This window comes from Salvelinus fontinalis, chromosome 9, assembly GCF_029448725.1.
Source record: "Salvelinus fontinalis isolate EN_2023a chromosome 9, ASM2944872v1, whole genome shotgun sequence".
Classification (NCBI taxonomy): Eukaryota; Metazoa; Chordata; class Actinopteri; order Salmoniformes; family Salmonidae; genus Salvelinus; species Salvelinus fontinalis.
In genome coordinates this window covers 61,234,726-61,520,283 of record NC_074673.1, presented here as the reverse complement: position 1 = coordinate 61,520,283, position 285,558 = coordinate 61,234,726, and the positions used below count along the sequence as shown (strand labels likewise).

General features: G+C 43.8%; 6 protein-coding genes and 1 long non-coding RNA gene across 11 annotated transcripts; 4 read left to right on the top strand and 3 right to left on the bottom strand.

The window, feature by feature from the left end:
• The first annotated feature begins 2,155 nt into the window (after positions 1 to 2,155).
• Positions 2,156 to 8,279, top strand: LOC129862917 (ATP synthase subunit g, mitochondrial-like). Its single transcript, XM_055935019.1, has 3 exons — positions 2,156 to 2,297; positions 5,941 to 6,101; positions 8,116 to 8,279. The coding sequence occupies exons 1-3, from the start codon at positions 2,246 to 2,248 to the stop codon at positions 8,212 to 8,214; spliced, it is 312 nt and encodes a 103-aa protein (XP_055790994.1). The 5' UTR covers positions 2,156 to 2,245; the 3' UTR covers positions 8,215 to 8,279.
• An 8,142-nt stretch (positions 8,280 to 16,421) lies between these two features.
• Positions 16,422 to 35,522, bottom strand: sat2b (spermidine/spermine N1-acetyltransferase family member 2b). 2 transcript variants are annotated; one of them, XM_055935017.1, is made up of 6 exons: positions 35,347 to 35,522; positions 30,398 to 30,449; positions 30,229 to 30,312; positions 17,399 to 17,500; positions 17,230 to 17,270; positions 16,422 to 17,026 (listed from the first exon to the last, which is right to left on the bottom strand). In XM_055935017.1, exons 1-6 carry the CDS (start codon positions 35,407 to 35,409, stop codon positions 16,847 to 16,849), a joined length of 522 nt encoding a protein of 173 aa, XP_055790992.1. In that variant the 5' UTR covers positions 35,410 to 35,522; the 3' UTR covers positions 16,422 to 16,846. The 2 variants fall into 2 exon arrangements, with proteins under 2 accessions (XP_055790992.1, XP_055790993.1); XM_055935018.1 differs by lacking the exons at positions 30,229 to 30,312; positions 30,398 to 30,449; positions 35,347 to 35,522 and adding exons at positions 29,110 to 29,224; positions 29,570 to 30,222.
• A 17,180-nt stretch (positions 35,523 to 52,702) lies between these two features.
• On the bottom strand, positions 52,703 to 63,936 carry LOC129862914 (transcription initiation factor TFIID subunit 6-like). Its single transcript, XM_055935016.1, has 15 exons — positions 63,719 to 63,936; positions 59,279 to 59,439; positions 58,993 to 59,079; positions 58,425 to 58,578; positions 58,114 to 58,170; positions 57,855 to 57,971; positions 57,455 to 57,576; positions 56,471 to 56,548; positions 56,014 to 56,115; positions 55,196 to 55,378; positions 54,970 to 55,044; positions 54,767 to 54,892; positions 54,280 to 54,453; positions 53,833 to 54,024; positions 52,703 to 53,571 (listed from the first exon to the last, which is right to left on the bottom strand). The coding sequence occupies exons 2-15, from the start codon at positions 59,432 to 59,434 to the stop codon at positions 53,278 to 53,280; spliced, it is 1,917 nt and encodes a 638-aa protein (XP_055790991.1). The 5' UTR covers positions 59,435 to 59,439; positions 63,719 to 63,936; the 3' UTR covers positions 52,703 to 53,277.
• Positions 63,937 to 74,721: 10,785 nt separating this feature from the next.
• On the top strand, positions 74,722 to 111,961 carry LOC129862913 (Krueppel-like factor 5). Its single transcript, XM_055935015.1, has 4 exons — positions 74,722 to 74,965; positions 95,914 to 96,814; positions 97,101 to 97,160; positions 107,759 to 111,961. Exons 1-4 carry the CDS (start codon positions 74,828 to 74,830, stop codon positions 107,935 to 107,937), a joined length of 1,278 nt encoding a protein of 425 aa, XP_055790990.1. The 5' UTR covers positions 74,722 to 74,827; the 3' UTR covers positions 107,938 to 111,961.
• A 14,221-nt stretch (positions 111,962 to 126,182) lies between these two features.
• Positions 126,183 to 232,980, bottom strand: LOC129862911 (Krueppel-like factor 8). Of its 3 annotated transcripts, none has more exons than XM_055935011.1 (7): positions 232,722 to 232,980; positions 173,637 to 173,819; positions 147,589 to 147,870; positions 146,946 to 147,183; positions 140,452 to 140,563; positions 132,197 to 132,339; positions 126,183 to 130,463 (listed from the first exon to the last, which is right to left on the bottom strand). In XM_055935011.1, the coding sequence occupies exons 1-7, from the start codon at positions 232,746 to 232,748 to the stop codon at positions 130,282 to 130,284; spliced, it is 1,167 nt and encodes a 388-aa protein (XP_055790986.1). In that variant the 5' UTR covers positions 232,749 to 232,980; the 3' UTR covers positions 126,183 to 130,281. The 3 variants fall into 3 exon arrangements, with proteins under 3 accessions (XP_055790986.1, XP_055790987.1, XP_055790988.1); XM_055935012.1 differs by having other exon boundaries at positions 147,589 to 147,867; XM_055935013.1 differs by having other exon boundaries at positions 147,610 to 147,870; positions 232,722 to 232,978.
• Positions 232,981 to 233,303: 323 nt separating this feature from the next.
• Positions 233,304 to 249,639, top strand: LOC129862912 (uncharacterized). The gene is made up of 2 exons (XR_008760849.1): positions 233,304 to 239,736; positions 248,527 to 249,639. It is a non-coding gene; the product is annotated as an uncharacterized LOC129862912 (long non-coding RNA).
• A 6,038-nt stretch (positions 249,640 to 255,677) lies between these two features.
• Positions 255,678 to 276,838, top strand: LOC129862910 (RNA-binding protein 41-like). Of its 2 annotated transcripts, XM_055935009.1 has the most exons (7): positions 255,678 to 255,778; positions 260,803 to 260,919; positions 263,310 to 263,511; positions 264,183 to 264,387; positions 272,368 to 272,906; positions 273,151 to 273,298; positions 276,292 to 276,838. In XM_055935009.1, exons 1-7 carry the CDS (start codon positions 255,771 to 255,773, stop codon positions 276,504 to 276,506), a joined length of 1,434 nt encoding a protein of 477 aa, XP_055790984.1. In that variant the 5' UTR covers positions 255,678 to 255,770; the 3' UTR covers positions 276,507 to 276,838. The 2 variants fall into 2 exon arrangements, with proteins under 2 accessions (XP_055790984.1, XP_055790985.1); XM_055935010.1 differs by lacking the exon at positions 255,678 to 255,778 and having other exon boundaries at positions 260,829 to 260,919; positions 261,093 to 263,511.
• The last annotated feature ends 8,720 nt before the right edge of the window (positions 276,839 to 285,558 follow it).

Genomic DNA, 285,558 nt, shown 5'->3' with positions numbered 1-285,558 from the left:
GAGCACCAGCTGTTCCAAAAGACTGTGTGATCACGCTCTCCATAGCCGATGTGAGTAAGACCTTTAAACAGGTCAGCATTCACAAGGCCGCAGGGCCAGACGGATTACCAGGACATGTACTGCGAGCATGCGTTGACCAACTGGCAAGTGTCTTCACTGACATTTTCAACCTCTCCCTGTCCGAGTCTGTAATACCAGCATGTTTTAAGCAGACCACCATAGTGTCTGTGCCCAAAAACACTAAGGTAACCTGCCTAAATGACTACCGACCCGTAACACTCACATCTGTAGCCATGAAGTGCTTTGAAAGGCTGGTCATGGCTCACATCAACACCATTATCCCAGAAACCCTAGACCCACTCCAGTTTGCATACTGCCCCAACAGATCCACAGATGATGCAATCTCTATTGCACTCCACACTGCTTTTCCCCACCTGGACAAATGGAACACCTTATGTGAGAATGCCATTCATTGACTATAGCTCAGCATTCATCACCACAGTGCCCTCAAAGCTCACCAATAAGCAAAGGACCCTGGGACTAAACACCTCCCTCTGCAACTGGATCCTGGACTTCCTGAGGGGGCGCCCCCCAGGTGGTAAGGTTAGGTAAGAACACATCCGCCACGCTGATCCTCAACACAGGGGCCTCTCAGGGGTGCATGCTCAGTCCCCTCCTGTACTCCCTGTTCACTCATGACTGCACGACCAGGCATGACTCCAACATAGTGGTAGGCCTGATCACCGACAACGACGAGACAGCCTATAGGGAGGAGGTCAGAGACCTGGCCGGGTGGTGCCAGAATAACAACCTATCCCTCAACGTAACCAAGACTAAGATGATTGTGGACTACAGGAAAAGGAGGACCGAGCACACCCCCATTCTCATCGACGGGGCTATAGTGGAGCAGGTTGAGAGCTTCAAGTTCCTTGGTGTCCACATCACCAACAAACTAGAATGGTCCAAACACACCAAGACAGTCGTAAAGAGGGCACGACAAAGCCTATTCCCCCTCAGGAAACTAAAAAGAATTGGCATGGGTCCTCAGATCCTCAAAAGGTTCTACAGTTGTACCATCAAGAGCATCCTAACTGGCTGCATCACTGCCTGGTACGGCAATTGCTCGGCCTCCGACCGCAAGGCACTACAGAGGGTAGTGCGTACGGCCCAATACATCATTGGGGCTAAGCTGCCTGCCATCCAGGACCTCTACACCAGAGGCAGTGTCAGAAGAAGGCCCTAAAAATTGTCAAAGACCCCACCCACCCCAGTCATAGACTGTTCTCTCTACTACCGCATGGCAAGCAGTAATGGAGTGCCAAGTCTAGGACCAAAAGGCTTCTCAACAGCTTTTACCCCCAAGCCATAAGACTCCTGAACAGGTCATCAAATGGCTACCTGGACTATTTGCATTGTGTCCCCCCCCAACCTCTATTTTACGCTGCTGCTACTCTCTGTTTATCATATACACGTAGTCACTTTAACCATACCTACATGTACATAGGACCTCAATTAGCCCGACTAACTGGTGCCCCCTAACATTGTCTCCCGCCACCCACCACCCCCTCTTTTACGCTACTGCTACTCTCTGTTTATCAGATATGCATAGTCACTTTAACCATACGTACATGTACATAGTACCTCAATTAGCCTGACTAACTGGTGCCTGTACATAGCCTCGCTACTGTTATTATTCACTGTCTTTCTATTTTTTATTTCCTTATCTATTGTTCACGTAATAACTTTTTTTTCCTTAAAAAGTGCACTGTTGGTTAGGGCCTGTAAGTAAGCATTTCACTAAGGTCTACACCTGTTGTATTCAGCGCACGTGTCAAATTAACTTTGATTATACAGGTGCAACTCATATTTTATGTGCTAATCATACTTTACATTCGTGTATATTTAAGTGACTATTTTACTTTCATACACTGGCCTCAATTTGCCAGTCTGTTATTGACATTGAAAGCAACGATTTTTCACCTTTCTGAAAGGATTTCGACATCGAGCAAGATTAAGTGGGGAAAAAAGAATAACAAACAGAGTAGTTTATGAATCATGCCTAGTTAAATAAAGATTTATAAAAATATATAGATATATATAATAATAATAAATTAGGCAGCTCTGCAGCTATTTCCGTTCAGGCAGATCATAGGGCAGCCGCACTTGAGGGGTCCTTCTTGCTGGAGGTGACATTCAGTTGCAGCAAATAGCCGATTGCGTATTCACGACTCTGAAGCAAACCATCATGGCACAGGCAGTCCAGAAATTTGTGGCCAAAGTACCTACTTTGATCGGAGGTAAATTAAATGATTGTATATAGACATAAGCTTAACGTCGACGCTATTAAAACCAGCGTGTTATTGTATTCAAGTTGACAGTCACGCTGGCATGGCATCGGTGGCTATGCTAGTAGTTAGCTATGTCACAGTTTAGCGCATCTAGCCGGCTGCAGCTAGCTAACTACTGAGTGTACAAAACAATAACACCTTCCTAATATTTAGTTGTAGCCCTCAAAACAGACTCAATTCGTCGGGGCATGGACTCTTCAAGGTCTCGAAAGTGTTCTACAGGGATGTTGGCCCATGTTGACGCTAATGCTTCCCACAGTAGGCTGACATTTGTAACGCTTTTTAAAAAAATATAAAGTAAGACCTTATGTTCCAGCTTTATTTATGAAGTAATCGCGAAATCTCTGGCCTTATTTTAGTGCATCTTTCACCCCTGCCAGCTCCTATTAGTTGAATCGAGCACCGCTGCACCAAACCGCCTTCAGAACGGTTCTATTCCCAGACCATTGGTTTGCGTCACCATGCCAGCTTCGCATTGTTTGCAATGAGTTGATCCCTCGTTAACCTTGCAGGTTTACCTCAGGTAACTTTCTTATTAACAAGGTTACTGCTATTTTGTTCGCTTAGAGTACACGTGGTGACACACGATGCTAAGGACGCATCCAAACGTTAAACATTTTCTGGTCATGGTTAACCATATTTCTTTCAGAAAAAGGTGTAAAACCTAAGAAAAACTTAGGTCCCTGTCATCTTTTTCAAGATGTGGCCAACCAGTGCTCCCGCACATTGGCTAACCGGGCTATCTGCATTGTGTCCCACCGCCAACCCCTCTTTTTCGCTACTGCTACTTTATGTTCACCATATCTACATGTACATACTACCTCAATCAGCCTGACTAACAGGAAGCGGCGCAGGTCCTAATCCAGGCACTCGTCATCTCCCGTCTGGATTACTGCAACTCGCTGCTGGCTGGGCTCCCTGCCTGTGCCATTAAACCCCTACAACTCATCCAGAACGCCGCAGCCCGTCTGGTGTTCAACCTTCCCAAGTTCTCTCACGTCACCCCGCTCCTCCGCTCTCTCCACTGGCTTCCAGTTGAAGCTCGCATCCGCTACAAGACCATGGTGCTTGCCTACGGAGCTGTGAGGGGAACGGCACCTCAGTACCTTCAGGCTCTGATCAGGCCCTACACCCAAACAAGGGCACTGCGTTCATCCACCTCTGGCCTGCTCGCCTCCCTACCACTGAGGAAGTACAGTTCCCGCTCAGCCCAGTCAAAACTGTTCGCTGCTCTGGCCCCCCAATGGTGGAACAAACTCCCTCACGACGCCAGGACAGCGGAGTCAATCACCACCTTCCGGAGACACCTGAAACCCCACCTCTTCAAGGAATACCTAGGATAAAGCAATCCTTCTGCCCCCCCCCCCCCCCCTTAAAAGATCTGATGCACTATTGTAAAGTGGCTGTTCCACCGGATGCCATAAGGTGAATGCACCAATTTGTAAGTCGCTCTGGATAAGAGCGTCTGCTAAATGACTTAAATGTAAATGTAAATGTGTCTGTATGTAGCGTCGCTACTGTATATAGCCTGTCTTTTTGCTGTTTTATTTCTTTACTTACCTATTGTTCACCTAACACATTTTTTGCACTATTGGTTAGAGCCTGTAAGTAAGTATTTCACTGTACTACAGCTGTTGTATTCCGCGCACGTGACAAAAATGTTGATTTAATTTTAAACAACCAAAATACATTTTTAACTAATCTTTGACGATTTGTTCTTTTAACATGGCTGCTGGGGAATTTGATATGCGTCAATCTTCCTTCGTAGGCATCGAATTGAGCGAATTGAGTTGCTAGCTCATTGATTTGTAGATCTGACACAGTTGCTACCTCAGATTAAGAGCCTAGCAAATGTCGCGAATTATGTTTGTAGTACCCACAAGGCCACAGGGTGGCGCAAGAGAGCTATAAACCCATACTGTTTTTTGCCTTAACCCTAACAGTCAATCACATTTATTTATAAAGCCTGATTTACATCAGCAGATGTCATAAAGTGATATACAGAAACTCTAACCATACAGAAACTCTAACCCTACGTATAACCTATTTTAGCCTTAACCCTAACCCCTAATTCTAAGGTAGGGTAGCCTAGAACTTTTAGAAACAATTTTAGTAGTAATATTATGATAGTAAATACCATTATAGTACTAAATAGCTTTTAGATTATTTTGTTCATTTAAACCTGTCTAAGTATTTAGCTATTTTGTTATTAGTTATTTTATATTTATTATTGCATGGCAGAACACTTGATAAACAAGCCACATTTGTTTTATTTTTCAAATGTGGTATGAACTGGGTGACCTAGTAACCTCTGTGAAAGTCTAGCAATTGGTGTGGGGCAGGTTTGACTGATCTAAGGAATTAATAGGAAAAATACACAATTTCTCAGCTGCCTCACCGATGTCTTTACATAAATTTATAACTTTTAATTGCTCAATATTTCCAGTAGATGGCAGCATAAGATCCCGAAGCATCCGTTATAGGCTATACCAGCAATATGATTGACATAAAATAGCATGCAACCAAAGACTATATGTCCCATGATTTTCTAAAATGGTCACTCATTACTTTACAGTTAGCTATATATCTCGTATTAAGGCTGTGTTGCTTTTGGGAGAGCAAAAAAATTGTGACGATAGCAGGTACTAAACCCCGGCCAAATAATCACTAGTCAGATGCGCTAACCTCAACCCTAGTAGAATTGCATTATAAAAAGACCTTGTTAACGTATCATATTGGGAGTAAACTACTTCGGGAATAGAGAGGACGAGTGCATCTTCCAGCCCGCCAATAAATTACATTATGCAACCCTCGCGGTTAGCAAATTTACCTCAACATGCCCCTCGCTTGCGTGAGAAGGCAGAGCGGGTCGATGCTGGTTGATGAATTTGACAATGAATGTACTAGGAAAATAAGTTTTTGTCAACCAGAGGTGACTGAATTAATGTTCAGCCTTATTGATAATCGTTATAGTAATGAAGTATAAACATGAGCATAAAAACAGGTATTAATAGACATGAAGCATCATTTATATTACGTCACAGTAATCTGTTAAACACTTTTTCAGTTCTTCCTCTTGCGTTAGCAGTGTCGAAAGGACAGAAAAAAGCAGGAATTTTCATGTGAGGGGATTGGTGTATCCAGGGAGGAAGCTAAATATTATTCAGAAATGTAATTTGTGGTCTTATGCTGCCACCTATTGGAATGATTTAGTAACTGCAGTAGTACTGAATAAAGTGTATATCCTTGTGGTGTTAATGTTTTGTACACTCAGTGTAGTTAGCTAATGGTAGACAAACGAACAAGCCAAGTCACCATCAATCTCGAATAAAAACTTGTTTCCAACTAAGTGTTGGCTAGCTAGATGTGGTAACTAATTATAGTAGACAGTGTTGGTTAGCTAGGTAACTTGGCTACCTAACTAGCTAAATGTCAATCTCAGGTAGGTGTTCTGACAAGCTCTTTGAGTCACCTAGCTGGTCACCTGTAAACTATATCTAACGTTAGCTAATTTTTCTTATCTCGCTTGACCCAGCAGCGTGCAGCAGAGGACACATTTCATGACATGGCGTGTTCATCTTGTTTTTTTCAGCCGCTGCCACCTACTCCAAGCCCCGGCTAGCGACCTTCTGGCACTACGCTAAAGTCGAGCTTGTGCCCCCTTCCCCTGCCGAGATTCCCCAGGCCATTGCGGGAATCAAGAACATCCTCACCGGTCTCAACAGTGGACGTCTTGGACAGACGACAGTGAAGGTGAGAACTGAGAAGATTGCTTGAGTGGGTATCAATGCAATACTGTACAAGTAGCTAGCAAGTTCTTTCTTTTGCCCATTGGCTCTCTGAATGTGGGTGTTGTGATCAATGTTCCAGCGTGCATTTGCTGTGGACACTGAGGCTGTACTGTGGCTATTTGATCATAATGTAGGCCTACCATCAAAAACGATGGATAAAATGCATCCCATAAAATTTTAACATGGAAATAGCTGTTCTATCATTCAGCTTACAGTAGAATCCAATCCATGTAGGCCTACATTCCATGAGACTTTTGAGAAGAAAAAAAAAGAACATGCAGGGCTTGACATAAACCTGTTTATCCAATTGTTCTTCAGATAAGGGGATGACTGAAAATGTTGTTTGTAAGACACCACTTTACAAAATAAAATGCATTATTATTCTCATACCATTATTACAGAGAATCAGACAAATTATGCTACCCTCTGCCTATTGGCTAATTAACTTATTCAAGCCTGTCTCAAAACACATCACTGCCCCTTTAAGACAAAAAAAAAGCTCCTTACCTGACTCGCTTTTCAAATATGTCTAGAAATGTACACGTTTCGTGCCGACTACGAATGATCTATAACTGGGCTAATAACTCACTAACTAGTAAAGGATATGAACAAATGTGCACACGTGGCTACATGCAGCTCTCGCTTTGATCTCAAAACAAGCGCATCTACTTACGACCGCTAATGCTGTAAACACTGTCCAGTTCAATGTAAATGTAAATGGTCTATTTGCATATAGGCCTACTGCAGCACTGATTGGTTATGGTGCACTGGTCTGTGTAGAGTACGGTCTGAGTAGTGCGTGTCAATGCAATAGAATCCTACTGCAATGCATTCTGCCTACCTCAAAATCTGTTGCATAGTTTGTTTTGTTATGTTGCATTGAAAGTGGCTAATATTGCGTGTCACAATTGCCACAGTAAAGGGAAACGTCGATCGTGTTAACAGGGAACTCCATAACAGTGGTCACAAACTTTACTGAGTCAAAATACAAGCCGAGATCTACCGCTGATGGCTTGTAAGAATATGCAACATTAACCAATTAAAAACAGTACTCTAGCAATGAGGTTTGTGCAGTAAGCTATAGGCCCAATATATTACCACTTCATATTGGCTTTGCTTGAATTGCCCTGCCAATGCACTGTCCGGGACATTTTCTTTTGAAGTAGGAGGTAGGCTATATGATCACACTGGTAATGGATCTGTTGTATTACTTGTGAGTGTTGTATTACTTGAGTGAGCCTACATTTCAATAATTTGCTTTTTATTTTACTGGAATGATGGAGTCTACATCTGTAGTCAGCTTTAGTGGAGGCAGAGAGCAGCAGACTGAGGTTCCGCCTCTCATCCCTCCGCTCTCCCTTTCCTCCGCTGACACTGACCAAAAAGGGACACAGTGTTCCATTTTTTCCTCATGTACAAAATCACGTTACGCCTATGAACAGAGGAAGTGAAATATTCCTCGATATTAAAAAAAGACCCAGGCCACAAATAACCCAAGCCTATAGATAATTTCCCACTCATTCATTACTGTTGTAGTGCTGAGTGGAAAGGGAAGGAACATGCATTTTATGGTTTATAAAAGGGTTGAATACAAAGTGTTGACAGTCGACCGACTAGGAATGCCTTGGAGATTGACCAGGTTTGCTATCGACTGGTTTGTGACCACTGCTCTAGAAAATGTTGCCAAGTTCGATCTCCTGCTTCTCTCTGTGGGCTGATATTTCTGAGCGGCAGCTCGTGGTAGTCTTGGGGCTGCTGCTTGCACAAGCGCACAGCTTAGCGGGAACATTGGTTGTGCCTTATCTCAACTCTTACAAGTAGTCCCTTCATTATCAAAATAAGTAGCTGCAATCCACTAGAGACATTAGGCCTACATCCTAACCAATTGGGAAATATGGAATTGTCTGTCATGTTGGTTTTTAGATTTGACTCAATGGTATTTGTTTGGGATTAATGTCAATATGCTTTTGTTGCAGGATGCGTTCAGAAATGGATTGGTGTGCACTGAAGTGTTGATGTGGTTCTACATTGGAGAGTGCATCGGAAAAGGAGGCATTGTTGGATACGCCGTTTAAACCTTGATCTGTCGCTGTTGTACACTCTTAACTCCCACCTTAATAAATGTCCATTGCTTAAAGAACTGTTGCACTGTAACTTGATCATTTACCTAGCTTTTAGACACTTCAGGACTTATTGAAGTTGCCAACTTTATTCTGAGACTTTTTAGTGTAAAGTGTTTAATAGTAGACATTTAAAAAAAAAAATATATATATATATATTATATACACACACAATCGGTGAAGGCTGCTAAGGGGAGGACTGCTGATAATAATGCCCGGAACAGAGTAAATGGAATGGCATCAAACACATGGAAACTATTTGTATTTAATACCATTCCACTCATCCCGTTACAGCTATTACCATGAACCCATCCTCCACAATTAAGGTGCTACCAACCTCCTGTGAACAAAACATCCAAGTGCAGTTGAGGGTTGACAAAGATTAAATTTCTGGTTAAACTTGACTTGTGCCACCTCAAATCTAGAAAGCGGTGGAATTATGCTATGTAAAATGAGAGGTCGCTGATTGGTTAAAGTTGGAATAAATGTTAGTGGCGGTCTGTCCTTTTAAGATGAGGGAGGATGATTTTTTTTGTCTCATGAGCGTGGCCTTATTTCTGTTACAGCATATTGGATGACTCATTCATATTCCATTCATCCAGTTCAATGGAACAGTGATAGGTTTAGGCTACTACATGATACTGAAAGTTTACAATGTAGGTGCACACAGATCCAGAGAAAATGTTGATCTAGGGCGTAATCATTAGTCCAGCAGTTGAAAACGAGAGTTTCTATTGGACAAATCCAGGTATGTTTATCCCCGCTTCGTTTGCTTCTGTTTTAATAGACATTTTACAACAGAATCGGCAGAATGAATATACCCCTGATCACACGTAAAGAGTTTACTTTCATAGCAGCCACATTGTATTCCTTCTCACATCTATGCGCTCTCCTCTCATATTTTCCCTATGCTTGTGTACTTCAATTCACAACACATCAGCTGTATGTGAGCAGGTGAAAAAACCTTTCCAAAACATTTCAAAACTGCTACACACAGCCTACATCATTGTCACCATATTAGCTAAAGTAACGTCATAGTCAACATAGCTAATATAACTAACGCCTTAGTAAACCTGCTACAATCATGCAGTAACATTAGTGTGCAGTTTAGCAGTTCCACCGGTGGCAATAAATTAGTAAAACCGAAAGCTTACCTTGAATTGGAAGGGTTCCAGTGTTGTTGGATAGTCAAAGCCAGCTAGCTAACATAACATAACTCTGTTTGAGTAGGCATTTTTTTTTTTAACTGTTCAACTATTGTATTTAAGTCAACTACTCACCACATTTTATGCAGTGCTAGCTAACTGTAGCTTATGCTTTCTGTACTAGATTCATTCTCAGATCTGTTGATTGGGTGGATAACATGTCAGTTCATGCTGCAAGAGCTCTGATAGGTTGGGGGATGTCCTCTGGAAGTTATAATTACTGTGTAATTCTTGGGAGGTGAGAACCATGAGCCTCCTAAGTTTGGTATTGAAGTCAATGTACCAAGAGGAGGACGGAAGCTAGCTGTCCTCCAGCTAGACCATGGCGCTACCCTAAAGAGTGCTTTTGAGGCTATTGTAAACCTTCATTGCAAAACATTGTGTTTTAATCAATTCTTTGGTGAATATATTTAATGTAGTTCATCTAAAAAGGCAAACTGTTTTACGATTTTTCTGAAATTCACTGAGGATAGTCCGCCCCTTCCTACTCTGAGGAGTCGCCACTGTATAACATGCACAGAAATGTCTGAGGTGCGCTGTGGTGAAGTCACAAAGGGGTTGCAGATCCTTTGACGACAGATTGTAAACCCAAACATCGGCGATGATCGATGAAGAACCTTGGGTTTCGGACAATATTAACTCATGATAGACATCTCCTCTCGCTCCCAGTCCTCTGACAGTGTTTGCACGATGTTGACCAAGTACCTGCGGAACCCCTGGTGCATCAGGATCCTCCTCCAGGTTAGTGCATCAGCGGTAACCTGTTCAAATGTGAGGCTACACACGCATACGCATGCAAAAGCATGTCAAAGAAATCCAACTGTCTGTGTTCTTTACCCCATATTAATCTTTTTTTTTTATTGGCCAGTCTGAGATATGGCTTTTTCATTGCAACTGCCAAGAAGGCCAGCATCCCGGAGTCGCCTCTTCACTGTTGATGTTGAGACTGATGTTTTGGGGGTACTATTTAATGAAGCTGCCAGTTGAGGACTTGTGAGGCGTCTTTCTCAAACTAGACACTGTAATGTACTTGTCCTTCTTTCTCAGTTGTGCACCAGGGCCTTCCACTCCTTCTATTCTGGTTAAGGCCAGAATTGCGCTGTTCTGCGAAGGGAGTAGTACACAGCATTGTATGAGATCTTCAGTTTCTTGGCAATTTCTCTCATGGAAAAGCCTTCATTTCTCAGAACAAGAATAGACTGACGAGTTTCAGAAGACAGTTCTTTGTTTCTGGCCATTTTGAACCTGTAATCGAACCCACAAATGCTGATGCTCCAGATACTCAACTAGTCTAAAGAAGGCCAGTTTTGTTGCTGCTTTAATCAAAACAACAGTTTTCAGCTGTGCTAACATAATTTTAGGGTTTTCTAATGATCAATTAGCCTTTTAAAATGATACATTTAGAATTAGCTAACACAACGTGCCATTGGAACACAGGAGTGATGGTTGCTGATAATGGGCCTATGTAGATATTACATTAAAAATCAGCTATTTCCAGCTACAATAGCCATTTACAACATTAACAATGTCAACACTGTATTTCTGATCAATTGGATGTGCTTTTCTTTAAAAAACAAGGACATTTCTAAGTGACCCCAAACCTTTGAACGGTAGTGTATGTATGTGTGTGTCTGTGTGTACAGTACCAGTCAAAAGTTTGGACACACCTACTCATTCCAGCGTTTGTCTTTATTTTTTACTCTTTTCTACATTTTAAAATAATAGTGAAGACATCAAAAATATGAAATAACACATGGAATCATGTAGTAACCAAAAAAGTGTTAAACAAATCAAAATGTATTTTGTATTTGAGATTCTTCAAAGTAGCCACCCTTTGCCTTGATGACAGATTTGCACACTATTGGCATTCTCTCAACCAGCTTCATGAGGAAGTCACCTGGAATGCATTTCAATTAACAGATGTGCCTTGTTTAAAGTTTATTTGTGACATTTCTTTCCTCTTAATGCGTTTGAGCATTTCCTCGCATTAAGAGGAAAGAAATTGAGATGGTAGGGTATTTGTTGATTTATTTATTTTATTTAAATATATATATATATTTTTTCAAGCAAATTATAAGGGAGTTATATTTCAGTCTATTAGGTGGAGGTAATGCAACATTTTTTGGATGCCAACTGCTGTGAAACATCATCGAAGAAGAAGTCTGAATAGGATGTCGTGACCTGTAACATGTTATACATTGGGTGGTTTTAATCCTGAATGCTATGCTATTCCACAAGTTACCACCGGCTAAATCTATGATGTTAAAATGCTTATTTACTCTGTTCCATCTGACTGCGCAATCGACTGTCTCATCAGCCCAGCCAGGCAATTTATAAACTTGATCTCCACTATAAAAAGCATCTATACATTATTTCACATTTATTTTAGACTAACATTTCGTTTTCAACAGCTGAGATTTGTATAAACCTTGCTATCTGTCTCTACGACATTTGCAACATTGTAGGTGGACCAGCAGTCATGACACTAAATGTATAATGGGTTACTGGAGTTTAACTTCCTAGGGACTAGGAAGTCTCCAGCTATAGGGAACTGATAGACAGTACCAGCCCAGTTATAGTGAAAGAGACTCTAACCTCGAGCGACCTTAAAAACGGAAACTCCCTCCAAGGTTTGTATTTTATAAATGTAGCGCATTACATGCTCATCTTAAAATAATAGACATTTAATAAGTGTGAAGCAGAACGTTAATACCCAACAGAAATTGGTAACGCTAACTCTTGAAACAACGCCTTAACCCAACCAGGGAATGAACCTGCAAACTATTGGACAATGACACTAACTCTTGAAACAACGCCTTAACCCAACCAGGGAATAAACCTGCAAACTATTGGACAATGACACTAACTCTTGAAACAACGCCTTAACCCAACCAGGGAAAGAACCTGCAAACTATTGTACAATGACACTAACTCTTGAAACGACGCCTTAACCCACATGACACAAAACCATGCATTTGCCTGGATAGACAGACATTAGCATAATGCATGAATGGTGGATCGCATTGATCCTTGGGCTGTGATGTAAAAGTGTTTATATAAAAGGATCCTAAAATGACTGTCAGTTCTATTTGTCATACATCTGCAACAATGTGAACTTTTTGCCATCACTATGGTTTTCCCCTACTGAATACAGCCCATCTCAATGAATAGACTGCATGTCATGTGACAAACAAATAGCATACTTCCTGGTACCAGTATTTCACATGGAATTACCTAGACATTAAATAACTCTACGGATTCGTCAATATTCAAGATTAATATAACACACCCATGGAACAATACATCATTATCTGCATGCTGATCACACATTATAGAAATAGTGCTTGGTAACAACCTTATCCTTATTCCAGTTTAAAAATGACAACAAAACAACAATCACAGAAGAAGAAAAAGAAAAGCAGCATTCAAAACTGCCGGAGGAGATAATTGTATCACAGTCAGTGTATGACAAACATCTGATGCCCATGCAAGCTTGTATACAACATGTTGGCCAGTCCTCTGCAATGCAACAACAACAATCTTGCTAAACTAATAACCCATCTAGCCATAATCCACATGTGGGGACCCTATTTTCAGAGTTGAATGTTTAACCTGCCAAACACCTTGCAACTTGGAAATCGCTGCTAAGTATTCTCCAATGTTGGGGCTTACAAAGCACACATTTACCCGTTATAGAGAAATGCTTTCTAAAATACCTCCAACTATACACAAGACATGTCTTGAGATATCATGCCCAATTTGTGAACAGAGTGCCAAGTTTGACTGCACTCACTTCCCATTACAATGAGCATTGTAAAATCTGTGTGAATCTGTGCAGTGTGTAATTGAAAACCTGCAATGCACAATTTTATGTGCCATACTTATACAGATCTTATATGACCAGACAACATGGAAACTGCTGTGATGATCACAGATGAATTGAAACATTGCACAGCATTTGATATTAATGCAACATCAAGTATTGATGATACGGTTACTGGATGATCTGATGACAATAAGAAGAAAAAAACAGTGGACATGTTACTCAGGAAGATGTTACAAGAACCCTTCAGTCACATTTTTTTGAATAACAAGAGGACAACATGCTTGCTTCAAGCACAATACAAAACAACATTGAAAAGTGTAACTCTATTCTTGATGCCTCTAATGACCTTCGGTTAAGTGAAGTTGAAAAGATTTGTAAATCATGCAGACTGGAGAATCAACCACAGCTCAAATAAATAAAAGTCCATGCTGAACAAAACTATCAGAACTATCCACTCAGAGCATTTTCCATTTGTTGAACCAATTGAATACAAATTCAGAAGCATATCTTGGAGTTTAAAATAAAAAGGGGTATCTACTTTGTACAGGTCTTGTGAATTCATAGCCATTTGAATTAAATAACACTAAAGCAGACCTCCACTTTTATATGTAATCAATTAAAGCGAAAGATATGTCATTTAATTAGTTGTATATTGTTGTATTGCTTATATAAAATATATAATTTTCAATCATGTACATTGAGTTTTTAATGTGATTTACTTTCAATCGCTCGCAATGATTGGTGAATCATCGAAACCTATTTGACGTGAGGAGCCAGTCTCCAAGGATGGTCTTAAACAGGTATGTTGTCACGTCTGCTCCTCCCCTCCGGCGTACGACATCGCCAGAGTACTAACCACAGGTCCTGGGATTCATCGTTATCGTTATGACACAATGATTCACACCTGGACTCCATTACCTTTATATGTCACTCTCCCATGTTCACTCACCAGTTGGTATTGTCCTGTATTGGCGTACTGCCTTATGTTAGTGTTGTTCTTGGTTTCGTTGTTTTATTAAAACGTTTTAACTGCTTCCGACTCACCGCCCCATAATTACATATGTCCTGTCTTTGATCACTGTAAAGGCTGCTGCTGGAGGTGGTGCTGAAGGGCCAGTAGGAGGCACCCTTTCCTCTGGTCTAAAAAAATATCCCACTGCCCCAGGGCAGTGATTGCCGTGTGTAGGGCGCTGTCTTTCGGATGGGACGTTAAACAGGTGTCCTGACTCTCTGTGGTCACTAAAGATCCCATGGCACTTATCGTAAGAGTAGGGGTGTTAACCCCGGTGTTCTGGCTAAATTCTCAATCTGGCCTTCATACCATCATGGCCACCTAATCATCCCCAGCTTACAATTGGTTCATTCATCTCTCCTGTAACTATTCCCCAGGTTGTTGCTGAAAATGAAAATGTGTCTCAGTCAACTTATCTGGTAAAATAAGGGTTAACTATAGAAATTCCTACAATCATCTTAAATATAATATATTTTGGTAATGGTATAGCATTTTGTATAAATATTTACTGGCATAATAAATAACAGTGCATATTGTTTTGTCTTTCAGACAATAAGACAGCGATTTCAGCTGGATTCTGAAATGGACATCACTGATACAAAATACTGGGATGAGGATTGGAACGACTACCTTGACCTCAAGGATGACATTGTGCTGCAAGATAGAGGCCAACTAAAGGTCACAGTGGCTCAGGCGTCCCCAAATATACAGGCCCCTTGCACCTCAGTAGCTGACTCACTTCCAGTTTACTCACAAGGTTTAAACAGCAAAGTCTTATTTTTATCAGTTAAAATAAAATGATCAATTGTTATCTGCCATGTGAGTGAAGAAAGCAACTTGAAATAGTAGAGACAACTTGGGGGAGGCGGGTATTCAAAGAATTCAACTTGACAATGTTTTGTGTTTTTTTATACAGAGTTAATCTTGAAGCGTCTCCCCTGGAAAAAACATCTGGAACTGATTTCCCCAAAAACATATGGCCAGACAAATCCACTATATATGAGGACACTGTCGCTGGAGCTTAAAGGCATTACGGAACAAAGTGGATCTCACAAAACCTCAATCTAGTCACCTGAGGGGTATGTTGCTGTCTGCACTTGTTGACGAAGCACTGCAGTACACAACATGTCCTGAAAAGTAACAGAAAATTAAAAGGGCAAATGCCACAATCTTGAAATGTCCACTCCTGAAGTCCAAATTGGGGTTCACACACTATCAAATCAAACATTATTTGTCACATGCGCCGAATACAAGTGTAGACCTTACCGTGAAATGCTTACTTACAAACCTTTAACCAACAGTGCAGTTCAAGAAGAGTTAAGAAAATATTTACCAAATTTACTAAAGTAAATAAAATACAAAAATAATAAAAAGTAACACAATGCCATAACAATAACGAGGCTATATACAGGGGGTACCGGTACCGAGTCAGTGTGTGGGGGTACATGTTAGTCGAGGTCATTTGTACATGTAGGTAGGGGTGAAGTGACAATGCATAGATAATAAACAGCAAGTAGCAGCAGTGTACAAAACAAATGGAAAGGGGGAGGGGAGGGGGTTCAATGTAATAGTCTGGTGGCCATTTGATTAATTGTTTAGCAGTCTTATGGCTTTTGTCCCTAGACTTGGTGCTCCGGTACCTAGATGTTGAATTGACGATGTGGCCAGTGGGTAGAGACGATTAAAGCCTAATTTCAATATATTTATTTTGTAGTTGAAACTCTCTATGTTTGTTCTAAATGTGTTTTAGGGCTTACTATTTTTATGGCATGAAATTATTTTTAACATGTACTCAGGTCAAGATTACCTCACAAAACTTACATATTTCTTATGCAAAACCTTTTATCTATATTTGTATATGTAGGTTGCTAAAATCTATATTAAAAGTTATGACTTTAATTATTTAGCAAAACTAAAGTTGATTTAGAGTTTTCACAAATGATTTGGCACCTTCAAGTGGTAGAGGGTTAAAATGCTTGCTCACAATGTTCAGACAAACGCTCCACCGGCTATGTGCTAGTTCAATGTTGCTGCTTTTCTGAATTATAGATTTAGGTTTAATACAGCTTGAGGACACATCAACCTAAACAAATTATATTTATACACATACAGTCCATAGTACCAGAATTTTTCTTTATTGTACTATTTTCTACATTGCAGTGAAGTGCAGTGAAGTAATAGTGAAGACATCAAAACTATGAAATAACACATTATGTAGTAACCATAAAAGTGTTAAACAAATCAAAATACATTTGAAGTATTCACCGTTTGCCTTGATGACAGCTTGAATGAGTAGCTGTGTCCAAACTTTATATATATATATATATATATAAAAATGTAATAATGTTTGACTAAATTTAAATGCACATTAAGCATAAAGGAGGACTGGGTTTGTTGTTTTGCATCGCCCAGGGCTCCGGCTGAGCTGCGTTTCCATTAGTCCTAAAGTGAAAAGTGAAATCTCCACCCACCAATGCAAAATGAACCTGCCCACTGTGTGATGTTATGGGCGGAACTAAACTAGACCCAGGCTTATAAAATGCTCTAATCTTCAGGTGCTTCCTTAGCTAATGTGTCCAGGGTTTGTCCATCAAACCGTAAGAAGTGCCAACCTTCTTTGGCAGTCAGGTCTTCGGCACCCCTGGCAATGTAGAAATCTAGTGACGGTTTGTTCCATTCTAGGACAGACAACTGCAGCCGCACACACTGCGTCTCCACCCCTACCTGGAGAAGCAACCACACACAACTAATCAATCAGAGAGAGAACACAGCATCACTTCTATTCAGAGGATGTGGTTCAATGGCAATAAATGAACCTTCTTATCACACGATGTCCTTCACGTGTCAGTCATACATAATAATGAACATGGTAGATAGATGCAGGAGTCCCAGTTGGGATCGGCCATACAGTGGAACGTGAAACCGACCTGAGCTACTTTGGCCATCAGTCCCTTTCCGATGCCTTTTCCTACAGGGAGAAAATTAAACAGACTGTTAGAACACTTGGCTGACTCAATTATGAACTTAACAGATACTGTTGTACAGACACGGTAGTATAGTTGTACAGTAGGCTAATAAGTGTACATGCATATTTACCTCTAAAGTCAGGCATTACATAGAGGTCCTCCATGTACACGGACCGCCCTTTCCACGTGCTGTAGGTGTAGAAGTAAAGGGCGTACCCAACGACGGTGTACCCTTCACACAACAAACAAGCAGTGTCAGCAGATACCCGACTAACAATTCTAGGAAGAGAGAACGTTTTTGTAATGTTACCCGTAAGGTTACCCTAATGATTGAGCGTCCAGTTTTCCGTTAGTTAGGAGAACATTCTATCTATGTTAGCAAAAACCTTCTGAGAGCAGTTTTAGAATGTTTAGGTGTTAAAGTTAGAATATTCCCATAATGTCAAGCAGAACTTATCTAGAGCACGGTTACAATGTTTTCAGAATATTAATGTTCTAGACACGTTTTATGGGACAGTGCAAGAACATTAATGTGTATCAGTTGTCAGGACGTCGCCTGATGGTCCCAAATGTCTGTTGGCAAGGTTTGGGATACTCACACACAGTGCTTAAAACATACTTACAGTATAAAAAAAATGTTACACAATTTTCTCCCCAATTTCGAGATACCCAATTGGTAGTTACAACCTTGTCTCATCGCCAAAACATGTCCCACCAAGCCGCGCTGCTTGATACAAAGCTTAACCTGGAAGTCACCCGCACCAACGTGTCAGAGGAAACACTATTCAACTGACAACCCGAGTCAGCTTCGCCCGGCCCGCCACAAAGAGACGCTAGAGCATGATGAGCTAAAGCCCCCCAGCCAAACCATCCCCTAACCCGGACGGTCAATTGTGTGCCACCCTATGGGGCTCCTAGTCATAGCTGTAGTGGCACCTCAGTACAGCGATGCGATGTAGTGCCTTAACCCGCTGCGCCACTCGGGAGGCCTAAACTTCTATACAGTATTTGACATATATGATATTATGCATGTTCATTTATTAAGTCATTATTATTCAACATGTCCTTACCTGGGTTTGAATTTACAACCTCTTGGCTCACAGCATTCAGATCTTCCTGCTACGCCACCATGTCTGTGTTGGTCATCACTGACTGAATAGTTGTCTAATGTTGGTGGGGCATATTAGCCTGTTCTAAAGATACTCCTCAATCACTATGATCAAAAGTGTTCTATTGACTTCTAACACAGCTGAGATTTACTTCAACGTGCATTTCCCCCTATTGCTTACACCTATCAAGTTCAACTGGAGTTGCTTACCTAGACGACATTGAATGTCCCTGTGGTATTTTCTGTAGATGGGTGAAAACAACGCAACAAAATGTGGAATATGGGTATAAATACTTTCTGAAGGCACTGTGTGTTAAAAGCACTGTGTGTGAGTATCTCTAACCTTGCCAACAGACAAACAGCTATGAATGGATCAGCAGTTCATCTGACAGGGACTTTATTGGTTCGACAACAGGAACAAGACATGAGGTGTAATGAATTTTTAACATTAAATGTTGTTGCAACGTTCTGATGAAACTCTAGAACTTGGGAGACCAGATGCTGCTGGAAGTGGTGTTGAAGGGCCAGTAAAAGGCACCCTTTCCTCTGGTCTAAAAAACTTTTCCCAATGCCCCAGGGCAGTGATTGGGGACATTGCTCTGTGTAGGGTGCCGTCTTTCGTGATGTAATAAACGGCTGTCACGGATCTACACAAAATACTCCATAATGTCAAAGTGAAAAGAAATATAAATGTTTACAATTAAATAAAAACGAAATAACTAAAATGTCTTAGTTATATGCAGTCACCTCAAATTATTGACACCCTTGATAAAGATGAGCAAAAAAGACAAAATAAATAATACAATTCTGAGCTATATTGTATGCAAAAAGGGGGAAATTATATTATACTAATATAATTTCTCAGAGAAAGAGCTTTTGTTTAAAAAGTAAAAAATTACATCTCAAAAAGATAGCTGTCAAAATGAGGGCAGATAGTTTGCCCCCGATGATGCATTGGGCAGACCGCATCACGCTCTGGAGAGCCCTTTCTTGGGTACAGGAACAATGTTGGCATCTTGAAGCAAGTGGGGACAGCAGACTGGGATAGGGAGAGATTGAATATGTCTGTAAACACTCCAGCCAGATGATCTGCACATGCTTTGAGGAAGCGGCTAGAGATGCCGTCTAGGCCAATAGCCCTGCAAGGGTTAACACGCCTAAATGTCCTACTCACGTCGACCATGGAGAACGAGAGCCCACAACGCTTGGGAGCGGGCCACGTCGGTGGCACTGTGCTATCCACAAAGTGGGCGAATAAAGTATTTCGCTTGTCCGGGAGCAAGACGTCGGTGTCCGCGATGTGGCTGGTTTTCCCTTTGTAATCCGTGATTGTCTGTGGATCTTGCCACCTACGTCTCGTGTCTGGGCCGTTGAATTGAGACTCCACTTTGTCTCTGTCCTGACGTTTTGGCTGTTTGATTGCCTTACAGAGGGAATAACTACACTGTTTGTATTCAAATGAGTCATAGTGGGCTGAACAAGCAAAGAGATGGGCAGAGCCAGGCACGCACTAGCGAGATCCTATTGGCACATTCTAGCATGCGTCTGCATATTTACGTTCGGGAAATCCTACTCTGTGAAGTGCGCGTGTGCAGTAACTCAATTCGCCTTTGCACTCCTTCTGCACAGCGCAATTTTTAAAAACTTTTGCAAAGGGTAAAGTCTACAAAAAACTTAGTCCACTCTGTCCATTGTAGACTATAGTTTTGGGAACAAAAAACTGTATTGAGAGCAAATGTTTCATTGATGAGAAAATTTGCAGAATGTCGGCCAAAATCCCTCTCGCTACATCTTCTCCCACTGCCCACCAGTGGGCTTCCTCTCACTACCATATTTGGTAGTGAGTGGAAACTACAAGCGGATGCTTCATATTTATACGCCCAGTGAAATATCTGTCTCATTGTTCTATCTGTGGTATCGGCTTGAGGGGGAATACAAACAGCTGTGACTATAACCGAAGATAATTATCTCGGTCGGCATTTGAGAGCCATGATTCCGTGAGTATGTTACAGTCCCTGATGTCTCTCTGGAAGAAGATCCTCGCCCTGAGCTCGTCTACTTTATTGTCCAGAGACTGAACATTAGCAAGTAATATACTCGGAAGCAGTGGATGGTGTGCACGCCAGAGTCGGACTAGAAGCCTCTGAGATAAGTTCAATTGCCCTGGGGGGAACGAACAAAGGATCCAATTCGGTAAATTCGTATTCCTGGTCGTAATGCTGGTGAGTTACCACCGCTCTGATAATAATAACACAGGCTAAGGTCTAAGGCACTGCATCGCAGTGCTAGAGGTGTCACTACAGGCCTTGGTTTGATTCCAGGCTGTATCACAACCGGCCGTGATTGGGAGTCCCATAGGGCAGAGCACAACTGACCCAGCGTCGTCTGGGTTTGGCCGGGGTAGGACGTCATTGTAAGTAAAAATTTGTTCTTAAATGACTTGCATAATTAAAAAGGTTCAATAAAAATAAAATTGAAAAATATATATTTTTTTTTAAATACTGCAATGTTGCTTAGGAGCTAGAAGCAGAGCTGCCATGTATGTCGGCGCCATCTTGCCTGAGTACTTTTATATTGGCATTACAATGATTTGAGCTTTTTGAAGGAAATTCAAAAAAATATATATTCCATTGTCTCTGTCAGGTCCACATTGGGTAGACCTCAATAGAACAATGTGAAGTTACTATGAAATAATTAAATATTTAAGTTGTGTATATTACTTCGTTTTTATTTGATGACTTTATTCTTTTTTTACCTTAAAGTTATCATCTCATCTCTGCTCAGGCAGTAGCAGTCAGCCAACCAGTTATTCTCCCTATTTAGCTAGATTGCCTAAGTATTCTTCAGAGCGGTCTGATGAAATCATGACTTGTTCTTCAAAGTAGATAAATTATACTTTCACAAATTGTCTCTGTCCCTCTCGTCGTTCTGTTGTGTACATTCCTCTCTCATGCGATCATCTATGCAGTTTGCGTGAATCTAACATAACGTAACAGGCGTAAAAGTGTATCCATCCAGAGATCTGTATAGCGATGAGATGCTCATGCCCCCGCCCTAACATTAGGAGTCATTGTCGCAAAGGCGGGAAGGCAGGCGACAAAATAATCCCATAGAAACGTGAAGGGCTTATTTTTGACAGATTTTGGCGAGAGTGAAACCTCTCACTTCGACTTCCTCTCTGATCGGTCTCTGCCCAAAACAGAAAAAAACTGACGCAGTGGTCATTGTAGTTAATTACCACGTTTCTGCACCGAACTAGGTTTGAATATTTGCTTAATGAAAACTCCCATTAGCCCAGCGTCCCACAAGGTTCTAGATTTGATTTCTCTCGCAAATGATTTCATGTCTCTCGAGAAACAGTGCGCTGGGCTCACAAAAAAAAAAAAGGAATTTAAGTATTTGAACAGACAACGTTTTTTAAAAATCGCTCAGCACTAGTATTCACTATAGTGTTTTTTTGTGGACATGTCTGTATTATACTACAGTATTCACTTTAATATTTTTGCGGACTTTACGGTAGTATTCACTGTAGTGTTTTTGCGGACATCACTGTAGTATACTCTGGGCCGGCTCTCCCATTAGGCAAGATTAGGCGGCCGCCTATTTCGGCACTTGAATTTGGGGTGGCATTTTGGCAATTGGCTGCCGCACTCCGGCTCCCCCAATTGGCTACTACACAGCCGGTGCCCCAGCCCCCAGCTCATAGCCGTTGCTTCAGTTCCTGCCCCCACCCCATTCCCGCTTCTCCTGAAGTTCACTCCCACTATCCTTGGTAGCTATGGTGATGTGTGTGTTTAAATGGGATTATCCAATTGTGAAACATTAATAAAAATGAATCTGCCAATCAAATTATTGTTTTGTTTTTTAATGTTTGTGTGTGCCTAAAACGATTAGTGATTAAGGCAGTAACCTAACCTAGCTTGTTAACGTTAGCTAGCTACTACTAGTGGATATAAATTCAGCTTAAAGTAAGCTATGCAGATCTCAAACAAGATTTGCTACCATGTCTAAGAGACAAAAACTATCAGGAAGCAAATATTTTAAAAAACGAATGAGAAAAGAGGCGCAATCTCTAAACCAAATAAATTCTCTGCTTAAATGTATGAACGTGCAGTATTGTCCATCAGCCGGTGTGGAGAAGGGCAAGCCTCCGGGGACAAGCTGTTCATTCGCCGAGATGGACGAGCCCCAGTTCTCTGGTTCTAACAGCGAAGAGGGCGAACCGGAGGAGTCCGAGCCATACACTTCCACCGATGACGACAGCTCTCTGCGTGGACAAGAACAGGTGGTAGCACCAGGCCTAGCCACACCAAGCAATGCTGGCGGAGAGCTACTATCTTGGACCCGGAATCAGATTCGTCGCTCCCCGTCCCCGATGACAGTGGTGGTGCTGCTGCTAAATCTGACTCCCAGACAAAAAACATAAAAGATCCCGGTGAGTGGCCAAAATATATGAAAGGATCTTTACGGGACATGTTAGTGCAGGCTGGGCCACATCAGGGAAAGGGGGGGGGGGGGAGATTTCCCAAGAGATGAGGGGCCACTACAATAGGAGGATGGCGAACGGGGAGAGAGTGGAGAGACCATGGCTTGTCTATTCCAAGCAAAATGATCCAGCCTTCTGTTTTTGCCTCAGACTTTTTTCACACAATTGCAAATCTGCGCTTGTCAGGGATGGAACCAGGGATGGTCAGGGATGGAACCAGGGACTGGACGAATCTGTGCCACCTCCTCAGCTCGCATGACCACCTAGATAGTGTCCAGAGGTGGAAGGAGCTGGAGATCAGGCTGGTGTCCAAACAAACTATTGATGCCCAAGCCCAGCGAGCTATTGACGGAGAGACTCTCCACTGGCAGTAGGTGCTGCATTGACTCATAGCCCTGTAATGGCCACCCAGAACATTGCGCTACATGGGACCACTGCCAGGCTGAACGAGCTAAATAATGGGAACTTTCTGAAGTTTGTGGAAATGCTGGGTATTTTTGATGGAATCATGAAGGAGCATGTAAGGAGAGTACAATCCAAAGAAACACATGCACTACCTCTAAAATAATCCAGAACAAAATCATTGACATGCTGGCACAAGAGATCCAGCAGACAGCGTGCAGTGAGCTAAAAGCAGCGAAATATTTTTCTATAAATTTTGGACAGCACACCAGACAAGAGCAAAACAGAGCCGACGGCCATGGTGGTGCATTTTGTTTCAACTGAGGATGATGGGTCAGGGCGCACGAGAGCACTTCCTGGAGTTTAGCGAACTGCTTGACGCAACAGGGGCGATTTGCAGGACCGAGTTGCTAATTTCAAAACTACAGAAACATGACAACATGGACACGCGAGGGCAAGGGTATGAATACGGAGCGAATATATGGGGGAGGCACAGCGGAGTTCAAAAGAGAGTGCAGGACATCAATCCAAGGTCCTTTTTTGTGCCATGCAGCACGCACTCACTGAACCTGGTTCTCTATGATGAAGCATCATGTTGCTTGGAGGCTCCTGAGTTTTTTAAACACCATCCAAGAGATTTTTATCTGGATCTACACACCGCTGGGACTTGCCGAAAAAGTACGTAAAAGATGGACTCACAGTGAAACCACCAGGCACCACGAGCTGGGAGAGCCGGGTGGAGGCTGTGAAACCTGTGCGTTACCAACTCGGGGAGATCTATGATGCCCTGTTGTCGATGGCCACTGACATCAAGCTCAGAGGAAGCTGTGGTACTAAAACAAGGTTGGAGGCAAACAGCATTTGCCACCAAGATCAGTGGTGACCCATCATTCAGGGCTTGTGAGCCCCCACTATTTAGCAAAGAAATATATATTAATAATAATAATAATATAAGTCGGAAGTTTACATACACTTAGGTTGGAGTCAGTAAAACTAGTTTTTTAACCACTCCACGTGTTCATCAAATGTGGGAACCTCCTCAAGACTGTTGGAAAAGCATTCCTCTTGAAGCTGGTTGAGAGAATGCCAAGAGTGTGCAAAGCTGTCATCAAGGCAAATGGTGTCTACTTTGAAGAATCTCAAATTTATTTTGATTTGTTTAACACTTTTCTGGTTACTACATGATTCCATATGTGTTATTTCATAGTTTTGATGTCTTCACTATTATTCTACAATGTAGAAAATTGTTTTTAGAAATGTGTAGGTGTGTCAACTTTTGACTGGTACTGTAAGGTTGAAGTCGGAAGTTTACATAACCTGAGTTTTAAATGTATTTGGCTAAGGTGTTTCACAATTCCTGACATTTAATCCTAGTAAAAATTCACTGTCTTAGGTCAGTTAGGATCACCACTTTATTTTAAGAATGTGAAATGTCAGAATAATAGTAGAGAGAATGATTTATTTCAGCTTTTATTTATTTCATCACATTCCCAGTGGCGCAGAGGTTTACATACACTCAATTAGTATTTGGTAGCATTGCCTTTAAATGGTTTAACTTGGGTCAAACGTTTCGGGTAGCCTTCCACAAGCTTCCCACAATAAGTTGGGTGAATTTTGGCCCATTCCTCCTGACAGAGCTGGTGTAACTGAGTCAGGTTTGTAGGCCTTCTTGCTCGCACACACTTTTTCAGTTCTGCCCACAAATGTTCTATAGGATTGAGGTCAGAGCTTTGTGATGGCCACTCCAATACCTTGACTTTGTTGTCTTTAAGCCATTTTGCTTGGGGTCATTGTCCATTTGGAAGACCCATTTGCGACCAAGTTTTAACTTCCTGACTGATGTCTTGCGATATTGCTTCAATATATCCACATAATTTTCCTTCCTCTGATGCCATCTATTTTGTGAAGTGCACCAGTCCCTCCTGCAGCAAAGCACCCCCACAACATGATGCTGCCACCCCAGTGCTTCACGGTCGGGATGGTGTTCTTCGGCTTGCAAGCCTCCCCCTTTTTCCTCCAAACATAACGATGGTCATTATGGCCAAACAGTTCCATTTTTTGTTTCATCAGACCAGAGGACATTTCTCCAAAAAGTACGATCTTTGTCCCCATGTGCAGTTGCAGACCGCAGTCTGGCTTTTTTATAGCGGTTTTGGAGCAGTGGTTTCTTCCTTGCTGAGCGGCCTTTCAGGTTATGTCGATATAGGATTCATTTTACTGTGGATGTAGATGCTTTTGTACCTGTTTCCTCCAGCATCTTCACAAGTTCCTTTGCTGTTGTTCTGGGATTGATTTGCACTTTTCGCACCAAAGTACGTTCATCTCTAGGAGACAGAACAAGTCTCCTTCCTGAGCGGTATGACGGCCGCGTGGTCCCATGGTGTTTTTCTTGCGTACTATTGTTTGTACAGATGAACGTGATACCTTCAGGCATTTGGAAATTGCTCCCAAGGATGAACCAGGCTTGTGGAGGTCTACAATTTGTTTTCTGAGGTATTGGCTGATTTCTTTTGATTTTCCCATGATGTCAAGCAAAGAGGCACTGAGTTTGAAGGTAGGCCTTGAAATACATCCACAGGTACACCTCCAATTGACTCAAATGATGTCAATTAGCCTATCAGAAGCTTCTAAAGCCATGACATCATTTTCTGGAATTTTCCAAGCTGTTTAAAGGCACAGTCAACTTAGTGTATGTAAACTTCTGACCCACTGGAATTGTGATACAGTGAATTATAAGTGAAATAATCTGTCTGTAAACAATTGTTGGAAAAATAACTTGTGTCATGCACAAAGTAGTTGTCCTAACCGACTTGCCAAAACTATAGTTTGTTAACAAGAAATTTGTGGAGTGGTTGAAAAACGAGTTTTAATGCCTCCAACGTAAGTTTATGTAAACTTCCGACTTCAACTGTATCCTAGCATGAATGCTGGGTAAAGACTGACTCAAAACTCAAAAGCACTGACAGTGACTCCTCTATTTCACCACGCTTCCCACCGGGTCTGCGTCACAACAAAAGATGGGCGTCACAAACACCAGAAATCTTCAACTTCAATTGCTCCACCGCGACGCTTAACGCTACCCCAGTAATCACTCCTTTCAACGGTGCCCTGTTCCTAAGAGCAAAGCAAAAAACAGGTCTTGACCGAAGTTGCGTGACACGGATCACCCGCTCCATCTGGTCGGAAGAAACAAACAAATATCACAAGTCCACTTCAAGATACTTTCACTGATTCAACTGCACCCAACTCCTTTCCCACCCATTCCTACTGCACCAGATTCTTCTTTATCGTGTCCATTGATGTCAGGCTCAGGTTCTGAGCTCTTCACCACACCTTCCACCTCACTTAACTCGCCCTCATTCACTTCCACTTCACCTCCAGAACTCGGTCTGGTGCACAGCTCACTCTGTTCGCACGTGACACCAATCTTCTTCGACACTCCATCTCCATTTTTATTGCCATCTTCCTCAAATTCAACCTCTGCTTTCCACATTCCCTTCAACCTCTTCTTCATCGTTTTTCCCCCTCCATTCCTCCTCAGAAATCCACCTTTCGGTGGCCTATCGTGGAAATATTCAGTCAATCATATTTCTCAAATAACGGAGTCTGTGAGTTCAACCAGACTTTATTACACCATTATAAAAGCTGAGTTGGTTCATGAAAGTAACTCACTTTCCAGTCTTGGCACATACTTCTTATACATTTTTCCTCCTTAGGTCACACATAGTAACTCCTCTTAAGGACTCATCCCCTCTGGCATTTAGCCACCGTTATCTTATTGCCTTGCACTCATTTTAGTTTGGTTTCATATTAGGGCATGGAAGCTGTAGAGCCACACCAATAGTTCAAACATACAGACTTGTTCTCGACTAAGACAGGTGCATGGATGTAGGACCATAGCAACAGTCCATAGCACTTTACAAAAACAAACACACGTCATCCTGCTAGCTCCTCCGACATGAACACCCGTGTTCTGGAAAAGACCCAAGAAGTGTAACCATAGCAACAGTACATATTAGGCCACAACACCGTCACAGAAATAACCAGTCATGTCCACTCCCCAGACAGGTGCATGTCTAATGGTGTCTAATGACCCAGACCCACATATAGTGCACTCATCTTGCTGACTATCCTGAAATGTATAATGGCCACACATGTTCTGGAAAATTCTCAATAGTCCCTGTCCCAATATTCCTCTTCTCCCGACTTTGCTTGCAGCCCGGTGGCATCTCAATGTAACTCCATCTCATAATAGTCCTGCTCAACTCGGAAATGTGTCTTCGTGATGAGATCCCGAGGCCCATTGTGAGGCATCTGTGACCAACAGATGCATATCTGTATTCCCAGACATGTGACATCCATAGACTAGAGCCTAATTTATTTGTTTAAATTGACTGATTTCCTCATATGAACTCAGTAAAATCTTACAAGTTGTTTCATGTGTTTATATTTTTGTTCAGTATAAATACCCAGATAGTGGCTTGCTCTACTCAGACAATCATAAATACGTAAGACTTGAAGTCACAAATCATATTATCAAAGAGGAGCATTTCAAATACCTAGCATATTTATGATTGTCTGATGATTGACACGTTAATTGTTGCCCTTTTTGTGCATTGCCTTTGTTATGCTAACTAGGCCTGTTTTATGGCTATGCTTGCTATTTTCATTTTGTTTGTTTGCTTGCCATACTATGCAGCCATTGATAAATTAGTCTGCTATAGCTTTGGCCTACCATGCTGCATGCTATTCCACCCCCTTTCTGGCCCTTCACTATTAACTGCTACTATGTATATATATATATACCATGCTGTCTTCAATAAATGTCAGGGGTGTGGTCGATAGTTCTGAATGGTGTGTTGAGTTGGACCATCAGTGAGTTTATTCATGTGTTACAATTTTCAAGATGTTCCTTATGTAAAGCCACTGCAATGTCATCCTTTTTGTTTTCAGCTGATTTGTTTTGAAGAGGCGTTGCTGGTTTGAGGTCCAGGCAGTTTATTGGCAGCGCCCTCCAATAAGTTGACTGTCTTTAAGTAGTCATTTTGTATTTCTAAAATATTGATTGACGTAAATTAAAGTTAACTGTTATTTTCTACCATCAGAAGTACAGTATTGTTTCTCTCTGTTTTTTGGGGCATCTTGTGAACTTGAATGTCTGAAACCACTGTTGTATATCCAGTAGAGGGAACAGATCAAATAAGTCATTTTGGTGTACTCTTGTTAATGTGTTATTTGTGTCAAACAAGCAAACCTAATCCTCGAAGCTTGAATAAACGTTGCTTGTTCTTCATGTCTGCCTCTATACGGTTTCCCTTTATTTGGCCTAGAACCTGTCTGACGTTTAGATGTTACAATTGTAATACATTGTTTATATTTTTGCTAAGGTGTTGTATGGTCTGTTGCATTTCTCAGAACGGTTGACCCAACTCAATAGGTGGCCTGTCACAAACCTGTGTGTCTTACGTTCTGGTTGAGGTGTTCCCCTCATTAAACAGTAACCGGCTTAGTCTGGTAGTTATGCCATTTTTGCTAACTCTAAATCGCCAGTTGTTAATATAATATAATACAGTTAAGTCCTCAAAAACACAAGGGAATACTATATTTTACTACAGTCATGTCCAAGTACACTAGTGAATACTATAGTATATAAATATAGTAATACTACAGTATTTAGACCATAGTATACTATAGCATTTTTTCATGTCGCCACTGGGGTATAAAAATGAGTGTGTACAATCCCTGTCATCATCACCATGGGGAAAGAAACAAATGGTTGTTGACTTTCATAAATCAGGCAATGGGTACAAAAGAAAACTACTGAAAAAAATAATATAGATCTTACCATCATTAGGGCAACATTTAACCTGCCTGGTAGAGGATCCAAGTGTATCTTGTGTCTGAAGATGCTTCAGAAGGCCACAGTTGGAGAATTTCAGAACTTGGTTGCATCTTGGGGTCTACAAATCCACAATTAGACACCACATCCATGATAATAGGCTACTTGGAAGGGTTGACATAAAAAAGCCTTTATTGAGAGCAATCAGAAAACGTAAACGGCTGCAGTTTGCTAAATGGCATTGGAATTGGGTGCTACGGGCAGATGAGATGAAAATAGAGCTATTTGGCCATGCAGACCAGTGCTGGGTTTGGCTGTGAAAGAATGACGCATGCACAGAATATAATACCATACCTAAAGCTGTAAAACATGGTGACGGGGCTGTTTTGCTTCCACTGGTCCTGGGGACCTTGTGGTCAACAGCATCACGAACTCTACCAACTACCAAGTCATTTTAGCCACACACCTGGTTGCCTCTGCCCGGAGACTGAAACATGGCCGCAAGTGGATCTTCCAACAAGACGATGACCTCAAACACACATTAAAAATCAACATTTTGCAATGGCCATCTCAGTCTCCATACTTGAATCCAATTGAAAACATGTGTGTTTGAATGGAAGAGGGCAGTCCATAAGCGCAGATCGAAAGATATCAAGGATCTGGAAAGATTCACTATGGAGGAATGGTCTAAGATCCCTCCCAATGTGTTCTCCCATCTTATAAAACATGATAGAAAAAGGCTCAGTGCCATTATCCTCACCAGGGGAGGGTGCACAAAGTATTAATAGTTCAGGAGTAAACAATTGCTTAGCAAATCACGTCATTTGTATGAACTCACTGTGTGCAACAAGCCCATTTCTGTACACCGCAAACACAATTATCTGTAAGGTCCCTCAGTCGAGAGAAAAAAAACCTTTGACAGAGTATTTGGTGTAGATCAATGACAATTCAATCAATTTTAATCCCACTTTGTAATAAAATGTAAAGAAACCCAAGGGGGTTGAATACTAATGATTAGGCACTGCAATCTGATCAAATTTGATGTGAACATATGAGCTTCCATACAAGCACAACACATTTTCACATGTACAGGCATTAAGTCGCATTGAAATGCAGATCTTTTACCATCTTTGGTCTTGTGTTCATCTGCCACTTCAGCGATCAGGCATTCATAGAAGGGGTTTGGAGAGAACCCATCACGCTCCAACTCTGCCAGAGAAACGGAGACAGGTTAAGTTCAGGTTCAAGTTTAAAGGAAATAACTTTAAATTACTGGCAAAAGTTGTCAAATGACCTTCGTGAGAAGTCTTCACCTGGTCTTCCATTTTCTCATACACAGCCAACTCCTAAGAGAAACAGACGAATGTGGGGGGTGGAAATGTAAAAAGACAGTAGGTCTACATGAAGAAACAGAAGGTTACTTAAAGTAACCATGGTTCTATGATGGTGTCTCACTGTGGGGTAACTCCTCTTAGGGGCAGAGTCTCAGGAAGATCCAATGACACAATGTGTTTCATAGACTGACAAGAGCAACGGCCAATAGCGGACCACTTCACTTCCCATGTAAGTAGGGTGATGGGGGGGGTCAAAATAAAACTTTTGTTCTGGTGTATTCCATGATATAGAGCAGCTTCTCAGAAACACAGAACACTTTATATCATCAGGATAGGACTTACTATTGTTGAGATCTTATTTTCAAGTAATCGGAAAAGGTCACTGATAATCCCTTCCGATGAGGCACCAAATTACCTGTCTGGAATCTTAAATTCAACACTTTCTGTCCAATATCTCAAGATAGGGTGGTAATATTGTTATGACATTAGTAACCATATAAGCTTCCTGCCATCCAGGACCTCTATACCAGTCGGTGTCAGAGGAAGGCCCTAAAAAATGTCAGACTCCAGCCGTGCTGGTACTCTCTCTGGTACCGCACGGCAAGCGGTACCGGAGCACCAAGTCTAGGTCCAAGAGGCTTCTAAACAGCTTCTACCCCGAAGCCAAAAGACTCCTGAACACCTAATCAAATGGCAACCCAGACTATTTGCACGGAATACATCATTACAGTAACTTAAGCCCTATCACTTAAAGTAGGGTGGTCATATTATTAACATATCTTCATGCTTTATGTAAAACAGAGTTTGTAACAATTCGAAGAAATGTATGCAATTAGAAAACGTTTTATACTACGTTATGCTAATTATATATGTAATATGCTAATTCGTCGAAGGAGTTTTTAAAAATCTGCATGTTAAACTCATCCAGTCAGGTGAACGTATTGTTAACATATATTTATTGGGCTATTCTGGCGTTGGAATCACCCCTTTTCTTTCTTCCACCTTGGTGGGAATAAGCAGCACGAAGCGTTCAAATTCGAGTGCTTGGTTTAGTTCATCCAGTACGGGGAAAGCAGTAACCATAGCTATGGGCGAGATGTTCTGATAGCTGGGTTATACGTGTGCTACTTAAAGCCGGACCGCGGGGTCTGTACAGCTCGGCTAGTTAGTAGTAGCTTAGTGGGCTAAATTCTTAGCTGTTGTTAGCAATGCCTTCATGTTTTTCTTTTGCTGGTCACCAGCACCAGCGTAGCAGCATGCTGGTCACCAGCACCAGCGTAGCAGCATGCTGGTCACCAGCACCAGCGTAGCAGCATGCTGGTCACCAGCACCAGCGTAGCAGCATGCTGGTCACCAGCAATAGGGTGAGGTGAAGTTTGGAAAGGGACAAGGGGAGGGGTGTTGGAGTTCTCCTTTGGTTTTCCGCGACTTGGTTTGAATTAAAACAAACTTTATTGGATAATATAATGCAAAGAAGATAAATTAAAAAGATCATTTAGGAGGGGGGTTGGGTTGAGTAGAGAAAACAAACCTGGCTTAGGGTAAAGGTTCAGGGGGTTTGGTTGGCAATAGATTACAGACCCGGTTTAGGGTAGAGATTTGGGTTGGAGGACGGGTTTAGTAACTTTATAAAAACTAGAAAGTGTTTGTGTGTGTGTGTGTGGGGGGGGGGGGGGGGGGGCGACGACTTGCTCTTCAGAATACTTGGAATGTGAGTGGTTGTTTGTTGTGTTCCATTGTCCAGCAGGAGTTGGCAGAGAGGATTACGCACAGGTCTCCTCCTGAGCATCAACACACCGGGCACACAGCGGCCTAGATCTCGGGGAAGTATTAGGTATGATCATGTAGCCTACTCCTCATTTAGCCAACTTAATTCCATCATTTTAATTCCATTTTGCATTGATTAGAAAAACCCCACTTCACATGGAGCCTCTGTTAAAATAGGCCTATTTATTTTTTCTAAAAATGATATACTCTCCGAAGTAATTCAATACTAACGTCTTTTCAAATAATCGTGCCCATCCCCAATGTAAAACGTTGTAGGCCTACATTTAGGTTTATAGCCTATGCAATGACTATTAGGCCATAGCAGCGTGTTTGTCCGCAAGGCTGAAGATGTATCTCCTAATTAAATTCATTCTTAAGGGGTTTACAGACAATACGCAAACAAAGTCGACGGAGCGTAGTGCAGTGTTGCAATTTCGTTTTTCGTCACAAAAGGAGTGGCTCCATTCGCAATCTGAAAATGTTGAAGGCGGCTAGGAGTAGGGCTGGCGTGTGTGTCCCACCTATTGTCTGACAACTGGATTGTCTTCGTGTTCACGTGAAACATCGTCAGACAGACACTAATAAGCCAGGTACGGTATGTACTTCTCATGCAGCCGAGTCCTCTTGTACAGTGTGTGTTTTGTGATCTTATGTTTAGCAGACCTAGTTAGAACATGTCAAATCAGCTCTTTTCTGGATGGGAGAAATTGTGAGAGGGAAATATTAGATTCCTGTGTTGTCATCATAATGAATTAGCAGACCTAGTTAGAACATGTGGAAAAAGACACTTGAAAGGCCACTACAAATGTGTTAATTAGATTGAGATGTTTATGAAATCAGTTCTTTTGATTAAGCTTTTTAACTCAAAGGAGCCCATGGAGATGATTTAAGATTGCTTGTATTGTATTCGCCATCTGCTTGTAGGTGTTGGAAGGGGATGGTGTTTTCGACAGTCCAGAGACGGCGCAGAGCCCTGAGGGCCAATCTACAGATGGTTCATCGGCCCTTGATTTATCATCTCCCCGGCCTGGTTCATCACCTCTCCGGCCCATTTCCCAACCCCCAGGCCCTTCTCACCAACAGCCAACGTACCGTCCAGGTGCCCCCTTGCTCTCTGCAGCTGGCTCTGATTGTAGTGTGATAAAACAGGCAGGCAGCGTCTCGTCTGTGGTGGTCGGCGAACTCTCGACCTTCTGGCCTGTGGCCCTGCGTGGCAACCACTGTGCCACAAAAGCATGCTGAAGTGGTAGTCGATATCCACTCTTATAAATAAAGGGTCTCTACAGTTATTGTTATTTGTGGTCGTAATCATTATTTTTGAATTAATTCAATGGGGGGGTGCAAAACAATATTTACCCTACAAGAGGAGTCATGTGAAAATATGTTTAACAATGGAGAAAGGAGGTGAATTTGTTTTCATGACACCTCGAAACGACCTTTATGGGTCCTCACTTGCCACATTCAAAAAGCTACAATAAGAGCTATGATGCTCATTTTATTGTAAAATCTACAGAGTTGTAATCTTTGGGTGTCACTGAGTAGGCTGATACCCCATTTTATGGGTGCACACTATAGGTAAGGCTATACAGTAAACATGTATGCATCCAATGCAATATGCGGTCTAATACAGGGGGTACCGGTACCGAGTCAATGTGCAGGCTATATACAGGGGGTACCGGTACCGAGTCAAATGTGGAGACTATATACAGGGGGTACCGGTACCGAGTCAAATGTGGAGGCTATATACAGGGGGTACCGGTACAGAGTCAAATGTGGAGACTATATACAGGGGGTACCGGTACCGAGGTCAATGTGGAGACTATATACAGGGGGTACCAGTACAGAGTCAATGTGGAGGCTATATACAGGGGGTACCGGTACACAGTCGATGTGGAGGCTATATACAGGGGGTACCGGTACACAGTCGATGTGGAGGCTATATACAGGGGGTACCGGTACATAGTCATTGTCAAATCAAAGTTTATTATTTGTCACGTGCGCCAAATACAACAGGTGTAGGTAGACCTTACAGTGAAATGCTTACTTACCAATAGTGCAAAAAAAGGTGTTAGGTGAAGAATAGGTAAGTAAATAAATAAAACAGTAAAAAGACAGGCGAGGCTATAAAAGTAGAGAGGCTACATACAGACACCGGTTAGTCAGGCTGATTGAGGTAGTATGTACATGTAGATATGGTTAAAGTGACTATGCATATATGATGAACAGAGAGTAGCAGTAGCATAAAAGAGGGGTTGGCGGGTGGTGGGTGGCGGGACACAATGCAGATAGCCCAGTTAGAAAATGTGTGGGAGCACTGGTTTGTCACCCCAATTGAGGTAGTATGTACATGAATGTATAGTTAAAGTCACTATGCATATCTGGCCCTCAAACCATCATGGTCACCTAATAATCCCCAGTTTACAATTGGCTCATTCATCCCCCTCCTCTCCCCTGTAACTATTCCCCAGGTCGTTGCTGCAAATGAGAACGTGTTCTCAGTCAACTTACCTGGTAAAATAACGGTAAAATTCAAAAATTCAAATTAAATTAAATATATTATAAATGGAGAGTAGCAGCAGCGTAAAAAGAGGGGTTGAGGGGGGGGGCACACAATGCAAATAGTCCAGGTAGCCATTTGGTTACCTGGAGGCTATATACAGGGGGTACAGGTTAGTCGAGGCATTTGTACATGTAGGTAGGAGTAAAGTGACTATGCATAGATAACAAACAGCAAGTAGCAGCAGAGAAGAAAAACAACTCCAAACTAACGCTTTCCATTGCAAAACGTTTTGGACGAATGATTACACAGTACAAGCCGTTACGCAACGTAACAAACCTTTAATCAAACAATGTACCCCAGGTTTATAACCAACATTCTACGTCCATCCTTCCATAACTTGCAGAATGTAAAAATAAATCTGCACTTGGAACTGCAAAATTACTGCACTCAGCAAACTGTAGTAGCCTAACACAACTTGGACACAGGCAATTATATTGCAATGTAAATGCAGCTATTATGAATGATAGGCTATTTGGCTTGCGATCGCTACAATGTAAAAAAGCAGTGAGTGCAGCAAAATTACTTTTACTGAACATGCACCATGTGACAGGTTGAGTGTACGACGTTGTTTAGCAAACTCACCATAATCATTCTAGATATTTCCTTACAATCCTCTTTTCTTGCAGCGCGGACTTTAAAATTCATTTTTAAACCTGTATTTTAGCGGACGTAGGCTACAGTATAAACAAACTACAGCAACGACTCGACTGTTATAGACTTGTACAAATCAATTGGAAAGCAACGTCTCTTGTGCGACTTCCGGTTCACGGAATTTCGATTTAAAAATATAAAAGTAATCCGCGTAATAGTATAAAACGTCAATAGCCTGTATTTATTAACGACACACGAAAAATAATTGTTTAAACATTAACAATGATTCATAACTTTTTATATTCTGGTAAAATAAAAACTTAAGAATGAAACATCGGCACAAAGAATCGTTTTTCCTATACAGCGCTATATTTGTACCGTATAGTGTCCAGGCACCCCATTTTAAGCTGTTTGAAAAAAGTAAAAGTTCAGCAACACTGTATTATTCAGTGCCCCATGAAATGACACCATATATACATTCTACAGACCCTACTGAGTATTCCCTAGAGTACTTTTACCTCAGCACATAGAATAGTTTTTGCTCTATAAGCGTATATGTATTCCATATACAGTGATTTGCATTGTGGCCAATGGAATGGGTGGATTAAAAGGCCAGCAGCAACACTCCATATTATTCAGTGCCCCATGAAATGACACCATTTATTGATTCTGCAGACCTTACTGAGTACTCCCTACTCCACTTTTCCATCACACAAATCATTGTTTTTCCTGCACAGTGCTATATTTAAGATTTTTGACCACAGTAAAAGTCCAGCAACACTTCCTATGACCTAGCTTTTTGTTCAAGCTCATCTGATTTGCATTCTAGGAACTCTTGTGAGAAGACTGGACCCAGTTTTATAGACACACGTCAATCGTTTTTCCGTACAGTGCAATTTGTTTGTGCAATACAACAAAAATACAGTAAGACTTTTCTTAAACCATCTTTTCTAAATGGAATCCTTGAACAATAGCACCAGTAAATAAACAAGAATCATATCATCAAAATATTGATTTATAAAAAAATATATATATATACTGTATATGTGTGTATTTACCCAGTAGGCTATTATTATGTTCTTGACATGAATTTACTTAGCTCCAAACATTTCTCAATGTGCAATACAACAAAAATACAGTAAGACTTTTCTTAAACATTACATTTTAAAATTGCATCCTTGAACATTAGCACCAGTAAATAAACAAGAATTGTACCGTTATTTTGGGGTTAGACTCTTTGCACTATATTATAATAATTTTGATGTCATCATTAATGGAACTCTAGCCTACTTCTGGACCATGGTTAAACTTGGTCTGGCCTCAATCTTTTTCTTGGTCCTGGCTTCAAGCATTTTGCAACCTAATAGGCTATTGGTATGATCAAAGAATTCAAGAAGGTGCCAAATTCCGCCCTATATGTTTACTAGAGGCTGAAACATAAAATGTATCCCAAACCCACAGATCAAATATTTACAGTAGTCAAACCTTTTTTTTAAATGTGAACATGAACTATTCTGTCACAAAAATCTCCATGCGTCAATGTCACAAGAGCAAGCTGTTGGTCAAGAGAAAGTCCTCAGCGGTATTCTAAAATTATATTTAAAAAAATCTAAACTCAAGTCTACACAGACAGTCAGTGAAACATTAAACAGGGCAACATTCACAAAGCCGCTGGGCCAGACGGATTACCAGGACGTACTCAAAGCATGCGCAGACCACCTCTCAAGTGTCTTCACTGACATTTTCAACCTCTTCCTGACTGAGTCTGTAATACCTACATGTTTCAAGCAGACCACCATAGTCCCTGTGCCCAAGAAAGCGAAGGTAACCTGCCTAAATGATTACCGCTCCGTGGCACTTACGTCGGTAGCCAAGAAGTGCTTTGAAAGGCTGGTCATGGCTCACATCAACAGCATCCTCCCGGACACCCTACACCCACTCCAATTCGCATACCGCCCCAACAGATCCAAAGATGACGCAATCTCAATCGCACTCCACACCGCCCTTTCTCACCTGGACAAAAGGAACACCTATGTGAGAATGCTGTTCATCGACTACAGCTCAGCGTTCAACACCATAGTGCCCACGAAGCTCATCACTAAGCTAAGGACCCTGGGACTAAACACCTCCCTCTGCAACTGGATCCTGGACTTCGACGGGCCAACCTGAGGTTGTAAGAGTAGGCAACAACACATCTGCCACGCTGATCCTTAAAACTGGGGCCCCACAGGGGTGTGTACTTAGCCCTCTCCTGTATTCCCTGTTCACCCACGACTGTGTGGCAAAACACGACTCCAACACCATCATTAAGTCTGCTGACGACACAACACTGGTAGGCCTGATCACCAACAACGATGAGACGGCCTATAGGGAGGAGGTCAGAGAACTGGCAGTGTGGTGCCAGGACAACAACCTCTCCCTCAATGTGAGCAAGACAAAGGAGCTGATCGTGGACTACAGGAAAAGGCGGGCCGAACAGGCCCCCATTAGTATCAACAGGGCTGTAGTGGAGTGGGTCGAGAGTTTCAAGTTCCTTGGTGTCCACATCACCAACCAACTATCATGGTCCAAACACACCAAGACAGTTGTGAAGAGGGCACAACAACACCTTTTCCCCTTCAGGAGACTGAAAAGATTTGGCATGGGTCCTCAGATCCTCAAAAGGTTCTACAGCTGCACCATCGAGAATATCCTGACTGGTTTCATCACCGCCTGGTATGGCAACTGCTCGGCATCTGACCTTAAGGCGCTACAGAGGGTAGTGGAACAGCCCAGTACATTACTAGGGCCAAGCTTCCTGCCATCCAGGACCTATATAATAGGCGGTGTCAGAGGAAAGCCCATAAAATTGTCAGACTCCAGTCACTCAAGTTATAGACTGTTTTCTCTGCTACCACACGGCAAGAAGTACCGGAGTGCCAAGTCTAGGACCAAAAGGCTCCTCAACAGCTTCTACCTCCAAGCCATTAGACTGCCGAACAATTCATAAAAATCGCCACCGGACAATTTACATTGACAACCCCCCTCTTGTACACTGCCACTACTCGCTGTTTGTTAGCTATGCATAGTCACGTCGCCCCTACCTACATGTACAGATTACCTCAACTAGCTTGTACCCCTGCACACTAACTCGGTACCAGTGCCTCTGTATATAGCCTCGTTATTGTTATTCTTATTGTGTTACTTTTTATTTTAGCCTACTTGGTAAATATTATAGGGCTTGTAAGTATGCATTTCACAGTAAAGTCTACACTTTGTGGCGTACAGCAGGTCAGCCATGAACGGGAGACTCGTCGAGGCCTGGTGACAGACAGTGTATACATCGAGGCGATGGCTCCATCTGCTGGACGTGCCAGGTCTCAATGGGCTCTCCTGTCAGGACTAATTGGGGCTATATGGGGATTGGTGAGTAATCAAGGGCTGATTGATCACCAGCTGTACAAGTCCCATAAAGCTGCCAGAAGGGCAGCACACAGGAAAGAGACTTGGGGAGGAAAGGACTCCCGTATAGTTAGGGATGGTACCAGAGGTAATTGGAGGGAGTTCGGTTTTGATCCCCACAGGACACAGCAAGACCCGGAGCCCAGAAGACGGTATCCCAGAGAGGGTCTCTTGGGAAGGACCTATTCTTTTGGACTATTATTTTAATAAACACCTTTGAAACTGAGCTAATCCTACTCTGTACGTGTCTGATCTGTGTAAACGTTTTGACCCAACCCCCTGGTCTGCCACAACTTGTATTCGGGGCATGTGGCAAATAAAGTTTGATTTGATTTTGATTTGATTAAAGAGATCGTGTAATATAGACGCAGGGAAGCGTCCGGAAGCAGGTGCAGTTAGTGAGTTTAATAATAAGGAACATGGAGCGATACAAAACAAGAGAAGCTTCTGACATAGAAACATAAACAATACTACCTGATGACTAATAACAAAAGAGTGCTAAATAAAGTGATCAAGGGAGTAATGAATTGCAGGTGTGACTGATGAGACGCAGGTGTGCGTCATGATGGTTGCTAGGACCTGTGGTTAGTAGACCGGGGATCTGACGGCAGAGGTGGGGCTCCCCTCGATGTACAAGGGAGGCGGAGGGTGTCTGCTGGATGCTGCCACTGTCCGAAAGGTGAGCGTGTACTCCGCTGTGGCATGGCCATCCTGCCGTAGTTGGAGTAGGTGCTCAATGCCCTCTGGTGGATGGTTGAAGACACCAGAGGGGAAGTTAGGTACTGTGGTGAATGTATTCCTTTTATGCAAATGTATGCACATTTAAAACATGAAATAGTTAAACAACTAGTTATGCAAGACCTTTTTACAGTTGGTTTAGTCCAGTGTCTGCTGTAGCTTAAACTGTTAAAGAGCTGTACCATTTTTAAAACCAACCACTTTAAGCTGCCATTTACAGCTATGTTGTTTTATACCATTTCAAATAGTTATAATGCACAGTAATCAGAGCCGGTTCCAGGCATAAGTGACATACTGTCGCTTAGGGCACCCGACCCAAAACATAAAAAAAAACATTTAGGAACTCATTGGGGTCTCAAATGACTATTGAGAGTAAGAATAGTAAAATACACCAGGTGCAATTTCGAAATTTGTGCATATATTTTTCTTCTCTTGTTATGTCTGTCACTGAGTCACTCAATTAGCCATGTCAGCTAACAATTGTTAGCCTAGCCAGTAGTAATCATGACCGAATACTAACAGGCACATGCACAGGGGCCCTGACCTCCAGGGAGCCCCCATTGATTTTATTAGTCACTCTCACTCAGATCATATAAACATGGCATAAGTCATTACAAAATGTGTAGAATTGCTCAAAATTATCTCTCTTCCCCATGGCAAAATGAGTATAATTGCATGCATTTCTTTCTATAAAACTGCAACATTTTATCTATGCCCCATGACAAAATTGAAATGAAAGAAATTAACTAAATGAATGTTTTGCCGCCAGGTGTCACTACTTTTTACCGGCAGGTAGCCTAGTGGTTAAGAACATTGGGCCAGTAACCAAAATGTTGCTGGTTTGAATCCCTGAGCCCACTAGGTGAATAATATGTCGATGTGCCTTTGAGCAAGGCACACAACTCCAGTTGCTCCTGTATGTAAGTGCCCCCCCCCAACCAAATCTTGCTTAGGTGCCCCCAAAAGGCTAAAGCTGCCACTGACATTAATAATGTTTGGTGGCAGGACAATCAGACCTTCCAGGAAAAGCTCTGGAAATTAATACAAAAAGCTAGCAAAAATATTAGCTTTTTTCTAAAGCCAAAAAAGACAGGACATTGTAAATCTAATTTGACCTATGTACTAACAAGGCTTTTCATCATCAGCAGCTTGACTACTGCTAGAGTACTGTACCTTTGTTGATCTACTGTTCCTCAACAACAGATGCACTCACAGTGGATGGGTGTAACGGATTTCGTCCTCATCTGAGGAGTTGCAAGGATCAGACCAATGTGGTAAGTGTCCATAATGAGATATTTAATCAATCAACAGACCACTTAACAAAACAAACAACCAACCAAAACAGTCCCGTATGGTACTAACACAGGAAACAACCACCCACAACCAAAATGGGGAAAACAGGCTACCTAAATATGATTCTCAATCAGAGACAACGATCGACAGCTGCCTCTGATTGAGAACCATATCAGGCCAGACATAGAAATACAACAACATAGAAAACAGAACATAGACTACCCACCCCAACTCACTCCCTGACCAACATAACACAAAGACATAAAAATAAACTAAGGCCAGAACGTGACAATGGGTTGATTAGGATTCAAATCTCTCTAATACATACTCTTAGAGTAGGTTTAACCAATTAATGTACTTGGTAATGTAAATGTGTTTTTTCATGTAAGACACACATGCAAACTGCCATCTGAGAATCTGTTCAATATTCCTCATCTTGATATATACCCACTGGTTCTTAAAGGGACAATCTGCAGTTCAAAAAACAACAAAGCCGTCATTGTAAATAAGAATTTGTTCTTATCTGACGCCTCGTTAAATACAAAATAAATAAAATAAAAAGCCTTCACCCCACCACTGGTTTGGTAAAAAGCTGAAGTATTGGGGTTGTATAAATGTAACTACTCTTAAATTAATTGATAGAGCTATGGACATAAAATTACAATTTTAATATAGAGGCTAAACAGTGTTTCTTTCAAATTAAATTGTTTACAAACAATTGAGTAGAACGAGCATATATTTGGGGTTCTGAAGGGGTATGACAATTGGATTAAGCTCATAATGGATTTATTATATAAGTTATATTTTTCAAGAATCAAAGGGTGTGTGTAAATCATTTAAAAGTAAAAAAATGTATGAAGCAATCACAGATTGACCCTTTAAATTATATAATTTGTCGATGTTTCAAGAGCATAGCTTAACTGTCTTACATTTACATTTACATTTAAGTCATTTAGCAGACGCTCTTATCCAGAGCGACTTACAAATTGGTGCATTCACCTTATGATATCCAGTGGAACAACCACTTTACAATAGTGCATCTAACTCTTTTAAGGGGGGGGGGGGGGGTTAGAAGGATTACTTTATCCTATCCTAGGTATTCCTTAAAGAGGTGGGGTTTCAGGTGTCTCCGGAAGGTGGTGATTGACTCCGCTGACCTGGCGTCGTGAGGGAGTTTGTTCCACCATTGGGGTGCCAGAGCAGCGAACAGTTTTGACTGGGCTGAGCGGGAACTGTACTTCCTCAGAGGTAGGGAGGCGAGCAGGCCAGAGGTGGATGAACGCAGTGCCCTTGTTTGGGTGTAGGGCCTGATCAGAGCCTGAAGGTACGGAGGTGCCGTTCCCCTCACAGCTCCGTAGGCAAGCACCATGGTCTTGTAGCGGATGCGAGCTTCAACTGGAAGCCAGTGGAGAGAGCGGAGGAGCGGGGTGACGTGAGAGAACTTGGGAAAGTTGAACACCAGACGGGCTGCGGCGTTCTGGATGAGTTGTAGGGGTTTAATGGCACAGGCAGGGAGCCCAGCCAACAGCGAGTTGCAGTAATCCAGACGGGAGATGACAAGTGCCTGGATTAGGACCTGCGCCGCTTCCTGCGTGAGGCAGGGTTGTACTCTGCGAATGTTGTAGTAGAGCATGAACCTACAGGAACGGGTCACCGCCTTGATGTTAGTTGAGAACGACAGGGTGTTGTCCAGGATCACGCCAAGGTTCTTAGCACTCTGGGAGGAGGACACAATGGAGTTGTCAACCGTGATGGCGAGATCATGGAACGGGCAGTCCTTCCCCGGGAGGAAGAGCAGCTCCGTCTTGCCGAGGTTCAGCTTGAGGTGGTGATCCGTCATCCACACAGATATCTCTGCCAGACATGCAGAGATGCGATTCACCACCTGGTTATCAGAGGGGGGAAAGGAGAAGATTAATTGTGTGTCGTCTGCATAGCAATGATAGGAGAGACCATGTGAGGATATGACAGAGCCAAGTGACTTGGTGTATAGCGAGAATAGGAGAGGGCCTAGAACAGAGCCCTGGGGGACACCAGTGGTGAGAGCACGTGGTCTTACCCTATTATAGCCCCAAATATAAGGTTGCATTACTCCATTGTTAATAACAGGAATATAAACCATGTATAGCTTCAAAATATGTTAAAAAGCTCTCAACTACCTTGTCTCAATAGGCTTATGTATTAGGCTTGGTCAAATGTAAGGTTAAGGAGCGGCTTTGCAGACACAGATTACACCTAGTCCTGGACTAGAAAGAATTGTGTCTGGAGATTTTCAATTGATCTTGCTTTTCAGTCCAGGACTAAGCTTTATCTGTGTCCAGCAAAACCTCCACATAAAGTTTAAATTAGTGGAATGTCTTGGATGAAAAAACACATTTACATTACCAAGTACATGAATGGGGTAAACCTACTCTAAGAGTATGTATTAGAGAGATTTGAATGCTAATCAACCCATCCACTGTGAGTACATCTGTTGTTGAGGTACAGTAGATCAACAAAGGTACAGTACTCTAGCAGTAGTCAAGCTGCTGCTGATGAAAACCCTTGTTAGTGCTTCAGACAAAAGAATTAAAGAATTATGAAATAAGTAAGTAAGCAAACTATATACAGGAATTATTTAAAAAGTCAGATCCAATACCATATTTACATGTGCAGGGATACTGGAGTGATGGAGGTAAATATGTATCGGGGTAAGGGGACTATGCAACAGGATATAAGATAAACAGAGTAGCAGCAGCTTATATGGTAGTGGTTGTGCGGGAGTCTAGAGTCAGTTTAAATGTATGTGCATATTATGTGTGAGTGAGAAAATGATGGAGTGAGTGTTTGTGTGTGTGTTGGAGTGACAGTGTGTGTGAGTGTGTAGAGCCCAGTGAGTGTGCATAGAGACAGTGCAAAAGTTAACTCAGATAGTACATGTGTTACGTTCCCCAGTTTCTGTGTTGGAGTTTGTTAGGTGTGTGTTTCAGGATGGCTTCCTGAAATCCCCCCCCAAGCAGCTGATTGGTCGACTCCATGGCTAATTGGAGAGCTGACCCCGCCCCCTCGTCAGGACGCAGCTGTCTCCAATTACCAGTGTCTTCTGAAGGTATATAAAAACAAGTGTTCTATTGCTCAGAAAATAGATCATGCTGAGAGAGATCATGCTGAGAGAGATCATGCTGAGAGAGATCATGCTGAGAGAGATCATGCTGAGAGAGATCATGCTGAGAGAGATCATGCTGAGAGAGATCATGCTGAGAGAGATCATGCTGAGAGAGATCATGCTGAGAGAGATCATGCTGAGAGAGATCATGCTGAGAGAGGAGGTTGATGGCTGAGGGTGATTATGTTGGTTGTTGCTAACAGAGATGGTTATGTTCTGTGGTTGTTGCTGAGAGAGCTGATTTGATGTCCTGTCTTGGTTGTGGCTCAGAGACAGGTTTTCTGAAGTATTTTTGTAGCCGCTGATTTGAGGTATGTGTGTGCTAATAGTGTTTTTGATTCTTGAAATTGTTTAATTACATTTGGATAATTCTGTTTCATTTGTTCACAGGGGGAAGGGGAAGGCACCTAGGGAGTGCTTAGGCAAGAGGCCCGTGGGCATACATATACCCGTAGTATATTCCCTGTCTAGGCACACTAGGTAAGACCTGGGTGGACCACCCCCTGTATTTTGGTTAGCGCACCAGGTGGTGCTAGTTAGGTAAGTAGTGGGTAGGCAGGTAAGGTAGGAGAGGGGGCTTTGATATTTACTTTCTTTGATTTGGTTCCGTCCAGCCCCTTTTACCCAAAATTACCGTGTGACGGAATAAATTCCTTGTAAACGGTACAATTCTCTGCCTTTTGTCATCCTTACTCGCACCTACGGTCCATACCTCTTTCACTTCACAGAGAGTTGAGTTGTAGCAGGGTGTTGCATTCCCACTTCATAGAGGCATGCGTAACACATGTAGCTATTATGTTAGATATTTATAAGTCGTATTGCTTGGGGATAGAAGCTGTTCAAGAGCCTGTTGGTGTCAGACTCGACGCACCGGTACATCTTCTTTTCATACTGCCTGATATAGAGGTCCTGGATGGCAGGGAGGTCGGCCCCAGTGATGTACTAGGCTGTCCGCACAACCCTCTGTAGCGCCATGCGATCGAGGGCAGTGCTATTGCCATACCAAGCAGTGATGCAGCCAGTCAATATTGTTTATTTAATTTAACATTTATTTAACCAGGAAGGGCTCATTGAGGTTTGAAGTCTATTTTTCAAGAGCGTCCTGGCCAAGATAGGTAGCAACAAGTCATTACACAATCGGCCTCAAAATCCTTCAATGATTTAAAAACACCAATCGGGATAAGTTCTTCCAGTTTAAAAGTATTTTTTAAGGCGTTCCAAGCCGATGGCGCAGAGTACATAAGCCCTTTTACCAAATTCAATTTAGACATTTGGAACAATTAAAACAGGATAAAGTCCTGCGAACGAAGAGAGTACCCACCACATTTCTGAAAAATAAAAATGGCCAAATAAAACGGTAGCAAACCCAAAATGGCTTTGTAAATAAAAGTATACCAGTGACTGAGCATACGAGTGACTAGAGAAGGTCAGCCAACCCTTGTATATAAAGGGCAGTGGTGCGTAAGTGTTTTGCAGTTTAAAATAAATCTCAATGCTCCATGGTAAAGGGTGTCAATTGATCTCAAACACTGAGCGAAAGCATTCATATATAAAATATCCCCATAGTCTAGTAAAGGCATACATGCAGCTGATCCTGGCTTCAAAAGAAAAACAGGCCTTATTCCTAAAATAAAATCCCAACTTCAGCTTCAATTGTTTTGTAAGTTGTTGAATATGCAATTTAAAGGAGAGGCCGTCATCAATTCAAATTCCAAGATATTTATGAGGTTACAGTCTCAATCTCATTGCCCTGACAGGTAGTACTAGGTGAAAGGTTCAGAGGTCTATTTCTTGCTTTAGAAAACACCATTAGTTTGTCAATATTGAGGATAAGCTTCAATTGACACAAGGTATGTTGAAGAGTATAAAAAGCAGTTTGCAAATTTTGGCCAGCTTTTGTGAGAGACGAGGCACAACAAATAACGGCTTAAAAGTGAAGGTGCGCATTTTGTACATTGTCTAAATTATTTATATAAATAGTGAATAAGAGGGGACCAAGTACAGAGCCCTGGGGCACACATTACAGATAGACAATTTAACAGACACGAGCCCATCAAATTGAGTGCACTGAGTTCTATCAGACAGATAGTTAGCAAACAATGCAACTGCATGCTCTGAAAGACTTACACACGACAATCTCTGCCTTAGTATAGCATGATAAACTATATCAAAAGCCTTAGAGATATCAATAAAAAGTGAGACACAGTGCTGTTTTTTGGGCTTCAGTGATATCTAATTGTAATTGTGCTATGCTTCTTCCTGAAGCCCGATTGGTACATTGATGAAATAGAGTTAGTATATAAAACCTATTTTTAGCTGTTCACTAACAAGGGTTTCAAGTATTTTCACCAGGGGTGACAGCTTTCAGATTGGCCTATAATTATTTAAAAGAGTTGGATCTCCCCCTTTTAAAAGTGGTAGGACAAATGCTGATTTCCAGACCTTTGGAATTTCATTACATTCCAGGGTTAGATTGAACAGATATGTAAGTGGTTCAGCTATGAAATCAGCTGCCAGATTTAAAAAGCAGGGACCAAGAAGATCAGGACATACAGGCTTTCTCTGATCTAAGAATTTCAGGCCTTTATGTACCTCCTGCACTGAGAATGGCAACAAGCTAAAAGTTTGACCAGCTCTCGCTGGTTCATCCACACAGGGTTGTACAGAGACAGAGGACACTGAATCAAACAGCCTACCAGATGATACAACGTGCTCATTGAAACAATTCAGCACTTCAGTTTAGTCAAATACAGCAACAGAGTCCTTCAATAAACATGACGGTAATTCATTAACATTACTGTTACGAGACATAGACTTAATAGCCTCCCAAAACTTTCTAGGGTCATTCAGGTTATCAGTGGTAACAGACATAAAATATTCAGACTTGGCTTTCCTGAGAAGAAAATAACACTTGTTTCGTAACTGCCTTAAAATAAGCCAATCAGCATCAGAACATGATTTCCTTGCTTTAGCCCAGGCTAGATTACGGTCGTGAATAATACAAGACAGCTCAGAAGAAAACCATGGGTTATCTCTCCCTTTAACTCTGAACCTGTGGAATGGGGAATGTTTGTTTACTATTTGGGAAAAAAACATCATGAAAGAATTTACAGGCCGTTTCCACATCAGGGATTAACTCAGTCTTGCTCCAGTCAAAATAAAACAAATCATGAAAGAAAGCCTGCTCATTAAAACTCTTCAGATTTCTCTTACGAATAAAACTTGGGTTTGTCTTAGGAACCTTCGTATTTCTAACAGCAACAACAGCACAATGGTCACTTAAATCATTACAAAAAACACCAACCGCAGAATATTTATGTGGAACATTTGTCAAATCAATCAGGGTAGATTTCTCTGGACATTTGAGAGTTGGGCGAGTGGGTGAGTTAATCAACTGGGTAAGATTCATAGAATTACAAAAAGTTTAACCAACACCAGTTGAGATCCCCAATCAAGATAATTTCACTGTAAAGAAGTTTAGACATGAGGTGCATCAGGGAAGAAAATGCATCACAGAGAGCAGAGAGGGGTCTATAACAGCCAATCACAGTTATATAGAGACCCTTTGAAACCTCAAGATTCAAAGCAAGAAATTCCAACTGTTTTCAAATAGTTTCAGACTTTGCCACACTTACAAGGAATTTAGCCACACCCCCACCTTTCTTAACTCGATCAGTGCAATACACATTGTAACCGTTTATACAAATATCTTCATCAAGGACAGAATTCAGAAAACACAATTACATCAGCATCAGTTGATTTAGCCCAAATCCTAACCCCATCAATTTTTGACAGCAGGCTGCGTACATTTAAATGAAAAATACCAAAACCAGATCTTGATTTAAAATCAGAGGGGGTTTGGAGACATTGCATATCAGGGCCAGGGTTAGGTTGCACCTTACCTGATATCAACAACAGAAGAATAACTAGGCACCTCTGTTTAATAACCTTGCACGGCTTCTCCTTTTTAAGAGACCTACTGCAAGCGAATTCTACAGGTGAGTTTCCAGACAATACAAAACAGTATTTTGAAACCATTAGACTTTGGTAGTGACACTGTTCACATCATGCCACAAATGCATCGGCACTTGGACGAGTGGGCCGAGTGAAAAAGAGCGAATTCCCGCAGACAAAATGTCTAATGGACGGGAGAGCACATTGTCAGATGTACTCACACAGCGATAATGTTCGTTTTCTCCAGTGTTCAGTAAAGTCAGTGCACAAAGCAATACCACGGAAATTGTCATTTTCTCAGAGAGATGTAAGAAATAGAGGCCAAGGAAAGGTAAGGGGAGAGAAGGACAGTGTGTATGTGTGAGTCTGTATGTGAGTGTGTGTGCGCGTGAGTAGATTGGGTGTGGAGGTCGATTGAGAGAACGGATTGGGGATTGTTGAGCTGCCTCTGACAGCCAGGCGGAGAGTGAAGAGGAGCAGCGTGGATGAGACACTCCGCAGAGGGAAAGCTGAGGATAGAACCCAGGCCAGCCAGAGAGAGGGTTACTTTGGTAAACTTCAAGTAAATAAGTGCAAAACGAAAGAAAGAAAATGTATCCGAGTTGAGGGAGACCCGCGATCTTTACACCAGCAAAACAAAATAGTTTGCACTACACAACAAGGAAATTGTGGATTTGTTCCACCATAAATTAATAGGTTATTAGTAGATTCAAATCTACTAGTCACAGACAAACTTGACAAAAAGGACTTGACATCCTGCCATCTTGGATCCTGATCACCATCCAATATGTTCTCAATGGTACAACTGTAGAGACATTCTGAGGATTTGAGGGCCCATTCCACATTTTTTCAACCTCCTGAGGGGGAAGAGGCACTGTCGCACTTCTTCACGACTGTGCGTGTTTGTTTGGACCATTTTAAGTCAAGAGGAACTTGAAGCAGTCTACTGCCGCCCCGTCAATGTGGATAGGTGTGCTCCCCCCCATTTTCTGTAGTCCACGATCAGCTCCTTGGTCTTACTGACGTTGAGGGAGAGGTTGTTTCTCCAGCACCACACTGCCAGGTCTCTGACATCCTCCCTTTATGCTATGCTGACTCATCGTCGCCGGTGATCAGGCCGTCGTGATAGCACCATCGTGTCGTCAGCGAGCTTGATAATGGTGTTGGAGTCGTGCGTGGCCACACGGTCGAGTGTGAACAGGGAGTATAGGAGGGCTCTAAGCACACACCCTTGTGGGGCCCTTGTGTTAAAGTTCAGCGTGGCGGAGGTGATGTTGTCTACCCTCACCACCTGGGTTCGGCCCATCAAGAAGTCCAGGATCCAGTTGCAGAGGGAGGTGTTTAGACCCAGAGTCCTAAGCTTGGTGATGAGCATGGAGTTGGTTCAACAATGGTGTTGAACCCTGAGCTGTAGTCAATGAACAGCATTGTCACATAGGTATTCCTCTTATGTAGGTCGGTGAGTGCAGTGTGAAGAGTGTAGTCTATGGATCTGTTGGGGTGGTGTGCAAGTTGGAGTGGGTCTAGGGTGTCTGGGATGGTGGAGTTATTGTGAGCCATAACCAGCCTCTCAAAGCACTTCATGATTACAGAAGTGAGTGCTACAGGGTGGTAGTCATTGTGGCATGAAGCCTTAGTGTTCTTAGGAACACAAATGATTGTGATCATCTTAAAACATGTGGGGATTACAGACTGGGACAAGGAGAGGTTGAAAATGACTGTGAATATGCCTGGCAGGTGTTCTGCGCATGCTCTGGAATACTGTTGGGGCCCGCAGTCTTGCGTGTGTTGACCTGATTAAAGACACTTCTGCCCTCGGCCTTGGAGAGCGAGATCACCCAATCCTCTGGGTCTGTGATGGCCTTCACACCCAGATGTTGTTGTTGTCAAAGCCTGCATAAAAACCATTGAGTTCGTCTGGTGGAGAGGCATCATTGGGCAGATCCCGGTTGGATAATCCGTAATGGACTGTAGCCCATGCCACATGCGGCGGGCGTTGGAGCCTATGTGATATGATTCCACCTAATTCTTGTATTGTCCTTTTGCTCATTTGATGACTCTGCGGAGGTCATAGCGGGGCTTCTTGTACTTATTCCTGTCCTCTGCCGTAGCGTCAGGGTTGCCTACGGTATCCATGTTCTTTAGTTTAGTTTGGCTTTTGATTGGGGAAGCAGCGAACCCTAACCGTGGGTACAACATCGCCGGTGCATTTTCTAATGAAGCCAGTGTCGGAGGTGGTTAGCTCGTCAATGTTATCGGCGGAGTCTCGAAACATATTCCAATTAGCGCTAGCAAAGCAGTCGTGTAGCATGACCTCTGATTCTGGTGACCATTTCTCAATGGAGGGAATCGCGGGTACTTCCGTTTTCTGCTACTGCTACTGCAATAGTACAGAGTCATGATCTGATTTGCTGAATGGCGGACGAGGGAGGGCCTTGTATGCTTGCTTGTGGGTAGAATAGCAGGGGTCTTGGACTTTATCGCCCCTAGTGGTGTAGGAGACATGTTGATGGAAGTTGGGCATCACGTGTCTTAGTGACGCCAAATTAAATCACCGGCAACCAGAAAGGCAGCCTCAGGGTGTAGGTTTTCCTGCTTGTTTATAGGCTAGTACAGTTTGTTAAGTACCAGCTTGTTATTTTTTTTCCCGGAGGTGGAATTATACAGCAGTCACGATAACAACTGAAAACTCCCTCAGGAGGTAGAAGGGTAGGAATTTCACCATCAGGTATTCCAAGACACTTCCACCACGCTGGAATTACCTTAGCAAACTAGTTGGAGTTGATGAAGAGGCAAAACCCTCCCCCACTCGAGATTTCCCTGACTCCACTGTCCTGTCTGCCTGGTGAATGGAGAATCCCATCAAGTTGGATAGCCACGGGGGGGTATCTTGTCCGGGAGCCATGTTTCTGAAAAGCAAAGAATATTGCAGTTATGAGAGTCCCGTTGGTAGAAAATCTGTGATCGGATGTCATCGATTTTATTATCAAGTGACTGTACGTTAGCCAGTAGAATGGAGGGAAGAGGTGGTCGGTTTTCCCTTCGCCTTGATCTCACCAGGATCCCCCCTCTCTTGCCTCTGTAAGGCTGGCGTTTCCTCTTGGGTAGGCCGAAAATTGGGTTGGAATTACATAGAGAGCCCAATCAGATGTTAAAGACTTCTTGTTGGTTGTAAGAAATAATAGTGGATACATTTAGTGAAAATAGAGTAAAAATAAATGACAAAATAATTTAAAAAAAAGTTGGATCGGAGCTTGCAAAACGGCGGCCATCCAGTACAGAACCATCTCAATTTAGCAGTAGGCTATATGCCTTCATTTCATGTTCATTCAATTGAGTTCTATTTTGCAACATGTAGGCTACTGTCTGTAATTTGTCTCAATATACTGTATTCAATGATGTGTGACCTAACATGTGCGCAATGATGTGCCAAATCGGGGATTTCGTGAATTCTTATTGGGTAAGCATTATAATAAACCGCCTCAATATTTGCAGCCGTCGGTGGTAATGTCTCAGTCGTTAGTATTGTGACATAATTCTAATGTTAAGGAAAGATTTGAATGGAGAAAGCTGATGTGAAAGCAGCCTTGCTCCAACGACGCACTTCGCGACCGTTCTCTCTGCATGGCGTTTTGGAAAACACATGTTACATTTACAACCGTTGTAGAAAATATGCATAGTTTTGAACACTTGTAAGCCTAAATTCTATCGCTATTGGGGAACGGGCCCAGGACCAGAGCTAAGGCAGGCACAGCTCTTTATTTGTTTACAGGATGAGCAGCATCCTAGAGGCAGGTAGCCTAGCGGTTAACAAATATCATACCCCCTCCAAAAAATGCTGACCTACCACTAATGGTGAGAGGTTAGCATGTCTAGGGGGCATATCTGTGTGTCTAACTTTCTCGGTCATCATTATTCACGATTCATTCAGGATTATCCGTAATCATGGTAACATCCATATTAATGTAGAAGTGTTTAAAAACATATTGTATTCTTATTTACAATGAAAGTGACTCCAAAATGACAAAATACATTATTTACCATTCATTTCTATTAGGCACAAAATAATCTGAAACACAACCAAAACAAACAGCAAATGCATCCAACAACTGTGTGGAGGCACAAGCTTGATGAATATGGGACCAAATATATTTTACTACTTTAATACACATAAGTGAATTTGTCCCAATACCTTTGCTCCCCTAAAATGGGGGGGGGGGGGGGGGGGGGGGGGGGGGGGCTATGTACAAAAGTGGTGTAATTTCTAAACGGTTCACCCGATATGGATGAAAATACCCTCAAATTAAAGCTGACAGTCGGCACGTTAACCTCATAGTCATTATTTGAGTTCTAATCCAAACTTTTTGATTAATGAGTCAAAAGAAGAAAAAACACTTCAAAGTCCCAATATTTACAGAAGTCACTGTATATGGCACGTTTGTCACAATTCCTTTCCCACCTCTTCAATGTTAAGTGTCAGCAACAACAACCTGCATTGCTTCCTAAGAATGTAAGGATGTTTATGTAAGGAATGTAGGTCTTTAGGCTACTAAGTTTTATTTCTATTGTCAGCTGTTAACCATATTGTCAATCATCCTCCTGCACTCTAGCTTGGTCCCAGATCCGTTTGCTCTCTTGCCAACTCCATTGCTGTCAGTGTAAAGCCAAACATGTCATGTCTGGAAGAGAAATCCATAAGGAATTGACAAGAGATCAGAAACTGACTGGCACCCAGGCTACCTCCACTAATTAAAATACGAAGCAATCGCCATAAAATCATTACAAAAATCAGGTTTATTATAGTGTAAAAAAGAAACATAAAATCAATTAGAATGTTGGTTGAACCATTATAAATGCCCACACAGTTTTTAGACAAGTGTGAATGTATGTACAATAAGAAAAGAGATGCGATTTGTGCACTTTACTGCATGCACCCATCCATCCACTCCTCCCGCCATCCCATCTGGTCTCTATCAATCACTTTCGCATAATATCCCTGTTTTCTGACAATTCTTCTGCTACTCTAGACTCAGAAGTAGCTAGTTTCCACCCCTGCTCCCAAAAGTAATCCCTTCCTCCCTCTTCAGGCACCTAATCTCTGTCTTATCAGAGAGGTAGAGGTATCTCTCATTATCACCATCAACAGCCAATCAGAGGGCTGTCTGACCACCCTAAGCCAATTACAAGCCAGTGTCTGCGTCACAAATGGCACCCTATCCCTCATATAGTGCACTCCTTTTGACGAGAGCCCTATGGATCCTGGACTACTTTTGAACAGAGCCCTATGAGCCCTGGTCAAAAGTAGTGCACTATATAGGGAGTAGGGTGCCTTTTGGGACGCACATAGTATCTTAGTGCGGGGACTGTGTGCTGGCCCCGGGAGAGTCTGAGCGATCCATCTTCATCCCGGCCTCCAGCGAGATGGGAGAGGTGGAGGAAGAGGGAGGGAGCATGCCACTCTTACTCTCCAGGGAGGAAGAGGCAGACGTGGGGAGAGACACCACAATGTACTTCTGGAGGGGTCGCGACCCCCCCAGGCCGCCGGCCCCTCTGGACTCCAGCTTGACCAGAGGCTGCAGGGTGGAGGTAGCGCTGGCAACCGTGCTGGTCACCGAGGAGCCCGAGGAAGAACTCAGGGTGATCACCTGGAGGAGAGGGGAATATTACATTACACATCACAACACTTAACTAGGGCATCTAGTTTTTATCAGAGAAACTTGAAGGTCTATAAAAAAGGGAATGTATAGGATATCAATGACTGTATATTAAATGTTTAGTGAATCTAGGAGGACATACAAGAGTTAGAGTGAATACAAGAGTTAGAGTTGAAATACATTTGTTTTTGTTACTATTTCATATAATTGCAAATCAAGATGAAAAACAACAACAAGACTACCGCCCAGTACCTGCTGGGTGGAAGATGCCCCTGCACTGGTTGCCATGACGATGTACTTGGTTGCCGGGGGCGATGGCTGTGTTGGGGTGCCTGGTCGGGTGGACATGAGGGTGAGGGAGCTGGGAACCTTGATGATGCTGGGGGAACGGGACCCCCCCGACCCTCCTATCCCGCTCTGAGACACCGTTAGGGTGGGCCGAGGCTGCAACACAGACAGACAGATACAGTAGGACTTCAGATGAGGTTTTGTAACTTTACGTTGGATCATTACAGTTGCTGATATTGTCAGTTCATTTCAGCGTTGAGGCCAATTACATTTCAATTCTGGAAGTTAAGAGAAATTTAAATCAGTTTTCAATTAGGAAAATTTGAATTGGAATATAAATTGAACGGAAATGGAATTGACTCCAACCTTAGGCAGTTCATATACATCGTTTTACACATCTAGGTGCCCTACCTGTGTGATGGTGAGTGTGGTTCTGTTGACCTGCTGGGCCTGTAGTGCTGCCTGGGCCCGGGCCTTAACCACGTGGGAACAGAGCATGGGCCCCAGGTAACCGTAGTCAGCCCGGTACTGCTCCATGTTGTCAGGCAGGGGACGAGTCTTGGCGATAACGCTGGCACAGTGTTTCTGAGAGAGAAGAGGATATTAGTCAAGGATCTATGTCTCTCTTCCAGGTGGGTATGTGTAGCCAGTCTTGGACTAAAAAGCATGTTCAGTGGAGCTTTTTAGTCCAGAACTAGGCTTAATCTGTGTCTGGGAAACCAGCCCTAAATGCATGTAGCGGTCAATATAATATGTTGTCTGTGGTCCTATTTGTTTTAATAACAATAGAAGAATAAAACAAACATGTTTTATCATAAAGATGCATCTTCAATGGAATATTAACATTTTAGTCAACAATAATAAGTAGGACAATAACAGTTTGTGTTTGGCTCCTCACCAGTAGAAGGCTTTGGACGTGGTCTGCTCCTATCTTATCGATGTTGGAGACCACGGGTCCCTCAGACACAGCTTTGATACGAGCTCCTTCTACAGTGAGCCTGGGCAGGATCAACGTCTTGATCACCTGGCGGGGGGGGGAGTACACTATTATACCACAGCTCAGACCACGGTGAGAATATTCCTTCAAATGGCAGTACTCACGTCAGGTCCCAGTTCAGACAGTCCAGCGATGCAGCCATACCGTGTCGTCCACTGGGTCTTCTCATCCAACCAGCTCTGAGAGGAGGGTGAAGGGAAGGAGATGTTCACGGCTCACAACGACGCTTATTGTCTCAATCCCAGTATTATATGTTATTTCTTTGAACTAAAAACCCACACGCACTTCCTTCCAAGTAAAAGTGGATCAATCGGATGCATCTCCACGTACCTTGGTGAAGGTCTTGGTGATGCGGGACTGGATGTTGTTGGTGGTGGTGCTGAAGGTCTTACAGCTCTGGGCCATCAGACGGGCAGCGAAGTCCCTCAGAGCCCAGTGGTTGTCCACGTCAGGCCGCAAACACAGCTGCTTACTCACTATGCACGTCACCACCGCTGGGATCAACTCGTGCAGCTAGACCACGACAAGGGAACCAAGGGAGGGACACGTCAAATGGCAGGTGTTTTGATCAGCACTGAGTTGAGGTCTGTCTGTATCAAAATGCTCCAGAAATAAAGGTTATTAGAATTATATTTTCATTTGGTTTTCAGTTTACTGTGTGTAATATTGACCTGTGTCATGTGTCTTGCTTTAGTTTTCAGTTTACTGTGTGTAATATTGACCTGTGTCATGTGTCTTGCTTTAGTTTTCAGTTTACTGTGTGTAATATTGACCTGTGTCATGTGTCTTGCTTTAGTTTTCAGTTTACTGTGTGTATTATTGACCTGTGTCATGTGTCTTGCTTTAGTTTTCAGTTTACTGTGTGTAATATTGACCTGTGTCATGTGTCTTGCTTTAGTTTTCAGTTTACTGTGTGTAATATTGACCTGTGTCATGTGTCTTGCTTTAGTTTTCAGTTTACTGTGTGTAATATTGACCTGTGTCATGTGTCTTGCTTTAGTTTTCAGTTTACTGTGTGTCATATTGACCTGTGTCATGTGTCTTGCTTTAGTTTTCAGTTTACTGTGTGTAATATTGACCTGTGTCATGTGTTTTACTTTAGTTTTCAGTTTACTGTGTATGCTATTTAGTTGTGTTAGAACTCTTACATATTTCTCTAGGTAGAGTGTGGGGTTGTCCATGAGGGCCTTGACCATCCTCATCAGGTAGATGAGCAGGGCCAGGTTGTTCTGCACCACGTTCACACGGACCTACAGGAGGAGAGGAGGACGTAAGAGAGAGGAACAAGCTAAAGGTCACAGGGTCATGATCCCTACTGCACTGAAACACTTTGGCTCTATCTAAATAACTTGAACATGTCTCCCCCTCATCTCCTTTCCTTCAGCTGCACTGATTAGAAATGCTTTGATCGGTGAAAACAATATGGTGTAAGCTTATCATTAGGCTAACCTTCACCTGGTCAGTTCTTTCAGATCAGTGCAGTGAATAAGATGAGGATGAAGAAAGGGAAGTTTCGTTTCGACAATTGAGAAATAGCGTGTGCCATCAGCAGAAACCTATCTTGGAGGGTAGAATAGAGATTGACAGGAAGGAAGAGAAGCTCACCCCCTCAGAGATGAAAGTGCTGAATCTGGGGAGCATCTGGTAGAGCCCAGGGTCTGTAGCAATACTCTGTAGAGCCTCCTGAAGAAGACAAGAGAGACATACTGGGTCAGAGAGATGGCATTATAACGTGGCAACAATAACAAAACCATACACACAGAAATACATACAGAAATGCATACATACAGTCATGACCAACATGATTGGCGCCCTTGATAAAAATTAGCAAAAAATACTGTATAAAATAAATAATGTTCATAATTAGCTATATTGTATGCAAAAAAATGAAAGGAAAATTATTATTATTATTTTTTTTTTTTACAATTGCTCAAAGAAAGATATTTTGCTTTACAGGTATAACATATTTTCTCTGAAGAAGATAGGGGTCCAAATGATGGCACCCGTTTTCAATACACCCTCCCCTTAGGAGGATAACGGCACTATGCCTGTTTCTATCATGTTTTATGAGATTACAGAACTAAGACCATCCCTCCATACAGAATCTGTGGACTGCTCTCTTTAATTCAAACCACAGCTTTTCAATGGTGTTCAATTCTGGAGAAGGCCATTGCAAAATCCCATTCTTCTTTCGACGCCAAACCCACTGGTGTGCTTGGACAAAGAGCTCTATTTTCATGTCATCTGACCATAGCACCGGTTCCAATCTAAGTGCCAATGCCGTTTAGCAAAATGCAGGCATTTACATTTGTTGGATGACATTAAAATATAGCTCAATTGGTCACGCACCCCTGTGGTGGTTTTGAGAGAAGGATGTGATAAGCAGAAAAGAACCCCATACCTACTTTACAATATGGTGGTGGATCTTTGATGTTATGGGGCTATTTTGTTTCCACTGGTCCTGGGCTCTTGTTAAGGTCAACAACATCATGAACTTTACCCAGTACCAGGACATTTTAGCCAAAAACCTGGTTGACTCAGACACAAAACACTCGCACGTGTGCACACAAACACACACGGTTGACTCACAGCTCTCTTGGCCTCACAGGACCCGACGCAGGCCTCTGTGATCTCCTTGTAGTAGAGCTGCTGTTCCACTGAGAGCTCGTGAGTACTGCGGGGCTTCATCCTCATCAGACCCTCCTTCTTACCTGGGAGGGAACCAAACCAGAGGGACCGCAAACATTGATTAAATAAGAATAGCTTTTCTAGTATCCTTTTCACACTACCGTGCTGAGCCGAGCTGCACTTCACTGGCTTAGTTACGCATCTACCACAGCGGCTTGAACCGTGCTGGACAGGACGATGTGAAAACAAAATATCAGAGCCAACATAGTATGGTTTCGGTTTGACACGCCATGTGTGAAAAGGGTATACTTGTTCACATACGATTTTAAGATGGCGTACAGACACATCAGAAGCTCCTGACCTTTAGCCTCTGCAGATGTAGCTCCCTGGCCCTTCTGGATGGAGCCCTCCTCCTCCTGACCAGGCTTGACCACCTTGAGGGGCTCGGTCGACTCAGCCTTCTGCTGCTCTTTGGGGGCTGAGGGAAAGAGAAGGGGAAAGAAGTGAGATGGTATATACACATGATGGAAATGTGGTTGATTAGAGAAGAATGCTGCTTTACTCAAGTAGATGATAGAGAAGGATGGAAACAGACAAACACAGACAGACAGACATCTCACCTGGAGGTGGGTTCTCTGGTATAGCAGGCTGGACACCTTCAATACTTAACCAGTGAGCTGAGGAACAGAGAACAAGACAGGAGGTACAACAAGAGCTTGTATAATCAACAAACCCAAACACTTGTTCAAAGATAATACCATCATATGGATAATCTACAACAATGGAAGTGGATCTAATAAAATACAATCAACATCAGTACAAGTAGGCCGATACCTTTGAAATGTTTGAATGCGTCAGTATCATACCGGGTGGAGGTATATGTTTTTGTAAAATCAGCGCAACATTTTCACGAAACACAATAGAAGTATACCTTTGAGCGAAACGTCAAGTGGGACTCTAGGGAGGGGTGTGTTGATGATGTCACTAAGGTCCACCTCCTTCTCCTCGTAGAAGTGAAGCTCTCTCCCTCCTCCGCTGGCAAAGCGAAACGGGATGAACTCCTGCGACTGGAACCCATACAGAGGCTGTGGAGGAGAGGCCTCTATGAAACCAAGCACTGGGATGGCTAATACTCTGATGGTTGCACAGATACAGACTGAAACTGAAATGGTGCATGTATATGTGCAGTGACTTGAAACGTGCAAGTCGTGTGTAGTGACTTCTATCAATAACTATACCACCAATTAACTGATATCAATCAATTCTGTAACACTAGCAACACAAAAAACAGCTTTGCTTGAATTTGTACAGTGGCTTTAATCATTTATCTGATGATAGCTTAGTAATTGCTCTATTGACATTTTCAACCAAGTCTGTTTATGTAAATAACATCTCAAATGTTGCTTTCAATATAGCCTATATATTTAATTGAGGTCCTGTGAAAAGTTCTCCAAAAAAAGATCCATTCCTCCATGATTGCGTAGTATAGTCCCCCTCACCTCTACATTCTTCAGTTTAAGAGCGTGATCTATGTCGCTGGTTGTCAGTTTACGTCTCTTTCCGTGGTGCATAAACTTCAACGCGTCCTGGAATACAAAGGGAGGGGGAAAACAGAAAATATGAGCAAAGGATCACATTTCATAACATAATTACCCTGTGTTCATTGGTATTGATAGGAACTGAGGTGCAACATGTCAGAGTGAGTCATCCAATAAGAACAGATTCTCATTTTCCGCAAATCATTTTGCTAACGGTGTGCCCTACTGAACTCGGCCCTGCTCTTACCTGGGCGATCTCCTTTATTCTGTAGCTGACCTCCTCGCTCAGGGCGGCACAGCTCTCCTCCTGTAGCTGCCCCACTCCTATGGACTCTGCCATGGCCTTCATGGACTCAGTGGGCAAAACCACAGTGCACTGCTTCGGCCTCCGCTCCTCCGCCATGGTGGCTGTGGGATAGAGGGATAGTTGGGAGGTGAATGAGGAGAGATGTCAAGCTGAAAGAAAACTATTTTTCCCTTGTTTTGGGTTTTAATGGCCATGTTATAACTCACTTCCAGCTGCATCTTAGAAAACAAACATTGTTCTGAATCATTTAAAACGACTCATCTTGTTTTGGGTTCTAATGGCCATGTTATAACTCACTTCCAGCTGCATCTTAGAAAACAAACATTATTCTGATTCATTTAAAAACAACTCATCTTGTTTTGGGTTCTAATGGCCATGTTATAACTCACTTCCAGCTGCATCTTAGAAAACAAACATTATTCTGATTCATTTAAAAACAACTCATCTTGTTTTGGGTTCTAATGGCCATGTTATAACTCACTTCCGGCTGCATCTTAGAAAACAAACATTCTGATTCATTTAAAATGACTCATCTTGTTTTGGGTTCTAATGGCCATGTTATAACTCACTTCCAGCTGCATCTTAGAAAACAAACATTCTGATTCATTTAAAAACAACTCATCTTGTTTTGGGTTCTAATGGCCATGTTATAACTCACTTCCAGCTGCATCTTAGAAAACAAACATTCTGATTAATTTAAAACGACTCATCTTGTTTTGGGTTCTAATGGCCATGTTATAACTCACTTCCAGCTGCATCTTAGAAAACAAACATTCTGATTAATTTAAAACGACTCATCTTGTTTTGGGTTCTAATGGCCATGTTATAACTCACTTCCAGCTGCATCTTAGAAAACACACATTATTCTGAATCATTTAAAAACGACTCATCTTGTTTTGAACACAAAGCATGCCTCTGAATCCAGGCTACATCCCAGGCGGTCACTGTATCTAATGTTAGGCTTCTATAAATTCATGAATGGATGGTGAATGCAAGATTGCATAAATAAAAACATAAAAACTCATGATTAGAGATAAAGATATTACAGATCAGATGACTGACCACCAGCTTTCCCACTCTACTGTAAAGTCATTAAAACACACATTTCACCCCTCATTGAAGGCAGCACAAATATACTAGCTGCCAGTCAGCTGATGTTCACTCCTGTCAGAATGGGCAAAAGCTTTGCATGCATGTGTTTTCAACTTTACATAATATTAATAATACATTTCACTTGTAAAGCTGCATTTCAGTAGAGCTATCTCAAAGTAAAAGTTCAGCGTGACGGAGCAGCTCTCAGATGATCAGGGAAAGCATTCCATAGGCGAGGGGCAAGGGAGCAGAAGGCTCGGTCCCCCATAGTTCAAAGACGTGTCTTGATGCAGCAGGGAGTTGCTTAAAGCGGAGTGTGTGAGGTGACTCGCTGATTGAGATAAGGTCACTGATGTAGGTGCACCTCAATCCATTCAAGGCTGTAAATCCAAGGAGGAGGATTTTAAAGTCACTCCGGTAGTTGACCGGTAGCCAGTGGAGTTGGGCCAGGATCGGGGTGATGGGATCTGACTTCTTGGTTCTGGATTAGTTGGAGCCTCTGTAGTGATTTAGCTGGGAGGCTCCCAAACAACACATTGCCGTAGTCGATCCGAGAGAAGATGAAGGCATGGATTAGGTTATCTGCATCTGGCTGGGAGAGTGAGGGTATGACCCGGGCAATGTATTTACACTGAACAAAAATATAAATGCAACATGTAAAGTGTTGGTCCCATGTTTCATGAGCTGAAATAAAAGATTGCAGAAATGTTCCATAGGCAAAAAGCATATTTCTCTCAAATTTTGAAAGATTTTGTTTACATTCCTGTTAGTGAGCATTTCTCCTTTGCCAAGATAATCCATCTACCTGACAGGTGTGGCATATCAAGAAGCTGATTAAACAGCATGATAAATACACAGGTGCACCTTGTGCTGGGGACAATAAAAGGCCACTTTAAAATGTGCTGTTTTGTCACACAACACAATGCCACAGATGTCCTAAATTGAGGGAGCGTGCAATTGGCATGCTGACTGCAGGAATATCAGCCAGAGCTGTTGCCAGAGAATTGAATGTTCATTTCTCTACCAACGTCGCTTTATAAAATTTGGCAGTACGTCCAACCGGCCTCACAACCACAGACCACGTGTAACCATGCCAGCCCAGGACCTCCACATCCGGCTTCTTCACTTGCAGGATCGTCTGAGACCAGCCACCAAGATAGCTGATAAAACTGGGGGTTTGCACAACCAAAGAATTTATGCACAAAAGTCTCAGGGAAGCTCATCTGCGTGCTCATCGTCCTCACCAGGGTCTTGACCTAATTGCAGTTCAGCGTCGTAACCAACTTCAGATGGCAAATGCTCACCAACGATGGCCACTGGCACGCTGGAGAAGTGTACTCTTCACGGATGAATCCCAGTTTCAACTGTACCGGGCAGATGGCGTATGGCGGCGTGGAGACGAGCAGTTAACTGATGTTAACATGGTGAACAGAGTGACCCATGGTGGCGGTGGGGTTATGGTATAGGCAGGCATAAGCTACAGACAACAAACACAATTGCATTTTATCAATGACAATTTGAATGCAGAGATACCGTGATGAGATCCTGAGGCCCATTGTCGTGCCATTCATGTACAGCCCCATGACGCAAGGATCTGTATACAATTCCTGGAAGTTGAAAATGTCCCAGGTCTTCCATGGCCTGCATATTCACCTGACATGTCACTCATTGAGCATGTTTGAGATGCTTTGGATCGATGTGTAAAAATAGCATGTTCCAGTTCCAGCCAATATCCAGCAACTTTGCACAGCCATTGAAGAGGAGTGGGACAACGTTCCACAGGCCACAATCAACAGCCTGATCAACTCTATGTGAAGGAGATGTGTCGCGCAAATGGTGGTCACACCAGATACTGACTGGTTTTCTGATTCACACCCCTACCTTTTTAAGGTATATGTGAGCAACAGATGCAGTCATGTGAAATCCATAGATTAGGGCCTAATTTCTTTCTTTCAATTGACTGATTTCTTTATATGGACTGTAACTCAGTAAAATCTTAGAAAAGGTTGCATTTATATTTGTGTTCAGTGTAAGATGGAAAAATAGTGTTTTACATATTTGTTTTATGTGGGCATCGAAGGACAGAGGAGGATCAAACTTGACTCCTAGGTTGGAGATGACAGAGGACACGTGGATGGCCTGGCCAGTGATTGTAGGGCAGATGTTTGCAGCACTGGTAAACTGTTTGGGTGTCCCAATAAGCAAAGCCTCAGTCTTGCTACTGTTCAATTGGAGAAAGTTTTCTTTCATCCATTCCCTGATGTCCTCTAGGCAGCTGCTGAGTTTTGCTTGGGCAGAGATGGTGTCCGGTTTGGTGTTTATGTAAACCTGGTTATCAAAAGCGTGGGAAGTTGATGTTATAATCTCTGACGATTTGGCCGAGAGGGAGCATGAAAATTATAAACAGGATTGGCTTGGAGTGGGTCACGTCAATTGCCTGAGGGTCAGGCTGCAGAACTGGCAAGTGATCTTGGACCCCGGTGTCCATGTTGTACTGCTCGCAGTTCAATTTGCTGATCATTTTCCTACCAGCTCGTCTGCATGTTTTCCATAGACTGAGCTCCTTCCACACACTGTAAAAAATACTGTTTTTCTAATGGCAACGTACTGGTGGCCAGTTACCTGTAAGTTAATGTTAAAAAGTACAGTATGTTACAGTGCTGTACTGTTAAACCAAAGTTTCTTTGGAATTTAGGGTAACATACTGTACTATATGTTTGCAGTAACTTACAGGTGACTGTCTGCCATTTATTTACTGTAAAAACAACAGCATAATTTTTTTTTTACAGTGCAAGGTTGTTCTCATCAGTTCAAAACTCTTTGTGTGTAGTGGAGGAAAATTGCTGCCATTTCTTAATCTTTGAACCAGCCTTCGGTCCAGGAGATAAGATACAATGAGATGGGAAGAAGCTCAAGCCTGGTATTTGAATTCAAACAATTAGCCAATTGATTGATTACATAGTGTCAACAGCCTATAAAGCTACGTTAGGCTTCTTCTTTAAAACTCAAAGAGAGCGAACGGTAGTAATCGAAATGTAACAACTTACTGGCATGCAGGCTAGTTAGCATAGCTAGCTCTTAGACCGTTCCAGCCTAAGTTACCTACCCGGTCTGAGATTTGACCCGATAGTATGCAAGCGAATTACATATCAGAACCAAAAACAACATATGCAGCAGATTCTGCGATATATCTGTTATTCAAACAATTTGTATACAGTTCGGTGCATTTTGTTGATGTAATGGTTAGCTAATGCTAGCGAGCCAAGTTGATTAGCCTAGCGCTCTTACCTTTCTAAAGTTACCAATACGGTCGTTATACAGCAACAGGAGAAAGTACAAAATTATTCAAAACAAACAAATACTATTTAAATGTTTGACAGTGGTTCGTTTGCCAACCTAACTAATTACAGTATTTATTTATTTGTAGATTTATTTTTAACTGATTTAGCTATGGTTTGCAGCTCCGAACCCTTTTTCAGAAAATCCGCCATCTTGTTTTGTTTCTCAAGGTCCTCAAACATGTTTACTTGAATTTAATGTCATCCTATATTTTGAACCGTGGTAAATTTGTATCTATGGTGGTATACATTTTTATGTAGTTGGTCTTATTGTAAAATGTACTTCCAATAATTATTTCCTTACAATATACTATTTTTTAAAACGATTTTAGAAATATTTGATACTACACATCTGTAAAGATTAGTTGGATGTTTTCACCAATCGGCTAGTTCTGCCTGTCAGTGATGGTTCTAGTTTTATTCTGCGCTATTTGCCCTAAATCTACTTCCTACAACGCATTCCTACCCTAATCCACAGGTTTGAAAGGAATGTCATCATAATATTTCATACACCTATCCACTTCTTTTTAATCTGGGGACCAATCTATAATCCGGATTGGGCTCCCGAGTGGCACAGCGTTCTAACCCTGGTTTGATTCCAGGCTGTATCATAACCGGACGTGATTGGCCCAGCATGGTTAGGGTTTGGGCGGGATAGGCCATCATTGTAAAGAAGAATTTGTTCTTAACTGACTTGCCTAGTTAAATCAAATAAAAAAATCCTGCTAAATCGTTGGTTGAGTTCAGTAGAGCTGCTGAGGTGAGGACATAATAATGTCTGGAATGGAGTATAATGGCTGGAATGGAGTGAATGGAATGGTATCAATGCCATTCCATTTACTCCATTCCAGTCATTATTATGAGCCGTCCTCCCCTCAGCAGCCTCCACTGGTTGAGTTACAGGTCATCTTTATTAATTGACAGGGACATGGGATGTCTCACCCCACAAAAGGGGTGCTACAGGCATAATGGGAACATGAATGTAGTTAGAATACAAGCTTTGGTGGGGGCCTCCCGATTGGCACAGCAGTCTAAGGCACTGCATCGCAGTGTTGTGGCGTCAATAGTGCCTGGGGTTCGATCCCAGGCTGTCTCACAACTGGCTGTGACCGGGAGTCCCAAGGGAGGCACACAATTGGCCCAGTGTCATCCTGGTTCAGTGCCGGGGGGCTTTACTTGGCACATCGCGCTCTTGCGACTCCTTGTGGCGGCCCGGGCGACTGCAGGCTGTCGTTTCCTCCAACACATTGGTGCGACTGGATTTCGGGTTAAGAGAGAGTATGTTAAGAAGCGCGGTTTGGCGGGTCATGTTTCGGAGGACTCATGACTAGATCTTCGCCTCTCCCGAGTTGGGGAGTTGTAGAGATGAGACAAGATCATAATATGAAATCGGGGTGAAAAAGTGTGTCAAATGACAAAAACATTTTTACATTTTTGTTTTATAATAAAAGCTTTGGTCGGTGATACCCAGGTGAGGCAGATGGGACTGTATGGCAGGGAGTTTAGCTCCATGATACCTATCCCTGTGAATGGCTACTCCCACCTCAAGTAGTTGATTTACAAGTGTTGGAGAGATTGCAGAAAGACAGGGAGGGGGTTGATGCATCCAAGTTATTTAAAAGACGGCGGGATACTGTATATCAAGAGTTTATGTCCTCGTACAGGTCGTTTTTGTACAGCAGATGGGCCACTGGCGGTCCATGGGCCGCATCTCCCCCCTTTTGTAGGTCTGCAGACCAATTCCACACAAAAATATATATAAATATACACTGCTCAAAAAAATAAAGGGAACACTAAAATAACACATCCTAGATCTGAATGAATGAAATATTCGTATTTAATACTTTTTTCTTTACATAGTTGAATGTGCTGACAACAAAATCACACAAAGATTATCAATGGAAATCAAATTTATCAACCCATGGAGGTCTGGATTTGGAGTTGGATGGTCTCCTGAGGGATGAGGTGGCGGATGGTCTCCTGAGGGATCTCCTCCCAGACCTGGACTAAAGCATCCGGCAACTTCTGGACAGTCTGTGGTGCAAGGTGGCGTTGGTGGATGGAGCGAGACATGATGTCCCAGATGTGCTCAATTGGATTCAGGTCTGGGGAACGGGCGGGCCAGTCCATAGCATCAATGCCTTCCTCTTGCAGGAACTGCTGACACACTCCAGCCACATGAGGTCTAGCATTGTCTTGCATTAGGAGGAACCCAGGGCCAACCGCACCAGCATATGGTCTCACAAGGGGTCTGAGGATCTCATCTCGGTACCTAATGGCAGTCAGGCTACCTCTGGCTATGAATGAAAGTTTACAACGTAGGTTCACACAGGTCGATAGACGAATTTGAGGCGATAGACAGTGACATTCAATACCGCCTTGCACACTCTTGCCTGCATCTAGCTGATATAGGGTGTAATCATTAGTCCAACAGTTGCAAACGAGAGTTTCTATTGGACAAATTCAGGTATGTTTATCACCGTTTTGTTCCGCTACACACAGCCTACATTGTTGTCACCATATTAGCTAAAGTAACGTCATAGTCAGCATAGCTAATAGAACTAACGTGTTAGTAAACCCACTACAATCATGCAGTAAGGTTCGTGTACAGTCAGCAAGCAGTTACACCGGCGGGCCCCGTGGCATTAAATTAGTAATACCAAAAGCTTACCTTGACTTCGAAGAGTTCAAGTGTTGTGTTGGATAGCCATAGCCAGCTAGCTAACATAGTGAAAGTGGGAAAAAAAGACAAAATCTCTCTCTCTATTTCTCTCTTGCTTCTCCTTCATTTTGGAAGAAGTTAATTTGTTAAAAACTGTTCGCCTATTGTCTTTTAATCTCTTTGAGTCAACTACTCACCACAGTTTATACACTGCAGTGCTAGCTAGCTGTAGCTTATGCTTTCAGTAGTAGATTCATTCTCTGATCCTTTGATTGTGTGGACAACATGTCAGTTCATGCTGCAAGAGCTCTGATAGACTAGAAGACGTGATCCGGAAGTTTTCATAATTACTGTGTAAGTCTATGGAAGTGTGTGAGAACCATGAGCCTCCTAGGTTTGTATTGAGGTCAATGTACACAGAGGAGGATGGAAGCTAGCTGTCCTCTGGCTACCCTACAGAATGCTGTTGAGGCTACTGTAGACCTTCTTTGAAAAATAGTGTGTTTTAAATCTTTGGTGACACGTGATTATATATATTTATTATAGTTTTATCTTAACTTTTTTAATGTTTTACCATTTTTATTTTTATGAAATTCACAGAGGAGATGGTCCTCCCCTTCGTCATCTGAGTAGCCTCCACTGGTGTCTATGTGTGTGCATGCTTGTGTGCATGCTTGTTTGTGGATTGTTATGTGTTAATAACATTAAGACTATGCCACCCCAAGAGGCAATGTGCCAACCACGCAGGGTTGTGGGGAATAAGCCTGCATGGCTACACACAATGATATTGCTAGCTGAAGTTCCTGTCAATTAAAAGTTTTTAAACAAGGAACAAACATAACATGTTGTCAGATTGGTAGTCACTATGAAAAGACAGGAAAAATAAAGGATTAACTCTGCAAATTCCCCCAACGAAAATTGTACAATATACCACCTGTTGTGTGTCTTGAGTAGTCGAAGATGGCAACACGAGCCGCAGCAGCGAGAGTGACAGCAGCGAAAGCGAGGCTGAATTGGAATCTGTTGACGAGCAAATTGCTGAACAACCTACCAAAGTAAGATACATTTAAACTGTACCTGTTCCCCGAGTCTTTTCCGTCATGGATAGGCTAAGGCGTCTTACTCCTATGCAGTTAACAGGATATCTAGCCGACAATTGAAAAAGTTTCAAGCAGAGATTCAATATCTACCTAGCAGCCAGTGGAGAAGGGGGAGAGGATGACAGATTGAATGTTTTTGGAGAGGATGCATTGGACATTTACAATACCTTCCAGCTAGACGAGGCAAACTTGACATTGACTGAGCTCATGGCTAGACTTGGGGAGTACTTTGTACCTAGCCAGAACATCACGTTTGAGAGAGTTTTTCACTCATGATCAGAAACAGGGAGTCAGTTTTGACCAGTACTTGGCTGAGTTGAACACACAGCGCAAAAGGTGTACATGTTTTAACCTGAAAGACTCACTAGTGAAAGACAGGATAGTCCGTGGCGTACTTGATAATGGACACAAGGAGACATTGCTGTGTGAGCAAGATTTCACTTTGGATAAAGCAGTGAATATATGTAGAGCAGCTGAAATCACCAGAGCACAAGCGAAAGAGTTGCACAGGGGTGAGGCAGCAGCGCATGCAGTAAAAAGAGAGGAGCAACACACAAGTTACCCTGCATATAGCAAATTGTGTAACAACTGTGGGAAAAATCATCTCAAAATGCTGCAATGCTGAGGCTACAAAGAAAAAGGTTCACACAGTCGAGGAGGAGACTGAAGAATTCTTTGTTGATTCTGTGAATATTTCCAATGCAGTAAAAGCTGAATGGATTGTGCCATTGACTGTTACATTCCCCAGTTTCTGTGTTGTTGGTTTGTATGTGTGTGTGTATTTCAGGATGGCTTCCTGGATTCCAAAGCAGCTGATTGGTCCGCCCATCACTAGTTGGAGCTCTGACCCCGCCCTCTCGTCAGGGGATACAGCTGTCTGCAATTACCGACTCCTTCTGCAGCTTGAAAAGCCAGTGTTCCTTTGTTAGAAGAGAGAGCTTCTTTGTATGTTCTGTGTTGGTTGTTGGTCTGGTACATTTGTTGAAAGTGTTTTTGTAGCTGCTCCAGTGGAGGTATGTGTATACCATAGTACCTAGTGTTTTTGGTTTATTTAAATAGTTCACTCAGTTTGAATTATTCTCTTTCATTTGTTCCCAGGGGGGGAAAGGGATTGTTTAGGCAAGAGGCCTGTGGGCATACATATACCCGTAGTATTTACTCTGTCTATGCACACTAGGTAAGACCTGAGACTATAATACCATTCAAGCTTGATACTGGAGCTCAGGTAAACCTGTTGTTGCTGGATGACTGAAAGTGAAGAGCAAAATACACCCTGTGAAAATCAAGGTTACTGGTTATACTAGGGAGAAAGTACCAGTCAACGGAAGCTGCATAGTAACTTTACAGCATAAGGGAAAACATTTCAAAGCACAGCTGCTGATTGTGGAAAAGCCTGTACAGCCTATGCCAGGACATGTGAAAAGCTCAATCTGGTGAAAAGAGTGTTTGTAGTGACATCATAGACTGAACATGACCAAGAATCACCACAGACTGAGTACAAAGATGTGTTTTAGGGTCTTGGATGTTTACCTTGAGAACACAAAATGTTCTGATGAAAAAGTAACTCCAGTTGTGCATGCGTGCAGGAAAGTGCCTTCTCACTTAGGAAAAAGCTCAAGGAGGAACTCGGACGGATGGAAAAGTCATCCGAAAATGTTTGAACCTACAGATTGAGTGAACTCACTGGTAATAGTGGTGAAAAAGAATGGTGATCACAGTTGAAGTCGGAAGTTTACATACACTTAGGTTGGAGGCATTAAAACTCGTTTTTCAACCACTCCACAAATTTCTTATTAACAAACTATAGTTTTGGCAAGTCGGTTAGGACATCTACTTTGTGCATGACACAAGTAATTTTTCCAACAATTGTTTACAAACAGATTATTTCACTTATAATTCACTGTATCACAATTCCAGTGGGTCAGAAGTTTCATACACTAAGTTGGCTGTGCCTTTAAACAGCTTGGAAAATTCCAGAAAATTATGTCATGAAGCTTCTGGTAAGCTAATTGACACCATTTGAGTCAATTGGAGGTGTACCTGTGGATGTATTTCAAGGCCTACCTTCAAACTCAGTGCCTCTGCTTGACATCATACGAAAATCAAAAGAAATCAGCCTGGTTCATCCTTGGGAGCAATTTTCAAACACCTGAAGGTACCCCATTCATTTGTACATACAATAGTACGCAAGTATAAACACCAGGGGACCACGCAGCCGTCATACCGCTCAGGAAGGAGACACGTTCTGTCTCCTAGAGATGAACGTATTTTGGTGCGAGATGTGCAAATCCATCCCAGAACAACAGCAACGGACCTTGTGACGATGCTGGAGGAAACAGGTACAAAAGTATCTATCACCACAGTAAAACGAGTCACAGTAAAACGAGTCATACAGTATATCGACATAACCTGAAAGGCCACTCGGCAAGGAAGAAGCCACTGCTCCAAAACCGCCATAAAAAAGCAAGACTACGGTTTGCAACTGCAGATGGGGACAAAGATCGTACTTTTTGGAGAAACGTCTTCTGGACTGATGAAACAAAAATAGAACTGTTTGGCCATAATGACCATTGTTATGTTTCAAGGAAAAGGGGGGAGGCTTGCAAGCCGAAGAACACCATCCAAACCGTAAAGCACAGGGGTGGCAGCATCATGTTGTGGGGGTGCTTGCTGCAGGAGGGACTAGTGCACTTCACAAAATAGATGGCATCATGAGGAGAGAAAATGATGTGGTTATATTGAAGCAACATCTCAAGACATTAGTCAGGAAGTGAAAGCTTGGTTGCAAATGGGTCTTCCAAATGGACAATGACCCCAAGCATACTTCCAAAGTTGTGGCAAAATGGCTTAAGGACAACAAAGTCAAGGTATTGGAGTGGCCATCACAAAGCCCTGACCTCAATCCTATAGAAAATGTGTGGGCAGAACTGAAAAAGTGTGTGCGAGCAAGGAGGCCTACATACCTGACTCAGTTACACTAGCTCTGTCAGGAGGAATGGGCCAAAATTCACCCAATTTATTGTGGGAAGCTTGTGGAAGGATACTCGAAACGTTTGACCCAAGTTCAACAATTTAAAGGCAATGCTACCAAATACTAATTGAGTCTATGTAAACTTCTGACCCACTGGGAATGTGATGAAGGAAATAAAAGCTGAAATAAATCATTTTCTCTACTATTATTCTGACATTTCACATTCTTAAAATAAAGTGGTGATCCTAACTGACCTAAGACAGGGATTTTTTTACAAGGATTCAATGTCAAGAATTGTGAAAAACTGAGTTTAAATGTATTTGGCTAAGGTGTATGTGAACTTTTGACTTCAACTGTGGGTATTTGTAGTTGTCCACATATTCTAGGTCAGACCCATCCAGAGTAGTGATGCTAGTCGGGCGGGAGGGTGGGGGCAGCAATCGGTTGAAGAGCATGCACTTAGTTTTACTAGCAGTTAAAAGCAGTTGGAGGCCACGGAAGGAGTGTTGTATGGCGTTGAAGCTCGTTTGGAGGTTTTTTAGCAGTGTCCAAAGAAGGGCCAGATGTATACAGAATGGTGTCATCTGCGTAGACGTGGATCAGAGAATCACCAGCAGCAAGAGCGACATCATTGATATATACAGAGAAAAGAGTCGGCCCGAGAATTGAACCCTGTGGCACCCCATAGAGAAAGCCAGAGGTTCGGACAACAGGCCCTCCGATTTGACACACTGAACTCTATCAGAGAAGTAGTTGGTAAACCAGGCGAGGCAGTCATTTGAGAAGCCAAGAATTTAAGCAGGAAGCACCAGTGATTCGGTCAATAAAAAAGTGGTCAGATGAAGCAGATGCTAAACTACAGGACTGTTTTGCTAGCACAGATGGGAATATGTTGCAGGATTCTTACGATGGCATTGAGGAGTACACCACATAAGTCACTGGCTTCATCAATAAGTGCATCGATGATGTTGTCCCCACAGTGACTGTACGTAGCCAAACCAGAAGCCATGGATTACAGGCAACATCCGCAGTGAGCTAAATGGTAGAGCTGCCGCTTTCAAGGAGTAGGACTCTAACCCGGAAGCTTAAAATAAATCCTGCTATGCCCTCAAATGAACCATCAAACTGGCAATGCGTCAATAAAAGCCTAAGATTGAAACGTACTACACCGACTACGACGCTCGTCGGATGTGGCAGGGCTTGCAGTCTGTTACGGACTACAAAGGGAAGCACAGCCGCAAGCTGCCCAGTGACCATGAGCCTACCAGATGAGCTAAATTACTTCTATACTCGCTCCGAGGTAAATAACACTGAAACATGCATGAGAGCATCAGCTGTTCCAGATGACTGCGTGATCACGCTCTCCGTAGCCGATATGTGTCACAAGAACGCAGTGCCAGACGGATTACCAGGACGTGCACTCCGAGCATGCGCTGACCAACTGGCTAGTGTCTTCACTGACATTTTCAACCTGTCCCTGACTGAGTCTGTAATACCAACATTTGAAGCAGACTACCATAGTCCCTGTGCCCAAGAACACTAAGGTAACCTGCCTAAATGACTACCGACCCATAGCACTCATGTCTGTAGCCATGAAGTGCTTTGAAAGGCTGGTCATGTCTCACATCAACAGAAACACTAGACCCCCTCCAATTTGCATACCGCACCAACAGATCCACAGATGATGCAATCTCTATTGCACTCCACACTGCCCTTTCCCACCTGGACAAAAGGAACACCTATGTGAGAATGCTATTCATTGACTACAGCTCAGCTTTCAACACCATAGTGGCCTCAAAGCTCAACACTAAGCTAAGGACCCTGGGACTAAACCCTTCCCTCTGCAACTGGATCCTGGACTTCCTGATGGGCCGCACCCAGGTGGTAAGAGTAGGCAACAACACATCCGCCACGCTGATCCTGAACATGGGGGCCCTTCAGGGGTGCGTGCTCAGTACCCTCCTGCACTCCCTGTTCACTCCTGACTGCATGGCTAAGTATGACTCCTGACTGTGTGGTGCCAGGACAGCAACCTCTCCCTCAACGTGATCAAGACAAAGGAGATGATTGTGGACTACAGGAAAAGGAGGGCCGAGCACGCCCCCATTCTCATCGACTGGGCTGTAGTGGAGCAGGTTGAGACCTTTAAGTTCCTTTGTGTCTACATCACCAATAAACTATCATGGTCCAAACACACCAAGACAGTCGTGAAGAGGGCACGACAAAGCCTATTCCCCCTCAGGAGACTGAAAAGATTTGGCATGGGTCCTCAGATCCTCAAAAAGTTATACAGCTGCAAAAATAGAGAGCATCCTGATTGGTTGCATCAATGTCTGGTATGGCAACTGCTCGGGCTCCAACTGCAAGGCACTACAGAGGGTAATGCGTACGGCCCAGTACTTCACTGGGGCCAAGCGTCCTGCCAATCAGGACCTCGATACCAGGCAGAGGAAGGCCCTAAAAATTGTCAAAGACTCCAGCTACCCTATTCATAGACTGTTCTCACTGCTCACGCACGGCAAGCGGTACCAGAGCGTCAAGTCTAGGTCCAAAAGGATACTTAACAGCTTCTACCCCCAAGCCATAAGACTCTTGAACAGTTAATTAAATGGCTACCCAGACTATTTGTATTGTCCACCCCTTTTACGCCGCTGCTACTCTCTGATTATTTTCTATGCATAGTCACTTTAACTCTACCTACATGTACATATTACCTCAATTACCTCGACTAACCGGGGCCCCGGCACATTGACTCTGTACCGGTACACCCTGTATATAGCCTCGCTATTGTTATTTTACTGCTGCTCTTTAATTATTTGTTACTTTTTAATATTTTTTTTTACGGTAGAACATTCTATTCTTGTGGGTCAGCTAAGGAGTATTGGTGCCTCTGAGGGGTCTTTGGCTTGGTTTGCTAACTACCTCTCTCAAAGAGTGCAGTGTATGATGTCAGAACATCTGCTGTCTCAGCCACAGCCTGTCACCCAGGGAGTACCCCAAGGCTTGATCATAGGCCCCACGCTCTTCTCAATTTACATCAACAACATAGCTCAGGCAGTAGGAAGCTCTCTCTCATCCATTTATATGCAGATTATACAGTCTTATACTGCTGACCCCTCCTCGGATTTTGTGTTAAACACTCTACAACAAAGCTTTCTTAGTGTCCAACAAACTTTCTCTGCCCTTAACTTTGTTCTGATCACCTCCAAAACAAAGGTCATGTGGTTTGGTAAGAAGAATACCCCTCTCCCCACAGGTGTGATTACTACCTCTGAGGGTTTAGAGCTTGAGGTAGTCACCTCATACAAGTACTTGAGAGTATTGGTAGATGGTACACTGTCCTTCTCTCAGCACAAGCTGCAGGCCAAAAGTTACATCTAGACTTGGTTTCCTCTACCGTAAATCTCTCCTCTTTCACCCCAGCTGCCAAATAAACCCTGATTCAGATGACTATCCTACCCATGCTAGATTACTGAGACGTAATTCATAGATCGGCAGGTGAGGGTGCTCTCGAGCGGCTAGATGTTCATTACCATCAGATTTGCCACCAATGCTCCTTATAGGACACATCACTCTATACATGCTATACTCTGTAAACTGGTCATTTCTGTATACCTGTCGCAAGACCCACTGGTTGATGCCCTCTTAGGCCTCACTCCCCCTATCTGAGATATCCACTGCAGCCCTCATCCTCCACATACAACACCGTTCTGCCAGTCACATTCTGTTAAAGGTCCCCAAAGCACACGCAGGTAGCCTAGTGGTTAGAGTGTTGGGCCAATAACCAAAAGGTTGCTGGATCCAATCCCAAGCTGACAAGGCAATAAATGAGTAGTGTAAAAATGTAATTATATTTTGTATTTATATACTACAATTTGTTTCTATTTGTCTTTGTTACTTATTTTTTTATATTTATGGGTCTTATTTTTGTATATATTTTTATATTTATATAGTTTTAAATGTGCTGAAGGTGTGGTTCGCCCAGGGAGCTATACAAGCTAGAACCGCCATTGCTAGCTTCACCAACTGGAATGAGTGCCCAAAATTAGCTGTTCGAGTTTCACCGTTTATCCCCCACCCGCCCCTCCTCGCTTGGATTGGCTAATGTTCCTGTCAATCATGACTTCCAGGTCTCACTGCCATAGGCTTCTTGAGCGCAGGTAAAACGACATGTGAGCCAGAGGGAGGCATTTGGAATTACCGGGCGTTCCTGGATCTGATAAAGACGCGCTTATCACGCAGCAGTTGTCAAATCTATATGTACTTTACATAAGTTATATTTACAAAGAAAGAGCTATTTGAATACGTTTTATCAGGGAGATAGTTATGGAAACTAGTATAGGACTGGCCATGAATCCGGCACACACAGAAGAGAGCGCGGTTTTCACGCAGCTAAAACTTGTGCGGCTGTCTGGAGCGGACGGCGCAGATGACTCGTCCGTTTTTGAGGAAGTGAAACCCGCGGTGAGAATTAGTCGACATCTTAACCCGGTGGAGGGTAGGCCAGGTACGGCCAGCGGTTCCACCCTATCCCGCTCTTCTCCTGGTTTATATTTTGTAGTCAGTTGGATAGTGGGCACTAAACTATGTGTCCCCCTCTATTCTCTAACCCCAATAAACATTGTTGTATATGCATACATAATAATGAATTAATTATTTATATGTTCTTGGGAGAGAGAGCACATGTAGGCCTATTCAATATACATGATTTCCCATAAATTGTTAGCCTATAGAAAAGCCTATAGCGTTATTACATTGCATTAGGCTAGTCTTCTCGACACAAGCATGCTTCCATACATACGGAATAATGTTGTTGAATAGGCATACAAATTGATGCGTATTTTTTATGTCTTTAGATTTGTTAGTCACTTCGTTATAAATGCATATTTTTCGTGCATTTAATTCGTTTAAAGATTGTTTTATGAATAGAAGTGGACTAAAGTAGCACCACGACTATCTATTTAGCCGGGACGAACAAGTGTGCAATAAAACAGTGAGGATTATAGCCTACTTCGAATAGGATAGCAGAGGATCGAACAAGGTGCAAGTAAACTGTACAGTGTAATATCATTGAACACATCGAAAAATGATTAATTTAAGGGTCAAGACAAAACGAATGAATTAAAACCTCAATTTGACCACGTTTTTCTTATTAAAATGTCATTATTATTAAATAATAATAATATATAGACTTCAGTTTTTGCACATGATCTGTCTGCTGCTATTTTGCTGCTGATTTTAAGAGGGTGTGTGTGAGTTTTTTCCCAGTTTCCGACCCCCAACTGCAGATAGTTCAGTTTCCTTTCTGGTGTCGTGTTTTATGTTTACCCTGCGACATCTGGCGGAATGCCAACTGTTGAATGGGATCTGACGGTGTCCAATTACCCTTGATGCTCTCTTTTGGACATGGATAATTCTTTGGAATTCACAGCTTTTAACTTTGATGTGGATTTATCTTATCTATTTATAGCCGCTGGTGTGTTTATGATTGTCATTTGACTGTCTGTCTTCATGGATGGATTTAGGCTAATGATAGAAAGAATAAGAATAGGGCCCATTTCCTTTCTCTATACAGAGATTCAGGAATTATTTTCGTAATCAGAATATTGCAATTGAAAGTTCAAGAAGCCTTCTCTTCTTTAATAGTATTTGTATTTATTAAGGATCCCCATACCTGGGGTCCAGCAACATTAAAGCAGTTATATAGAATGTAAAATATTACATTACATTTCGTAACACTTTTCACAAGACAGTAAGTGTGTTTCCTCAGGCCACTACTCTACTATCACATTATCTACACTACAAAATCCACTTGGCGTGTGTGTAGAGTGTGTGTCTTATCATGTGTATGTGTGTCTGTGCCTGTGTGTGTGTGTCTCTTCACAGTCCCTGCTGTTCCGTAAGGTGTATTTTTATCCATTTTTAAAATCTGATTCTACTGCTTGCATTAGTTACCTGATGTGGAATAGAGTTCCATGTAGCCATGGCTCTATGTAGTACTGTGCGCCTCCCGTAGTCTGTTCCTGACTTGGAGATTGACTTGGGGATTAGTAATAAACTTGGCCCCCCCTTCATAGGCACAGTCGGTATAGTTTAAGTGTCCCCCTAAATATTCCAGAGTGCTATGTTGTTGTCCCCCCCCAATAATGAATCCACAGAATTCCCCGCAGTTCATAGAACCTGGGTTACGCAAGTAACCTCCGATGGCCGCTAAATGTGATTGTGAAAAACAGAGCGGTTTCAGTTTTCTTCCTATAGATTTGGCTCTAACTTTTGAATGGTTGGAGCTAGCTATTATGACCCCATCATTGAGAACTCTGACTCTCAAGCCGAAATCACATTGAGAGACGCCCGTCAACTTGTGTGCGAGAGTAGCCAGCATCAGTGCTAATGTAATTGTCCTGAAAATCCATAATAAGCAGTTGATTTTGTTTGCTATCTAGCCCCTGGGAGTTATTGTTGTGAGTTCCTTTTGACTCATCTTAGATGTCCTACGGGAGCCACCATACCTGTGCTAAACTGTTGTTGCTTATAGCTCACAAGGAACTTGTAGTTAGTATACCCGAGTTGTTCATAAACAACCAAGTCTCCCCTTACAAAAAAAGATTGACGTTTTGAAACCGCAGTAAAAGTACAGTCACTGCAGTCAACTGTGGTATTTTGGATGCAGTAATTGCATTGTACTGCCGTTGAACTGCAGTTATACTGCAGTGTACTGTAATTATTCAGCTCTCTGACTGCAAGTTTTTTTTCGTAAGGGTCGTTCTTCTAGATAAACAGTATTCTCTATTGAAATCGGAGTCCTCCAGTTTTCCAGCTGTAGCCTGCTAAGGCTATATGCCTAGGATTGAAATCAACAGGTAGGCTGCAATTGTTTTCAAATATGTACAGTGAGTATACAGTGGGTGTACCCACCCCCTTTCAAAATGTACACATTTTGTTGCCTTACAGCCTGAAATGAAAAGAAATACAATTATACTTTTTCCGGCTTTATATACACACAGTAACCCACAATATCCAAGTGAGAGAAAAAAAAGAAAACATTCTGAAAATGAAAATGTATTAAAACACCTAGACTGTGCAATATTTGCCCTTTATTCCTTGCAGAATTTGAAAGCAGTGTGACTTTCTATTCCCACTGTAGCCTATTTGACTGATACACCATTAGCTTACAGCCCAATACATTTTAAACTACATCTTAAGTCTACTTAGCTTTTCTATACATTTTCTACAAACGATGGCGGCTTGTCTGTCTCTCTCATTCAGTCCTAATGTATTATATTTACAGCGTGAGCACGCAAAGTTTCCGTTTGAATTGGGATTTAGAATGGACTGTGACAAAATTGCATTTGAAAGCAATGCAGATGTACTTTTACACACACACACACACACACACACACACACACACACACACACACACACACACACACACACACACACACACACACACACACACACACACTTACTTACTTATTACCAGATCACCTCAATACCTTTCTTATGCATTTCAGTCACTACAAACCATAGATCCTTCGGATATATGTGTATCTTTGTTTGTTATTTAGTGCATTTATTGAGGTTATGGCAGTAGGGCCAAATTCAAAAGTTTTACCAAATAATCTTTACATATTTGTTTCTAATACACCCAGGTGTCTTAAAATAGCTTGATTGTGTCGTGGAAATTACCACCAGGGACACCTGAAGTCATTCTTAAATTAATTATTATTTATTATCAGCAAGCTGGAGAGGTCACATTCAACTTAGATGCATAAAGTACAGGTCTGAAGTAGAGATCGACCGATTAATCGGAATGGCCGATTTAATTAGGGCCGATTTCAAGTTTTCATAACAATCGGAAATCGGTATTTTTGTACACGTTTAGTTTTTTTTACACCTTTTTAAAATCTTTATTTAACTAGGCTAGTCAGTTAAGAACACATTCTTATTTTCAATGACGGCCTAGGAACGGTGGGTTAATTGCCTCGTTCAGGGGCAGAACGACAGATTTTTACCTTGTCATCTCGGGGGATTCAATCTTGCAACCTTACAGTTAACTAGTCCAACGCTCTAACCACCTGATTACATTGCACTCCACGAGGAGCCTGCCTGTTACGCGAATGCAGTAAGAAGCCAGGGTAAGTTGCTAGCTAGCATTAAACTTATCTTATAAAAAACAATCAATCATAATCACTAGTTAACTACACATGGTTGATGATATTACTAGTTTATCTAGCGTGTCCTGCGTTGCATATAATCGATGCGGTGCGTATCGTTGCTCCAATGTGTACCTAACCATAAACATCAATGCCTTTCTTAAAATCAATACACAGAAGTATATATTTTTAAACCTGCATATTTAGCTAAAAGAAATCCAGTTTAGCAGGCAACATTAACCAGGTGAAATTGTGTCACTTCCCTTGCGTTCATTGCATGCAGAGTCAGTGTATCTGCAACAGTTCGGGCCGCCTAATTTGCCAGAATTTTACGTAATTATGACATAACATTGAATGAAGGTTGTGCAATGTAACAGGAATATTTAGACTTATGGATGCCACCCGTTAGATAAAATACGGAACGGTTCCGTATTTCACTGAAAGAATAAACGTCTTGTTTTCGAGATGATATTTTCCGGATTCTACCATATTAATGACCTAAGGCTCGTATTTCTGTGTGTTATTATGTTATAACTAAGTCTATGATTTGATAGAGCAGTCTGACTGAGCGGTGGTAGGCAGCAGAAGGCTCGTAAGCATTCATTCAAACAGCACTTTCCTGCGTTTTGCCAGAAGCTTCGCTGTGCTTCAAGCCTATCAACTCCCGAGATTAGGCTGGTGTAACCGATGTGAAATGGCTAGCTAGTTAGCGGGGTGCGTTTCAAATGTCACTCGCTCTGAGACTTGGAGTAGTTATTCCCCTTGCTCTGCATGGGTAACGCTGCTTCGAGGGTGGCTGTTGTCGTTGTGTTCCTGGTTCGAGCCCAGGTAGGAGCGAGGAGAGGGATGGAAGCTATACTGTTACACTGGCAATACTAAAGTGCCTATACGAACATCCAATAGTCAAAGGTTAATGAAATACAAATGGTATAGAGAGTAATAGTCCTATAATTCCTATAATAACTACAACCTAAAACTTCTTACCTGGGAATATTGAAGACTCATGTTAAAAGGAACCACCAGCTTTCAGATGTTCTCATGTTCTGAGCAAGGAACTTAAACGTTAGCTTTCTTACATGGCACATATTGCACTTTTACTTTCTTCTCCAACACTTTGTTTTTGCATTATTTAAACCAAATTGAACATGTTTCAATATTTATTTGAGGCTAAATTGATTTTATTGATGTATTATATTAAGTTAAAATAAGTGTTCATTCAATATTGTTGTAATTGTCATTATTACAAATAAATAAATAAAAATCAGCCGATTAATCGGTATCGGCTTTTTTGGTCCTCCAATAATCGGTATCGGCGTTGAAAAATCATAATCGGTCGACCTCTAGTCTGAAGTGAGCTCTGCCATGGCAGTCTCGTTAGTTGTCTTATATACTGCTTACACAGACAAGCTACATAGGCATGGTTCCTGCATGTGTCTGGCACCGTCTCCTATCTTAACTTATAGAACATGTTCTGGGCGTTCTGCCAAAAGGTCAGAGGAGGGGGTCATGACCGTCTCCCCCTCATATCTCTACCCATTACCTACAGAAACCAATGACTGTATGAGACAAGATGTACAAGTCAAGGCTGTCCTTCCAGACTATATATTTTTCCTTCATATTCCCTACTTCTATCTTTTATCACTTCTATGATAATAATCGTCAAACCCTTCATTCTGGGTTATACAATCTACTGTGCCTTCGGAAAGTATTCAGACCCCTTGACTTTTTCCAAATGCTACAGACTTATTCTATAATTTATAAAATAAAAACAATCTACACACAATACCCCATGATGACATCACAATACCCCATGATGACAAAGAGAAAACAGGTTTTTAGACATTTTAGTAAATGTATTAAAAATAAAAAACAGATACCTTATTTACATAAGTATTCAGACCCTTTGCTATGAGACTCGAAATTGAGCTCAGGTGTATCCTGTTTCCATTGATCATCCTTCAGATGTTACTACAACTTGAATGGAGTCCACCTGTGGTGCATTCAATTAATTAGACATGACTTGGAAAGGCACACACCTGTTTATATAAGGTCCCACAGTTGACAGTGCATGTCAGAGCAAAAACCAAACCGTGAGGTCGAAGGAATTGTCTGTAGAGCTCCGAGACAGGATTGTGTCGAAGCACAGATCTGGGGAAGGGTACCAAAAAAGTCTGCAGCATTGAAGGTACCCTAGAACACAGTGCCATCCATCATTCTTAAATTTAAGAAGTTTGGAACCACCAAGACTCTTCCTAGATCTGGCCGCCCAGCCAAACTGAGCAAACCGGGGAGAAGAGCCTTGGTCAGGGAGGTAACCAAGAACCCTATGGTCACTCTGACAGAGCTCCAGAGTTCCTCTGTGGAGATGGGAGAACCTTCTAGAAGGGCAACCATCTCTGCAGCACTCCACTCCTTAATAAAAGTCACACGACAGCCCGCTTGGAGTTTGCCAAAAGGCACCTAAAACTCTCACACCATGAGAAACAAGATTTTCTGATCTGATGAAACCAAGATTGAACTCTTTGGCCTGAATGCCAAACGTCAAGTCTGGAGGAAACCTGGCACCATCCCACCGGCAGGGACTGAGATACTAGTCAGGATTGAGGCAAAGATGAACGGAGCAAAGTACAGAGAGATCCTTGATGAAAACCTGCTCCAGAGCGCTCAGGACCTCAGACTGGGGTGAAGGTTCACCTTCCAACAGACAACGACCCTAAGCACACAGCCAAGACAAAGCAGGAGTGGCTTTGGAACAAGTTTCTGAATGTCCTCGAGTGGCACAGCCACAGCCCGGACTTGAACCTGATCGAACATCTCTGGAGAGAACTGAAAATCCAACCTGACAGAGCTTGAGAGGATCTGCAGAGAAGAATGGGAGAAACTCCCAAAATACAGGTGTGCCAAGCTTGCAGCATCATACCCAAGAAGACTCGAGTCACTGCGTATTGAGTAAAGGGTCTGAGTACTTGTGTAAATGTGATATTTCAGTTTTTTTAAATGATAAATTAGCAAACATTTTTAAAAACCTGATTTTGCTTTGCCATTATGGGGTATTGTGTGTAGATTCATGAGTGGGGAAAAACGATTTAATCAATTTTAGAATACGGCTGTAACATAACAAAATGTGGAAAAAGTCAAGGGTTCTGAATACTTTCCCAAGGCACTGTAATTAGTATGGTAATACTATCGCCATAATAAAGGGTATACTTCTATTAATGGGAGGGAATTTATTGAAAATACACACACATACACAGCATGTTAATAACACAATTAGGCAAACTAAGCAAAAAACACTCCGCAGCCCATTTAGCAATTTGGGATCCGCCCAAAAGTTTAAAACGTTCTGAGAAGTAGCCATTATTTACTATTTTACACATAGGGTTACTATACATAACTTTAACCCATTTTATTAGAGATTCTCCAAAATTGAAATATTAAAGACATTTATATATAAACTCCAGTCGTACTTTGTCAAAAGCGCTTGAGTCAGCTATGAAAACCAGGCCTGGTGTCCCCGATATTTCATAGTGTTCTATTGTTTCCAGTACTTGTCTTATATTATCACCAATGTATCATCCTTGTAAAACACCTGTCTGATTAGCATGAGTTGTATCCGGCAATACATTTACATTTAAGTCATTTAGCAGACGCTCTTATCCAGAGCGACTTACAAATTGGTGCATTCACCTTAAGATATCCAGTGGAACAGCCACTTTACAATAGTGCATCTAAATCTTTTAAGGGGGGGTCAGAAGGGTTACTTTATCCTATCCTAGGTATTCCTTAAAGAGGTGGGGTTTCAGGTGTCTCCGGAAGGTGGTGATTGACTCCGCTGTCCTGGCGTCGTGAGGGAGTTTGTTCCACCATTGGGGTGCCAGAGCAGCGAACAGTTTTGACTGGGCTGAGCGGGAACTGTACTTCCTCAGTGGTAGGGAGGCGAGCAGGCCAGAGGTGGATGAACGCAGTGCCCTTGTTTGGGTGTAGGGCCTGATCAGAGCCTGAAGGTACGGAGGTGCCGTTCCCCTCACAGCTCCGTAGGCAAGCACCATGGTCTTGTAGCGGATGCGAGCTTCAACTGGAAGCCAGTGGAGAGAGCGGAGGCGCGGGGTGACGTGAGAGAACTTGGGAAGCTTGAACACCAGACGGGCTGCGGCGTTCTGGATGAGTTGTAGGGGTTTAATGGCACAGGCAGGGAGCCCAGCCAACAGCGAGTTGCAGTAATCCAGACGGGAGATGACAAGTGCCTGGATTAGGACCTGCGCCGCTTCCTGTGTGAGGCAGGGTCGTACTCTGCGGATGTTGTAGAGCATGAACCTACAGGAATGGGCCACTGCCTTGATGTTAGATGAGAACGACAGGGTGTTGTCTAGGATCACGCCAAGGTTCTTAGCACTCTGGGAGGAGGACACAATGGAGTTGTCAACCGTGATGGCGAGATCATGGAACGGGCAGTCCTTCCCCGGGAGGAAGAGCAGCTCTGTCTTGCCGAGGTTCAGCTTGAGGTGGTGATCCGTCATCCACACTGATATGTCTGCCAGACATGCAGAGATGCGATTCGCCACCTGGTTATCAGAAGGGGGAAAGGAGAAGATTAATTGTGTGTCGTCTGCATAGCAATGATAGGAGAGACCATGTGAGGTTATGACAGAGCCAAGTGACTTGGTGTATAGCGAGAATAGGAGAGGGCCTAGAAGAGAGCCCTGGGGGACACCAGTGGTGAGAGCACGTGGTGAGGAGACAGATTCTCGCCACGCCACCTGGTAGGAGCGACCTGTCAGGTAGGACGCAATCCAAGCGTGGGCTGCGCCGGAGATGCCCAACTCGGAGAGGGTGGAGAAGAGGATCTGATGGTTCACAGTATCGAAGGCAGCCGATAGGTCTAGAAGGATGAGAGCAGAGGAGCGAGAGTTAGCTTTAGCAGTGCGGAGCGCCTCCGTGATACAGAGAAGAGCAGTCTCAGTTGAATGACTAGTCTTGAAACCTGACTGATTTGGATCAAGAAGGTCATTCAGAGAGAGATAGCAGGAGAGCTGGCCAAGGACGGCACGTTCAAGAGTTTTGGGGAGAAAAGAAAAAAGGGATACTGGTCTGTAGTTGTTGACATCGGAGGGATCGAGTGTAGGTTTTTTCAGAAGGGGTGCAACTCTCGCTCTCTTGAAGACGGAAGGGACGTAGCCAGCAGTCAAGGATGAGTTGATGAGCGAGGTGAGGTAAGGGAGAAGGTCTCCGGAAATGGTCTGGAGAAGAGAGGAGAGGATAGGGTCAAGCGGGCAGGTTGTTGGGCGGCCGGCCGTCACAAGACGCGAGATTTCATCTGGAGAGAGAGGGGAAAAAGAGGTCAAAGCACAGGGTAGGGCAGTGTGAGCAGAACCAGCGGTGTCGTTTGACTTAGCAAACGAGGATCGGATGTCGTCGACCTTCTTTTCAAAATGGTTGACGAAGTCATCCGCAGAGAGGAAGGAGGGGGGGAGGGGGAGGAGGATTCAGGAGGGAGGAGAAGGTGGCAAAGAGCTTCCTAGGGTTAGAGCAAGATGCTTGGAATTTAGAGTGGTAGAAGGTGGCTTTAGCAGCAGAGACGGAAGAGGAAAATGTAGAGAGGAGGGAGTGAAAGGATGCCAGGTCCGCAGGGAGGCGAGTTTTCCTCCATTTCCGCTCGGCTGCCCGGAGCCCTGTTCTGTGAGCTCGCAATGAGTCGTCGAGCCACAGAGCAGGAGGGGAGGACCGAGCCGGCCTGGAGGATAGGGGACATAGAGAGTCAAAGGATGCAGAAAGGGAGGAGAGGAGGGTTGAGGAGGCAGAATCAGGAGATAGGTTGGAGAAGGTTTGAGCAGAGGGAAGAGATGATAGGATGGAAGAGGAGAGAGTAGCGGGGGAGAGAGAGCGAAGGTTGGGACGGCGCGATACCATCCGAGTAGGGGCAGTGTGGGAAGTGTTGGATGAGAGCGAGAGGGAAAAGGATACAAGGTAGTGGTCGGAGACTTGGAGGGGAGTTGCAATGAGGTTAGTGGAAGAACAGCATCTAGTAAAGATGAGGTCCAGCGTATTGCCTGCCTTGTGAGTAGGGGGGAAGGTGAGAGGGTGAGGTCAAAAGAGGAGAGGAGTGGAAAGAATGAGGCAGAGAGGAATGAGTCAAAGGTAGACGTGGGGAGGTTAAAGTCACCCAGAACTGTGAGAGGTGAGCCGTCCTCAGGAAAGGAGCTTATCAAGGCATCAAGCTCATTGATGAACTCTCCAAGGGAACCTGGAGGGCGATAAATGGTAAGGATGTTAAGCTTGAAAGGGCTGGTAACTGTGACAGCATGGAATTCAAAGGAGGCGATAGACAGATGGGTAAGGGGAGAAAGAGAGAATGACCACATGGGAGAGATGAGGATCCCGGTGCCACCACCCCGCTGACCAGAAGCTCTCGGGGTGTGCGAGAACACGTGGGCAGACGAGGAGAGAGCAGTAGGAGTAGCAGTGTTATCTGTGGTGATCCATGTTTCCGTCAGTGCCAAGAAGTCGAGGGACTGGAGGGAAGCATAGGCTGAGATGAACTCTGCCTTGTTGGCCGCAGATCGGCAGTTCCAGAGGCTACCGGAGACCTGGAACTCCACGTGGGTCGTGCGCGCTGGGACCACCAGGTTAGGGTGGCCGCGGCCACGCGGTGTGAAGCGTTTGTATGGTCTGTGCAGAGAGGAGAGAACAGGGATAGACAGACACATAGTTGACAGGCTACAGAAGAGGCTACGCTAATGCAAAGGAGATTGGAATGACAAGTGGACTACACGTCTCGAATGTTCAGAAAGTTAAGCTTACGTTGCAAAAATCTTATTGACTAAAATGATTAAAATGATACAGTACTGCTGAAGTAGGCTAGCTAGCAGTGGCTGCGTTGTTGACTTTGTTTGAAAGTGTAGCTGGCTAGGTAACCTCGATAGCTGGCTAGGTAACCTCGATAACTGGCTAGATAATTACTCTAAACTACACAATTATCTTAGATACAAGGACAGCAAAGACAACTATGTAGCTAGCTAACACTACACTAATCAAATCGTTCCGTTGTAATGTAATAGTTTCTACAGTGCTGCTATTCGGTAGAAGTTGGCTAGCTAGCAGTGTTGACTAGGTAGGAGAACGACAGCGCGACGGACGAAAATAGCTGGCTAGCTAACCGATAATTACTCTAGACTACACAATTATCTTAGATACAAAGACAGCAAAGACAACTATGTAGCTAGCTAACACTACACTAATCAAGTCGTTCCGTTGTTCCGTTGAATGTAATAGTTTCTACAGTGCTGCTATTCGGTGGCTAGCTGGCTAGCTGGCTAGCTAGCAGTGTTGACTACGTTACGTTACGTTAGAAGGACTAAAATAGCTGGCTAGCTAACCTAGATAATTACTCTAAACTACACAATTATCTTTGATACAAAGACGACTATGTAGCTAGCTAAGATCAAACAAATCAAACCGTGGTACTGTAATGAAATGAAATGTGATACTACCTGTGGAGCGAAGCGGAATGCGACCGGAATCGCATGCGATATATGGGGACTCCAAAATATACCTTTTAAGTTGAATGCGCTATGCATTTTGCTAGAATTTTTGCATCACAACACTGAAGTGTAAGAGGCCTCCAATTTATTTTTATTTTTTTATTGACTGAATCTTAATTCAAACCTATTCTGTTCAAACTCAGAGGAGTCCAACAATTCCTATTTAACACTTATAATTGAATCAGCTTGGACCGGACATCTCTCATGTTGTACTATCATATTCCATCCTCGTCTCCAAATGTTACCTCTAAGTCTTTTTACCATACAGTCTTTTGGCACTTACAAGTTCCATTAAATCCACCTATAAGGTCACTGTAAGCCTTGCGGTATGTGGTAATTTGCAAAGGATCTCTATCTTAACACTTATATCGGCATGTTCTGGGAATTTGTTGTTATTCTGTCTTACTTTAAACATACAATCTCTAAGCTGGAGATATCTGGAGATGTCTTCAAAAGTCTTGTTTCTGTAAATTATACTTGGACCTTTGTTCTTCAAAAGAGGTACAAGTGTTTTCTTGATATAGACAACCAATGTTCTTTATCCCCTTTCTATACCAATCTTTCCAGAAAACCACGTGTCTCCCTATTTTCAATTTAAAGTTGTTCCATAATTAAGCAGAGCTTGTCAGGAAAGGTGAAGATGTCTCTCTCTTATGAATCTGACTCCATATATTTTTTTGTATGGGACATTATTGGATTCTGCAGTCCCACCTTTTGTTGACGCAAATAATCTGATGCTCCGAATGGGGCATTACGTTCCTCTTCCATGTCCACCCAAATTGGCCTAGTCAAGTTCTCAATAAAGAGAGAGGATATTTGGGCAGCTACAAAGGCTTCTTAATACAATTGCATGTTAGGGAGCTTTGATCCTCCCTTCTCAGTCTTTGCCTGTAATTTCGCTAGTCTCATCCTGGCCCTTTTACCGGCCAAATAAACTCCGTAATAATTTTGTCTATGGATTTAAAAGTAGAGACAGGTAACATGCTGATGACGTAATTCCGTTTAGGAGTTCTTTATGACCTGTATCCTACCCAGTGGCGACACGTCATTCAGGGCAGGTGGGGCAGAGCGCTGTTTTGAGCTCTACAATGTTAGCAACAAAAAATATATATATACATGCCAACTTTCAAAAGTTTGGGGTCACTTAGAAATGTCCTTGTTTTTGAAAGAAAAGCAATTTTTTCCCCTTTAAAATAACATCAAATGGATCAGAAATAAAGTGTAGACATTGTTAATGTTGTAAATTACTATTTTAGCTGGAAACAGCAGATTTTTCTTTATGGAATATCTACATAGGTATACAGAGGCCCATTATAAGCAACCATCACTCCTGTGTTCCAATGGCACGTTGTGTCAGCTAATCCAAGTTTATCATTTTAAAAGGCTAATTGATCATTAGAAAACACTTTTGCAATTATGTTAGCATAGCTGAAAACTGTTGTTCTGATTAAAGAAGCAATAAAACTGGCCTTCTTTAGATTAGTTGTGTATCTGGAGCATCAGCATTTGTGGGTTCGATTACAGGCTCAAAATGGCCAGAAACAAAGGACTTTCTTCTGAAACTCGTCAGTCTATTCTAGTTCTGAGAAATGAAGGCTTTTCCATGTGAGAAATTGCCAAGAATCTGAAGATCTCGTACAACGCTGTGTACGAAATGTGCTCTTCTTTCAAAAACAAGGACATTTCTAAATGACCGCAAACTTTTGAATGGTAGTGTATATATATTTAAAATTCTGAGTATCTTAATTTCCATAATTAACAAATAATATGCGTAATAATGTAGGCAGTTCATGCAAAGGATTGTTACCTATAACCAGGATTGCCATTACAAAAAGTTCATTTTTGACATGCAATTATTATTGTTTTTCTTGTTAAACAAAATCTCTTTCTCTAAGCAATTAAATACATTTTCAAAAGACACTTGCAGGTGCATGGTAACAGTTGAATAAGATGAGAAAAAATAACAAACCCACACACTGCTCTTTATTAAGCTTTACTTATCGGCCTCAAGGCCTGTTAATATAAATAGTATTAATATAAAGTGCATTTGGAAAGTATTCAGACCCCTTCACTTTTTCCACATTTTGTTACGTTACAGCCTTATTCTAAAATTGATTAAATCATTTTTTCCCTCATCAATCTACACACAATACCACATAAAGACAAAGCAAAACCATTTTTTTAAAATGTTTGCAAATGTATTAAAAATAAAAAACATATCTTATTCACATAAGCATTCAGACCTTTTACTATGAGACTCGAAATTGAGCTCAGGTGCATCCTGTTTCCATTGATCATCCTTTAAATGTTTCTACAACTTGATTGGAGTCCACCTGTGGTGAATTCAATTGATTGGACATGATTTGGAAAGGCAAGGTAAGGTCCCACAGTTGACAGTGCATGTCAGAGCAAAAACCAAACCATGAGGTCGAAGGAATTGACCGTAGAGCTCCGAGACAGGGTTGTGTCAAAGCACAGATCTGGGGAAGGGTACCAAACAAGTCTGCAGCATTGAAGGTACCCTAGAACACAGTGGCCTCCATCATTCTTCAATGGGAGAAGTTTGGAACCACCAAGACTCTTCCTAGAGCTGGCCGCCTGGCCAAACTAAGCAATCGGGGGAGAAGGGCCTTGGTCAGGGAGGTGACCAAGAACCCGATGGTCAGATGGGAGAACCTTCCAGAAGGACAACCATCTCTGCAGCACTCCACCAATCAGGCCATTATGGTAGAGTGGCCAGAAGGACACACCACTCCTCAGTAAGAGGCACATGACAGCCTGCTTGGAGTTTGCCAAAAGGCACCTAAAGACTCTCAGAACATGAGAAACAAGATTCTCTGGTCTGATGGAACCAAGATTGAACTCTTTGGCCTGAATGCCAAGCGTTACGTCTGGAGGAAACCTGGCACCATCCCTACAGTGAAGCATGGGGGTGGCAGCATCATGCTGTGGGGATGTTTTTCAGCGACAGGGACTAATAGACTAGTCAGGACTGAGGCAAAGATGAACGGAGCAAAGTACAGAGAGTACCTTGATGAAAACCTGCTCCAGAGCGTTCAGGACCACAGACTGGGGCGAAGGTGCACCTACCAACAGGACAACAACCCAAAGCATACAGCCCAGACAATGCAGGAGTGGCTTCAGGACAAGTCTCTGAATGTCCTTGAGTGGCCCAGCCAGAGGCCGGACTTGAACCCGATCGAACATCTCTGGAGAGACCTAAAAATAGCTGTGCAGTGACGCTCGCCCATCCAACCTGACAGAGCTTGAGAGGATCTACAGAGAATAATGGGAGAAACTCCCAAGAAGACTTGAGGCTGTCATCAATGCCAATTTGCACATGTTGGCAATATGATAGGGAGTGACCGAAGGTGAATATTGACCAACACAGCTTTTAATAGTCCTCTTCATGTACACTTCACAAAGATTTTTTATGTTTTAATCTTCTGTGTTCTCCTGTGTGACCCTGTTTTAGCCCATTGTGACGCAGGGAACCAAACACTATTTGGCACGACAGGAACCTGCCAGACTTTCATAATCTATGGGTGGCAAGCCAACCGAATGAAGGTTCTCTGAAATGTAATAGGTAAACATGTTCACACCCATTGTCTTTCCTATATAGTCCTTAAAAGACGACTCAAATGTATCTTTCCTCTCTACAAACCTTCCAGAGAGACCATGAGTAATGGTAAACCTTGTTAAAGGCCCAGTGCAGTCAAAAATCTGTTTGTCCTGTGTTTTGTATCATATTATACAACAGCTGATGAAATGAACACTGTAAAAGTGTGAAAAAAATGTAGAATATGAAATGTCATTTTTGCTGGTTGCCTGGTGACGTCTCCAGGTAGTATAAGGTAATCGACAAATAACAAAGAGAGTTCAAAACCTCTCTGCTAATACAGATACCTCCTGTATCTTCAGGATACAGCTCCCATTAGGCCCTTCCGCTCTGGCGGATTAATCTACATTGTGATTAATGCACTGCTTTGGTGTCCTTCACATCCCCACTAAGACCACTCCAGGATAGTCCTAACAAAATCTTAACTTGAATTAGCTTTTTTTGGCCAATAGCTATTTTTGTTTATGTTTTACCATTTTATTGGAAAACTCTTACAGTAAGGTACTTAATCGTTACCCAGAAATGATTTGATATTGAGATTAAAATGGCTACATTGGGCCTTTAAAATGCAGGCAATATCTTTTCAAGTAAAACAAATCTGGGAGAGAACCACAAGACCCCCTGCCAAAATTGCACCCACCCCACACACTGTCAATAGGCAACTTTATATGCACACATGCCCAACAGGGACAGGGCACTAGGTTCATATTAACTAAATATAGGATCTTTGTTCATCAAATATAGTTGATGCTTTGCTTTTCAAGCAGTCTAATGGTGGTGCCTTCCCCGGCCTTGGCTAGGCCTGTGTTGACAGCAGTATGCAGTTAGACCTGTCTGTACAGGGACCTGCTCTATGGGGCTGCTAGGCTAGGGTGCTTATCCCTAAGCTCCAAACTGCCTGGGGAGGGAGGTGGGTGATACAACACCAAACCAGGGAAAGTAACTGCAGGCCAGGGGGGAAAGGCTGATGGATGAGCCTATGTTTCTCTGTAGTTGGCTACTGTTGTGACGTGCTCACGTGATTGAAGCAATCTTGAAGCGTGGAATCCGATTGGTCAGACCAGCGTTGGATAGACCTAAGCACTTCCTGTTTTAGTTTCTGCCTATAGGAGGGGAGTAAAAAGATGGAGTCATGGTCAGATTTGTCGAAGGGAGGGTGGGGGAGAGCCTTGCATGCATCGCAGAAGTTAGAGTAGCAATGGTCGTGTGTGTTACTCGCTCGTGGACGGCAATCGATATGCTGGTAGAATTTAGGTAGCCTTGTTCTCAGATTAGCTTTGTTAAAATCCCCCAGCTACAATAAATGCAGCCTCAGGATATATGGTTTCCAGTTTGCATAAAGTCCAGTGAAGTTCCTTGATGGCCGTCTTGGTATCCGCTTGCGGGAAATATATATACGGCTCTGACGATAACCGAGGAGAGTTCTCTTGGGAGATAATATGTCAGCATTTGATTGTGAGGAATTCTAGGTCAGGTGAACAAAAGGACTTGAGTTCTTGTATTTTGTTACAATTACACAATGAGTCGTTAATCATGAAACATACACCCCCGCCCTTCTTCTTCCCTGAGAGATGTGTATTCCTGTCGGCGCGACGCACAAAGAATCCCGGTGGCTTTACCGACCCCCGGCAGCATATCCCGAGAGAGCCATGTTTCCGTGAAACAGAATATGTTACAGTCCCGGATGTCTCTCTGGAAAGCAACACTAGCCTTAATTTCGTCTACCTTGTTATCTAGAGACTGGACATTAGCGAGTAATATACTCGGAAGCGGTGGGTGGTGTGCACGCCTCCAAAATCTGACCAGAAGGCCGCGCCGTCTACCTCTCCTGTTGCGACGTAGTTTTGGGTCAACCTCTGGAAACAGTTCGAATGCCTAGGGTGGTTCGAACAAAGAATCCGCTTCGGGAAAGCAGTATTCCTGGTCGTCGTGCTGGTAAGTTGACGTCGCTCTGATATCCAATAGTTCTTCCCGGCTGTATGTAATAACACTTACGATTTTCTGGGCTAACAATGTCAGAAATAATACATAAAAAACAAAATACTGTAGAGTTTCCTAGGGACTAGAAATGAGGGAACCCTCTCTGTCGGCATCATCTTGTCATCTGTGTTAATAGATCCTAACACCACTCCACCAGGGCCCTCACCTCCTCCCTGTAGGCTGTCTCGTCGTTGTTAGTAATCACTGAGCACTGTTGGGTCATCAGCAAACTTGATTATTGTGTTGGAGACATGCGTGGCCACGCAGTCATGGGTGAACAGGGAGTACAGGAGGGCACACACTGTTGTGGGTTCCCGGTGTTGAGGATCGGCGTGGCGGAGGTGTTGTTTCCTACCTTCACCACCTGGGGTCGGCCCGTCAGGAAGTCCAGGACCTAGTTTGCACAGGGCAGGGATCAGACCCAGGGTTCCGAGCTTAGTGATGAGTTTGAAGGGCACTATGGTGTTGAAGGCTGAGCTATAGTCGATGAACAGCATTTTTAAAAAGGTATTCCCCTTGTCCAGATGGAATAGAGCAGTGTGCAGGCGATTGCGTCATCCGTGGATCTGTTGTGGTGGTATGGGGTGGGTCTAGGGTGTCGGATAAGGTGGAGGTGATATTAAGTAGCCTCTCAAAGCACTTCATGATGACAGAAGTGAGTGCTACAGGGTGATAGTCAGTTACCTTTGGTTTCTTAGGTACAGGAACAATGGTGGCCATCTTGAAGCAAGTGGGGACAACAGACTGGGATAAGGAGAGATTGAATATGTCCAGAAAACACTCCAGCCAGCTGGTCTGCACATGCTCTGAGGATGCTGCTAGGGATGCCGTCTGGGCTGGCAGACTTGCTAGTTTAAAAAAAATGTTTATAAAGATCCCCATTAGCTGCTGCCAAGGGGTCCAAACACATTAAGGCACATCACACAGAAAATAAAACAGTGCATCATATGACATTATTACACCACTACATATCTACATTACAAAATGTATAATACCACCATACAACAATAGTACAATGTACGTATGTGTAGAGTGTGTTTGCTAGCGTGTGTGTTCTTATGCGTGTGTGTTCCTGTGTGTGTCTCTTCACAGTCCGTTTTGTTCCATATGATTCTACTGCTTGCATCAGTTACTTAATGTGGAATAGAGTTCCATGTAGTCATGGCTCTGTGTGGTACGGTATGTTTCCCGAGTCTGTTCTGGACTTGGGGACTGTGAAGAGCCCTTTTGGCATGTCTTGTGGGGTATGCATGGGTGTCTGAGCTTGGTGCTAGTCTTTTGAAAAGACAGCTCAGTGGTTTCAACATGTAAATACCTCTCACAAAGACAAGTAGTGATGCAGTCAGTCTCTCCTCCACTTTGAGCCAGGAGAGATTGACATGCATATTATCAATGTTAGCTATCCATGTACATTTAAGGGCCAGCCGTGCTGCCCTCTTCCGGGCCAACGCTGTCCCTCTTTACCTCCGTCCCTCTTTGTGGGACCACACTTAAATGTCTTACTCACCTAGGCCATGGACAACAAGAGCTCACAGTCCTCGTGACTGGCGGTGGTCCTCGTTGGCAGCTCTTGTGTTTTCCTCGAAGCGGGCAAAGAAGGTGTTTAGCTTGTCCGGGAGCAAGGCGTTGGTGTCCGCGACGTGGCTGGCTTTTTCTTTATAATCCATGATTGTAATCTCCTCTCTCTGTTTGGGCTGTTGTGTTTGTCATAGTGGTCATCTACTCATCCATGTCAATAATAAAAAAGAGGAGGTGGAGAAATAGTGAGGTCGACGATGGACCTGTATGGCTCAGTTGGTAGAGCATGGTGCCAGCAACACCAGGACTTTGGGTTTGATTTTCGGGATCACTCATACCTAAACATGACTGTAAGTCGATTTGGATAAAAGCGTCTGCTAAATGGCATACATTATTACTTGCACTTTGACTTCAGACACCATTGAGTGCTACTGGTGACATGAAGGATAGTGGTGTCAAATGTGAGGGCCACAAAGAACTCTTGAGTGGTGTTGTTGGATGTTGATTTGGAGATTAGTTGCAGATATATTTGTATGGCTAACCAAGGACAAAGGAATTTTTATTGCATTATCGTATTGTTGGACAGTATAAATGCTCTAGTTACTCTAGTTACTCTGCATTACTTGCCGTTTGGGGTTTTAGGCTGGGTTTCTGTACAGTACTTCGCGACATCGGCTGATGTAAAAAGGGCTTTATAGATACATTTGATTGATTGAAATAAATTTGATCACATTTCGCTTTCGTGACTTGGTATGAAATGTGACATTAGTCCCCTTTCATCGCACAGTATTGTACTCAAATATTGTGCATGATTGACTTGGCTGGTATTTTGACTGGAAATCACTGTCATGGTCATGAAGTATGGAAACCCCCCTGGGTGTGTCCCAAATGGCACCCTATTCCCTATGGGCCCTGGTCAAAAGTAGGGAATACGGTGCCATTTGGGATACAACCACGGTCATGGTCCGGAATTGTGGAAACCCCCCTGACACTTCTCTACCCCCCCCCCAGGGGGTGGCAGTTGTACATGTTCTACAATCATTAACTGACTCAGTCTCGGGCTCAGGTGCACTCCATTCTTCTCCTGATACAGAGAGGATAAACAGGGGACAGGGGAGAGTGTGTGAGAGAGTTAGAAGGAAAGGAAGCAGGGTTGTGTTCATTACGGCATGCAACGGAAAACATTTGCAACTGAAGACGAAATTGTTTCTTATTGGACCAATCCAGGTTGTCCATGGGCACTCAGGCAAGAGGGAGGACTCTGCCAAGGGTACTGGGTTAAGCTGCTTGCCAGAACATAATCAACCAACACAAGACCTGTTTGTGCCCTGTTTTGAAAGCAGCAGCTTCATACAGGAGGATCTCGCAATAAAGTATTGTTGACCTCACACACAGGTTGAAGTGCCCATAAAGTGATAACCCTTCAAGAGAGGAAGAGATACTCTGAATGTTCGGCTATGAAAAGCCAACTGACATTTACTCCTGAGGTGCTGACCTGTTGCACCCTCGACAACCACTGTGATTATTATTATTTGACCCTGCTGGTCATCTATGAACATTTGAACATCTTGGCCATGTTCTGTTATAATCTCTACCCGGCACAGCCAGAAGAGCACTGGCCACCCCTCATAGCCTGGTTCCTCTCGAGGTTTCTTCCTAGGTTCTGGCCTTTTTAGGGAGTTTTTCCTAGCCACCGTGCTTCTACACCTGCATTGCTTGCTGTTTGGGGTTTTAGGCTGGGTTTCTGTACAGCACTGTGTGACATCAGCTGATGTAAGAAGGGCTTTATAAATACATTTGATTGAAAAGCACATCAACACTAGAGTTGCTAGGGAAGAGATTTGGAAATATACTGTACAGACATAGCTGGCACTTCAAATAGCTGTGGAGGCATAATAGGCCTGATGAATTGTTCTCTTCCCTCCATTGTATCTGATGTTGGGTAAGCCATTGTGCACAGCTGGATAGGGCTTAAGTATATCAACAAACAACCAATTGACTGGGCTTTGGCTTGGATTAACTCCCTGTGCCCTAGCGTTTGGCCTCAGTAACTCACAGTTAAAGTTGTGGATGATTTGTTTTGGGCTGCATTTCCATATTTATCCGGCATCCATTTGTAACTTTCCTAGAAAAATAACAATAGCTTAATATGTCCTATTTTTGCTTATAGGGATTCAATTAAACATCGTTTTTAAAAAAAGAACCTAGTTTGTAAATGAAAAGCTAGTCAATGTCAAGTGTGCTCCCTCTCCGGCCTCTAAGTCACCAGGCTTCTCGTTACGGTGCACACCTGTCACCATCGTTACGCGCACCTGCGCGTCTTCACTCGCCTGGACTCCATCACCTCCTTGATTACCTTCCCTATATATGTCACTTCCTTAAGTTCCTTCCTCAGGTGTTACTGTTTCTGTTCCAGTGTCATGTCTGTGCGTTGTTCGTGGTTCTTGTTTTGTATTAAGTTGCATTTATTTATTAAAACTCTCCCTCCCTGAACTTGCTTCCTGACTCTCAGCGCACATCATGAATCCATATCCTCAACTAATCTAATCTCTCTCCCTCCATCCCTCCCCATCTATCCCCCTTCCTCCTCCCCCCTCCCTCTAGATCCGGTTGGAGATGGAAAAGTACCTCCCCCAGACCACATGCAGTCCCCTCCATCCTTCATCCATGGCTCACACAGACAAGAAGAACCGCGGAGAGAGCCCCTCATTTGTGGACAAGTACCTCTCAGAGGAGAAGCCCAACACAGCTCCCTACAGCATCAACATCAACCTCATCCTCCCCAAAACCACCCACCTCTGCACCGGCCTGAACCGGCCCAACAAGCCCCAGCAGCACCACCAGACCCATCTCCTCCAGCACATCAAGACAGAGCCTGGGTTGGACGTCCCAGTGCCGTGCTCCATCCAGACCCTGCCTGACTTCATGTCTGTCTTCAGCATTCCCCAGACTTTCAACACTATGTTTATCAAACCCGATATGGCCGCCAGCGGACACCCAGTTTCAGATGCACATACTGAGCTGCATATTGGCCCCCAACAACCGCAGGTCTACCAGATGCCCATACCCATCAGCGGAGCTGACCTCACAATGACACTCTCCCGCAGCAGCCAATCAGGGACCAGCGGAGCCGGCAACGGTAGAACCATGCTCAACCTGAACAGCGTCTCCTTGACAACGTTAGGCCACGGCGGTGGTGACTCGTCGTTTGCAATGCCGGAGCATTTCTACCACCCCCACGCCAAGGCGTCACCCCAGTCACAGACCCACAGCCTACCTCCCTCACCCCCCAACTCGCAGCCGGGTAGTCCTGAGAACCAGGCTGAGCTGCTGACCCCTCCGCCGCCCTTCCAGGCCTCTAGCAGACTGGGGTTAAAGGTCACCCAGATGTCCCACCACTCCATGCTTATGGCCCACGGACAAGGGGTGCTGACAGGACCCAGGTACAATCGACGGAACAACCCTGAGCTCGAGAAGAGACGGATCCACTTCTGTGACTTCCCTGGTGAGCCTCCTGATCCTGGATGGATAGATGAATGAATGGATAGATTAATGAATGAATACATTTAATTAATTAATTAATGCATGAATTAATGAATGCACCCAAAGTGACATTTAGGCCATTGATATAGATACTTTGCAGGCTAATGTGCTAAAGGCTAAAACGTGTTTGTTCAAAGATACAGGAGATGCGTTTCATGATGCTGTTTGTTTGCTTACCGAGAGGCCAAAGTTGAGTACTTCTCCATGGTCAGTACAGTGATACTAACATCCATTGTCTCTCCTTGTAGGCTGCGCCAAGGTTTACACAAAGAGCTCTCACTTGAAAGCACACCAAAGGACACACACAGGTAAGAAAGAGTAACGTCCTCTGTACAATTACACAAATAGAAATGTGCAGTTATGACTATAACTACTCTTCTCTGAAGATGGGAAACGAGGTACAACACAGCTATGGAAAGTTTAGGCACTAGCGCCCTCTACTGAAGGACATTAGAATCAAGCCTGACAAGGCCAATGACCTTCCTCAGGTGATAAACTCGAGGCACAGATTCATTCCTTCAATTCAGTATCACTCTTCACCGAGCCCAGAACTTGGCAGTGCAGGACCAAACAGGTGTTGTACCTTGTTTCCCTCCTTCAGTTGGTTAACTCGGTACAACACAGCTATGTGGATATGAAATCCCGCTCCATGCCGACTCCAGTGGACATAAAATGAAATGGCCCATGGCAGACTACACAGAGTTCCAACCCACAGGAAAACTTGTGATACCTAGGTATTGCACAATCTGCATGCTACCTAATGACGTCTCCTGCCTAAGCACACTGTGGGCTACACTGGGGGAAGTCACATCCAAGCAATAAAAAATCTGTCACATAATTAAAGCCGTTAGATGCAGTTTATCATAGCACACTGCGCTTTATTACGGGCGTCAATTTTAGTACTCAACACTGCATTCTCTACCAGAAAGTTGGTTGGCCCTCTTTGATGTCACGTAGGTTGATGCTATGTTTTAATTTATAAAGCCCTTTTACAAAAAATAACCTAAAATATTGACTAAACTTTCGATATATGAGTTGCCACACCCAGTCTCAGGGATGGTTAACTCTGGAATATCCTTTAGTCTCTACTGAGTTAAGCTTCGACTGACGCACAGGTGCCTTAATAGACTCTTAAAATAAAATTCCACCCAAAAATGATCTTTTGCTCTTTTTTTCATCAGTCCATTGTTGACATTGTCCCCAAAATATTTTCCTTGTCAGCAATTGAGTTTAAGATATGTAACTTTCAAAACACAGAAATCATCCCCCATATGATGCAAAACGCAGAATCATATGTGGATGATTTCAGTATTTTGAAATTCCACACCCTGAGAACAGGTGTGGACTAAAAGGGGAATGATCTCCTCAAACCAAGGTTGTTTGAGTCAACGACAAGCCCTCCCAACTCACCGTAACCAGCGTGGGCTGAATAAGGTACACAGAGGGAAACGCATAAAGGAGGGTCTGAGGCCACTGGTGCGTGAGAGCTTCCACTCCCAACGGAGCCAGCAATGCGTGTTTTCTTGCGATGTGCATTTCCCATATATGTTTGACCCAAGATAAACCATTTAAAGGCAATGCTACCAAATACTAATTGAGTGTATTTAAACTTCTGACCCACTGGGAATGTGATGAAAGAAATAAAAGCTTAAATAAATCATTCTCTCTACTATTATTCTGACATTTCACATTGTGAAAATAAAGTGGTGATCCAGGGATTTTTTTACTAGGATTAAATGTCAGGAATTGTGAAAAACTGAGTTTAAATGTATTTGGCTAAGGTGTATGTAAACCTCAGACTTCAACTGTATATACACTTGGGTCAAACGTTTGGGGTAGACTTCCACAAGCTTCCCACAATAAGTTGGTGAATTTCTTCCCATTCCTCCTGATAGATCTGGTGTAACTGAATCAGGTGTGTAGGCCTCCTTGCTCGCACACTTTTTCAGTTCTGCCCACAAATTTTCTATAGGATTGAGGTCAGGGCTTTGTGATGGCCACTCCAGTACCTTTGTTGTCCTTAAGCCATTTTGCCACAACTTTGGAAGTATGCTTGGGGTCATTGTTCATTTGGAAGACCCATTTGCAACCAAGCTGTAACTTCCTGACTGATGTCTTGAGATGTTGCTTCAATATATCCACATAATTTTCGTGCCTCATGATGCCATCTATTTTGTGATGTGCACCAGTCCCTCCTGCAACAAAGCACCCCACAACATGATGCTGACACCCCCGTGCTTCATGGTTTGGATGATGTTCTTTGGCTTGCAAGCCTTCCCCTTTTTTCCTTGTTTGGCCATAACCATTATGGCCAAACAGTTCTATTTTTGTTTCATCAGACCAGAGGGCATTTCTCCAAAAAGTACGATCTTTGTCCCCATGTGCAGTTGCAAACCGTAGTCTGGCTTTTTTATGGCGGTTTTGGAGCAGTGGCTTCTTCCTTGCTGAGCGGCCTTTCAGGTTTTGTCGATATAGGAATTGTTTTACTGTGGATAAATATACTTTTGTACCTGTTTCCTCCAGCATCTTCACAAGATCCTTTGCTGTTGTTCTGGGATTGATTTGCACTTTTCGCACCAAAGTACGTTCATCTCTAGGAGACCGAACGCGTCTCCTTTCTGAGCGGTATGATGGCCACGTGGTCCCATGGTGTTTATACTTGCATACTATTGTTTGCACAGATGAACGTGGTACCTTTTGCCATGATCTCAAGCAAAGAGGCACTGAGTTTGAAGGTAGGCCTTGAAATACATCCACAGGTACACCTCCAATTGACTCAAATTACATCAATTAGCCAAACAGAAGTTTCTAAAGCCATGACATCATCTTCTGGAATTTTCCAAGCTATTTAAAGGCACAGTCAACTTAATGTATGACCCACTGGATTTAGATACAGTGAAATCTGTCTGTAAACAATTGTTGGAAAAATTATTTGTGTCATGCACAAAGTAGATGTCCTAACCGACTTGCCAAAACTATAGTTTGTTAAAAACTTCTTAACATCCGGTGAAATTGCAGAGCGCGAAATTCAAACGACAGTATTATAAATATTTAACCTCAACCTCTTGTTAATCCAGCCGCTGTGTCAGATTTCAAAAAGGCTTTATGGCGAAAGCAAACCATACGATTATCTGAGGACAGCGCCCCGCATACAAACACATGAAAAACATATTTCAACCAGACAGGTGCGACACGAAAGTCAGAAATAGCGATATAAAAAATGCCTTACCTTTGATGATCTTCTTCTGTTGGCACTCCAAAAGGTCCCAGTTACCGGCTACCCGGTACATTTCCCAGTCCGCATGATCAAAACAATCTTGAAGCCTGGATTACGATTGGTCAGACTATAGCACGGGTACTTCCTGTTTGAGTTTCTTCCTATAGAACGGGAGGAACAAAATGGAGTCGTGATCTGATTTGCCGATGGGAGGGTGGGGGAGGGCCTTGTAGGCATATTGAAAGGGGGAGTAGCAGTGGTCGAGTGTTTTACAAGAGTGAGTACTACAGTCAATGTGTTGATAAAGCTTTGTTAGTGTTTTCCTCAAATTTGCTTTGTTAAAATCCCCCAGCTACAAAAAATGCAGCCTCGGGATATGTGGTTTCCCGTTTGCATAAAGTCCAGTGTAGTTCTTTGAGGGCTGCCATGGTACTGGCTTGATGGGGAATATACACGGCTGTGACTATAACCAAAAGTAATTATCTTGGGAGGTAATACGTTCAGCATTTGATTATGAGAAATTCTAGGTCGGGTGAACAAAATGACTTGACTTTCTGTATGTTATCACAATCACACCATAAGTAGTTAATCGTGAAACATACAGCACCGCCCTTCTTCTTCCCGGAGAGGTCTTTATTCCTGTCTGCGAGATGTACTGTGAACCCAGCTGGCTGTATGGACGGGGACAGTATATCCCTAGAGAGCCATGATTCCGTGAAAGCCATGGCTGCCTAATGTATTTTACAGTCCCTGATGTCTCCCTGGAAGGAGACCCTTGCCCAGAGACTGAATATTAGCCAGTAATATACTCGGAAGCGATTTGTCGGACTAGTCCACTCCGAATACCTCTTCTCCACTGGCAGAGCGGCGTCTTGGAGCAGCCTCTGGGTTAAGTTTCAATTGCCCTGGGGGGTACGAACAAAGAATCAAACTCGGGAAAGTCGTATTCCTGGTTGTAAAGCTGGTGAGTTACCGCCACTCTGATATCCAATAGTTTCCAGCTGTATGTAATAACACAAAAATCATTCTGGGCTAATAATGTAAGAAATAACACACAAAAAGACTAAATACTGCAAAGTTGCTCAGGAGCTAGAAGCAGAGCTGCCATGTCTGTCGGCACCATCTTGGCAGTAAAACAGTGCCTGTGCCAAGCAGACAGGCGCTGCTCTTGTGGAACAGGACAAGCAGGGGCAGACTTTGGAGTGGACCCGGAAGCCAGGGAAGCCTGCGAGACTGCATAGACTACAGGGCCAAGCCGAACAAACAGGCAGAGGTGCGAAGCAAGGAGGATCGTGCTCTGATCCAGTTGCGGCAACTTCGTTAAATGAACGCCTTGGCTGATGGCACCCCCACTTCGTCCTCTTGTTCAGGAAACGGGGGTGGGGGGGGGCGAACCCAAACTGACACTCGAACGGCAACACTCCAGTGTACGCGTTTGGCAGTGTGTTGTGAGCATACTCCGCCCAGATGAGGATCTTGCTCCAGTTGCTGGCCTAGGTGGAGACGAAACAGCGGAGAAATGTCTACAGCTCCTGGTTGGCCGGCTCCGTTTGCCCACTTAACCGCCAAAGGCTCCCAGTAGCCTACATCATAGTTGCTTTCCACTGGCGAGAACCGCTTGGAGAGTAAGGCACATGGGTGCAGTTTCTTGTCCTCCTCGTTCCGCTGTGAAAGGACCGCCCCAGCTCCCATGTCAGAGGCGTCCACCTTTACCACAAAGGGGCGTGTAGGATCAGGATGAACGAGGATGGGTCCAGAGGTGAAATGTCCCTTGAGCACCATGAATGCCCTGTCAGCCTCGGGAGTCCAGCAAAAATGGGTCTGGGACTTGTGGGTTATGACCGTGAGAGGTGCTGTCACCGCACCAATGTTGCATATAAATCGCCTGTAAAAATTGGCAAACCCTAGGAGTCGTTACACCTGCTTGAGTGAGGTGGGACGGGACCAGTCAGCGATTACCTCAACCTTTACGGGGTCCATTCTGATGCCTGCAGTAGAGATAATTTGACCCAGGAAGGAAACTTGGGATACATGACACTCACACTTCTCTATCTTGGTGTATAGTTGACTCTGCGGACATGCAGTATGTATGCCAGAAGGGTTTTGGAATTAATCAGGATGTCGTCGAAGTAAACAAAGATGAACCGATTCAACATATCCCTAAGAGTGTCATTGCTTGAAAGACTGCCGATATTTCGAAAGGCATGACTAAATACTCACAGTGACCACAAGGGGTGTTAAAGGCAGTTTTCCACTCTTCTCCCTCCCTGATTCTCACCAGATTGTAATTGTTACGGAGGTCTAGTTTGATGAAGAATTGGGCCCCTTGGGTCAACTCCAAGGCGACGGACATCAGGGGTTGGGGGTAACAATTCTTGATTTTAATCCGGTTCAGCCCTCTGTAATTGATGCAAGGACGCAGGCCTCCATCCTTCTTACCCACGAATAAGAAACCTGCACTAGCTGGGGATGTAGAGGGGTGAATGAAACCTGCCTCCAGTGACTCACAGATGTAATTGTCCATTGCTGCTTCAGGGGTCGAGAGGGAGTACAAATGCGGTGGGAGTACAGAGGGAGTACAAATAGAGGTGTGGAGCCGGGTAGGAGTTCTATGGCACAGTCGAGGGAAGGAATGCAGGAGGACACGGCAAGGCTCTTGGTTGGGGTCTTAGACATTTAGTCTGGCAGTCCTTACTCCAGTCTAGTAGGTGTCTCGTGGACCAGGAGAATAGTGGGGTTTGTAGCGCTAGCCAGGGGTACCCTAGAATAAGGGGGTTCTCGAGAGCAGTGATCAAAAGAAAACTAAGAGTCTCTAAGTGGTTCACCCCAGCCTGCAGTAGAATGGGCTTGGTCTGATATTCCCACCTGACCGGAGCCAATGGGCTGTCCATCAACTGCCAGTCGATACTTCACACAGGGGTTTTGTAATTCTCTGGCGAAGTCCTGATCAAATGAATATATCTGTGGCCCCGGAGTCCACGAAGGCTTGAATATGGTGCTGACAGTTGTCCCAGTGGAGGATTGCGGGCAGCGACAGATGGTTGACTGGGTAGCCGGGAGGTAACTGCACAGCTCGTCAGGGTCTCCCCTTGACCTGGCGAGCCCTGGCATTTCCCGTCAGCTCTGGGCATGTAGCACGGAGATGGCCGAGACCTCCGCAGTAGAAGCAGCAGCCTTCGCATGTGCCTGTCACGCACCTGTGGGCTCAGACGTGTGCGTCCCAGCTGCATGGGCTCCTCAATGCTGGGTTCATAGGGCTTGGGGTCCTCAGGAAACCGGATACTGGGGTGGTGTCAAAAAGGCGCTGTCTCACGTGTTCTCATAGCCGGTTGTCGATCCTGATTGCAAGCGTATTAGGGACAAGGTCTTCTCCCAGTTCCCGAGAGGCCAGTTCATCCTTGATGGAATTAGACAAACCCTGGTGACCTGGGCCTCCGTATTCCACCCACTCTCAGCGGCGAGGGTGCGGAACTCAATGGCGAAGTAAGCCACTGGTCTGGCCCCTTGGCGGATGTTGAACAGTTGACTGGCCACTTCTCGTCCACTGACAGGGTGGTCGAAGACTTGTCGTAGCTCGGCAATGAAGGCTAATATGGAGCTGCTGGATGGTGGCCGCTGTTCCCACACTGACACTCCCCAAGCCAGGGCCTTGCCCGAGAGTAGAGAGATGATTTAGGCGATCATGGCCCGATCGATGTGGAACGAGGAGGACTGTAGCTCGAACACCAGAGAATACTAAATGAGAAACCCCTTGCATCCTCCCGGGTGGCCGTCATACCACTCGGGGGCTGGGATCTTGGGTTCCCGGTACAGGTTCCCTGGAGGAACTACGGCGACGCCTGTAGCACTGGGCGACTTGGACATTGGCTCCTAGAGCCTAGAGCCTAGAGGGGTTTGACACATGGGAGAGTTATTCTTGCTGCTGCCCCATCAGTGCTCCTTGGTGGGTTACAACATTATTGATCTGGTCTCTCCTGGGTCCATGTTTAGGCAGAAGCTTGCTGTGATGTGATAAGGTTGGACCCAGGTGCAGAGAAGAGACCAAATGAGGAATCAGATGTTAAGGAAAAACATAATACTTGACTGAGAAACGGTAGCCGCAGGATCACAGTACACTTGAAAAAACAACAAACACTAAGTCTCAAAAACTCACGAACGCACACAGTAAACAATTCAAGCGTCTGCAAATGACAACAGATAACACACCTCTTTTAACAGGTAAATCATAATGTGTAAATTGGACACAGCTAAGTGTCGTTAATGTCTCTAGGACAGTCTCTGCCGCACTCTGGTGACAGGTGGAACCATGACAGGTGTAAGCCAATTTAAGTAAAAATCTCGTAAATCAACTAATTCAGATGTGGGGCGGTAAATCCCTGCAACAGATAAATGTGTATTTTAGCTTATAGCCACATCTATAACCAAAAGCTAAATTTGGGGGATAGTGATATTTAGAGAACATGAAGCCACAAGAGTTGATTTCACATACAGTCAAAAGTTCAGACACATCTACACATTCAAGGGTTTTTCTTTATTTTTTACTATGTTCTACATTGTACACAAAGGACCCCAGGAAGACTTGCAGGAGAGAGGAGAATAATGTGCCTATTTGAAAGCTTGACAAAAAATGGAGCTCACGACATGTTTTATTTTTGAAAAGTATGCTAGAAAAGTTTGGAGACCCCAGGTTTATGGGCTTCACAGAGTTGGTATTGTTTGCTGTCTTTTAGTAAAACCATGTAGATGCCTCATAAAACAGGCATGTGTTCGTGCATGCGTGCATACTTAATTTGAGCCAGTTTGCTACAGCAGGAAAACAATTCTGCAGCAATAGGAAATGTGGATTATATTGAATGGACATCTTTGTAGGGGTTGATACATTTTTCGTAAGGGATAATCAAGTCTGAAATTACAAACTTCAGAAGCCTTTTTATACATACTACAACTTTTCAATGTCCTGCATTGCAACAGGGCCATCAAATTAAGATTCTACATCTGTATGTGTGTGTGGCCATGTTAGACTGATAACAACTCAACTGTTGCACAACTGCCACCTGACCAAATAGTTCAAGTGTATTATCTGTCAATCGGTTAATGCTGTCAGTTGAACAGCTGCCATATCCAGGCCTCAGCACCATTCACATCACAGGAGAGACGTTTAAACGTAAAACAATGTTTTTTTATCAAAATGCGTTTTTTGTCAGAAATGCCTTCTCGAACATGTCAACTTTCATGTGCCCAAATAATAAACTTGTATGCCATCTGTAAATACGAATACAATTATTAAAATACGAGCCTTGTTGGTTAAGCCACAGAAAAAGTTAGCAACCTTCCCACTAAACATGATTGGCTGAGATGAGTGGGCTGGACATGTCGAGAGAGGAGTTTGGATTGGTCTGCCATATTGAAGGCTTCGGTCTATTTGAGCTTGTCAGTCTGTGTTGGTAATCCTGTCGAGCGCGGCTTTTTAAAACATGTATTGTGTGGTGGAGCTGTATAAGTGTTGCTTTCCACTTTCTGGAGGATCACGTTTTGAAATCAGTGGAATTAGAGTATGATAGCTAAAGAGATGGAGAAAACAACTGTCTCCGGATTACATCTTCAAACTAAGGGCAACAGTGGTATGGCATTTCTGACAGGGAGACACGTCCATCATGCATGATGATGGATACAGGTAAGATAGTCTAGCGTTAGCTAGTTACATTTTCAGATATAACAAGTTTTTGATTTTGACAGAAAGTGGTTTTATTTCAAGCTAAAGTGTACTGTTAGCTAGCTAGTTAACGTTAGCTGGCTGGCTCCCTAGCTGATGTTATTATTTGTTTCCCAGAGCCGTTTGCTTTTCTAGTTAGAGCCTAATGGTAGCTAGCTGACATGGTTGGTTAGCTCCCAGCACTGTGGCATTGTTGGCACTTTGTTCATTGTTGTTTGACTAGCTAACGTTGGCTGGTTCAATCTTAAACTTTGTTTACCTAGCTAGGTTCATTGTTTACCTAGCTAGCTAGCTACATGTCTTAAGCTGAAGTGTATTGTTAACTAGCTAACTAACATTAGTTACGTTACATGACGTGTGTGATCTTAAACATTGTTTACCTAGCTAGGTTCATTGTTTACCCAGGTAGTTAGCTATATGTCTTAAGCTAAAGTGTACTGTAGTGCAGCTGCATAAGTGTTGCTCTCCACTTTCTGGAGAATCAAGTTTTGAAATCAGTGGAATTAGAGTATGATAGCTAAGAGATGGAGAAAACAGTTAGATATACACGTTTCTAATTTTGACAAAGTGGTTTCATTTCAAGCTAATGTGTACTGTTAACTAGCTAGCTAACGTTAGCTGGCTGGCTTCCTAGCGGACGTTATTATTAGTCTCCCCGAGCGGTTTGCTTTTCTAATGTTAAGCACTGTTGGCACTTTGTTCATTGTTGTTTAACTAGCTAACGTTAGCTGGCTGGCTCGTTAGCTAATGTTACGTGACGCGTGTACCACCAATGACTATGGCCGGTGTCAGTAAATGTCTGCAAAAAAGCGTAATGAAATTGTTGCCAGCAGAGCTGGATAGGCTGTTTTCATGTTATCCAGAGGTAAACAAATCATCAGTCAGAGCGTCAAGTGTGTGTTCTGAACGCGCCGAGAGCGAAACAAGATGGGTGAGGCTAAAGTTTAAGAGGGTGTGAACAATGCTGAATGGGTGTAGACAAAGAAGAACTCTTCACTAGATACCAAAACATTCAAAGGCGATTTTCTCAGGAAAAAGGAAAGGAGGAGGAGCATGCCCCTATTGTCGGAGCTACAGTGGAGAGGGTCAAAAGCTTCAAGTTCCTCTGCATGCACATGAGAGGACCTGAGATGGTCCAATCACACCACCAGGTTGGCAAAGAAGGCGCAACAGTGCCTCTTCAACCTCCGGTGACTGAAGAAATCCGGCATGGGTCCTCGGATCCTCAAGAAGTTCTACAGCTACACAATCAAGAGCATCTTGACCGGCTGTATCACCATCTGGTACTGCAACTGTACCACCATCTACCAAACAGTATCGGAGCATCGGGTCTAATACCAATAGGCTCAGAGACCGCTTCTGCCACCAGGATATCAGACTGCTGAACAGCTAACCCTTGCTGTCTCCCTGCACAGACCTGTACCTTAGACTATTTGCACCTAATAGATTATTTGCAAAGGCTACCCGCACATCCAACCTTTACACACAAACACATAAACACACACGCACACACATGCACTCAGAACTCTGAAACACAGTGTAAATACAGTCTATTACTATGCATAGCACCTCTCTTATTACTTTCTATTTTCTTATTTGACTCTATTATTATTATTGACTAATCTGCTGCATTGTTGAGGGAGAACACATACTGTATGCATTTGGCTGAAGCTTTTATACCTGCTGTAAACGGTGTATGCAATCAATACAATTTGATTTGATTTGTTTGTCTGATGGTATGTTTACCACACTCTGTTGACGACATCACTGTGAACACAGTATTGAGCAATGAAAAATAGTCTACAACTCTCATCTCTTTCTCAAAATAACTGTATGTCCTGCTGTATCTCCATGTCACATTACAAACTGTCACACATCCCTGTCTAACAGCCACACAGGTCTCACCAATTGTAACATACCCATACTGACAGGCATTTTACAGACAATGTATTTACATCTCTCTCTGTGTGTTTCAGGGGAGAAACCATACTCTTGCAGCTGGGAGGGCTGTGACTGGCGTTTCGCCCGCTCTGACGAGCTGACACGACACTATCGTAAACACACGGGAGCCAAGCCCTTCAAGTGTGTAGCCTGCAGGCAATCTTTCTCCCGGTCCGATCACCTTTCCCTACACATGAAGCGCCACCAGAACTAAACACACACACACACACACACACACACACACACACACACACACACACACACACACACACACACACACACACGCTACGACCACCTGAAGCGTCACCGGAGCAGAGGGACACATTACCACCATCCTGAAGCCCCAGAATGCATTGCACTGCATGAGGGCCAATACAAAGATCAAAATGTCTGCTCCTGTAATGGCAACATCATCATATGGACTTTCAAAGAAACAGGACACCTTCCTCCAATTGCTCCATGTAATAATGGATGCACATTGTATGCCTGTCTGTCTGTATATACAGTTTGAAGTCGGACGTTTACGTACACTTAGGTCGTTTTTCAACCACTCCACAAATTTCGTGTTAACAAACTATAGTTTTGGCAAGTCAGTTAGGACATCTACTTTGTGTAATTTTTCCAACAGTTGTTTACAGACAGATTATTTCACTTATAATTCACTGTATCACAAATCCAGTGGGTCAGAAGTTTACATACACTAAGTTGACTGTGCCTTTCAAACAGCTTGGAAAATTCCAGAAAATCATGTCATGGCTTTAGAAGCTTCATTTGAGTCCATTGGAGGTGTACCCGTGGATGTATTTCAAGGCCTACCTTCAAACTCAGTGCCTCTTTGCTTGACATCATGGGAAAATCAAAGTAATCAGCCAAGACCTCAGGAAAAAAATTGTAGACCACAAGTCTGGTTCATCCTTGGGAGCAATTTCCAAATGCCTGAAGGCACCACAAATCAAATCAAGTCAAATGTTATTTGTCACATACACATGGTTAGCAGATGTTAATGCAAGTGTAGCGAAATGCTTGTGTTTCTAGTTCCGATAATGCAGTAATAACCAACGAGTAATCTAACCTAACAGTTCCACAACTACTACCTTATACACACAAGTGTAAAGGATGAAGAATATGTACATAAAGATATATGAATGAGTGATGGTACAGAACGGCATAGGCAAGATGCAGTAGATGGTATAGAGTACAGTATATACAAATGAGATGAGTAATGTAGGGTATGTAAACATTATATTAAGTGACATTGTTTAAAGTGGCTAGTGATACATTTTTTACATACATTTTTCTATTATTAAAGTGGCTGGAGTTGAGTCAGTATGTTGGCAGTAGCAACACAATGCTAGTGATGGCTGTTTAACAGTCTGATGGCCTTGAGATAGAAGCTGTTTTTCAGTCTCTCTGTCCCTGCTTTGATGCACCTGTACTGACCTTGACTTCTGGATGATAGCGGGGTGAACAGGCAGTGGTTGTTGTCCTTGTCCTCGGGTGGTTGTTGTCCTTGATGATCTTTATCAATCAATCAATCAAGTTTATTTTATATAGCCCTTCGTACATCAGCTAATATCTCGAAGTGCTGTACAGAAACCCAGCCTAAACCCCCAAACAGCAAGCAATGCAGGTGTAGAAGCACGGTGGCTAGGAAAAACTCCCTAGAAAGGCAGAAGGGGTGGCCTCTTCTGGCTGTGCCGGGTGGAGATTATAACAGAACATGGCCAAGACGTTCAAAATGTTCATAAATGACAAGCATGGTCAAATAATAATCAGGAATAAATGTCAGTTGGCTTTTCATAGCCGATAATTAAGAGTTGAAAGCAGCAGGTCTGGGACAGGTAAGGGTTCCATAACCGCATGCAGAACAGTTGAAACTGTTTATGGCCATCCTGTGACATCGGGTGGTGTAGGTGTCCTGGAGGGCAGGTAGTTTGCCGCCGGTGATGCGTTGTGCAGACCTCATTACCCTCTGGAGAGCTTTACGGTTGTGGGCGGAGCAGTTGCCGTACCAGGCGGTGATACAGCCCGACAGGATGCTCTCGTTTGTGCATCTGTAAAAGTTTGAGTGCTTTTGGTGACAAGCCGAATTTCTTCAGTCTCCTGAGGTTGAAGAGGCGCTGCTGCGCCTTCTTCACCACGCTGTCTGTGTGGGTGGACCAATTCAGTTTATCCGTAATGTGTACGCCGAGGAACTTAAAACTTACTACCCTATCCACTGCTGTCCCGTCAAAGTGGATAGGGGGGTGCTCCCTCTGCTGTTTTCTGAAGTCTACGATCATCTCCTTTGTTTTGTTGACGTTGAGTGTGAGGTTATTTTCATGACACCACACTCCGAGGGCGGAGTGTGGTTAGAATAGCAATGATCTAGGGTTTTACCAGCCCTGGTAGCACAATCGATATGTTCATAGAATTTAGGGAGTCTTGTTTTCAGATTAGCCTTGTTAAAATCCCCAGCTACAATGAATGCAGCCTCAGGATAGGTGGTTTCCAGTTTATATAGAGTCAAATAAAGTTCGTTCAGGGCCATCGATGTGTCTGCTTGGGGGGGAATATATGCAGCTGTGATTTATAATCGAAGAGAATTCTCTTGGTAGATAATGCGGTCGACATTTGATTGTGAGGAATTCTAAGTCAGGTGAACAACGTCAACAGTGTAGAGGCGTCTCCGGCCAATAAAATAAAAGATTAAGATGGGTAAAAGAACACAGACACTGGACAGAGGAACTCTGACTAGAAGGCCAGCATCTCGGAGTTGCCTCTTCGCTATTGAAGTTGAGACTGGTGTTGTCCACTTGCTCAGTTGTGCACCGGGGCCTCCACTCCTATTTCTATATTGTTTAGAGTCTGTCTGTGCTGTTCTGTGAAGCGAGTAGTACACAAGGACTGGTCTGATGAGTCCAAATTTGAGTTTTTTGGTTCCAACCGCTGTGTCTTAGTGAGCCACAGAGTAGGTGTACGAATGATCTCCGCATGTGTAGTTCCCACCGTGAAGCATGGAGGAGGAGGTGTGATGGTGGGATGGGATGGCGTGTCTCTGCAGAATTCTGTGGTAGCCATGCTGGTGACACTCTCACTGATTTATTTAGAATTCAAGTCACACTTAACCAGCATGGCTACCACAGAATTCTGCAGAGACACGCCATCCCATCTGGTTTGCGTTTAGTCGGACCATAATATGTTTTTCAACAGGACAATTACCCAAAACACACCTTCAGGCTGTGTAAGGGCTATTTGACCAAGAAGGAGAGTGATGGTGCTGCATCAGATGACTTGGCCTCCACAATCAATACAATCTTTCGGGAAGTAATGTTTATATTTAGAAACAGTAATGTTGTAATGTTTATTATTTCATATCTGCAACCATGGAGACAAACCTCTTTGTCAGAGGATAGCGATAACATTACATTATCCTACATATATTTACAGTTTTATCTTCTATAGTTTGTTCAACAGTTTTACATTATTATTTGGATTATTATGGTTTAATGTTAATTAGTCTTGCACTGGAACCTCACTATTTATGTATAAATGAAGAGTTTCATTCCAAAATGCTACATATAAACATTTTCAGAAATGTTGGTATATTAGCTTTCATAGTTTACAGAAATGATGAAAGAGATTTGTGTGTTTCTTCACTATCTAATCATGGCATGGGGTTGTTCAATGACAGACATCTATAAAATATATTACTTGATAATAATAATTATAATCATGTTTTTTGGCTAAATGCAATATATGTGCCCCACTCTCAGCGAAATAAGTAGTACTGCTAGGTTTTACATAGTCAAGCGTAACAAATGACAGCATTTTTAAAAATAAAGAACTGTACTAATTATACATTATAAAAAGTAGCAAATACGGTAATATGAGATCTCTATGTAAAACATTTACATTTGACATTTTAGTCATTTCAGCAGACGCTATTAACCATGGCAATTTACAGTAAGTGCATTAATCTTAAGATGGCTAGGTGAGACAACCACATATCACAGTCAAATGCTGTATAGAGGAAATGAACATTCCATTCCAGCTAAACAATGGATGTATAGTGTTTTGCAAACATCTATGAATAAAAAATCTGTGAACATTAATATTATACACAAACATGAAGGTACCCATATGCAATCATGATGAAGCAATTTCTGATGAAAAAACACAGATGTGAAAAATTGGTCGATGTCGTGTTTTTGAAATAAACTCTTAATTTATTGAGTTGAACCGAATCATATTGGCATTCTATAGCCATATATATATATTTTTTTACCTTAATACATTTTGAAATTAGAATCGTCCCGTACGGACTTTGATATTTACAAATCTGTTTTTATATTATGTATTGTAGCCTGCTGAGAGTTTATCTTTTTCTAGTGTGTGTGCCAATATGATTCGTTCAGGTTACCACGTTCAAAGATATTGGCAGCAGGGTATGAGACGATGCCCAACTACTCCATGGATGTCACTTTTATCACACTATTGGTCACAATAATTATTCATTAACGTAATGATGTTGGATGGACACATTTTTGTGCGTGTTTTTTTATAAACATTATGGTATATATAGTACAATGTATACATATCGGTCAAAGCAGAGTACATTTAGGGATGGGTTCCCAGGAAACCACCCCTTTATGCTATGAATTGTTTTCACCTGCAAGTGACGATTGGCTGACCTTTGAAAGAGGGCTGGTAACTGTTTACCCTAAGTTGCCCTTATACCTATGTAACTACTTAGTAATAACTGAACTAAAGGGCTTAGGTCATATCCAAATGGTTTTATACTGTGTGTCTGTCATTCTGTCTTTATGAAGGGAATATGTCTGTCTCCTCCGTATGACCTTATCAATGTTTATACCATAAAATTCTTCCAGCCAGTACCGTAGGCTACCTATCCCTGACCTTCCCACTTAGGACTGAGTTTCTGTACCTATGTTGAAACATGAAGGTGAAACATGAAAGTTAAAAGCATCAATAGGCCTCCCGAGTGGCGCAGCGGTCTAAGGCACTGCATCGCAGTGCTTGAGGTGTCACTAAAGACCCGGGTTTGATCCCAGGCTGTGCCGCAGCCGGCCACGACCGGGAGACCCATGATGCAGCGCACAATTGGCACAGCGTCGTCCGGGTTAGGGGAGGGTTTGGCCGGCCGGGATGTCCCATCGCGCTCTAGCAACTCCTTGTGGTGGGACGAGGGCATGCACGCTAACTTCGGTCGTCAGTGACTGCAATGGAACTGCAATGGAATTGAATGATCAAGGATGAATACAGAGCTTGATAGTTCTGATAACCTAATTATCTGAAGAGTAAAGGTTAGGTAGTTAGTAGCTAGCTAGTTACTGTACTTGAAATGTAGCTACCTTGTTAGCTAGCTAGCTACCTGGCTAGCTAACTAAACAATAGCTGGAACGACCTAGCTGTAATATTTCCAAGTATTCCCACCAGCTGGCTACTAGACAACCAATATAACAGATGGCCCTAAAGCTTTTAGAAGAGAGCCAGGGAAAGCAACCATTGCCGATTTCAGCGATGGACAATAGCTAGGATGTACTTGTATTGCAATATAGCCAGCTAATAATGGAAAAGCCCAACTTCTTGCACATTATTTTGACGAGCTGATTAAGATAAGACTGTAATAAATCATAAATTCAATGGCGCTATTTTATCATTTCCATAAAATACTGGGTGTAAAATTTGTCCTTCCAATTTGTTCTGTTCAAAGCAATAAACATCAATAGGGATGAAAACCTTGTTTCATTTATATTTGTTCAACTTAAACATGATTTATTCCACCCATGTCTTGATTATAACATTTTATTTTAAAACAAATAGCGCTTTTATTGATCAATGTGATCTAGCAGAGGTAAATGGCAAATATTAACCATGTATGGCTGTCTATATTGCTGTCTATATTGCTTGTAACATCTAAGTACTAAGAATTTTTACGTAAATTGTCATGGCTGTTTTGTTTTAGAAACCCAATAATGTTGTGGGTCCATCAGACCCGCAAACATTGAGTGAATAACAAAAACATGAATCCACGAGAAAGGCCTTGCAGCCATGTAAGGACATGAGTTGGAGACAAGGCAAATACCCACACAGGCCCATACATCATTACTCTTGCTCCAATAGGTCATTTTTCAGAGGCAAAAGCTTGGGTTTAACCATTTTCCATCATCCAAGCCCATCAGTCAGGAAGAGGGCACGATAACGCCTATTCCCCCTCAGGAGACATTGGTCCTCTGGTCCTCAGATCCTCAAAAAGTATCCGATCTGTAAGAAGAAAGCCCTAAAAGTTGCCAAAAACTCCAGCCACCCTAGGCATAGACTGTTCTCTCTGCTACCGCACGACATGCGGTACTAGAGCGCCAAGTCTAGGTCCAAAAGGCTTCTTAACAGCTTCTACACCCAAGCCTTAAGACTCCTGAACAGCTAATCACATGGCTACCCAGACTATTTGCATTGTCCCCCCCCATCTTTTTATCCATGCATAGTCACTTTTCCTCTACCTACATGTGCACTACCGTTCAAAAGTTTACGGTCACTTAGAAATGTCCTTGTTTTTGAAAGAAAAGAAGGCTAGCATCCCGGAGTCTCCTCTTCACTTAATGAAGCTGCCAGTTGAGGACTTGTAAGGCGTCAGTTTCTCAAACTAGACACTCTAATGTACTTGTCCTCTTCCTCAGTTGTGCACCGGGGCCTCCCACTCCACTTTCTATTCTGATTAGAGCCAATTTGCACTGTTCTGTGAAGGGAATAGTACACAGCATTGCACGAGATCTTCAGTTTCTTGGCAATTTCTCACATGGAATAGTCTTCATTTCTCAGAACAAGAATAAACTGACGAGTTTCAGAAGAAAGTCCTTTGTTTCTCGCCAATTTGAGCCTGTAATCGAACCCACAAATGCTGATGCTCCAGATACTCAACTAGTCTAAAGAAGGCCAGTTTTACAGTTTTCAGCTGTGCTAACATAATTGCAAAAGGGTTTTCTAATGATCAATTAGCCTTTTAAAATGATAAACCTGGATTAGCTAACACAACGTGCCTTTGGAACACAGGAGTGATGGTTGCTGATAATGGGCCTCTGTACACCTATGCAGACATTCCATAACAAATCAGCCGTTTCCAGCTACAATAGTCATTTACAACATTAACAATGTCTACACTGTATTTCTGATCAGTTTGATGTTATTTAATGGACAAAAAAAATAGTTTTTCTTTCAAAACAAGGACATTTCTAAGTGACCCCAAACTTTTGAACGATAGTGTACATATTACCTCAATTATCTTGACTAGCCGTTGCCCCCGCACATTGTCTCTGTACCGGTACCCCCTGTATATAGCTTTGCTACTGTTATTTTATCGTTGCTCCTTAATTATTTGTTATTTTTGTTCTTTATTTACATGTTTTATTTTATTTACTTATTTTTTACTTCAGTTTATTTTAGTAAATACTTTAACACTTTTTTTTTTCTTAAAACTGCATTGTTGGTTAAGGGCTTGTAAGTAAGAATTTCACTGTAAAGTCTACACCTGTTGTATTCGCCGCATGTAACAAATCAAATGTTATTTTATTTGATCAGGACTTTTTGTATGAAGTCAAAAGTGTGGATCAGCTTCTTGGGGTAACTCAGATGCAAGGCATAAATCAAACCAAATAACAACATAATTGCATCAGCCAACCAGGAAGGTAGACGGGGAGACCACGAAGGGCAGCAGGTGTTCACGTCAAGTTGCTCCTTTCAAGAGTCACACACATGGTGCAGAGGACAGTTTAGGAAGTTTAAAATATAGCTTGTCTACAGTCATGTTATGGTGAATACATTAAAATGAATGTTTGAATGCGGAGAATGGTATTCATTTTTAACCTACCTGGAGATCACAGATCATTAAGACACTTCTCATAGCATCTGCTGCATGGCCTGTCCCTGCTGCCCTCTGCCTGAACAAGGCGATCAGTCTGTCTGTCTAGCTCGTCATAGAGTCGGCTCTTCAGATTGATGTTTGTTATGCACACACCTGCAAAAAATACATCAGCTCACAAACAAAAGCCACATTTAACACAATGTTGACTGAAAGAAAGATCTTACAAAGTGAAAGAGGGTTAAACGGAGAGAGAGGGAGACAGAGACAAAAGAGAGAAGGATATCAGTTGTTCTCTAGGAATTTGAACTTCATTGATGGTTTGCTGCTTGACATACTCTGGGTCTTCCCCTCTCGGGAAGCATGGCAGGAAGTTTACATCAGCTTGTCTAGGTCTCTTGATGTTTGAGTGGGGTGACTCTCTCTCGGAGTTGTTTCTGCTCCTCTTCCCTGCATTCAGAGACCTCAGGAACTCCAGCTCTGCTACACTTGGTCCGATAGTTCCCCATCTTGAACTTCAGACTAGTCATTGATGCATACCATCCAGACTGACTCTCTGCTTCTTTGAGACATGGGTGCTTGGCAGGGGTGTTGTCACGTTCTGACCTTTATTTCCTTTGTTTTTGTCTTTATTTAGTATGGTCAGGGCGTGAGTTGGGGTGGGCAGTCTATGTTTGTTTATCTATGTTTTTCTATTTCTATGTTTGGCCTGATATGGCAGGTGTTAGTCATTGTCTCTGATTGGGAACCATATTTAGGTAGCCTGTTTTGTGTTGGGTTTTGTGGGTGATTGCTCCTGTTCGTGTGTTCCTGGTTTGTCTGTGTTCACTAGTTCGGGACTGTAGCTTGTAGCCCAGCGACATCTGACCTGCCCGTCTGCCGAGCGCCATCTGAGCTGCCCGTCTGCCCAGCGCCGTCTGAGCTGCCCGTCTGCCCAGCGCCATCTGAGCTGCCCGTCTGCCCAGCGCCATCTGAGCCGCCCGTCTGCCCAGCGCCGTCTGAGCCGCCCGTCTGTCTAGCGCCGTCTGAGCCGCCCGTCTGTCCAGCGCCGTCTGAGCCGCCCGTCTGTCCAGCGCCATCAGAGCCGCCCGCCAGTCAGGAGCTGCCAGAGCCGCCCGCCAGTCAGGAGCTGCCAGAGCCGCCCGCCAGTCAGGATCTGCCAGACCCGCCCGCCAGTCAGGAGCTGCCAGAGCCGCCCCTCAGTTCGGAGTTTCCCCTCAGTCCGGAGTTTCCCCTCAGTCCGGAGCTGCCCCTCAGTCCAGAGGCGCCCCTCAGTCCAGAGGCGCCCCTCAGTCCAGTGGGGTCATTTAGTAGGGTTGCCAATCCTAGGTCGGCGGCGAGGGTCGCCGTTCCTAGGAGGATACTAAAGCGGACAAAGACTATGGTGGAGTGGGGTCCACGTCCTGCGCCAGAGCCGCCACCGCGGACAGATGCCCACCCAGACCCTCCCCTATAGGATCAGGTTTTGCGGCCGGAGTCCGCACCTTGGGCGTGAGTTGGGGTGGGCAGTCTATGTTTGTTTATCTATGTTTTTCTATTTCTGTGTTTGGTCTGATATGGTTCTCAATCAGAGGCAGGTGTTAGTCATTGTCTCTGATTGGGAACCATATTTAGGTAGCGTGTTTTGTGTTGGGTTTTGTGGGTGATTGTTCCTGTTCGTGTGTTCATCTGGTCTGTGTTCACTAGTTCGGGACTGTAGCTTCGTTGGGTTTTCGTCTGTTTATTGTTTTGTTCAATATTGAAAAGTATTCAAATAAATATGGATACATACCACGCTGCGCATTGGTCCTCCTCTACTTTCACCGACGAAAGCCAGTACAGGTGTAATGGCTGTAAAGTACTTAAGTAAAAATACTTTAAAGTACTACTTACAGTGGCAAGAAAAAGTATGTGAACCCTTTGGAATTACCTGGATTTCTTCATAAATTGGTTATAAAATTTGATCTGATCTTCATCTTAGTCACAACAATAGACAAACACAGTCTGCTTACACTAATAACACACAAACAATTAAACATTTGTATGTCTTTATTGAACACACGGTGTAAACATTCACAGTGCAGGGTGGGAAAAGTATGTTAACTCTTGGATTAAATAACTGGTTGACCCTACTTTGGCAGCAATAACCTCAAACAAACGTTTTCTGTAGTTGCGGATCAGACCTGAAGAACGGTCAGGAGGAATTTTGGACCATTCCTCTTTACAAAACTGTTTCAAATACGCAGTATTCTTGGGATGTCTAGTGTGAACTGCTCGAGGTCATGCCACAGCATCTCAATCGGGTTGAGGTCAGGACTCTGACTGGGCCACTCCAGAAGGGGTATTCTATTCTGTTGAAGCCATTTGTTTAGGGTCATTGTCCTGTTGCATCACCCAACTTCTGTTGAGTTTCAATTAGCGGACAGCCTTACATTCTCCTGAAAATGTCTTGATAAACTTGGAAATTCATTTTTCCTGTCGATGATAGCAAGCTGTCCAGACCCTGACGTATCAAAGCCGCCCCAAACCACGATGCTCCCTTCACCATACTTTACAGTTGGGATGAGGTTTTGATGTTGGTATGCTGTGCCTTTTCTTCTCCACACAGTGTTGTGTGTTCCTTCATAAACAACTCAACTTTAGTTTAATCTGTCCACAGAATATTTTGCCAGTAGCGCTGCGGAACATCCAGGTGCTCTTTTGCAAACTTCAGACAGCAGCAACGTTTCTTTTGGACAACAGTGGCTTCTTCCGTGGTGTCCTCCCATGAACACCATTCTTGTTTAGTGTTTTATGTATCGTAGACTCGTCAACAGAGATGTTAGCATGTTCCAGAGATTTCTGAAAGTCTTTAGCTGACATTCTAGGATTCTTCTTAACCTAATTGAGCATTCTGCGCTGTGCTCTTGCAGTCATCTTTGCAGGATGGCCACTCCTAGGGAGAGTAGCAAGTGCTGAACTTTCTCCATTTATAGACGGTGTCTTACCGTAGACTGATGAACAACAATGCTTTTAGAAATACTTTTGTAACCCTTTCCAGCTTTATGCAAGTCAAAATTCTTAATCTTAGGTATTCTGAGATCTCTTTTGCTCGAGGCATGGTTCACATCAGGCAATGCTTCTTGTGAATAGCAAACTCAAATTTTGTGAGTGTTTTTTTATAGGGAAAGGCAGTTCTTAGCAACATTTCCAATCTCGTCTCATTGATTGGACTCCAGGGTTGCTGACTCCTGACTCCAATTAGCTTTTGCAGAAGTCATTATCCTAGGGGTCCACATACTTTCCCCAACCTGTTGTCATGATGTGGCCCTCTTTGGGTATAGCGAGTACCATCCCCCTCTCTCTCACCACCTCTCTCTTCCCCCTACACCCAGGTTCTGTTATCTCAGGTCGTAAATTCCTAGAGGAGACTCTCTCCCGCCCTGCCATGCAGTAAAGAGAGAGAGAGTTTCACAGTAGAACAAAGGAACTTCTTCTACATCACAGAACTTGAGAACTGAACAATGTCCATGTTTTGGAGAATGTGTAAACTGTCGGTGGAGAAGCCAGCTATGACTCGGTCCATTTTGTTTCACGTTGTGACCTCATTGAAAGACAATACAGCCACATTACCATAACTCTGTTTATACAGGAGCCTCCGTTATGAGGTTATCTAAATATTGTATAAAATGAATGAGTAAAGATGAAACTATTTGTGAAATGATTTAAAGTTTAACTAAGTCATTGGCCTTCCCCCGTGAGCACAGACATGATCTGGCTCATGGGACAGCCCTTTTCTACTGTTCTGAATAAAAACCCCACCTGGAGAAATCCTCTTGAGACAATGCGTACCTTGATCGCCGAGGGGGCGAAGGTTTGAGTAGAGACCGCAAAAACCTCAGTATAAGCAAAGGTTGTAATGGTTTTTGAATTCCTAACCATACCAAATTGTTCAACTCTGAGACTATCGATCCCGACAGAATAAGAGCAACTCTTCGATACTAATTATTAGTCTGCAGCTAGAAATTATGTACCATTGAATGCGAGGACCGACAACCGCCGAAACATCTATTCTATAAGAACATTTCTGAATGGTACTCTGAAGTATCCATTCTAACCACGAAAGACTTCTTGGAAGCAGATGGAGAGACGAGCGGTTGAACTTTCCAACAGAAAGACGGACGATTCCAACAGAGATCTCTGACGACACACTGAGCGTAAATATATATTGATTGCAGTGATTTCGAATGAGTGAGCGTTCATGTGCAAAGGATTAGCATTTCAATCAATATAATTATCAACTGTGTAGTGACTTGTCTTTCCCGCCCTTCTCAGTCCACACCCACTTCCCTTTGTCCACCAAGTCGTCATATCGGCTTAGCCCACTAGGGAACCTCCTCTATCATTTCCTTGTAACCATATCTACTGTGTTGTTTGCTTATGCATTTCTGTGATGATCTAGTTAGTTAGTAAATAAATTATTAAGACAATTGAGGTATGGATGATTCATAGTAAAGGTTGGGTTCGTGCAGATAACCAACAATTTACGACGTTTGGAATGAGACTAACGTGAGGTAAAGAATAATTCATTAATTAGAAGACTAATTGATCAGATATTAAAATATCTGAAGAGTTATATTAGGAAAATTCTAACTTTGTAATCTGAAGATTTTCCTTGGTGCCCCAACTTCCTAGTTAATTACATTTACATGATTAGTTTAATCAAGTAATAATAATTACCGAGAATTGATTTGATAAAATAACAGTCTTCAATTTAATGATGCCAAAGACATGACACTGTGAATGTTTAAATGATGTATTCAGTAGACAAGAAAAATACAATAATTTAAGCAGACTTAGATGAAGATCAGATCAAATTGTATGGCCAATTTATGTAGAAATCCAGGTAATTCCAAAGGGTTCACATACTTTTTCATGCCACTGTAAGTAGTTTTTTGGCGTATCTGTACTTTAGTTGATTATTTATATTTTTGCCAACTTTGACTTCACTGGATTCCTAACGAAAATAATAAACTTTTTACTCCATACATTTTCCCTGACAGTCAAAAGCGTCCAAATTCACACACTTAGGAGAAGATCCCTGGTCATCCCTACTGCCTCTGATCTGGCGGACTCACTAAACACAAATGCTTTGTTTTAAATTATGTCTGAGTGTTGGATTGTGCCTTTGACTATCCATCAATTAAAAAAAGAAAATACAATTGTGCTGTTTGGTTGCTTAATATACAGATTTCTAAATGATTTATACTTTTACTTTGATACTTAAGTATATTTGAGCAGTTCCATTTACTTTTGATACTTAAGTACATTTAAAACCAAATACTTTTAGACTCAAGTAGTACTTTTAGACTCAAGTAGTATTTTACTGGGTGACTTTCACTTGAGTCATTTTTTATTAAGGTATGTTTACTTTTACTCAAGTATGACAATTGAGTAATTTTTTCACCACTAGGGCTTTGGCAGCCTTGCCCATTTCTCCTCCACTTGGATAGGACTTGACGCTGTGTATTGCTTTAGCTATGTTCTCAAGAATGTCATGCTTCTTGTTAATCTAAGAGTCTTTCCAGTTTTCTCATAGCAAGTATTTCCCTCTATAAGCATGTGCTCAGTATCATAAGAAAAATGTGGCACTGGAAAAACATCAGGCCACTTCTCTAGGCGCTCTGTAGACTCTCTTGCGTGGGGCAGTATTTCTATGTCTCCAGTTCCGGTTGAGCATCACTTTCTCATCTGATTAGCTTCAGAACAGCTTTCTCAGGAAGCCCCTCAATGTCCACTAGACAGACGCTAGTGTTTCAAACGCTAGTGTTTAAGTCATTTAGCTCTGGCTTCAAAGGATGCAGTATCATTCCTTAAGTCACTTAGATTTACCTAAATAGAATCCCATTTAGGCTACTTTCTTATATCTTATGGCACCACAGGACAGATATCCATGGATACTCAAATTACACAGCCTTCCATTGAGACATACCTTTAAGTACGGCATTAATTAAGGACTAACGCTCAACATTCTCAGCTTTGAGCCTTAGGGAGGAAGAAAAAAATGTGGCTTTTGAAACTTCAACTAAGATATAACCAAGAGTCAGGCCAGACATTTGAGATTTCATGTCAAACATCTCACTGGATACTGGAACTTAGCTAACAGATACTTCAAAAACTACAAGTACATTACCATTTAACCAAAATCTGTTAACTGAATAATACAAAATAAATAAAAATCAGATGAAGCCACAGGTCTATGAAACAAATGTGTCTAAATCAGGAAATAGAGCACTCAATAGTAACTTAATCAACAGGAGTTTGCTTGATGGCTAATGTCAGCTAGCCCACATACTATTTATCAGTGCTTTGCATGCATCCATTTAGCACCATGTACTTTAGTTTAGCAAACGAGCTCGTGGGGTTACTGTACCAAGTCAAATATCGCACAGATTTGTTGGGATATTTTCGACAAAGCACGGATTTAAAACTTCAAATGTGCTGATCATTTATAACTCGCCAGATCAGTGCGCTCAGCAGTATATTAGTGTTCTGTTAACACCAATGGCCCCAACTAGTTACTGCTGCACTCTTCAGCGCGTGCACCCTTGGCATAACGTTAAACCATTGACGTCGCCGCACTGTACACGCTGTCAAAGTATGCACTTGTCAAGCAGTGTGTTCACATAACCTAGACTAACAGTTAGCTAAAGTGAATTGCACGTCATCTCCTTAGAACTCACTAAAAACAAAAACTCAAATAAAACAACATGCGAACGTTAACTGTCGAATGGTAATATATGCTCACCTGTTTGCTAATCTTCCTCTTCGGTTTGACAACACCAGAGCTAACAAGCGGGACTATTTAGTTCCAGCCACACACCAAAACCTGTTTGAATATACCGTACAGTCTTTGACAAAACAGTTAATTATCCCCTTACTTCAAAACTCTCCGCATGACGTTTGTTCTTCTTACTACGAACATCCTTAACGGTATTTGAACTTGGTTTCCTCAGCAAAGAGAATGGGAAGTACGGTAGAAGACACAGCAGCAAGGTCATTGATATAGATTAGGAATAATAAAGGTCCAATTATCGAACCATGTGGCACGCCACAGGATATCTTGGCCCAGGTAGATGCACAGCCATTTGCTAAACAAATTGTTCTCTATCAGGAACCTAACTAAATAGCTAATTATATGTATAATCATGAAAAGGGCCATAATGCAATTTAGAAAGTAATATTTCATGATCAACTGTGTCAAACTCTTTGGATAAATCTAAAATCTAACCAGCAAAGCACCCCTACACCAACACACCTCCTCCTCCATGCTTCACGGTGGGAACCACACATGCAGTGATAATCCGTTTACCTACTCTTCGTCTCACAAAGACACGGCGGTTGGAACCAAAAATCTCCAATTTGGACATCAGACAAAAGGACAGATTTACACCGGTCTAATGTCCATTCCTCGTGTTTCTTGGCCCAAGCAAGTCTCTTCTTGTTATTGGTGTCCTTTAGTAGTGGTTTCTTTGCAGCAATTCGACCATGAAGGCCTGATTCACACAGTCTCCTCTGAACAGTTGATGTTGAGATGTGTCTGTTACTTGAACTCTGTGAAGCATTCATTTGGGCTGCAATTTGAGAGGCTGGTACCTCTAATTAACGTATCCTCTGCAGCAGAGGTAACTCTGTGTCTTACTTTCCGATGGCGGTGCTCATGAGAGCCAGTTTCATCATAGCGCTTGATGGTTTTTGCAACTGCACTTGAAGAAACTTTCAAAGTTCTTGACATTTTCCGGATTGACTGACCTTCATGTCTTAAAGTAATGATGGACTGTCATAGTCCATCTGTAAATAGCCCAGCCAATCTACCTACCTCATCCCCATATTGTTTTTATTTACTTTTCTGCTCTTTTGCACACCAGTATTTTATTTTTATTTTTTTATTTTACTGTTATTTTACCAGGTAAGTTGACTGAGAACAGGTTCTCATTTGCAGCAACGACCTGGGGAATAGTTACAGGGGAGAGGAGGGGGATGAATGAGCCAATTGTAAACTGGGGATTATTAGGTGACCATGATGGTTTGAGGGCCAGATTGGGAATTTAGCCAGGACACCGGGGTTAACACCCCTACTCTTACGATAAGTGCCATGGGATCTTTAATGACCTCAGGGAGTCAGGACACCCGTTTAACGTCCCATCCGAAAGACGGCACCCTACACAGGGCAGTGTCCCCAATCACTGCCCTGGGGCATTGGGATATTTCTTAGACCAGAGGAAAGAGTGCCTCCTACTGGCCCTCCAACACCACTTCCAGCAGCATCTGGTCTCCCATCCAGGGACTGACCAGGACCAACCCTGCTTAGCTTCAGAAGCAAGCCAGCAGTGGTATGCAGGGTGGTATGCTTGCACATCACCATCTGCTCATCTATCACTATCACACAATCTACCATTGACCTATTTATTGCCTTACCTCCTCAGGCCATTTGCACACACTGTATATAGACTTTCTTTTTTAAAATTATTTTCTGTTATTGACTGTACGCTTGTTTATTCCATGTGTAACTCTGTGTTGTTGTTTTTTGTCGCACTGTTTTGCTTTATCTTGGCCAAGTCGCAGTTGTAAATGAGAACTTGTTCTCACCTGGCCTACCTGGTTAAATAAAGGTGAAATACAAAATTGTTTAAAAAAGTAGTGACACCTCAAGCACTGCGATGCAGTGACTTAGACTGCTGCTCCACTTATGGCCTCCCGCTAGCGGGACAACTTCCGGTGGAACTGGAGGGCGTGCAATTCCAATAAATAATCATAAATAATATGGATATTAAACATTTAGGTACATACAAGTGTCTCATATCGGCTGAAAGCTTAAATTCTTGTTAATCTAACTGCACTGTCCGATTTACAGTATCTATTACAGCGAAAACATGCAACTGTTTGAGGACGGCGCCCCACATTAAAACATTTCTCCACCGGCACAAGTTTCATGCAACCACAAATAACCATTAAATATTCACCACATGGAACAACAGATAGTCCCCCCAAAAAATCTAAAGGAAGTTGAAGTGTCTGTTCTATATCTTAGCAATATGAGAAAGATCAGGAAACATTTGTTTTGTTTTTTACACTAAACAGTCTTCATATATACAGTACTTCCATTACTTTTTTTCAACTGGTACCCGGGGAACCTTCAGACGAGTGTTCGTGGGAGTGTACACGTTTGTGTACGTGTTCGTGAGAGTCTCACGTTTCCACAGAGGGGTCATATTAGTGTGTAGCCCAAACTGTTCAGATGCTACAGACAGAAGTTGGCAGATTGGCAGTACCGACTTCAGACGAGTCCCGACACACTTGTGGGGGTCGTAGAGCAAAACGGAGAACACTATCATAGTAGTTTCGGAGGCCAAACCATTCGGATGCTACAGACAATTGTTTTGGTCTCGTGGTCTGACAAACATGGCTCTAGCTCCGTCTCCTTTCACCGCAGATGCGGAAGCGCGACATTGGCGAGTGCGGCGGATTCACCAAGATGCATCTCTAGTTCAAATTGACAGATTTTTTGAATGGGGATTGTTGTATTATGCTAATTTGATTTCCACTGGGGCTCGGACATCAACTCTAGTTAAGGCCTCTAAGTACTCTGATCAGCCTGGGAGGAGCCTGCGTTATGTTAGATGCAAAGATAGTTTGAACTATCTAACCAGCCAGCTAAATTACAGTTTGCGATTAGCTAATTGCTTCACAGAAAATAGGTAGCTAAGCAGTTTAACAGTTGTTGTACTTGCTGCATTACGTTGACAAATAGCCAGCAATATGCAGCTAGCTAACTAGCTATCTAGCAAGCTACGTTAGATCATTTGAAAAGATAACTAACCAGCAATCTACAGTATATCATCTTGTATAAATTGGAAATAGTCTTTGCAAATAATCTACATATTTCAGTGGTTTTTTTTGGATGCAATGTGCTTCCTTTTTTTCACCTGCATCAAAGATGTCAAAAATGTTCTTGCTGTCCCTCCATCTACAATTTGAATTTGATTGGCTGCTAGGAAAGAATGGGCGGAGTTGCATAAACAGTCTGTGAGGCAGTGCAGCTTCACAGGCACCATCACCACTTGTGCATCATTCTCTGTCATAGCGCTCCCCCATGAGGTTGACTATATTACTCTCATGCAAGTTATTCTTCCCACTGTCCCAAAAGTCACTCTTAACCGTCATTTTTTCTTGTCAAATAATATTTAACGGGCGACATCTTTGTCATGCAAAATATTTGCGTAAAGTATAAAAAAATGACTTATCTTGCAGTGTGATTTAATTTGAAACTTTTCTTGTGCGTTATAAGGAGGCGCTTATTTAACTGGAGTATAGTAAACTGAGCAATACATAAATAGTCGCCTCATTGCAACGCACATTGTCGAAGAAAAGTTTCCAATCATGCAGCCCGATTATAATGGTCATTTTTATACTTTGCACGATTATTTTAGCCTTGGCAACCAGCCTGATCCCTGCATTCACCATTCTATGTAACTTTCTTCAATGGTGAATGCAGTGATCATGCAAGTTCCACCAGGATACAATTCTTTTGCACTATGAACATTTCACCCGTAGTCAACAATAAAGACATTGCATCAACAATCTGCACCAAAAACCTTTTATTCTATAAAAGGAGTGGGGTAAATCTCAACTGTACAGGGGGAAACAGACTTAATGAAACACCATTTCTCACAGTATCAAAAAGCTCACGTTCTTCCTCACTGATCTTTACACATTTGTTCTGTACAAATACAAAACAAATAATATTAATGACAATAACAATAACTGCATTGCACTGAGTAATATAGTACTGGCCCAAAAGTTAATGCTTTCAATATAAAATACCTACAATTCTGGTTGTTAAAGTAAGTGGCCAGTGAAAATCTATTCTGTTAACCCATACCTAAATAATGTTGTTGACTCATCCAATACTTGTATTTGTGGCCAAAGCATAATTTGGAGATTTTTTTCTTCAAAACCCCCCAGCTCAAATGTGTATCTCGAACAGACCGTTTAAAAAATGCTTGCCATTTCCTCATAGAGGATGATGTCATCCTCCCGAAGGAGGATGAGCTGGCCAATCAGCGGTCTACTGGCACGAATATTTTTAATGACCGGTATACGCCCATACCATTCTGTCGTTGGGGTACACCTACACCATTGCAACGCAGAAAACCTGCGTTTTAACATAATTCATTAAAACAAACAGGAAAGTAAAACAATTTCACTCATTGTTATTAATTATAGGCGATATGTCATGAAAATCTGTCAACACTAGACAGTTACTTTAAGAAAATGAGTTTTGATTAATGATAAGAAGAGGCACACTCACACACTTATACACACATGCACACACACTTATACACACACACACAATCAATCCACCCTTACATTATGTGGTGCCATATTGTTGAAGTGAGGGGTGACTAGTGAAGTGGATAAATGGGCTTGTACAAATACAGTACAGTATAGAGGGTCATCAAGTCTTAAGTGGTATGCTGCCATGTCTAAACCACAGATGGATCTATCTTTTGTTGGACAGAACATTTCTATATTGGTGTACTGTATTGATGTATTATGGCATTGTTTTCTTTGTGGTATATGGAGTAATACTTCACAATGGACATTAAAGGGGTACTTGTATTGTACGTATCAATGCGGTGAGGTGGGTTTGACCAATGATAACAGATATTTTCAACTCTGGGTACGTCCTAAATGGCCCCATATTCCCTATATAGTGCACTACTTTTAACCAAAGCCCTAGGGGCCCTGGTCAAAAGAAGTGCATTAGGGGGTAGGGTGCCATTTTGGACGGTCCTTCATGTTTTTGTTGTTGCGGGTTGCAGGTCATTAGGACTGTTAGGTTAGGGCACCATGATCACACCGACATGCTTGCCAACTTCACAAAAACAAAATGTGCACAACACAAATGGGACTGATTTTTAAGGACATTTAAAAAAAAAAAAAATTTTTTTTTTTTATATAACACATTTCAGCATTTCAGTTGTAAATCAAAGAAAAAAAGATATTTTTCACATTGTCTAGTCAGTGTTAAAAATAGAACTCCACCTGTTACATTTATTATGGACTTTTTGATTATATACAGTATGTACACGTCTTGTTCTTTAATTCATTTCTCATAGTCCTTAATGTCTAATACCATCGAATAACAAGTTGCAATCAAAGGCATGTCCTCTTCTAGAAAGATGTGCTTAGTAACATTGCTAGGAGTTGAAGCAGAGAATGATAGAAACTCATAGGAACATTGCATTGCTCTGTGTGGACCAATAAGATCCCTCTCTGCTTCAGGCATGCGCTCAACTCAACTCACACCAAGGCCGGGTTCCCAGTTAGAAAAGCATTATTATCTGCACTTTCTTTTTATATTGTCAAGAGAAAAGGGATCTTAAATTCAATCATGTTTTATTTAGCCAGCGTTTTGAAATGATGATGGCTGCTGCGACTGCCAGGGAGAGAGTCAAACACTTTGTTTACATGTTCTTTAGTATGCCCTCTGTATGCATGTACCATAGGAGCTGTACTTAGCCACTGACTTCAGAACAGCGCTTAAGAGGGAGGTTTGTGTACGTCCCGGTAGCAAGATGTACATTACCACTGACTCCAGAACAGTGCTTAGTAGCGAGAGCTGTATATGTTCCAGTAGCAACACATATTCAACCAGCGCTAGGAGCCAGGTCTGTGGAGGTTGCATAATCAAGTGAACACAAGAGAGCAGGAGGTAAAAACAGCCACCTGAAGACATGGAGATCAGTCAGGCTCAGAGTAGGAGCACTGATCTAGGATCAGTTCAGCCTTTTAGATAATAATGAATATGATCATATGGATCGAAAACTCCTACTCTGAGACCCTTTGTGAATACAGGCCCTGATCTGGGTCGAAATGGGCAGGAATGCTCGTAACAACAGAGTGCCTCGCGACGTGTCGCCGGGGGGGCAATGAGACCCCGTTTCCCCGGGGTCTCAAAACAAACGTGCGTTTCGAAAAACAGAGCTTCTCAGATCGACTTTGATTCATTAAGGCTCCGACGGGCGAGAGGTAACACACTGCTGCAGCGAACACACCCTTCTAAAATCCTCAGCTCTGATTATTTGTTACGCGCACAAACACAAGCTCCCCTAGTTTGTAATCTCAACCTTTTTCTTGTTCTACTTTTACAGCCTCAAGCACAATCTAAGGATATGAAATAGTCAACAAAAAAAAATGGATGTTATTATGTTACGAGCCAATCATTAGCAAAGAGAAAGAGAAGAAAATGAGAAAAACTACAGAAGGCCTTTTTTTTTTTTTAACAACACAAATACTGTTACTGAACAACAAGCTATAACTGTGGGGCAAGTGAACATGATTTCATTTCTGATTGAAACTATTAATAAAACTGAATTCTTCACAGTCTTGTAGCTCCCCGTTTCAGGAGATGGGGGAGCGGAGAAATGGAGCGGAAGAGGGTTGAATAAGACCGAATAAGACATTTCTACACCGCCACACCCGAGGGGTCCGCTGACTCTGCTGAGGAAATTATACGTACGGAGGAGAGGACATGATGCATCATCAACTGTCTTTAAATAGCACACACTACACTAACGCTCACACACAATCACACACACGTACAGACGGCTAGCCCATGCACGCAGCGCAGGTTAACAGAAGATGATCAGACACAGTAAACAGTTGCTCGACAGCTGAAAAGTAATCTCTGAAGTGTTTTCCCCTCTCAAATAAACAAAACTGACACAAAAGCCACATATCCTTCCCTGCCTCCTCCACCTCCTCTCTGTCCCCCTCCTCTTCTCGCTCTGAGCCGAGTGTGTGATGTAGGTAACCCTGCATCATTTCAAAGTATGTCCTCGGTCTCTCTCTCAGTCCAGCCTGTCCATCTCTCTCTGCTCTATCCCTGGTTTGTCTTCCCTAGTCGATCTTCTGGATGGATAGGGTGCTGTTGAAGTAGATGGCCTCTGGCTGTGTGCACACGGCGTGGGGTGTGAGGGAGAAACGAGGAGGTAAGCTGTGGGGTATGAGAGTTGTGGACTACCCCTTCAGGTGCTAAGCAACCAGAAAACAACAACAAACTCTTGTCATCCTTTTGGGATCTTCATTCTCCACCTCTTGAATGCAATGATCTCCACGATGACCCACAGTTCAAAATGGAGGACGAGGCGTGGGCGTAGAGAAGACTAGGTCTAAACAATGGACCAGCAATGCGATCAAAAATGACTGAAAGGGAATTTTAGCAGTACAGAAAGCTCGCCATCAAAGTGGAAAATAAACACAATCGTAGTGAACTTCAGCTAACTACTCTGCAAACACATAACACAACTGTTTTACGGTCATTCTATTGATTCAAATGATCTACCGCCACTTTATTACTTGATTTCTTGACCACTGGTGACGTTTTCAATGGTAATCCTGTAGAATCAGTGTTGGTCCAATGTATGAGTTTATTTTCGAACGCTCCCGCGTGGAAAATGTATGTTGTCTTAACCTTGGTTCTTTTTTAGAGAGAGGAGAGGAGGGGGAACAGCCAAAGGAAGTGACACAGCAGAGAACCTCTAGGGGTCAGAGTTCAGGCCCTCCCATTTGAGTTCCATCTGAGTCCCGAGGGGGGCTGGAGAGGGAGGTGATGGGTTGGAGGGCGAAGGTAGCAGGGGGTTTAAGGTTTAAAGGTCAAAGGTCAGCGGTCACGGTTCACATCATGACGTGGCGTCTCCGGTGCAGGGCTAGGTGGTCGGACCGGGAGAAGGAGCGGTCACAGTCGGTGCAGCGGAAGGGCTTGATGCCCGTGTGTTTACGGAAGTGTCGCGTCAGCTCGTCTGAGCGGGCGAATCTCCAGGTACAGCCCTCCCAGGTACAGTGGTACGGCTTCTCTCCTACAGGGAAGAAGATATGGAGATGATTGGTTGATTGATTGTGTAAACATTGGTTTAAAACCAGTTAAATCTAACGGAATGTAATCTAAAATGTAACCTAAGAAATCCCCAAAGGTAATTATTTATCATCATTATCATTATTTATCAATAACTAGTAATAATGCATACTCCAAGAAAGGTTCAAATCTCACCTTTCTGGTAAAAATAGTTACACATTGCTGAGGTGAAGTCACTTTTGAGGACACAAGCTCAAGTACAAAGTAAAAATATGCAAAAAATATAAAAATAGGAACATTTTTGTATGATGTATTTCCTATTCAACAAAACTTTGAATAAGTCTTGAAATGACATGCTTTCTAAATATAGCATCATCAAATGATAAAATGACTATAAGATCTTATATATTTTCTAAAGGTCTCTCCTGATCCAAATGTCTCATTGCTGTGAACGTCTCACAGAGCTCTAGCTTGGCTTCCTGTGTCTCATCGCTGTGAACGTCTCACAGAGCTCTAGCTTGGCTTCCTGTGTCTCATCGCTGTGGACGTCTCACAGAGCTCTAGCTTGGCTTCCTGTGTCTCATCGCTGTGAACGTCTCACAGAGCTCTAGCTTGGCTTCCTGTGTCTCATCGCTGTGGACGTCTCACAGAGCTCTAGCTTGGCTTCCTGTGTCTCATCGCTGTGGACGTCTCACAGAGCTCTAGCTTGGCTTCCTGTGTCTCATCGCTGTGAACGTCTCACAGAGCTCTAGCTTGGCTTCCTGTGTCTCATCGCTGTGAACGTCTCACAGAGCTCTAGCTTGGCTTCCTGTGTCTCATCGCTGTGAACGTCTCACAGAGCTCTAGCTTGGCTTCCTGTGTCTCATCGCTGCGAACGTCTCACAGAGCTCTAGCTTGGCTTCCTGTGTCTCATCGCTGTGGACGTCTCACAGAGCTCTAGCTTGGCTTCCTGTGTCTCATCGCTGTGGACGTCTCACAGAGCTCTAGCTTGGCTTCCTGTGTCTCATCGCTGTGGACGTCTCACAGAGCTCTAGCTTGGCTTCCTGTGTCTCATCGCTGTGGACGTCTCACAGAGCTCTAGCTTGGCTTCCTGTGTCTCATCGCTGTGGACGTCTCACAGAGCTCTAGCTTGGCTTCCTGTGTCTCATCGCTGTGGACGTCTCACAGAGCTCTAGCTTGGCTTCCTGTGTCTCATCATTGTGGACGTCTCACAGAGCTAGGAACTAGCCTTTCATCTCATATTAATATTGTCCATCTATGACAAACAGAAAGTGTTTTGTTTCAAATGATTTTAGATGAATGCCTATGAATCAATCTCTGAAGGTGGTACCGTGATGAAACCACTCTCTCCTGCTGCGCTACGATGTAACGATTGCAGGCACGTGCTTTGTCCATGATGTAGGGTTCAGCGAGGAGTTGATGGACAGTCGGAAGAGCGAATTAAATGGTAAGAGGGACATCCCAGATTTCACATCCTACGTCAGACAGACTCAGGAAAAAATACTAGCGTGTCCGTGGGAACAATGCAAGCCATTTCCATCTACTGTCTCGACAGATGGATTTATAAGAGAAAATGTCATTCGGAGAGGCAGTACTTTAGGTAAAAACCAATAAGATAAGAAGCTCTAGTATAGATCGACATTACGTGTCTATTCATTGGCTACAAAATGTGGGTCCTGGGTCAGCCATTGGCTAGAGATCAGTATGTGGGTGGGACAGGGTCAGTGTGTGTGGTACCTGTGTGTATCCTGCGGTGGGCTTTGAGGTGTGAGCTCTTGGTGTACACCTTGTTGCAGCCATCATAGTCACACATATGGACACGCCTCCTCTTCATATCCGGCGAATCAGGGTCCACCTGCATGTCCATGTCTACGCCTGACCTGAGAGAGGGAGAGGGGAAGGCAAAGGAGAGAGAGAGAAGGAACGAGATGGAGAGAGAAACAACAGAAGAGAGAGAGAGAGAGAGAGAGAGAGAGAGAGAGAGAGAGAGAGAGAGAGAGAAGGAACGAGATGGAGAGAGAAACAACGGAAGAGAGAGAGAGAGAGAAGGAACGAGATGGAGAGAGAAACAACGGAAGAGAGAGAGAGAGAGAGTAGACCTGTCATGATATGGGTAAGGCTGGAGTGACATGCATTGAGTCATGTACTTGGTGAAATGACAAAATGTATTAGCAGGATTACTAGAAAGCAGCTATCTACCTGAATATGAACTGTTAGTGTTACGCAATCAGACGTGTTTTACATATGACCTTTACCTCTCCAGCCCCACCCGTACTGTCTATGTCCCAACTAACCCTGGAAGGAAATGTCTATGATGTAACACCTATAGAGCTCTCCAGCTTGTAGTCCTAAAACCCTGAAATGACTCCCCTCTGGTTGGTTCAGCCTTTCCTATGGGGAAAATCAACGGGAAATAATAGGCTTTTTGGGATAAACGCCCAAAATATGGTCTGAGGTTAACACAAGCTTAGGAGATCTTATACGTTTTGTTCTGCGGGACAATATTGGGGCTCCTGACTGGCGCAGCGGTCTAAGGCATTGCAGTGCTAGAGGCATCACTACAGACCCTGGTTCGATCCCGGGCTGTATCACAACCGGCCGTGATCAAGGAGTCCCATAGAGCGGCGCACAATTGCCGTCCTGGTTAGGGTTTGGCCGTGTAGGCCGTCATTGTAAAGAAGAATTTGTTCTTAACTGACTTTCCCATTTAAGTGGCTATGGAGTCTCAAAATGGACAAACAGTACTTTTTCCGCTTTTTTCTAGTTTTTCAAGCGATGGTCTTTTAAGGGAGTATGCGACCACACTTGTTTGGTTCGCCTAGCCGAGGTCAGCTAGGCGCCAGCCGAACTGAATGCATGCTGACGTCTTAACAGAGCCTGACTCTGAATAATCACTGCTAATTAAGTCTATTGTTCAGGTTCATCACATCTCCTAGTGATGTGTGGTCCCTGGGTGAATTTACAGGTCACAGCCACCAGAGAGCGCTAGACAGTAACAAAAACCCATACAGTTAGACAGCTTCCAGTTCAAAGCTGATCTCTCTCTCTCTCTCTCTCTCTCTCTCCTGTTTTTTTCTGTCCATCTCTCCATCTCCCCTCCTTCACTTCCTCTCCCTCCCAACCTCCCTGTTCCTCGCTGCCATTCACTGTCTCCACCCTGCCTGCCAACTAGTTAACACCCTTTCCTCCTCTCTCTCTTCCTTTCTCTTGGTTTCTCTGCCCAGCCATTAGCTCAAACACACCAAACCAGCACAAATAGAGCTAATGTCATTCCTCCTTCATCCTATCCTGCCCGCTGAACACACCGACTCACCCCTCTCCTTTTCTCTCTCCAAACCATTTATGAGGGGGTGTGATGGCAAACTGGATTACGTCATCTGGTTTACACCTGGTTCTGGGACAACCCTGCCCAGCAACACACACACACACACAGCTAAGTGAACTCTCCAAGCACACACCCTACATTTCAGATAGATAGAGTGGAGCTCGGTCTCCCCTGTTGCTGCCTCACTACACACGCGCACACACATACACACACACAGTCTCTCCTCTCCTCCAGTGTTCAGGGGTTACATAAGTGTCCAGAGCAGAGCAGTGCTGCAGTAATGTAATTAGCGCCAGAGAGTGGAGTGGAGAGAGGAGGGACGGCTCCAGCTCACCACAGCCAAACCCCCAATGAAGAAGAAGCAAATTCACCCTATATCATTATTCTCCAATAACACACTCAACCTGTAAAACCCTACTCCTATATCAGGACTGCAAACTACCCTCGTTATGTACCCCACAAATGTCTGTTGAAATTGTGATAGCAATAATCTGACACTCACCCTGTGGAGGATGAGCCCTACAGAACCACCACCCTGTGTCCTGGAGGATGAGCCCTACAGAACCACCACCCTGTGTCCTGGAGGATGAGCCCTACAGAACCACCACCCTGTGTCCTGGAGGATGAGCCTTACAGAACCACCACCCTGTGTCCTGGAGGATGAGCCCTACAGAACCACCACCCTGTGTCCTGGAGGATGAGCCCTACAGAACCACCACCCTGTGTCCTGGAGGATGAGCCCTACAGAACCACCACCCTGTATACTGGAGGATGAGCCCTACAGAACCACCACCCTGTGTCCTGGAGGATGAGCCTTACAGAACCACCACCCTGTGTACCGGAGGATGAGCCCTACAGAACCACCACCCTGTGTACTGGAGGACGAGCCCTACAGAACCACCACCCTGTGTACTGGAGGATGAGCCCTACAGAACCAGCACCCTGTGTCCTGGAGGATGAGCCCTACAGAACCACCTGTAACGGGTGTCCTCCTCCTCTTCAGACGAAGAGGAGGAGTAGGGATTGGACCAAAGCGCAGCGTGGAATGTAGACTTAATTACGTTTATTAAAGAAAAGACGAAAACCGAAAAACACTTCAACAAACTACAAAATAACAAACGAACGTAGACTGACCTAAAACATGTGAACTTACATATAACGAAGAACGCACGAACCGGTACAGACTACAACAAACGAACGAACAAACCGAAACAGTCCCGTGTGGTGCAACATACACAGACACAGAAGACAATCACCCACCAACAAACAGTGTGAACAGCCTACCTTTATATGGTTCTCAATCAGAGGAAACGTCAAACACCTGTCCCTGATTGAGAACCATATAAGGCTAATTACACCTGACCTAAACATAGAAACAGAAAACATAGAATGCCCACCCCAATTCACGCCCTGACCAACTAAACACATACAAAAATAACAGAAAACAGGTCAGGAACGTGACAGAACCCCCCCTCAAGGTGCGAACTCCGGACGCACCACCAAAAGTCTAGGGGAGGATCTGGGTGGGCATCTGTCCACGGTGGCGGCTCAGGCTCTGGGCGTGGTCCCCATCCCACCATAATAAATCCCCGCTTTTGTAGCCTCCTCCCAATGACCACCCTCCAAATTAAACCCACCGGATTAAGGGGCAGCACCGGACTAAGGGGCAATACCGGAATGAGGGGCAACACCGGAATGAGGGGCAACACCGGAATGAGGGGCAACACCGGAATGAGGGGCAACACCGGATTGGATGGTGGATCCTGGCTGGCTGGCTCTGGCGAATCCTGGCTGGCTGGCTCTGGCGAATCTTGGCTGGATGACGGCTCTGGCTGGTCATGGCTGGATGACGGCTCTGGCTGGTCATGGCTGGATGACGGCTCTGGCTGGTCATGGCTGGATGACGGCTCTGGCTGGTCATGGCTGGATGACGGCTCTGGCTGGTCATGGCTGGATGACGGCTCTGGCTGGTCATGGCTGGATGACGGCTCTGGCTGGTCATGGCTGGATGACGGCTCTGGCTGGTCATGGCTGGATGACGGCTCTGGCTGGTCATGGCTCGCTGACGGCTCTGGCTGGTCATGGCTCGCTGACGGCTCTGGCTGGTCATGGCTCGCTGACGGCTCTGGCTGGTCATGGCTCGCTGACGGCTCTGGCTGATCCTGTCTGGCGGAACGCTCTGGCTGATCCTGTCTGGAGGAAGGCTCTGGCTGATCCTGTCTGGCGGAAAGCTCTGGCTGATCCTGTCTGGCGGAAAGCTCTGGCTGATCCTGTCTGGCGGAAGGCTTTGGCTGCTCCTGTTTGGCGGAAGGCTCTAGCGGCTCCTGTCTGGCGGAAGGCTCTAGCGGCTCCTGTCTGGCGGACGGCTCTGAAGGCTCATGGCAGACGGGCGGCTTTGCAGGCTCATGGCAGACGGGCAGTTCATGCGGCGCTTGGCAGACGGACAGTTCAGATGGCGTTGGGCAGACGGGCAGTTCAGGTGCCGTTGGGCAGACGGGCAGTTCAGGCGCCGTTGGGCAGACGGGCAGTTCAGGCGCCGTTGGGCAGACGGGAGGTTCAGGCGCCGTTGGGCAGACGGGAGGTTCAGGCGCCGTTGGGCAGACGGGCAGTTCAGGCGCCGTTGGGCAGACGGCAGACTCTGGCCGGCTGAGACGCACTGTAGGCCTGGTGCGTGGTACCGGAACTGGAGGTACCGGGCTAAGGACACGCACCATCAGGCTAGTGCGGGGAACAACAACAGGGCACACTGGACTCTCAAGGCGTACTATAGGCCTGGTGCGTGGTACCGGAACTGGTGGTACCGGGCTGAGGGCACGCACATCAGGGCGAGTACGGGGAGAAGGAACAGTGCGTACAGGGCTCTGGAGACGCACAGGAGGCTTGATGCGTGGTGCCGGGACTGGAGGTACTGGGCTGGAGACACGCACCACAGGGAGAGTGCGTGGAGGAGGAACAGGGCTCTGGAGACGCACTGGAAGCCTGGTGCGTGGTGTAGGCACAGGTGGTACTGGGCAGGAGCGGGGAGGTGGCGCCGGAAATACCGGACCGTGCAGGCGTACTGGCTCCCTTGAGCACTGAGCCTGCCCAACCTTACCTGGTTGTATGCTCCCCGTCGCCCGACCAGTGCGGGGAGGTGGAATAACCCGCACCGGGCTATGTAGGCGAACCGGGGACACCATGCGTAAGGCTGGTGCCATGTAAGCCGGCCCGAGGAGACGCACTGGTGGCCAGATATGTAGAGCCGGCTTCATGGCACTTGGCTCAATGCTCAATCTGGCCCGGCCGATACGAGGAGCTGGTATGTACCGCACCGGGCTATGCACACGTACAGGAGACACCATGCGCTCTACTGCGTAACACGGTGTCTGCCCGTACTCTCGCTCTCCACGGTAAGTACAGGGAGTGGGCGCAGGTCTCCTACCTGACTTCGCCACTCCCCCTCTTAGCCCCCCCCCACCAAGAAATTTTTGGGGTTTACTCACAGGCTTCCTACCGCGTCGTCGTGCTGCCTCCATTCGCCGGTATTCCTCCTCGCACTGCGCCAGAGAATCCCAGGCGGGCTCCGGCACTCGCCCTGGGTTGATCGCCCACCTGTCGATCTCCTCCCACGTAGTGTAACCCAGATCCTTCTCCTGCTTCCCGAGCTAGCTCCTCGAAACGCTGCCTCTCTGCTTTCGCTGCCTCCAGCTCAGCTTTGGGGCGGCGATATTCTCCTGGTTGAGCCCAGGGTCCCTTTCCGTCCAATATTTCCTCCCAAGTCCACGAGTCCTGTTTTTTTGGCCGCTGTTGCTGGTTCCTATCACGCTGCTTGCTCCATGGTTGGTGGGTGATTCTGTAACGGGTTTCCTCCTCCTCTTCAGACGAAGAGGAGGAGTAGGGATTGGACCAAAGCGCAGCGTGGAATGTAGACATAATTACGTTTATTAAAGAAAAGACGAAAACCGAAAAACACTTCAACAAACTACAAAATAACAAACGAACGTAGACTGACCTAAAACATGTGAACTTACATATAACGAAGAACGCACGAACCGGTACAGACTACAACAAACGAACGAACAAACCGAAACAGTCCTGTGTGGTGCAACATACACAGACACAGAAGACAATCACCCACCAACAAACAGTGTGAACAGCCTACCTTTATATGGTTCTCAATCAGAGGAAACGTCAAACACCTGTCCCTGATTGAGAACCATATAAGGCTAATTACACCTGACCTAAACATAGAAACAGAAAACATAGAATGCCCACCCCAATTCACGCCTTGACCAACTAAACACATACAAAAATAACAGAAAACAGGTCAGGAACGTGACACCACCACCCTGTGTCCTGGAGGATGAGCCCTACAGAACCACCACCCTGTGTACTGGAGGATGAGCCCTACAGAACCACCACCCTGTGTACTGGAGGATGAGCCCTACAGAACCACCACCCTGTGTACTGGAGGATGAGCCCTACAGAACCACCACCCTGTATACTGGAGGATGAGCCTTACAGAACCACCACCCTGTGTCCTGGAGGATGAGCCTTACAGAACCACCACCCTGTGTACTGGAGGATGAGCCCTACAGAACCACCACCCTGTGTACCGGAGGATGAGCCCTACAGAACCACCACTCTGTATAATGGAGGATGAGCCCTACAGAACCACCACCCTGTATACTGGAGGATGAGCCCTACAGAACCACCACCCTGTGTCCTGGAGGATGAGCCCTACAGAACCACCACCCTGTGTACTGGAGGACGAGCCCTACAGAACCACCACCCTGTGTACTGGAGGATGAGCCCTACAGAACCACCACCCTGTGTCCTGGAGGACAAGCCCTACAGAACCACCACCCTGTGTCCTGGAGGACAAGCCCTACAGAACCACCACCCTGTGTCCTGGAGGATGAGCCCTACAGAACCACCACCCTGTGTACTGGAGGACGAGCCCTACAGAACCACCACCCTGTATACTGGAGGATGAGCCCTACAGAACCACCACCCTGTGTCCTGGAGGACAAGCCCTACAGAACCACCACCCTGTGTACTGGAGGATGAGCCTTACAGAACCACCACCCTGTGTACTGGAGGATGAGCCTTACAGAACCACCACCCTGTATACTGGAGGATGAGCCCTACAGAACCACCACCCTGTGTCCTGGAGGACAAGCCCTACAGAACCACCACCCTGTGTCCTGGAGGACAAGCCCTACAGAACCACCACCCTGTGTCCTGGAGGATGAGCCCTACAGAACCACCACCCTGTATACTGGAGGATGAGCCCTACAGAACCACCACCCTGTGTCCTGGAGGACAAGCCCTACAGAACCACCACCCTGTGTACTGGAGGATGAGCCTTACAGAACCACCACCCTGTGTACTGGAGGATGAGCCTTACAGAACCACCACCCTGTATACTGGAGGATGAGCCCTACAGAACCACCACCCTGTGTCCTGGAGGACGAGCCCTACAGAACCACCACCCTGTGTCCTGGAGGACGAGCCCTACAGAACCACCACCCTGTGTACTGGAGGATGAGCCCTACAGAACCACCACCCTGTGTCCTGGAGGATGAGCCCTACAGAACCACCACCCTGTGTCCTGGAGGACGAGCCCTACAGAACCACCACCCTGTGTCCTGGAGGACGAGCCCTACAGAACCACCACCCTGTGTCCTGGAGGATGAGCCTTACAGAACCACCACCCTGTATACTGGAGGATGAGCCTTACAGAACCACCACCCTGTGTACTGGAGGATGAGCCCTACAGAACCACCACCCTGTGTACTGGAGGATGAGCCTTACAGAACCACCACCCTGTATACTGGAGGATGAGCCTTACAGAACCACCACCCTGTGTCCTGGAGGATGAGCCCTACAGAACCACCACCCTGTGTACTGGAGGATGAGCCTTACAGAACCACCACCCTGTATACTGGAGGATGAGCCCTACAGAACCACCACCCTGTGTCCTGGAGGATGAGCCCTACAGAACCACCACCCTGTGTCCTGGAGGATGAGCCCTACAGAACCACCACCCTGTGTACTGGAGGATGAGCCCTACAGAACCACCACCCTGTGTACTGGAGGATGAGCCCTACAGAACCACCACCCTGTGTACTGGAGGATGAGCCCTACAGAACCACCACCCTGTGTCCTGGAGGATGAGCCTTACAGAACCACCACCCTGTATACTGGAGGATGAGCCTTACAGAACCACCACCCTGTGTACTGGAGGATGAGCCCTACAGAACCACCACCCTGTGTACTGGAGGATGAGCCTTACAGAACCACCACCCTGTATACTGGAGGATGAGCCCTACAGAACCACCACCCTGTGTCCTGGAGGATGAGCCTTACAGAACCACCACCCTGTATACTGGAGGATGAGCCTTACAGAACCACCACCCTGTGTACTGGAGGATGAGCCCTACAGAACCACCACCCTGTATACTGGAGGATGAGCCTTACAGAACCACCACCCTGTATACTGGAGGATGAGCCTTACAGAACCACCACCCTGTGTACTGGAGGATGAGCCCTACAGAACCACCACCCTGTGTACTTGAGGACGAGCCCTACAGAACCACCACCCTGTGTACTGGAGGATGAGCCCTACAGAACCACCACCCTGTGTCCAGGCCTATACCACCACCTTCCAGTCTATGACACTCACCCTGTGTCCAGTCCCGGGGTACTGAAGGAAGCAGAACCCGACTCTGTCCCACTCTCCACATCACTGTCACTCTGGTACTCCACTGGGGACGCCGAGCCAGGCTTGATACGCACTAGAGGAAAAGATGGATACACGAGGAGGGGAAGAGAGAGGACGCAAGAAAGATGGGGAGAAGGAGCAGTGGGACAGAGTGAGATAGAAAGAAACGGACAATGTAGAGGAAGATGGAAAGGTTTACAGAGAGAGAGAGGGGGGGGGGGAAAGGCAAAAAACAACAGGGGGTAAGCAACTTAAATCCAACCACCATAACACACAGTGCTTGGCAACACAAAAGGTAAGCCAGGCCATCCCAGCTGAGATTATTAGAATTTTTATTTGGGTGTGAGAGAATTCCCATTATACTTAGGTGTGGTTGGCTGTGCTGCGGAGGCCGGTGATTGTATTTGTGAACCCCCCCCCCCCCCCCCCCCCCCCCCCCCTCTTTCCCCTACCCCCATCCCTCCCTCTCTTAGTGGGTCAGAATGTGGCGACTGCATTGTTCAAAGTTTCTCTTCCCCGAGGATGCGAGGGGGTGGGGGTGTAGTGACGATGGGGTTGGGATTGGGGCGGGGTAAATAACTGTCCTTTGTGCATGAACAACCCCCCCCCACCACACACACCTATTACTACTGCAACCCACCTCATTCAACAAATAAAATCTCCTTTGAACCTCTATAAACCACCTCCCGTCACACATACCCTCCTCACCGCTGCTCTCTCTCTCTCTCTCTCAATTTAAGGGCTTTATTGGCACGGGAAACATATGTTAACATTGCCAAAGTAAGTGAACTAGATAATAAACAAAAGTGAAATAAACCATACAAATGTACAGTAAACATTACACTCACAGAAGTTCCAAAAGAATCAAGACATTTCAAATGTCATATTATGTCTATATACAGTGTTGTAACGATGTGCAAATGGTTAAAGTACAAAAGGGAAAATAAATAAACATAAATATGGGTTGTATTTACAATGGTGTTTGTTCTTCACTGGTTGACCTTTTCTTGTAGCAACAGGTCACAAATGTTGCTGCTGTGATGTCACACTGTGGTATTTCACCCAGTAGATATGGGAGTTGATCAAAATTGGGTTTGTTTTTGAATTCTTTGTGGATCCGTGTAATCTGAGGGAAATATGTGTCTCTAATATGGTCATACATTTGGCAGGAGGTTAGGAAGTGCAGCTCAGTTTCCACCTCGTTTTGTGGGCGGTGTGCACATAGCCTGTCTTCTCTTGAGAGCCAGGTCTGCCTACGGCGGCCTTTCGCAATAGCATGGCTATGCTCGCCGAGTCTGTATATAGTCAACGCTTTCCTTACGTTTGGGTCAGCCACAGTGGTCAGGTATTCTGCCACGGTTTACTCTCAAAGTCAGGGTGGAAGAGGACAGAGTTTTAGTTTCCTTCGCAGCCTAGCGCAGAGGAGACGCTGTCGTTACGGCATGGATTCAGGTGTGTTCCTGAGAATGGAATTAAGGCTCTGCTTTGCGGTCGGCGAACAGGTAGGAGCTGAATTTATACATCCCGCTTCCAGAATGAACAAAGCTGTGGTTCTGTTCATGAAAAGAGCAAATTTGGTAGGTAGGCTCATTGCTAGTGGAATATTTGTAAGGGGTGTGTTGGTGCCAATTTCTCCTCTTTCTACCCCTTCGACCAGGGTGGTAGTTGCAAATTTGCCTTTGTTTATTACGGATGATAAAATAGGGGGGGAAAAAGAGTCGTTTTAGTAAAGTTGCTAGTGGTTTCGTGTACTGTCAGCAGGTTTTTAGGCAGATACAGGCCTGAGCTACAGGCAGTTAGATTTGGGTATGTCATTTTAGGCGAAAATTGAAAAAAAGGGGCAGATCCTTAAGTTTGACCTAGTGGATATTTGGAGAACGAGACATTCCAACACAAGACAGTATACATGGGTGAAGGCCTTTGGAACCAGGGTGAGTGCAGCCCGGCTTGCTCGATTTTACCTGTCCAGGAATCAAAGCAATAGGCTGTTGAGCGCTACCATTCTCCCGGTGGGTTTTTCAGATCACCACATAACCACATCACCACATAACCATTGTCTGTCTATTTCACCAGGGCCTCGACAGGCATCCTATCCTCCCAGCTCCTTCTTCTTTAGTTTGGAAAGACAGAGTGGTGAAGCCAAGGGTATGTGTTGTCTACGGCTTTCGGATGGGCGGGTGACCTCTGTGGTGGGGGAGATGTGGGAGCGGACTGTGGAGTTTTATACTGAGTTGTATAGGGCGTGATCCTATGTGTGCTCAGGTTTTGTTTGCAGAACTCCCTAAGCTCTCTCTGGCACAGAGGGATGAAATGGACATTCCTCTGTTGTCCCGGCCGTGCACCGGGGGTCGATTGACTCCCTGTGGAGTAAAAAAAATAAATTCTGGGGAATAATTGGACTGGACTTCTTTTGCGTGAGTGCGTCGGGGTAGGAGAGTTGCCGATGAGCTGCCGTCGGGCGGCTCTGACTCTCCTGCCCAAAAAAGGGGGCTTGTGGGAACTTAAGAGCTGGAGGCCTGTGGCATTGCTCTGTGCGGATTACAAGATATTTGCCAAGGTCCTCGCTAATAGACTGAAATCCCATCTGGACTCTATAGTACACAAGGACCAGACATATTGTGTCCCGGGACGCTCAATCATGGACAACTTCTTCTTAATCAGGGACATGTTGGACTTGTCGAGAGGTTCTCGTGTGAACTTTGGACTGGTCTCTTTAGATCAAGAGAAGGCTTTTGATAGAGTGGACCGTGAATATCTGTTTAATGTGATGTCTGTGTTTGGGGAAAGGTTTGTGACCTGTGTGAAGATGTTGGATGCAGGGGTGTCATGTATGGTCAAGGTGGGAGGGGGGCTCAGTAGGACCAGTCTGGGTGAGATAGAGGGCATCCTTGTCTAATGCCCTATCGGGGCAGTTACCGTTGAAGTCGGAAGTTTACATACAGTTAGGTTGGAGTCATTAAAACTAATTTTTCAACCACTCCACGAATTTCTTGTTAACAAACTACAGTTTGGCAAGTCGGTTAAGACATCTACTTTGTGCATGACACAAGTAATTTTTCCAACAATTGTATACAGACAGATTATTTCACTTATAATTCACTGTATCACAATTCCAGTGGGTCAGAAGTTTACATACACTAAGTTGACTGCCTTTACACAGCTTGGAAAATTCCAGAAAATTATGTCCTGGCTTTAGAAGCTTCTGATAGACTAATTGAAATCATTTGAGTCAATTGGAGGTGTACCTGTGGATGTATTTCAAGGCCTACCTTCAAGCTCAGTGCCTCTTAGCTTGACATCATGGGAAAATCTAAAGAAATCAGCCAAGACCTCAGAAAATAAATTGTATACCTCCACAAGTTTGGTTCATCCTCGGGAGCTATTTCCAAACGCCTGAAGGTACCACGTTCATCTGTACAAACAATAGTACGCAAGTATAAACACCATGGCACCACGTAGCTGTCATACCGCTCAGGAAGGAGATGCGTTATGTCTCCTAGAGATGAATGTACTTTGGTGCGAAAAGTGCAACTTAATCCCAGAACAACAACAAAGGACCTTGTGAAGACGTTTCAGGAGATATGGTGTGTTGGGGGGGGGGGGGGGGGGGGGGGGTCTGTACAGCTGGGGAAGATGGGTTGGATATGTGGATGTAGAAGTGGTGAGGTTTTTGGTTATTGTGATGCGTGGTGTTGTTTTGTATCATGTGTAGAGGGCAAGGTGAGTATGATGTATGCAGTACAGCAGATATTTTGGTGTTTTAAGGGGTGGGGGGGGGGGGGGGGGTTTAAATGAAATGAGAATGTTTCATTAAAGAAAGACAAAAAAGTCCAAGTCTCTCTCTCAGCGCACAAGACCTCTGCTGGGCTGTAACTCTCTCGTACACACTAGGACGTTCGTTATAACGGCGTCGGTTACTAACTAGGGAACCTCACGAGGCATGTGCTACTGAAATTGTATATAGTTAAGGACTTATTATTTTATAACAAATGCTCTTACTCCCATGTGTGACAGTGGTCGCTGTGCGCGGTCCTGAAACGTCAGTGCGCTGTTGAATTGGCGCCTTGTCTTAGAATAATATCAAAGTTCACCAGTATATTGGTGTTGAGAACAACGTGGTGGAGGCAGCAGCAGCGGAGGTGAGAAAACGGCCCTTGACTTACGGTCTAAGAACAGTGAGGAGAGAGGAAACCCCAACTTAATTAGGTCTATAATCAACAGCCGAGCTGTTAAATGTGACTGGCTTTACACAGCCTGCTTTTGTTGCCAGTTGAAGTGTTTAATAGCTGATTCTGTGAGCACCAGTCTGCATTTGCTATGCTGTAATAAAAGCTTTCCACTGTTTCTCATTAGAACAGCCTCTCTGGTACGACTTACAATTCATTTAGTGTTGTTTATACACTGTTCCAAATTGTCCCCAAAATAATATTTATAATAATAATAATATCATTAACTAATAATGAATGAATAATCATTTTTCTTGATCTCCTTCTTATTGTTATTACTATTATGATCATCATGATCATATTAAGTCATGTCATTATCGTTAGTAGCCCATAGCGGCCTTGTGTCACCACCATCGAGCTGTAGGCCTAAGAGCACATCCTGTTTAGTCTTCATACCGTAACTTACTATAGTTCAATACGTATACAGGCTACTGTTATCAGTCAGTCAGTCATTCGTTCATGTCATCACACAGCATAGAGTTACCCGTGATTCGAAATGCAATCAAGCATTTTAGCGTTAAAATAAAATAACTAAGCGACCTTGAATAATTAGTGTCAACAATAAACTGTTCCATTCACGAAAGCACGCAACTGTTTTAGCCTTTAATCAAGGCTATACGGAAAAAAACTGACTCTCTGGTACGCTTGTAATTTATTTCATCCTGAGCAACCAGTGAGAATTCCCCCATGTTGAGTTCATTTGTCACGTCCTCTGCATCCATTTTGTTGTGCACCGGGGCCTCCCGCTCCTCTTTCTATTCTGGTTAGAGACAGTTTGTGCTGTTCTGTGAAGGGAGTAGTACACAGCGCTGTACCAGATCTTCAGTTTCTTGGCAATTTCTCGCATGGAAAAGCCTTCATTTCTCAGAACAAGAATAGACTGACGAGTTTCAGAAGAAAGGTCTTTGTTTCTGGCCATTTTGAGCCTGTAATCGAACCCACAAATGCTGATGCTCCAGATACTCCACTAGTTTAAAGAAGGCCAGTTTTATTGCTTCTTTAAAATCAGGACAACAGTTTTCAGGTGTACTAACATAATTGCAAAAGGGTTTTCTAATGATCAATTAGCCTTTTAAAATGATCAACTTGGATTAGCTAACACAACATGCCATTGGAACACAGGAGTGATGGTTGCTGATAATGGGCCTATGTAGATATTCTATTAAAAATCAGCCGTTTCGAGCTACAATAGTCATTTACAACATTAACAATGTCTTCACGGTATTTCTGATCAATTTGATGTTATTTTAATGGACAAAAAATGTGCTTTTCTTTCAAAAACAAGGACATTTCTAAGTGACCCCACCTTCTGACTTCTGGTAGTGTATCTCTTAACACCATCCATATTGGATTTCTATTTTCCAGATATATTTAGTGTTTGTGTGTGTGTACGTGTGTGCAGAGACAGGCGTCCTTACGAGGACAGTAAGGGACGGGTCACGTGTGAGATATCGTGACGGGGTGAACGAGAAACAGTGCGATATTGTAACTGAAAGGGAGGGAAAAGAGAGAAAGAGCTTGTACGTCAGAGTGAGATTGTTTTGAAGAGAGTTAACATTTGACGAGACCCAAGAGAGATGTATTGCTTGGGAGAAAACCGTTCCAAGAGGTCAAGTGACACCCGGTTGTGCGATGAAGTGAGGAAGATGAGGAACGACGTGTAAGTGAGAGAAATCACCTACTTCTTCCTGCTCGAGAAGAGGAGGAGGTGACTCTATTATCGTTTCTCTATGAAAGGGACAGTTCACCCAAATTACAAAAGGACACCCAGATTTCCTTACTCTGTAAGCAGTTTATGGAGAAAGTATGACAGCAATCCATGCTTTTGTTTTGTTTACCTAACCACCGTTTGAAATGCAACATTTTTGCACTGTTGGCACAAATCCAATGCAAGTTAATGGTACCTATATTAGTATTTCCACGCTTCATTTCCAAATCATCCTTTAGTATCTCAAAATGGATCGTCTCACTCAATGAAGTTACTTATGGATGATTCGAAAACGAAGCGCAAAAATGCTTCGGGTGAATTATCTGTTTAACTTTGACGATTTTATGTCAAATCCTTACTTTAGAAGGTTGTACTTATGACGTTTCGTATTGTGATTGTTTCAGCCTCATTACTTCACTGCTCTGGACAGGAGCGTATGCTAACCGACTAACATCTACAACATAAACCGCCAAAGCTCTATCTCAACAACAGCAGCACCATCCTCCCCGCCTCGGACTCACCGGATCCCTCCGAGCGCCCGTCGCTCCCGATGAGGGGCACTGTGATGGCAGCGGTGGCCACCCCGTCCGTGGGCATGGTGGTGTAGACTACGGGCAGAGACTGGACCACCACGGGGATGGTCTGCAGCTGGCCCATCTTGCTGGGCATGTTGACCGACGGGATGGTGTGGATGACATGCAGGATCTGCTGACCGCCTGCCCCCTGGGTGGATGCTAGGATGGACCCGGGGGAGAGCATCTGGAGGAGGGAGGGATGGATGGATGGGTGGAGAAGAGGAGAGGAGAGGAGGGGATAGTGTGGGTATACATGTAGAGGAGCAAGACCATCTGAAATGGCACTGTATTCACAGTACACTACTTTTAGCCAGAAAGGAGAATAGGGTGCCATTTTGGACACACACATTGTGTCAAGCATGGGAGTACTGTATTAGATTGTTAAACTGAAAGACAAAGCCTTTCAATAAAAACATTGTAAACTAACAGTTACTACATAAGACATAGGAACCTGACTTCCACATTTTTGTCAGGCCCTAATACAGTATGTGTGAGTGGTTTCACTTTTCAGCCAACATACACTTCTACCCATCATTCCAAAAGAGGAGCTAGCTAACGAGCCGACTGGCTTAATAACTGGCGTGGTTACCATGGTGTCTAGAAAGGTTACCGTATGGATGGGGGTTGCCGACAGCGTGGGCATCGCCACGGAACTCGGTACGGGGTTGGCTGTCGGCGTAGAGACGGGCAGGGAGGAGCGAGGCTTGCCGAGGGACAGGTCGACAGGTTCCGTCTGGTCCTCCGGGGGGAGGGAGTCGTCTGCTGTTGTGTCTGTGGCTGTGCAGAGTGGAGGGGGAGACACAGGTTGAGTCTTCTCTGTCTTGATCTTCAGGTCTGTAGGCTGGGGACACTCCTCACCTACTTCAGCCTGCTAGAGAGAGTGAGAGAGAGGGAGGGAGGGAGGGGAGGAGAGGATGGAGGGAGGAAGAGAGAAAAAGAGAGAGGGAAAGGGAGATAAATAGGGAGGCAGACGATGGAGAGAGGAAGAAAGAGAGATGATCAGTCAGCACATTATTTCTCTCCACACGCACGCACGCACGCACGCACGCACGCACGCACGCACGCACGCACGCACGCACGCACGCACGCACGCACGCACGCACGCACGCACGCACGCACGCACGCACGCACGCACGCACGCACGCACGCACGCACGCACGCACGCACGCACGCACGCACGCACGCACGCACGCACGCACGCACGCACGCACGCACGCACGCACGCACGCACGCACGCACGCACGCACGCACGCACGCACGCACGCACGCACGCACGCACGCACACACACACACACACACACACACACACACACACACACACACACACACACACACACACACACACACACACACACGCCTGACCCTGCTCTCCCCTCAGCAAAGTTCAGCTGTACTCTCTGGCTGCACAGACAGAGCAAAGCAGGTTAGGGGAACAATGGTTGCTGTGTGGGGCCCTGGGAGCTGAGAGGTGGAGAACAGAGCAGCAGACCTAGAGCTGGCACACTGCCACGAGAGAACGGCCCTGCCCAAGCCCTGCACTGAGGCACCGGGCGTGCTGGAGTGTTAAGGCTAAAGCAATCGACTGTAGACAAAAGTCAAGGAGTGAAGGCGGGGGAGGTGCCTCAGCGACAGCCAATAGCTCAGATGAACACACTCACAAACCGAAATCATTATATCATATTATGTGTGTCAATTCATAGTACAATCAATCAGTGAGAGACTCAAATGTCACATTTATTTGTATACACTGAGTGTACAAAACATGAAGGACGCCTGCTATTTCCATGACAGACTGACCAGGTGAAAGCGATGATCCCTTAATTGATGTCACCTGTTAAATCCACTTCAATCAGTGTAGATAAAGGGGAGGAGAAGGATTTTTAAGTCCTGAGACAATTGTGACATGGATCGTGTATGTGTGCCATTCAGAGGGTGAATGGCAAGACAAAATATGTAAGTGCCTTTCAACAGGGCATGGTAGTAGGTGCCAGGAGCATCGGCTTGTGTCAAGACCTCCAACACTGCTGGGTTTTTCATGTTCAACAGTTTCCTGTGTGTATCAAGAATGGTCCACCACCCAAAGGACATCCAGCCAACTCGACAACTATGGGAAGCATTGGAGTCAACGTGGGCCAGCATCCCCGTGGAACACTTTCAACACCTTGTAGAGTCCATGTCCCAACGAATTGAGGCTGTTCTGAAGACAAAAGGGGGGCAACTCAATATTAGGAAGGTGTCCTTAATGTCCAGTGTACACATAAACGACTGCAAAATGCAAGGTTCCTGTTTCAGTCATGTCTTTGTTCACGTTTGCATGGGTCAAACAAAAAGACACAATGCAGACGATGGTTGCAGAGCGAAGTTAGTGAAAAGCAACTGCAGACGATTGCAGTCGACCGCAATCAAAACCTCATGACCTTTTGAACACATTATTTGTGTAAAGTTCAAACAGTCTGACAACTTTTTGCCCCTTGAATGCAACACACTTTGAAAGGCGGTGACCAACGACTTGGAAAAAAAGGGATCCGCTCAAACGTGCCCCCAGACTGCACCCTGCCTGCTGATCACTAGGCAAGTGCAGAGCATATAGCAGCACTATGCTAGCTCACAAAGCACGGTGTACAGTCGGACATACATTCAGCATAAAACAGCCTGTCCCTGGCCCTACACTGACTGCACCCTGCTACAGCATGCCCACACAGCCCTAAAGCATGGAGAAGTACAACACAGCCCTAAAGCATGGAGCAGCACAACACAGCCCTAAAGCATGGAGCAGTACAACACAGCCCTAAAGCATGGAGCAGTACACAACACAGCCCTAAAGCATGGAGCAGTACACAACACAGCCCTAAAGCATGGAGCAGCACAACACAGCCCTAAAGCATGGAGCAGTACACAACACAGCCCTAAAGCATGGAGCAGCACAACACAGCCCTAAAGCATGGAGCAGTACAACACAGCCCTAAAGCATGGAGCAGCACACAACACAGCCCTAAAGCATGGAGCAGTACACAACACAGCCCTAAAGCATGGAGCAGTACACAACACAGCCCTAAAGCATGGAGCAGTACAACACAGCCCTAAAGCATGGAGCAGCACACAACACAGCCCTAAAGCATGGAGCAGTACACAACACAGCCCTAAAGCATGGAGCAGTACACAACACAGCCCTAAAGCATGGAGCAGTACAACACAGCCCTAAAGCATGGAGCAGTACACAACACAGCCCTAAAGCATGGAGCAGTACAACACAGCCCTAAAGCATGGAGCAGTACACAACACAGCCCTAAAGCATGGAGCAGTACAACACAGCCCTAAAGCATGGAGCAGTACACAACACAGCCCTAAAGCATGGAGCAGTACAACACAGCCCTAAAGCATGGAGCAGTACACAACACAGCCCTAAAGCATGGAGCAGTACACAACACAGCCCTAAAGCATGGACCAGTACACAACACAGCCCTAAAGCATGGAGCAGCACACAACACAGCCCTAAAGCATGGAGCAGTACACTACACAGCCCTAAAGCATGGAGCAGTACACAACACAGCCCTAAAGCATGGAGCAGTACACAACAGCCCTATCTAGCATGGAGCATTACACAGCAGCCTTATCTAGCATGGAGCATTACACAACACAGCCCTAAAGCATGGAGCAGTACACAACAGCCCTATCTAGCATGGAGCATTACACAACACAGCCCTAAAGCATGGAGCAGTACACAACAGCCCTATCTAGCATGGAGCAGCACACAACAGCCCTATCTAGCATGGAGCAGCACACAACAGCCCTATCTAGCATGGAGCAGCACACAACAGCCCTATCTAGCGTGGAGCAGTACACAGCAGCCCTATCTAGCATGAAGCAGCACACAACAGCCCTATCTAGCATGGAGCAGCACACAGCAGCCCTATCTAGCATGGAGCAGCACACATCAGCCCTATCTAGCATGGAGGAGTACACAGCAGCCCTATCTAGCATGGAGCAGTACACAGCAGCCCTATCTAGCATGGAGCAGTACACAACAGCCCTATCTAGCATGGAGCAGCACACGGCAGCCCTATCTAGCATGGAGCAGTACACAACAGCCCTATCTAGCATGAAGCAGCACACAGCAGCCCTATCTAGCATGGAGTAGTACACAGCAGCCCTATCTAGCATGGAGCAGTACACAACAGCCCTATCTAGCATGGAGCAGCACACAGCAGCCCTATCTAACATGGAGCAGTACACAACAGCCCTATCTAGCATGGAGCAGTACACAACAGCCCTATCTAGCATGGAGCAGTACACAGCAGCCCTATCTAGCATGGAGCAGTACACAACACAGCCCTATCTAGCATGGAGCAGTACACAGCAGCCCTATCTAGCATGGAGCAGTACACAGCAGCCCTATCTAGCATGGAGCAGTACACAACAGCCCTATCTAGCATGGAGCAGTACACAACAGCCCTATCTAGCATGGAGCAGCACACAACAGCCCTATCTAGCGTGGAGCAGTACACAGCAGCCCTATCTAGCATGAAGCAGCACACAACAGCCCTATCTAGCATGGAGCAGCACACAGCAGCCCTATCTAGCATGGAGCAGCACACATCAGCCCTATCTAGCATGGAGGAGTACACAGCAGCCCTATCTAGCATGGAGCAGTACACAGCAGCCCTATCTAGCATGGAGCAGTACACAACAGCCCTATCTAGCATGGAGCAGCACACGGCAGCCCTATCTAGCATGGAGCAGTACACAACAGCCCTATCTAGCATGAAGCAGCACACAGCAGCCCTATCTAGCATGGAGTAGTACACAGCAGCCCTATCTAGCATGGAGCAGTACACAACAGCCCTATCTAGCATGGAGCAGCACACAGCAGCCCTATCTAACATGGAGCAGTACACAACAGCCCTATCTAGCATGGAGCAGTACACAACAGCCCTATCTAGCATGGAGCAGTACACAGCAGCCCTATCTAGCATGGAGCAGTACACAACACAGCCCTATCTAGCATGGAGCAGTACACAGCAGCCCTATCTAGCATGGAGCAGTACACAGCAGCCCTATCTAGCATGGAGCAGTACACAACAGCCCTATCTAGCATGGAGCAGTACACAACAGCCCTATCTAGCATGGAGCAGTACACAGCAGCCCTATCTAGCATGGAGCAGTACACAACAGCCCTATCTAGCATGGAGCAGCACACGACATCCCTATCTAGCATGGAGCAGCACACAGCGGCCCTATCTAGCATGGAGCAGCACACAACGGCCCTATCTAGCATGGAGCAGTACACAACAGCCCCATCTAGCATGGAGCAGTACACAACAGCCCTATCTAGCATGGAGCAGCACACAACAGCCCTATCTAGCATGGAGCAGCACACAACAGCCCTATCTAGCATGGAGCAGTACACAACAGCCCTAAAGCATGGAGCAGTACACAACAGCCCTATCTAGCATGGAGCAGCACACAACAGCCCTATCTAGCATGGAGCAGCACACAGCAGCCCTATCTAGCATGGAGCAGCACACAACAGCCCTATCTAGCATGGAACAGCAAACAACGGCCCTATCTAGCATGGAACAGTACACAGCGGCCCTATCTAGCATGGAGCAGCACACAACAGCCCTATCTAGCATGGAACAGTACACAACGGCCCTATCTAGCATGGAGCAGCACACAGCGGCCCTATCTAGCATGGAGCAGTACACAACGGCCCTATCTAGCATGGAGCAGCACACAGCGGCCCTATCTAGCATGGAGCAGTACACAACAGCCCCATCTAGCATGGAACAGCACACAACAGCCCTATCTAGCATGGAGCAGCACACAGCGGCCCTATCTAGCATGGAGCAGCACACAGCGGCCCTATCTAGCATGGAGCAGCACACAACGGCCCTATCTAGCATGGAGCAGTACACAACAGCCCCATCTAGCATGGAGCAGTACACAACAGCCCTATCTAGCATGGAGCAGCACACAGCAGCCCTATCTAGCATGGAGCAGCACACAACAGCCCTATCTAGCATGGAGCAGCACACAACAGCCCTATCTAGCATGGAGCAGTACACAACAGCCCTATCTAGCATGGAGCAGTACACAACAGCCCTATCTAGCGTGGAGCAGCACACAACAGCCCTATCTAGCGTGGAGCAGTACACAACAGCCCTATCTAGCATGGAGCAGCACAAAACAGCCCTATCTAGCATGGAGCAGCACACAACAGCCCTATCTAGCATGGAGCAGCACAAAACAGCCCTATCTAGCATGGAGCAGTACACAACAGCCCTATCTAGCATGGAGCAGTACACAACAGCCCTATCTAGCATGGAGCAGCACACAACAGCCCTATCTAGCATGGAGCAGCACATAACAGCCCTATCTAGCATGGAGCAGCACACAGCAGCCCTATCTAGCATGGAGCAGCACACAACAGCCCTATCTAGCATGGAGCAGCACACAACAGCCCTATCTAGCATGGAGCAGTACACAACAGCCCTATCTAGCATGGAGCAGCACACAACAGCCCTATCTAGCATGGAGCAGCACACAACAGCCCTATCTAGCATGGAGCAGTACACAACAGCCCTAAAGCATGGAGCAGTACACAACAGCCCTATCTAGCATGGAGCAGCACACAACAGCCCTATCTAGCATGGAGCAGCACACAGCAGCCCTATCTAGCATGGAGCAGCACACAACAGCCCTATCTAGCATGGAGCAGCACACAACAGCCCTATCTAGCATGGAGCAGTACACAACAGCCCTATCTAGCATGGAGCAGTACACAACAGCCCTATCTAGCGTGGAGCAGCACACAACAGCCCTATCTAGCGTGGAGCAGTACACAACAGCCCTATCTAGCATGGAGCAGCACAAAACAGCCCTATCTAGCATGGAGCAGCACACAACAGCCCTATCTAGCATGGAGCAGCACAAAACAGCCCTATCTAGCATGGAGCAGTACACAACAGCCCTATCTAGCATGGAGCAGTACACAACAGCCCTATCTAGCATGGAGCAGCACACAACAGCCCTATCTAGCATGGAGCAGCACATAACAGCCCTATCTAGCATGGAGCAGCACACAGCAGCCCTATCTAGCATGGAGCAGCACACAACAGCCCTATCTAGCATGGAGCAGCACACAACAGCCCTATCTAGCATGGAGCAGTACACAACAGCCCTATCTAGCATGGAGCAGCACACAACAGCCCTATCTAGCATGGAGAAACACATAACAGCCCTATCTAGCATGGAGCAGCACACAACAGCCCTATCTAGCATGGAGCAGCACACAGCAGCCCTATCTAGCATGGAGCAGTACACAACAGCCCTATCTAGCATGGAGCAGCACACAGCAGCCCTATCTAGCATGGAGCAGTACACAGCAGCCCTATCTAGCATGGAGCAGCACACAGCAGCCCTATCTAGCATAGAGCAGTACACAGCAGCCCTATCTAGCATGGAGCAGTACACAACAGCCCTATCTAGCATGGAGCAGTACACAACAGCCCCATCTAGCATGGAGCAGCACACAACAGCCCTATCTAGCATGGAGCAGCACACAGCAGCCCTATCTAGCAGGGAGCAGCACACAACAGCCCTATCTAGCATGGAGCAGTACACAACAGCCCCATCTAGCATGGAGCAGCACACAACAGCCCTATCTAGCATGGAGCAGCACACAACAGCCCTATCTAGCATGGAGCAGTACACAACAGCCCTATCTAGCATGGAGCAGCACAGAAAAACACAGCATATCATAGGGAAGGAGAGAAAAAACCCAACGGTAGAGAGAAGCAGCACAGCCTTGCCCTGGACAACCCAAAGGCCAAACACTGAACCCAGATATTCCAAGGAGGCGAACAGAACAGACAAACTGCATAGCCTAGTCTAGTCCAGGCACGGCTTAACACAGAGCACTGAGCAGGGAGCAGCATAGCACAGCCCTGCCCAGCCTAACCTTGGTCAAGCCCAACTCAAACACTGAGGCATTGAGGCAGTGCACCCAGATACAATATGGAGATGCCCGGTCAAATCTGAGCACTACCTAGTGCCCACTATCCAGGCAGTACATACCCAACCCAGGAGGCAGAGGGGCACTCATGCATGCATGCGTGTGCACACACACACACACACACACACACACACACACACACACACACACACACACACACACACACACACACACACACACACACACACACACACACACACACACACACACAGCAAACTTGTCAGTGAGAGACAGCTATAAGGAATGATGTGCTATTCTAAACCCTCTACCAAAACTAGCCTATTCTATCCTACATCACAACAACGACAGAGTGGCCACAGGCAGACCCAGAAAAGAGAAGGAATTCAGTCAGTGTTCATAGTAACAAATAGGCTAGGCTACATGTTATTGGTCAAAAAAAGAGCGAGAGAGCAAAGGAGTGGGTGGGGGTGGTGGAGAGAGAGAGCGAGAGAGAGACAGAAGGAGAGTGGGTGGGAAAGGCCTCCAGGTTGCCATGGAAACTTGGAGGTATCAGCTGACTCGTTTTTCCCCTCATTATATCTTCACGCCCACCCACTCCCTTCCTCCCTCGCCCCCTTTCCTTCCCTCCGTCCCTCTCTCTGGTTCCACACCCTTTCACCTCGCCCTCTCATGTTAGTCTGCTTGTCCTCCACACCTTCCCTCCATCTCTCTACCTCTTTTCTCCCATTCTCTCTGTTTTATTCTATCCATCTCTCTCCTACATTTCCCAATGGTTTAGACTCATAAGAATACTCAGACACCCACTATTCTCAGCTAAACATTTCAAATGGAGATCCTAACAATCTGTCAGAATGAAACTCCGTTACACACTGACAGAAGAGAGAGAGAGGGGCTGTGTCAGAATGAAACCCCATTATCAAATCAATCAATGAGATGAGTAATGTAGGGTATGTAAACATTATATTAAGTGGCATTGTTTAAAGTGGCTAGTGATACATGTATTAGATAAAGATGGCAAGATGCAGTAGGTGGTATAGAGTACAGTATGTACATATGAGATGCGTAATGTATGGTATGTAAACATTATATTAAGTGCCATTGCTTAACCTCTTGACGCTAGGAGGCAGAATTTGGAAAAATAACGTTCCCAATGTAAACGGCCTATTTCTCAGGCCCAGATGCTAGAATATGCATATAATTGACAGATTAGGATAGAAAAGACTCTTAAGTTTCCAAAACTGTCAAAATATTGTCTGTGAGTATAACAGAACTGATTTTGCAGGCGAAAACCTGAGGAAATCCAACATGGAAGTGCCTCTTATTTTGAAAAATCCCTGTTCCTTTGCCTGCCTATCCTCCATTTAAAGGGATATCAACCAGATTCCTTTTCCAATGGCTTCCACAGGTTGTGAACAGGCTTTAGACATAGTGTCAAGCTTTTATTCTGAAAAATTAGCGAAACTTATCAAATCGCGTCAGTGGATAGCCAGATGTCCTTTGATTAGTTCTTGCGCGCGAAAGTGGTAGCTCAACATTTTCTTTTTCTATTGTATTGAATAGTTTACCGTCCGGTTGAAATATTATTGATTATTTATGTTAAAAACAACATGAGGAATGATTATAAAAAACGTTTAACATGTTTCTACGAACATTACGGATACTTTTTGGAATTTTTGTCTGCCCTTCAGGACCGGCACGAGCCTGTGGTTTTCTGAACATAACGCGCAAACCAAATGGAGGTTTTTGGTTATAAAAATAATCTTTATCGAACAAAAATAACATTTATTGTGTAACTGGGATTAATTTTATTGCTTTTCTGACTTTCATGACCAGAAGGTGCTAGGTGTTTGTAATGTTTTGTCTAGTGATCGATAAACTCACACAAACGCTTGGATTGCTTTCGCTGTAAAGCATATTTTCAAAATCTGACACGACAGGTAGATTAACAACATGCTAAACTGTGTTTTGCTATATTGCACTTGTGAGTTCACGAAATTAAATATTTGTAGTAATTTTTAAAAAATTTGGCGCTCTGCAATTCAGCGGTTGTTGATGAAAATGATCCTGCTAAAGGGATCCGTGCGCCAAGAGGTTTAAGTGGCTAGTGATACATTTTTTACATGTATGGCAGCAGCCACTCAATGTTAGTGGTGGCTGTTTAACAGTCTGATGGCCTTGAGATAGAAGCTATTTTTCAGTCTCTCGGTCACTGCTTTGATGCCCCTGTACTGACCTCGCCTTCTGGATGATAGCGGGGTGAACAGGCAGTCGCTCGGGTGGTTGTTGTCCTTGATGATCTTTATGGCCTTCCTGTGACATCGGGTGGTGTAGGTGTCTGGGAGGGCAGGTAGTTTGCCCCCGGTGATACGTTGTGCAGACCTCACTTCTCTCTGGAGAGCCTTACGGTTGTGGGCGGAGCAGTTGCCATACCAGGCGGTGATACAGCCCGACAGGATGCTCTCGATTGTGCATCTGTAAAAGTTTGTGAGTGCTTTTGGTGACAAGCCGAAATTCTTCAGCCTCCTGAGGTTGAAGAGGCGCTGCTGCGCCTTCTTCACCACGCTGTCTGTGTGGGTGGACCAATTCAGTTTGTCCGTGATGTGTATGCCGAGGAACTTAAAACTTACTACCATCTCCACTACTGTCCCGTCGATGTGGATAGGGGGGTGCTCCCTCTGCTGTTTCCTGAAGTCCACGATCATCTCCTTTGTTTTGTTGACGTTGAGTGTGAGGTTATTTTCATGACACCACACTCCGAGGGCTCTCACCTCCTCCCTGTAGAACATCTCGTCATTGTTGGTAATCAAGCCTACCACTGTAGTGTCGTCTGCAAACTTGATGATTGAGTTGGAGGCGTGCAGGGCCACGCAGTCGTGGGTGAACAGGGAGTACAGGAGAGGGCTCAGAACGCACCCTTGTGAGGCCCCAGTGTTGAGGATCAGCGGGGTGGAGATGTTGTTACCTACACTCACCCCCTAGGGGCAGCCCGTCAGGAAGTCCAGTACCCAGTTGCACAGAGCGGGGTCGAGACCCAGGGTCTCGAGCTTGATGACGAGTTTGGAGGGTACTATGGTGTTAAATGCTGAGCTGTAGTTGATCAACAGCATTCTCACATAGGTATTCCTCTTGTCCAGATGGGTTAGGGCAGAGTGCAGTGCGACAGCGATTGCGTTGTCTGTGAACCTATTGGAGGTGATCTGGTCCTTGACTAGTCTCTCAAAGCACTTCATGATGACGGAAGTGAGTGCTACGGGGCGGTAGTCGTTTAGCTCAGTTACTTTAGCTTTCTTGGGAACAGGAACAATGGTGGCCCTCTTGAAGCATGTGGGAACAGCAGCCTGGGATAAGGATTGATTGAATATGTCCGTAAACACACCCGCCTGCTGGCCTGCGCATGCTCTGAGGACGCGGCTGGGGATGCCGTCTGGGCCTGCAGCCTTGCGAGGGTTAACACGTTTAAATGTTTTACTCACGTTGGCTGCAGTGAAGGAGAGTCCGCAGGTTTTGGTAGCGGGCCGTGTCAGTGGCACTGTATTGTCCTCAAAGCGAGCAAAGAAGTTGTTTAGTCTGTCTGGGAGCAAGACATCCTGGTCCGCGACGGGGCTGGTTTTCTTTTTGTAATCTGTGATTGACTGTAGACCCTGCCACATACCTCTTGTGTCTGAGCCGTTGAATTGCGACTCTACTTTGTCTCTATACTGACACTTAGCTTGATTGATTGCCTTGCGGAGGGAATAGCTACACTGTTTGTATTCGGTCATGTTTCCAGTCACCTTGCCCTGGTTAAAAGCAGTGGTTCGCGCTTTCAGTTTCGCACGAATGCTGCCATAGTTGCATAGTTGCTGTGGGTACGACATCACTAATGAACTCGCTCACCAAATCAGCGTATTCGTCAATGTTGTTGTTTGACGCAATGCGGAACATATCCCAATCCACGTGATCGAAGCAATCTTGAAGCGTGGAATCAGATTGGTCGGACCAGCGTTGAACAGACCTGAGAGCGGGAGCTTCCTGTTTTAGTTTCTGTCTATAGGCTGGAAGCAACAAAATGGAGTCGTGGTCAGCTTTTCCGAAAGGAGGGCGGCGGAGGGCCTTATATGTGTCGCGGAAGTTAGAATAGCAATGATTCAGGGTTTTACCAGCCCTGGTAGCACAATCGATATGCTGATAGAATTTAGGGAGTCTTGTTTTCAGATTAGCCTTGTTAAAATCCCCAGCTACAATGAATGCAGCCTCAGGATATGTGGTTTCCAGTTTACACAGAGTCAAATAAAGTTTGTTCAGGGCCATCGATGTGTCTGCTTGGGGGGGAATATATGCAGCTGTGATTATAATCGAAGAGAATTCTCTTGGTAGATAATGCGGTCGACATTTGATTGTGAGGAATTCTAAGTCAGGTGAACAGAAGGACTTGAGTTCCTGTATGTTGTTATGATCACACCACGTCTCGTTAATCATAAGGCATACCCCCTGAGGCATACATAAGGCATACACACTGACAGAAGAGAGAGAGGGGCTGTGTCTGAAACGACAGCCCTGTATAGCCTTGTCCCTGAGCAGGTCCTGGTCAAAAGCAATACATAGGGACTGTATGAGCAGTGGAGAGTACACAAACACCAGGAGAGATATCCTTTCTCTCTCTGACCCAACTCCTCTGGACTTCTTAAACCCTCTCCCGTCTCTCGCTCTCACCCTTCCCTCTCCCTCTCACCCCCCGTCTCTCTCTCTCACCCCCGTCTCTCTCTCTCTCTCCCCGTGTCTATCTCCCGTCTCTCTCTATCTCTTCCCCATCCCTCTCGCCCTCATCCCCCATCTCTCTCTCTCACCCCCATCTCTCTCTCTCTCCCCCGTCTCTCTCTCTCTTCCCCCCGTCCCGTCTCGCTCTCTCTCTCACCCTCCGTCTCTCTCTCTCCCCCCGTCTCTCTCTCTCTTCCCCCCATCCCGTCTTGCTCACTCCATCCCGTCTCTCTCCCCCCCGTCTCTTCTAATATAAGGGCTTTATTGGCATGGGAAACGCATGTTAACATTGCCAAAGCAAGTGAAGTGGATAATCAACAAAAGTGAAATAAACAATACAAATTAAAAGTAAACATAACACTCACAAAAGTTCCAAAAGAATAAAGACATTTCAAATGTCATATTATGTATATATACAGTGTTGTAACAATGTGCAAATGGGTTGTATTTACAATGGTGTATGTTCTTCACTGGTTCCCCTTGTGGCAACAGGTCACAAATCTTCTTGATATGGTCGTACATTTGGCAGGAGGTTACACTGCCCTCATTTTGGGCTCCCGAGTGGCGCAGCGGTCTAAGGCACTGCATCTCAGTGCAAGAGGCGTCACTGCAGTCCCTGGTTTGAATCTAGGCTGCATCACATCCGGCCGTGATTGGGAGTCCCAAAAGCCAGAAAACAGCCGTTGAATTCCACAACCACCTAAAGGAAAGTGATGCCCAAACCTTCCATCACAAAGCCCTAACCTTCAAGGAGATACTTAGAGAAGAGTCCCCTCAGCCAGATGATTTTGGGGCTCTGTTCACAAATACGGACCCCACAGAGCCCTAGGACAGCGAAACAATTACACCCAACCACATTATGAGAAAACAAAAAGAGAATTACTTGATAAATTGGCAAGAATCAACCAAAAAACAGAGCAAACTGGAATTCTACCTGGCCCTAAACAGAGAGTAAACAGTGGCAGAATACCCGACCACTGACTGACCCAGAGCTAAGAAAAGCTTTGACTATGTACAGACTCAGAGCACAGCCTTGCTATTGAGAGAGGTCACCATAGGCAGATTGCCACATTCAAACAAACTCCCGTATCTGTTCGGCGAAATACCACAGTGTGCAATCCAAGCAGCAAAATGTGTGCCCTGCTGCCACAAGAGTAGGTCAACCAGTGTTTCAGAAACACCAACGTAAATATAACCTATATCTATCGGCCTATTTATTTCCCCCCCCCGTCATTTGTACATTCTACTCTTTGCACATTGTCAAAACATTGTGCATAGCTTTTGTAACATTTTAAATGTCATACTAGATTTGAATAATGACATATTTTAAACTTTGTTACTCTCTTGAAACCTTCGTGTGTAAGGTTTACTGTTAAAGTCAGATTTTTTTGGTCTATGTTCTGTTTAATTTGCTTTGTTGGTTTTTTGTCTCGTGGTTGTTTTGTTTACGTTTTTTTGAGTTGCTTTGGCAATGTAAACAATGCCAATGAAGCCCAATGTAATTTAATGAAATTGAGAGCGACAGAAGAAGAAGCCAGGGCACTGTCATCCTCGCTGGTCCATAATGATGAGGTGAACCCGGTTGTGTTCCAGCTATAGCTGAGCCAACTAGAGAGCGGAGGTACATGTTGTCACGGCTTGATGGGCAGGTTTCATCATAGCTATCGTAACTGTGTGTCTGGTCTCCACATTCACCTCTCTCGGTTTCTTTATCGCCTTCCAGCTGTAGCTTTGTCATTGATACACTGGCTCGTTTTGCAAGTGAAGTATGTTTCCATATGGCTTGCGTGTATGTTGTATATACAGTGGGGTCCAAAGTTATTGACACGCTTGATAAAGATTCTTATAAATAAAGTAGTCAAAAGTTTAGTATTTGGTCCCACATTCCTAACGCACAATGACTACCTTAAGCGTGTGACTCTACAAACGTTTTGGATGCATTTGCCGTCACAAGCCCGATGTCGTCATTGCGTGCTATAGGAATATGGGACCAAATACTCAACTTTTGACTACTTTATTTATAAGAATCTTTCGGGGTGTCAATAATTTTGATCCCTCCCTTTTTTGAGAGAAAAAAAATATGACTTGTTAAACAAAATCTCTTTCTCTGGGCAATTGTATTAGTAACAAATAATATACTTTCGAAAATGTATCAACAATTTGAAATATTGAGTCTGTCTGGGAGCAAGACATCCTGGTCCGCGACGGGGCTGGTTTTCTTTTTGTAATCTGTGATTGACTGTAGACCCTGCCACATACCTCTTGTGTCTGAGCCGTTGAATTGCGACTCTACTTTGTCTCTATACTCACACTTAGCTTGTTTGATTGCCTTGCGGAGGGAATAGCTACACTGTTTGTATTCGGTCATGTTTCCGGTCACCTTGCCCTGGTTAAAAGCAGTGGTTCGCGCTTTCAGTTTCACGCGAATGCTGCCGTCAATCCACGGTTTCTGGTTTGGGAATGTTTTAATAGTTGCTGTGGGTACGACATTGTCAATGCACTTTCTAATGAACTCGCTCACCGAATCAACGTATTCGTCAATATTGTTGTTGGACTCAATGCGGAACATATTCCAATCCGCGTGATCGAAGCAGTCTTGAAGCGTGGAATCAGATTGGTCGGACCAGCGTTGAACAGACCTGAGCGAGGGAGCTTGTTGTTTTAGTTTCTGTTTATAGGCTGGAAGCAACAAAATTGGAGTCTTGGTCAGCTTTTCCGAAAGGAGGGCTGGGGAGGGCCTTATATGCGTCGCGGATGTTAGTATAACAATGATCCAAGGTTTTACCAGCCCTGGTAGCACAATTGATATGCTGATAGAATTTAGGGAGTTTTGTTTTCAGATTAGCCTTGTTAAAATCCCCAGCTACGATGAATGCAGCCTCAGGGTGTGTGGTTTCCAGTTTACAAAGAGTCAGATAAAGTTCGTTCAGGGCCATCGATGTGTCTGCTTGGGGGGGAATATATACAGCTGTGATAATAATCGAAGAGAATTCCCTTGGTAGATAATGCGGTCGACATTTGATTGTGAGGAATTCTAGATCAGGTGAACAGAATGACTTGAGTTCCTGTATGTTGTTATGATCACACCACGTCTCGTTAATCATAAGGCATACACTCCCGCCCCTCTTCTTACCAGAAAGATGTATGTTTCTGTCGGCGCGATGCGTGAAGAAACCAGCTGGCTGCACCGACTCTGTTAGCGTCTCTTGAGTGAGCCATGTTTCCGTGAAGCAGAGAACGTTACAATCTCTGATGTCTCTCTGGAATGTTACCCTTGCTCCAATTTCATCAACCTAATTGTCAAGAGCCTGGACATTGGCGAGTAGTATGCTAGGGAGTGGAGCGCGATGTGCCCGTCTCCGAAGCCTGACCAGGAGACCACTACGTTTGCCCCTTTTACGGCGTCGCATAGGGTCGCCGGCTGGGATCAGATCCATTGTATTGGGTGGAAGGCAAAACACAGGATCCGCTTCGGGAAAGTCATATTCCTGGTTGTAACGATGGTGAGTTGACGTTGCTCTTATCTTCAGTAGTTCCTCCCGACTGTATGTAATGAAACCTAAGATTACCTGGCGTACCAATGTAGGGAATAACACATAAAAAAACAAAATACTGCATATTTTCCAAGGAACGCGAAGCGAGGCGGCCATCTCGGTCGGCGCCGGCGTGTCAGGAAGGACAACAACTGGGAGTATGAGCTGTGGAGCACGCAGGAAGTCCTGCCAACACACAGCACTCTGCCGTCCACCCTAACTGCACCCTCTACACTGTATAAAACACCCACTCTGGTCAGACTGTGCGTACCAACCAACCAACTCTTCCCTTCTCACAGACCACTTCAACAACCACTGAACACCGACCAGTGTGCCTTTGTACTTGTTACGGATGCCTAAATAGTAACAAAGCAGCTGTACATGAACATGCTATACATGACGCCAGAGCTCAGGGTCTCCGCTTCACGGCTCTGTATGGGTTTTGACTGACAGCCATTCTGAACTTGAGCACCACGCGCGGCAAGAAGCTGCCCCCATCCCTATCGCTAATTGGGAAACTTTTGCACATTTGATGCTGTCTGAGTGGAGGAATATTCTGGAATATTCCAGAATATTCTATCTATGTTACTGAATGGATCCAGAGTATTTTCCAGAATATTCTTACTACGTCACTGAATGGATCCAGAATATTTTCCAGAATATTCTGTCTATGTTACTGAATGGATCCAGAGTATTTTAAAGAATATTCCTACTATGTTACTGAATGGATTCAGAGTATTTTCCATAATATTCTGTTTATGTTACTGAATGGATCCAGAGAATTTTCCAGAATATTATGTCTATGTTACTGAATGGGTCCAGAGTATTTTCCAGAATATTCTGTTTATGTTACTGAATGGAGCCAGAGTATTTCCCAGAATATTCTGTCTATGTTACTGAATGGATTCAGAGTATTTCCCAGAATATTCTTACTACGTCACTGAATGGATCCAGAGTATTTTCCAGAATATTATGTCTATGTTACTGAATGGATCCAGAGTATTTTCCAGAATATTCTGTTTATGTTACTGAATGGATCCATAGTATTTTCCAGAATATTCTTACTACGTCACTGAATGGATCCAGAGTATTTTCCAGAATATTCTTACTACGTCACTGAATGGATCCAGAGTATTTTCCAGAATATTCTTACTATGTTACTGAATGGATCCAGAGTATTTTCCAGAATATTCTTACTACGTCACTGAATGGATCCAGAGTATTTTCCAGAATATTCTTACTATGTCACTGAATGGATCCAGAGTATTTTCCAGAATATTCTTACTATGTTACCGAATGGATCCAGAGTATTTTCCAGAATATTCTGTCTATGTTACCGAATGGATCCAGAGTATTTTCCAGAATATTCTTACTATGTTACCGAATGGATCCAGAGTATTTTCCAGAATATTCTTACTATGTTACCGAATGGATCCAGAGTATTTTCCAGAATATTCTGTCTATGTTACTGAATGGATCCAGAGTATTTTCCAGAATATTCTGTCTATGTTACTGAATGGATCCAGAGTATTTTCCAGAATATTCTAGCTATGTTACTGAATGGATCCAGAGTATTTTCCAGAATATTCTTACTATTTTACTGAATGGAACCAGAGGATTTTTCAGATTTCGTTATCAACAAATACGGTGTACAGTAAATATAAAATCAAGAGTGTAATGTTTGGATTCACTCATGTCAGGTAAACTTTTGTGTCCTCACAATTAGTCAAATATTTTTCCCAATAATGACAAACTGTTCCACTTTGAAAAGAACGCTGATGACGTCCGCTCCTCATTCATTCAGCCTATTGAGTCCACTGGTCCTACTCACACAGAACTACGGCTTTGACCTATTTCTCCCCTCTCTTTTCAGATGAAACCCTGCGACTCGTGAGGTCCAGCCGTCCAACAACCTGCCCGCTCTACCCCATCCCCTCCTCCCTTTTCCAGACCATCTCTGGAGACCATCTCTGACCAATGTGTGTATATATATAGTATGTATGTATGTATGTATGTACAGTTGAAGTCGGAAGTTTACATACACCTTAGCCATATACATTTAAACTCAGTTTTTCACATTTCCTGACATTTAATCTTAGTAATAATTCCCTGTCTTAGGTCAGTTAGGATTACCACTTTATTTTAAGAATGTGAAATGTCAGAATAATAGCAGAGAGAATGATTTATTTCAACTTTTATTTCTTTCATCACATTCCCAGTAGGTCAGAAGTTTACAGTGGGTCAGAAGTTTACATACACTCAATTAGTATTTGGTAGCATTGCCTTTAAATTGTTTAACTTGGGTGAAACGTTTCGGGTAGCCTTTTACAAGCTTCCCACAATAAGCTGGGTGAATTTTGTCCCATTCCTCCTGACAGAGCTGGTGTAACTGAGTCAGGTTTGTAGGCCTCCTTGCTCGCACACGCTTTTCAGTTCTGCCCACAAATTTTCTATAGGACTGAGGTCAGGGCTTTGTGATGGCCACTCCAATACCTTGACTTTGTTGCCCTTAAGCAATTTTTCCACAACTTTGGAAGTATGCTTGGGGTCATTGTCCATTTGGAAGACCCATTTGCGACCAAGCTTTAACTTCCTGACTGATGTCTTGAGATGTTACTTCAGTATATCCACATAATTTTCTCCCCTCATGATGCCATCTATTTTGTGAAGTGCACCAGACCCTCCTGCAGCAAAGCACCCCCACAACATGATGCTGCCACCCCGTGCTTCATGGTTGGGATGGTGTTCTTCGGCTTGCAAGCCTCCCCTTTTTTCTTCCAAACATAACAATGGTCATAATGGCCAAACAGTTTCATCAGACCAGAGGACATTTCTCCAAAAAGTACAATCTTTGTCCCCATGTGCAGTTGCAAACCGTAGTCTGTCTTTTTTATGGCGGTTTTGGACCAGTGGCTTCTTCCTTGCTGAGCGGCCTTTCAGGTTATGTCGATATAGGATTCGTTTTACTGTGGATATAGATACTTTTGTACCCGTTTCCTCCAGCATCTTCACAAGGTCCTTTGCTGTTGTTCTGGGATTGATTTGCACAGGCTGTTTAAAGGCACACTCAACTTAGTGTATGTAAACTTCTGACCCACTGGAATTGTGATACAGTGAATTATGAGTGAAATAATCTGTCTGTAAAAAATTGTTGGAAAAATGACTTGTGTCATGCACAAAGTAGATGTTCTAACCGACTTGCCATAACTATAGTTTGTTAACAAGAAAATTGCGGAGTGGTTGAAAAATAAGTTAATGACTCCAACCTAAGTGTATGTAAACTTCCGACTTCAACTGTATGTATTACATTGATGGAAGCAACAATTTATCCGCAATATTAAAGCTGATCCACCCCCCCCAAAAAAGTTAAAAAATATATTATTACTAAAATGTCAATGTAAATGTTCCCCTTTAATTGTTAACAAGGTTATGCACGTGCGTTCGATATTTATTGCGTAAGAAACACTTAAATTGAGCCCTATCCATATAGACCAATTCCCACAGACGCATGCAGGCACACACACTAGGGTTAATACTTAAACATAGCCTATATCCAGCAGACAACAACAACAACAACAATGCCTCTGGCAGACCTGACTGACATCAAACTGTGTCAAAGTCTTTATAACCTAATTGTCCAAATATTGACCGTGTGTTTACAACCTAGTGCTGTGATACTCCCTCAGCCTATAGACCTTAGTAATAACCTTAAATTAGCCTCACTGTAATCTGTGCTTTAAAAGCAGGGTGGAACCCAATGTTGATTGTAGTTACAACAGCTTAAAAACACAGACTCTTAAGTGCATGACGCCAACACACAAAATGGAGAGCCGTCAGAGAAAACAAACATGTCAATGTAAAGTCTTGAATATTCCGACTGATTATTACAAAAAAATGCCACAACCCAACATGACACACACACACACACACACACACACACACACACACACACACACACACACACACACACACACACACACACACACACACACACACACACACAACCTAACGTTACTGTTATTTCTGGTCCAGGAGGAGAAATAACTCGCGCTGGCCAACGATGACATCATCACTCTGCACCATGACTGATTTGGATGGAGAATAGGGATGGAGAATAGAGCTAGCTGCATCCTAGCAATACTACAGTAATGTGTGGTGAGTGTGTGTGTGTAAATGGAGTGGGGAGAGCGGGTGTGGTAGATATCTTCGTGCATTAGCTCTCCAGATAGCTGGAGGACCAGTCCCTGTGTGTGTGTGTGTGTGTGTGTGTGTGTGTGTGTGTGTGTGTGTGTGTGTGTGTGTGTGTGTGTGTGTGTGTGTGTGTGTGTGTGTGTGTTTATCTGTGTGTGCGCGCATGTGTGTCAGTTTTACTGGGTGTATTTGTTTGTGCCTTTGGGTGTAGTAGTGGTGTGTTGTGGGGGATGGAGGGGAGAGTTGCAGGGGGGTAGCAGTGAAGGGGTGGAGGAGGGGTGTGTGTGAGGGGTGTGGGCAGGCTCCAACTCCCACCAGAGCCCCGTTGCCATGGCTACCAGAGAGCGGAAGCCTCCCTCGATATATCCTATTAGGGGCCTAGGCGAGACTCAGAGAGCGAGAGAACTTCTGTGAGTCTAATGTTTTCTGTTCATTTTTATTGTTTATTTCACTTTTGTTCATTATCTACTTCACTTGCTTTGGCAATGTTAACGTGTTTCCCATGACAATAAAGCCCTTGAATTGAAAAAAAACTGTGAGGAACTGATAGTGGTTGCAGGGCGAGAGAGAAAGAGAGTGAGGGTGAGGAAGGGAGAGGTGGTAAGGGAGGGGAGTGACAAAGCAGGGTGTGAATGTACACTACCGTTCAAAAGTTTGGGGCTACTTAGAAATGTCCTTGTTTTTGAAAGAAAAGCACATTTTTTGCCATTAAAATAACATCAAATTGATCAGAAATACAGTGTAGACATTGTTAATGTGGTAAATGACTATTGTACCTGGAAACAGCTGACTTCTTATGGCATATCTACATAGGCCCGTTATCAGCAACCATCACTCCTGTGTTCCAATGGCACATTGTGTTAGCTAATCCAAGTTTATCATTTTAAAAGGCTAATTGATCATTAGAAAACCCTTTTGCAATTATGTTAGCACAGCTGAAAACTGTTGTCCTGTAGCAATAAAACGGGCCTTCTTTAGATTAGTTGAGTATCTGGAGCATCAGCATTTGTGGGTTCGATTACAGGTTCAAAATGGCCAGAAACAAAGAACTTTCTTCTGAAACTCATCAGTCTATTCTTGTTCTGGGAAATGAAGGCTATTCCATGCGAGAAATTGCCAAGAAACTGAAGATCTGGTACAACGCTGTGTACTACTCCCTTCACAGAACAGCGCAAACTGTCTCTAACCAGAATAGAAAGAGGTGTGGGAGGCCCCGGTGCACAACTGAGCAAGGGGACAAGTACAATAGAGTGTCTAGTTTGAGAAACAGACGCCTCACAAGTCCTCAACTGGCAGCTTCATTAAATAGTACCCGCAAAACACGTGTCTCAACGTCAACAGTGAAGAGGCGACTCCGGGATGCTGGCCTTCTCGGCAGAGTTGCAAACAAAAAGCCATATCTCAGACTGGCCAATAAAAATAAAAGATTAAGATGGGCAAATGAACACATACACTGGACAGATGAAGATGGGAAAACAGTGTTATGGACAGCGAATCTATATTTGAGGTGTTCGGATCACAAAGAAGAACATTCGTGAGACGCAGAAAAAATGCTGGAGGAGTGCTTGACGCCATCTGACAAGCATGGTGGAGGCAATATGATGGTCTGGGGGTGCTTTGGTGGTGGTAAAGTGTGAGATTTGTACAGAGTAAAAGGGATCTGCCATGCCATACCCCGTGGATGGCGCTTATTTGGAGCCAATTTCCTCCTACAACAGGACAATGACCCAAAGCACAGCTTCAAACTATGCAATAACTATTTAGGGAAGAAGCAGTCAGCTGGTATTCTGTCTATAATGGAGTGGCCAGTATAGTCACCGGATCTCAACCCTATTGAGCTGTTGTGGGAGCAGCTTGACCGTATGGTACGTAAGAAGTGCCCATCAAGCCAATCCAATTTGTGGGAGGTGCTTCAGGAAGCATGGGGTGAAATCTCTTCAGATTACCTCAACAAATCGACAACTAGAATGCCAAAGGTCTGCAAGGCTGTAATTGCTGCAAATAGAGGATTCTTTGACGAAAGCAAAGTTTGAAGGACACAATTATTATTTCAATTAAAAATCATTACTTATAACCTCGTCAACGTCTTGACTATATTTCCTATTCATGTTGAGACTCACTTCATGTATGTTTTCATGGAAAACAAGGACATTTCTAAGTGACCGCAAACTTTTGAACGGTAGTGTGTGTACTGTACTTATGCATCTCATTGAGTGTGTGTGTCTCTCTTTTCCCATCTCCCTCACACTATGTCCATCTCTTACACCCTTTCCCTTTCTCTATTCTCTCAGTCTCTATCCATCTCCCAGGTCCTTGTCTGGTAGGGTGCAGACCAGGGTCCTGTTTAGTAGGCACAAAATGGGAGATCTTTTATTAACTTGAACAACAAAAACATGACCTTCTTCCTCGGTTTTCTCCAGATATGTCATACTAAGCAGTGCCCAGTAGAGCCCCTCAAAAGAGCCCATGTAGCAGTTAGTCGGTCAGCTGTGTTTGGGAATTCAAGGCCTTAGCTGTGTCCCAAATTGCAGCCCGTATCCATTTATAGTGCACTACTTGTGACCAGGCCTATAGGGCTCTGGTCAAAAGTCGAGCACTGTGTAGGGAATATGGTGCCATTTGGGACGAACCCCTTATCTCTGGACAGGAAACTCACTATCCTGCTGTGTTCTTACTGGGCGGCTCCTTGAGGGGTGGTCAACACACACACACACACACACACACACACACACACACACACACACACACACACACACACACACACACACACACACACACACACACTCAAACGAGGCCTAATGGAACTGTGACCCACCCAGCCACCGCCCTGTCTGCCCACCCCTCCTCCCTCTCTTTCCACCCCTTCCTCTCTCTCTCCCTCTCCCCTCTGAAAGCTCTCCCAGGTAACAACAAATGTTACCACAACTATAGAGAACGTTCCCTTAAGAGTCTCATTAAGTCACGAACTAACGTTTTCACAGGAATGTTCCCGTGAGACCATTCCCTTAAAGTCAAATAGAACGTACCCAGATCGTGGTTACCATGTTCTCAGAATATAATGATAAATGTTCTTGACACGTCTCATAGGAACGTGGCAAACACATTGATGTGTCCAGTTTTCCGTTGGGAGAACATTCCATCAACGTCCCACCCAACATACAGAGAAAATGGTTGCCGTGTTCTCAGAACATAAGATATTAAAGTGGAACTGACAGCGTTTTAGCAAAATATGAAATCTTATACAAATGTGTTCATATACACCCCTAGGAAGAATATGACACTTCGTTTTCTGACAAGCAGCACTTAGATACGGCCATTTTCACACTTTGATCAATTCATAGAATGTTTGGGAATGACGTAGACTAAGGCATTTGTGAAAGTTCTATAGCAATATAGAGTGGGGAAAGCAGCCGTGCGAATTGGACAATTAATAGACACTGCAGTAAATAAAACCAAATAAAAACATCTGTCTCGTCCAGGACCGGAGTCTCGGCAGACCGGTGCGCTATAGCCAATCAGAGCTACAGTAGGCCTTTATGCAAATAAGCCATCTGATATCATTTACTTTGAGCTGGACACTGTGTTTACAGGCAGTAGGACCTGCCATCATTCTCTTTGAACTGGACTGTGTGTTTACAGGCAGTAGGACCTGCCATCATTCTCTTTGAACTGGACTGTGTGTTTACAGGCAGTAGGACCTGCCATCATTCTCTTTGAACTGGACTGTGTGTTTACAGGCAGTAGGACCTGCCATCATTCTCTTTGAACTGGACTGTGTGTTTACAGGCAGTAGGACCTGCCATCATTCTCTTTGAACTGGACTGTGTGTTTACAGGCAGTAGGCCCTGCCATTATTCACTTTGAACTGGACTGTGTGTTTACAGGCAGTATTAACAGTGCGACTTTAGATCATTATAACACATTCACCAAAAGCCATAAAAAACACCTGAATGGATTTCTGCAAATATGTAAATACCACGGGATTCCTCTGACATTTGGGAACTTTTCAGTCGTATTGATCAAACAACCTCAGTCATGCACATCAACAAGATCAACAACTAATGCTAACCAGAGTGAGATTAGATCGAATCTAACGAGGGAACATTAGATAAACCCTCTCAAACTTTTTCAGCTAGTTGGCCATCAGTTTTGAACAAATTTTGAGAAGAGAATGAGAGAGAGGGATAGTTAAATGTTGTTGTATTTCTTTTTCACTTACTCAGCTAGCAAATGCATCTAGCTAGTTTAGCCTACTCAAACACCTGGCTCAAACAGAGAGGGATGCTATGTTAGCTAGCTGGCTATGGGTATCCAACACTGGAACTCTTCCAAGTCAAGGTAAGCTCTTGGCTGTATTAAATTATTGCCACCTGGGCCTGCCGATGTAACTGCTAAACTGCTTGCTGCTGACTGTACACTGTACTGCCTGATTGTAGCGGGTTTACTAACACCTTATTTCTATTACCTATGTTGACTATGATGTTAATATGGTGACAACGATGTAGGCTGTGATGTAGGCTGTGTGTAGCGGTTAGCGGTTATGATAAGAAGGTTTGGCTTAGAAAGATTTTTTTGGCCTGGTCAGACAGCTGATGTGTTGTGCATTGAAGTCCACAAGCGAAGGGAAAAGGTGAAAGGAGTAGAGCACGTAGATGCGAGAATAATTTATACGCTCCCACAGTTTGGGAACCACTGGCATATACTTATCGGGCCAGTATAGTTAGGCCCTGTCCAGAAGAAAACCTAACCCATCCTCCCTAGGCACTTGATAGGTGTAAGCAATAGGGTGAATGCACTTCAAAGTAAATCTCAGCTCTGTTAAAAGTACACTCAAGAAAAACTTTCATTGATCATAGCGATTGAGGGGTATCATTAAAACAGGTTAATATGCCCCACCAACATTAGACAACTACACTTAAAGCCCTTAAAATGATAAAATAAGTAAATGAAATCAATGATGTGAGAATTGTGAAATTAGCTAATAACTGACACAGACATGGTGGCGTAGCAGGAAGATCAGAATGCTGTGAGCCAAGAGGTTGTGAGTTCAAATCCCAGCTGAGGACACGTTGAAGACTAATTACTGTATAAATGAACATGCGCAATGTAATCGTGTATGCCAAGTATGTACGATGAAAACACTATGTTAAAAGCACCGTGTGTGAGTATCCCTTGCCAACAGACAAAAAGAGCTGTGATCAGTGGATCAGTGGTTTGTTCACCAACAGGGGCTTGATGGGCGACAGTAACTAGGCGTGATGTGTAATGATTTTTTTGTTGTGGGGGAGAACATTTCTTTGGGACCATCAGGCCACAACTGATACACAGACACGTTCTAGCAACGTTCCCGTTAAACACGTCTAGAGCATTAATATCTTACAATCTGAGAACATGGCAACCGTGTTCTGTGTATGTTTGAAGTGATATTGATGGAATATTCTCCTACACCTCAGAGAAATATCAACGGAACATTGTGGGTAACATTCTCTCGCTATGACGTTGTACAGCTCACCCAACTCTATCTCTCCATTCACAATGATGCACATGGAAATGTAATGTAGACCTATAGAGCTGGCATGATTTCCCTTTCCGTATGACAGGGAATCGGTCCTACACAATACATTTCTATCTGAAATGTATGAAGCTTAGTTTGCACAGTCCTAAATATGGCACCGGCTCACCCAACAAACCCCCATCCACTCTGCTAGTCCCCTTCTCCATCTCACCAACCTCCCTCACCCTCGATCGTCTTATCTACACCAGGACTGTTCAATTCCGGTCCTGGAGGGCTGAAACACTTCTGCTTTTTTGTTTCTACCTGGTAATTACACTCACCTGGTGTCCCAGGTCTGAATCAGTCCCTGATTAGGAGAGGATGCAAATCAGAAGTGCTTTGGCCCTTCAGGAACGACATCGAAAAGCTCTGCTCTACACCCTTCTCTCTCGAACGCTCTCTCTTTCCTCTCCAGCCAGTCACCTCCACCCACCATTTCTTCTGCCCTTTCTAACAATCTACAGACAGACCCAGACTCGATTTCCTTTAGCCTCTCTCTCTACAACCCATCCATCCAGAACTCTTTTTCTTTCTCTCCAATTTAAGTCATCTATCGCCCTCTTCTTCACCACCCCACACTCCCCAAACCCACCCACCAACACCCATCCCTCTACCACACTCTTCCACACCCTCCTTCAATCTCTCACCGTGGACTCCACCTCCTGCGGTTCTGGTTTGATGTGTACCGAGGGCATGTTTTCTTCTTCCTCCTGGGTATGAGGCTCCGTCTTGGGTTCCTTCTTGGTCAACTCGGGCCGCTGGGGTTGGGACTCCTTCTTGGGTTGTGGCTGGGAGCTGACACCCCCGCTGGCCTTAGGACTCGACAGGCACTGCAGAGGAGAGGGAGAGAGAGGGCTGTTAGTAGTACATATGGAGAAGAGAAACTGGGAGAGAAGACATGTTAGCCACATAACACATATAGATAACAGAGAGAGCGAGAGAGATACACACAGTCATCTGTACAGGGGTACAGTTAGACTGCTGCCACCCTGGGAGAGAAGAGGTGTTAGCCAACTGCTACATACGCTGACATACAACAGACAGATGCGATAGAGGATGGGGGAAAGGTAGAGAGGGAAAGACAACAGAACCATTAGAGGAGAGGTGAGAACAAGGGGGGTGGGGAGGAGTAGAGACAGGTAGGAAGAGGAAATGGTAAGCAGAGTAGTTCCACCCACACAAATATACCCAGCATTACCTCTTCTCAAACTGTAGGCCTACTACTCAGAGACTGTACTATAGAGAAACAAAATATAGAGAAACAAAAAAAATGAATTTGGAGTGGAGAGAAATACAATAAAGTGTTGGCTTATGTGAAAGGAAAAGAGAAGGAAATAGGGACATATACGTAGCGAGAGAGAGAAAGCCTAGTCCTTGCCCTGCCAGTAAGTTAATGAGACCGAAAGAGAAAGAGAGAAACAGGGAGGAGTAGCTCAACAGAAATGTCCCCTCCCTCTCTCACACTGGTAGGCAGTCACACCCTTCTCTAGAAGCAGAGGGGAGTGGAGAGACTCACTCTCTCTCTCTCTCTCTCTCAATCTCTTTTCATTTAAGTTTACTTTGACAAAGCAAGTGAAATAGGTAAAACAAAAAGTGAAATAAACAATATAATATGAACAGTAAACATTACACTCACAAAATCTCCAAAGGAATAAAGACATTACAAATGTCCTATTATGTCTATAAACAGTGTTGTAACAATTTGCAAATAGTTAAAGTACAAAAGGGAAAATAAATAAACATAAATATGGGTTTACAATGGTGTTTGTTCTTCACTGGTTGCCTTTTTCTTGTGGCAACAGGTCACAAATCTTGCTGCTGTGATGACACACTGTGGTATTTCACCCAGTAGATATGGGAGTTTATCAAAATTGGATTTGTTTTTGAATTCTTTGTGGGTCTATGTAATCGCTCTCTCTCTCACACACACACACACACACACACACACACACACACACACACACACACACACACACACACACACACACACACACCACGGTAACGCAATTACGTTTTGACTCAAGTTTTCACTTTAACATGTATGCCAAACAAAAAAAACAAAAAAAGTTTAACAAACCATAAACCTCTATGCACAAGGACTACATGAAACAATTTACACAGAACATTTCACAAAAACATTCACTGGAAGAACTACAGAAGTTCAGTAACAGAATTACAGTCTAATCTCCCTCAGCTATTTATGCCACCAAATTGTCCAAAAACTCGTAAATATCGGCTACGAATTATGATTAAAAGATGTCTGCAGAAAGAATGGGCTATGGAAAAAAAATGTGGCTATTAAACCACAGTAGGTGAAGTGGATTTACATCTGGTAACGGAATTACGGTAACGGAATCATAGGTCCCTGATCTGTACTATACAGAAATTCATAATTATGCTTATGAATATCATTCTCTTCATGGTGATGTACCTCGGTACTCAAAAGGTAGAAATATGCAATGGCCTTATTTTGCATATTTAGCTATTATTCTAATCACTGGCTATTATTGTAATGAGCTCGACCCCTAAACAAGAGCACATTTAATTGATCCGGACCAGATCAAATGTGAAAGGATCCTTAGATGTCGATGTTTCCCAAGTTTGGACAGTACAGTAGTAGAACACAGGGTCCGGTATCCTGATAGTGATGGAACTTTGCATCTTTCCATCAACGGCCAACATGCGTTTCAGGAAGGCCAAGATCATCAAGGACCTTGCATCAAGGCCAAATCACAATGAAGAGAGAACGGTTGCTACGTGCGTCATTGGAGCATGTGACGATACTGATTGGATCGAGAGAGAAAAACAGGGAACGCTGCTCTCGGATCAGCTTTTTCAAATAAAACCTTTCCTTTAACATTATAATTATTCAACAATACTGACGACGGATCAGCTCCTAGAGAGATATTACAACCTACAGCTGGAAAATACTGAGGCGGCTTATTAGAACTCTTACCCAATGAAGGAAAATGCACAAAATCACGATTTGATACATCATTGCCCACATGTTAGGCTACACACAAATTTCAGACAGTAGCCTACAAGTAGCAAAATAGAACTCAATTGATTGAACATGAAATGTATGTCAATGTGATTGAAATAGGCCTATGGTCTTATATAGTATTACTATTTATATAGTAGTATATACTACTGTATATATTTGAATGCAGTCATCTTGGATTTCATGTGAAGCATCTTTTCATACGTCGCGTGTCTGTATCAATTGCAAGGACATTGGCAACTTTGTATTTGTACTGTAGTCAAATCAAATCACATTTTATTTGTCACATGGTTAGCAGATGTTAATGCGAGTGTAGCGAAATGCTTGTGCTTCTAGTTCCGACAATGCAGTAATAACCAACGAGGAATCTAACCTAACAATTCCACAACTACTACCTTATACACACAAGTGTAAAGGGATGAAGAATATGTACATAAAGATATACGAATGAGTGATGGTACAGAACGGCATGGGCAAGATGCAGTAGATGGTATAGAGTACGGTATATACATATGAGATGAGTAATGTAGGGTATATAAACATAAAGTGGCATAGTTTAAAGTGGCTAGTGATACATGTATTACATAAAGATGGCAAGATGCAGTAGATGATATAGAGTACAGTATATACATATACATATGAGATGAGTAATGTAGGGTATGTAAACATTATATTAAATGGCATTGTTTAAAGTGGCTAGTGATACATTTTTACATGCATTTCCATCAATTCCCATTATTAAAGTGGCTGGAGTTGAGTCAGTATGTTGGCAGCAGCCACTAAATGTTAGTGGTGGCTGTTTAACAGTCTGATGGCCTTGAGATAGAAGCTGTTTTTCAGTCCTAAAAACGAAGGCCAGCATCCCGGAGTCGTCTCTTCACTGTTGACGTTGAGATTGGTGTTTTGCGGGTACTATTTAATGAAGCTGCCAGTTGTGGTGGCAGAGCTCTGGTGGAGATTCCTGCAGTCAGCATGGTAATTGCACGCTCCCTCAAAACTTAAGACATCTGTGGCATTGTGTTGTGTGACAAAACTGCACATTTTAGAGTGGACTTTTATTGTCCCCAGCACAAGGTGCATCTGTGTAATGATCATGCTGTTTAATCAGCTTCTTGATATGCCACACCGGTCAGGTGTATGGATTATCTTGTCAAAGGAGAAATGCTCACAAATAGGGATGTTTGAGAGAAAATAGTTTTGTTTGTATGGAACATTTCTGGAGTCTTTTATTTCAGCTCATGAAACAATACTTCACATGTTGCATGTATATTTAGTTAAATGGCTATCGCCCCTTAGCACTGACTTCTGTCATCATTAAGTGTTTTGAAAGGCTAGTAAAGGACCATATCACCTCCACCTTACCCGACAACCTAGACCCACTACAATTCGCATACCGCCCCAACAGATCCACGGACGACCCAAAAGCCATTGTGATCCACACTTCCCTATCCCACCTGGACAAGATAAATACCTATGTAGAAATGATGTTCATCGACTTGAAGGCTCAGCCTTCAACACCGTAGTGGGTCAAAAGCTTCAGTGGCACAACAGTGCCTCTTCAACCTCAAGAGGCTGAAGAAATGTAGCTTGGTCCCCGTGACCCTCACAAACTTCTACAGGTGCACCACTGAAAGCATCTTGTCGGGCTGTATCACCGCCTGGTACAGCAATTGCGCCGTCCGCAACCACAGGGCTCTTCAGAGGGTGGCTCTTCAGAGTATACCAAACATTAGGAACCCCTTTTGTCCTCAGAACAGCCCCAATTCGTCAGGGCATGGACTCTACAAGGTGCCAAAAGTGTTCCACAAGGATGCAGGCACATGTTGACTCCAATGCTTCCCACAGTTGTGTCAAGTTGGCTGGATGTCCTTTGGGTAGTGAACCATTCTTGATACACAAGAACTGTTGAGAGTGAAAAACCCAGCAGTTACCATCACCCGTTCAAAGACATTTTGAATGGGTTTGTCTTGCCCATTCACCCTCTGAATGGCACACGTACACAATCCATGTCTCAATTGAACATTAAACATTCAAAAATATGTTTTTAACGCATCTCATCCCCTTTATCTACACCGATTGAAGTGGATTTAACGAGTGACAAGAGATCATACTTTTCACCTGGATTCACCTGGTCAGTCTGTCATGGAGAGCAGGTGTTCTTAATGTTTTGTATACTGAGTGTATGTGTACGCAACCGACAAAATGGAATTTGATTTGGTGCGGTCAGCCCAACGACTCATCGAGGACACACTGCCTGCCCTCCAGGACATCTACAGCACCCGGTGTCACAGGAAGGCCAAGAAGATCATCGAGGACCTCCCGAGCCATGGCATGTTCACCCTGTACAGTGCATTAAAGCTTGGACTGCGAGACTGATAAACAGCTTCCATCTCCAGGCCATTAGACTGTTAAACAGTCACCACTAGCCAGCCTCCGCCAAGTACCCTGAACCTTAGTCACTGTTACTAGCCGGCTACCACCTGCTTTGTCCTATGTACATAAAGTATTTCAACACTGGTTACTTTAAAAATGTTTACATGCCGTTTACCCACTTTCTATGTACATACTGTATTCTAGTCATGGCTCATCCTATATAGCTACTGCTGTACACACCTTTTCTATTCCCATGCTGTTCATACTGTCTATACACACCATTATATATATACAAGGGTATATATACTAGGGTAGCCTAGTGGTTAGAGCGTTGGACTAGTAACCGAAAGGTTGCAAGTTCTAATCCCCGAGCTGACAAGGTACAAATCTGTCGTTCTGCCCCTGAACAGGCAGTTAACCCACTGTTCCTAGGCCGTCATTGAAAATAAGAATTTGTTCTTAACTGACTTGCCTAGTTAAATAAAGGTAAAATCTAATCCTGAACGCATTCCAGCCGGTGTCTATTGCACAAGTTACCACCGGCTAAATCTATGACCTTAAAATGCCTATTTCCTCTGTTCAGTCTGACGGAGTAATCCACTAGCTGACTAACATTTCGTTTTCAACAGCGGAGATGTGTATAAACCTTGCTGTTTGTCTCTCTGACATTTGCAACATTGTTTCAACATTCAAATTCGATCTCCAACTGATACACGGTAATGAATGTGTTGGGCGTCGGGAGTCAGGACGAGAGAGCGTTTTCTCAGCCAGTCGAAATCATGAATCAGCTGGCGTCATTTGTATGGATATATACAAAGAAATGCCAATTGAAAAAAGGTCAAACGAAACGAAGTGCAGCTAGTTTGTCGTCTTTCCAGCTTCAGTTTGTTGTTGGCTAGCTCCTCTGAACGACAGTGTCCTAACGAGAGAACCCATTTTCTATGCCAGGCGAAATTGTGCCTCATTAGCTCATTGTTATGGATGTATCCTAATAAAATGTCACTAGAAAACAGCTTGAACAAATGCAGCTACTGTTGTTATTCTGTCTGCACTGTGTGACGTGACTAAGTTGACCGTAGTTGGCTAACTAGCAAGCAAGGGATAAGAACGTTGCCAGCCAGTATGGTAATGGAACTTTTAAAATTAACAACTGGGTTGCGTTCATAGATCCAGTCGTTCAGTCTTTTTGTTCTGTGTCGCATCTCTGGCAACCGAACCAATAGAACTAACGACCAGCTGGCTTGTGTACCAACCCTAGATTTGCGTCGGGACTATATCTTGTGGAAGGATGAAATAGTATGAATAAATCCATCAAAATAAAGTTCATGAATATATGTAAATATATATATTGTTTTATATGTTGGTAACCCGTTGTATGAAAGTGATAATGCCATCGAAGCCGGTGTTTGACTTTGTCTCGGGTCTAACAACACCCGTGCCAATATATCCTCCAAACACCGGTTTCTCTGGTATTATCCCTTAAATAATACGCACATAATCAATTATTATTTTTTTATATGGCTTGTTCTGATATTTATTCATTTCTTTATTTTTACTTTTGCATTGTGTGTGTATTGTTTTGTATTGCTAGGTATTATTAATGCGGTGTTGAAAACAAACCTTTCAGTGCACCTGCGATAACATCTGCAAGTCTCTGTGTGTGTCACGCCTTGACCTGAGAGATCCTTATTATTCTCCATGTTTGGTTAGGTCAGGGTGTGACTCGGGTGGGAAAGTCTATGTTTTCTGTTTCTTTGTTTTTGGCCGAGTCTGATACCCAATCAGAGGCAGCTGTCTATCGTTGTCTCTGATTGGGGATCATATATAAGTTGTCATTTTCCTTTTGGGTTTTGTGGGATCTTGTTTTCTGTTTAGTGTCTGTGCCCGACAGAACTGTTCGCCTTCGTTTTTTGTCTTTGTTATTTTGTTTTGGCGTCATCAATAAAAAGACAATGTACACCTACGACGCTGCGCCTTGGTCCACTCTTCCTTCTACAAACGAGAGCCGTTACCGTGTGTGTGAAGACCCTCTTAGCTTTCATTTGACAACAAATTATGCCTAGTTTCCTGTTGCGGGTCACTACTTCACAGGAGAGCTGTTTGAACATAAAAACATGTTTTTTTAATCAAAATGTGCCTAATAACAAAATGGTATACCATCTGTAAACACAAATACATTGTTAAAATTACGAGCCTAGTTGGTTTAGCCACAGAAAAAGTCAGCAACCTTCCCGCTAGCCATGATTGGCTGAGATAATGAGTGGGCTGGACATGCCGAGCTTTTTTTAAATGTATCGTGTGGTAAAACTGCATAAGCCTAATGTCAAGTTAAAGTGTACTGTTAGCTAGCTAACGTTAGCTGTCTGGCTCGCTAGCTAATGCTACATGTATGCTCTCCACTTTCTGGCAGACAGAGTTTTGAAATCAGTGGAATTAGAATATGATAGCTAAGGAGATGGAGAAAGGTGTTTTCTCTGGATTATATCTTCAAACTAAGGGCAACCATGGCATTTGACAGGAGACGCGTCCACCCATGATGTATACGGGTAAGATAGTCTAGCTAGCTACATTTTCAGATATTACACGTTTCCAATTTTGACAGAAAGTGGTTTCATTTCAAGTTAAAGTGTACTGTTAGCTAGCTAACATTAGCTGGCTGGCTCGCTAGCTAATGTTACGTGTATGATCTTATTATTCGTATCTCAGAGCCATTTGCTTGACTAGTTATAGCCTAATGTTAGCTAGCTAACATTGAACCTGGTTGGTTAGCTACCTGCAGATTCATGCAGGGTAGTAACGTCATGAGTTGGGATTCTGGTTCATTGTTTAGCTAGCTAGCTAGCTATGTGTCTTAACAAAAGACTCCACTATGCAATTATCCATTTCAATAGAATGTCACTGTGACAACTGTTGATAGACGTACTAGCTGGTAAATTCGCTCTGGCTATCTACTCCAATTTTAGACCAGGGGTAAAATAATGTAGCAAGCTAGACTTTCAGATATTACACGTTTCTAATTTTGACATAAAGTATTTCCATTAAAAGTTAAAGTGTACTGTTAGCTAGCTAACTAACGTTAGCTGGCTGGATGGCTCGCTAGCTAATGTTACGTGTATGATCTTATTATTTGTATCTCAGAGCCATTTGCTTGACTAGTTATAGCCTAATGTTAACTAGCTAACATTGAACGTGGTTGGTTAGCTACCTGAAGAATCATGCAGGGTAGTAACGTCATGAGTTGGGATTATGGTTCATTGTTTTAACAGTAGATGCTCGGAGTGTGCCAGAGCGCAGAATAACTGATGAGTTTACGAACGCTCAACACCGGTTGAAATTATCCCGATGTCAGTAAACGTTGGCTAAAAAAGCATAATTAAATTGTTGCCAGTAGCACAATTACAGTCACCCAGCTCTGCTAGGGTGAGTAAAATGGTCAGAGTGGGGTGTTCTCTCATTATGTGTCTAGAAGTAGCTAGCCAATGTTAGTTTATCAACTTTCAAAGCAGAATTACGTTCCCATTGTTCCTCAAATGCAGTGTATGATATACCATTTTGTAGCTCTGTGTCTTTGCTTTTATCCAATGTGAAAAACACAATTTGAAATTTTGCCACATAAGACCGATTTGGTCGGTCGGTCGGTCCCAATTTGACATGCTCCGATGAACTTCACATGTTGCTCATGGGTCCTTTTAGATGGAAATGCCTCTTACAGTTCGTACTGTAACAAAATAGAGACTCTTAGCTTTCATTTGACATGCTCCGATAAACTTTGCATGTTGGTGCTCATGGGTCCTTTTAGATGGAAATGCCTCTTACAGTTCGTTCTGTATCAAAATAGAGACTCTTAGCTTTCATTTGACATGCTCCTATGAACTTCACATGTTGGTGCTCATGGGTCCTTTTAGATGGAAATGCCACAGCCCAGCTCCATAGCAGAAAGCCAGAATACAGCTTAGCAGAGAGCGAGAGAGAACTTTTGAAACTTTTGTGAGTGTAATGTTTACTGTTCATTTCTGATTGGGATAGGTAATAAAGTGACATAAACTATGTAAACATATGTTTCCCATCCCAATAAAGCCCTTTGAATTCAATTTAATTGGAGAGAGAGAGAGAGAGAGAGCGCGAGCGAGCGAGAGAGATAAGGGGTAGAGGTGTGACCCAGCTGCAGCAGATTCCTCACGGAGGTGTGGTCCCCCAATCAGCCTGGGTGTGGCTCTGCTCTCACACACACACATCTACCCACTACACACACAACCCCCTGCTACACACATACCCTCCTACCCCCGCTACACGCACACACCCCTCCCCCTGCTAAAAACACACACAGTGCCCTCTCCCAACACCCACTGTAAAAGGGACAGCCCAGCTAGCACATTTGGTTCCTTGGAAGTTGTGGGAACGTACATTTTTGGCCCCCAAGTCCGACCGTTTAAAAAAAAAAATGCTCTAAGAACGAAAGTGAACATTTCCTCTGTTCTGGGAACATACATTTTTAAGTTGAAGGGAGATTCTGAGAATGTTTTACAATTGTTCCCTGAAAGCTTTCCTGGGAGGTTTTATTATCATTCTGACAGTGGAAATTCTCTGTTATTTGAAGGTAAATAAAGTTCTGAGAATATGCTTATCTAGGGACACAACACCTGTATCGGTAAGAACTAGCTTGCTAAGTAGATCTGAGAACATATTTAATTAGCTAACTAGCTAGTGAGCATAGACTAACAATGCTACCGGCTCCCATAAGAGATCTGCAATTAAATCTAACTACAATCTCTTAGCCCTATACTGAATTATATTCAGAAATGGATTCTTTGAATCAGTACACCACACACACACAATTTCTAGCCAGTGAAAGCCACCTAGCTAGAACTGACACGTCCCTAACAAAATGTAAAAACCTACCTATCTAGCATTAGCATGAAGCAATACATTTGTGCTACCTGCTCCCATAAGAGGCGATCAGCAATTTATACTAACTTCAATCTATTATTCGGATAATGAATATAAACCCTGTAATTGTATTCTGACATTCCATGGGTTATTTGAGTAATAATGATTAACCTGTTGGGGATGGGGGCGCTGTTTAGACTATTTATGCTAATTTGGCTAATTTTTTAAACGGCTTCCCACAAAATCCTTGATCGTACAATATGCATATTATTATTATTATTGGATAGAAAACAGTCTATAGTTTCTATAGGAGTTGAAATTTTGTCTCTAAGTGGAACAGAGCCCATTCTACAGCAATTTCCCTGACATGGAGTCAGATTTGAGAAATGTTGGCCACTTTTCTGAAGTCAGTTAAAAGGGCACTGTCGTTGCTATGACTATACGGACACTTCTTACGTCTTCCCCTGGATGCCTTTACGTGATGACGATTCCAATGGGGTCGATTGCGCGTTCACAGGCACTACAAATGAAAAAAACCTTTAGCTAGCAAGTCTTTTCTTGCTGCGTAACGCGCGTGGAAGACACCGACCCTCTCCTGTTCCAAGCGTTAGTTTAGCCTGTTATATTTCTCCGGTCATCTTTTCACTCGTTATAGGAGTTACAAACATCATAAAGTAGTTAATTTAAAGCGTTTTATAGCAATTTATATCCGTTTAGTGCGATTTTGGGACATTTATTTTTGCAACGATGTGAAAAGTTGGGCACGCTTTTCAGTTCATCCCGAACGCAGTTGACATTTCCACATGGCAAGAGGACAGCTTTCCACCAAAAGACGATTTCTCCCAAGAAAGGATCCTTTGCCCAAGATACTGATGGAAGAACAGCTCAAGGTAGGACATTTTTATTATGATAAATCGTGTTTCTGTCGAAACATTTTAGTGGCTTAGGACGCCATGTTTTTTGACGTAGCTTCGCTTGGCGCAAACTGTATTGAAAAGTAAGGATAAATTAAAAAATGTAATAACGCAATTGTATTAAGAATTAAATTGTCTATCAATCCCTGTCCACCCTATATTTTTTAGTCACGTTTATGAGTATTTATGTATAAGAGTAGATCACTGTCTAAGTGGCGCAAGGACTTTTTCTTTACCAGCTTGTCTACATTTCACATTGTCTAACCATGATTTTGGTGGCTAAATATAAACATTTTCGATCAAACTGTATATGCATGTTGTAATGTGATGTTACAGGAGTGTCATCGGAAGAATTCTGAGAAGGTTAGTGAAAAAATTAATATCTTTTGGCGATGTTGACTTTTATCGCTCACTTTGGCTAGAATCAATGCTGGGCTGCTAATTGCTATGTGCTAAGCTAATATAACGATTTATTGTGTTTTCGCTGTAAGACACTTAGAAAATCTGAAATATTGTCTGTATTCACAGGATCTGTGTCTTTCGATTCGTGTATGCTGTGTATTTTTACGAAATGTTTGATGATTAGTAGTTAGGTAAACACGTTGCTCATTGTAATTATTCTAGTCCATTTGTGATGGTGGGTGCAATTGTAAACTATGCCATATACCTGAAATATGCACTTTTTTCTAACAAAACCTATCCCATACCATAAATATGTTATCAGACTGTCATCTAATGAGTTTTTTTGTTGGTTAGGGGCTATAAATATCTTAGTTTAGCCGAATTGGTGATGGCTACTGGTGTTGGTGGACAAATAAAAGATGGTGGATTATGCTAATGTGTTTTTAGGTAATAGATGTACATCTTTACATATTGTGTCTTCCCTGTAAAACATTTTAAAAATCGGACATGTTGACTGGATTCACAAGATCTGTGTCTTTCATTAGCTGTATTGGACTTTAATGTGTGAAAGTTAAATATTTTAAAAAAATATTTTTTTTGAATTTCGCGGCACTGGTTTTTCAGTGGGGGGGGGGGGGGTGTGCCGCTAGCGCCACGCTGATCCTAGACAGGTTAATAGTAATGATACACCACACACACAATCTCTAGCCAGTCAGTTAGATGTGCACCCCGTACTGAATTGCCACCCTCGTTTTCCGGTTGAGCACACACACAGCATTGCTACTTCTATAGTAATATATCCACTCACATGTCCAGGGTTTTTGGTGTTGTTTTATATTCCAGTATTGCATGACTGTACCAGTCAGGAAAGTTAAAATCCCAAATTGTATCCATCACCTTTGTAATTATCACAACAAGCTTTGCCATGCCAAATGTGTGCTCAATGTGTCTGCTTCAGTGCCGTCATTACATGCATACAGGGAAAAACTGTTTTGCCAAAATGACTTCCATCTAGATGATTAAAGTATCTATGGGGATTGTTGCCATATGAGGGTGCATTAGGACTGTACAACCACATCAATACAAGGTTTTATTCTTATCATTGACCGTCCATGCAATCTAAATAAGCAATAGGGCAATAAGAGTTCAAGATGATGGACATCATCACCAAGCTGTGTCCTCTGATGCCTGCAAATCAAAAGGCTGTTCCGGGAATGACTTGGCTGTGAAACAGCATTGCTGAGGATGAGGTGTGATATGGAAGACCACTGAACAAGTTTTACTTAAAAATGATATAAAAACGATACTTAAAAATGAAATATACAGTTGAAGTCGGAAGTTCACATACACTTAGGTTGGAGTCATTAAAACTGGATTTTCAACCACTCCACAAATTTCGTTTTAACAAACTACAGTTTTGGCAAGTCGGTTAGGACATCTACTTTGTGCATGACACAAGTAATTTTTCCAACAATTGTTTACAGACAGATTATTTCACTTATAATTCACAGTATCACAATTCCAGTGGGTCAGAAGTTTACATACACTGAGTTGACTGTGCCTTTAAACAGCTTGGAAAATTCCAGAAAATTATATCATGGCTTTAGAAGCTTCTGACAGACTAATTGACATCATTTGAGTCAATTGGAGGTGTACCTGTGGATGTAGTTCAAGGCCTACCTTCAAACTCAGTGCCTCTTTGCTTGACATCAAGGGAAAATCAAAAGAAATCAGCCAAGACCTCAGAAAATAAATTGTAGACCTCCAAAAGTCTGGTTCATCCTTGGGAGCAATTTCCAAACGCCTTAAGGTACCAAGTTAATCTGTACAAACAATAGTACGCAAGTATAAACACCATGGGACTACGCTGCAGTCATACCGCTCAGGAACGAGACGCGTTCTGTTTCCTAGAGATGAACGTACTTTGGTGTGAAAAGTGCAAATCAATCCCAGAACAATAGCAAAGGACCTTGTAAAGATGCTGGAGGAAACAGGTACAAAATATCTATATCCACAGTAAAACGAGTCCTATATCGACATATCCTGAAAGGCCGCTCAGCAAGGAAGAAGCCACTGCTCCAAACCCGCCATAAAAAAGCCAGACTACGGTTTGCAACTGCACATGGGGACAAAGATCGTACTTTTGGAGAAATGTCCTCTGGTCTGATGAAACAAAAATAGAACTGTTTGGCCATAATGACCATTGTTATGTTTGGAGGAAAAAGGGGGAGGCTTGGAAGGCAAAGAACACCATCCCAACCGTGAAGCACGGGGATGGCAGCATCATACATCCCAAAATAGATGGCATCATGAGGATGGAAGATGATGTGGATATTTTGAAGCAACATCAAGACATCAGTCAGGAAGTTAAAGCTTGGTTGCAAATGGGTCTTCAAAACGGACAATGACCCCAAGCGCACTTACAAAGTTGTGGCAAAATGGCTTAAGGACAACAAAGTCAAGGTTATGAAGTGGCCATCACAAAGCCCTGAACTCAATCCTATAGAAAATGTGTGGGCGAGAACTGAAAAAACATGTGCGAGCAAGGAGGCCTACAAATAATTCACCCAACTTATTGTGGAAAGCTTGTGGAAGGCTACCCGAAAAGTTTGACCCAAGTTAAACAATTTAAAGGCAATGCTACCAAATACTAATTGAGTGTATTTAAACTTCTGACCCACTGGCAATGTGATGAAAGAAATAAAAGCTGAACTAAATCATTCTCTCTACTATTATTCTGACATTTCACATTCTTAAAATAAAGTGGTGAATCTAACTGACCTAAGACCGGGAATTTTTACTAGGATTAAATGTTAGGAATGGTGAAAAACTGAGTTTAAATGTATTTGGCTAAGGTGTATGTAAACTTCCGACTTCAACTGATGTACTGGGCCATACGCACTACCCTCTGTGCCTTGCAGTCGGAGGCCGAGCAGATGCCATACCAGGCAGTGATGCAACCAGTCAGGATGCTCTCGATGGTGCAGCTGTAGAAACTTTTGAGGATCTGAGGACCCATGCCAAATCTTTTCAGGCCCCCAGGGGGTAATGGGTTTTGTCGTGCCCTCTTCACGACTGTCTTGGTGTACTTGGACCATGTTAGTTTGTTGGTGATGTGGACACCAAGGAACTTGAAGCTCTCAACTTGCTCCACTACAGCCCCGTCGATGAGAATGAGGGCGTGCTCGGTCCTCCTTTTCCCTGTAGTCCACAATCATCTCCTTTTTCTTGATCACGTTGAGGGAGAGGTTGTTGTTCTAGCACAACACAGCTAGGTCTCTGACCTCCTCCCTATAGGCTGTCTCGTCGTTGTCGGTGATCAGGCCTACCACTGTTGTGTCATCAGCAAACTTAATGATGGTGTTAGAGTCGTGCCGGTCATGTAGTCATGAGTGAACAGGGAGTACAGGAAGGGACTGAGCACGCACCCTTAAGGGGCCCCTGTGTTGAGAATCAGTGCGGAGGATGTGTTGTTTCCTACCTTCACCACCTGAGGGGCGGCCTGTCAGGAAGTCCAGGACCCAATTGCAGAGGAACTCAAAAACGTTCCATTTTCTCCACTGCTGTCCCGTCGATGTGGATAGGGGGGTGCTCCCTCTGCTGTTTCCTGAAGTCCACGATCATCTCCTTTGTTTTGATGACGTTGAGTGAGAGGTTGTTTTCCTGACACCGAGTGCCCTCACCTCCTCCCTGTAGGCTGTCATGTAGTTGTTGGTGATCAAGCCCACTACTGTTGTGTAGTCTGCAAACTTGATGATTGAGTTGGTGGCGAGCATGGCCTTGCAGTCATGGGTGAACAGGGAGTACAGGAGGGGGCTGAGCACGCACCCTTGTGGGGCCCCTGTGTTGAGGATCAGCGAAGTAGAGATGCTGTTTCCTACCTTCACCACCTGAGGGCGGCCCGTCAGGAAGTCCAGGACGCAACTGCACAGGGCGGGGTTGAGACTCAGGTCCTCAAGCTTAATGATGAGTTTGGAGGGTACTATGGTGTTGAATGTTGAGCTGTAGTTGATGAACAGCGTTCTTACATATAGTGCCTTGCAAAAGTATTCACCCCCCTTTTTTCCTATTTTGTTGCATTACAACCTGTAGTTGAATTTTATTTTTATTTGGATTTCATGTAATGGACATACACAAAATAGGTCAAATTGGTGAAGTGAAATTTAAAAAATAACTTCAAAATGGGAAAGTGGTGCGTGTATTCACCCCCTTTGCTATGAAGCCCCTAAATAGGATCTGGTACAACCAATTGCCTTCAGAAGTCACATAATTAGTTAAATAAAGTCCACCTGTGTGCAATCTAAGTGTCACATGATCTGTCACATGATCTCAGTAGATATACAACTGTTCTGAAAGGCCCCATAGTCTGCAACACCATTAAGTAAGGGGCAGTACCAAGCAAGCGGCACAGTGAAGACCAAGGAGCTTTCCAAACAGGTCAGGGACAAAGTCGTGGAGAAGTACAGATCAGGGTTGGGTTATAAACAAATATCAGAAACTTTGAACATCCCACGGAGAACCATTAAATCCATTAATAAAAAATGGAAAGAATATGGCACCACAACAAACCTGCCAAGAGAGGGCCACCCACCAAAACTCATGGACCAGGCAAGGAGGGCATTAATTGGAGAGGCAACAAAGAGACCAAAAATGGTGGGAAAGGGCGGGAAAGGGCAGTGTGGAGTGCGATTGAGATTGCATCATCTGTGGATCTGTTGGGGCGGTATGCGAATTGGATTGGGTCTAAGGTTTCTGGGATAATGTTGTTGATGACCTGCCTTTCAAAGCACTTCATGGCTACAAACGTGAGTGCTACGGGTCGGTAGTAATTTAGGCAGGTTACCTTAGTGTTCTTGGGCACAGGGACTATGGTGGTCTGCTTGAAACATGTATGTATTAAACTCGGTCAGGGAGAGGTTGAAAATGTCAGTAAAGACACTTTCCAGTTGGTCCGCGCATGCTGTGAGAACACCTCCTGGTAATCCGTCTGTCTCCGCGGCCTTGTTGACCTGTTGAAAGATCTTGCTCACATCAGCTACGGAGAGCGTTATCACACAGTTGTCCAAAACAGCTGGTGCTCTCACGTATGCTCCAGTGTTGCTTGCCTCGAAGCATAAATAGGTATTTAGCTCGTCTGGAAGGCTCGCGTCACTGGGCAACTCTCGGCTGGGTTTCCCTTTGTAGTCCGTAATAGTTTGGAAGCCTGCCACATCTGACGAGAGTAGCTGTAGTAGGATTCAATCTTAGTCCTATATTGAAACTTTGCTTGTTTGATGGTTCATCTGAGGGCATAGCGGGATTTCTTATAAGCGTCCGGATTAGTGTCCCGCTCCTTGAAAGCGGCAACTCTAACTCGGTGGGGATGTTGCCTGTAATCAATGGCTTTTGGTTAGGATATGTACGCACGGTCACTGTGGGGACTATGTCGTCAATGCACTTATTGATGAAGCAGGTGAATGAATCCCGGAACATATTCTAGACTGTGCTTGCAAAACAGTCCTGTAGCGTAGCATCCGCATCATCTGACCACTTCCGTATTGAGCGAGTCACTGGTACTTCATGCTTTAGTTGTTGCTTGTAAGCAGGCATCAGGAGGATATAATTATGGTCAAATTTGCCAAATGGAGGGTGAGGGAGAGCTTTGTATGCATCTCTGTGTGTGGAGTAAAGGTGGTCTAGAGTTTTTTTCCCCTCTGGTTGCACATTTAACATGCTGATAGAAATTAGGTAAAACTGATTTAAGTTTACCTGCATTACAGTCCCCGGCCACTAGGAGAGCCGCTTCTGGATGAACTTTTTCTTGTTTGCTTATGGCCTTATAGAGTTGGTTGAGTGCGGTCTTAGCTCTGGCATCGATGTGTGGTGGTAAATAGATGGCTACGAATAATATAGATAGTGTGGTCTACAGCTTATCATAAGGTACTCTACCTCAAGCGAGCAATACCTCGAGACTTCTTTAATATTAGACATCGCACACCAGCTGTTATTGACAATTAGACACACACCCCCACCCATCGTCTTACCAGACATAGCTGTTGTCCTGCCGATGCACGGAAAACCCAGCCAGCTCTATATTACCTGTGAACTCTTTGGCCTGAATGTCAAGAGTCACGTCTGGAGGAAACCTGGCACAATCCCTACGATGAAGCATGGTGATGGCAGCATCATGCTGTGGGGATGTTTTTCAGCGGCAGGGACTGGGAGACTAGTCAGGATTGAGGGAAAGATGAACCGAGCAAAGTACAGAGAGATCCTTGATGAAAACCTCCTCCAGAGCGCTCAGAACCTCAGACTGGGGGCGAAAGTTCACCTTCCAACAGGACAACGACCCTAACCACACAGCAAGACAACGTAGGAGTGGCTTCGGTACAAGTCGCTGAATACCCTTGAGTGGCCCAGCCAGAGCCCGAACTTGAAACATCTCTGTAGAGACCTGAAAAAAGCTGTGCAGCGACACTCCCCTTCCAACCTGACAAAGCTTGAGAGGATCTACAGAGAAGAATGGGAGAAACTCCCTAAATACAGGTGTGCTAAGCTTGTAGCGTCATACCCAAGAAGACGCTAGGCTGTAATCACTGCCAAAGGTGCTTCAACAAAGTACTGAGGAAAATATTTATGTAAATGTGATTACAGCCTTTATGTAAATGTGATTACAGCCTTTTTTTTGCAAAAAAAATCTTGTTTTGATTTTTCATAGTGTGTAGATTGATGACAAAAAAACAGAACAATTTAATCCATTTTAGAATAAGGCTGGGTCTGAATTATTTCCGTATGCACTGTACATACAGAGCCAGTCAAGATGTCTACAGGCACAGGGTGGCTAACTATGCTAGATTCCTCTATTCCTTTCCCTTCTCTCTCTATCTGTACTCGGCTACATTCTGTGTTCACAGAGCACTTGGAGAAGAGAGTGGTGCCGGCTGAGGGCAAGGGGACAAGGTGGGTGAAGCAAAACTAACAAGGTGTGTGTGTGTGTGAGTGTGAGTGTGAATGTGTGGGTGTGTGTGTGTGTGTGTGTGTGTGTGTGTGTGTGTGTGTGTGTGTGTGTGAGATTGAGAAAGAGAGATTTATAAAACACTAAACAAACAACTATCCAAAATGGGGTAATCCAGTTCTCCCATCTTTTTGGCCCTAGACTTCCAGAACCCACTGGACTCTCCAATTACATTGAATGAACTGCAGGACAAAATGCAAACCCTCCAACCCAAAAAGGCCTGTGGTGTTGATGGTATCCTCAATTAAATTATAAAATATACACACCACAAAATCCAATTGGCTATACTTAAAATCTTTAACATCATCCTCAGCTTTGCCATCTTCCCCAAAATTTGGAACCAAGGACTGATCACTCCTATCCACAAAAGTGAAGACAACTTTGACCCCAATAACTATCGTGGGATATGCGGCAACAGCAACTATGGGAAAATCCAGCAGACTAGTACATTTTGTCAGTGAAAACAATGTACTGAGCAAATGTCAAATTGGCTTTTACCAGATTACCATATGATGCTCTGGAGCCTGGTGTTGTTGTTGTCACCAAGGAGCATTCGAACTAGAGGTCGACCGATTAATCGGAATGGGCGATTAATTAGGGCCGATTTCAAGTTTTCATAACAATCGGTAATCTGCATTTTTAGACACCGATTATGGCCAATTATATTGCGCGCCACACAGGCGCTCGGGCCGACTCTCTTCTCTGTATACATCAATGATGTCGCTCTTGCTGCTGGTAATTCTCTGATCCACCTCTACGCAGACGACACCATTCTGTATACTTCTGGCCCTTCTTTGGACACTGTGTTAACTAACCTCCAGACGAGCTTCAATGCCATACAACTCTCCGTCCGTGGCCTCCAACTGCTCTTATGCAGTAAAAATGCAAGTAAGACTAAATGCATGCTTTTCAACCGATCACTGCCATACACCTGCCCGCCCGTCCAGCATCACTACTCTGAACGGTTCTGACTTAGAATATGTGGACAACTACAAATACCTAGGTGTCTGGTTAGACTGTAAACTCTCCTTCCAGACTCACATTTAGCATCTCCAATCCAAAATTAAATCTAGAATCGGCTTCCTATTTCACAACAAAGCATCCTTCACTCATGCTGCCAAACATACCCTCGTAAAACTGACCATCCTACCGATCCTCGACTTTGGCGATGTCATCTACAAAATAGCCTCCAATACTCTACTCAATAAATTGGATGCAGTCTATCACAGTGCCATCCGTTTTGTCACCAAAGCCCCATATACTACCCACCACTGCGACCTGTACGCTCTCGTTGGCTGGGCCTCGCTTCATACTCGTCGCCAAATCCACTGGCTCCAGGTCATCTATAAGACCCTGCTAGGTAATGTCCCCCCTTATTTCAGCTCACTGGTCACCATAGCAGCACTCACCCGTAGCACACGTTTCAGCAGGTATATCTCACTTGTCACTCCCAAAACCAATTCCTCGTTTGGCCGCCTCTCCTTCCAGTTCTCTGCTGCCAATGACTGGAACGAACTACAAAAATCTCTGAAACTTGAAACATTTATCTCCCTCACTAGCTTTAAGCACCAGCTGTCAGAGCAGCTCACAGATCACTGCACCTGTACATAACCCATCTGTAAATAGCCCATCCAACTACCTCATCCCCATACTGTATTTATTTATTTATCTTGCTCCTTTGCACCCCAGTATCTCTAGTTGCACGTGCATCTTCTGCACATCTATCACTCCAGTGTTTAATTGGTATATTGTAATTACTTCACCACCATGGCCTATTTATTGCCTTACCCTCCTTATCTTACCTCATTTGCACACACTGTATATAGACTTTTTCTACCGTATTTTTTACTGTATGTTTGTTTATCCCGTGTGTAACTCTGTGTTGTTGTATGTGTCGAACTGATTTGCTTTATCTTGGCCAGGTCGCAGTTGTAAATGAGAACTTGTTCACAACTAGCCTACCTGGTTAAAGTAATAATAAAAAAAAACAAAAAAAAAACACGATCTAATATTTATAACATATTTTTATCTGGACACTTTCTGTTTACCTGGAATTGTTCCTTATTGTAGGCTACTACCACTTTTAGTCTTAATCTTTACTACACTACTCACTGTATAGCACTTGACCTCACACGTGAATCCTTAAAAGAGATGGGTGGGGCTAAGGCTTATGAGGGTGTGAACAATGCTGAATGGGTGTAGACAAAGGAGAGCTCTCCAGTAGGTACCAAAACATTCAAAGGCCATTTTCTGAAAAGTGAGTTTACAAGTTGATCAACTTTCAAAGCAGAATTACTTTCCCATTGTTCCTCAAATGCAGTGTATGATATACCATTGTGTAGCTCTGTGTCTCTGCTTTTATCCAATGTAAAAAAAATAATAATAATTCAAATGTTGCTACATAAACCAGAATCAAGGAGGTCGGTCACAAATGTCTACTGTTTGCTGATGATCTGGTGTTTCGGTCCCCAACGAAGGAGGGTCTACAGCAGCACCTAGATCTTCTGCACAGATTCTGCCAGACCCGGGCCCTGACAGTACATCTCAGTAAGACCAAAATAATGGTGTTCCATATAAAAGGTCCAGTCGCCAGGACCACTAATACAAATTCCATCTAGACACCATTGCACACAAAAAAACTATACATACCACGGCCTAAACATCAGCGCCACAGGTAACTTCCACAAAGCTGTGAACGATCTGAGAGACAAGGGAAGAAGGTCTTTCTATGCCATCAAAAGGAACATAAAATTCGACATACCAATTACGCTCTGGCTAAAAATACTTGAATCCGTTATAGAAACCATTTCCCTTTATGGTTGTGAGGTCTGGGGTCCGCTCACCATCCAAGAATTCACAAAATGGGACAGACACCAAATTGAAACTCTGCATGCAGAAGTACCCCTGTGTACAATGTAAAACACCAAATAATGCATGCAGAGCAGAATTAGGCCGATAGCCGCTAATTATCAAAATCCGGAAAAGGGATGTTAAATTCTACAACCACCTAAAAGGAAGCTATTGAGAAAGGCCGCCGTAGGCAGACCTGGCTCTCCAGAGAAGACAGGCTATGTGAACACTGCCCACAAAATGAGGTGGAAACTGAGCTGCACTTCCCAACCCCCTGCCAAATGTATGACCATATTAGAGACACATATTTCCCTCAGATTACACGGATCCACAAAAAATTCAAAAACAAACCCAATTTTGATAAACTCCCATATCTACTGGGTGAAATACCACAGTGTTCCATCACAGCAGCAACATTTGTGACCTGTTGCCACAAGAAAAGGTCAACCAGTGAAGAACAAACACCATTGTAAATACAACCCATATTTATGTTTATTTATTTTCCCTTTTGTACTTTAACCATTTGCACATCATTTGACATTTGAAATGGAACTTTGGTGAGTGTAACGTGTACTGTTAATTTGTATTGTTTATTATCTAATTCACTTAACATATGTTTCCCATGCCAATAAAGCCCTTGAATTGAATATATATGAGAGAAAGACAGAGAGAGAGAGAGCTTGTGTCTCCCCTTCCCTGGGATCTGCTGCGGCAGGAGAAAATAAGACACAGAAAGAGAGAGAGCGAGTGATGAGTGTAAGAGAGGAAGAGCGTGTGTGATAGAGATGGAGAGGGGGAAACAGTGACAATCTGGGTCAGTGCTCTCCTTCCCTCCCCCATCATTCCTCCTGCTCCCACACCCCCATGGCTCTGTGGCTGCGTCCCTCCCAGCATGGCCTGCTGTCCGGGACACACACACACACACACACACGTCTGTCCCCCAACTCCTTCCTCTCCTAGTTCCCACAGACACACAATCGGACACCGGAGTCTCTGGGAACATTGTGGCTCTAACAGCACACACACACACACACACACACACACACACAGTGATACAAGGCCCATTACCATCGACTATGAGGTGAGGAAACTGGGATACATCCCGTAATGCTGTAGCCCCAGAATGGAGGAAGTGACAGAATGTTACGTCTACTGTAACTGTACCATGACTCCATATTGGTTTGGTATGAAGCTAGACAGTTAATGGTTTAGCCTCAGATCACACAGGCTACGGCTGCCACCAATAAAACACCACAGCCAGGAGGTGCCTGAGAGGGAGGGAATACTGACACACACACAATAACGCTGCCTTTGTCTCACACACACAAACATTATGACACAAACTGTACACGTGACACGTTAACAAACACATAAAGGACAACGCATACGCAGCAAAGGCACACGCCAAACACACACACGCCTTGCCCCCTTCCCTCTAGTTTCAGCCCTGCCTCTCAGTACCATGGCCCCTGACCTCTGTGTGTTCTGCTTCACGGTCATGATGAATAGGAAGCATAATTACAGTTGACACCCTGGAGACACACAGAGAGAGAGAGAGAGAGCGAGACACACACCCACACAGAGAGAGAGACCCACACAGAGAGAGAGAGACACACACAGAGAGAGAGAGAGAGACACACACAGAGAGAGAGAGAGACACCCACACAGAGAGAGAGACACCCACACAGAGAGACACACCCACAGAGAGAGAGCGAGAGAGACACCCACACAGAGAGAGCGAGAGAGACACCCACACAGAGAGAGAGACACCCACCGAGAGAGAGAGACACCCACAGAGAGAGAGAGAGACACCCACACAGAGAGAGCGAGAGAGAGACACCCACACAGAGAGAGCGAGAGAGAGACACCCACACAGAGAGAGAGAGAGAGAGAGAGACAAACCCACACAGAGAGAGCGAGAGAGACACCCACACAGAGAGAGCGAGAGAGACACCCACACAGAGAGAGCGAGAGAGACACCCACACAGAGAGAGCGAGAGAGACACCCACACAGAGAGAGAGAGACACCCACACAGAGAGAGCGAGAGAGACACCCACACAGAGAGAGCGAGAGAGAGACCCACACAGAGAGAGCGAGAGAGACACCCACACAGAGAGAGCGAGAGACACCCACACAGAGAGAGAGCGAGAGAGACACCCACACAGAGAGAGAACGAGAGAGACACCCACAGAGAGAGAGAGAGAGACACCCACACAGAGAGAGAGAAACACCCACACAGAGAGAGAGAAACACCCACACAGAGAGAGCGAGAGAGACACCCACACAGAGAGAGCGAGAGAGACACCCACACAGAAAGAGCGAGAGAGACACCCACACAGTGAGAGAGAGATACCCACACAGAGAGAGAGAGAGAGAGACACCCACACAGTGAGAGAGAGAGACACCCACAGAGAGAGAGACACCCACACAGTGAGAGAGAGAGACACCCACACAGAGAGAGAGAGAGACACACACACAGAGAGAGAGAGAGACACCCACACAGAGAGAGAGACACCCACACAGAGAGAGAGAGAGACACACACAGAGAGAGAGACACCCACACAGAGAGAGAGACACCCACACAGAGAGAGAGAGAGACACCCACACAGAGAGAGAGAGAGACACCCACACAGAGAAAGAGAGACACACACAGAGAGAGACACACACACACACACACAGAGAGAGAGGCACACACACACACACAGAGACTCATTACTGTGAGACTTTAAAACTCTATAAACGTACACTCAGAACCAAAAGGGCACAGTACAACAGCAAGCAGCTGACACTCATTGAGTCCATAAACACAAACAACTTCTGGCAAAATTGGAGAAAAAAAAACTACAAAAATCTAAACAAGAGGATTTAGCGATAGAAAATGGTGACATATGGACAACCCATTTTAAAACACTCTACGAGAGCGTTCAAATTGACACAAACACAGAACAACGCCAAATTCATGAGAAGTTGAATCGATTAGAAAAAGCTATAAAGGACAATCAAAATCCATCGGACTCCCCAATTACTGACCAGGAGCTCTATAAAGAAACGTCAGGCCCTCAAATTTGGACCTGATGGCATCCTAAATGAGATGCTCAAACTCACTAGTGCAAAATTTCAATTGGCTATATTAAAACTGTTTAATTTGATCCTGTTATTTCCCTGACATCTGGAATCAAGGACTCATAACCCCAATCTTTAAGAACAGAGACAAATTTGACCCTAACAATTACAGAAGCATTTGTGCGAACAGTAACCTAGCGAAGGTTTTCTGTAGTATTATAAATGTAAGAGTTCTAAACTTCCTTAATAAGCACAATGTCTTCAGTAAAAGCCAAATTGGATTTATACCAAAACATCGCACAACTGATCATATTTAAAGTGGTGTAGGGGGTAAAACATATGACATAATTAAATCAATGTATACTGGCAATACGTGCAGCATTAAACTTGGCAAGAAAATAACAGAATTCTTTAACCAGGGACGGGGCCTTCGCCAGGGTTGCAATCTGAGCCCTGCACTCTTCAATATTTACATCAACGAATTGGCCACTATTCTAGAAAAACCCTCAGCCCCTGGTGTTAGTCTCCACAATTCAGAAGTTAAATGCCTACTCTTTGCAGATGACATATGGCTAACGTCACCCACAGCACATGGCCTACAGCAGAGCCTGGACTTGCTAGAGCAGTACTGCCAGACCTGGGCCCTGGCAGTAAACCCCAAAAAGACTAAAATAATGATTTTCCAGAGAAGATCTCAGGGAATTAGACCAAAGTTCTCAATTGGTACAAAATATATAGAGTACTGCACACACTACAATTACTTAGGTTTAAAAATAAGCTCAACAGGACACCTTGATGAGGCAGTGAAGGAACAGAGAGAAAGCACGCAGGGCATTCTAAGCCATTAAAAAGCTAATTCAAATTGAAATATCTATTAAAATTTGGATAAAACTAATTGAATATGTCATTGAACCAATTGCACTTTATGGCAGCGAGGTGTGGGGTCCACTTGCAAAACAAGATTTCATCAAATGGGACAAACACCCTATTGAAACCTTGCATGCAGAGTTCTGTAAGATTCTCCTACATGTCCAGAGGAAAACTACAAACAATGCATACAGGGCAGAATTAGGCCAATATCCACTAATAATAAAAACTAAAAAAAGAGCAATTAAGTTTTGGAAAACTTTAAAAAATCACTAAAATACAGTGACCCCCTCTCATATCATTACCAAGCCCTGCAATGCCAAGAGCTGAGCAAAGAAAAGAGTCCCCTCATCCAGCTGGTCCTGGGGCTGAGTTCACAAACCTGTTCTACTAACACACTGAAGCCTCAGGACCAGAACATCCAATCAATCAGGATAAAGCAAATTACAACATAGTCAAAACAAAACGAAATTGCTTATTGGGAAACACAAGCACAAGCACAGAGCAAAATGCAGTGCTATCTGGCCCTAAATCGACAGTACACCGTGGCAAACTATTTGACCATGGTTACTGATCAAAACCTTGACAAAGTACAGGCTCAGTGAGCACAGCCTTGCCATTGAGAAGGGTAGACACAGGAAAACCTGTCTCCCTGTAGAGGAAAGGCTGTGCAACCACTGCACAACAGCAGAACCTGAGACGGAGCTGCATTTCCTGACAAAATGTGAAAAATATTAAACAATTAGAGTGTCATTTCCCAAAATTTGAAACCCTTATTCAAGGTTTCAAAGACCTCTCTGATGAGGATAGGCTACCCGTCCTGTTGGGGGAGGACGCAGAGAGCTGTGGGTTGGCAGCGCACTACATTGCTGCCTGCCATAAGATGAGGGACATTGTCTGACAGACCAATCAACCTGCACATGTCCTCTACTGTATGCTTATTGTTATTGTTCAATGTATGGTTATTTTGACCCTTGGTTATTGTTGTTACTGTTGTTCCGTTGACAATTTAGATTCTCATTATTTTCTTATTGTAAATATCCAAAGTAAGCTTTGGCAATATGTACATTGTTACGTCATGCCAATAAAGAAAATTGAATTGAATTGAGACACACACACACACACACACACACACACACACACACACACACACACACACACACGAGACACATACAGAGAGAGAAGGAGACACACAGTTAAAGAGACACACACAGAGAGAGACACACAGTTAAAAGAGACACACACACGGAGAGAGAGACACACACAGAGAGACACAGAGAGAGAGAGAGAGAGAGAGAGAGAGAGACACACACACACAGAGACACACACACACACACACACACACACACACACACACAGAGAGAGAGACACACAGAGAGAGACACACAGACAGAGAGAGACACACACAGAGAGACACACACACACAGAGAGGCACACACACAGAGACACACACACACACACACACACACACAGAGAGACACATACACACACAGAGAGAGACACAGAGAGAGACACAGAAAGAGAGACACACACACACACACAAAGAGAGAGAGATACACACAGAGAGAGACACATACAGAGAGACACACACACACACACACACACACACACACACACACACACAGAGCGAGAGAGAGAGAGAGAGAGAGAGAGAGAGAGACAGAGCACCCACAACCAATTTCCCTCTGGTGGAGAGTAGCTGATCAACACATTCATTCATGAAAGAAAGAAAATGTCCCGTTTACCATGCAGCCAGATGATGGAGGGAGGGAGGCCCCTAGCCTCCACTCTACTAGACTCATAACCTCTACAAGGGGTTGCTTTTCCTCCTTATGAGGCCTACAGCACTGGGGGAAGAGGGGACAAAGGAGGAGAGGAAAGAAGGTGGGGTAGAGAGTAAAGAGAAGAGGAGACAGGAGAGGATTTGACAGGAGAGAAGAAGAGAAGGGTACAGATTGAAGGGGGAACAGAGAGCGAGGATTTGACAGGAGAGAAGAAGAGAAGGGCACAGATAGAAGGGGGAACAGAGAGCGAGGATTTGACAGGAGAGAAGAAGAGAAGGGCACAGATTGAAGGGGGAACAGAGAGCGAGGATTTGACAGGAGAGAAGAAGAGAAGGGCACAGATTGAAGGGGGAACAGAGAGCGAGGATTTGACAGGAGAGAAGAAGAGAAGGGTATAGATAGAAGGGGGAACAGAGAGCGAGGATTTGACAGGAGAGAAGAAGAGAAGGGTACAGATAGAAGGGGGAACAGAGAGCGAGGATTTGACAGGAGAGAAGAAGAGAAGGGCACAGATAGAAGGGGGAACAGAGAGCGAGGATTTGACAGGAGAGAAGAAGAGAAGGGCACAGATAGAAGGGGGAACAGAGAGCGAGGATTTGACAGGAGAGAAGAAGAGAAGGGCACAGATAGAAGGGGGAACAGAGAGCGAGGATTTGACAGGAGAGTAGAAGAGAAATGGGACAGTGAACAGGGAAGAAGAAGAGAGGGGACAAGGGCTATGAGGGGGAGAGGTTCACAGCGACCTGTTGCACTATAACCAGCGCTGTGGGGCTAGAGCAGGGCTGGGCCCAGGAGGACCCCACCGAGGAATGGCCCCGGGGCCAGATGCCAACACCACCCACTGGGCTGAGGGTGGGAGAGTGTGGCAGGTTCTCACACTGTGAAAGGCTAAAGGGGGAGAACCAGATTGAGCCACTCAAATGAACCCCCCCTCTCCAAAACACACACACACACACACACACACACACACACACACACACACACACACACACACACACACACACACACACACAACCTCTACCTAACTAACCACCACTATTCTCCCCCCTCTCAACTGAGTACACAACAAGTCAAACCCTTGCCCAAATTCCATAGTGCAGTCTAGCCCCTTTGCCCTTCCCTCTCCCTCTGAGGGGTGGAGAAGGGGTGGGGAAACAAAACCCTCTGTGCCAAAGGGGGAGGGGTGTGACCGGAGAGAGGACACTCACAAATATACACACACACACACACCTACAGACAAACACGTGATCAGATCATCTGAACTCAGTGTGTGTGTGTGTGTGTGTGTGTGTGTGTGTGTGTGTGTGTGTGTGTGTGTGTGTGTGTGTGTGTGTGTGTGTGTGTGTGTGTGTGTGTGTGTGTGTGTGTGTGTGTGTGGACATGTTTAACTCTTCTTGCGGGGACCAGAAGTCCCCACAAGAATAGTAAACAAACAAACATTTGACCAACTGGGGACATTTTGTAGGTTCCCACAAGGGAACCAACACATTTCTAGGGGGTTTAGGGTTAAGGTTAGAATTAGTGTTAAGGGTTAGAATTAGGTTTAGGGGAGATGAGGTTAGTTTTAGGGTTAGGTTTTTGGGTTAAGGTTAGAATAAGAGTACGGATTAGGGTTAGGGAAAATAGTAATAACAACACTATTTATTTATTTATTTTTATTTTACCGTTATTTTACCAGGTAAGTTGACTGAGAACACGTTCTCATTTGCAGCAACGACCTGGGGAATAGTTACAGGGGAGAGGAGGGGGATGAATGAGCCAATTGTAAATTGCCACAGATGTCTCAAGTTGAGGGAAATGTCCACCAGAGCTGTTGGCAGAGAATTGAATGTTCATTTCTCTACCATAAGACACCTCCCAACGTTGTTTTAGAAAAAATATCCAGGAGAAGAAAGACAAGGTGTTCTGACCGTAGACAGTGTACAAAACGTTAGGGACATTTTCCTCTTTCCATAACATACAGACTGACAAGGTGAAACCAGGTGAAAGCTATGACCCCTTATTGATGTCATCTGTTAAACCCACTTCAAATCAGTGTAGATGAAGGAGAGGAGACAGGTTGAAGAAGGATTTTTAAGCATAGAGACAATTGAGCCATGGATTGTGTATTTGTGCCATTCAGCGGGTGACTGGACAAGACAAAAGATTTAAGTGCCTTTGAATGGGGTATGGTAGTGAGTGCCAGGTGCCCTGGGTTGAGTGTGTCAAGAACTGCACGTTTCCCGTGTGTATCATTCACCACCCAAAGGACATCCAGCCAACTTGTCACAACTGTCGGAAGCATTGGAATCAACATGGGCCAGCATTCCTGTGGAACGCTTTCAACACCTTGTAGAATCCATGCCCCGACAAATTGATGTATTTTTCTGAGAGCAAAAAGGGGTGCAACTCAATATTAGGAAGGTGTTCCTAACGTTTTGTCCACCCAGTGCCTTTAGAAAGTATTCACACACCATAACCTTTTCCACATTCTGTTGTTTTTAAAGTGGGATTCAAATGGATTTAATATTTAAAATTATTCACGCTCTGTCAAGTTGGTTGTTGATCATTGCTAGACAGCCATTTTCAAGTCTTGCCATGGATTTTCACACCGATTTAAGTCAGACCTGTAACTAGGCCACTCAGGAACATTCAATGTTGTCTTGGTAAGACACTCAAGTGTATATTTGGCCTTGTGTTTCAGGTTATTGTCCTGCTGAAAGACGAATTTGTTTCCCAGTGTTTGTTGGAAAGCAGACTGAACCAGGTTCTTCTCTAGGATTTTGCCTGTGCTTAGTGTTTATTTTTTCCTAAAAAAAAGTCCTTGCCGCTGACAAGCATACCCATAACATGATGCAGCCACCGCCATACATGACAATTTGAAGAGTGGTACTCAGTAAAGTGTTGGATTTTAAACAAACACAACACTTTGTATTCAGAACATAAAGTAAATTTATTTTTACATATTTTTTTGCTGTTTTACTTTAGTGCTTTGTTGCAAACAGGATGCATGTTTTGGAATATTTCTATTCTGTATAGGCTTCCTTCTTTTCACTCTGTCAATTAGGTTAGTCTTGTGGAGTAACTACAATGTTGTTGATCCATCCTCAGTTTTCTCCTACCACAGCCATTAAACGCTGTAACTGTTTTAAAGTCACCATTGTCCTCGTGTTGAAATCTCTAAGCTGTTTCCTTCTTCTCCAGCAACTGAGTTAGGAAGGATGCTTGCATCTTTGTACTGACTGGGTGTATTGATACACCATCCAAAGTGTAATTAATAACTTCACCATGCTCTAAAAAGAATATTCAATGTCTGCTTTTTTTATGTTAACCTGTTGAGGATGGGGGCGCTGTTGTCACTATTTATGCTAATCGTGTAATTTTTGAAACGGCTTCCCACAAAATTCTTGATCGTACAATATGCATATTATTATTATTATTGGATAGAAAACAGTCTATAGTTTCTATAGGAGTTGAAATTTTGTCTCTAAGTGGAACAGAAGTCATTCTACAGCAATTTCCCTGACATGGAGTCAGATTTCAGAAATTTTGGCCCCTGATCTGGAGTCAGTTAAAAGGGCACTGTTATTGCTATGAGTATACGGACACTGCTTACGTCTTCCCCTGGATGCCTTTACGTGATGACGATTTGAATGGGGTCGATTGCGCGTTCACAGGCACTATAAATTAAAAAACCCTGTAGCTAGCAAGTCTTTTCTTGCTGCGTAATGCGCCTGGAGGACATCGACCCGCACTTGTTCCAAGCATTAGTGGAGGGAGTAATATTACTCTGGTCATGTTTCTACTCGTTATGGGAGTTAAAAACATCATAAGGTAGTTAATTTAAAGCGTTTTATAGCAATTTATATCCGTTTAGTGCGATTTTGGGACATTTATTTCTGAAACGCTGTGAATTGCTGGGCACGCTTCCAGTTCATCCCGAACGCAGTTGGCATTTCCACATGGCAAGAGGACAGCTTTCCACCAAAAGACGATTAGACCCAAGAAAGGATCCTTTGCCCAAGATACTGATGGAAGAACAGCTCAAAGTAGGACATTTTTATTATGATAAATCGTGTTTCTGTCGAAAAATGTTAGTGGCTTAGGACGCCATGTTTTTTGACGTAGCTTCGCTTGGCGCAAACTGTATTGAAAAGTAAGGATAATTTAAAAAATGTAATTCCGCGATTGTATTAAGAATTAAATTGTCTATCAATCCCTGTCCACCCTATATTTTTTAGTCACGTTTATGAGTATTTATGTATAAGAGTAGATCACTGTCTAATATGGCGCACGGACATTTTCTCACCAGCTGGGCTACATTTCACATTGTCTAACCATGATTTTGGTGGCTAAATATAAACATTTTCGATCAAACTCTATATGGATTGTGTAATATGATGTTACAGGAGTGTCATCTGAAGAATTCTGAGAAGGTTAGTGAAAAAATTAATATATTTTGGCGATGTTGACATCATCGCTCACTTTGGCTAGAATCAATGCTGGGCTGCTATGTGCTATGTGCTATGCTAATATAACGATTTATTGTGTTTTCGCTGTAAGACACTTAGAAAATCTGAAATATTGTCTGTATTCACAGGATCTGTGTCTTTCGATTAGTGTATGCTGTGTATTTTTACGAAATGTTTGATGATTAGTAAGTAGGTAAACACGTTGCTCTATGTAGTTTTTCTTGTCCATTTGTGACGGTGGGTGCAATTGTAACCTATGCCATCTACCTGAAATATGCACTTTTTTCTAACAAAACCTATCCCATACCATAAATATGTTATCAGACTGTCATCTGATGAGTTTTTTTCTTGGTTAGGGGCTATAAATATCTTAGTTTAGCCGAATTGGTGATAGCTACTGGTGTTGGTGGACAAATAAAAGATGGTGGATTATGCTAATGTGTTTTTAGGTAATAGATGTACATCTTTACATATTGTGTCTTCCCTGTAAAACATTTTAAAAATCGGACATGTTGGCTGGATTCACAAGATCTGTGTCTTTCATTAGCTGTATTGGACTTTAATGTGTGAAAGTTAAATATTTTTAAAAAATATTTTTTTTGAATTTCGCGGCACTGGTTTTTCAGTGGGGGTGGGGGGGGGAGTGCCGCTAGCGGCACCCTCATCCTAGACAGGTTAACCCATCTACCAATAGGTCTCCTTCTTTGTGAGGCAAAGGAAAACCTCCCTGGTCTTTGTGCTTGAATCTGTGTTTGAAATTCACTGCTCGACTGAGGGACATTCTAGATAATTGTACGTGTGGGGTACAGAGATGAGGCAGTCATTCAAAAATCATGTTAAACACTACTATTGCACAGAGAGTGAGTCCATGCAATTTTTATTGTGACTTGTTAAGCAAATAATATGGCAAGCCTAAATAAATGACTCCTGAACTTATTTAGGCGTTCCATAACAAAGGGGCTGAATACTTATTGACTCAAAAAAACAACATCATGCTACTTTGACATTATGGGGTATTGTGTGTAGTAGGCCAGTGACACATCATCTACATTTAATCCATTGGAACACAACAAGTCAAGGGGTGTGAATACTTCCTGAAGCAGACCACCATAGTCCCCTGTGCCCAAGAACACCACGAGTGCACTCCACACTGCCCTCTCCCACTTAGTGTTCAAATCAAATATTATTGGTCACATACACATGGTCAGCAGATGTTCATTTGAGTGCAGCAAAATGCTTGCGCTTCTAGTTCCGACCGTGCAGTAATATCGAACAATTGCACTACAACTACCTAATACTCACATCTAAAGGGATGGAATAAGAACATGTACATGGAAATATATTGATGAGCGATGACCGAGCGGCAGCATGATGCAACACATTGGCAAGAAAAAGTATGTGAACCCTTTGGAATTACCTGAAAACTTGATCTGATCGTCATCTAAGTCACAACTATAGACAAACACAGTCTGCTTAAACTAATAACACACGAACAATTATAATTTTTCATGTCTTTATTGAACACACCGTGTAAACATTCACAGTACAGGGTGGAAAAAGTATGTGAACACTTGGATTTAATAACTAGTTGACCCTCCTTTGGCAGCAATAACCCCAACCAAACGTTTTCTGTAGTTGCGGATCAGACCTGCACAACGGTCAGGAGGAATTTTGGACCGTTCATCTTTACAAAACTGTTTCAGTTCAGCAATATTCTTAAGATGTCTGGTGTGAACCGCTCGAGGTCATGCCACAGCATTTCAAAATCAAGTTGCGGTCAGGACTCTGACTGGGCGCTTTTTCTTCTGTTGAAGCCATTCTGTTGTTGATTTACTACTGTGTTTTGGGTCGTTGTCCTGTTACAGCACCCAACTTCTGTTGAGCTTCAATTGGCGGACAGAGCCTTACATTCTCCTGCAAAATGTCTTGATAAACTTGGGAATTTATTTTTCCGTCGATGATAGCGATCTGTCCAGGCCCCGAGGCAGCAAAACAGCCCCAAACCATGATGCTCCCTCCACCATACTTTACAGTTGGGATGAGGTTTTGATGTTGGTGTGCTGTGCCTTTTCTTCTCCACACATAGAGTTGTGTGTTCCTTCCAAACAACTCAACTTTAGTTTAATTTGTCCACAGAATATTTTGCCAGTAGCGCTGTGGAACATCCAGGCTCTATTTTGCGAACTCCAGACGTGCAGCAATGTTTTTTTGGGACAGCAGTGGCTTCTCCGTTGTGTCCTCCCATGAACACCATTCCTGTTTAGTGTTTTACGTATCGTAGACTCGTAAACAGAGATGTTAGGATGTTCCAGAGATTTCTGAAAGTCTTCAGCTGACACTCTAGGGTTCTTCTTAACCTCATTGAGCATTCTGCGCTGTGCTCTTGCAGTCCTCTTGGCAGGACCGCCACTCCTAGGGAGAGTAGCAACAGTTCTGAACTTTCTCCATTTATAGACAATGTGTTTACCGTGGACTGATGAACATCAAGACTTTTAGAGATACTTTTGTAACCCTTACCAGCTTTATGAAAGTCAACAATTCTTCATTTTTTAACATTTATTAAACCTTTATTTAACTAGGCAAGTCAGTTAAGAACAAATTCTTATTTACAATGACGGCCTACCCCGGCAAAACCCGGACAACGCTGGGCCTATTGTGCGTGGCTCTATGGGACTCCCAACCACGGCCGGTTGTGATACAGCCTGGATTCGAACCAGGGTCTGTAGTGACGCCTCTAGCACTGAGATGCAGTGCCTTAGACCGCTGCGCTGACAGATGTTCAATCGGGTTCAAGTCCGGGCTCTGCCTGGGCCACTCAAGGACATTCAGAGAATTGTCCCGAAGCCACTCCTGCGTTGTCTTGGCTGTGTGATTAGGGTCGTTGTCCTGTTGGAAGGTGAATCCGTCGCCCCAGTCTGAGGTCCTGAGCGCTCTGAAGGTTTTCATCAAGGATCTCTCTGTACTTTGCTCCGTTCATCTTTGGCTTGATCCTGACTAGTCTCCCAGTCCCTGCCGTAGAAAAAACATCACCACATCATGATGCTGCCATAATGATGCTTCACCGTAGGGAAGGTGTCAGGTTTCCTCCAGACGTGACGCTTGGCATTCAGGCCAAAGAGTTCAATCTTGGTTTCATCAGACCAGAGATTCTTGTTTCTCATGGTCCGAGAGTCTTTAGGTGCCTTTTGGCAAACTCCATTCAGGTGCCTTTTACTGAGGAGTGGCTTCTGTCTGACTACTCTACCATAAAGGCCTGATTGGTGGAGTGCTGCAGAGATGGTTGTTCTTCTGGAAGGTTCTCCCATTCCCACAGAAGAACTCTGGCGCTCATTCAGAGTGACCATCGGGTTCCTGGTCACCTCCCTGACCAAGGCCCTTCTCCCCCGATTGCTCAGTTTGGCCGGGCAGACAGCTCTAAGAAGAGTCTTGGTGGTTCCAAACTTATTCCATTTAAGAATGATGGAGGCCACTGTGTTCTTGGGGACCTTCAATGCTGCAGAATTTTTGTGGTACCCTTCCCCAGATCTGTGTCTCGACACAATCCTGTCTCTGAGCTCTACGAATAAATTCCTTCAACCTCATGTCTTGGTTTTTGCTCTGACATGCACTGTCAACTGTGGGACCTTATATAGACAGGTGTGTGCCTTTCCAAATCATGTCCAATCAATTGAATATACCACAGGTGGACTCCAATCAAGTTGTAGAAACATCAAGGATGATCAATGGAAAAGGGATGCACCTGAGCTCAATTTAAAGACTCATAGCAAAGGGTCTGAATACTTACAGTACCATTCAAAAGTTTGGACACACCTACTCATTCAAGGGTTTTTCTTTATTTTTACTATTTTCTACATTGTAGAATAATAGTGAAGACATCACAACGATCAAATAACACACATGGAATCATGTAGTAACTGAAGAAGTGTTAAACAAATCAAAATGTATGTTTTATTTTAAATTCTTCAAAGTAGCCACCCTTTACCTTGATGACAGCTTTGCACACTTGTAGCATTCTCTCAACCAGCTTCATGAGGTAGTCACCTGGAATGCATTTCAATTAACAGGTGTGCCTTTTTAAAAGTTAATTTGTTCATTTGTCATTTAATTTCTTTCCTTCTTATTGCATTTGAGCCAATCAGTTGTGTTGTGACAAAGTAGGGGTGGGTATACAGAAGATAGACCTATTTGGTAAAAGACCAAGTCCATATTAGGACAACAACAGCTCAAATAAGCAAAGAGAAATGACCGTCCATCATTACTTTAAGACATGAAGGTCAGTCAATCTGGAACATTTAAAGGACTTTTTTCAAGTGCAGCCGCAAAATTTGGGTGCAACCCATGTCAAGGCACAAATAAATATTGGATGCAGCTATTGTAGTACTAGCTAACTCATGTCTGTCTACAACAGTGTACTAACAAGCAACAAACAAAACCAAACCAACCCAGGGCCATAGCAAAACATGTCCCAGTTGGTTACATAGCGTAACACTGTCACCAGGCTGAATCCAATATAGAGCCAGTCTACATCTGTAAAGCACATAATTAGGAACGAGATTACGTTATTTCTCAAGCTATGTTTATAATTGAAGGATGATGGCAACCGATGACCCTGTTTTTCTGTTAGACAAAGTGCAAAGTTGTGCGGCCAGACTGATCCCCTGGCCTCGAACGGATACCGGGACTTCTACCAGAAGAAGCAAAGATGGGTATCATGACATGTCCAGCAATGTGATTGCAATGGTTTAGCGACCTCCAAAAAGTCAATGAATTCACTTTTCACTCGCTATTTTTACTGCTCGTCAGGCAAGACCTCAGAATAAAAGTACCCTGGCGGCACCTCCGTTGCAGCCAGAGTTTCCCTCGACTCCTATGAAAAGGACACGTCATCACGAGGCCTCTGATAGTGACAAAGAGTTACTGCCCTGATGACACAGACAGCTCAATCAACAACTACAGGTAATGTGTGTTACGTGAAATGTGAACAGTTTTATAAAAAAAAATTAAAAAAATAGCTTGATAAACTACTAGGCTAATTTCCTAGCCAAGTAGATACAACCAGTAGAGTCCTTTTGGATTGTGACATGCATTAGCAAAAAGCTTTGTTCCTTCTTTAGAACAAAATGCAATTTACCACTTGGCTGTCTATTATATCACCCTGACACAGGCCCTATTAGTCAACCCCACCTCATAAGATTGCCTGTTGCAGTTGTTTGGGAGATGCCCAGTTTGCAGACGAACATGCAGAATAAAGAAGAACAGCACGGCGGCCCACACCAGTATTGTGCAGACATGCCCTCACTGTGAGCATTCCTATGAATGGAACAGTCAGCCACATGTTGGCAAGTATCCGTCCAGAAACCTTCACCTGTCAGAGGCAACAGCTTTCACAGGCTCATCCTTTGTACAAATACAGAAGGTAACTAACTTCATTACTTTGATAAGACAATTGTGACACATCATTTATGTAAACTGACATACATTTTTTGCTTATTTTCAACTTATTAGATGCATATAATGTCCAGGGTATAACCTAGCCTGGTGGCACCAGCCTGATCACTGTGTTCACCATATAATGTCCAGGGTATAACCTAGCTTGGTGGCACCAGCCTGATCAGTGTGTTCACCATATAATGTCCAGGGTATAACCTAGCCTGGTGGCACCAGCCTGATCAGTGTTCAACATGTAATGTCCAGGGCATAACCTAGCCTGGTGGCACCAGCCTGATCACTGTGTTCACCATATAATGTCCAGGGTATAACCTAGCCTGGTGGCACCAGCCTGATCAGTGTTCACCATATAATGTCCAGGGTCTAACCTAGCCTGGTGGAACCAGCCTGATCACCGTGTAATGTCCAGGGCATAACCTAGCCTGGTGGCACCAGCCTGATCAGTGTTCACCATATAATGTCCAGGGTCTAACCTAGCCTGGTGGAACCAGCCTGATCACCGTGTAATGTCCAGGGCATAACCTAGCCTGGTGGCACCAGCCTGATCAGTGTTCAACATGTAATGTCCAGGGCATAACCTAGCCTGGTGGCACCAGCCTGATCACTGTGTTCACCATATAATGTCCAGGGTATAACCTAGCCTGGTGGCACCAGCCTGATCAGTGTTCACCATATAATGTCCAGGGTCTAACCTAGCCTGGTGGAACCAGCCTGATCACCGTGTAATGTCCAGGGCATAAGCTAGCCTGGTGGCACCAGCCTGATCACCATATAATGTCCAGGTTATAACCTAGCCTGGTGGAACCAGCCTGATCACTGTGTTCACCATATAATGTCCAGGGTATAACCTAGCCTGGTGGCACCAGCCTGATCAGTGTTCAACATGTAATGTCCAGGGCATAACCTAGCCTGGCACCAGCCTGATCAGTGTTCAACATGTAATGTCCAGGGCATAACCTAGCCTGGCACCAGCCTGATCAGTGTTCACCATATAATGTCCAGGGCATAACCTAGCCCAGTGGAACCAGCCGGATCACTGTGTTCCCATATAATGTCCAGGGTATAACCTTACCTGGTGGCACCAGCCTGATCACTGTGTTCAACACACAATGTCCAGGGAATAACCTAGCCTGTGTTCAACATGTAATGTCCAGGGCATTACCTAGTCTAGTGGAACCAGCCTGATCACTGTGTTCACCATATCATTTCTAGGGTATAACCTAGCCTGGTGGCACCAGCCTGATCAGTGTTCACTATATAATGTCCAGGGTATAACCTAGCCTGGTGGAACCAGCCTGATCACTGTGTTCACCATATAATGTCCAGGGTATAACCTAGCCTGGTGGAACCAGCCTGATCACTGTGTTCACCATATAATGTCCAGGACATAACCTAGCCTGGTGGCACCAGCCTGATCACTGTGTTCACCATATAATGTCCAGGGTATAACCTAGCCTGGTGGCACCAGCCTGATCACTGTGTTCACCATATAATGTCCAGGGTATAACCTAGCCCGGTGGAACCAGCCTGATCACTGTGTTCAACATATAATGTCCAGAATAAAACCTAGTCTGGTGGCACCAGCCTAATCAGTGTCCACCATATAATGTCCAGGGTATAACCTAGCCTGGTGGCACCAGCCTGATCAATGTGTTCATCATATAATGTCCAGGGCATAACCTCGCCTGGTGGCACCAGCCTGATCACTGTGTTCAACATATAATGTCCAGGGTATGGCCTAGCCTGGCACCAGCCTGATCAGTGTTCAACATGTAATGTCCAGGGTATAACCTAGCCTGGTGGCACCAGCCTGATCAGTGTTCAACATGTAATGTCCAGGGTATAACCTAGCCTGGTGGCACCAGCCTGATCAGTGTTCAACATATAATGTCCAGGGTATAACCTAGCCTGGCACCAGCCTGATCACTGTGTTCAATATATAATGTCCAGGGTATAACCTAGCCTGGCACCAGCCTGATCACTGTGTTCAACATATAATGTCCAGGGTATAACCAAGCCTGGTGGAACCAGCCTGATCAATGTGTTCATCATATACTGTCCAGGGTATAACCTAGCCTGGCACCAGCCTGATCACTGTGTTCAACATATAAATGTCCAGGGTATAACCTAGCCTGGTGGAACCAGCCTGATCAATGTGTTCATCATATACTGTCCAGGGTATAACCTAGCCTGGCACCAGCCTGATCACTGTGTTCAACATATAATGTCCAGGGTATAACCTAGCCTGGTGGAACCAGCCTGATCAATGTGTTCATCATATACTGTCCAGGGTATAACCTAGCCTGGCACCAGCCTGATCACTGTGTTCAACATATAAATGTCCAGGGTATAACCTAGCCTGGTGGCACCAGCCTGATCACTGTGTTCACCATATAATGTCCAGGACATAACCTAGCCTGGCACCAGCCTGATCACTGTGTTCACCATATAATGTCCAGGGTATAACCTAGCCTGGTGGCACCAGCCTGATCACTGTGTTCACCATATAATGTCCAGGGTATAACCTAGCCTGGTGGCACTAGTCTGATCACTGTGTTCACCATATAATGTCCATGGTATAACATAGCCTGGCACCAGCCTGATCACTGTGTTCACCATATAATGTCCAGGGTATAACCTAGCCTGGTGGCACCAGTCTGATCAATGTGTTCACCATATAATGTCCATGGTATAACCTAGCCTGGTGGCACCAGCCTGATGTGTTCACCATATAAATGTCCAGGGTATAATTTAGCCTGGCACCAGCCTGATCAGTGTTCACCATATAATGTCCAGGGTGTAACCTAGCCTGGCACCAGCCTGATCACTGTGTTCAACATACAATGTCCAGGGTATAACCTAGCCTGGCACCAGCCTGATCACTGTGCTAAACATATAATGTCCAGGGTATAACCTAGCCTGGCACCAGCCTGATCAGTGTTCACCATATAATGTCCAGGGTATAACCTAGCCTGGCACCAGCCTGATCAGTGTTCACCATATAATGTCCAGGGCATAACCTAGCCTGGTGGAACCAGCCTGATCACTGTGTTCACCATATAATGTCCAGGGCATAAGCTTGCCTGGCACCAGCCTGATCAGTGTTCACCATATAATGTCCAGGGCATAACCTTGCCTCGTGGCACCAGCCTGATCAATGTGTTCAACATACAATGTCCAGGGCATAACCTAGCCTGGCACCAGCCTGATCAGTGTTCACCATATAATGTCCAGGGCATAACCTTGCCTCGTGGCACCAGCCTGATCACTGTGTTCAACATACAATGTCCAGGGCATAACCTAGCCTGGCACCAGCCTGATCAGTGTTCACCATTGATAATGTAATTAGTGCTCTGTGTGTGTGTGACCGACCAGTATCTTTGAGGAGAGGCCAGGAGCTGATCTACGCTGCCATGCCCATCAATGGGGCTCAGGCAAAGATCTCACCTCCAGCCTCTTCACCACCGGTCCTCGATGCAGACATAGGTAGTTTGACCTGTTCCAACTTCAACAAAGTATATGCTCGTGTCAGATATCACCTATTCTAAGTGCCATTGGTAAAAGAACAATGGCAATGTGTGTATGTGTTCACAGATACCTGTAAGGATCCAACGCCTGGGAGACTTGCAAGATGATGTGATGAGTCCAGACTGACAGACGGGCTTGAGGCTGATGTCTCTGAATGGAGAGAGACCTTGCACTCAGCGATAATCATCATACAAGACATATCTATTCCTTTTGATAATATTTGGTTATTATTGAATCGAATGGTACTATCAATGGGAAGACATGAGACACCAAAAACACCAAAAAATAAGGTATGGCGACTGACAAGGTAGCCCCAGCACCACCAGACAAAATGTTGATAGGGACAGTATCTGTATCGGCTGTGAGTGACAATAAAAGATGAAAGACCAGTGTAATATTTGCACATTGTTATATTAGCAGAACACTGCTTCTACAATATTATGTGAAGGATGGTTCGTTCTACATGGAACTGTTACACTGGAACGTCATCAAAAACACTTTGTTTAGAATATCTACATAAATTCAGCGATTACACTCTTCTCATATTACTCTGTAGGCTAATGAGTACGAGAAAAGTGCCATTCTCCTGCATCTCACATCTGCCTGGAGTTATTGAACACTCCATGAGGCAAACTCGGTCCTATCCAGGAAGGTGTATCATACACTCCACCCCTCCTCCCACCTGACTGCACATGTCCATAACCTGTAATAATTACATAGACGGAAGGGACTTCATCACCCACTGGACACTTGAAGACAGAACCTCACCCAGAGACCTGTGCATGTCAGTGTGTTAAGACACCCAAATCCTTAGATTTGGGAAAATATACCATAGGAATAGAAATGTAATTCTAGCTCTGGTTAGACAGCTGAAGTGGTACTCTACACACAACTGATGTTGATGTATTAGGTCAAGCGTAGGCACGCTGTCTTTATGAAGAACACTAATGTGATATGTACAGCACAATCATTTGTCTCTAACACAAACACACCCATCGACTTTAAGTTGATGTATCTACAGTGGTGAACACTGATCGAGCTGTAGGGATAATAGTTCTGGAATTTGTCTCTCCGCAAAAGACCTGACAGCGGACATCAGGAGAGACGAGACAAAACTAGCCGGTTATAGAATATTGTGTTGTAGGAACGGCTGAGCTGACTGAACGCTGCTGGGCATTCAACTCGCAGTAGTTAATATTGTTTCCACGGTGACGTGAGAAAACAGTGAAACTACGTTGCAAGTTACTTTCGTAGCAAGGCGCTGTACAACGACTGTCTTGTGAAACACCTTCCAGACACTGGCTCTTGTGATCTTGCCAGAACGGATTTGACAGAAATATCCACTAGATTGGCTAGCCAGCTGTAGCTAAGCTGCTGTCGGCTTGGCTAAACACAAGGTCTACGCACAAAACACAAGGTCTACGCACTACACACAAGGCTGTACTGAACATCTTGGGATGGGCGAGACAATCACGAAGGGCAGAAGTCCTCAACTTGAAAACTCTTACTAGCCGGCTACCGCCTGGTACTCTACCCTGCACCTTGGAGAGAGTGCTTGCCCTATGGACAAACAAAGAGTCACAGGACAATGGTCACTAGCTCTGGAAAGAATTAAGAGACCACTGCAAAATTATCAGTTTCTCTGGTTTGACTATTTATAGGTATGTGTTAGGGTAAAATGACATTTTTTGTTTTATACTATAAACTACTGACAACATTTATTTAAATAAAAAATTGTCATTTAGAGCATTTGTTTACAGAAAATGACAACTGGTCAAAAAAAAGAAAGAAAAAGATGCAGTATTGTCAGACCCTGAATAATGCAGAGAAGATAAGTTCAGCACCCCAAGATCATCACCGATCCTCCACCAAATTTCACAGTGGGTGCGAGACACTGTGGCTTGTAGACCTCTCCACGTCTCACACCCGCTGTGACATTTGGTGGAGGATCGGTGATGATCTGGGGGTCTGGAATCGGGCAGATTTGTCTTTGTGAAGGACGCATGAATCAAGCCACGCACAAGGTTGTCCTGGAAGAAAACTTGCTTCCTTCTGCTCTGACAATGTTCCCCAACTCTGAGGATAATTTTTTCCCCAGCAGGACAATGCTGCATGCCACACAGCCAGGTCAATCAAGGTGTGGATGGAGGACCACCAGATCAAGACCCTGTCATGGCCAGCCCAATCCCCAGACCTGAACCCCATTGAAAACCTCTGGAATGTGATCAAGAGGAAGATGGATGGTCACAAGCCATCAAACAAAGCCGAGCTGCTGGAATTTGTACGCCAGGAGTGGCATAAATTCTTCCAACATCAATGTGAAAGACTGGTGGAGAGCATGCCAAGACGCATGAAAGCTGTGATTGAAAATCAGGGTTATTCCACCTAATATTGATTTCTGAACTCTTCCTCAGTTAAAACATGAGTATTGTCTTGTTTACAAATGAATATGAACTTATTTTCTCTGCATTATTCGAGGTCTGACAATACTTCGTCTTTATTGTTATTTTGACCAGTTGTCATTTAGAGCATTGTTTTGCATAAAATGACATTTTTTTTGTTGTCAGTAGTTTATAGAATAAAACAAAAATGTTCAGTTTTTCAACCTCTCCACAATTTCTTGTTAACAAACTATAGTTTTGGCAAGTCGGTCAGGACATCTACTTTGTGCATGACACAAGTCATTTTTCCAATAATTGTTTACAGACAGATTATTTCACTTATAAATCACCGTATCACAATTCCAGTGGGTCAGAAGTTCACATACACTAAGTTGACTGTGCCTTTAAACAGCTTGGAAAATTCCAATAAATTATGTCAGGGCTTTAGAAGCATCTGATAGGCTAATTGACATAATTTGAGTCAATTGGAGGTGTACCTGTGGATGTATTTCAAAGCCAACCTTCAAACTCAGTGCCTCTTCGCTTGACATCATGAGACAATCTAAAGAAATGAGCCAAGACCTCAAAAAAACAATTGTAGACCTCCACAAGTCTGGTTCATCCTTGGGGCAATTTCCAAACGCCTGAAGGTACCACGTTCATCTGTACAAACAATAGTACGCAAGTATAAACACCATGGGACCACGCAGCCATCATACCACTCAGGAAGGAGACGCGTTCTGTCTCCTAGAAATGAACGTACTTTGGAGCGAAAAGTGAAAATCAATTCCAGAACAACAGCAAAGGACCTTGTTAAGATGCTGGAGGAAACAGTTACAAGAGTATCTATATCCACAGTCAAATGAGTCCTATATCGACATAACCTGAAAGGCCGCTCAGCAAAGAAGAAGCCACTGGTCCAAAACCGCCATAAAAAAGCCAGACTACGGTTTGCAACTGCACATGGGGACAAAGGTCGTACTTTTTGGAGAAATGTCCTCTGGTCTGATGAAACAAAAATAGAACTGTTTGGCCATAATGTTCATCGTTATGTTTGGAGGAAAAAGGGGGAGGCTTGCAAGCCGAAGAACACCATCCCAACCGTGAAGCACAGGGTGGCAGCATCATGTTGTGGGGGTGCTTTGCTGCAGGAGGGACTGGTGCACTTCACAAAATAGATGGCATCATGAGGCAGGAAAAGTATGTGGCTATATTGAAGCAACATCTCAAGACATCAGTCAGGAAGTTAAAGCTTGGTCGCAAATGGGTCTTCCAAATGGACAATGACACCAAGCATACTTCCAAAGTTGTGGCAAAATGGTTTAAGGGCAACAAAGTCAAGGTATTGAAGTGGCCATCACAAAGCCCTGACCTCAATCCTATAGAACATTTATGGGCGAGAACTGAAAAAGCAAGGAAGCCTACAAACCTGACTCAGTTACACCAGCTCTGTCAGGAGGAATGGGCCAAAATTCACCCAACTTATTGTGGGAAGCTTGTGGAAGGCTGCCCGAAAGGTTTGACCCAAGTTAAACAATTTAAAGGCAATGCTACCAAATAATAATTGATGGTATGTAAACGTCTGACCCACTGGGAATGTGATGAAATAAATAAAAGCTGAAATAAATCATTCTCTCTACTATTACTCTGACATTTCACATTCTTAAAATAAAGTGATGATCCTAACTGACCTAAGACAGGGAATTTTTACTAGGATTTAATATGTAAACTTCCGACTTCAACTGTACCTATAAATAGTAAACGTAGTTTGTTATGTTACAGCCTTATTCTAAAATGGATTAAATAAAAACATTTCCTCAGCAATCTACACGCAATACCCCGTAATGAAAAACGTAAGTATTCAGACCCTTCTCTATGAGACTCGAAAATGAGCTCAGGTGCATCCTGTTTCCATTAATCATCCTTGAGATGTTTCTACGAACTTGATTGGACTCAACCTGTGGTAAATTAAATTGATTTGACATGACTTGGAAAGGCACACACCTGTCTATTTAAGGTCCCACAGTTAACAGTGCATGTCAGAGCAAAAACTAAGCAATGAGGTCAAAGGAATTGTCTGTAGAGCTCAGAGACAGGATTGTGTCTAGGCACAGATCTGGGAAAAGGTACCAAAAAATGTCTGCAGAATTGAAGGTCCCCAGAACACAGTGGCCTCCATCATTCTTAAGTGGAAGAAGTTTGGAACCACCAAGACTCTTCGTAGAACTGGCTGCACGGCCAAACGGAGCAATCGGGGGAGAAGGGCCTTGGTCAGGGAGGTGACCAAGAACCCAATGGTCACTGACAGAGCTCCAGAGGTCTCTGGTCTGATGAAACTAAGATTGAACTCTTTGGCCTGAATGCCAAGAGTCACGTCTGGAGGAAACCTGGCACCATCCTTACGGTGAAGCATGGTGGTGGCAGCATCATGCTGTGGGGATGTTTTTCAGTGGCAGGGACTTGGAGACTAGGCAGGATTGAGGCAAAGATGAACAGAGCAAAAGTACAGAGAGATCATTGAGGAAAACCTGCTCCAGAGCGCTCAGGACCTCAGACTGGGGGCGAAGGTTCACCTTCCAACAGGACAACGACCCTAAGCACACAGCCAAGACAACGCAGGAATGGCTTCAGGACAAGTCTCTGAATGTCCTTGAGTGGCACAGCCAGAACCCGATTCGAACAACTCTAGAGAAACCTGAAAATAGCTGTGCAGCAACGCTCCCCATCCAACCTGACAGAGCTTGAGAGGATCTGCAGAGAGGAATTGGAGAAACTCTCCAAATACAGGTTGTAGTGCCAGACTTGTAGCGTCATACCCAAGAAGACTCAAGGCTGTAATCGCTGCCAAAGGTGCAACAATGTACCGAGTAAAGGGTCTGAATACTTATGTAAATGAGATATTTCCTTTTTTTTCCTTTTTACATTTGCGCCATTTCTAAAAACCTGCTTTTGCTTTGTCATTATGGGGTATTGTGTGTAGATTGATGAGGACAATAAACAATTTAATACATTTTAGAATACGGCTAGAATGTAGTCAAATGTTGAAAAGGGTCAAGGGATCTGAATACTTTCCGAATACACTGTATCTACAGTGTAGATAATGTACAGTGCCTTCAGAAAATACTCACACCCCTTGACTTTTTACCAAAAAAAAAATGTGTTACAGACCGAATTTAAAATTGATCAAATTTCGATTTTTTTTGTTCACTGGCCTACACACAATATACCACATAACGCCAAAGTGGAATTGTGTTTTTCAAAATGTTTATAAATGAATAAAAACTATGAAAAGCTAAAATGTCTTGAGTGAATTATTATTCTTATTCTTCACACACAAACCGAGGCACATATTCATTTACACACACACTCATTAAAAACTACACGCGCACACAGATACAGAGACGCATGATGCACCTCAGAAAACATACGCCACAGACAGACACCAGTTACACACACCTCTTTGTTGAGGGACTGTATAGAGAGCAGCAGACACCAGGTACTGCTGGTTCTCAGCTAAGTCTTCTGGATAGAATGTGTCCATGTACAGTCGTTTCTACTACTAGGCTACACTAAGGTACGTATACACAGAATAAAAATATAAACGCAAAAATGCCAATTTTACCGAGTTAAAGCTCATATAAGGAAATCAGTGAATTGAAATATATTCATTAGGACCTAATCTATGGATTTCACATGACTGGGAATAGAAGGGTCGTGGATGAGAAAACCAGTCAGTATCTGGTGTGACCACCATTTGCCTCATGCAGTGCGACACATCTCCTTCACATAGAGTTGATCAGGCTGTTGATTGTGGCCTCGTGTTCAATGGCTGTGCGAAGTTGCTGGGTTTTGGCGGGAACTGGAACACGCTGTCGTACACGTCGATCCAGAGCATCCCAAAGTTGCTCAACGGGTGGCGTGTTGTGTTGTGTGACAAAAATGCACATTTTAGAGTGACCTTTTATTGTCCCCAGCACAAGGTAAACCTGTGTAATGATCATGCCGTTTATTCAACTTCTTGATATGCCACACCTGTCAGGTGGACGGATTAACTCTGAAAAGGAGAAATGATCACTAACAGGGATGTACACACATTTACGCACCAAATTTGAGAGAAATAAGCTTTTTATGCGTATGGACATTTTCTGGGATCATTTATTTCAGCTCATGAAACATGGGACCAACACTTCTGGAGCAGATGGTCATGGGGCCAGAACGTAATTTCAAATTATTTGTAGACTGCAAGAAGCCAAAACAGATATCATTTGACTAAAACATTATACATTTCAAACCTTTCTAACATTTGAATGCAATCACATACACTGAGTGTACAAAACATTAAGGACACCTTCCTAATATTGAGTTGCACCCCCCCTTTTGTCCTCAGAACAGCCTCAATTCGTCGGGACATGGACTCTACAAGGTGTCGAAAGTGTTCCACAGGGATGCTGGCCCATGTTGACTCCAATGCTTCCCATAGTTGTGACAAGTTGGCTGGATGTCCTTTGGGTGGTGGACCATTCTTGATACACACAGGAAACGGTTGAGCGTGAAAAACACAGCAGAGTTGCAGTTCTTGACACACTCAACCCAGTAAGTTTTTTTGTCTTGCCCATTCACCCTCTGAACGGCACACACAATTGTCTCAAGACTTAAAAATCCTTCACTAACCTGTCTCCTCCCCTTCATCTACACTGATTATGCGTGGGAATACTTTGGAACAGATTTCCAAAATATAAAATCACTTGGATCTAATTTGCTGGTGTTTATACAGTCTTTTATGTCCAACAATTGAACATGATTCGATTTTTGCCATGGGCCAACAGTAGGGGAGCCCTGCTCGTGGCTATTTATTACCTATGTATACCTGGGTGATAGTTCAACTAGGGCTTATACAGCAAGTACACCACAGTGTTGGGCTTAGAATATAAGAACAAGTTCACAATACAGTCACAGAGACATGTCAAATGTTTGACATCTCACCTCCTTCTCTTTCCCTCCCTCTCTCTGCCCTACAAACAGAGCCCTGAGCAGCTTAGATCAAGCTCCCAACAGCAATACACACGTACGCCGGTGTGCGTACACACAGTCTCTCACACACATTCAGACACACCCTCCCCACCCCCTCCACTCCTCCTGTCTCTTTTCAGCTTGGCCCGTGTGTTTGGCAGAGCGGCAGGGGTTGCTAGGGGGACAGGATTATTCCGCTGGTTAATGATTGTGGTGCGATGATAGGGGGTCACATCAGCCCTAATCTGGAAAAACCCCTACCACACACACACACATTAACACAAACACACCCTACTCCACCCCCTGCCATCCGCCCACCATACACACTAACGAATACCCTCTCAAAAGGATACCACAGTACAGTAGTGAAATCCTATTTCAACAGCCGGAGGGAGATAAGGAAACAGCTCTCGCTCTCATCCCACCCAGCCCTCATCCCCAAACTAAACCACACAGCCCGACTCCCTCCATCCCAGTTCACAGCCTATTCTTCTTGCATGCTTCCATCCCCGAACCCAGACCACCACCCCTCCTTCCCCCCAGAACCACACATACACTCCCATAACACACAAACCAGATACGGTACAGAGGCCCAGAATATAACACATTCTACTGCACCGGATTCACGGAACAGTAGTCCTACATGCCACACAGACCCAAATAGAACTGGACTGCTCTGTTTCTTACTGGACTCTCATGCTGCACAAGAGGAATAGTAGTTTCAGGAGTGCACTCGGGGCAAAGGAGGTAGAGAAAGAGAGAGAGAGAGCAAGAGAGATAGAGGGTTAGAGCAAGAGAGAGAGAGAGAGCAAGAGAAAGAGAGAGGGAGAGAGAGAGAGAGAGCAAGAGAGCAAGAGAGAGGGAGAGAGAAAGAGAGAGAGAGCAAGAGAGAGAGAGAGAGCGAGCAAGAGAGAGAGAGAGAGCAAGAGAGAGAGAGAGAGAGAGCGAGAGAGAGAGAGCGAGAGAGCAAGAGAGAGAGAGAGCAAGAGAGAGAGAGAGAGGGTTAGAGCAAGAGAGAGAGAGAGAGAGCGCAAAATGAAGACACAATGAGCTGTTCTTCCTATAACCTCATTTTACCACCTCAAAGCAGGCTTGCAGTGAAGAACATTCTCCTCTGAATTCCTCTCGGCTGTACAGGCCAAATAAACCACTTCCGTAATTCAAACATGCCACTCACGCGAGTGATAGGTCCAAATAACCCATGATGCAAAAACCAGTGCAACAGATGAAGACTTGTTCTTCTCAACCCTAATATCCCTTATGTTTTCGACAAACCTAACTTCAGCTATGAAAGTAACTCAATTTATATAACTTATTGGTGGCGCATAGGGTTGCAAAGGGTTTGGAAACTTTCCGGTATATTTCCGGAAAGTTATTAAGCCCGGGAATTTGGCCTAAATTCATCAAAAAAAGTTTGCTTATAACAGTGAACCTTTTTTGTGGGATACACATAAGGCAATTCTAGGTCTTGTGGCATATTTTGGTTAAACTATCCCCAATTCAATGGAATTGCAACCCTATGCATGCACTGTGCATTCTTCCATCACATGTTCAGTGCATTCTTCCATCACATGTGCAGTGCACTCTTCCATCACATGTACAGCTGATTCTCAAGACCTTGCACACTAATGAGATGCTACTGAGCCCACACTACTACACTGTCTGAGCCAAGGACTAGATGCTTTCTGGTAAGCTTTGACTACAATACTGGGTGGGGTGAATATATTTTATATGACATACATGATTTTTTGTTAACTAGTAAATAGTAGCCAACAGCAAAGTGTGTTTAAATCATTTCTAACTTGTTAACAATTTCTGCTAGTTAGTTTTTGCTACCATGTGGGTTTTAGCTAGCTTGAGCCTGCTAACTGAGGAGTGTTAATTCACCTGTTTCCATACTTGTTTCATTTTAAAACATTTATCTTACAAAGGAGTTGTTTAAACTAACTGCTTAACTATTTATCTGTACATGGAATTGTATTCCATGGAATTGTATTCCATTTACAGGGAAATGCCACGGGCACTATGTGATGTGTGGAGACATTTCACTGCAGCTAATGTTGAAGGAAAAGCTGTGTACATTTGCAAATACTGTGCCAAATCATATGTGAAGAATGCAACAAAGATGCAGAATCATCTGGCCGAGTGTATAAAGTTCCCTCAGCCCTCACAACAAGGAACCCCTGACAACCCCCTCTACTTCTATTCGAGGTGAAAATTATGAATCAAATTATGAATTTTGAGCCTGACACCAAGCCATCCTCAACAAGGTTGGAAAGTGACAGTGAAGATGAGGCCTCAGAGTCTGATGTTCAAGAGGTGGACATCGAGGAGGTCCAGGGAGAAGACAGGGAAGCCTGAGAGGAAGACAACCAAAGCTTTAGTTTCTAGACTAGAATTTTTCCCTTAATTCCCATATATTCCCACGGAAAGCTTCCACCTCTGAATATTCCCCAAAATGTGCAACCCTAGTGGCTGTTCATGCGGTGGGCTGGGGGGGAACTTTCCCTTTAAAGTAGTCCTATAAAGAGAATAGGGTGCCATCTGGGAAGCAGCCCTTCTGGTAGTAGAGGAAACCCCTTTAATGTTTTATCATACTCCACCACTGTCTGTGATTTATTTAGTGGGACTTTCATTTGCTTTTCAACAGGACCCAAAACACCTCCAGGCTGTGTAAGAGCTATTTGACCAAGAAGGAGAGTGATGGAATGCTGCATCAGATGACCTGGCCTCCACAATCCCCCGACCTCAACCCAATTGAGATGGTTTGGGATGAGTTGGACCGTAGAGTGAAGGAAAAGCAGCCAAAAGTGCTCAGCATATGTGGGAACTCCTTCAAGACTGTTGGAAAAGCGTCAACAGTGAAGAGACGACTCCAAGATGCTGGCCTTCTAGGCAGAGTTCTTCTGTCCAGTGTCTGTATTCTTTTGCCCGTCTCAATCTTTTCTTTTTATTGGCCAGTCTGAGATATGTCTTTTTCTTTGCAACTCTGCCTAGAAGGCCAGCATCCCGGAGTCGCCTCTTCACTGTTGATGTTTTGCAGGTACTAGTTAATGAAGTTGCCAGTTGAGGACTTGTGAGACGTCAGTTTCTTAAACTAGACACTCTAATGTACTTGTCCTCTTGCTCAGTTGTGCACCGGGGCCTCCCACTCCTCTTTCTATTCTGGTTAGAGCCAGTTTGCGCTGTTCTGTGAAGGAAGAAGTACACAGCGTTGTACGATATTCTCAGTTTCTTGGCAATTTCTCAGGACAAGAATAGACTGACGAGTTTCAGAAGTGTTTCAGGCCATTTTGAGCCTGTAATCGAACCCACAAATGCTGATGCTCCAGATACTTAACTAGACTAAAGAAGGCCAGTTTTATTCCTTCTTTAAAATCAGGACAACAGTTTTCAGCTGTGCTAACATAATTGCAAAATGATTTTCTAATGATCAATTAGCCTTTTAAAATTATAAACTTGGATTAGCTAATACAACATGCCATTGGAACACAGGAGTGATGGTTGCTGATAATGGGCCTTTGTACGCCTATGTAGATATTCCATTTATTTCAAAAATCTGCCGTTTCCAGCTACAATAGTCATTTACAACATTAACAATATCTACACTGTATTTCTGATAAATGTCATGTTATTTTAAAGGACTTTTAACGGTGCATTTCTTTCAAAAACAAGGACAAACTTTTGAATGGTAGTGTAGGTCCGTAAAACAATGTTGTGCACTCAACACGGAGATTGTAACTTAGTTAGTACTAGTACTGGTCAGATAATACATTACATGGCACATGGCTACATCTGTATCAGTGTTTCAAGTCCAGTGTTTCAAGTCCAGTGCGCTCAGTCTGTTGTTACATTTGTATCATTTGAGAGGTGCGCATCGCGAGCAAAATAAGCTGTGTCATTTGACTTTTGTCTGTGAAAACCAGTAACACATGCACGTCTGGTTAGGCTTAGTCAGAGTCACTTATTTCGAAATATATTCCTCTGATCTCAGCTATACCACAGCCTCTGTCATAACACCAAACGGAGCGCTGTGTCCGTGGTTGCACCTTTACGACGCAGAACACTGCTCGTCTGTAGGCCAAAAACAGTTAAAAAGTTAAAGACCTATTTTACTGGAGCAGGACGCTCTTAAAAAGGGATACATACAAATGAACCATCATGAGTAAGGAGCATCCTCGAAACAAATTGTATTTGTCACGTGCTGAATACAACAGGCATAGACTACCGCGAAATGCTTACTTTGCGTACCCTTTCCCAACAATGCGGTGTTAAAAAGTACGAAGATGAGCTAAAAACAGGACATTGGAACAATAAAATAACAACAACGATGCTATATACAGGGAGTACCGGTATCTCGTCAATGTGCTGGATGTACGAGGTAGTTGAGGCGATTGCGGTAATATGTACATGTACAGGGGGGGGGGGGGGGGGGGGTGTTAAGTATGTAGTGTGCATGCATGTATGTATGTGTTGGAATGTCAGTGTAGATGTGTGAGTGTGTGGGTAGAACCCAATGAGTGTGCATAGAGCCAGTGGAAGAGAAAAAAAAAATGAAAAAAGGGGGCCATTGCAAGTAGTCCGCTGGCTAATGCATCTCAATACTCAACACTTTTTCCTGAAGTGTGCACTTGTCCACTACCCACATAGTGCTCCTCTGTAGGTCAGTTGGAGATCGCCTCAATGGAGCTGCCCGTGCTGTCACAGACACCATAACGGCACAAATGCAAAGATGGCACCCTCTATATATCTCTATGTTGTCAATTGTTTCAGTTGGGACTGTTTCCGTTGGGACCATTTTGACTTACACTACATGACCAAAGGTATGTGGACACCAGCTCATCGGACATCTCATCCCAAAAGCATAGGCATGAATATAGAGTTGGTCCTGTGTTGCTGCATTAACAGCCTCCACTCTTCTGGGAAGGCTTTCCACTAGATGTTGGAACATTGTTGCTGGGACTTGCTTCCATTCAGCCACAAGAGCATTAGTGAGGTCGGACACTGATGTTGGGTGATTAGGCCTGGCTCGCAGTCGCGTTCCAATTCATCCTAAAGTTGCTTGATGGGGAAGGGCTCTGAGCAGGCCAGTCAAGTTCTTCCACACCGATCTCAACAAACCATTTCTATATGGACCTTGCTTTGTGTATGGCGGCATTGTCATGGGAAGGGCCTTCCCCAAACTGTTGACACAAAGTTGGAAGCACAGAATCGTCTAGAATGTCATTGTGTGCTGTAGTGTTAAGATTTCCCTTCGCTGGAATTAAGGGGCCTAGCCTGAACCATGAAAAACAGCCCCAGACCATTATTCCTCCTCCACCAAACTTTACAGTAGGCACTATGCATTTGAGGTAGATAGCGTTCTCCTGGCCTCCGCCAAACCCAGATTCGTGTGTCGGACTGCCAGATGGTGAAGCATTATTCATTACTCCAGAGAAAGCATTTCCACTGCTCCAGAGTCCAATGGCAGCGAGCTTTACACCATTCCAGTCGACTCTTGGCCTTGCACATGGTAATCTTTCGCTTGTGTGCGGCTGCTCGGCCATGGAAATCCATTTCATGAAGCTCCTGACGAACAGTTCTTGTGCTAACATTGCTTCCAGAGGCAGTTTGGAACTCGGTAGTGAGTGTTGCAACCGAGAACAGGCAATTTTTTACGCGCCATGCACTTCAACAGCCCCATTCTGTGAGCTTGTGTGGCCTACCACTTCGACGGCTGAGCCGTTGTTGCTCCTACACGTTTCCACGTCTCAATAACAGCACTTACAGTTGACCAGGACAGCTCTAGCAGGCCAAAAATTTGATGAACTGACATGTTGGAAAGGTGGTATCCTATGACGGTGGCACGTTGAAAGTCACTGAGCTCTCCAGTAAGGCCATTCTACTGCCAATGTGTGTCTATGGAGATTGTATGTCTGTATGCTCAATTTTATACACCTGTCAGCAACGGGTATGGTTGAAATAGCTGAATCCACTAACTTGAAAGGGTGTCCACATACTTTTGTATATATAGTGTATTTTGGACTTTAAAGAATTCCCATAGATATCCAGCCAAATGTTAGCTTTCATTTGGACAGATGTCCATCCCAGCAAATGTATATTTCTTGATATATTAGACGTTTGGTATCGACACTTCTTAAAAATACATGAAGATTTGCCAACTTGCTCACTCCTTTTTCTAAAATATTTGTAGACAAACTACTCCTCACGTGGCCATGCTGGAGCCTTTGGCTGCTAACAGCTTAGAACTGCTAGCTAACTGGCAAGCGCAAAAACAGTCAACAACTTCTGGAGTACAGACCCATAGAAAGTGGCCGATCACCCTCTAGTGGTGGAAGTAAGAACTGCCAAAAATGCAGTCAGGAGAATAATTATAATTTTTTATTTAACCTTTATTTAACCAGGTAGGCCAGTTGAGAACAAGTTCTCATTTACAACTGCGACCTGGCCAAGATAAAGCAAAGCAGTGCGACACAAACGACAACACCGAGTTACACATGGGATAAACAAACATACAGTCAATAATACAATAGAAAAAGTGCGCAAATGAGGTAGGATAAGGGAGGTTAGGCAATAAATAGGCCATGGTGGCAAAATAATTAAAATATAGCAATTAAACACTGGAGTGATAGCTGTGCAGAAGATGAATGTGCAAGTAGATACTGGGTGCAAAGGAGCAAAATTAATAAATAACAGTATGGGGATGAGGTAGTTGGATGGGCTATTTACAGATGGGCTATGTACAGGTGCAATGATCTGTGAGCTGATCTGACAGCTGGTGCTTAAAGCTAGTGAGGGAGATATGAGTCTCCAGCTTCAGTGATTTTTGCAGTTCGTTCCAGTCATTGGCAGCAGAGAACTGGAAGGAAAGGCGGCCAAAGGAGGAATTGGCTTTTGGGGTGACCAGTGAAATATACCTGCTGGAGCGTGTGCTACGGGTGGATGCAGCTATGGTGACCAGTGAGCTGAGATAAGGCGGGGCTTTACCTAGCAAAGACTCATAGATGACCTGGAGCCAGTGGGTTTAACGACGAATATGAAGCGAGGGCCAGCCAACGAGAGCGTACAGGTCGCAGTGGTGGGTAGTATATGGGGCTTTGGCGACAAAACGGATGGCACTGTCATAGACTGCATCCAATTTGCTGAGTAGAGTGCTGTAACGGATATATTTTTTATAGAGGCATACTAAGACAAAATAAACATGACAGTGTGTAAATGATAACCCATTAGTGCTGTAAATGAAAACATGTATTAAAATGTTGGAAGTAAATGTTGGAATTAAGAAATTAACTATCCAAATGAGCAAAAGCTGTGTGCATTAAGGAAATAAAGTGAGTAAAAAAAGTAGTGGAAAAGTAGTGGAATATTATTGAGTTGCGCCCTCTGCCCTCAGAACAGCCTCAATTCGTTGGGGGCATGGACTCTACAAGGTGTCAAAAACATTCCACAGGGATGCTGGCCCATTTTGGCTTCAATGCTTCCCACAGTTGTGTCAAGTTGGCTGAATGTCCTTTGGGTGGTGGACCATTCTTCATACACATAGAAAATTGTTTAGCGTGAAAAACACAGCAGCGTTGCAGACACACTCAACCCGGTGTGCCTGGCACCTACTACCATACCCTGTTCAAAAGCACTTAAATCTTTTGTCTTGCCCATTCGCCCTCGGAATGTCACACATGCACAATCCATGTCTCAATTGTCTCAAGGCTTAAAAATCCTTCTTTAACCCGTCTCCTCCCCTTTATCCACACTGATTGAAGTGGATTTAACAGGTGACATCAATAAGGGATCATAGCTTTCACCTGGTCAGTCTGTCATGGAAATAGCAGGTGTTCCTAATGTTTTGTACACTCAGTGTAGGCGCCTGTCTCTAAAAAGGACCTGTTCAGTGATTTAAGCAAATAAATACTCTGGCTATTAATTGAAGTTTGACAGTTTATTAATTTAACAATATGTTGGTTATTGCCTTGGATTGAATAAGAACATATCATGATGTAAATAAAATGTCCTAAATTTGGAGACGTAGCTGGGTTTTTTGGGGGTAGGAATGCAATTTGCACCACTTCTGTAGAATCACCCATATTTATTATTTTATTTAACTAGGCAAGTCAGTTAAGAACAAATTCTTATTTACAATGACGGCCTACCCCGGCCACACCCTCCCCTAACCCAGACGACGCTGGGCCAATTGTCTGCCGCCCTATGGGACTCCCGATCACGGCCGGTTGTGATACAGCCGGGGATCGAACCAGGGTCTGTAGTGGTGCCTCTAGCACTGAGATGCAGTGCCTTAGACCGCTGTGCCACTCAGGAGCCAAAATAGGGAATAGGCTGCCATTTGGGACCCAGAAGACACTAATGGAGCATTTCCATACATGATTTACCCCAGTGTTTTTCACAGAAGGCTCAAACTCATCTGTTTCCATCTAAACGGGCCGACACCTGTATCTCACTGGGCCATGAATCCGTCTCACTGGGCCATGGCTCCGTCTCACTGGGCCATGGCTCCGGTGGACCTGCTCTCACTTGGGGCCACAGCCAGGCCACTGGTACTTTCAGCTGGCATTTACATAACAATGGCCAACTGTGAACTTTAACACCTTCACACAAAGCAACTCTGTTGATTATTGATTCTGCGCTTCACAAGTCCTCATTGTCAGCCCTTGCTATGGAAACACAAATTCCCTTGTATAACATAAGGGTGTATACACTAGTGTAACACTGGTGTTACAGTCGCAAAGCAGCAATCAGAGAGAACTGGACTATGCATTCCCAGATGGTTGCAGGCTAGGCTAGGAGCTAGCTGATCCTTGTTAGCTCAGACGAGAGTGTTGGGGAGTTATATTCCACTCCTACACTTCTTTCCATGTTGGGCAGGGGGGGCTAGTTTAGGGAGGGGAAGAAATAAGAGGGAGAAAGGTGGAGAGAGAGAGGAGACAGATTGTAGGCGTGCCTGTGGTCTCTGACAGCCCCTCTGCATGCCTGCTTCTACCCACAGCCAGCCAGGCCCTATAACGTAGCCCAAGCCCTAGACTCCTGTCCCAACCCCGGCCCTATCCCTATACCCCAACCCTATCCCAGACCTAAAACCTATCCCCCAGCCCTATCCCTCAGTCACAGCCCTATACCCCAACCCTATCCCAGACCTAAAACCTATCCCCCAGCCCTATCCTCCTGTTCCAACCCCAGCCCTATCCCTATACCCCAACCCTATCCCAGACCTAAAACCTATCCCCCAGCCCTATCCTCCTGTCCCAACCCCAGCCCTATCCCTCAGTCACAGCCCTATAGCCCAACCCTATCCCAGACCTAAAACCTATCCCCCAGCCCTATCCTCCTGTCCCAACCCCGGCCCTATCCCTCAGCTGCAACCCTAACCCCCTCCAGGTCCCAAACCTAGCCCTATATCCCAACCCCACCTATACCCTCAGCCCAACCCCTCTAGCCCATACCAGCCCTAGACTTCACATTATAAATGGTGTCCTGGTCCTAAAAATAGTCTCTGAGGCAGGACAGACCCCAAGCACTGACCGTCTCACTCACCGGAAAAAGACATGGTGACCCCCCCTACCACCGCCCCTGTCCTCCAAAACGAATACCCATGTGACATCATCCACCCCAACCCTTCCTACCCACCCCTCCGAACTAGCTTATACCTCTGTTAAACTATCCACCCCAGCCCCACCCTCCTGTCCTTCCTTCTAAACTCATACCCGTGTGACACCACCCACCCTGTTTTCCGACTCAGCTCATACCCTCATGACTGGTTGCCGCACAGTCAGCCAATGTCCCCTGTCCCCCATGTCAGGGTCACCTGACCTCTCTTTACCCCCTGTTGTGACACCCTCACCAATGAATCCCCTCTTCCTCCTATATCATGCTCCGTGTGACAGTACAACCCCGTTATAGCACAGGGCCACTCCTGTCTAGATCTCAGAACGGAAATGGGGCCACCAGTCCTAACCTGGGTGCCTGTCTGTTTCTGCCTTAATTAACTTCTCAGTTTTATTTGGTAAGGTGACAATTTGCCATGGTTGAATGCAGGCCTAGGTTACCTAGAAGCCAGTACCTTGGCACCACCAGTCACTGTCTGTCCCTTATGTCACTCTGACAGGCACCTCCCTTGGGTGGGTAACTATGTGGCCCACCCATCTCGCATTTAACCAGTTTGAGCAATGTTTGTCCTCCACTGTTAATCATTACCTACCATCTGGCACACCCTGGGCTGACCCACACACACAGAGACAAGGCTGGCCTCTAAATGACAGGCCTCTCCCTCAACAGTGCTCACCATTAGGCCTGTTGAGGCTGCTGCTGCCCTGCACAGGAATGTATAATAGGCCCTGTTTATAGATTACACCTTCAGAGCTGGCCTAATCCATGCCATGCACACACACACACAGAGACGGGATACCCGCAGACGCACACACAGGAAAGGGAGTGAGCTCTGTATCTCGTGTAGCACTGACGAGTGACGACATCCGATTCATGTTTCATTACAGCACGACTGTCAGTCATCATAACGAGACAACTACACTGACTACAGAAATTGATTGATGTCATGCTCATAGAAAAACAATGACTGAGACCAGAAGTAATGTGGCGGTATCTCAGAGATCATGTATCATTTGTTCAGCATGATGATAGATCAGAAAGAGATCTATTCAATGAATCATGAGAATCCTTATCGCTGTATGAGGATAATGATGTTGTGAATGATGAAGCTTGAAGGATGTTTTCCTTTCCGGTCCCTGGTTGAGCCTGAATTCTTCTCTTGCCCTCTGACCCTTTGCTACTGTACCCGAAAGTCCTGGGCACAAGACGCAGCATGCTGGGTACATGTACAGTATAGCTCTAGGCAGTACACCTGGCTCATTCCCAGGGCTGGGATTTGATCGAGCGCTACTGTCCCTTTAAGGAACTAAGATGGTGTCCTACGAGCTGCAGCGTATTTCCTTCCTGCCTAGCTCACACAGTGCACTTAAAAAATTAAAAAAACTGTACCACAAAGTTCGCACAGAGAGAGAGGATGAGAGCAAGCTATGTCACCCAAGAAGCAATGCATAGCAAACCCGTTGCAGTGTTTGCATGCGCGTTAATTGTCAACGTTTACAGAGGAGTGTACAGTTATTTGGAGAGAGAGAGCTGCAACAGCAGTCTGCTGTCGATTGTCGGAGCTATCGAACCAATCAAGCTCTCAGTAGCCTGCGACAGTCCCCTATCTAGCCGGAGAGCTAACTAATATGCTAGCTATTATTATAAGTACCGTTGCCTAACGTTCGTTTGCCAGCTAGCTAACTGAATGTAATGCTGCGTTGATAACGAAGTGGGAAGGTGGTAATCACCAGTTGGGAAGTCGTAAATATCAGTTGAACGCAATCACGTGCTTTGAAGTCGTTGAGAAACGCCGATTGGCCAAGAGCTGAGTCAACCATAAACCAATAGTACAGTTATCATGCGTGTAAACAAATTGTGTTCAAAAATGTAATTTCCTTAGTGGGAACATCAGAGGTCAGTATTTGGGAGAGCTCGGAGCTCAAGGATGATAGATGAGTTTCCCACTCTTAATTTTCCCAGTTATGTGGTAAATACCACCTTCCCACTTGGGTATGAACGCACCATAACAGTCAGGCTTCCTACAGCTGCCTTCCACCTTGTCAGACACTCGTCAATTTTGTTTCAATTGGCACATGATGTAACTGACAATGTCAACGCATTTCAATATCGTCCGATCACAGTTTGCTGCACAGGGCAAAGTCAATAATGGTCAAGACTTACTTTCTTGCTTCGAGTCTCCGTGTGCATCTCGGTAGCTAGGGTGGAGTAGAGGGAGGGGAGGGGGGGGGTCGGTAGGGTGAATTTAAATAATAGTAATCTTGTTGGCAGTTTTCCACCTTTCGAATCAAAGTCCTATTTGGGAGAAAGGTGTACCGTTTGCCTCTTCGGATATTATTTTAGATCATATCCACGGCGTCGACTGATCCTCTATCCTCCCCCAGTAGCGTCTCTCTCTCGGTGTGTTGTTGCCGCGTACAGTATGAAGGGTGATCGATGCCACTGAGAAGGAGGAGCTAGCGATGAGGGGTGATCGATGCCACTGAGAAGGAGGAGCGATGGCTGTGGATAACTGCTGTTGACCCTTTTTGTCGGGGTTTGTCAAAACACCTCTGCTTTTTTTAAACGAATGTAATATGGATTTTTAGATGGTGTCGCTTGTGGCGTATACTTTGGAACACTTTCCTCACGATCGTAGAAGGTTAGGTTACTATTCTTGATAATTCCCCGATGTCTGTACTTTGCCGGATAAGGAACATCTGACGAATGTCTTCATCCCCAAATGGTCTGATTGGGAGCTCCAGTGAAAGCTAACAAGTTGCCTAAAAGGAGCCGGTCCTGATTTGCTGGGCATCTCTTCAACTGTTGGTGACACTTAGAAATGATGAACATTTTCTCCAGCCTAGCGAGTTTACATGATTGTGCATAATGATAGTGTACATTACAACTAAAGTAGCTACAGTTAGTTGGTAGCAAGCTAACTCTATATCTCAGTTAGCTATCTAATTGTGTACTGCCTTGAATTATGCAATGCAATGTTTGAATTTGATATGGTTTGTGATGCAAAGTATTTGCCGTGGATTGCAGTGATTCGAAGCAACAGAACATTTTCCTGACTCCATTAGTGCTGAGCGATTAGTGCTTTTTGAGGTCAGTTCGGTTTGATAATTTAAATAATTTCGTTATGATCAATTGTTTTACAATGACTGTAAAGCTTTTTAATGGAAATTCCAAAGACCAAACTATTCAACATTCAATTGCCAAAACATTTTAAATATTCCAATGTCTCTGTCTGGTCCACATTGGGTAGAAAGCAATAGAAAAATAGGAAATTACTATGAAATAATCAAATATTTCAATTGTGTATGTACAGCGAGCTTCAAAGGTATTGAGACAGTGAACATTTTGTTGTTGTTTTGGCTCTGTACCCCAGCACTTTGGATTTGAAATGATACAATGACTGAGGTTAAAGTGCAGACTGTCAGCTTTAATTTGAGGTTATGCTGCAATAGTCTATGTGCCGGGGGGCTAGGGTCAGTCTGTTATATCTGGTGTAATTATCCTGTCTTATTTGGTGTCCTGTCCCTCCTCCCCCGGAGAACCTGAGCCCTAGGACCCTGCCTCAGGACTACCTGGCCTGATGACTCCTGGCTGTCCCCAGTCCACCTGGTTGTGCTGCTCCTTCAGTTTCAACTTTTCTGCCTGCGGCTAGGGAACACTGACCTGTTCACCGGACGTGCTACCTTGTCCCGGACCTGCTGTTTTCAACTCTCTCTCTCTCTTTCTTTCTTTACCGCACCTGCTGTTTCGACCTCTGAATGCTCGGCTATGAAAAGCCAACTGACATTTACTCCTGAGGTACTGACCTGTTGCATCCTCTACAACCACTGTGATTATTATTTGACCCTTCTGGTCATCTATGAATGTTTGAACATCTTGAAGAACAATCTGGCCTTAAATGGCCAAATACTCTTATAATCTCCACCCGGGAACAGCCAGAAGAGGACCCTGCCACCCCTCAGAGCCTGACCCTCAGAGCCTGATTCCTCTCTAGGTTTCTTCCTAGATTCCTGCCTTTGTAGGGAGTTTTTCCTAGCCACTGTGCTTCTACATCTGCATTGCTTGCTGTTTGGGGTTTTAGGCTGGGTTTCTGTGTAGTTATATACTATACAGAATATAGTTTGTGATATCGGCTGATGTAAAAAGGGCTTTATAAATACATTTTATTGATTGATTGATCCATAACGTGTGCACCGTTTAGAAATTACAGCACTTTTTGTACTGCTGGAGGTCATTTTGCAGGGCTCTGGCAGTGCTCCTCCTTGCACAAAGGCGGAGGTAGCGGTCCTGCTGCTGGGTTGTTGCCCTCCTACGGCCTCCTCCACGTCTCCTGATGTACTGGCCTGTCTCCTGGTAGCGCCTCCATGCTCTGGACACTACGCTGACAGACACAGCAAACCTTCTTGCCACAGCTCGCATTGATGTGCCATCCTGGATGAGCTGCACTACCTGAGCCACTTGTGTGGGTTGTAGACTTCTTCTCATGCTACCACTAGAGTGAAAGCACCGCCAGCATTCAAAAGTGACCAAAACATCAGCCAGGAAGCATAGGAACTGAGAAGTGGTCTGTGGTCACCACCTGCAGAACCCCTCCTTTATTGGGGGTGTCTTGCTAATAGCCTATAATTTCCACCTTTTGTCTATTCCATTTGCACAACAGCATGTGAAATTTATTGTCAATCAGTGTTGCTTCCTAAGTGGACAGTTTGATTTCACAGAAGTGTGATTGACTTGGAGTCACATTGTGTTGTTTAAGTGTTCCCTTTATTTTTTTGAGCAGTGTATATACAGTATATATATATTTAATCCGTTTTAGAATAAGGCTGTAACGTAACAAAATATAGAACATTTGAAGGGGTTTGAATACTTTCCGAATGCACTGTATGTCTCGACTTGATTTCTGTAGAGAAACGGCACGTTGGGCTCAAATACAGAGCTAAATTGAATTCAAGCAAACCGATGGTCTTTTTTCTTCTTTTTTTTATAACTGAAAAAATATACAGTACTGTGCAAAAGGTTTAGGCAGGTGTGAAAAAATGTTGTGAAGTAAGAATGCTTTCAAAAATAGACATGTTAATAGATTATATTTATCAATTAACAAAATGCAAAGTGAGAACAGAAAATCTAAATCAAATCAATATTTGGTCTGACCAACCTCTGCCTTGAAAACAGCATCAATTCTTCTAGGTACACTTGCAGAGTTTTTGAAGGAACTCGGCAGGTAGGTTGTCCCAAACATCTTGGATAACTAACCACAGTTCTTCTGTGGATTTAGGCAGCCTCGTGTGCTTCTCTCTCTTTGTGTAATCCAAGACAGACTATATGATGTTGAGATCAGGGCTCTTGTGGGGGCCATACCATCACTTCCAGGACTCTTTGTACTTCACGCTGAAGATAGTTCTGAATGACTTTTGCTGTATATTTGGGGTCGTCGTGCTGCAGAATAAATTTGGGGCCAATCAGATGCCTCCCTGATGGTATTGCGTGATGGATAAGTGTCTGCCTGTACTTCTTAGCACTGAGGAGACCATTAATTCTGACCAAATCCCCAACTCCATTTGCAGAAATGCAGCCCCAAACTTGCAAGGAACCTCCACCATGCTTCACCATTGCCTGCAGACACATTCGTGTACCACTTTCCAGCCCGTCGCTGAACAAACTGCCTTCTGTTACAGCCAAATATTTCAAATATTTTGACTCCTCAGTCCAGAGCACCTTCTGCCATTTTTCTGCACCCCAGTTCCCATGTTTTCGTGCATAGTTGAGTCACTTGGCTTCCACGTCGGAGGTTTGGCTTTTTGGCCACAGTCTTCCATGAAGGCCACTTCTGACCAGACTTCTCCAGACAGTAGATGGGTGTACCAGGGTCCCGCTGTTTTCTGCCAATTCTGAGCTGATGGCACTGCTGGACATCTTCTGATTGCGAAGGGATGTAAGCATGATGTCTTTCATCTGCTGCAGTAAGTTTCCTTGGCCGACCACTGCGTCTACGGTCCTCAACGTTGCCCATTTCTTTGTGCTTCTTCAAAAGAGCTTGGACAGCACATCTGGAAACTCCTGTCTGAAATATCTGCCTGGGAGAGACCTTACTGATGCAGTATAACTACCTTGTGTCTTCTTGCTGTGCTCAGTCTTGCCACGGTGTTTCTGTTTCAGTTAATGATTGTGTTTCAACCTACATATTGAATTGATGATCATTAGCACCTGTTTGGTATAATTGTTTCATCATACACCTGACTATATGCCTACAAAATCCCTGACTTTGTGCAAGTGTACCTAGAAGAATTTATGTTGTTTTGAAGGCAAAGGGTGGTCACACCAAATATGGATTTGATTTAGATTTTTCTTCTGTTCACTCACTTTGCATTTTGTTAATTGATAAATGTAAACTATTAACATGTCTAGTTTTGAAAGCATTCTTACTTTACAGCATTTTTTCACACCTACCTAATACTTTTGCACAGTACTGTATAATGGTTAATATGACAAGCCAGGGACCTTGTTCCGCATTTTAAACTACTGGGAGCTCGTAAATCTCAGACTTCTGACTTCAGTGTGTTCAAGACAACTGAGAACTCGGGGGGGGGGAGGATTTGTTTCCGACTGGGATTATTTTTTTTGAATGGTCATCCAACTCGGAATTCCAAGTCGGGAACTCTGGCCTCTTTCTAGAGCTCTGACTTTCCAACCCTAAGATGACTGACGTCATCATTTGAACAATTTTTTCCCCAGAGTTCCCAGATGTCTTGAAAGCAACAAACTGTTTAGGTGTTAAGCCTTTGTTAAAAGATGCTTAAAATTATTAAAAGACACAACTATTCGTGTGACCCATCTGTAGGGGAGAGGGGTAAGTAGCGGTGGCATGTAGCCTAGCGGTTAAGAGCGTTGGGCCAGTACCCAAAAGGTTGCTGGTTCAAATCTCCGAGCCGACTTAGGTGAAAAATGTGTGCCCTTGATTAAGGCATGTAACCTCAAACCTCAAAAATGTCATTCTGGGTAAGAGTATCTGCTAAATGACTAGACTGTAATGTCAAATGTATGTTGAGCAAAAAGGCTAAGTAGAGTCACCCTTATTTCTAGGAGACCATTCACAAATTAATAATTTGACCAAATACTTAGGAAGAGGCCATCATTTCATGGAAACTGTAAAGGAAGAAACCACATGGAAAAAGTGGTAAGCAAGTAAGGTCCATTTTCATCAAGTCAAATACATTTGTGTTTGAGTTTTCATGATGCTTGTAGATAAATTAAAGATTGTTCTGTACATCAGATGGGGTCTAAGCTCTATTAAGAGGTCTTAAACCTAGCATGAAAGTGCGTCCTTGTAGCTGTTTGGGCTAGAACTTTTCTAGAATGCTTAAGAACAGATGCTATTAAACAAAACAGCATCTGTTTTTGAGCATTCTAGAAAACGGTTAGCTATTTACTTAGGTAGCAGTGGTACGCTAGCAAGCCTGACATACACTATATATACACAAAAGTATGTGGACACCCCTTCAAATGTGTGGATTCGGCTATTGCAGCCACACCCGTGGCTGACAGGTGTATAAAATTGAGCACACAGCCATGCAATCTCCATAGACAAACATTGGCAGTAGAATGGCCTTACTGAAGAGCTCAGTGACTTTCAACTTGGCACTGTCACAGGATGCCATCTTTCCAACAAGTCAATTCATCGAATCGCTGCCCTGCTAGAGTTTTCCCGGTCAACTGTAAGTGTTGTTATTGTGAAGTGGAAACGTCTAGGAGCAACAACGGCTTAGCCGCAAAGTGGTAGGCCACACAAGTTCACAGAATGGGACCACCTAGTGCTGAAGTGTGTAGCGCCTAAAATCGTCTGTCCTCAGTTCCAAACTGCCTCTGGGAGCAACGTCAGCACAATAACTGTTCGTCGGGGGCTTCATGAAATGGGTTTCCATGGCCGAGCAGCCACACACAAGCGTAAGATCACCATGCGCAAAGCCAAGTGTCTGCTGGAGTGGTGTAAAGCTCTGGAGTGATGAATCACGCTGATAGTCCAGATGGTGAAGTGTCGAACTGCTATACTTTATCTTGGCCAGGTCGCAGTTGTAAATGAGAACATGTTCTCAACTGGCCTACCTGGTTAAATAAAGGTGAAATAAAGTCCGACAGACAAATCTGTGTTTGGCAGATACCAGGAGAACGCTACCTGCCCGAATGCATAGTGCCCACTGTAAAGTTTGGTGGAGGAGGAATAATGGACTAGGGCTGTATTTCATGGTTCTGGCTAGGCCCCTTAGTTCCAGTAAAGGGAAATTTTAATGCTACAGCATAGAATGACATTCTAGACGATTCTGTGATTCCAACTCTGTGACAACAGTTTGAGGAAGGCCCTTTCCTATTTCAGCATGACAATGCCCCAGTGCACAAAGCAAGGTCCATACAATGGTTTGTTGAGATCGGTGTGGAAGAACTTGACTGGCCTGCACAGAGCCCTGACCTCAAACCAGTCAAACACCTTTGGGATGAATTGGAACGCCGACTGCGAGCCAGGCCTAATTGCCCAACATCGGTGCCCAACCGCACTAATGCTCTTGTTGCTGAATGGAACAAGTCCACGCAGCAATGTTCCAACATCGAGTGGAGGCTGTCATAGCAGCAAAGGGGGACCGACTCCATATTAATGTCCATGATTTTGGGATGAGATGTTCGATGAGCAGGTGTCCACATACTTTTGAACATGTAGCGTATTTTGGATACACATAGCTGTGTGAAGGGGTGCAGCACATGGTTTCTCAGATGCAGCACATGGTGTCTCGTCAGACAGTTCCCACATTTCCACATCACACAAATCATTTCACCTCTTTAACAGTTTTCCAGCCCACAGGCAGACTTGAACACAACAGGAGCCCAAAGTAGTAAATGGCGTATAGTAGCACTACCACAGGCTGATTGTGCCATACACTGCTACACCACAACTAACCTTCAGTCTCTCTCTCTCGCTTTTTCTCCCTCCCTCCCCTCCATCTCTAGTTGGTGAAGCAGGAGGGCACAGGAACAGAGATGCCTATGACGTGGGACAAGGTGTTTGTTCTCTATGTTTGCACGCTGCTGGATGGAACCCTATTTGACGGAATCTCGTTTGGGTCTGCTAAGAGGAGTGGCGAAAGCCCTGACCGATATGGAGCAGGGAGTCCCTATTCATCATCAAACCAAAGTAATACACACACACCCACGCACTACAAACTAAGTGTACAAAGTGTGTAATTGTGTGTTCTCTGGATATATACAGTATACAGTGGTTCCTCCTTTAAAAGTTGCGAGCTTACACCGCGGGACTTAGAGGTACCCAGCGTCACGGCTTCATTGCTCCAGACCACCACAAGGGGGAGTTAGAGCACTCATTATGCATTTGGGTCCCAAGGTTTTTATATGACCAATCATATCGAGTGGTTCCAATGACGAATTTGACGCCAGCCACCCGTCCCTGGTAACTTTCTTCAGCAAAGATGGCTAACAAAACATTACGGGGGAAGCAAATGTAAGTAGTTATAACGTCATAACGAGTAAGGCAAAAAAAAAAAAAAAATTAAGAGGAATATGTTAGTTAATGTAGAGACAAACGATTGTGCATATTTTTTGTCATAAAGTTAATTTAAGAAAATCCCTATTTAGCAAGTTTTTTTCAGTCATATCCAATAGCAGGTGTATCAAACTCCATTCTTTGAATGATGCTGTGTCTGCATGTATGTATTACAATTACACACTTCAACAGTGTTTACCACTCCTGCTCCTGGGACATCAATGATTACACATTGTAACTATGCAATAGACTAGAAACATGATTTAAGTAAAGGCTGATTTGTAATTCATATATACAGAATCAAAAACAGTACATCCTGCCAGCACGCCCACAAGTGTGCTGAATGAGCCCGCTAGAATGGTGTGTCGGCATCGAGTAATTGTCTCTGGCCCCCTCCCAGTTAGGGGGAGTGATAAGCTCTACAGCAGAGTCTCACAACTCAATCGCTGGTTGAAAACTGTTTTCTGCCCCTCCCAAAAGATAGAATTTGTAGATAATTGGCCCTCTGGGACTCACCCACAAACAGGACCAAGCCTGGCCTGTTGAGGAGTGACGGACTCAATCCTAGCTGGAGGGGTGCTCTCATCTTATCTACGAACATAGACAGGGCTCTAACTCCCTTAGCTCCACAATGAAATAGGGTGCAGGCCAGGCATCAGGCTGTTAGCCAGCCTGCCAGCTTAGTGGAGTCTGCCACTAGCACAGTCAGTATAGTCAGCTCAGCTATCCCCATTGAGACTGTGTCAGTGCCTCGACCTAGGTTGGGCAAAACTAAACATGGCGGTGTTCGCCTTAGCAATCTCACTAGAATAAAGACCTCCTCCATTCCTGCCATTATTGAAAGAGATTGTGATACATCACATCTCAAAATAGGGCTACTTAATGTTAGATCCCTCACTTCAAAGGCAGTGGAAGTAGTCAATGAACTAATCACCGATCATAATCTTGATGTGATTGGCCTGACTGAAACATGGCTTAAGCCTGATGAATTTACTGTGTTAAATGAGGCCTCACCTCCTGGTTACACTAGTGACCGTATCCCCCATGCATCCCGCAAAGGCGGAGGTGTTGCAAACATTTACGATAGCAAATTTTAATTTACAAAAAAAAACTACATTTTCGTCTTTTGAGCTTCTAGTCATGAAATCTATGCAGCCTACTCAATCACTCTCTATAGCTACTGTTTACAGGCCTCCTGGGTCATATACAGCGTTCCTCACTGAGTTCCCTGAATTCCTATCGGACCTTGTAGTCAGAGCAGATAATATTATAATTTTGGTGATTTTAATATTCACATGGAAAAGTCCACAGACCCACTTCAAAAGTCTTTCGGAGCCATCTGTCACGATCGTCCATGGGAGAGAGAAAGGACCAAGGCGCAGCGTGTAAAAAATGCATCTTCTCTTTATTAAGGAGATGACCAAACGAAGCAAAACAACAAATCGAAGACCGTGAAACCAAAACCGACTAAATGCAAAACATGCAAACTTGACACAGACCTAGACACAGACTAAGACACTGACTAACTCAATGACCCAACAAACACATGATGCCTATGGCCGCCTAAAATATGGCTCCCAATCAGAGACAAATTAAAGACATCTGTCTCTGATTGAGAAACCACTCAGGCAACCATAGACATACCTAGAAACCCTCACTAAACCATAGACATACCTAGACATACTCACTCAACACAAAACCACACACACAAAACCCAACAACCCCTTAACCATATAATCACCCAAACACAAACCTCCCCCATGTCACACCCTGACCTAACAAAAATAATAAAGAAAACAAAGATAACTAAGGCCAGGGTGTGACATAACCCCCCCCCTTAAGGTGCGAACACCGGGCGCACCAACATAAAGTCTAGGGGAGGATCCGGGGTAGGCCTTAATATGGCGGCGGCTCGGGTGCAGGACGTGGCCCCCACTCCACCATAGTCGATCTCCGCTTCGGTGTCTCTGGTAGATCCTGGCTGAATGGCGGATTCAGCCGATCCTGGCTGGCGGGCGACTCTGGCTGATCATGGCTGGCGGGCGACTCTGGCTGATCATGGCTGGCGGGCGACTCTGGCTGATCATGGCTGGCGGGCGACTCTGGCTGATCATGGCTGGCGGGCGACTCTGGCTGATCATGGCTGGCGGGCGACTCTGGCTGATCATGGCTGGCGGGCAACTCTGGCTGATCATGGCTGGCGGGCGACTCTGGCTGATCATGGCTGGCGGGCGACTCTGGCTGATCATGGCTGGCGGGCGACTCTGGCTGATCATGGCTGGCGGGCGACTCTGGCTGATCATGGCTGGCGGGCGACTCTGGCTGATCATGGCTGGCGGGCGACTCTGGCTGATCATGGCTGGCGGGCGACTCTGGCTGATCATGGCTGGCGGGCGACTCTGGCTGATCATGGCTGGCGGGCGACTCTGGCTGATCATGGCTGGCGGGCGACTCTGGCTGATCATGGCTGGCGGGCGACTCTGGCTGATCATGGCTGGCGGGCGACTCTGGCTGATCATGGCTGGCGGGCGACTCTGGCTGATCATGGCTGGCGGGCGACTCTGGCTGATCATGGCTGGCGGGCGACTCTGGCTGATCATGGCTGGCGGGCGACTCTGGCTGATCATGGCTGGCGGGCGACTCTGGCTGATCATGGCTGGCGGGCGACTCTGGCTGATCATGGCTGGCGGGCGACTCTGGCTGATCATGGCTGGCGGGCGACTCTGGCTGATCATGGCTGGCGGGCGACTCTGGCTGATCATGGCTGGCGGGCGACTCTGGCTGATCATGGCTGGCGGGCGACTCTGGCTGATCATGGCTGGCGGGCGACTCTGGCTGATCATGGCTGGCGGGCGACTCTGGCTGATCATGGCTGGCGGGCGACTCTGGCTGATCATGGCTGGCGGGCGACTCTGGCTGATCATGGCTGGCGGGCGACTCTGGCTGATCATGGCTGGCGGGCGACTCTGGCTGATCATGGCTGGCGGGCGACTCTGGCTGATCATGGCTGGCGGGCGACTCTGGCTGATCATGGCTGGCGGGCGACTCTGGCTGATCATGGCTGGCGGGCGACTCTGGCTGATCATGGCTGGCGGGCGACTCTGGCTGATCATGGCTGGCGGGCGACTCTGGCTGATCATGGCTGGCGGGCGACTCTGGCTCGTGGCAGACTGGCAGCTCTGACGACTCGGGGCAGACTGGCAGCTCTGACGACTCGGGGCAGACTGGCAGCTCTGACGACTCGGGGCAGACTGGCAGCTCTGACGACTCGGGGCAGACTGGCAGCTCTGACGACTCGGGGCAGACTGGCAGCTCTGACGACTCGGGGCAGACTGGCAGCTCTGACGACTCGGGGCAGACTGGCAGCTCTGACGACTCGGGGCAGACTGGCAGCTCTGACGACTCGGGGCAGACTGGCAGCTCTGACGACTCGGGGCAGACTGGCAGCTCTGACGACTCGGGGCAGACTGGCAGCTCTGACGGCTCGGGGCAGACTGGCAGCTCTGACGGCTCGGGGCAGACTGGCAGCTCTGACGGCTCGGGGCAGACTGGCAGCTCTGACGGCTCGGGGCAGACTGGCAGCTCTGACGGCTCGGGGCAGACTGGCAGCTCTGACGGCTCGGGGCAGACTGGCAGCTCTGACGGTTCGGGGCAGACTGGCAGCTCTGACGGTTCGGGGCAGACTGGCAGCTCTGACGGTTCGGGGCAGACTGGCAGCTCTGACGGTTCGGGGCAGACTGGCAGCTCTGACGGTTCGGGGCAGACTGGCAGCTCTGACGGTTCGGGGCAGACTGGCAGCTCTGGCCGGCTGAGACGCACTATAGGCCTGGTGCGTGGTGCCGGAACTGGTGGTACCGGGCTAGGGACACGCACCTGAAGGCTAGTGCGGGGAGAAGGAACAGCGCTTACTGGACCCTGGATACGCACATTAGGCCTAGTGCGTGGTGCCGGAACTGGTGGTACCGGGCTGGGGCCACACATCTCAGGGCGAGTGCGGGGAGCAGCAACAATGCGAACATGGCTCTGGAGACACCCTGGAATCCTGGGGCGTGGTGCCGGAACTGGTGGTACTGGGCTGGGGCGGGAAGGTGTTACAGGAGGTGTAGGACTAGGAATGCACACAGGAGGCCTGGTTCGTGGGACTGTCATTCCCAGACGGTTAGCACGCAACTCAGGACGAGCATGAAGAGCTGACTCAGGTAACATCACATCCCGCACACGATCTGTCGGGTGGATGTCGTGCCTCACGCACCAACACAGCAGCTCCCTCTTTTCACTCTCCTCCAAACTCCTCAATAAATCCTTAACAGTCTCTGTATCCTTCCCATTGCTCACCTCCAGTATCTGCACAACGGGCTCTGGCTCCCTCCTTTCACGCTGCTTGGTCCAAATTGGTTGGGTCATTCTGTCACGATCGTCCATGGGAGAGAGAAAGGACCAAGGCGCAGCGTGTAAAAAATGCATCTTCTCTTTATTAAGGAGATGACCAAACGAAGCAAAACAACAAATCGAAGACCGTGAAACCAAAACCGACTAAATGCAAAACATGCAAACTTGACACAGACCTAGACACAGACTAAGACAATGACAAAAACAATGACCCAACAAACACATGATGCCTATGGCCGCCTAAAATATGGCTCCCAATCAGAGACAAATGAAAGACATCTGTCTCTGATTGAGAAACCACTCAGGCAACCATAGACATACCTAGAAACCCTCACTAAACCATAGACATACCTAGACATACTCACTCAACACAAAACCACACACACAAAACCCAACAACCCCTTAACCATATAATCACCCAAACACAAACCTCCCCCATGTCACACCCTGACCTAACAAAAATAATAAAGAAAACAAAGATAACTAAGGCCAGGGTGTGACACCATCATCGACTCAGTGGGTTTTGTCCAACATGTCTCTGGACCTACTCACTGTCACAGTCATACTCTGGACCTAGTTTTGTCCCATGGAATAAATGTTGTGGATCTTAATGTTTTTCCTCATAATCCTGGACTATCGGACCACCATTTTATTACGTTTGCAATCGCAACAAATAATCTGCTCAGACCCCAACCAAGGAGCATCAAAAGTCATGCTATAAAATCTCAGACAACCCAAAGATTCCTTGATGCCCTTCCAGACTCCCTCTGCCTACCCAAGGACGTCAGAGGACAAAAATCAGTTAACCACCTAACTGAGGAACTCAATTTAACCTTGCGCAATACCCTAGATGCAGTTGCACCACTAAAAACAAAAACCATTTGTCATAAACATAAGAAACTAGCTCCCTGGTATACAGAAAATACCCGAGCTCTGAAGCAGGCTTCCAGAAAATTGGAACGGAAATGGCGCCACACCAAACTGGAAGTCTTCCGACTAGCTTGGAAAGACAGTACCGTGCAGTATCGAAGAGCCCACACTGCTGCTCGATCATCCTATTTTTTCCAATTTAATTGAGGAAAATAAGAACAATCCTACATTTATTTTTGATACTGTCGCAAAGCTGATTACAAAGCAGCATTCCCCAAGAGAGGATGGCTTTCACTTCAGCAGTAATAAATTCATGAACTTCTTTGAGGAAATGATCATGATCATTAGAAAGCAAATTACGGACTCCTCTTTAAATTTGCATATTCCTCCAAAGCTCAGTTGTCTTGAGTCTGCACAACTCTGCCAGGACCTAGGATCAAGAGAGACACTCAAGTGTTTTAGTACTATATCTCTTGACACAATGATGAAAATAATCATGGCCTCTAAACCTTCAAGCTGCATGCTGGACCCTATTCCGACTAAACTACTGAAAGAGCTGCTTCCTGTGCTTGGCCCTCCTATGTTGAACATAATAAATGTCTCTCTATCCACCGGATGTGTACCAAACTCACTAAGAGTGGCAGTAATAAAGCCTCTCGTGAAAAAGCCAAACCTTGACCCAGAAAATATAAAAACTATCGGCCTGTATCAAATCTTCCATTCCTCTCCAAAAAAATTGAAAAAGCTGTTGCGCAGCAACTCACTGCCTTCCTGAAGACAAACAATGTATATGAAATGCTTCAGTCTGGTTTTAGACCCCATCATAGCACCGAGACTGAGCTTGTGAAGGTGGTAAATTACCTTTTAAAGGCGTCAGACCAAGGCTGAAATAGCAACTCTACCACTAAATGGCATGGTGTCCTCATCACCACATTAAAAGCATGTTAAAACATGGATGACATCCCACATTTTCCTGTGCATTTAACAAACAATTTGCAAGTGCTCTGGAGACTCAGATTCTCTCTTATCACACTGTCTTGGCTGTCAGACATTTTTCATTTTAAATATTGCAGTTTTGAAACTGCAGTAAGTGTAGAAGAGGAACAGAGGAAATAACTTAATCTAAGTTTCTAAAAGTCAAACTTATTGACTCCTTTATAGAAAAAAAGTGGTATACTACAGCAGAGGCTACATGGAAACTCGTCATGTGTTGCCACTTAATCTAAACAATCAAATATTTTGCATGCATGTATTTGGCTGGCAACAGATAGGACTTGGGTGACGCAGACTGAGCAACGGAGGAAGTAGGTTGAACTGTAGTAGGAGCAGCCTGGGGCTGGTAGCAGCGAAGTCAGTGGTGGTGGTATAGAAGTGAAGTCATCCATAACATGACAAACTGAGGTCCATTGTATAGTCCTCATCCTGCAATGTCTTCATCCTCAAGGTCAGCAGCTTCTCAGGCCAGTATGGCCTTCTGAGTATGCCTGAGCAGGTAGTCCACACCAATCAGCGCTCCTGAACATTTTTAAGACGATAGAGAACCAACACAAGACAAAATGAGTTTGATTTCTCTGTTTTGAGGGATGCAATGATATTAGTTACGAAATGACAGTGTATAATGTACCGAGGTTCTAGCAGAGCTGAGAGACAGCGGAGGCAGTGGTCTTCGTAAAGGCTAAACCAGAGAGGGTCTGAGAAAAAGGCCACGTGGTCATAAAATGGGCCATAGCAGGGTTGAAGATGGGTCTGGAGAAAGAAATTCTTGAAGATTATAAAAATATTTAGAGTAATCTGTAACTTCTGTGTTTTGCATGTTATTTTGGCATTAATTCGTGTCACTTATCAGTTTGCAAACATTGTAAAAACATTTGAGTGAATAAAGCCGCATACAAACATGGTCTCTTTCTTGCTTAAGGCAGCTCCAAAATGCAGGTGTTTCGCTCGCTGCTTTCTGTGGTGGAGGGGCAGCCAGTGGAAAATACAGAGCGTAGGCGTTGGTAATCCTCTACTTGCGCAATGATTGGCTCAGTGTTCTGTCACTCATGGGGACACTATGTCACTGCAGAATCTACAGGGAGAGCTAGGCAGTTCAAGCCACCTTGGGTGCTGCCATAGATTTACATTAGAAGTGCCCATCCAAGAAGGCTCAAGGTCATTGGCCACAGATAAAATGATGTCAAATCACGTTATATCTACCGTAGCTTTTATTGGACTGATCATGTCAACATCATACTTTCAAAATCTTAGCTAGAGAAGCTGTCATCATCATGAATCACGTCAACAATCTACTGGCAAATCCTTTTCAATCTTTGTCATATGAAGAGAAATTATAGACAAAATGTATCGGTGCTCATCGGTCGTAAATCTTAAATTAAACAATGAGTGGTTTGGAAGAAATCAGTGGCTAACTGCAAGGGTTGCAAAGAAATCACTATTTTGCTTCCCCTGCCTGCTATTCGGTGGAGATGGTGTTTGGTCCAAGTCTGGGTTTAAGCTAAGAAAGTAATACTAAGTGTATGTTTTGTAGTCAGTAAGCTGTTATTATGGTGAGGCACATGGGCTACTAACTTGGTCCCTTTCCCCCTCAGAACATAGCCTACTGTTCTGGCTTGGTGGAACAGGGAGAATACTGTCAGAACGGCCCATGTTCTGAATTCTGTCGCTGTACATTTCAAAAGGGCTGAACAATGTCCATCTTAGCTCACTCATGAATGTCTTCATTGAAATTCATTGGATTGCCTCTTATCAGCTCATTGTTCCCTTATGCCATAGTTTGTACATCTAAATTGTTATAGGCCTATTGCTTATATAGGTCTCTCATTAGTATCTTATTCATCATTTTAGGCAATGTTGGAATGATTTCATTGTATTATAATTAGCTCATGTGTTTTCTTGAGGAGGAGTCGATACTATATGTTGGGTCTGTAACCATGTTTGCCAGTGACTGTCTCTTCCCATTCAAATATTTGTTTTCAACAAAAAGTTCAGTAGTAGACCCATGCAATTCCAGTTGATGTTTTGTCTTTGCGTCGGTATATTGTATATAAAAGTGGATCCTCATGATTGTATTTTCCTTCCTTTTTAGACCACATACAGTAAGCCTAATAAAATACTTCAAATGATAGGCTGACTGAGTCTCTCTCTTTCTCTCTCTCTCTCTGTAAGGGGTGCGTAACTGGTGGCAGGGAAGTCAGACGCAGGAGAGCAGAACTTGGTAATAACTGGAGCAGTTTAATAGTAAAACCAACGGCATAAGAAATACAAAATATGGGCACAATAACCCGACGCGCACCAGTCAAACAAATGTGCACAAGCACTTACAATAAACAATACCACACAAAGACATGGGGGGAACAGCGCCGCCTGAGTCTCCCTCCTGTCCAGCGCCGCCTGAGTCTCCCTCCAGTCCGGAGCGCCGCCTGAGTCTCCCTCCAGTCCGGAGCCGCCTGAGTCTCCCTCCAGCCCGGAGCGCCGCCTGAGTCTCCCTCCAGCCCGGAGCGCCGCCTGAGTCTCCCTCCAGCCCGGAGCGCCGCCTGAGTCTCCCTCCAGCCCGGAGCGCCGCCTGAGTCTCCCTCCAGCCCGGAGCGCCGCCTGAGTCTCCCTCCAGTCCGGAGCGCCGCCTGAGTCTCCCTCCAGTCCGGAGCCGCCTGAGTCACCCTCCAGTCCGGAGCCGCCAGTGCCGCCCTTCAGTCCGGAGCCGCCCTTCAGTCCGGAGCTGCCCCTCAGTCCAGTGGGGCCCTTTATTAGGGTTCCCAGTCCAAGGTCGGCGGCGAGAGTCACCGCTCCAAAGAGGTTACTGAAGCGGGGTATGACTATGGTGGAGTGGGGTCCACGTCCCGCGCCAGAGCCACCACCGCGGACAGAAGCCCACCCAGACCCTCCCCTATAGGTTTAGGTTTTGCGGCCGGAGTCCGCACCTTGGGGGGGTGGGGGTAGTGTCACGCCCTGACCATAGTTTGCTTTGTATGTTTGTATGTTTTGTTTGGTCATGTTGTGATCTGAGTGGGCATTCTATGTTTTATGTCTAGTTTGTCTAATACTATGTGTTTGGCCTGATATGGTTCTCAATCAGAGGCAGGTGTTAGTCGTTGTCTCTGATTGGGAACCATATTTAGGTAGCCTGTTTTGTATTGTGGGTTGTGGGTGATTGTTCCTGTTTGTGTGTTCCTGTGTTTATTAGTGTTCACTATTTCGGGACTGTTGCGTCGTCGTTTATTTTGTCAGTTTATTGTTTTTGTTCTTTATTGAAAGTATTCTAATAAATATGAATACTCACCACGCTGCGTATTGGTCCGATATTTCTTACTCCTCGTCAGAGGAGGGCGAAGAGAACCGTGACAGTGTCATGATAAATCATGCTACTCTGCTGAACATTTCTGGAACTACACGGAGCCGTCATCCCATGCCCCAATCCGGGCTACAGTGTGAGATATCTGAAAGACCCCTGTGTCATGGTACATCATGCTACTCTGTACATTCACCCGATGCAAAGGATTTTGAATATGGAGCACGTAAGTCTTATTTCTCAGTTCATGCACTTTTTAATAAACTTTAGAGCACTTACTAATCCAAAGTAAATATGTTGAGTGTTAAGCAATATTTACAAAAGGTGATAACAAAAAGAACAATAATCTACAGATGAAAATGTCTGTCACACCCCCAACCAAAGTGTCTTCTCTGTTTTTTATGTATTTATTATGTAAATTTCTCATCAATTAGAAACTGAATGATTGTTGACCCGACACAATGTCGCAACTGTGGAGAACAACTTCCCTTTGCACAAATAGAAGGCACGGTGAAGCCTGCTCAAGGTAATGCTCTGAATGGGAAACTAATCACGGTGATGCTGGGGAAATATGATATTCTCTATTCATGGAAGGTGCACTCGTCAAGTTATGGTATGGCCATGTTGCACGTCAACAGCAGAACTCTGGAGTGGTTTCATCATTTATTAGTTTAGATGTGGAATAGGCACAATTGAATTGAGCAGTTATGGGTGTTCATTTCTTGATTCAATATTGCTGTACATTTCTTTATGATAAAGATGATAATTATAACAATCCCCTTCACAATCAGGCTGGGAGCTGTTGTAGAGGGGTGGTATGAAAATGTTCTGTTTAGATAACTGTTAGTATCTGATATAACTATCTCCTCGGCTCAACTCTTCAAGTCAATCACAGGTTGAAAGGGAGGGAGAGAATAAAGGTGCTGCTGTCCTTAGAGCCAGGGTGACAGGTGCCTCCACCGGTCAGCATCCAGTTGTAGATTTGGTAATGGAGTGGTGTCTGGAGACAGGTTCAGATGAGGGTTTTTGTATTCTGAAGGTTTACAGATCAGTTGTAAGGGATAAGTCATTTAGCACAACACCTGCAACTTATTAATGTTACGATTTTCAGGTGTAGTACTTTTATAATACGTGTATTTGTATTCAATCGCCTTTCATTACAAACACTTAGATTCAATGCACTAACACTCACCTCGTGAAAATTGTGTGGACATAATGATGCCTACTGATTCTTTTATATTTTTATTTATTTCAACAACATGTTCTTCTGACACTTCAGTAGCAAGTGGTCCAGTATACACCTTTGATGGTAAGTACAATGTAAATGTTCAGAAGAACCTATCATTTAGTATACAGTATCAACTGTCTCTGATGGTAAAAGTTTACACAAACATTTATTTACTTGTCACACCTCATTGGTCTGCTAAATCTCGCACGTTTTTGGACATTGCAGGCGATTCAGTGAGTCATTTATTTGCATTTCATTTACAGTTAAGACAGTTTCTCAGAGAAATGCAGTTAACATTCTATATGGCTGTTAAGCTTGGGTTACAGAACCAAATCCGGTCAACTGTTCACTTCAGTCCAACAAGGACAAAGACCACCTGACCTTCACCTTGACAGGGGTTTGGAGCACCTGATCCTGTTTGAGGCCCCCGGTCACGTTCCGTCCCTGGCTCCCCACGTTGTGCTGTGATGTTCCGTGGTCTGGCTCGAATTGAAGTGACAATTTGCTCCAGAGGTCGTTGCCTCTGTGTTCTGGGGGTCTGTGGAGAGCTGGCTGTGTCGGCATAGCACTGAGGAATAGAAGGACTACAGTGGTCATTATGGTGCGTGATGGTCGTGGTGAGGGTAGTATTTTGAGTTTGTCTCAGGGGGGGGGGCATGATTGATAGTTAGAAGTACATCACCAGAAATACATGTTTTAATGTATTTTCTAAACGGTCATGAAGAATACATTCAGCTGAAGTTGAAGTGACACTTTTCGTTCTACTCTTTAGTTGAACTGTTCAGACGGTCTGTCTGCTCATTAGTGTAAAGACAGCAGCATGTCTTATTATTGACCGTTTCTCGCCGCAGTTTTACTGAGATAGTCAATGGGGACAGGGCAAACGGTACAAATTCGAATTAATGAATAGAATTGAGCAGTTATTGAACACCCTTTCTAAAGGCTCCACGAGTAAACATCAATACTGTTTGTTTACCATGCTTCCTCCTGATGTCCTTTTGCCTTGAAAATCGGATTTAGGCCAAACTCAAAATTGGTGATGACAGTTTTCACAGACCAGCATCTAAAGTAAAGCACTTCGGCAAATGAATACACCCTAGACAAGTTGTCAGACAATCAATGATTGATTTTACATCACATTCGCTCATTCTTTTGGGAGGTAAAATACTTGGGAACTAAATCAGCCATATACAACACATTTTATAGGGTACCATCTGACTCACCGTGCGGTTTACAGTTTCTTATTACAGTGTTTTGCTTGTTGCATGATGAGTTTGAATGAGTGGCACTCAATTGTTCAAATTGCCAATTTGTAAGTAACCTTCTTTAGCTAAAGCCAATTCATTTTCTGTCAGAAATCACAGTTTGTTTGTATCATAATAGATGGCACTTGTCTTATCAGTCAATTGCATGTTATTTGCAGACAATTGCACCTCAGATGGGGGACTCCCAGACTCCGACCTACCCTCAGTTAGAATGACTCAGTGAGAACAGCCAAAACAGCTCAAACAGCATTTGCTGTTACATAGAAACTATCAGCATTTGATATTCTCTTGGAGATAGTTTGACCAATCCAAATACTAAAATACATTCTATTCTCAGACCCGGGCTTTTACCTCTTGGTGCACAGATCCCTTTAGCGGGATCATTTTCGTAAACATCCGCTGAATTGCAGAGCGCCAAATTAAAAAAATATGACTAAAAATATTTAATTTCATGAAATCACAATGAGGTGAAACGGATTTAAGTTTCCCTGCATTAAGGTCCCCGGCCACTAGGAGCGCCACCGCTGGATGAGCGTTTTCCTGTTTGCTTATGGCCGTTTACAGCTTAGTGCCAGCATCGGCTTGTGGTGGTAAATAGACAGCTACAAAAAATATAGACGACAACTCTCTTGGTAAATAGTGTGGTCTACAGCTTATCATGAAATACTCTACCTCAGGCGAGCAAAACCTTGAGACTTCCTTAATATTAGATTTCGTGCACCAGCTGTTATTTACAAATTGACACAGACCACCACCCCTTGTCTTACCGGAGGCGGCTGTTCTATCTTGCCAATGGTCCGAACACCCAGCCAGCTGTATGTTATCCATGTTGTCGTTCAGCCACGACTTGGTGAAACATAAGATATTGGAGTTTTTAATATCTCGTTGGTAGGATAGTCTTGATCGGAGCTCATCCATTTTATTATCTAATAACTGCATGTTGGCTAATAGGACTGATGGTAAAGGCTGATTACTCACTCGTCGTCTGATCCTTCCAAGGCTCCACCCTACCTACATCCCTGATATCTCAGTCTCTTCTTCATGCGAATGATATGGATTTGTGTCTTGTCGGGTGTCTGAAGTAAATCCTTCACGTCCGACTAGTTGAGTCCAGTACGAGGTGAGTAATCCCTGTCCTGATATCCAGAAGCTCTTTTCGGTCTTAAGAGACGGTGCCAGAAGCATTATGTACAAAATAAGTTACAAACATTGAGAGAAAAAAACTAAATGGCACAATGGTTTGGAGCCCGTAAAACGGCAGCCATCTCTTCCGGCGCCTTCTTCAAGTGAGTGTTCTCCAGTCCAAAGTTTTAGATAGCTAGCGTTACTACTTTAGCTAGCAACCGTCCTTAAATTAACGTTACAATTACAACTCTGCAGTCTGATAGTATAAGATTAAAATGCAATTACGTTAAATCAATCTATACAATAGTTTTCTAGCTAGCTAAAGTTAGCTAACAGATTAATTTGCAGCTACAGCTAAACTAACGTTATTGTTAGCTATAGGTGACCGACGATACGGTAGCTAGCTAGCTACAGCGGATGATATAATGTTAGCTATGATATTTTACCTTTAATGTTGGTTAGCATTTACATACGTTGAGCTAGTTAAATTCAGTGACAATTAGATGTAATAATAATCGATAATTACCCAATTTGACAGTTAATGTTAGTTTCTTCAGCTTCAACGAGTAGCTACTGGCAACACAGGCAAACCAACGGTCAAATAGTTCTGAGCCTTGCCAGTGTGCACGCGCTAGATATATTTAAGGTTTTGCGTGCTTGCTATGATTCATGTAACGTTAGTCTCTCGTATAAGCTTTGATCATGGCTGTACTGCTCTTTGTCTGATAGTCTTCTATTTACCTTCAGATAACAACCCTCAATTATTTGTATGGTTTTTCAAATTTGAATTATATGACTGGATAATTTAAAGTGGTTGCTGCATGCATGCTATACAGGGTCAGTTTGTAAAGACTATTTCGTAAAATTGCTTTATTAATCCTAGTCCAGATCGCCCCATTTATTGATTACATTTCTTCCTCCATCAAATCCCCTCATGTAGGCCTATACCCTAATCCCCTTATTATTATAGAGAACATAATCTTCTATGTCTGAATGTAGCCTACTTTTTATTGATTAGTTAGATTTATTTTTAAAACATTTGGCATCACAGCAACTTTGAGTAATTTTAAGATTTGCATGATCATTTAAAAAAAGCTTATGAGTAAAATGTGCAACTGGTGGATGTCATCTGTGGTCTCTCGCTTGAGAATCCCGTTTGAGAACCCATTGACTTCTCCAAAGTGTTAACTTCTTATGGCTGCAGGGGCAGTATTGAGTAGCTTGTATGAAAGGTGCACATAGGTGCCCAGAGTAAACGGCCTGGTCCTCAGTCATAGTTGCTAATATATGCATATTATTATTCATATTGGTTAGAAAACACTCTGAAGTTCCTAAAACTGTTTGAATTATGTCTGTGAGTATAACAGAACTCATATGGCAGGCAAAAACCTGAGAAGTTCCACTTCCTGTTTGGATTTTTTCTGAGGCTGGTAGATTTACAACCAAGCTCCCATTGAAATTACAACGAGATATGGATGAGTTTTCACTTCCTACGGCTTCCACTAGATGTCAACAGTCAATAGAACTTTGTCTGATGACCCTACTGTGAAGGAGGGCCGAAGGAGACAGGAATGAGTAACCACTGCCATGAGGTGACCACGCTTTGACTACGTGCGTTCACGTGAGACTGAAGTCAATGTAATTCTCCGGTTGGAACGTTATTCAAGATGTATGTTAACAACATTCTAAAGATTGATTCAATACATCGTTTGACATGTTTCTACTGACTGTTACGGAACTTTTGTACATTTCGTCACGTTTTAGTGAACGCGCTTTGCGACTTTGGAATTCTTTACCAAACGCGCTAAACAAAGTAGCTAATTGGACATAAATAACGGACATTATTGAACAAATCAAGCATTTATTGTGGACCTGGAATTCCTGGGAGTGCATTGTGATGAAGATCATCAAAGGTAAGGGAATATTTATCATGTAATTTCTGGTTTCTGTTGACTCCAACATGGCGGCTCATTTGACTCTTGTTCTGAGCTCTGTCTCAGATTATTGCATGGTTTGCTTTTTCCGTAATAAAAAAAAAAAATCTGACACAGCGGTTGCATTAAGGAGAGGTATATCTATAATTCCATGTGTATAACTTGTATTATCATCTACATTTATGATGAGTATTTCTGTTGAAACGATGGCTATGCACTATCACTGGATGTTTTTGGAACTAGTGAATGTAACGCGCCAATGTAAACTCAGATTTTTTTTCATTTGTGAATATGAAATTTGGCCAAAAGAATAATGAAATGAATTACATAAAATAAATTCAGCTTATTCCTATCGTTTTTTGCGCGGCTATCAAAACGTCAAGGCAGGGTAAGACTACACGAAACACAGACCTTATATGAAATGGTTCTAACATCCACGACAGAAAAAAGATTGGTGAAGAAACATTTCCGGGTTTTACCGCTAGGTTTTATGGGTATTATGACTCCTACTGTGGTACTCAACACAACAGTATGTTGTAGTCTGCCATTAAACTTCAGAAGAACACGGAAATATGCGACGGTAAACAACATTATATGCTACGGTTATATTAATTTCAACAGTTCACTGTATGATATGCATGCATATAACCTTGTAGCCAATAACTATACGTGTCTGTCACCGATTGAATTATGTGAAGCTGGAATGCGATGTACTAAAGTTAGTTAGAGGTGATCGTTGCACTGTTATCATTGTTGGGACGTCAAAGCGTCTGACTGCTGCACAACCTCTATGGAAGCTCTAGTCTAGAGCGCACGGTTGCATTTTGTTTAGGAGCATTCTCATATTCCGTGTGGTCTTTCAAAAGTGTTAGTTTAAATAGCGCATACACCCTAAACGTTTACCCCGATTCTATTGATTTCAACGTGATATCGATGAAAGTGATTCACCAAAAACAGTTGCTTTACACTTACCGCTTTGGCGACTTGAATCAAAATGCAACGTTTCAAAATGTAGCTAGCTCGGCGTCTTTTACAAGTTGTCATCTAACCAGTGATGTACATATTATTCCCATATTCCGTGTGTTTTTTTTAACTGTGTTAGTTTTAACTGGACGTGCTATTGATTTCAGCGTGATAATCGACATGTGTGATTTACAAAATAGTGTTGCGTTTCTTGTTCTGTTGGTGACCCCCGTTTTAAAAATGCAACATTCCCAAAAATCTGCTGACACTCTTATGCAGGTTGTTCTCTAACTAGTGATGTAAAAAAAAACTCCAGTTTCCATGTGGGTGTTGAGTTGTGGTAGTTTCAACAGAGCTTGCAAAATTATTTACCTCCTAATCGATATGAGTGATTTGTTGCCACTTGTCAAACCAACAGGGTTTTTGGTGCATGTGCAGTTTATAAGATGGTAGTTAAAAAATAAATAAGTATATATATAGTACTAGTCAAACGTTTCGACATGCCTTTTCATTCCAGGGTTTCTTATTTTTATTTTCTTAAACTATTTTCTACATTGTAGAATAATAGTAAAGACATCCAAACTATGAAATAACACATATGTAGTAACCAAAAAAGTGTTAAACAAATCAAAATGTATTTTATATTTGAGATTCTTCAAAGTAGACACCCTTTGCCTTGATTTCAGCTTTGTACACTCTTGGAATTCTCTCAACCAGCTTCATAAGGTAGTTACCTGGAATGCATTTCGATTAACCTTGTTAAAAGTTAATTTGAGCCAATCAGATGTGTTGTGACAAGGCAGGGGTGGTATACAGATGGTAGCCCTATTTGGTAAAAGACCAAGTCCATATTATGGCAAGAACAGCTCAAATAAGAAAAGAGAAACGACAGTCCATCATTACTTTCAGACATGAAAGCCAGTCAATCCGGAAAATGTCAAGAACTTTGAAAGTTTCTTCAAGTGCAGTCGCAAAAACCATCAAGCGCTATGATGAAACTGGCTCTCATGAGGACCGCCACAGGAAAGGAAGACCCAGAGTGTCCTCTGCTGCAGAGGATAAGTTAGTTACCAGCCTCAGAAATTGCAACCCAAATAAATGCTTCAATGAGTTCAAGTAACAGACATCTCAACATCAATTGTTCAGAGGAGACTGTGTGAATCAGGCCTTGTCAAATTGCTGCAAAGAAACCACCACTAAAGGGCATTGCTTGGGGCAAAAAAACACGAGCAATGGACATTAGACCGGTGGAAATCTTTGGTTTGATGAGTTCAAATTTGAGATTTTTGGTTCCAACCACTGTGTCTTTGTGAGACGCAGAGTAGGTGAACGGATGATCTCCGCATTTTGAGATGGTTTTGGATGAATTGGACCACAGTGAAGGAAAAGCAGTCAACAAGTGCTGTGAGGGAACTCCTCCAAGACTGTTGGAAAAGCATTCCAGGTGAAGCTGGTTTAGAGAATGCCAAGAGTGTGCAAAGCTGTCATTAAGGCAAAGGGTGGCTATTTTGAAAAATCTAAAATATTTTTAATCACATTTTGTTGTTGTTGATTTAACACTTATTTTCCTTACTACATGATTCCATGTGTTATTTCATAGTTTTGATGTCGTCACTTTTATTGTACAATGTACAAAATAGTCAAAATAATGAAAAACCTTTGAATGAGTAGGTGTTTCCAAACATTTTTGACTGGTACTGTATATACAAGTAGTGCAGAGTGTGGTGAATTGAGCCAAAGGGTTAGTTGAGCCACCCTTGTTTCTAGGAAACCATACACACAATTAAACATTTGACCAAATATTTAGGAAGAGGTCATGTCATGGAGTCTGGTGAAGAAGGAAACCACATGGGAAAAGTGGTAAGCAAGTTAGGTGAATTTGTCTTATAGGTTTCATGATGCTTATCTTTTTAAGATAATTTCTTACATCAACTGGGGTCTCTAAGATACAATATGAGGTCCTAAACTTAGCATGAAAGTGCTTCCTTGTAGCTGTGTGGGCTAATATAGTGTAAATATTTGCTTTGGGGTAAGTTGAGCCAATGGCCACTATACCCCATACAAATACTGATTACATTTTGTCAGTTTAATGCATAATATGCATAGTATTTTTGCAATATGTCATGCATAGGAACATTATGCCCCCTGCATACAAATGTTAAACAAGCAGGGAACTATCCCCACTTGAGGTTCTTGAGACTAGTCAAGGATGTGAGAGAAGGGAAGTCCATTTGAGCTGCAGCAAGGGATAAACACATTTACTTATGACACTGAAGATGTACATTGACAAAAAAAGAACAAGTACCTGTGTGAAAGAGAGGCTATGACTGAGTAGCAGAGGCAAACAAGGTCTTATCTGATGATATGGACTCTGAGCTTGTTCAACATTAAGAATATTGCAGATCAGTTTCATGGGCTTTGTAGCCTCAAATGCAGAGAACTTCCTTACAAATTGGCACGTCAAAACAACATCCCTGACCCAGACAACTGGTCAAGAAATGGAAGGGTAAGTGATATTGAACAGAGAGATCTATAGCTGAATGTAGGTATGCACAACCCCAATGAATTAATTAAACTTACCTACCAGCACAATCACCCACTGTCACAGGACACCATCACCCAATTCCCCCAAGGTAGCTCAGCTTAACCTGTCCCTGAGCTCAATTTACCCCAGACCCGGGTTTAGTCGTGCAAAGAGACCACTTTTCTGGGACAAGCTATGTATTTTGTTTACATTAATTCTGATGCACAGTATCTGGAAACTCATGTAGTTAACTTTGTTAGAAAGGATACTATATGTCCCTTGATGTAGTGATGCTGAATATACGAAGCTCAACTTAACCCAATCTTCCTTAGTATGATTAGGCATACTTGTTGAACATGTACAGTGCCTTCAGAAACTATTAGTCCACATTTTCTTGTCACAGCCCGAATTCAAAATTGATTAAAAAAAATGTTTAAATCCCAATCGTCTACAAAAAGTTACCCCATAAGGACAGTGAAAACGTGTTTGGTTTTTACATTTTAGCAAATTTATTGAAAATCAAATGGAGAAATCTAATTTACATAAGTATTCACAACACATGTTAGAATCACATTTGGCAGCAATTACAGCTGTGAGTCTTTCTGGGTAAGTCTGTAAGAGCTTTGCATACTTGGATTGCACAATATTTGCACATGATTCTTTAAAACATTATGTAAGCTTTGTCAAGTTGTCATTGTTAAACAGCCGGTTTCAAGCCAATTTAAGTAAAAATTGTAACAAAGCCACTCCGGAACATTCAATGTCATCTTGGTAAGCATCTCCAGTGTATATTAGGCCTTGTGTTTAAGGTTATTGTCCTGCTGAAAGGTGAATTTGTCTTCCATTGTCTGTTGGAAAGCAGACTGAGCCAGGTTTTCCTCTAGGATTTTGCCTGTGCTTAGCTCTATTCCATTTTTTATGCCGATGACAAGCAGACCCATAACATGATGCCGCCACCACCATGCTTGAAAATATGAAGAGTGGTACTCTGATGTCTTATGTTGGATTTGCCCCAAACATAACACTTTGTATTCAGGACATGAAGTTCATTTCTTTGCCACATTTTTTGTAGTTTTACTTCAGTGCCTTATTTCAAACAGGATGCATGTTTAGAAATATGTTTTATTCTTCACAGGCTTCCATCTATTCACTCTGTCATTAAAATCACCATTGGCCTCATGGTGAAATCTCTGAGCGGTTTCCTTCCTCTCCGGCAACTGAGTTAGGAAGGACGCCTGTATCTTTGTACTGACTGGGTCTATTGATCCACCATCCAAAGTGTAATTAATAACTTCACCATGCTCAAAGGGATGCAATGTCTGCTTTTTTATGTTTACCAAACTACCATTTGATGCAGTTTTTTGCTAGGCATTGGAAAACCTCTCTGGTCTTTGTGGTTGATTCTGTGTTTGAAATTGACTGAGGGACCTTGTAATTATGTGTGGGGTACAAAAATCATGTTAAACATGCAACTTATTATGTGACTTGTTAAGCACATTTCTACAGCTGAACTTATTTAGGCTTGCCATAACAAAGGGGTTGAATGCTTATTGACTCAAGACATTTCAGCTTTTCATTTATAATACATTTCTAAAAACATAACTCCACTTTGACATTATGGGGTATTGTGTGTAGGCCAGTGACACAAACTCAATTTAATCCATTTTAAATTCAGGCTGTAACGCAACAAAATGTTGAAAAAGTCAAGGGGTGTGAATACTTTCTGAAGGCACTGTATGTGTAGATGGTATATTTTATCTTAAGGTTTTCCATATCACAAACTGTTTCTGCATATTGGTCATTGATTTTGGCACGTTAAAACTGTTTTGACATTGGGCTATTTATCAAAATGTCTTGTCAACTGGAAGCAGAGACAGCATAATTTTCAACTTAAGTTATAGGAATATAAATCAAACTTTCAACATTAATATCCAATGGTATTGTACTTAATCAGGTAAAATCTGCTGTTTAAACCAAAAACGTGCTGTGGTTTATTTAACATGCTGTGGTTTATTTGCTAACGACAGTTGTACTGTATGTATGCTTTAATGAAAATGTATAGAGTAAGATGTGTATGAGACCAACGTGTATACTTTTTGACCCTGTGTGTGTTACAGTATGACCCGTCATGCGTGTGAGGACGGCCCAGTCTTGGAGGAACAGGAGACAGAGGGACAGAGACAGCTCCACAGTCTCCTCCTACAGCAGTTAGACACAGACGTCAACATAGACAGGTGAGCCTCCCTACACACACACACACACACAGAATTACAATAGCATTTACCACACAGTTCAGATACAATAACCTACACTTCTACAAAATTATAATAATAATAGATTGGATATATATATATATATATATATATATATATATATATTTTTTTTTATACCCCCTTTCCTCCTTAAGTTTCTGGTATCCAATTGGTAGTTACAGTCCTGTCCCATCGCTACAACTCCCGTACGGACTCGGGAGAGGCGAAGGTCGAGAGCCGTGCGCCCTCCGAAACACAACCCAGCCAAGCAGCACTGCTTCTTGACACGACGCCCGCTTAACCCGGAAGCCAGCCGCACCAATGTGTCAGAGGAAACACCATACACCTGGCGACCGTATCGAAACACCGTACGCCCAGTGCCCGGCCCGCCACAGGAGTCGCTAGTGCGCGATGGGACAGGAACATCCCTCCCAGCCAAACTCTCCCCTAACCCGGACGACGCTGGGCCAATTGTGCGCCGTCCCACGAGTCTCCCGGTCGCGGCTGCGACAGAGCCTTGACTCGAACCCAGAATCTGTAGTGGCACAGCTAGCACTGCAATGTAGCCTAGATTGGATTTATAGAGTTTTTCTACCAACTGAAAGCGCTTTACATAGTAAGGGGGAAACTCACCTCCTCATACTGTTTCTTTTCTTATACAGCATTACAATAGCAAGTTGCAACAGCCACATTATTTACATATTTTTATTACACCCGAGGTCAGGACTGACAGTTCACTTTTCACATAGGATTTATGGTATGTTGCCTGTAAAAGGCAATGAGGTAATGTTACTAAGACTACCTTTCAAACCAGCCCATTTTTACCACCTTTTTGCCGTTATAAGCCTATTATACCTCTCGTACACATGCCGGCCGGCACTGGTGATGAGTGCACAGGAGTAGAGCTGTGAAGACGTGGGTAGGCGTTTTATTTGAATAAATCCATTGAATATACACCATCACTAAGATCTGTTATTAGTTCGTTGAGGCAGGCCCTTAGAACACATTATAAGACTAATACAATGTATTTTCACAAGAATAGCATATTGAGTTTGTTACTTGTCTGCGCAGCCTATGAAATAAAATCAAGTTTGTTCATTAAACAGACAAGAGAACCTTGCATTCCCCTGCCGTAATCACATTCAACAAACATATGTTTTATAGAAAGAATATAACAGAAGAAAATATAAATAATATTTTGCCACACAACTTCAGTGTCTCATGGGAACGTGTGGAACCGCTGTCATATAACAAAAAGTGATATTTTGAAACAGAGCCCAAAGTAACGATGTGCTTTCAAAACCGGTGTGCCTGTTCTTTACGATAAAGTAAAGAAATAAAAAAAATCGGATCTGGATGAACCTCTGCAATGATTTGAAAAAGTCACTTTTTTGATCCACGTTTTAATATTTTTTTCTATACCCTCCCTTCACTTTGTTAAGTTTAGGCGTCGGCTGTTAAATTGGCAGTATCTTAATCATGATAGCCTGCCGATAGAAAACAATAGCAATTTAGAATTTCAAAAGGATGTGAGACTTGTGTTTATATTTCACAACTTCTGCGGGCTTATGGGAGTTGCCTATACGCGATTGAGCAAAATAATAGGCCTACACTTAATTTAGGCTACATTATTGCATGTTAACCCTGAAATGATCAAGGCATGTGAACTAAATGATTAAGAATTGCTGCTCCCGAAATGAAATCTTATTATCTACTTAGAGACAGGCTCAGACCTCTCATTCAGACCACATTCAGAGACCACGTGGACGTAGAGATCTCTCATGTGTTGTCTCCAGATGTGTTGTTATCTACTTAGACAGGCTCAGACCTCTCATTCAGACCACATTCAGAGACCATATGGACGTAGAGATCTCTCATGTGTTGTCTCAGATGTGTTGTTATTACTTAGAGACAGGCTCAGACCTCTCATTCAGACCACATTCAGAGAGACCACGTGGACGTAGAGATCTCTCATGTGTTGTCTCCAGATGTGTTGTTATCTACTTAGAGACAGGCTCAGACCTCTCATTCAGACCACATTCAGAGACCATATGGACGTAGAGATCTCTCATGTGTTGTCTCAGATGTGTTGTTATTACTTAGAGACAGGCTCAGACCTCTCATTCAGACCACATTCAGAGACCATATGGACGTAGAGATCTCTCATGTGTTGTCTCAGATGTGTTGTTATTACTTAGAGACAGGCTCAGACCTCTCATTCAGACCACATTCAGAGACCATATGGACGTAGAGATCTCTCATGTGTTGTCTCAGATGTGTTGTTATCTACTTAGAGACAGGCTCAGACCTCTCAGTCAGACCACATTCAGAGAGACCATATGGACGTAGGGATCTCTCATGTTTTGTCTCAGATGTGTTGCCAAGAGGAAGTGTTTTGCCCCTGCTGCGCTGTACAAGCCGTTTGGGGAGCAGGCTGCCGGGGTGAGGAGTCTATCCCAGTTCCAGGCTCTACAGGACGGGGAGAGTGAGCTGGCCAGTCTCAGGGAGCTGGGGCTCACAGACCTGGAGGTAGAACTGTGGCTCAACAGAGACCAGCCAGAGAACACTGAGAAGGTGAATGTTATTTATATATATCATTGCTATTACATAACAAGGGACGGTACAGTTATTGGACACCTACATCCTGTTGGGAAAAGCAGGTAATAATATCGAAGAGAAGGTGATTGTTGCTTTCCAGTGTGCAAAACTGGTTGAAATGACGTCAGTACAACCAGATTGACATTATTACATTCTAACCAGTTTTGCCCACTGGTAATGCTGGAGATAATGACAATATGGTATATGTATGGTGTGGTTGTGGTTATCAATTACACCTCCCCAGAAGGAATACAGAGCCTGTATGTAAACAAAAGAAAATAATGTTTGAAAAGTGATATTTACTGATTGACCAACTGTGAGTGTTTTTTCAGACGCCAAAACCTCCTGGTGGTGTAGCCTGATCTAGATATTGATTGTTTGACCTACCATGGGTCTCTGTGGTAACTCAGGCACCCATCCAAACTGTAAGAGATGAGGGATGAACTTACCTCAACTCTATTTACTTCAATACTTACTGAGAAAAGGATTCTATTATTATTCAACCTTTTATTTATATCGGTTAGTCTCATTGAGATAAAATCTCTTCACTTCAAACAACATGGTCAAGCAGGCAGGTATGGTGGGTGGTGGTTCAGGGCCATGGTGTGTTTTCTACAGGCAGCCATGTTGTGTGTTCTGCCCTACAGGGTCATGGGGTGTGTGTGGCCCCCGGGGCGCGGCAGCAGCGTCTCCTGGTGATCCAGGACAAGATGGATGCCAGGTCAGAGCTCATTTCCCGCCCACAGCGCTTCTCAGCCAGCCTACCCCTGTCCCGCAGAGAGATGGAGATAGAGAAGGCCCTGTTCCAGGGCAATGACCGCCTGGGTTTCCTCACTGCACTCTATCATCAAGGTGGGATGATTCAACTAACACCAAAAATAATAGTGGGCACTTTGAATACAATGTTGTTTAACATAACTAATGAAAATGCAGAGGGGAGTTATTGTGACTGGGTTGGAACCAAAGTGTTGATAAGTGTTTGCTAGGGGACCTTATAATCTTTGGCTGCATTTTAATGTTTTCTCTTAGCTACTTCATGTAGCGAACATATTCTTGCTTTGCGTCTTCCTCTTTGATTTTGCTGCACAAACAACATGCTGATTTAAGTGTACACCATCTCTGGTATGATCTGGCTTTATAGCTAATTATGTTCACACTGACTCAGTACATTTATTAGCTATCGATTAGCATTACAGGCTAACAATTAGCGGCTAACAAGATTTAAGCACAACTTGCTAAGCAAAGGCAAACTAGTGTCGTGACTTTACCTTCATTAATCTGATGACTGTTATTTATTTAATCAACTAACAATGTTTGTTACCCAATTTAAATGAATCATGCAACAATTAACTCATCAGGATCTGGGGCAACACGGTAGAGGTTGTTTAGAGTTACCATCTTCTGAATTAAACGAGAAGATATATATCTATTACATCAATAAACAGTCAACTTATTAATCATACATTATATTATCATTCTGAACAGCCGTAACCTTCTTGGATCTGCAAACACCCCAGCCTTACTCATGATTCAGTACTACACATTGGTTTAATTATTTACTTACTAGTTAACTAAATAATAGCACATAATTAACATACACCCTTTACATGAGACAACAGTCTCTAGTGGACTGACGAATATGGTAGCTTGTTACACTGAAAATGAATAGGGGTGGGTGAGAGAGTGAGAGGGAAAAGGGACACTTATTTTTGACACATTTCAGAACTATTCTCACATTTATCATATACTTTGCACACGAACGAACGCCCGTTTGGAATAAGAAGCCATGAATGTATTTACGTGTGAGTGCCTTTGTTCGCCTTTTATCTCTGTCGGAACCAGGCCTTAGGAAGGATGTGGTTTGGCCTTTCAGCTCGTAAGGCTCTGATTGTCTGAAAGGGTCCGGACCGTCTCTTCTACTGTTGTTCACTCTGGAAGATAGCCAGCCATGTTGACGGTTCCCATTGGTGATGATGGTAGGAGAATCCGGTGGTTTGAGACTCGTAGTAGGATGGGATGGTTTGAAGAGTAGTAGAATGGTCCTCCTTAGATTAGCTTTTCCCGATATCTGACTTTGGACAGCTAATCAGACGTACCAGTGATTGTCTGGGAGGAGAGCTTCTCGCCTACACTTCGTGTTGGTTATTCAGGGGTCAGACCACTTTACACGCACAGCTGCAACCTTTCTTCACTTTAAGTTGAGGTTCAAATTCCACCCATTTCAAACGTGCAGCTCCCGCCTCACGTTTTTTGGCCTAATGTTAATCTCTGTTGGCAATCATTTTATGCACCGAAGGGGATGGTTCCTTCAGTCTGACACGCTCTCTGACCTCACTCGGGGCATGGCTACTTACTGCGCAAAGGTATATGATAGCAAGTTATAGCAAGTTATTTCTTATGACTCTTAAAATCACATTCCTATCTTAAAAAAAATCAGTTTTCATATATTATGCACAACGTATTGGATGGAAACTTGACAGATAAAGGGGGTATACTTTCCAAGTTACAGTATTTCGTCCATACCATTTTTAATGCCATCACAAAATAAAAACCAATATGAAATGAGTTTTCTATAGCTCCACACTGACCCTTCCCCACATTCTTATGTTAGAAATATTGTTCCAGTATCCACGTTTGACTGTGTTAGAGATCTGGCAGGAAAAAGTCTGTTAACAAAGACCATTTCTTGGTGGATTTTACTGGACGGGAAGAAAGAGCCCCCTTCTCCTGTAATTTACAACAGGGTGTGAACTGTCAAACGGTCTATGGGTGAGAGAAGGTCTGGTTATTGTCAATCATTGCCAGGCTGATCTGACCCATTGTGATCCTCACAGGACAGTTATGACACTAGCTGTTTGCTGATGTAAGAAACACAAAGGAATAGTGTAATTATAGAACGCTAGTGGATTTATATTGAGAAACCAAGTGAAAAAAGTATCATTGTCATCAACACTGTTGCATGTGCTGCACTGACCATGCAGACTGAACGCAAGTGTCTCGTGGTCGAGGAACGACAAATGCGCTCCTTGAGTGATGGGGCGGGGCTAGGTCTATGTGGAAAGCGGCATTGAGAGAGCGGAGAGAGATGACTCAAGTGGCGAAGTAAACTCTAAAAATGGACGTTACATACGGCGCATCACATTTAACAAACAAAACATTCAAATACCGTTATAGAAGGTCAAGCAAAAACACAAACCGGTCTGTGGATCATTATTACCTTTGTATTGTAAAATACGGTATACCGCCCAGCCCTATGTTATGTTATGATGTGTCGGTTTGTTCACACTGCAACCTCCATAGACCAAGAAGTTAGAAAGCCGAAAGGGAGTTAGAACAAAAAAAGAGTTTTGAAGGAGTTTGAACAAGTCCTATGTGTGTTGGAAGTGTTTCACATTCCTTGCATGTTCACAAATAGAACACAATAGGAATTTGGGGCTGGTCCTGGTCTGTGCCTGGGAAACCAGTCCCTGGGGCTAACATACTGGCTCCTGGGGATTTGAGGGAAGGAAAGAAGAGAAAAATGAACAAAGAGTAATGAGTTAAGTAGAATGTAGTGACAATATTTTCTTATCTAAGATGTTTTACGTTGGAAGACCTCGGCATCAGTATTGTTTTGTGTATATGTTTTCTGTTGTTGTGGACTCAAGTCGGACTATTACATTGATCTCCCCCCTCCATTTGTTTTGTTCACTGCTGCTACTCGCCGTTTATTATCTATGCATAGTCACTTCACCCCTACCTACATGTAGAAATGACCTTTAGCCTGTACCCCCTCTCACTGACTCGGTACCCCCTGTATATAGCCTCGTTATTGTTATACTATTGTGTTACATTTTATAATTTTTTACTTTAGTTTATTTGGTAAATATGTTCTTAACTATTCTTGAACTGCACTGTTGGTTAAGGGCTTGTAAGTAAGCATTTCACGGTAAGGTCTACACTTGTTGTATTCGATGCATGTGGCATAAAGTTTGATTTGAGTCAAATGACTTGGACTCGAGTTTGACTCGAGTCACAAATTTGATGACTTGATATAAAATAACTTGGACTCGGAGCCTCAAGACTCGACTTTGACTTGAGACTGATGACTTGAAATGATCTGTCCGGGTTTTATCACTCATTTTCTGGCACAGAGTCGCCGTGGGTTACTCTCCACAGAGACCGTAGCCGCAGCATCTCCCTTGCAAAAAAAATGTGCACTCAGCCCTTTGATTGGAACGGCAAACTGTCAATCAACACAGGTCGGGTGAGCTAGTGAACAGACTGCTGATTTTTCTGTACAGATATAGAATCGGGTGCAGTGCGAATGTCAAATTGTAGGGAGAGAGGATTGCCGTAAAAAATAAATATGCAGCTCCAAAACATTTGGAGTGATAAAGAATATTACTTGTTTAGTTTGTAAGCTCACTTGCAATTGGGCATCAAGCAAAAACGACTAGCTTAGTTTTTAGGCTTACTGGTCTTTTAGTATGTCAACATTTCTTGAGATTGATAATTAACGTTTGAAACTTGCATTTGTAATTAGTTGTTCAAATGAATTATTAGCCTACAGTGGCGAAGACGCACCATCCATCTCCACTTGCGCTCTCCAAACTCCCGCCATTGGAGAGAGCTTTGTTCTCTTGTTGAAATGTTTACTGTTACTTTCACACGTTGAAATGCATATGTGGGAAATCTGTATTCCATCTAATCCCACAATAATTGTTACCGTTTCATCGTTCCGTCTCCATATCGTTTGTTGTTTCATGTTTGATACAATACGTCTTCATTTACCATGTCTTACCCTCTGAGTGGGCGCAATGTTTATTATGCACATGAACGTTCGCAAGACTCATGAGGTGGAAGTTCTGTTTGTTTAAATCAATGTATGCTTGGTTTCCTGGGTTATGGCAGAGTTCCTTGTGTCTGTATCATTCTGGTTTTGCGTAAAGGCTTGTGCGCGCCTCCGTGCGCATAGAAATAGGCTACGTGGGCTGCGCACCGCATTTTGGAGTCAGTAGTTGAATCTCTAGGTTTCTTCCTAGGTTCCGGCCTTTCTAGGGAGTTTTTCCTAGCCACCGTGCTTCTACACCTGCATTGCTTGCTGTTTGGGGTTTTAGGCTGGGTTTCTGTACAGCACTTTGTGACATCGACTGAACTAAAAAGGGCTTTATAAATACATTTGATTGGATGTAAACAAATTTGTGAACACAATTTGAGGGAAATTAGCTTTTTGTGCATATGGAACATTTCTTGGATCTTAAATTTCAGCTCATGAAGCATGGGACCAATACTTTACATGTTGCGTTTATATTTTTGTTCAGTATAAATAGATGTATGCTATATCTGTCACGGCCATCGAAAGAAGTGGACCAAAGTGCAGCGTTGTGAGCGTACATTCTCTTTTATTTTAGTAAATGTCGCCAACAAGAAACTAAAAAACAACAACCGTGAAGCTTACAGGGCTCTAGTGCCACTAACAAAGATAACTACCCACAATCACAGGTGGGAAACAGGGCTGCCTAAGTATGATTCCCAATCAGAGACAACGGCTAGGAAAACTCCCTAGAAAGGCCGGAATCTAGGAAGAAACCTAGAGAGGATCCAGGCTCTGAGGGGTGGTCATTCCTCTTCTGGCTGTGCCAGGTGGAGATTATAACAGTACATGGCCAAGATGTTCAAACGTTCATAGATGACCAGCATGGTCAAATAATAATAACCACAGTGGTTTTAGAGGGTGCAACAAGTCAGCACCTCAGGAGTAAATGTCAGTTGGCTTTTCGTAGCCAATCATTCAGAGTTAGAGACAGCAGGTGCGTTAGAGAGAGCGAGTTGAAAACCGCAGGTGCGGGACAAGGTAGCATGTCCAGTGAACAGTTCAGGGTTCCATAGCCGCAGGCAGAACAGTTGAAACTGGAGCAGCCGCAGGTGACCTGGGGACAACCGGTGGACTGGGGACAGCAAGAAGTCATCAGGCCAGGTAGTCCTGAGCAGGTCCTCAGAGAGAAAGAGAGGGAGAGAGAAAGAGAGAGTTAGCGGGAGCATACTTAAATTCATACAGGACACGGGATAAGACAGGAGAAATATTACAGATATAACAGACTTATCCTAGCCCCCCGACACAAACTATTGCAGCATAAATACTGGAGGCTGAGACCGGAGGGGTCGGGAGACACTGTGGCCCCATCCGATGATAACCCTGGACAGGGCCAACCAGGCAGGATATAACCCCACCCACTTTGTCAAAGCACAGCCCCCACACCACTAGAGGGATCTTTTCAAACCACAAACTTACTACCCTGAGACAAGGCCGAGTATATCCCACAAAGATCTCCCCCACGGCACGAACCCGAGGGGGGCGCCAACCCCAACAGGAAGATCACGTCAGTGATTCAACCCACTCAAGTGACGCACCCCTCCTAGGGACGGCATGGAAGAGCACCAGTAAGCTAGTGACTCAGCCCCTGTAATAGGGTTAGAGGCAGAACATCCCATTGGAGAGAGGGGAACCGGCCAGGCAGAGTCTGCAAGGGCAGTTTGTCGCTCCAGGTCCTTTCCGTTCACCTTCACACCCCTGGGCCAGACTACACTCAATCATAGGACCTACTGGAGAGATGAGTCTTCAGTAAAGACTTAAAGGTTGAGACCGAGTTTGCGTTTCTCACATGGGTAGGCAGGCCATTCCATAAAAATTGAGCTCTATAGGAGAAAGCCCTGCCTCCAGCTGTTTGCTTAGAAATTCTAGGGACAATAAGGAGGCCTGCGTCTTGTGACCGTAGTGTACATGTAGGTATGTACGGCAGGACCAAATCGGAAAGATAGGTAGGTGCAAGCCCATGTAATGCTTTGTAGGTTAACAGGAAAACCTTGAAATCAGCCCTAGCCTTAACAGGAAGCCAGTGTTGAGAGCCTAGCACTGGAGTAATATGATCAAATTTTTTGGTTCTAGTCAAGATTCTAGCAGCTGTGTTTAGCACTAACTGAAGTTTATTTAGTGCTTTATCCGGTAGCCGGAAAGTAGAGCATTGCAGTAGTCTAATCTAGAATTTACAAAAGCATGGACATATTTTTCTTTATCATTTTTGGACAGAAAGTTTCTGATTTTTGCAATGTTACGTAGATGGAAAAAAGTTGTCCTTGAAACAGTCTTGATATGTTAGTCAAAAAAGAGAACAGGGTCCTTCACAGTTTTATTTGAGACAACTGTACAACCATCAAGATTAATTGTCAGATCCAACAGAAGATCTCTTTGTTTCTTGGGACCTAGAACTAGCATCTCTGTTTTGTCCGAGTTTAAAAAAAAAAAAAAATCCGCCATCCATTTCCTTATGTCAGAAACACAGGCTTGCAGGGAGGGCAATTTTGGCGGCTTTACCATGTTTCATTGAAATGTACTGCTGTGTATCGTCCGCAGAGCAGTGAAAGTTAACATTCTTTTTCCGAATTACATCACCAAGAGGTAAAATATATAGTGAAAAGAATAGTGGTCCTAAAACGAAGCCTTGAGGAACACCGAAATTTACAGTTGATTTGTCAGAGGACAAACCATTCACAAAGACAATCTGATATCTTTTCGTGTGTTTCCAATTTCTCCAAAATAATGTGGTGATCGATGGTATCAAAAGCAGCACTAAGGTCTAGGAGTACGAGGACAGATGCAGAGCCTTGGTCTGAAGCCATTAAGTAGTAATTTACCACCTTCACGAGTGCAGTCTCAGTGCTATGATGGGGTCTAAAACCAGACTGAAGCATTTCGTATACATTGTTTGTCTTCAGGAAGGCAGTGAGTTGCTGTGCAACAGCAGGATGGCTTCTTCCCTTAGCTGGAGATCCCTCTGCTCCTCTTCACCGGTGGGCAGAGCTACAGCTCTCATATGATTAACTTCTATCTATTCTACCAGGACAGCTGCTATTTCTCCACAGCCTTTCCTACAGTTGGACAGATTTTATTTGGTTTCTCAGGGGGAGCCTGTGCAGTCTTGCCTTCTACTTGTGTCCATTCCGATAGAACAGGTTAAGCATGTTACAGAGGCTATTTCTTTGGAGCTTTTGCCCGCGTATATTTAGTCAATGTACTTGTATATTTTTTGTGATATGGCGCTTTCCTTTTCACTGTTGGATCACAAGACCTGTAAATAAATGTACACCCTGAGCACGTCAACCTGCCTTCTGCTGATGTCATGCCCTTACCACTGCTACAAGGTCCCTATTTTACAATGACATGATTAAAATGTTGCTGTTGACAAAATAATGACATAAGGGCTGTCTGGTAAACTCAATAACTAGACAAAGATTTGTAGTTGAACAAGTCATTGCATGTAAAGATATATTTTTCTCTTGACTTGATGACTTAAAAAACCTTGTGACCCAACTTGACTCACTCTTAGAATGCGCAACTTGGACTCGACTTGTCTCGTTCTACTTGGGACTCGACTTGAGACTCGGCCCTTGAGACTCGCTTGTGACTCGAATAATAGTGACTTGGTCCCTCTGGTTGTTGGTGACTGTCATGTATTGAAAATATAAAATGAAAGAAAGGAATTGTCCTTTTGTCCATCTTCCTGTTTGTCATTGGCAATATTGAAATCAGACAGCAAGCAATTACCCTGTAACTACCTTGTAAGCAAGTAGGGCGGCAGGTAGCCTAGCCCTTAAGTGCGCTTGGCCAGTAACCGAAATCCCAGAGCCGACTAGGTGAAAAATCTGATGTGCCCTTGAGCCCTAATTGCCTCTTTGGATAAGAGTGTCTGCTAAATGGCCAATATGTAAAAAAAATATATATTTTTAAAGTAGGCTACAAGCTGTCATGGACTACTAACACTTATGTGCTCATGATTTTGGTCTTTCCCTTAGAGGAAGATACCCAAGCTGACCAGCAGGGGGCATCTTCCTCAAACCCCCTGGACTCCCTGTACAGAGATGTCCTAGGTGATAGGCGAAAACACACGTCTGTGTCTGTATCAGAGGACTCTGATCTGAAAACCACAGGACACTCATCTCCACCTCAGCCTGAACCACAAACTGACTTTGAGAAATCACAGAGCTCATGGAAAAGCAGCGACCAATCACAAGTCCAGCTTGACTGTAAATCTGATCCATTGAGAAGTGGGATCAAGGACTCTGACCAATCAGCTACAATGGACACTTCTGGCCAATCACAAGATCAGGACCGACCTGTACACAAGCAATTGTCAGCTCCAAAGAAGATAAATGTGAGCCAGCCAATTGGTAGTCTGTGTAGTGCGGCAAAAGCGGGGCCTGGGGGTCCGGTGATGGTGCGGGGCGAGGTAGAGGAGGTTCCAGAGGAAGAGATTCAGCAGAACCGTGAAACAGAGGAAGGGATCCGGAGCATACCACGGTTCCACAACTACCAGCCAGGGAAACCATCAAAGGTAGAACCTTCCTCAACGTAACATCCAACTAATTGTGTTTTAGTAACCGTGTTTCCCTGAGAGATAAGAGTATCACTCACTTGTTCTAATGACATTAACCAGACTCGGTTACGTGTCAGATATATCAGCTACTCATATTACAGACTAAAAATGAGACAAACTGTTAACTGTCTGAGTTCAGTCTCATGGCTTTGAGATCTGCCACACCACCTTGCTGTTGTCTGGTCCCTGTGGTTGTCTGTAGGTGCTGTGTGTGAAGAACCTGAGTGCCCGTGCCTCTGTGGCCCAGCTGGTGGCGCTATTCTCCAGGTTTGATTGCGACATCACCCAGCCTGTAGTCTACCGCCTACTTACTGGCAGACTGAAGGGACACGCCTTCATCACACTACCAGGTAACACTGACGTGCGCACACACACACAAACTTTATCAGATGACTGAGTCACACGCACACACACAAGTTCTCCCTGTAGGCTCAGATTACACGCATGCATACACTCCTCTGTCTTTAAGGTGACTGAGCTCATAAACACATGCACTCCCTCGCTCTATCTCTAAGCAACACACCAATTCAAATGTGCTAGCTATGTGTATACATTACACGTAACACGTGCTGTAATAATTGTGTAACGTAATATAATATAGTACGGTGCATTTAAAGTATTCAGACCTCTTGACTTTTTCCACATTGTATTACGTTATAGCCTTATTCAAAAATGTATTAAATCTTTTTGCTTCTCATTAATCTACACACAATGCCCCATAATGACAAAGCGAATACAGTTTTTTTTTTAAACAGAAATACTTTATTTACATATGTATTCAGACCCTTTGCTATGAGACTTAAAATTGAGCTCTGGTGCATCCTATTTCCATTGATCATCCTTGAGATGTTTCTACAACTTGATTGGAGTTCACCTGTGGTAAATTCAATTGATTGGACATGATTTGAAAAGGCACACACCTGTCAATATAAGCTCCCACAGTTGACAGTGCATGTCAGAGCAAAAACTAAGCCGTGAGGTCGGAGGAATTGTCCATAGAGCTCCGAGATGGGATTGTGTGGAGGCAAAGTTTAGGGGAAGGGTACCAAAAAATGTATGCAGCATTGAAGGTCCCCAAGAACACAGTTTCCTCCATCGTTCTTAAATGGAGGAAGTTTGGAGCCACCAAGACTCTTCCTAGAGCTGGCCGCCCGGCAAAACTGAGCAATCGGGGGAGAAGGACCTCGGTCAGGGAGGTGGCCAAGAACCCGATGGTCACTCTGAATGAGCTTGGAGACAGGAGAACTTTCCAGAGGACAACCATCTCTGCAGCACTCCACCAATCAGGCCTTAATGGTAGAGTCTCTGAATGTCCTTGAGTGGCCCAGCCAGAACCCGGACTTGAACCCAAACGAACATCTCTGGAGAGACCTGAAAATAGCTGCGCAGCGACGCTACCTATCCAACATGACAGAGCTTGAGAGGATCTGCAGAGAAGAATGTGAGAAACTCCCCAAATACAGGTGTGCCAAGCTTGTAGCGTCATACCCAAGAAGACTTTGAGGCTGTAACCGCTGCCAAAGGTGCTTCAACAAAGTACTGAGAAAAGGGTCTGAATAATAATGTAATGTGATGTCTAAAAACCTGTTTTTGCTTTGTCATTACGGGCTATTGTGTGTAGATTGATGAGGGGAAAAAAGATTTGATCAATTTTAGAATGGGGCTGTAATGTAACAAAATGTGGGGAAAGGGGTCGGAAAGTATTCAGAATTCACCATATACATTATATACAGTACCAGTCAAAAGTTTGGACACACCTACTCATTCCAGGTTCTTTTTATTTATTTTTTACTATTTTCTACCTTGTAGAATAATAGTGAAGACATCAAAACTATGAAATAGCACTTATGGAATAATTTAGTAACCAAGAAATTGTTAAACAAATCAAAATATATTTGAGATTCTTCAAAGTAGCCACCCTTTGCCTTGATGACAGCTTTGCACACTCTTGGCATTCTCTCGACCAGCTTCATGAGGTAGTCACCTGGAATGCATTTAAATTAACAGGTGTGCATTGTTAAAAGTTAATTTGTGGAATTTCTATCCTTCTTAATGCGTTTGAGCTTGTCACAGTTATGTTGTGACAAGGTAGGAGTGGTATACAGAAGATAGCCCTATTTGGTAAAATACGAAGTCCATATTATGGCAAGAACAGCTCAAATAAGCAAAAGTGAAGGTCAATCAATCTGGAAAATTGTAAGAAATTTGAAAGTTTCTTCAAGTGCAGTCGCAAAAACCATCAAGCGCTATGATGAAACTGGCTCTCATGAGGACCGCCACAGGAAAAGAAGGCACAGAGTTACCTCTAATGCAGGGGATAAGTTCATTAGAGTTACCAGCCTCAGATTTCAGCCCAAATAAATGCTTCAGAGTTCAAGTAACAGACACATCTCAACATCAACTGTTCAGAGGAGACTGTGTGAATCAGGCCTTCATGGTCAAATTGCTGCAAAGAAACCACATCAATAAGGAGAAGACTCTTGCTTGGGCCAAGAAACACGAGCAATGGACATTAGACCAGTGGAAATCTGTCCTTTTGGTCTGATCAGTCTAAATTTTAGATTTTTGGTTCCAACTGCCATGTCTTTGTGAGACGCAGAGTAGGTGAACGGATGATCTCCACGTGTGGTTCCCACAGTGAAGCACTGGAGGAGGTGTGGGGGTGCTTTGCTGGTGACACTGATTAATTTAGAATTCAAGGCACACTTAACCAGCATGGCTACCACTGTATTCTGCAGCGATACGCCATCCCATCTGGTTTTTGCTTAGTGGGACTATCATTTGTTTTATCCACAAGACAATGACCCAACACACCTCCAGGCTGTGTAAGGGTTATTTGACTAGGAAGGAGGGTGATGCAGGGCTGCATCTGATGACCTGGCCTCCACAATCACCCGACCTCAACCTAATTGAGATGGTTTGGGATGAGTTGGACTGCAGAGTGAAGGAAAAGCAGCAAAAAAGTGCTCAGCACGTGTGGGAACTCCTTCAAGACTGTTGGAAAAGCATTCCAGGTGAAGCTGGTTGAGAGAATGTCAAGCGTATGCAAAGCTGTCATCAAGGCGAAGGGTGGCTAATTTGAAGAATCTCAAATATATTTTGATTTGTTTAACACCTTTTTGTTTACTACATGTGTTATTATGTAGTTTTGACTTCTTCACTAGTATTCTACAATGTAGAAAATAGTAAAAATAAAGAAAAACCCTTCAATGAGTAGCTGTGTCCAAACTTTTGACTGGTACTGTATATTATATCGGCCAAAAATAACATCCTAATATGTAACTGTTGATTTATTTCTTATTTTCCCCCATCACTAATATTGTAGTGTTATACCATTTTCTAGACACCGAAACGTCCCAGAGAGCCTTGGAGATGGTGAACGGGTACCGGTTGCTAGGGAAACCTTTGGTGATCGAGTTTGGCCTAGAGCGGAGGGATGAGAAGAAACCAAAAACGGAACGGGACGAGGAGAAAACGAGAGAATGTAGTGTACCATCTCTACCTAACCCCAGTACTACAGACACTAAATACTACAACAGGACTTCAACACACAAATAAGAGACAAACAGACCGACCACATATGTGATCAAAGGAGGAGAGTGACTCTTCAACGACTGAGGTTTGACATTTCTGGACCATTTGTTGTGTGAAGGTCGATAAACGTGGATTAGTGAAGTATTTTTGTCCTGGATGTTAGTGTTTTTTATGTATGATCATAGGCTGTGTTTGCAATGTGAAGTATTAAAAATCTGTTCTCTGTTGCATTTCATTCTAAGGATGGGGGGGGCATTCCTCCGGGGGTCCAGTGGGGGGAAAAATGGTCATAGTTGAGGAAAAGTTTAATGTACTTTAATAAAAAATGACTCAAGTGAAAGTCACCAAGTAAAATACTACTTGACTATTTGTGTTTGATGAGTCCGCCAGATCAGCGGCAGTAGGGATGACAACACGTTATAGTGATACAGTTGAAGTCAGAAGTTACATTTAAACTCAATTTTTCACAATTCCTGACATTTAATACTAGTAAAAATTCCCAGTCTTAGGTCAGTTAGGATCACCACTTTATTTTAAGAATGTGAAATGTCAGAATAATAGTAGAGAATGATTTATTTCAGCTTTTATTTCTTTCATCACATTCCCAGTGGGTCAGAAGTTTACATACACTCAATTAGTATTTGGTAGCATTTCTTTTAAATTGTTTAACTTGGGTCAAACGTTTCGGGTAGCTTCCCACAATAAGTTGGGTGAATTTTGGTTGAGTTTTGAGTTTGTGACAACAAATGTTCTAACTGCTTTTGTGTGGCTCGTGAGCGGCATGGAGCAAAACCGATAACATGTAAGTGTCCGCGAGAGTCTCAGCTGTCCCAATAGTTTCTAGCTCAAACCATTCAGTCACTACGGAAGTTTTTGTGAGAAGGGTTAGGGTTAACTCAACACTCCAAATTTAGGGTTCGCACCCAACACTCCAACATTTTTCACACGGCCGACCCACCGTCCTGTGCATAATAACTTGTCATAGCCACCATTTATGTAACAATATGGTATGCCAGATGAGCGAAGCGCCCTTACGGACCTCCATAGTTTTTTTTTTTACTATATAAAGGGGGAAACGGAAGCAACTTGTTCCTCGTTAGTATAGTGGTGAGTATCCCAGCCTGTCACGCGGGAGACCGGGGTTCAATTCCCTGACGGGGAGGAAGGAAGGTTTATTGACAATTTACACCAAGTCCTAGACTTTTGTGAATCCATTGTAGATTTCCAGTGTGTGAGTTGATTTACTTTGTGCAAGGCTTTAGTTGTTAAATGGGAAACTAATATCCAACTCGTCAGTGACAACTGTTGAGTTTTGAGTTTGTGACAACAAATGTTCTATGTAGAACAATGCCTTAAGTGGCTAGAGATTTGAGTCAGTATGTTGGCAGCAGCCACTCAATGCTAGTGATGGCTGTTTAACAGTCTGATGGCCTTGAGATAGAAGCTGTTTTTCAGTCTCTCGGTCCCAGCTTTGATGCACCTGTACTAGACCTCACTACCCTCTGGAGAGCCTTACGGTTGTGGGCGGAGCAGTTGCAGTACTAGGCGCTGAAACAGCCCGACAGGATGCTCTCGATTGTGCATCTGTAAAAGTTTGTGAGTGCTTTTGGTGACAAGCTGAAATTCTTCAGCCTCCTGAGGTTGAAGAGGCGCCACCTTTAGACTGTTAAACTAGAACACTGTCCATATCAGATTTTCCATATTGTTTATGAGTTGGCCCAGCGGCTTTGCCCGATGTCCTTTGTGATGAATTGATGTGACGTATTTAGGTGAGCGGACAGCTTGGGCGATTGATTTGTAAGTCGCCCTTCGTGCCTGCTCCCATACCCTATCATTCTATATATTATTGGGACTAATTTGTGTACAGGTATGACCAGAGGGGCCACATCCCTGATTGGCAGATGAGTGGCAACCCTGATTAGAAGCACCTGCTGCTCATTTGTTGTTCTTTACAAATGCTGTTTTGAATGAAAGGAAATTGTACCTACACAATTGTAGCTACACACTAAAGAAGACTGTAAAGTCGAAACGTCTGTGCACGCTATCCCTGATGCAGTAAAAAAATAAAACACATTGAATAATGAAGTAGGCATTATGCGACATATTTCTGTGCGAACCCATTACACTTCTTGGTCTAATTTCCAATGGCATCCCAGTAAATAACCCCTTCAGTTTAGACATTGGAATATGACATTTCACCCGACTGCCATTTAGTGAGTTAATTTTCACAACTATTTGCAATGATCAGGACCTTCCCATAACTCAGCGGTTTGGCATCCTTAAATCACCCCAATCGCTTTCCTAATTTATTTTGTCAAATGTAACGGTGGAAGTATTTACTTGCTGCTGCCGGGAACACTACATAAACTTTATAACCTTCTACTCCGACCTCGGTCTAAACGGGTCCTGCGCTTTACAGGTCTACTCTCAACACGCACTGCTCAATGCTTCCCCAGCATTATCTATCCCTCGTTGCGATTTATCCTTCTTCGATGAGGTTTAACGGCGGTTGGCATCCAACAAATGTTTCATTACCGCCACCTACTAGACTGGAGTACAACTCCCTTACACTTTGCTTGTCAAAATGAATAAATAAACAAATACCCTACCATCTCTAACACTAGACTCACAATTATATTTTTAATAAATACCATACTCCACTATTTAAATCCATTTAGTCCTACTTCAGGTCAATAGCCTGAAAGGACACCACCACTTAATACACACTGTAACTCTTCTGATGTCAAGTCTCGCACACCCAAATACCTCTCTGCAGCTGCCACCACAACCTCTGTTTCCTGCGATACAGTTGATAACCATTGCTATAAATGTTAAAAATCCAATCTTTCTCAAACATATATCACTTGTTGATTTTATCCCTCTGTACTGGTACAGATCTACTACTCTCACCACTTCTCCCCCTTAACCCATCTTCCTCTACTCACTGTCTCTGCATATGACAACTTCTGCACTACTCTAACCCTGGAAACCTCAAACTGTCTCTCTCTCACCGGACATTTCTGATCCCCAGCCCCATGGGCACCCCTACAATTAACACATACCACTACTTTCCCCAATACTACACATTCCTTTGTCTCATGCCCTTCTGCACACTTCTCACGCCTAGGAACCTCCCTCCTACACACTGCTGCCACATGCCCATAAGCTTGACGCCTGTAACAGCGTAATGTATTTTGCACATACAGGATAGCTTATATATCCTAACATCACTTTGTCGGGCAAAGACTCAACATCAAAACTCAAAAGAACAGACAATGACTCTTCTGTTTCACCACTCTGCCACCCTGTGTGCGTCTCACCAAACGACGAGCATCACAAACACTGCGGGAATCTTCCCCTTCAACTTTTACATTTACTGCACCCTCAGTAATCACTTCTTTCAATGGCTATCTTTTCTTGAGAGCAAAACAAATCACATTTCTCGCCCCCCTTCGTTTATTGCGGAGCGCATTCTCCCTCTGACCAGCAGAAACACAAACAATTATCACAAGACCACTTCTGTTTACCCTCACCGATTCCACAGCACTCAACTCTGTTTTCACCCACCCTGAAACCACAAATGGATCAGCCAAAAGGCAAGGGTCCCCTTTTTCCAAAAGCTTTACTCCTGTCACAGACTCATCTTTATCCTGACCCTCGGTACAAGCCTCCACCACACCTACAACCTCTGATAATTCACCCTCATTCACTTCCTCTTCAGATAACTCTGTTTACACTTTCTACCATTCTTCTTTAACAAACCATCTCTCTTTTTTCCGCCATTTTTAACCAACTCAAGCTCACCCTCTTCCTCCCTCTCTCTCTTAAACCTCCACTGCCTCTCTTTTTCCCTCCATTCCTCCTACGTATTCCAAGTAAACGTCTCCTTATGATAATACTGCACTTCTCCTGACATACATCTTGTTCTTGCCTTCTCAAGGGACGCCATTTAACCGGCTGTCACAGTATCCGTACAATCAGCACGAACCCCTTGTGATGTAGCACTCAACAGTGCATCCCACTTATAATGCGGCTCCTTCGTCTTGATGTTCTTCTTTATCAAAAGCTACCGTGACGCTTTTCAATTTCAAACAAGTGCCTGCGATTTATCTTACTCCTGTTCTGACTATTTACAACGGGTGCAAATAGCTGATCGTCATTGGTTTTATCATTATCAATTGCCCAAGCACTACCATCTGAACTATCTGCCATGCCGACCCCAGTCACATTACAGTTGTGCCAAATCCGCCAAAAACAAAGATAAAGCTTTGTTACTGACTGTCGTCTGAAAGACCACAAACAAATTTGTCATCTAATTCTATTGATCAACAATGAAAGTATCGACCCCTGCCACTCCATGGGACTCAATTCTCATTATTTACACAATGTCGCCACCCTGTGGATATTTTTTTGTACACTATTCTCAAGAACCCAACCAAAAAAGCATGATAACAAGCAAAAGATTGTGGTATTTGCTTCCTAAAAGCCTTGTAATTATATTTAAACCATCTTTGATTATTAGTCATTCATTGCAATGGTAATAGTATCAACATTAAACATAATAGTAATTAGGAAAATAATAATTCTAACCTGTCTTTTGCTTTCTTTTCAGTTTGCCTTAGAATCAAGTAAACATTCTACTGTTGAGCATATTCACTTGAACAATTTTGTTTTTAATCTAATGCAGAATTGAGAGAACCACACAGTGTTTCTGTTCTTATGTGGCTATATAACTTTTATTAGAATAACACATAACTAAACCCTCCACATCCCATCCACCCAAGACATAAAAAATATATATTTTAACTGATTTGTTTTTCAAGAGCTACACCATGTGCATATATATATTGTACATCCTCCTCTTCTTCCCAGTTTCACCCCACACAACTAACGAGAAACCACAGTTTTCACACTGGACCCAAGACGATGTGTCCTCGTTGGTGGGAGGGAACTCCCCCCTTGCATCGGCCACACAAGGAACTGTTGACTTTAAATGTACTTTTTCTTTTGTGGCCTGTTGAGAGACAGAGAACATGCATTTACTAAACTGTGCTAGCTAGATAAATCTTTACATCAGTTGTACATCAGATTCAAGGGTTAGGGGAAAAAACACTGGCTCCTGAGTGGTGCAGCATTCTAAGGCACTGCTTGAGGTGTCATTACAGACCCAGGTTCGAGGACAGGCTATGTCAAAGCTGGCTGAGACCGGGAGGACCATGAGGCGGCGCACTATTTCCTCTGACACATTGGTGTGGCTGGCTTCTGGATTAAGGGAGCAGTGTGGCTTGGCAGGGTTGTGCTTCGGAGGATGTGTGGCTCTCAACCTTGTCCTCCCTCAAATCTGTGTGTGAGTGTTCCAGTGATGGGACAAGGCTGTAAATACCAATTGAATATCATGAAAAAGTGGTAAAAAATAAAGTATTTTTACAGGTTGGCATAGGAGGATGAAACACGTGTCTTGGGTCCAGCTGGGGTGGTTTAGGAGGAGGCAGTGGCAGTGGTCCCGTCTGTGAGGAGAAAGCAAAATGTTAGCTGGACATTCCATGTTTGATCTCCACCAAGGTAGAGTGGGGGACCCCAAACGCCTGTGTGGCCTGCCTAACTGACAGCCTTTTTGTCCCTCGCCTCCCCCAGTCCGACAGCCATGGCCCCTTGGCAGTAACATTTCCATATCTTGGGGTTCTTTCGCAATGTGATAATGTTTGGCATGATGTTCTGGAAAAGAGGACAATATGGTGGTTATTATAGGATTTACTGTATATCTAGCTGTCTATGCATATCCTACTGTATACAAGTGTGGCAGGTAGCCTAGTGGTTCGAGCAGTAGACCAGTGATCAGAAGGTTGCTGGATTGAATCCCTGAGCTGACGAGGTAAACCTCTGTTGTTCTACCCCTGAACAAGGCACTTAACCCACTGAACCCCGGTAGGCCGTCATTGAAAATAAGGATTTGTTCTTAACTGACTTGCCTGGTTAAATAAAATGTTTAGCTACACCTTAATTCACAACCATCTGGCTTATAATAGAATTTGTAATGGGGTTGAAGGAAAAACAAATATTTTTATAGTTAGGTTCTACACTGAACAAAAATATAAATGCAACATTTGAAGTTTGAAGTTTACATCCACTTAGGTTGGAGTCATTAAACTCGTTTTTCAACCACTCCACAAATTTCTTGTTTAACAAACTATAGTTATTGCAAGTCGGTGAGGACATCTACTTTGTGCATGACATAAGTAATTTTTCCAACAATTGTTTACAGACAGATTATTTCACTTATAATTCACTGTATCACAATTCCAGTGGGTCAGAAGTGCCTTTTTGTGCCAGCTTGGAAAATTTCAGAAAATGATGCCATGGCTTCAGAAGCTTCTGATAGGCTAATTGACATCATTTGAGTCAATTGGAGGTGTACCTGTGGATGTATTTCAAGGCCTACCTTCAAACTCAGTGCCTCTTTGCTTGACATCATGGGAAAATCAAAAGAAATCAGCCAAGACCTCAGAAAAATATTTGTAGACCTCCACGAGTCTGGTTCATCCTTGGGAGAAATTTCCAAACACCTGAAGGTACCACGTCCATCTATACATACAATAGTACGCAAGTATAAACACCATGGGACCACGCTGCAGCCATACAGCTCAGGAAGGAGACGTGTTCTGTCTCCTAGAGATTAACGTACTTTGGTGCGAAAAGTACAAATCAATCCCAGAACAACAGCAAAGGACCTTGTGAAGATGCTGGAGGAAGCAGGTACAAAAGTATCTATATCCACAGTAAAACAAGTCCTATATCGACATAACCTGAAAGGCCGCTCAGCAGAATCTTCTTAAAAAAGCGACTACGGTTTGCAACTGCACATGGGGACAAAGATAGTACTTTTTTGAGAAATGTCCTCTGGTCTGATGAAACAAAAATAGAACTGTTTGGCCATAATGACCATTGTTATGTTTGGATGAAAAAGGGGGAGGTTTGCAAGCCGAAGAACACCATCTCAACCATGAAGCACGGGGGTGGCAGCATCATGTTGTGGGGTTGCTTTGCTGCAGGAGGGACTGGTGCACTTCACAAAATAGATGGCATCATGAGAAAAGACAATTATGTAGATATATTGAAGCAACATCTCAAGACGTGTCAGGAAGTTAAAGCTTGGTCGCAAAGGGGTCTTCCAAATGGACAATGACCCCAAGCATACTTCCAATGTTGTGGCAAAATGGCTTAAGGACAACAAAGTCGAGGTATTGGAGTTGCCACCACAAAGCCCTGACCTCAATCCTATAGAAAATATGTGGACAGAACTGAAAAGGCGTGTGCGGACAAGGAGGCCTATAAACCTGATTCAGTTGGGCGGCAGCGTAGCCTAGTGGTTAGAGCATTGGACTAGTAACTGAAAGGTTGCAAATTCAAATCCCTGAGCTGAGAAGGAACAAATATGTCGTTCTGCCCCTGAACAAGGCAATTAACCCACTGTCATTGAAAATAAGAATTTGTTCTTAACTGACTTGCCTAGTTTAAAAAAAGAAGTTACACCAGCTCTGTCAGGAGGAATGGGCTGAAATTCACCCAACTTCTTGTGGACGTTTGAAATGTTTGACCCAAGTTAAACAATTTAAAGGCAATGCTACCAAATACTAATTGAGTGTATGTAAACATCTGACCCAATGTGATGAAAGAAAGAAATGTTGAAATAAATCATTCTCTCTACTTTTATTCTGACATTTCACATTCTTAAAATAAAGTGGTGATCCTGACTGACCTAAAACAGGGAGTTTTTACTTGGATTAAATGTCAGGAATTGTGAAAAACTGAGTTTAAATGTATTTGGCTGAGGTGTATGTAAACTTCTGACTTCAACTGTAATTGTTGGTACCATTTCATGAGCTGAAATAAAAGATCCCTGAAATGTAAAATATTATTTCTCTCAACTTTTGTGCACGAATTTGTTTACATCCCTGTTAGTGAGCATATTTCTTTTCCTAAAATAATTCAGACAGAACTGAAAAGGCGTGTGCGGACAAGGAGGCCTATAAACCTGATTCAGTTGGGCGGCAGCGTAGCCTAGTGGTTAGAGCATTGGACTAGTAACTGAAAGGTTGCAAATTCAAATCCCTGAGCTGAGAAGGAACAAATATGTCGTTCTGCCCCTGAACAAGGCAATTAACCCACTGTCATTGAAAATAAGAATTTGTTCTTAACTGACTTGCCTAGTTTAAAAAAAGAAGTTACACCAGCTCTGTCAGGAGGAATGGGCTGAAATTCACCCAACTTCTTGTGGACGTTTGAAATGTTTGACCCAAGTTAAACAATTTAAAGGCAATGCTACCAAATACTAATTGAGTGTATGTAAACATCTGACCCAATGTGATGAAAGAAAGAAATGTTGAAATAAATCATTCTCTCTACTTTTATTCTGACATTTCACATTCTTAAAATAAAGTGGTGATCCTGACTGACCTAAAACAGGGAGTTTTTACTTGGATTAAATGTCAGGAATTGTGAAAAACTGAGTTTAAATGTATTTGGCTGAGGTGTATGTAAACTTCTGACTTCAACTGTAATTGTTGGTACCATTTCATGAGCTGAAATAAAAGATCCCTGAAATGTAAAATATTATTTCTCTCAACTTTTGTGCACGAATTTGTTTACATCCCTGTTAGTGAGCATATTTCTTTTCCTAAAATAATCCATCCCTCTGACAGGTGTGGCATATCAAGAAGCTGATTAAACATTATCATTACACAGGTGCACCTTGGGCTTGGGACAATAAAAGTATAAAAGTCTTAAATGTGCAGTTTTGTCACACAACACAATGCCACAGATGTCTCAAGTTTTGAGGGAGTGTGCAATTGGCATGCGGACTGCAAGAATGTCCACTAGAGCTGTTGCCAATAATTTAATGTTAATTTCTCTACCATAAGATGCCTCCAACATCGTTTTAGAGAATTTGGCAGCACATCCAACTGGCCTGACAACCACAGACAGTGGTTGTCGTGTGGTGTCGTGTGGGCGAGTGGTTTGCTGATGTCAACGTTGTGAACAGAGTGCCCCATGGTGGCGGGGGGGTTATGGTATGGGC

Excerpts from the sequence above, each read along its gene's own strand:
- LOC129862910 (XM_055935009.1), top strand. Across the intron at positions 263,512-264,182 it reads AGCCAGAGAACACTGAGAAG|GGTCATGGGGTGTGTGTGGC; the intron begins GTGAATGTTATT and ends TCTGCCCTACAG. Across the intron at positions 264,388-272,367 it reads CACTGCACTCTATCATCAAG|AGGAAGATACCCAAGCTGAC; the intron begins GTGGGATGATTC and ends TCTTTCCCTTAG.
- sat2b (XM_055935017.1), bottom strand. The coding sequence starts at position 35,409 with ATGAATTTTAAAGTCCGCGCTGCAAGAAAAGAGGATTGTAAGGAAATA. Across the intron at positions 30,313-30,397 it reads GGTGAAGACTTCTCACGAAG|AGTTGGAGCGTGATGGGTTC; the intron begins GTCATTTGACAA and ends TTTCTCTGGCAG. Across the intron at positions 17,027-17,229 it reads TGATGGCCAAAGTAGCTCAG|GTAGGGGTGGAGACGCAGTG; the intron begins GTCGGTTTCACG and ends TTGCTTCTCCAG.
- LOC129862917 (XM_055935019.1), top strand. The coding sequence starts at position 2,246 with ATGGCACAGGCAGTCCAGAAATTTGTGGCCAAAGTACCTACTTTGATC. Across the intron at positions 2,298-5,940 it reads AGTACCTACTTTGATCGGAG|CCGCTGCCACCTACTCCAAG; the intron begins GTAAATTAAATG and ends TGTTTTTTTCAG. Across the intron at positions 6,102-8,115 it reads TTGGACAGACGACAGTGAAG|GATGCGTTCAGAAATGGATT; the intron begins GTGAGAACTGAG and ends CTTTTGTTGCAG.
- LOC129862914 (XM_055935016.1), bottom strand. The coding sequence starts at position 59,434 with ATGGCGGAGGAGCGGAGGCCGAAGCAGTGCACTGTGGTTTTGCCCACT. Across the intron at positions 59,080-59,278 it reads GAATAAAGGAGATCGCCCAG|GACGCGTTGAAGTTTATGCA; the intron begins GTAAGAGCAGGG and ends TTTGTATTCCAG. Across the intron at positions 53,572-53,832 it reads GGGCATCTTCCACCCAGCAG|GTGATCACCCTGAGTTCTTC; the intron begins GTACTGGGCGGT and ends CCTCTCCTCCAG.
- LOC129862911 (XM_055935011.1), bottom strand. The coding sequence starts at position 232,748 with ATGCACACGGAGACTCGAAGCAAGAAA. Across the intron at positions 147,871-173,636 it reads CGCAGGAGGTGGAGTCCACG|CAGGCTGAAGTAGGTGAGGA; the intron begins GTGAGAGATTGA and ends CACTCTCTCTAG. Across the intron at positions 140,564-146,945 it reads CGGGCGCTCGGAGGGATCCG|TGCGTATCAAGCCTGGCTCG; the intron begins GTGAGTCCGAGG and ends CTTTTCCTCTAG.
- LOC129862913 (XM_055935015.1), top strand. The coding sequence starts at position 74,828 with ATGGAAACTAGTATAGGACTGGCCATGAATCCGGCACACACAGAAGAG. Across the intron at positions 74,966-95,913 it reads TTGAGGAAGTGAAACCCGCG|ATCCGGTTGGAGATGGAAAA; the intron begins GTGAGAATTAGT and ends CCCTCCCTCTAG. Across the intron at positions 97,161-107,758 it reads ACACCAAAGGACACACACAG|GGGAGAAACCATACTCTTGC; the intron begins GTAAGAAAGAGT and ends TGTGTGTTTCAG.